The sequence below is a fragment of the Meles meles genome, chromosome 7 (genome assembly GCF_922984935.1).
Source record: "Meles meles chromosome 7, mMelMel3.1 paternal haplotype, whole genome shotgun sequence".
NCBI classification, from domain to species: Eukaryota; Metazoa; Chordata; class Mammalia; order Carnivora; family Mustelidae; genus Meles; species Meles meles.
This window is the reverse complement of record NC_060072.1, coordinates 52,772,997-52,984,653: the sequence shown is the minus strand read 5'-3', so window position 1 is coordinate 52,984,653 and position 211,657 is coordinate 52,772,997. Positions and strand designations below refer to the sequence as shown.

General features: G+C 40.8%; 3 protein-coding genes across 14 annotated transcripts; 1 reads left to right on the top strand and 2 right to left on the bottom strand.

Moving 5' to 3' along the window:
- Nucleotides 1-3,293: 3,293 nt before the first annotated feature.
- Nucleotides 3,294-43,781, bottom strand: A2ML1 (alpha-2-macroglobulin like 1). The gene is made up of 36 exons (XM_046011790.1): nt 43,720-43,781; nt 43,017-43,200; nt 42,527-42,689; nt 41,880-41,932; nt 35,491-35,511; nt 34,547-34,706; nt 33,982-34,066; nt 33,163-33,289; nt 32,296-32,410; nt 31,854-31,963; nt 30,498-30,665; nt 28,469-28,696; nt 25,986-26,046; nt 25,590-25,735; nt 24,934-25,083; nt 23,996-24,154; nt 22,585-22,678; nt 22,051-22,171; nt 21,154-21,382; nt 20,897-21,023; nt 19,420-19,541; nt 18,663-18,714; nt 18,173-18,256; nt 16,578-16,754; nt 16,330-16,411; nt 15,830-15,986; nt 13,486-13,560; nt 13,144-13,306; nt 11,500-11,714; nt 8,133-8,348; nt 7,849-7,973; nt 7,597-7,687; nt 7,250-7,318; nt 6,011-6,113; nt 5,477-5,518; nt 3,294-3,728 (listed from the first exon to the last, which is right to left on the bottom strand). Exons 1-35 carry the CDS (start codon nt 43,779-43,781, stop codon nt 5,478-5,480), a joined length of 4,335 nt encoding a protein of 1,444 aa, XP_045867746.1. The 3' UTR covers nt 3,294-3,728; nt 5,477.
- On the bottom strand, nt 43,122-180,613 carry RIMKLB (ribosomal modification protein rimK like family member B). Of its 9 annotated transcripts, none has more exons than XM_046012604.1 (9): nt 154,958-155,200; nt 153,375-153,529; nt 141,678-141,909; nt 107,948-108,178; nt 104,831-104,917; nt 102,414-102,617; nt 88,667-93,256; nt 85,803-85,963; nt 81,808-81,986 (listed from the first exon to the last, which is right to left on the bottom strand). In XM_046012604.1, the coding sequence occupies exons 3-7, from the start codon at nt 141,850-141,852 to the stop codon at nt 92,793-92,795; spliced, it is 1,161 nt and encodes a 386-aa protein (XP_045868560.1). In that variant the 5' UTR covers nt 141,853-141,909; nt 153,375-153,529; nt 154,958-155,200; the 3' UTR covers nt 81,808-81,986; nt 85,803-85,963; nt 88,667-92,792. The 9 variants fall into 9 exon arrangements, with proteins under 9 accessions (XP_045868564.1, XP_045868560.1, XP_045868559.1 ...); XM_046012603.1 differs by having other exon boundaries at nt 153,385-153,529; XM_046012601.1 differs by lacking the exon at nt 153,375-153,529 and adding an exon at nt 86,411-86,488.
- A 7,406-nt stretch (nt 180,614-188,019) lies between these two features.
- On the top strand, nt 188,020-201,997 carry MFAP5 (microfibril associated protein 5). 4 transcript variants are annotated; one of them, XM_046012472.1, is made up of 10 exons: nt 188,020-188,266; nt 188,787-188,846; nt 190,039-190,074; nt 195,201-195,245; nt 195,750-195,782; nt 196,383-196,418; nt 198,674-198,703; nt 199,409-199,496; nt 200,077-200,150; nt 201,587-201,997. In XM_046012472.1, the coding sequence occupies exons 2-10, from the start codon at nt 188,789-188,791 to the stop codon at nt 201,697-201,699; spliced, it is 513 nt and encodes a 170-aa protein (XP_045868428.1). In that variant the 5' UTR covers nt 188,020-188,266; nt 188,787-188,788; the 3' UTR covers nt 201,700-201,997. The 4 variants fall into 4 exon arrangements, with proteins under 4 accessions (XP_045868428.1, XP_045868430.1, XP_045868429.1 ...); XM_046012474.1 differs by lacking the exon at nt 190,039-190,074; XM_046012473.1 differs by lacking the exon at nt 198,674-198,703.
- The last annotated feature ends 9,660 nt before the right edge of the window (nt 201,998-211,657 follow it).

Sequence of the window (211,657 nt, the reverse complement as noted above, 5' to 3'; positions counted from 1 at the left end):
ACCCCAGGATCATGACAGGAGCCGAAGGCTGACACTTAACCAACCAAATGAGCCACCCAGGTGTCCAGTCAGCATTAATTTGTATCTGCACAAGTAAAGCTTACTAAAATAACCTCAATCTTCTATTCCTTTCCCCCTCTATTTATTTACCTTCATGCAATGTAATTGCCCCTAGAAGCCCAAATCCTTTTTCCTTTGTTTTGTAATTTCTTCCACAACAGCATCACCCTTTGTAAAAATAGTGATATAAGCCCCCAGGCCTAACTGATTCTTGGGGTTTTCACTTTTTTCCTGTGAAGTGACCAGGTGCATACAAATAGATCTTTTCTCCTGCTAATCTGTCTTTTGCCAATTTAATTCACAGGACCTGGGTACTGAATATAAGGGGTTAGAAGCAAAGGTTTGCCTCTCTCATGTATTCTACAATCTGGAACCTGGCAGTCTTCCCAGACTCTTCCCTGACTCTCCTGTCTTATATCCACTTAATTACTGACAGTGGTGAGTTTACCTGAACCCTATGCTTCTAGAAAACAGGCCAGTTAAGAAACACCCTATTTTTCTGTTTTCCGAAATCCCATTACCTCTTGTGTTCTGGCGAAACAGCTGACTCTAAAGAACCACTCTGTTCTCATACATTCCATGAAAAGACCCATCTCTACCTTTCCTGACGACCCCAACAAGATTCATGCATCTTTGTTTTACTGCCTCTATAAAACCTCAGGTCCTTTAACTGTTCTAAGATATTCTTCATTAATAAACAAGTTCTCTATTGCAATAGCCTGAATAAAATCATCTCAATTGTTTGGTGCTTTTTGTCTTTGACATCACTAAGTTCTCCTGATGCTATCTCCTCTTGGGGTAACTTCTACCAATGCCCCCAGTTCATGCCCACGGCAGCTCCCCAACCCGTTTCCTGATTACCACAGCACTTTCCTAGATGGTTTTGAGAACTTCAGCTTTATTCTTCTCCATTCTTCATTCTGCTGCTAGAATGACCTTTCTCCATTTTTTTTCAAGTTTGATTATTTAAGTAAACTCTACACCAATGTGGGGCTCAAACCCACAACCCTGAGATCAAGAGTTGCACATTCCTCTGACTGAGCCAGCCAGGCACCCTGCTAGAATGATCTTTCTATTTTTTTTTAACGATTTTATTTATTTATTTGACAGAGAGAGAGAGAGATCACAAGTAGGTAGAGAGGCAGGCAGAGAGAGAGAGAGGGAGAGGCAGGCTCCCTGCTGAGCAGAGAGTCCGATGCAGGGCTCCATCCGAGGACCCTGAGATCACGACTTGAGCCGAAGGCAGAGGCTTAACCCACTGAGCCACCCAGGCGCCCCTAGAATGATCTTTCTAAAAAGCAAGTCATGACCTAATTTCTCTCTACTTTCTCAATCTAACTTTTAGACACACACACACATATACACATCCATGAGTGTGCTGAACTACTTGGATGAAATACCATGCTTGATTCTACCTCTTCATCTTTCATAGTAGCCCACTTTGCCCAAACTTGTTTCCTCCTTCATTTTCTGGTTGTTGCTCGTCCAGCTCAGGCAACCATTAAACTGGAAAATGTGTTTTGACCACCCCTTCACCTCAGCCTGGGAAGGTGGCTCTCCTATGTACTCCCAAAGCTTTTTGTATTTCTTCTGTCACCTCTTTCCATTTCCTTCCTTCCTATGCTGTATTCTAACTACTGATTTATTTTCTCCCTCCACTAGTCTGTGAGCAACTTAGGATAGAAATCTCATTTTAGGGGCACCTGGTGGTTCAGTTGTTAAGTGTCTGCCTTCAGGTCAGGTCATGGTCCCAGGGTCCTGGGATGGAGCCCCACATCAGGCTCCTCTCTCCACAGGAAGCCTGTTTCTCCCTCTCCCACTCCCCCTGCTTGTGTTCCCTCTGTGTCAAAAAAAAGAAAAAGAAAAGAAAAGAAAGGGACCTCAGTGTACTTATCTTTGCCTTCCCAGAACTGGTAAAGCATCTGGCATATAATAAATGCAGGTCCTGAGAACTTAAGTACTATAATACCAAGTGTCACTCAGTCCTTACAACCACCTTGCTTCTCAGACATGCAGAAATGATTACATTTCAGTAAACTGAACAATGTAAATTTTTTCATTTATGTCCTTCTGCTAATGTACTTGATAATTTAAATCATAAGAATATTTTTTTTTTCTCCTATCTGAAGCCCAAAAGAATAAGAATAGTTTCTGTATTCATTTAAAATGTTCTATCCAGGGGCGCCTGGGTGGCTCAGTGGGTTAAGGCAGAGGCCTTCGGCTCAGGTCATGATCTCAGGGTCCTGGGATCAAGCTCCCCATCCGGTTCACTGCTCAGCAGGGAGCCTGCTTCCCCCCCCCCTCTGCCTGCCTCTCTGCCTACTTGTGGTCTCTCTCTCTCTCTCTGTGTCAAATAAATAAATAAATAAAATCTTTTAAAAATAAATAAATAAAATGTTCTATCCAGATACAATTTAAGTCTTGAGGCTTACCATCCAACCTCCATTGCAAAAAGGGGGATTCTCTGGTAGGAGCTACAGAGCCACATGTAACAGAGTGCTCAGGAGTGGGAGGAGCGCTTGTGAGTGTCTTCTTTTCTTTAGAGTTCTCCCTAGTCTCTTCCTGTGATATCTGAGGAGTGAGGCAGGTTTGGGGGTGACCTCCTTTGGTATGTTCCCCATTTTCTCTCACTTTGGGAACTCCTACGAGGTCCAGGGCAGAGTCCAGGGTTGGGGAGACAGGGAATGAAGAGTTTTTGCAAGTATGGCCCTGGGCTTAGGGAAATTTCTCTACATCATGGACTTACTTTCCCCTGACTCTTTTGGTCAAAATTTAAAATCTAGAGGAGCAAGATCAGAGAGTGAAGATCCACAGTTAAAAGGTGTGATTACCTAAAAGACTGTCTCTGTTTCAATATCATTTATCTCTTTTTTCCCCCATGCTTTTGCCTCCAATCCTGTTTTTAAAACGAAAACATTGCTTCCAGAAAGCATTTCCACAACGACGGGTATCCCCTGTAGGAAAAGGCTTGGGGAATCCTGACCAAGAAAGGCAGAGATAGGGAATCCTGGTCAGCTACTCTTCTTTTATCAATCGTGTTTTGCCCTGCAGTGCTGGCTGGTTGAACACAGTCAGTCCCTTATTTAGGATTCTCTACTCTGACCCCTCCCTGAATCCGTAAATATGATTCTCTGACATGTCTGGGTCAAAAGGTCTAATGAAGAAGCCAGAATGTGAGTTTTGGTTAAAGGGAGATCATCATCTTTAAACAGAACCTTTGGTATCCACAGAAATATGCAAAGGGCCAAGGACACAGATTTTCTTTCCAAAGAAAAAAATGTTTTTAATCTATTCCCAAAGCCCTAAGTTACATCTTCTCTTAGATTTAACCCTCAGGAAGATGTTTTTATCTTCCCTGGATCACCTCTATATCCCCTCTGGAGGGTCCCCTACATGGCTAAACCACATCTCCTCTCCCAGGGGTCTTTTCCATGTAATTCCTCCTTTGTGTGATTATTCCTCCCCATCTCCTGCAGCCCTTCATTCTGGCATCTATGCGTCTACGTAGTAGAAAGTAGCTGAGGTTCAAGCCTGCGTATCTGTTACTCACTCTCTAGTCAGTCACAGAAAGCACATTATTTGATTGAATGTGTTTTGCTTTAAGAGGCAGAAGAATGCTGTCCAGTAATGTCACAGAGGATCAAATCAGTCTCTTTCCAACTTCTATCCTGGGAGACGAGAAAAAAAAACAACAACATGATGATACTCAGAAAATCTTCACAAGTATAGAGGAGCTTTTCTTATCCATTTATTTTAAAAAATATTTTATTTATTTATTTGACAGAGAGAGACACAGCAAGAGAGGGAACACAAGCAGGAGGAGTGGGAGAGGGAGAAACAGGCTTCCCACTGAGCAGGGAGCCCAATGTGTAGCTCGATCCCAGGACTCTGGGACCCTGATCCAAATCAAAGGCAAATGCTTAACAACTGAGCCACTCAGGCTCCCCTAATTATTTTTTAAAAGTTATTTCTATGCCAATGGTGGGGCTTGAACTCACAATGCTGACATCAAGAGTCCAATGCTCTACTGACTGAGCCAGCCAGGCATGTCCTTGTTTTTTCCTATCTAGAAAAATATCTCATAAAAGCATGATGAGATTATTAATAGTGTTATCTCAGGGGAGTAGAATCAGGTAATTTTTACTTTTCCCTTAGTATTTTTATATAACAAAGATGTAGAATATAAAAATAATTTTAAAAATTCATCAATTTTAATCAGAAAAAATATTGTTTTTAAAAATCACATAGAGGGATGCTTGGGTGGCTCAGTCGGTTAAGTGTCTGACTCTTGATTTGGGGTCAGGTCATGATCTCAAGGTCTTGAGATCAAGCCCTGTCATCTGGCTCCATGCTCACTGGGGAGTCTGCTTCTCTCTTTCTCCCTCTGCCCCTCCCCCTACTCATGCTTTCTCTGTCTTTCTGTCTCACTTTCTCTAAAATAAATAAATCTTTTTTAAAAATAAAAAAATAAAAATCATCACATAGACATCCTCACACAAATGCCACTATTAACTTTTTCTGGTGTGAACTATGGAGATTATTCTTCTTCCTTTCAGAGTTTGGGACAAAAAATGAGGGTGCCAGCCTGGCTCAGTCAGTAGAACACGTGACTCTTAAATCTTGTGAATTTGAGCCCTATGTTGGGAAAAAAAAAAAGTTCAAGACAAAAAAAAGAAAAAGAAAAGGAAAGCCTACTTTCTTTCTTTCTTTTTTTTTTTTAAGATTTTATTTATTTATTTGACAGACAGAGATCACAAGTAGGCAGAGGCAGGCAGAGAGAGAGGTGGAAGCAGGCTCCCCTGCTGAGCAGAGAGCCCAATGTGGGGCTCGATCCCAGGACCCTAGGACCATGACCCGAGGCAAAGGCAGAGGCTCTAACCCACTGAGCCACCCAGGTGCCCCAGAAAGCCTACTTTCTATCAAAAATTAGCTACCAGGGTACCTGCATGGCTCAGTCTTTTGGGTTTTTTTTAAGCCTAGTTTAGAGATTTTATTTATTTATTTGACAGATCACAAGTAGGCAGAGAGGCAGGTGGGGGGGGGGGAGCAGACCCCTGCTGAGCAGAGAGCCTGATGCAGGGCTCCATCCGGGACCTTGGGATCCTGACCTGAGCCGAAGGCAGAGGCTTTAACCCACTGAGCCACCCAGGCGCCCCTGCATGGCTCAGTTTTAAGTTAAGTGTCTGCCCTCAACTCAGGTCATAATCCCAGGGTCCTGGGATCAAGCCCTACATCAAGCTCCCTGCCCTCTGCCACTTACCCTGCTTGTGTTCTCTCTCTCACTGTCTCTCTGCCAAACAAATAAATAAAATCTTTAAAAAAAAAATTTAGCTTCCAAAAGACAATAAAAGCAACTCAGAAGAAGTTCCCCTTAACTTTTGAATAGTATCACCCTGCCCTAAAAGTTCACCCTTACCTCATTCACAGGGGTCAGAGTACTGAACTGTTGCCTGTTCATCTGTAAAATGAAATGACATGTATCATTACGTTACAGGCCTCATGCATTCAAAGAGAAAATACAACCTCCCTGGTGGTCTAGTGGTTAGGATTCGGCGCGCGCTCTCTCTCTCTCAAAGAGAAAATACTTCATGAAAACTACTGCTTTAGCCCTTTTCAGAGGAACCCTATAGGTTATGAGCATATTAAGAATTACAGGAAAGTCCCAAATACTAATACTGTGGTAAATTATTAATCATAGCAAAATATTCAAATAGTCCTTAAAGAACAATGGTTTGTATAGTTTCTTTTGGTCTATGGACCATATCTGATAAAATATCCCAGTGCAGAAGATTTAAAAATGATATATAATTAAATTATAATGTTTTAGAAGATTGAATAATGTAATTATGTGCCACTTGGATTGGGAAGCAGTATTTGTAAAATAAAGAGCCATGTCATGAAGAATGAGGCAGAAATATGTTGGGAGACACAAGTAGATATCAGCCCTCACCTGGGAGGTAGTAGTCATAAACTGTGATGGCTGCTGGTTTCAGGTTAGTGACTAACACACTTTGGCTGATGGTGAAGGTATAGGTCTGAGTCGTCTTACTCAGCTGTGGAGAAGAAAGAAAACATCATATTAAAACTAAAGTGAAAATAACACTCTCTATGTAGAGGTTAGAAGACGCTTGTCTTGGCGTGCCTGGGTGGCTTAGTCAGTTAAGCATCTGCTTTCAGTTCAGGTCATGATCCCCAGTCTGGGCTCCCTGCTCAGTGGGGAGCCTGCTTCTCCCTTGCCCTCCCCACAGCTTGTGCACACATGCTCTCTCTCTGACAAATAAATAAATAAAATCTTAAAAAAAATAAAAATAAAAAAACCTCCTTTAAGAAAAGGAAAAAAAAGACTCTCATCTTCACACAAATTTTCTGAAACCTTTCTACCTGTCCCTTCTGCCCCATGCTAGTCTTAATGATACTAGCTTCTGCTGACTTCCTGACTCTTTCTTGTTAGGAGCTTCCAGCTCCCTAGCTCTTCAGTAAATAGGTCCCCTCTGTTCTTGGTCTACTCTAACCTGTGGCTCCTCCACTAAATTAACTGAAGTGGCCAAAGAACAAACTTTCATTTTATTTCAACAGTTCTATACTCCCTATCGGCTTTATCTCTTCATTGGAGTCTGATCAGATAACATCTCCTCAGAGAAGCCTTCCCTGACCACTTTCTTTTAAAAAGTCACATTCTGGGGTGCCTGGGTGGCTCAGTTGGTTAAGCAACTGCCTTCAGCTCAGGTCATGATTCTGGAGTACTGGGATCGAGTCCCTCATCGGGCTTCCAGCTCCATGGGGAGTCTGTTTCTCCCTCTGACCTTCTCCTCTCACATGTTCTCTTTTATTGTCTCTCTCTCTCTCTCTCTCTCTCTCACTGTCTCTCTCTCTCTCTTTATTCATTTAAATAAATAAAATCTTTTAAAAATAAAATAAAATATTCACATTCTGACCACATATTTTTAAATGACATAGATAGCTCACAACATTCCATATCTGTTAGGCAGTACCTCCCTGGAGGTGAACAAGAGTATTTTATAGAATACCAGCATGGAAGCAGAATTCATTTTCTGTCTGTGGACTCATTCTCTCTCATTCTTTCCTTTTCCTCCTCCCTGTGCACGTGACACTAGTACATAGAGATTAGAAGGGAAGTTGCAAAGCTGTATAAGCAAGCAAGCTCTTAGGTTCATTTCCGAATACCTACCTCTTCCAAATAAATATTCAGTATGTCAGTTCCAGATTCAACCTTCTTCACCAGAGGTTGTTGGAGAAGCTGAATAAAAAGGGGAAGATAAAACAGACAACAATGCAGAGCCTTTCCTATGAGCTCTTTCATGATCAAGGGAATAATAAATACTGTGGAAAGGTAAGAAAAAGGAACCAAGACTATTCGAGTTTCCATTTTATATTTCTGATGCACTTTTGTAGTCCACTAAGACAATACAGTTATGAGTTGTATGTATGTACTGTGATGCCCACTTCACCAGCTTTTTAGGGATAATGTTGGGTCCTCCTGGGGTTAGTTAAATGCAGAAAACAGAACAGACTTACGAACTGATTGGTGCCCTCCATGGGACTGAACCCGGAAAGCATCTTCACTTCTACAATGACCATATTGGAAGAGCTGCGACTGCCCACATAACTAAGGGCAGAAAGGAGCACATCAGTGTGAACCCATTATGTTTCCTCTTAGCATACTCTATATCCCCAACACACATGCACACACACACACGCACACACACACTCACTCACACTCAGCTTCTGTGATCCAGGTGCCCCCACCACCAGCTCAGCTCTTCTCACCTGGTATGCACAGTAAGTGTCAAGGATCGAGAAGTAGCTCGCTCACATCTAGCTTTTCCCATTTCCACACTAAGACTAAAGGTGTCCACAAATTTAGGAGGGGGAATATGGTATTTCAGCACCGTCTAGTAGGGGGAAATAGGGAACCAAATCAGAGTTGGGAAGAACTTAACCGCACAGTCCAAACTATTCCAAGTAAGATAGAGAAAAGGTTCTACTGGAGGCAAAGTCGTCCTCAGATTCTCCTTCCCAATGCATGCTTGTTCTCCTGGACTGCTGCTTACCTGCACATAGACGCAGCCCTGGCCTGAGGCCTCCAAAGTGTACACCCCAGGGACATTGGGCAGACTCTCCTGCTGAAGTACCAGCCGGTTGGCAGCCTGAATGTTGAAAGCGTGCTGGAAATCCTCAGTGGATGTTACAGCCAGGCTGACCTCCTCAGACGACACATAGGCAGTAGTGGCATATTTGGCAAGAGCTTGGAGAGCAACTACAGTGTCCTAAAGAAAACAACCGAGTATACACTTATGAATCGAGCCACTGGTATTAACCTCAAGCAACCCTATACCCTACACATCTGGTTGCTATTCCCCAGCGTGGACAAAACCTGCTCTAAGTATCTAAGAACCACATTCACCAATGCTGCGGAAGCTGACATAGAGATCATATCTTGCCTGTAGAGAAAATTGCCATCAAGCTAGTATTAAACGTCTATAGGTCACTAGGCTAATCTCATATTCATATTCAACCAAGCCTAGCTTCAGAATGAGCTAGGGTTAGAAGCCAGTGGATAACTGTTCAGTATATATTTTGCAGTTTTCTTATTTGGAGAGAAAACAGCAGTGATAGCCCTAAAAACTGCACATTCTTTGAAGTTATCTAGCTGCACAATGATCTTCTATGGCACAGCTGGGATCCTTTCTTGCAAGCCCTGTGCCACGTGACAATCTTTTCTTCATTTGGGTATAAGACAGATAAACTGCCACTAAGAGAGCATGACACTGTGTACTTGGGACTTCTCCATTCTGAAAACATGATTTATATACATTACAACTAAAGGAAAGACAAAAAAGAAAGAGATGTTCAGAAAATTGTTGTATTTTACTGATACAAGTATATCTACATGCTTGTGTAGTACCCACAGAATCAAGGAACCTCACCTCTTCCTCTCCCAAATTAAAGAGACATCATACTGTCATATAAAAATGGGAAGATAGGTCCCTGGGGACCTTCCCTGGGGAAGCTGGGAATCAGTGAGAGCTGTGCAGTTAACCATAGACAAACAACTTTTTGTCTACTCTCTGTGAACAGGGTCCAAGGAGGTCCTTATTGCTCGAATATGTGGAAATAATTCAAGAAATGAGACCTCATCATTAGCTGAAAAGCCCATGTGGGTGATATGTGACTTCTTGTAATAGCTAAGGACTTTACTGAAAAACAATGTTGACATATGCGTCACTGAGTATTCTAAACATCTTACCCACTGCTTTCTAAAATTGTGTATCAAAATTATTTAGGGCTCATCAAGAAGAAGAAAGTCCTTCCTGATCTTTGGCTAAAAATTTCCTTATAGTAAGGAAGTAGAGTACCATATAATTTCTTACTTATTTTTAATTTTATTTTATTTTTAAGATTTTATTTATTTATTTGAGACAGAGAAAGAGTGCACAAGCAGGGGGAACAGCAGGCAGAGGGAGAGGGAGAAACAGGTTCCCTACGGAGCTGGGAGCCCTATGAGGGGCTCAATCCCAAAACCCTGGGACCATGACCCAAGCTGAAGGCAGATGCTCAACCAACTGAGCCACCCAGGTGCCCCCCATAGAATTTTTTTAAAATTCCAATTAAGTCTTTATCATATTCAAGCTCAGTGCTCTTAACATCTTTACCAAACATTAAAATCTATTCTGTTTCCAGGTCTAATCTACATGTTACCTCCTCAGTGAAACTCCCTAGTTTCAACAAGTCAGAATATAATCTTTACAAAAATAAGAAATATGGTTTTTTGATTATTAGACATGTATTTGATACCATTTGCAGGGCAAATAAATTAATGACTACACTCTTTATGATCATTTAAGACAATTTCTATGATGGTATTCCAATTTATCATGCAATTCTACCCCTTCTTCCCTTACTGCCACCCTACTAATTCAATTTCTCCTTACCCCTAACCTGGGCAAACGAAGTAGTGTCCTTATCGCTTCAAATCCAGTGTCTACCTCCTCTAAATCACCCCCGACACCAATAACAGATCATTCTCTCTGAAACAAGGTAAAAAAAAGTTAATAGCTCCTGAGAATTGGGCAAAATCTTGAGTCTGATATGAAAGGGCCCCCTTGGTATAAAAACTACTTTAACTTTCTAAACTGAAGCCCCATTATGCTTTGGCTAACCCAGTTTCCCCAACAGTCATTCTGGACTTTTGCAAACCGTTGTCTTGCACAAGCCATTTCCCCTTCCTTTCAATAGTTCTGTCTCAAAATCATACATACCCTTTTATTTTATCTATTTTTTAATCTATTTTTTTAAAAGATTTTATTTATTTATTTGACAACAGAGATCACAAGTAGGCAGAGAAGCAAACAGAAAGAGAGAGAGGGGAAAGCAGGCTCCCCGCTGAGAAGAGAGCCCGATGTGGGGCTCGATCCCAGAACCCTGGGATCATGACTCAAGCCGAAGGCAGAGGCTTTAACCCACTGAGCCACCCAGGCGCCCCAATCTATTTTTTAAGTAGGTTCTACATCCAATGTGGGGCTTGAACTCAAAACCCCAAGGACAAGAGTCACATGCTCTACTGACTGAGCCAGCCAGGCATCCCTACATAGCCTTCTAGATCTATCTCAAATGCCATGCCCCTGAAGACTTTTCTTATCCTTCAAGTTTATGGAAGCTCTCTTTCCCTTTTGAAATGCGTTGTTTTGTACCTTTTGTATCTTATGTTATATAACCAAATCCTGCTCTGAACTTTTCCTAACTTTACTTCTAGTTTATAAACTTTTAATTTTTTTAAAGATTTTATTTATTTATTTGACAGAGAGAGAGAGAGAGAGAGAGAACACAAGTAGGGGGAGCAGGAGAAGGCGAAGCAGGCTGCCCGTCGAGCAGGGAGCCCAATGTGGGGCTTGATCCTTGGGCCCCAGAAGCATCACCAGAGCCAAAGGCAGACACACTCAATTGCTGAACCACCCAGGCACCCCCTAGTTCGTAAACTTTTTTAAGAGTAAAGATTATATATCTTATTGGCTTCCCAATACATTCAATAGTAGAAGGAAGTAAACCCGTAAAACCTTGCTTTCATGCTTCCAATCCCATAATTGGCTTTTAATCTGTTAATCTATAATTTAGCTATAATTATATATGTCCTATTCACATGTAGTAAAACATTGATCTCTTGACGTTTCATACTCTAAAAAGAGAAAGAGCATTAAATGCATATAGTCCTATATGTGTTCACGTGACCCAATGTTATGAATCCTGTATCTTTTTCACAAGATTTTCTCCCTCCCTATAGAATGGTAAGTCCCTTGACCTAGAAGTCAAGGGCAACAGCTTTGGTTTTTTTGTTGTTGTTCTTATTGTTGTTGTTTTTCTTATCTCTACACAGGACCTAATAGTACCTGAAAAGTGGCAGTTGGAGAGCAGGCTATTTACCTGAGTAGAAGAGAAGCCTCCATATGCATTACGGTGCTTGGCCAGCCAAGCCACTATGGCAGTGGCCTTGGCGATCTCCTTCTGAGTCAGGCTGGCTTTGCTAAGCTGGGCCAGCAGGACATATGCTGTCAGTTCCACATCTACAGCCTCAGGCTGAGCCCAAGGTCTGGCATCCGGGGACGAAGCAGGCTTGGGGCTCCAGTGAATGGACTCTCCTATGGGAAAAGCAGCACAATTAAGAAGGTCTTAGAAGGAAATGATTTCTCATATTCAATTTGTAAATGCTGTATCTTAGAGCAGAGCAAGTACCAACCAAAAATGAAACATGAGTTAGAAAAACATATTTCTCAATATCTTCTGATATATTAGCCATAATGTTTACATAGGGATGTGTGTACCTAAGTGTACATGTAGAGCCATACATCATTCCCCAAGATGAAACTGACACTATCAATAAATGCTTCCACCAATTACATGAAAACCACTCTTCTTAATTTACAAATTCTCATGCTGGGGGGACAGGCAAGTAGAAACATATAAGAATCTTATGTGTCTGGGGGCATTTTTTTGGCTTATAGAATTTTAGGTTTAATTTTTCAGGCTTTCTATTATCTAATCAAAGTTTAACATTTTTTTAAAAAGATTTATTTATTTTAGAAAGAGAGAGAATGTGTGTGCCCTCATTGGGGATGGGGCATCAGGAGGAAAGAGAGAATCCCAAGCAGAGTTCCCGTCGAGCACAAAGCCTGACACAGGCTCCATCTCACAACCCTGAGATCATGACCTGAGCTGAAACCAAAAGTAGGACCATTGGGATGCTTGGGTGGCTCAGTTTAAACGTCTGCCTTTGGCTCAGGTCATGATCCCAGGGTCCTGGGATTAAGCCCTACATAGGGCTCCTTGCTCAGCAGGGAGCCTTCTTTTCCTGCCTCTGCCTGCCACTCTGCCTGCTTGCGCTTTCTCTCTTTGACAAATAAATAAAATTAAAAAAAAAAAAAAGAGTAGGACCCTTAACTTACTGGGTGTGGAGCTTGCTTAACATTCTCTTTCTCTGGGGCGCCTGGGTGGCTCAGTGGGTTGGGCCGCTGCCTTCGGCTCAGGTCGTGGTCTCAGGGTCCTGGGATCGAGTCCCGCATCAGGCTCTCTGCTCAGCAGCAAGCCTGCTTTCCTCTCTCTCTCTGCCTGCCTCTCTGTCTACTTGTGCTCTCTCTCTGTCAAATAAATAAATAAAAAAATCTTTAAAAAAAAAAAAAAAAACATTCTCTTTCTCCCTCACCTTCTGCCCCTCCCCATGCCTCTCTAAAAAAAGTCTCAAGTTTAACTCTTACCCCGTCAACCTCGGTGATCTCATACCAAAGAACTGTTAAAGACCTACAAAGGGGTGATTTTACAATGCCCAGGTCTTCTGACTAGCTTCTACTGTCTCTTTCCTCTTCGTGCTAAAAGTATAACAATACCTTTTAAGGACTTCATGGGCTTTCTCACAAAACTCTCAACAATGATTTAATGACTTTACAACTCTTCCTAAAAGGAATCCTATATGTGATAGAATATATGTGGGACTATGGGGAGTGAGAAAAACTACAGATAACTCAGAACATATTTTCATAATTTCAAAAAAAACTCCTAAGCCAGTCAACGTACCTGAGATGATAGCCTGCTGGTCTAACTTTTCAAGGAGAATGTTTCTGATGTCCATCTCCCCAGCCAGAGAGAATGTATAAGCTAGGAGGGCCTGTGCGTAGAGGCTGGTAGTGGAGGAAACTGAGCCTCTGAGGCACTGCAGACCCTGACTCACCATCGGGTCCTGGAAAGTAAGATGAAGAACTGAACTGATAAGGCCTTTCTTGGAAAATGGGAAGTGATGAGAGAATCGTCGTATCCTTTTTGAGTTTGAAAGGGTGAATAGGGATTAAAAGTAGGTGAATTCCTCTAGAACTAGGCACAGTAAGAAGGATATAAAGAGGAGGAGCTAGAGACACTCACATGTGTGGTCGTTCCCATCTCCAGCAATGCCGCTGTGATGTACGCAGTCAAGGAAATCTCATCATCAACGCCGCCCTAGAGGGTGACAGGGAGATGGGTCAGGGCAGCAGCCAGCATGGCCGATGTGAGAATTGTGTGCAATTTGCAAAAAGGCATCCCCTCCGAATGGGTGGATTACTTAAACAAACAAGCAAACAAACACAGCCCAGCTGGGAGACAATCTCTTATTCTCAGTTTCTTACTCAATCCAAGCCTCCTCAAAGGGACATCCTCTCAAGAAGAAAAAGGCCCACCCTCTTCTCCAGGAGAGACTAGGTGATGTTTGCCTTGTTTAATGCCTTTCACAGAAAGATATGAGCAAGTTTTTAAAAACAGCTAATCTAAATTGTTATCCTCATTCTACAGATAAGGGAAAAAAAACACTTAAAAGGTTAAAGGCTTGCTTGAGATTACATAGCTAATAAGCAGCAGGACTAGGATTTGAATGCAGGGAGTTAATTATGAAGTTCCCACACGACACCACTGACCTTGCTACACAGGGAATGGGTTTCTTAAAAGACTGGCCAGGTCTAGTAAGAAAGGAAAAGGAAAGCCCTCTGGGATCTTGGGGTCCAGCCCTGGCTTGGGCTCCTCCCACGTGTACTTCACACAGTGCATAAGAGGAGAGAGCCTCAGGGGCACTAATAAAATCCTACATAAGGAAAACCAGTGAATCCTATACAGAGACTTTTTTTTTTTTAATGCCCAAGATTTTTAATCCAGGCCCTGGAACAGCACTATAAATGATTTCTCTAGCAACATACCTACAGATCTTTCTTTCACTGGGTATATTCTGAATTGAACAAATTCTCTGGAAGCATCCACACCTCATCCTGTGTTTGGGAAGGGGCAAGGGCAATGTAGCGAACAGAAAAGAGCAGTGCCTCTGGAGTCCATCGGCTGTGGTTCAAAGGACAGTCCTACCATCCATTAGCATTCACCTTGGGCAATTCACTTAATCTCTGCTCCTTAGTATCTCTCTCTGTAAAACGGGATTAATAATGGCATACCAGCAGCTAGCTCATTAATTTGTTGTAAACATTAAATAATATCAAATAAACAAAGTGCTGCTTACAACAGTGGCTGGCACAGAGTAAGCCTCTTACAAAAAATACGGGGCCGCCTATTAGTCTTCACCAGAGCAGATGGCCTTGCTGCAGATTTAGGGAAACAGTAAAAAAACTTCTAAAGAGAACTTTCAGAGAACTTCTAGTCCAGTGGTTCTCACACTTCCATGAATATCAGAACCACTTCAAGGGCTGGTTAACACTGCACGTGTATTTATTTGTATTTTTTATACTGTGAATTTTCTCAGTGGAGACATAGTACTTGTGTATTTTCCTGATTATATAGTTCTTGCTTTATTATCACATAAATCAGTCTTCCCGATTCCAAAAGCAGTACACATACACACAAATACACACATTTGAAAAAGACTGCTCAAGGGCTGGTGCTCTGTGGGGAGCCTGCTTCCCCCTCTCTCTCTGCCTACTTGTGATCTCTCTTTCTGTCCAATAAATAAATAAAATCTTAAAAAAAAAAAAAGTACAAATTGCTAGCCCACACTCCCAGAGCTTCCCAGAGTAGGTTCAAGGTAGGACTGGAATTTGCATTTCAAACAAATTCTCAGGTGCTGCTGATTGGCTGATCTGACGACCACACCATGGGAGCCGACCACACCGTGGGAGCCGCGTGCCAGTAAAAAGTCCCATTCTAAAAACTGGGACGCTGAGTCTCAGACTGGTTGAGTATGGTGACCAAAGTCATCTGGAGCCAGGGCTGAGACCTGAAGAACACTGCTTCCCAGGCTTATGCTCTTTTGGTTCTGCTCAGTCAGAAATGCAAATTCTGAGGCACCTGGGTTAAAGCCTCTGCCTTCGGCTTAGGTCATAATCCCAGAGTCCTGGGATGGAGCCCCACATCTGGGCTCTCAGCTCAGCAGGGAGCCTGCTTCCTCTGCTCTCTCTGCCTGCCTCTCTGCCTACTTGTGATCTCTGTCAAATAAATAAATAAAATCTTAAAAAAAAAAAAAAAAGAGGGGCGCCTGGGTAACTCAGTGGATTAGGCCGCTGCCTTCGGCTCAGGTCATGATCTCGGGGTCCTGGGATCAAGCCCCGCATCGGGCTCTCTGCTCAGCGGGGAGCCTGCTTCCCCCTCTCTCTCTGCCTGCCTCTCTGCCTACTTGTGATCTCTCTCTCTGTCAAATAAATAAGTAAAATCTTTAAAAAAAAAAAAAAAAGAAAGAAATGCAAATTCCTCCCAGACAGGTAGCAGGCTGAAGGCGGGGCAGGGGCGGTGGGTGCACCTTCATAGCTGTGTGAATGAGCCTTCCCACATTGGCGTAGCAACCACTGGGGAGCTGCTTTCCTGCCAGCCAGTTGAGAGCATCCTGGATATTATTGTCATCAATGAAGATGAATTCTTGAGCTTGGCCAAAGCATTTGGTGACAAACGCTGTCAGCCTATATGGGTAAAGAGGGAAGTGTGGCATGAAGGGGGATTTCCTAGCAAGGGTACAATAGTTCTATAGTTTATTTTGGTACAGGGTTCCAGAAGGAGATTAAGGAAACGTAAGACCATAGGAGCCTAGAAAATTAGTGGGCATTAATGGGGACAAGAACTGGGGAGGCACAAGGTCAGGAAGAAGGGTGAGGGGCTTGGCCATATGTGAGGCTGAAATAAACAATATTAAAGAGGTAGAGAGGATGGATAGAAAAAGAATGGGGTTAAGAGGAGTGGTAGAGAAATAGTTCCATAGTTCCAGGAACTATGCACTGGGATACATTGAGAACTGGGCAATATTACCATGTGTTTCCATCTCCATCCTCCTCCCCAAAGGCACTGTATGAGCCATCTCTATGTTTGTACATTAGCTCCTTCTGGTACCCTGGGAAGTCAGGTATGATGTTAAATCACAGGGACATCTTCAAAAAACATGGCTTTCAAGGCTTTCAAGGGTGCGGGACAGTTCAGGGGAAATTCCCCTGTATCTTATTAAACTAGCATTAGGATTTAGAGAATGTGTCCAAGAAGAAAAGATTGAACCAACTCACCTAGGTTCAAGAAACCCACTGCCCGAGACCTGATTTCCTTTGTCAGCAGCCTTGCCTTCTCCAGGTACTGCAAGACATAGATTATAGGAGCAAACAAGACCATGTTCTGCTCCCCACAGCCGCTTGGCATCTGGACCAGATTGTCTAGGTTCTGTAGGGCTGTGCCCATAATGTCTCCTGAGATCCAAAAGGAGAGAGAAAGTGATGGCAGAGAGAAGGAGGAGCCCTTGTGAGTTACTGTCATTCATTTAACAAACATGTATCAGCGACCATTTAGTTGAGTACCTACACTGTGCCTGGGAGACAGTAAGTCAAATACAGTCTTTACCTCAAAGGAACGTAATCAGAGAGGCAAATAATGACAGAACATTGCAGGTAAAATTCTTTACAAACAATTGCAATATAGCACTATAATACTGGGTTTATACAAGGTGCCAAAGTACACAGAGAGGTACACAGGCTACCAAAGGGAGTTCAGGACTTTTAAGAAGACACGTCAGCGGAGCTGGTGAGTGACCTAACAAAACCCGCAATACTCAGACTCAATCTCTAAAGTCCTCCACTGCCTATAAATACATTATCCTCCAAAGCACCACGGTCCCCCCAACCATACACAATCCTGACACCGTTTTCCAGGGATAGCTACTGGCTCATCCATATGTTTATTTTATAAACCAGCAAGCCTGACATAAGTGGTCCATTAAGATCGGCACTTTCGGCATCAAGTTCAGTTCAAATCTTTAAGTAGGTACTGAAGGTAAACTATTTGGCAGGAACTATACTAGGACATGGCCCTTACCCTCAAGGACCCCACAAGGCAGTGTGAAAGACAGACACAGACAGTGAGCTATACTACAATAAGATGACTGATAAACAACAAGATTCAAATAGAATGCAAACAGAGAAATTTTAACCTGGAAGGGATCTCGGTAGGGACTAAGAATAAAAGAAATAACCTAACATGTCCAGGGCTCCTACTACCTGCTAGATATTATGGTGGAAACTTTATATTTAATTTTTATACCAGCCCTAAGAGGTAGATTATCATTAGTGTCTTGCAGAAGGGGAAAAAAAGAATCAGAACTGTTCACTTATTTATTCAAGGTCACCTGGCTATTAAATGGCACAATCCCAGCCCGGTTTTGTATGATTTTCAAGCTCAGTCTTTTCTACTCAGTTCCTCTCCTTTCCCAGAAGAGTGAAGTGTCCCATCTGTGTAAATATGCTTTTATCTTCCCTAACTATACTCAAATACATAAATTCCTCACTTTCTAAGTGGCTGCTATAAACACTGTGTTTCTTCTCCCCTCAATTTATAGACCACCTGAGCCTACATACATATGGAGCTTTGTTGACCTTTAACTTCCTCCTGTCCAGACTCCTTCCTGTTTTTGACTCTCATATACATCTAATCCCGTGAGTGCTGTTACCTATAGGGTGTATATGCCAACTATACAAAGTAAGTTCTCTGTCACATGCCTTCCTTCAGATTGGTCCACATGCCCCAACCCACTCCATGCTTTGGCAAATTTCAGCCCCATTTTTTTGTTTTGTTTTGTTTTGTTTCTTTTGAGCAAGAATCCCTGGCTATTTACCCAGAACCGTAACATAAGCCTTGCTTGAATCAGGAACAACATCTGCAGGGAGCTCCAGCGAGATGGATTCTGAAGCCACTTGTCCTATGAGGGGCAGAGGAAAGGAGAAAGTAGGGAAGGTGGAAATAGAGCGAGTTCAAAACCCAAACCTTAGAAAAACTTTCTGTGATCCAGGATTTTCTGTGCTTCAAAACCCAAACCTTAGAAAAACTTTCTGTGATCCAGTGCTTTCTGTGGGTCGGAGGCAATTTTTTTTTAACCTGTTAATATTGTTCTCTGCTGAAAGTAAATTCCCAAAAAAAAACCAAAAATGTGCTGCACATTTTTTCTTCTTTACCCTGTCTCTCAGCTAATTGGCCCTATTAGGGACAGTATCCCAGACAGCACCTCTCCTATCCCTTCTTGTCCTGTATATTCCTCCCTGGGCCTAAAAGTAGCTCCTGTTGCTGACAGGAATTCTCAGTACCAACCCTTCTCTGCATTCACCTACCTTTTGGGCAAAGCAGTGAGCTGTACGTCTTCTCCACAAGAACTCCCTCGGGCTGACATGGAGACATAGGGCAAAAACAATGAAGATGAATGTCAGGGCAGATAGCACTGAGGGAATAGCAAAGGGGAAGGGAAATGGGGAGAAGAGGCCCTCCCTGTGCCTCCAGACTTCTCAGAACTGGAGAGGATGTATTTTCTCCTTGAAGCTCCCAAGAACTACACTTCAATGCAGGAATGGGCCTATCAATAAAATTCTTTCTGGGCAAAGGCTAGAACTAAGGACAAGTTTAGGAAACTTCTAAGAGGCAGGATTGACAATGGGGTTCATAATGGGATAAAAAAGCAGTTAATAATGATATTAGAGATCTTAATAAGAAAAACTGACATTCATTGAGTGTACCAGGTACTGTATTAGGCACTTTCACAGAGCACTGGAATGGGTTAAGCAAATAATTAAAGGCAGAAAGGGGTCACAGAATAAGAAAGGTAAGCTACTTGATTGAAGTTGGAGTCAGACAGCTGTGAAAGACTAACTGTATGGTTAGACACATAGAACATTGCTGGGGTGACTGCTACCTCCAAAGCTAGGTCTACAAAAATCTCACAGAAGAAAGAAAGAAAGAAAGAAAGAAAGAAAGAAAGAAAGAAAGAAAGAAAGAAAGAAAGAGAGAAAGAAAGAAAGAGAGAAAGAAAGAGGAAGGAAGGAAGGAAGGAAAAAAGGAAAGAAGAATGGGGAAGGGAAGGGACAGAAAACTCACCTTGACCAGAACTGGTTTGATGAGTGTGTCACTCTGGCCCTTTGCTGGAACAAACCCCTTTTGCCCCCGACAGAGTTCATTGCTGTCCAGAATCTTAGTAGTGATGGTAAAGTTCACATGACCTGGAAGAAAGAAGGAGAAAGGAAGGCATTAGCCCTATTGCCAGAGGTACCAATGAGGTCTCTTCCCATTTAGACCAGTGCTTCTTAAACTTAACAACATGCAAAGACCTACAGATCTTGTTAGAATACAAACTGATTCAGTTCATCTGGGGTAGAGGCTATATTCACATTTCTAACAAGTTTTAAGGTGACGTCAATCATGCTGGTCCAGTGTGACAGGCAGCCTATAAGGACCCCCAATGATCCCTGCTTCCCAATATCTACATTGTTGTGTAAGCTCCTCTCAGAGTGGGGGCTGGACTAAGCAACTCACTTCTAATGAGGAGCCTAGGGCAGAAGCAATGAGATGCCACTCTGGGATTAGGTTATAAAAAAGAGTATAGCTTCTGTCTCAGGCACACTCTTTATCTTGGGCCACTTGCTCTGCAGGAAGCCAGCTGTCCTGTCCTGAGGCAGCCCAGTGGAAAGACTCATGTGGTAAGATACTGAGGGAGGCCACTAGCCCACAGCTGAGGCCCAGAACTACAGCCTGTGAGGGACAGAGGCTTTGGGAGAAGCGTGGAAGTGGATCCTCTCCCAGTCGAGTCTCCAGGTGAAAACACAGCCTTGCTGACAGCGTGACTTGTATTTCATGACAGACCTTGAACCAGAGGCACCCTGCTATGCTCTACACCTGGATTACTGGCCCATGGAAACTGTATGATCAGAAATGTTTGTTCTTTTAAGCCTCTAAGTTGTTGGGAGTTTTTTTGTGTTTTTGTTTTGTTTTATTTTTTTAGGATTTTATTTATTTCTTAGAGAGAGAGCATGAGTGGGGCCCCATCCCAGAAGCCCAAGATCTGACCTAAGCCAAAAGCAGACAGTTAACTGACCAAGCTACCCAGGTGCCCCAAGCCTCTAAAGTTTTAGGGTGATTTGTTAAGCAGCAGTAGATAACTATACATCTGAAGACCATACTTTCAGTTGCCAGGGCTTTATCCTAAGAGCAAATGACATCTAAGTGTTATTGTGATGATTAAATGAGTCACCACATGTCAAGCAGTTACAATAGCAGCTGGCCCATAGTAACTATTTGATAAGTAACATGACTATTTATCTCTGGTCCTGGCATAAATATTAAAAGCTCCCCTTTTCATATTCAAAATTGTCTAGTTTGGATAATTTTTTGGTCATCCATCAAGGAGCATTTTCTTATTTATTTGTGGCATAGACTTAGGAGGGAAAAAAACAGAGGCAAATAAAATGAGAAAGAACAAGAGAACAAAGCAAATGCAGGAGAGGAAAAGATAGGAGTACTCAATCACTGAGCTTTTGCTCTGTGTTTTCCTTGCTCCTCTACTGCTTCCTTCTCTTACCTAACTTGATAGCAGTGATATTCCAGTGATAGCTTTTTGCTTCCTCAGCACAGAGACAGCTGGAGCCCTGAGAATCTGTCCATGATTCCACCTGGTACTTATCTGATGTACCCAGGTTAGTCTGAACCTGCAGGTATTTAAGAAATAAAGGGTCTGAATACAGGAAACAACACACAGAGGCTTAGAAAAATGTGGGGGTGGAGGCACACTCCATCTCTCTCCCAGGGACATCTGCTTCCTGTACTTCCAACTCTTACCCTGATGCAGTCCTTCAGATAATTGAAGATGGTGGCAGTAAGGCGAAAGGATTCCCCACGAACTACTGAGTAAGGGAGAGTCAGCTCAACAAAGAACGGCTTGAAAGCAGTCAGTCCAACAGTAGGTGAAAGACCAAAGCCTCTGGACTGGGAGGTACAGAAAGTCATGGCCTTCCACTCAGTGATGGTATCAGGAACCTTGACATGGATAGCCTCCTTCCCAGAGTCACTGTGAGAACACGAGAGCCCAGGTGAGACACATAGCAGGAGAATATTGTGAATTAAGCTACAAATTTACCTACGGAAGTCATTGTTGTTGTTGTTATTGTTGTTGTGAGGGGCGGGGTAAAAAGGCAACTGAACTGAGGAACATGCAAATCTCAGAGTGTGAACATTCAGGTGAGTGATGATGTATGAATACGGGAGAAGGAGGTGGTGTCTGAGGATGTGAATGGGTGAGTCAGAGTAGGGGCTCATGTGTGCAAATACAGCTGAAGAGGCCAGTGCCCTCTGAACCTGTGAGGGGATATCTCACTGGAGTTTTGACTGCCCTTTCTCTGATGGTTAGTGATGTTGAGCATTTTTTCATGTGCCATTCTTCTGGCTTATCAAAATGAGCAGGTAAGCAGTGGGCAGGAACTGACGTCAACATGTGCCTTTCCATCTGCTGGACGTGGACTCCAAATGCACTGTCTGCACTGTGTAAATGTGGAGACATGTAAGTTCGCTTTGAGGGATTGCCTGTGATTGCCTAAGAATTCAGGAAAAAAGCAAGTTCTCATGTCCCCATTAACCTCTCTTGACTTGAGACTTAGATTCATTAAGAATTATCTGAGTCTGAGTTTACTGCTGACTCCCCTCTGTACAGTCTTGCTGTACCTTTGAGGCATCACTTACCCGATAGGAAACAGATCCCAGAGCCAAGTCTCCGGGAAGTACTGGCGGACCTGAGAGTCCTGTGACGGAAGTGATGAAGGTGATGATGACCCAAAACTCGCTTCACCAATACCATAATTCACTAAGGAGAGCAAGAATAAGGGAATTGGCGGGAGGGGGTGCTGGTGGCGGACAGAAGACTTCTGGTGTAAGACAAATTGAAGCAGAGGGACTACTACTGAGAAATTCAGTGGGAAACAGAGAACATCCAGTCACAGACAAGGAAGAAGGACCACTGAGGAACTGACTAGTCATAAGGCCATTGGGGGGGAAGTGACAGATGAGGAGGTTGGGCCAGGGCATGAGCAGGTAAGGGCTTCAGGTTTCAAAAGTTCTCCCCAGGGAGAGAGAGCCAGCTACCTCAACTATGACCCACAACCCACTGCCATTCTGAGGCAAGAGGCTCAGTGCAGGAACAGGAAGCAAAGAGTAAGTGTTCAGAGTTCCATGATTTAAACATCTCAAGAGAATCCGCAAGCCACACAGGTAACTTACCTTCAGACGCTGCAGTGCTATATTTTAGAGACTGATGACTGCAGTCTACTGGCTTCTTAATTTTGGCATTGGACAGTATTTTCAGGCCCATACCCTGAGAGGCACCAAGGAAACCAGAGAATGAAGTGTCACGGTGGTCCCCTCCCTTATTACCAAGGCAACTGCCTAGGAATTCCACCCTCAAAGGACTGAACCAGAAATTCTTTTCCTATTAATTTTGAGACTAGTGGTTACTACCCAATACTCAGCCACCAAGGTTCTGTTCCCTTTTGTCAGCAATGTGAATATCAATGTCAATTTTTAAAAATATATACTTTAAAATATATACATATATATTTTTAAATATATACTTTAAATATACTTTTTAAATATATACTTTAAATGTATACGTTGCAAAATGAACACCACAGTAAGTCTAGTCAACAACCATCACCATATGTAGCTACAAAAAATTTTTTTCTTGGGATGAGAACTTGTCAGATCTACCCTTTAGCAACTTACAAATAGGCAATACGAGGTCAAGCACACTGCCACCATGCTGTACATTTCATTCCCAGGACTTATTTGTCTTATAACTGGATGTCTGTACCTTTTGATAACCTTCACTCATTTTGCCCTCCCCCAACCCCTGCCTCGGGCAATTACAACATTGTTCTGTGTATCTATGAGTTTGGTTTTGCTGCTGTTGTTGTTTTTTAGATTCCATGTATAAGTGAGGTCGTATAGTATTTGTCTTTCTCTGACCAATTTATTTCACTGAGCATAATGCCCTCAGGATCCATCCATGTTGTCGCAAATGGCAAGGTTTCATTCCTTTTTAACGGCTGAATAGTATCCCACTTTTGTCATTGCCAAATATGTTTAATGCTTCTTCCAAATATTAGTCACTGGGTCATTATTATTTGCTTTAGACTGAACTTTCCAAGGACAGGAACCATATTGGTTAGTCAATCCAACAAAAATACATTGAGTATTATGAAGGATCAGTCATAGAATACAAAGATGAGCAAGATATGGTTCCTGACTTCAGAGACTTCCCGGTCAGTCTTGGGCCACAGCATCCTCAACTTCTACACATAAAGTACTACTTTTTATAATAGCAGTAAGAAACCTCTGGTCTATCTTTCCTCATTTTTCCTTCTTGGTTGATCCCATGGAAATAAGTTCATTTGGGGATAGAAAAAGGCTGCACACAGCCTCTCAATGGCTCTCTTCCAATGCAATCAGACGACTGGGCCCCTTCTTCAAGCACAAGGACCATGGGAGCTTACCTCACATATCAGGAATTTCTTTCAAGATTTTATCCTTTCAGTACTCACATGAATCTCTGGTTTTTTTAGGTATGGACCTTCCTTCACCCCCACCTGACCACCACTGTTTCTATAAGAACAAAATGGGTAAGAATGTCTACCTGAAAAAAATGGAAAAGGTCCATGCCTTCAGAGATCCAAGGCCTCCACATAACTGAGAGGGGCTGAGGAGCGTCCCAGGAGCCAGACATTGGACACTCATCATATTCAGCCACCTGATAGGGGTAGTGACCATACGAGAATGAGAACATCCTATAGACCTGAAATAGGAGGGGAAAAGGAAATAAACTACTGACACAGTGAAATCAGTTGAGAAACTTCACTCAGGGGGTACCTGGGTGGCTCAGTGGGTTAAAGCCTCTGCCTTCGGCTCAGGTCATGATCCCAGGGTCCTGGGATCAGGCCCCGCATCGGGCCCTCTGCCAGGCAGGGAGCCTGCTTCCTCCTCTCTCTGCCTGCCTCTCTGCCTACCTGTGATCTCTGTCTGTCAAATAAATAAAAATAAAATCTTAAAAAAAAAAAAGAAACTTCACTCAGTTTCTGGTGCTATAGTTCACTGCTCTTGTATTATTTCTCCTCATTACTTCAGAATTGTTCCTATATTTATTCCATCATAGTCCCTTCCAACTTTTTTTGTTTAGTAGGCTCCAAGATGGGCTCCAATGCGGGGCTTGAACTCATGACCCTGAGACTAAGACCTGAGCTGAGATCAAGAGTCAGATGCTCGAACAACTAAGTCACGCAGGCACTCTATCCCTTCCCTACTTTCTAAATTCTGATCTCTTTCTCACCTTTTTCAATAATTTGTCACCCTTACCTCCTATTACAAATTTCCTACCCCTATGTGCACATGAACCATGCCTTTCTCATACCATCATTTGACTGTCATTTCCACGCCAGCTTTTCTACCACCTTATGGTGGTACATTATTTCCCTCAGACTTTCTTTCCCACCCCCTGAAGCCCATCTTTTATTCTAATTCAGTCAAACCATCTTCTCTGTCAAGTCCCTCTTTCCACCCCATTGGCAGACTACTCACAGAACTGTTGCTCAGCTCTGTCTCCGGCCTAAGCAGTAAGATACTCTCATCCACAGCCCGGACTGCACACAGGGACCCAGGAGCTGCCTGTAGCTGTAGTTCCAAATCTGCTCCTGGAAGCTGCTGGGAAGGTGAGAAGCCAAGGGAAACCTGAGGAAGGAAAAAGTACAACATGGGGATCAGGTCAGCCTGGAGAGAAGGGGAAACAGTGTAATTTGGATCATCAGCCAATATCTCCCAACTTTGGTATTCAAGCCCATTCCTTCACTTTTATACTGATTTTTTTTTTTTATCTTTTGTAAAGTCTAGCCCTTTCAGAACTTGTGGCTTGTGGTACAGCTGGAAAAAGTGAGCAGCAGAGCACAGAAAAACATACGAAGTTTAAGAGATCCCCCCCAAAAAAAATTGAAAAAAAAAAAGTTCAAGAAACAAAAACTAGAAAGAATTGCTATATAGAATATATAATTTCCTAGCACACCTTCTTAAAAAGAAGCGGGAGATAGATTTCAACAAAATATACTGAAGACATAAATACAACAATGACATCCACTTCAATATAATCTTATTTCCCTGCCCCTGCCTGATCTCCAACCCCAGCACATACACGATCTCTCTCTATGCCCAGACCTTTTCTTCACCTTCAACTGCCGTTTTACCTGATTGTCAAAACACATCTCTACTGAGAACTGAATTTGGTCAGCTATAATGCCTCCACTGGGAAAGATGGCATAAATCACCAGGGAAGGATCAGGGGCCAGTCTGGAAGTGAAGGTCAGTGAGAGGGAAAAAGAGCCTTTTGTTCCTGAAAAAGAAGAGGGGATACACAGGGATGAGAACACACACTTGTCTACCGACAACCTCCGACCACATGTCTGCTCTTCTCCTTGGGCCTGCTGCCGGCCTCATGGTACAAGTTACATCCCATTTTCCTGTTCTCCTATGGTTATCGTTAGTGTTCTGCTCTCATTTATTCTTCTTTTGCTTCTAGTATAACAGCATTTCCTGGAAGCTTAAAGTATCCTTTGTTTTTCAACTGAAGCATGAACACTCACCTTCCTTCTCAAAGTTCAGGTGTTTCTGCCCCTCCATCTCCAAATGCCCTTTCCCTGTTAACTAAAAAAGACCAAAAAAAAAAAAAAAAAAAAAAAAAAAATCAACGGCAAGGAAGTTATGAGAGTTTAGCCTTGACCCTAGCCTAGAGCATCCCTGCACCTCTCCATAAAGAAAGGCTTTCTCCAGAGCCTGGGTCAGTACTTCATGCAGCGTCCATCAGTTGGTCAAATGGCGGATAGTGCCAAGAGCCCTGCTGACTCCTCCTCCGGGAGGTTCTGCCTGAGAACCACAGGGGTGCATGGGAGGAGACAAAGATCATGAGTACCTCACTGCCAAACAGAAGAGAAACCATTCTTCACAATGGATAGTTGTCCACCAATTCTTGAAAATCTCCAGGTTTTATTCTCTTATGATCCTTATCGCACAAAGTTACCTAAAATTCATCTTCATAACCTTTTTTTTATTATACTTAATTCAAAATTCAATGGAAATGAGTATGCTTTAAACTGACTTGAGCCCTTCTGACATTTGACTCTTTGGAGGAGAAATCCCCTTTGTCTGAGTCTCCCTTCCTGTTCGTTCCCTTGAAACGAAATTCAGTGAAATTTTCTAAGCAGGGCTGTCATCTCAGACTGCTGTCAAGGGCCCAGTGGCCAGCTTCTGGGACTCCTGGCTGACACTCAGCCCTTCTACACTGATCAGCTGGCTACTTCTCTGGGGCCTCGCCACACCCCTGTCCTAAAGGCCATCACTCTGACTATTCACTCTGTTGCGCCAGGATGATTGTTTCAGCTTGACAAAGACACTGAAATGAATCAATGCGGAGAAAATCCCTCAGAAACTTTGAGAGGATGGTAAGAAAATGGAGACTCTAGGGCATCAAACCCAGGATTTACACAAATCTAATTTCTCACTGTCACCAAGGTGACCATTAAAGCTGCTTATATTTATACATTTCTTTCAAGCTACAAGTTACAGTTTTACACAACAAAGCTGCTATCCGTGTTAATTTTAACCTTTATCATCTATTTTGAAATATTAACCAATGAAACACAGTATGAATTTATTCTGAGTCCCATCCTCTCCTTATCCTCTTCTCCACTCACCCACCCAACTCACGTTCAGCCCTGACCAGTAATGTTTTATCCTTAATTCCTCATTTTATCCTCCCACACAATTTTCCTATTTAAAATCGCTTTTTTTTTCCTCACCCTTTATGCCTACACTGCAATACAATAGCCACTAGCCACAAGGGACTGCTGGAGCCTTTGAGTGGATTTCATGTTGACATCATCATATGTTGGATACACTGGGTTAAACAGATTTTTTTTTTTTAGTTTATTTACTTATTTAAGTGATCTCAACACTCAATGTGGGGCTCAAACTCACGACCTAGAGACCAAGAGCCAGCTGCATGTTCCCCTCAACTGAGCCAGCCAGGTGCCCAAAATATATATACATAATATATATCATATATTATATATAATATATGATATATATTATATATAATTATAATATATACAATATATTATATATATAAATATATAATTATATAATATATAATTATAATATATATAATATATACAATATATTATATTATATATAAAAATATATACATAATATAATATTATATTATTATATATATTATGTATATATGTGTATATATATATATATAGTTTTATTTATTTATTTGACAGAGAGAGATCACAAGTAAGCAGAGACGCAGGCAGAGAGAGAGGGGGAAACAGGCTCCCTGACGAGCAAAGGGCCCGATTCAAGGACCCTGAGATCATGACCTGAGCTGAAGGCAGAGGCTTAACCCACTGAGCCACCCAGGTGCCCCAAAAATATATTTTTAAAATTAGTTTTACCTAGGGGCACCTGGCTGGCTCAGTCAGTTAAGCGGGCGATTCTTTTTTTTTTTTCTTTAAAGATTGTATTCATTTATTTGACAGAGAGAGAGAGAGAGCACAAGCAGGAGGGAGAGGCAGAGGGAGAAGCAGGCTTTCCATTGAGCAGCAAGCCCGATGCAAGACTCGATCCCAGAGCCCAGGGATCATGACCTGAGCTGAAGGCAAATGCTTAACTGACTGAGCCACCCAGAGGTCCCAAAGTGGGGGATTCTTGATTTGAGGTCGGGTCAAGATCTTGGGGTCCTGGGATGGAGTCCCAGGTCAGAGTCCACACTCTGAAGGAACTCTGCTTGGGATTTTTCCTCTCCCCCTCCCTTTGCCCCTCCCCCAACTGGTGCATGAGCTTTCTCTCTTCCTCTCTCTCTCATAAATAAGTATATCTTTTTAAATAAATAAAATTGGTTTTACCTATTCTTTTAATTTTTTAAATATGGCTTCTAAACATTTTGAAATTACCTCTGGGACTCGCATTAGGTCTCTAGACAGTCTACCCCCTCTCTCTGGCTCACTCTCCTCACATTCTTTCTTTTCCCAGAGCACTTTCACCAGCCCTCATTGCCCTGTCTCACATAGTAGGAGAAGATGACTTCCTGATCAGGGTGTGCATCCGCAGGATCGATGTAATAATCCACCAGCACTTCCTGGGGCTGGCCACACGCCAAGACTCCATGCAGCCGGTGGATGCCAACGAAGCTCCGAGTTGGGCTGTAGAAGGGCTGCACATGCAGATAGCCATTTCTGTAGTAATAAGGCTTCTGTCCCGGATTATACACCGAATTTTCCATTTGGAATCTTCCCTAAGAAATGAGAGAAAGAAAAAGACTCTTCACACATTTTCTGACCCAAGCAAGCCCATGGACTTGTTATGGTTTTCACAGATCTCTCTCAAATCTTCACTGCCTAAGAGTGGCATGTAGATATTTTACTAGAGGTCCAGCCAAGGATGTTTGAGAAATCCACAACAGCAGCACTTCAGTAGGCAGAGGAGTGAAATAAGGGCTGAATTATAGCTGTCAAGTAATGGGCAATTGTGGATGATAAACTTTCGGGAACTGATGCAGAGAATATAGATAAGCATGACTAAGATTACATAGAAATTAAAGAATATATCCTAGGGATAAGAAAACAAGGCATAAAGGATAATAAGATTAAAAATAATTATTTCTAAGTAGAGTGATTGAGTGATGCCTTGTGTAAAGAACTAAATTAGCCACAACACAAATTGTATGTGTTTGCTTAAGTAGTATAGCTCAATGGTTGCATTAATGGCACAATCCATCCCTCCCCATGTTCATATCTTTACCATGTAATCATTGCCCTTCTAGTCTAACTTCAGGCCCACCATGTGACTTGCTGGGAATGGGATGTGAGCATATGCCAGCTTGGAAAAACACTTTTGGGTCCACTTTTGCTCTTGTATCTCATCGTTGCCCTCAGAATATCCCTGGGATAGCTTGCTGGAGCATGAGACACTGGCCTTCATTCCCAAACATGTAAGAAAGTCCACCAAGATCAGCAGAGCTGCGTATCTGACTACCCCAGATGCGTGAGCAATAAAGGCTTGTTGTTATAACACTAAAGTTTTGTAGTTGTTTGTTGAGCAGCATTATTTCACAGTTGATTACAGATATGAGTAGTTTTCCTTACAAGTTATCCAAAATGTAGAGTTTTCTTCTTTGCCATTTTTATGAGTAATGGCCCAGGGCAGGTGAGAAGAGGGAAATGGGAGGAAGACAATGACTCTGAACTATTTTTTCCTCCCTACTCAGAATTTTTTTTTTTGGTAAAGATTTATTTATTTATTTATTTGACAGAGATCACAAGTAGGTAGAGAGGCAGTCAGAGAGAGAGAAAGGGAAGCAGGCTCCCCGCCAAGTAGAGAGCCCAACTCGGGGCTCGATCCCAGGACCCCGAGACCATAACCTGAGCCAAAGGTAGAGGCTTTAACCCACTGAGCCACCCAGGTGCCCCACTACTCTGATTTTAAATATAGGATCAAAATAGAGATGGGGATAAGTTGTAAGATGAATTAGTAGAAATAACAATTTTTATCTGAAGGGCCATTTATTAGATTGATATTAAAAACCAAAAAAACACCTTGGGGCACCTGGGTAGCTCAGTTGGTTGGGCATCTTACTCTTGGTTTTGGCTCAGGTCATGATCTCAGGGTCCTAGGATTAAGCTCCACGTCATACTCCATGCTCTAAGTCTTCTTGGGGTTCTCTCTCACCCTCCCTCTGCCCCTTCCGCCTTCCAAATAAATCTTTTAAAAAACCCCAAAATTTGGGGCACCTGGGTGGCTCAGTGGGTTAAGCCTCTGCCTTCAGCTCAGGTCATGATCTTAGGGTCCCAGGATTGAGCCCCATCTCAGGCTCTCTGCTCAGCGGGGAGCCTGCTTCCTCCTTTCTCTCTGCCTGCCTCTCTGCTTACTTGTGATCTCTCTCTGTCAAATAAATAAATAAGTCTTAAATAAAAAAAAAACCAAAAATTTTGTCAAGTGGGAAGCAGGACTGGTGAGTGATGAAGATGGAATTACAGATGAGGGAGGAGGGGAGAGAAACAGGAAAAGTTTGACGTTTTCCCTCAGGGAAACCTTACCTCCAGAGAAATATCTCCCCCACTCCAATTAACTGTATCCAGCTTGAAGGGAGCAAGGCCATCATTGTCTGTAGTTAGGGTCTGGTTGATGGTTCCATTTGTGCCATAAATCACCAGAAATACTGAATGATTCTTGAGAAGGGAGCCATCATGGCCCCTAACTCTTATCTGGGGGATGAAGGTTATTGGGACATTAGAATTAGGTTTAGAGTAAGTTCCAAGTATGTGGTAAAGGGAAGTGATAAAAGAAACTCTAAGAACACACTTCAGGCAGGAGTCCAGAAAACAGGTTAATGTGATTCAAGCGTTGGAAACTAACATCTATGAGGAAATGAGAAACACACAGGAGGAGCTCAGCCTGGAGCAGAAGTAGACTTGCCATGTAGCTAAAGAAGCTTTAAGACCCTTCATTTACACAGGCCCCTTCTGAGGCTCTCTGCACATTATTTTGCTTTAATTTTTTTAAACAGAGTGCCCTTCCACTCCCAAATTGTATAATCCTTAGGCTCTAAGAAGATCTGGATTGCTCTTGGTCCAAAGAAAAGATGACTAAGGATGGGTCTAAATGGATCTAAAAATATATAAGGTTATTGTGTGGAAAAGTTATTTGGAACTTAAAAAAAGATAGATTGTTAAGTATTAGAAAGAAGACAGGAGGGAAGTCTGACTGGTTCAGTTGGGAGAGCATGTACCTCTTGATCTGGAGGTCAAGTGTTCAAGCCCCATGTTGGGTGTAGAGATTACTTAAATAAATAAATGGGTTTTTTTTGGTTTTGCTTTGTTTTATTTATTTATTTTTTTTTAAGAAAGAAAGAAGACACCAACAAAGGAAATGTTTAAATCTCTGAAGAAACTGCTTAAGGAGCTATCAATGGCTCTCTGTTAAGGAAAGTTAAACATTAATCTTACTTAGGGGAGGAGCCACACTAGATGATTTCTCTAGATACCTTGCAGGTCTAAAATTCAAAGATTTGTACATTAGGAGCCCCTGGCATTGGCAAAGGCAATAAAGTCACATTAACATTCAAAGTGCATCTCATGTGAGGTTAAGGGCAGCACAGCATAAGGAATTAGGAGTATATACTCTGGATCCAGGCTGCCTGGATTTGATCCTAGTTACCACTTACCAGCTGTGTAACTTTTGGAAAATCACTTAACCTTTCTGTGCCTCAGTCCCCTCATCTATAAAATGGGGCCAATAATAGTTTCTACCTCACTGGGTAGTTGTAAAGATTAAATAAGTAAATACCTGTAAAGTACTTAGAACAATGCTAAATTTGCCATTATTCTGTCTACAGGAAGAAGGCAACGGTGGATGGTTAAGCATTTTTTGTGTAGAGACAAGTTTCAACGTACCTTCCCACTGAAAGGGAAACTGGGGTAATAAAAGTCTTTGGTGTCTTCAAAGGTTATTGATCCCACTTGTGAAGAAATGTAGATATCCTGAGTAGTATTGGCTTCTACTCCTGCAGAGGGAAACCAGATGTATGACAATCGAAATACCTGATATCCTCATCTTCATGGTTAACATAAAATCCCTGAAAGGACAGTGCTACTAGAAGTATGAAGCTGAACATATTTCTGGCCAAAGATGCAAACAAACCCTTCCTCCCCAACCTTTTGGGAAAACAGGTAACAGATGACAGACTGGAATCTGCCATTTCTTTGACTATGACTTAGGAACAGAGTCATTCCCAAACACTAGTGAGGGTAGGTCTTGAGTCCTCTGAATAAGTCTATCCCTGGAACAGGCCTTCTCCTTTCTCTTTTCTTATTGAACCAAGACTATCCCACTTACCTGTTCCTTCTTCCACCACAGTAGCCACAATATTGATGGTGTGGCTGTACATGTAACCAGTGAGGTTGAAAGTGGACATGTCCACAGAAGCAGAGAAGCATCCTGTTTTGTCTGTCTAGTGAAGCAATTAGGGGGCCAAAAAGAGAGGATGAATAACCTAACTTTTACTCCCATTTCACAACGCACTATTGAAAGAAATTCTTATCTCCATGCTTTGGTTTCTCCACCTTCAAGACAGAAAAACTCCCCTATAACATAGAGTATATACACCAGCAACACACAATCATGAAACAACTCTGAAGTTCCAAGATAGGGAAGGGGTGGGGGGAGAACCAACTGCAAGAAAATTGTATGTCCCAAGGATTTAGGTTAATTTCTTGACTCTAAGGCAGATTCTAAAAAAGACTTCACCTGTTTAGAGTAAAGAAGACTGCTTTGTTCTTTGGAACCAGGGCAATAATTGTATGAAATGATTTCTACTTTGGGCTTTTTACTGCTTTTTATTTTTTAACCACTTTTCAATATTTTTTTTCTTTTTTAAGTTTTTATTTAGGTTTCAGTTAGTTAACATATAGTGTAATATTAGTTTCATTAGTAGAATTTTGTGATTTATCACTTATATATGACACCCAGTGCTCATTACATTATGTGTCCTCCTTAATGTCCATCACCCAGTTACCCCATTCCCCCCACCTGCCTTCTCTCTTCAACAACCTTCAGTTTGTTCTCTATAGTTAAGAGCCTCTCTCTTTTTCTCATGTTCATCTGTTTCGATTCTTAAATTCCTTTACCACTTTTTTATGTAGATGCTTAGCTATTCATTAGGATATAGCAATAAGGTTTCTTTTCTACATCCCATTTACTCACCTGTCCAGAAAGATACCTGCATTTGTCAGGTAGCTGTTCCCGTCCTGCCTCTGGAAAATGGTAAGTATATGCCTTTTGACACACCGATACCTGTGCTGTCCCTAGCATGGGCTTTCCGTAGGTGTACCTAACCCAGAAAAGCATGAGAAGTCAGAGCTAGGAGAGTGCACTTGAGATCCAACCCTCCTCTTCCAAAAACACCACTGTCCCTTCCTTCCCCTACTCCAACTTCTTGAAGTACTGACAGTCCTTCCCTAGTCCTGTTCACTTCCCTGCTTCACTCAAAGCCTTATGATATTACACTATACAATAAGTACCATCTGAAGGACAGAGATGGTGTCTTCTCTCTCCTTATTCCTATTTCTCCATGGGACTCAATATTGTTTTCTGCACAAGGTAGACACTGAATCAATAATGCTGACTCAGCAATGGAAAGTAAGAGGAGAGACACAATTAGAAAATGTGTTCTTAGGAGTTCCTGCCTGGCTCAGGTGGTTAAGCATCTGCCATCAGCTCAGGTCATGATCCCAGCACCCTAGGAACAAGCCCCTAATTGGACTCCCTGCTCTGCAGGGATCCTGCTTCTCCCTCTCCCTCTCCTGCCACTCCCTCTGCTTATGCACACGGTGTGCTCTCTTTCTGTCAAATAAATAAATAAAATCTAAAAAAAGAAAGAAGGAAGGAAAGAAAGAAATGGTTACGTCATATCTTACATTTTAACCGCTGCCTCCATGCCTCCACAACTCTCCCCATAACACTCCCTTTGTCAGCTTTTCAGTACAGTTTTACTCTTCATCAGATCCAGAGCTTTACTCTTACCTACAACAGATTTTCACTAAGAAGGATTCCTCCACTGTTGATAACTGCCTGGGCTCCACCACATCCACCTTAAACTTAGGCAACACTGGAGAGAGTGGAAATAGATGTGGGAAAGGAAAAGAAAGAGGATTTGACCATACAGGTAGTAGATAGAGGGGTATAAAAACAGTCATACTTAAATTAATTAAATTAAGGGGGGAGAATTAAAGCAAAATGCTCCCAAAGTTATTAGCTGGTTTAGCCTGGATTCAAAAATAAATTTAGGGGTGCCTGGGTGGCTCAGAAGGTTAAAGCCTCTGCCTTCGGCTCGGGTCATGATCTCAGGGTCCTGGGATTGAGCCCTGCAACGGGTTCTCTGCTCAGCAGGGAGCCTGCTTCCCTTCCTCTCTCTCTCTCTCTCTCTCTCTCTCTGCCTGCCTCTCTGCCTACTTGTGATCCCTGTCTGTCAAATAAAATCTTTAATTTTTTTTTTTAAATCCCTCCCCATAGTAGATTTTACTTTACCTTTGCTGATTTGGGGACAAGATTGTGTCCAACACTTTGACCTGCTAATTCTCCCACCTACCATATTCTTCCACACTGAAGGTGCCAAAGGCCGTGCCCCCAGCCACTGCTACTGTATAGGTTCCCAGCGTTGCCTCTGGTGCCAGCTGGAAGGAGAGGTCTACAATGCCTTGCTCAGGCACCACTTCCAGCCACTGTGCGATCCTGTTGCTATTTGGATCCTGTGTTCGTTAGAAAGAAACTCATGACGTACCTGCCTGTTTCTCACTCGGCACTGCAAAAAGCAGGTAAAGACACAAAGTGCAGGTAAAGAATCCCACTCGTTGCTCATGACCCCTGTGATCTGTGTCCAGGAAGAACAGCTCCCGTTTCAACTATAATTTTTTTTATTACTAAGCAAAACAAATTTTCCTATGGGTCTGACCCACTTTGGGATGAAAAGCATCCTTGTGGATTCAAATAATCAGACTGAGTCCTCAAATGTGTTACTGCCAATTTCAGAAAGTAGGCTTTAGGACGTCCTTTACAAAGAGTGCTTACTCTTGGTAACTAGGGGCAATGCTGAAGGAATTTATCACAAGATACCCAAAGATAATCTAACAGAACCATGGAGGGGTTGCTGTGGGCAGTCACCGTTCTAGACCCTTTCCTGCTTAGCACTTCCCACAGTATCCGTGTCCTACTCAACTGTTGAGTATCTATGACGATAGCCATTAAAGTAAGGGGAGTACCGAACCAAGGCTGGCCCAGAAGAGTCACAGGAATCAGAGTAGAGGGCTAGTAGCAGCAGAGTGGTGTCCTTCTCTACAGAGGTTCAGGACCGAGGGAGCAGGGGCACAGGCAGAAGAACAGGCTCAGCTGGGGTGAACTCTGGTGCTCAGTACTGGGACAGAGTCTCAGGCTGGGGCCCAAGAGCTCAGAGTTGTTTCTGGCTTTAAAGCTTAGCACTAAATTCACTTCCCCTTTTCCACAGCTGACAGAAAAGAAAAGGAAACTTCGACTTACCTGCAGCTCCACCAGGGAGTACTGAAAAGGAAAATCAGATAATGTGGGTTAAAGCAGGATAAGCAATAAGGATGGGCTGAAAGCAGAAAGTTCACAAGGGCCTCTCTCTTTCTCTGTTGCCCTCTTCTTCCTTCCTAAAATGGCTCTTTTGTGCCCTCATCAGGGTAACAATGGAGCAAAAGCTTACTGGCTAGGGGAGGAGAGAGAAGAGATTTCCTCAGAGGGATTGACAGTCTCCAGAACATTTGAAGAAATGAAGCTTCAGACCCTTCAGCATCCCTTAGGGGTCTGGGACTGAGCTCTACCATAACATGCCTGAAAACAAAGTCTTAGCATCTGGAAGCTCCCCGACTATCTCCTTGACTCCTCCTCTGCTGTCTGAATGCCACTGGCAACATTGTAACTTCTAAAAAATATTTGGTTTAAAGGAGTTCCATGGGGGTGCCTGGGTGGCTCAGTTGACTAAGCACCTGCATTTGGCTCAGGTCATGACCCAAGGTCCTGGGGATCAAGCCCCTGTATCAGACTCCCGGCTAATCAGGGAGCCTGCTTCTCCCTCCCTCTCCCTCTGCTGCTCCCGCTGCTTTTGCTTTCTGTCTGTCTCTCTCTGTCAAATAAATAAGCAAAATATTATTAAAATATTTTTTAAAAATTTTTAAAGAGTTCCATCAAAAGACTTCAAGAAAATGGATGCTAAAACCAAAAGGTTAGTGGTGAACAGGTTATTGGGCTACGTTCTAAAGTGTCACCAAAATTATTTACTAATTAGAAAAAAAGAAGAAGACAGGGGCACCTGGCTGGCTCAGTCAGTAGAGTTTGTGACTCTTGATCTCAAGGTTGTGTCTAAGCCCCAAGATGGGCATGGAACTTACATTAAATAAATTAAAAAATTAGGGCGCCCGCGTGGCTCAGTCAGTTAAGTGTCTGCCTTTGGCTCAGGTCATGATCTCAGTGTACTCGGATTGAGCCCCACATTGAGCTCCACATACAGCTCCCTGCTTGGCAGGGAGTCTGCTTCTTCCTCTTGCTCTGCCCCTCCCCCCAGCTCATGCACACTCCCTCTCAAATAAATATTTAAAAAAATAAAAATTTAAAAATTAAAATAGATTTTAAAAATTTTAAAGAGAAGACATACCTTTACAGTAGAGAAATTAGAGAGAAATTACTTACCTTAAGCAAGTAATCAAATTCATTTTCACTAATAATGGGACAACCTGACATTATGTGTATCCTTAAGAGTATACTGGAAGTTCATAGCATTGCCTAGTAAATATTTTTGCCAAAAATGTTTAGCTTAAATCTAATTAAGACCTCAGAACAACTTCCAGAAGATGGGGAAACAAGTTAGATTATACAGTAAAGAAATTATCAGACAAATCAAGAATGTTGAATACTCTGTAAGACAACTAGGATTCCTTAAAAGTTGATGTCATATTCTGGAATGATGACATTCTACAAGTCATTTAGCGTGATCACTTTCTCTCTCTCTCTCTCTCTTTTAAAAAAAAAAGTCAATAATGAAAAATTAAGATTATTTTAAGAGAAATTTAAAAGACATAAATTTAAAAGACTTTGATCAGATCTTAGTTCGAAAAAGCCCTCAAACTCATTTGAAAAAACCTGATTTAAGACTGGGTATTAAGTGATATTAAATGATTATTGTTAATTTTCTTAGGTTTGATAATGATATCATGATTATTTAAGATGGACCTTTTCTTTGTTTTTTTAAAGATTTTAATTTTAAGTAATCTCTACACCCACCAATGGCTCAAACTCACAACCTCAAGATCAAGAGTCGCACTCTCCACTGACTGAGCCAGCCAGGTGCCCCTAGGATCTACTTTTAAAAAGATACATGCGGGCGCCTGGATGGCTCAGTGGGTTGAGCCGCTGCCTTCAGCTCAGGTCATGATCTCAGGGTCCTGGGATCGAGTCCCACATCAGGCTCTCTGCTCAGCGGGGAGCCTGCTTCCCTCTTTCTCTCTGCCTGCCTCTCTTGTGATTTCTCTCTGTCAAATAAATAAATAAATAAATAAATAAATCTTTAAAAAAAATAAAATAAAATAAATAAAAAGATACATGCTATGGGCACCTGGGTGGCCCAGTGGGTTAAAGCCTCTGCCTTCAGCTCAGGTCATGATCCCAGGGTCCTGGAATCGAGCCCCACGTCAGGCTCTCTGCTCAGCAGGGAGCCTGCTTTCCTTCCTCTCTTTTTGCCTTCCTCTCTCTCTGCCTGCCTCTCGGCCTACTTGTGATCTCTGTCTGTCAAATGAGTAAGTAAAATCTTTAAAAAATAAAATAAAATAAAATAAAATAAAAAGATACATGCTAAAGTGTTCAGGAATAACATGTTATAATATCTGCAACTTATTTTTAAATGATTCAGAAAAAAAAGAAAAAAGATCAATTAAAATGAATATGGCAAAGTGAAACATAATGAATGTTATGTTTGAAAATTCTTGTAATAAAAAGTTGAGAACAAAATGACTGCTCCAGATAATCTGTGAGAAAAATCATCTTTTAACTGTGTTATTTGTATAAGATCTTTTGGTTTTTTTTGAAATTGTAATAATTAGAATTGTACAAAATCTTAGTCAAGGAAATTGGTAATTAGAATATCTAAAATATTAGGGGTGCCGGGGTGGTACAGTCAGCTAGGCACTGACTCTTGGTTTTGGCTCAGGTCAGGATCTCAGAGTCATGAGACTGAGTCTCGAATCAGGCTTCACACTCATTGCAGAGTCTGCTTCAGATTCTCTCTCCTTCTCCTTTTGCCCTGCTACTCATGCTCTCTCTCTCTCTCTCTCAAATAAGTCTTAAAAAAAAAGAGAGAGAGAGAGAATGTCTAAAATGTTAATATAATTAAGACTTGATTAGAGACTATACACTTACTGAATTCTGGGCATTCCAATTAGTATTATATACACTTAAAAGCTAAATGAGATTGAAAGCTGGAATTTAAATACAGGGGCCTCAGAGAGCATACAAGAACTGGATCTCACTTGGAAGGAAAAGGGAATGAAATCAAGATGGTCCTTGCCTTTGATTCTTAGACCAAGAACCACGTGATGTCAACCAGTGAAGAAATAGAGATTCATTAAATACAACTATCAGCCTTGATATCCAGGATAATGGCAATTCTTCAGAAAAGCCAAAAAATGAGAGATAAGGATTATAGGAACAGAAAATTTTCCCTTCTTCCCTCCTAGGTTCTTTGACTGGTCTAATAATTAAATTGACAAAAGATGGAGTAACAGGAGAAAAAATTTAATTACATACATTTGCACAAAGACAGTGAGACTCATGGGCTGTCAGGCAACTGAGACTCACTTATATGCCATTCTGAGCTAAGGAATGAGATAGGAGCCTGGGGCTTCAGCACGAAATAGGGCAATTCACAGGAAGATCAGAAGAGCAGATGGTTGGTAATCAAATGTTTTTCCTACCATGCAGATGAATCTTTTAGGTAAAAAAAAGTTATATCTGGTAACTAGGCCATGCCCCCATTTAAGATATCTCTCTCTCTTTTTTTTTTTTCCCTAAGATTTTATTTATTTAGAGACACAGAGAGCAAGGGTCGGGGAAGGGCAGAGGGAGAGGGAGAGGAAGAATCTCAAGCAGACTCCACCCTGAGCATGGAGCCCAAGGCAGGACTTGATTCTAAGACACTGAGATATGACCTGAGCCAAAATCAAGAGTCAGACGTGCTACAGACTGGGCCACCCAGGCACCTCCCCAACTATATAAATTCTTTTAGTCAGTTAAGGGAGAAGTAAACTAATTTTTCCTGAGCATTTTGGCTCATCATTGCCTTCAGCTCAAAATAATCCACGTGGCAAAGTAGCCCTTTTTGGGGTAGCACATTCTGCTCCCCTTCAAGATCAAGAGGGAGACAGGATTCTTACAAACTACAACTACACAGACAATAAGGAGACAAAAATGAGACTACTATGGACTGCTAAAAAGTACAGAAAAAGAACACCTCTCAGATGACAAAGTACTTTTCTCACACAGAGAGTCAAGAAGCAGGGAGGACACCAATTACCCAGAAGTAGGCTCTGGAAAAAAAACAAGTGTTCAACAATGCTAGGAAAATAGCATGTCCAACTGGAAGCAGGCTGAGATTTCTGAATAAATGGTTGTAGCAAGCAAACCAGAGAGGCTCAATAAATCTCAAGTATACTTCAGTTGCCGCAGGATAAAATACTGTCCTCTGTAACCTCACAATCAATGCCCCTCAGTTTCTTAGAAAAATTCCTTTAGTTTATCTCAGTATTTCAAATTGGAGTTTCAAATTTTCAGTGTTTCAGATTGGATCTTGGAGTGGGGGACTGGGTAAAGAAATGCTGTTTAAGAGGAAGGAGTAATTTTACAACAGAAATAGAGAATAAGGATGGAAATCAGAACACCTCTCAGTAATGGGGTCTAACCTGCCTGGAGGAGGAGTGTAGTAAGGGTAGCTAATGAGATCCACCTTCAGGGGGCAGTAGAGCCTAAACTAACACGTGGCTGTGGTGGCCATGCTCTCCACTAGTACTTCCTCCTCTCAGCGCTGGGATCACCAGTCTGCTGAGAAAAAAGTGGGCAATATTAGGGGTGCCTGGGTGGCTGAGTCGGTTAAGCGTCTGCCTTGGGCTGGGTTCATGTTCCCAGGATCCTAGGATAGGATCCCACATTGGGTTCCCTGCTCAGCGGGGAGCCTGCTTCTCCCTCTCCCACTCCCCCTGCTTGTGTTCCCTCTCTCGCTTTGTCTCTGCCAAATAAATAAATACAATCTTGGAAAAAAAAAAAAAAAGAGGTAGGCAATATTAAACCGGATTGATGAAGAAAGGATACAGGTGATAGGACGGAGCAATAGAAAAGAATTCTAAATTGGGGAAGAAAGTAGTGGTGAAGGAAGATGCTGATCAATAAGCTGATCTCTTCACTGTGTGTACAGGGAAAAGAAACAAGCTCCGAGACCATGCAGATGGGAATAAAGAATAATGCTTACCCTATCACTATCTTTAGAAGCTTCAGGACAAGGAGAAGAATAAATGAAACAAGATGGGATTGGGAGGGAGACAAACCATAAGTGACTCTTAATCTCACAAAACAAACTGAGGGTTGCTGGGGGAGGGGAGTTGGGAGAGGGGGATTGGGATTATGGACATTGGGGAGGGTCTGTGCTACGGTGAGTGCTGTGAAGTGTGTAAACCTGGCGATTCACAGACCTGTACCCCTGGGGATAAAAATACATTATATATTTATAAAAAATAAGAAATAAATTAAAAAATTAAAAAAAAAATAGAAGCTTCAGGACACAGCATGTATCCAGGGCTGTGACTGAAGGAGAGAGAAAGCAACAGGCATCTCCGAGAGGTAAGCATTTCAGAAATGTAAAACTGACACAAGGCCTAAATTGAGATCAAACGTATCATAAAGCTTATGATTCTAAGGATTGAGCTGTTCAAGGAGCATTCGAATAATCTCCAGATGTTACCACCTTTTAAGCTTTGGCATATAATGTAGTCTTTTTTTTTTTTTTTAAGATTTTATTTATTTATTTGACAGAGAGATCACAAGTAGGCAGAGAGACAGGCAGAGAGAGAGAGTTGGGGGTTGGGAAGCAGGCTCTCTGCGGAGCAGAGAGACCGATGTGGGGCTCAATCCCAGGACCATGAGATCATGACTTGAGTCAAAGGCAGAGGCTTAACCCACTGAGCCACCCAGGTGCCCTGGCACATAATGTAGTCTTAAGAGAATTGCCTACTTTTTTGAACACCTTGCCTTGTAGTAAAAGGATGGTGGGGCTGGATATTCTTATTTTTTCTTTTTTTTAAACATCCTCCTGAATTATTTCTAATATCAGAACTGCAAAGTCACATGGTGTCATTCCTGGAGAAAAGGCCTGGAAGTTTTCAAAAACTCTATTTTTAAGGACTTATTTATTAATTTGACACAGAGAGAGAGAGAGAGAGAGAGAGGAGCGTGTGCTCTAGCACACAAACAGGGGGAGTAGCAGGCAGAAGGAGCCGCAGACTCCCCTGCTGAGCAAGGCCCCAGATGCAGGACTTGAGCCCAGAACCCTGCGATCAAGACCTGAGCAGGAGGCAGACCCTTAACAGACTGAGCCATCCACGCATCCTTTTAAAAATCCCTTTAAGATGACAGTGGATATGAGCATTTCTCAGGAATGCTAATCTAACTGATGTTCTCAGCTATCCACGCTGCCTGTTTTTAGAAGATGGGACAAGGAGGGTTTAGACTTGTAACCTGAGACTAGCACAAACATTCTGGATTTCAGATGACTTCACCTCATCGCACTTTTAGAAAGAATCTCCTTTTGCCCACTCTCTCTCAGTCTGCCCTACTCCTCTCCCTTTCCCTCTTCCCAACTAAATTCTTACCTTGTCATTCACTGGGACAAAGCTGCTGTTCAGGGTGACAATGCGGAAGTGCACTAGAACAGAACAGACATCATTGGCAAAGGGGGTTTTCCCCTCTATGAATCTTTTTTCCACCCTTTCTACTCCCCCCTCCACACTTCTAAGTCAGCAAAATTCCCTCAGGTTTTACTTTAAAACAAAACAAAAACTGAGTCTGAGAGAGAGGTCAAAGCCCCCACCCAGCCTCTAACTCGGAAACATTAGAATGGAATGCCCTTCTACCGAAGAAGGCACAAAGTACAAATACCAGGGGCTCAAGCCAAAAGCCCTTGAAAATGTCCTTATAAAATGTTTCTTGATACTTTCTTATTCATATCCAGTAGCTTGCTGTAAGATGCAGAAGCCCAGTTAAAGTTGCCAAATTCCATCCCAGGAAAAATGTGTATGTACTTTTGTTTCAGATACACACACACACTAACAACTCCACCCACCTACTCCTGCGGATGTAACACAGCGTGTCTTCAACACCTGCGACCCCTCCTCCCTGCAAACCTTCCTCGCTCCTGCCTTGTTCCACTGACCTCCCACCCAACCACAAAGCCCCTCTTTCTGAATATGGGCAGCAGTTCGCCCTGTCTTTTCTCGCATCCCGTCTGTGTGCCTCTTACCTTCCTGCCCTGGGTTGTAGATTGGTTTGTCAGTTTGTATAAAGACGCCATTCCCCTGCCTCTGAATTAGAACCTTTTTCTTCTCCTCAAAGCTGGTGTTATTTCCAGTAGCCGAAACCCAGATTGTAGCCACTTCCTCTGTGCCACCAGCAGGAGGTGGTACCTGAACAAGAGAAGGGAGCTCTGTGGCAGAGTAGGATATTGGGGAAACAGCTGCGGGTAGCAAGGGTCCGGCCATAAAACAAGTTGCCAGGAAGAAGAGAAACCATGTTCAGAGGTTAAGGTCAAAAACTAAAAGAAGAAATCCAAGGTCAAGGCAATTGTGAATGTGTTACGGCCTAGAGTTCAGTTGAGGTTTAGGGGAGACAGGTTTAAAGACTGCGGCAAAAGTAAAATAACAGAAATCATACTTACAATTTAGATTGCCTAAATGCCTAGGAAGGAAGCTAAGAAAGGAAGAGAGCAGAGTTGGAGTTGAATCTGTGCTTACCAGAAAGGAGATGCACTGTAAGTGCCTCTTCTTCGATCCAGAGGTTTCTAGCAACTTCTGGGTCTTGTCTTTGGTCTCCAGAGTAATAGTGAATTTTACATCATGGCACCCAGGGCTCAGATCCAAACAAACTCTCTGGGTAGAGGGGAAGTTAAGCTGGGCTGGTACTGTCACCAGGTAGTTTCTATTAAGGAAGCAAAAGGATTTCAGGGCAGTGATGATTCATTCACTCAGTGAAAAATTAAGCCCTTTCCTAAGCACTCAGCATACAGCAGTGAATTTAACAGACTGATCCCCTGCCTTTGTGAAACTTATTTTCTATAATGGACAAACAGGTGAGTAACAAATAACTCAGCCTTAAGCCGTGCACAGCCTTAAACCAACCACAATTAGGAGGCCATCACTGAGAATCTACACCTAGGGTACCAGGAAGGAAATTAATTCTATTACAGAGAACAGTGTATGAGGAGTCTACTATATTTAAACGTTATCTTTTTTTTTTTTTTTTTAACATTATCTTTCTTAAAGCTTCCTTTTGGTGTCTCTGCCTTTCTCTCTGGATAAAGGAGAAATGGAACCAAAGAAGGAACAGATGAGAAGGAAATTAAAATAACTCAGAGATTATCTCTTCTCTCCCATATTTACATTTGAGAAAAGCAAAGAAGCCACCTGCCCCAAATCAACACTGACACCAAGCACTTACGGGAGATATTTTTCTGCAATGGCTGGTGTTAGGGTCAATATTCCTAGGAGTTGAGCCCACATCCTTGTGGGTGAGATTCCTCAATAGCAGGAACCAGAAGTCTGGGTCCCTGCTATAATATATATATTAACCCCACAGGGTGTGGAGCTTTTGATTAATGCACCAGCCAATCACCTATTGGAGCCCTCAGGCTAAGGTGGTAACCCTGGGTAGGACTTCTATTCACTTCCTCAAATTTATTTCTCCCTGAAACATTCATACTGGCTTAGCCAGTCCTTAATACCTATTCTGGGGAAAACCCAGGGATGAGTATTCACAGTGGTAATGCTCTCAGAACAAATTTTGGACTTCTCCCTTTTTTTCTGGTTTCATTCCAAATTTCCATCCACATTTGATCTTTGTTCTCTTGTTATTCTATTAAGACATACTTGGGAACACAGGTATAGGAATAGTATCAAGAGAAAAGCACTATATCTCTATCTGGGAATTTAAAAAATTAATACTACTCAGTATTCCTGTGACTATGTGGAAATAGGGACATATACACTCCTTATAAAAGTATAAATGGACAACCTTTCTGAAGGCAATTTCGCACACATCGAAACACTTTCACATTTCTATGACCCAGCAATTCTTATTTTGGAAATGTTTCTTTTTTTTTTTTTTTTTAAGATTTTATTTATTTATTTGACAGATAACAAGTAGGCAGAGAGACAGGCAGAGAGAGAGTTGGGGGGTTGGGAAGCAGGCTCTCTGCTGAGCAGAGAGACCAATGCAGGGCTCAATCCCAATCATGACCTGAGCCAAAGGCAGAGGCTTAACCCACTGAGCCACCCAGGCGCCCCCTTGGAAATGTTTCTTTTTTTTTTTTTTTTATATAGATGGAACTTTTTTTTTTCAGAAATTTTTTTTTTTAAGATTTTATTTATTTATTCGACGGAGAGATCACAAGTAGGCAGAGAGGCAGGCAGAGAGAGAGGGAAGCAGGCTCCCCACTGAGCAGAGAGCCCGACACGGGGCTCGATCCCAGGACACTGAGATCATGACCTGAGCAGAAGGCAGAGGCTTTAACCCACGAAGCCACCAAGGCGCCCCCTTGGAAATGTTTCTTAATGAACAAAGAGAGCATGCATGTATGCAAAAGATGTATCAACCATAAGTTTCTCCTCTGTAGTCTTTATATTGGCGAGACTTGAATGCTACCTAGGGTATAAATTAGTGAGGATACTTTCTGGAGTAATGAACAACCCAAATCAAACCAACTTAAACAAAAAAGAATTTTTTGGTAATGGGTGGATCAGACATGAAGAACTGAAGGAACCAGAGAAACTGGAAATGTTATGGCCTGAAATTAAGCATTGATGCTGTCAGGACTCATTTCTCCCAATCTCTCAGTCACACCGTACACAGGATTTCCTTCAAGTAGTGGAGAAGAGGGAGCTGGGAATCCTTCCAGCCCTATGATCCCAAGATACAGAAGTTTTTCATCTAACTCAGAGAAATTTCTGAAAATGGATTTTGTTCCTCCTTGTCTCATATGCTCAGCTCTGAATTAATCACTGTAGCCAAGATACTACAATAGGTGGACCTGGGTCATTCTTACCACGCAGAGGCCAGCACGATGAAGTACCGTGACTGGCAATCCCAAAATAACACATGGAATTGGACAGGAGGGGGTTTTCTAAAGTAAGGAGTCCATTACTATAGGAAGTGCACTGGAGTAAAGATGCTGGGAAAAATCAAATGTTAAGTCTATACAATGCCCAATAATAAAAATTTGGTGGAGGGGCGCCTGGGTGGCTCAGTGGGTTAAAGCCTCTGCCTTCGGCTCGGGTCATGATCCCAGGGTCCTGGGATCGAGCCCCACATCTGGCTCTCTGCTCCTCGGAGAGCCTGCTTCCTCCTCTCTCTGTCTGCTTCCTGCCTGCCTGTGATCTGTCTCTCTCTCTGTCAAATAAATAAATAAAATCTTTAAAAAAAAATTTGGTGGAAAAATTGCTATATTACTATAAAGCAACAACACACAGCCATTAAAAACAATATTTTCATGACAAGGGGAATTGTTTGCAACACTAATTGGATGGCAGGGTGGAGAAGAGGGAATATGATACAAAACAATAGGTAGAAGTTCCACTTCCACTTAGGACATTAAAAAAAAAAAAAAAGCTGGAAAGAGCATTTTCCCCTCCCTGATACTGAAAAAAGCTAAATCATAACTTTTTTTGAACCAGAAAGTTGAATGCAAGAGCTGAGCAGAGATTGCCAGTTAACTAAGTAGCCTAAAATCCAAGGAGGCACAGTTCCTTCCAAGAAGAGACTTGAGTGTTGAGTTGTCTCCTCTGTGCTGGAACATGGGAGGTACTTGGGCCATCACAGAAGCAACTAAGGACACAGCTAAGATTTTAATGAATTACTAAAGGTCTAGTGTGGTCTAAAATAACAATAAGGAATCTCTGTGTGCCACACGAGAAGCTTGTACTTATTTACAGGTTCTCTTCCATGACCTTTACCAAGGGCTTGTAAGAAAGACTGGATACAGAATGAGACTGAAAAGAGCCTCCCATAGTAATATAGACATAGAGGACAGTATTATCTATCCCGCAGGAAAGGCCCCAGCTGCCCAAACTCTTTTCAGAAGGCTTAAGACTCTGGAGAGAAGTGGTAAATACTGTTGCCCCAATTGTTGCACAGGTAAAGACCCACTGTTGCCAGGGAATGGACAGAGTAAAAGAAGAGGAAAAAACAAAAACAAACAAAACCAAAAAACCCAACCTCACAGGGAGGAAAAAGAAACAGACCTCAGCGAAGAATTCTATACCCATACTTTCAGGGGTTTCCTAAAACTGAAGGAAGGGCGGGAAACTCCTACACAAGACATGCCATAGACACAAAGCAAAGTTTGATTAGGAGTAGAGGCAGGAATTCTAAGAAAATCTCATCCTCCAAGGCACAGGCATATAGACTACCTACGACGGAAGATGAAAAGGACAAGAGAGAACTACCACACCCTCTCACCAGCACCCCAGCCAAAAACATAACAAATAGCAGTCCACCACTGGCAGAAGGGCAAGAATATGCAGAGAGACCACCTCTGTGGTGCCTATAATGTGTATAGGGAACTGAGAGCTGAAAGTGGAAAACAAACACTGAGAAAAACCTCCAGCATTCCAGACCCGACCAATGGCCAAGTATAAGGCATCATAAGAGGAATTTGAAGCTTAGGGTACACTGAAAGAGCAAGTCCTAAACCCACCTCATCTTTTAACCAGAATGACTCCAGCTACTATGCTAAACTGCCTGAGAAGAGATGTGTCCCTTTCTAGATATAAAGGCTATTTACCTAATCTCCCCTGTTTTGGACAAGATGTCTGTCTGTCATTCAACCAAAAATTATGTGATGGGGTGCCTGGCTGGCTCAGTTATTAGAGCATGCAATTCCTGATCTCAGGGTTGTGAGTTTAAGCCCCATGCTGGGTGTAGAGCTTACTTAAAAAGAAAAAAATTATATGACTTACAAAAAGAAGTGATGATGACAACAAAGACAACAATGGTGACCACGCCCTGTGACCATACAAAGCAACCAACAGAGTCAGACTCATAGATGATATTGGTGTGCGATCTATCCAAATGGGACTTTAAAATGACTAGAAGAGGGGCTCCTGGCTGGCCCAGTCAGTAGAGCCTGTGACTCTTGATCTCCGGCCTGTAAGTTTGAGCCCCATGTTGTGTGTAGAGACTACTTTAAGATAAAATCTTTTAAGAAAATAAAAATAAAAAATAACATGGCTGAAGTAATAGAAGTAGAAATAATATTATATAAGAACTATAATAAAAAAAGGTGAACAATATCCACAAACTGATGGGAAATTTCAGCAGAAAGATAGAAGTAATAAAGTCAATTAGAAATGCTGAAAATAAAAAACATAAGGTATCAGAGATGAGCAACTCCTTCCTCAGGCTCTTAAGTAAACTTGTCACAGCTAAGAAAATAATTAACCAATATTTACCTTATAAATAAGTCAACAGAAATTATCCAACTGAAGCACAGAGGAAGAAAAGGTAGAAAAAAATTTAACCTCATCAAAAAGACAAGAGGTAACAAATGTTAGCTTGTATGTGGAGAAAAGGGAACACTTTTGAACTGTTGATGGGCTTATGAATTGGTGCAGCCACCATGGTAAACAGTATGGAGGATCCCCAAAAAATTAAAAATAGAACTATCATATAATTTCACAATCTCACTTTGGAGACTATATTCAAAGGAAATGAAAACATTAACTTGAAAAGATATCTGCACCCCCATGTTTACAGCAACATTATTTGCAGTAGCCAATACATGGAAACAACCGAAGTATCCACTGATGGATAAAAGGATAAAGAAGTTGTGATATATATGTGTGTGTGTGTATACTGACACATATACACAGGAATATTATTTAGCCATAAAAAATGAAGAAATCTTACTGTTTACAACGTGGATGGAGTTTGAAGGCATTATGCTAAGCAAAATAAGTCAGACGGAGAAAGAAAAATATTCTATGAGTTTACTTTTATGGGGAATCTAAAATTTAAAAAAGTAGATACCTGGGCAGCTCAGTCAGTTAAGTGCCCAACTCTTGATTTCGGCTCAGGTCATAATCTCTGGGTTGGGCGATCAAGCCCCACATTGGGCTCCATGCTGAGCATGGAGCCTGCTTAAGAGTCTCTCTCTCACTCTGCCTCTGCCTCTCACCCCTGCCCCCTATTTGCACAATCACATGCACACTCTCTGTATGTCTCTAAAACAAAACAAAACAAAACAAAGCTCATAGAAAAAGATATTAGACTTGCAGTTACTAGAGATAGAGGGGAAGGGGAATTGAAGGTTGGTGGTCAAAAGATACAAACTTCCAGTTATATGATAAATACATACTAGAGATGTAATGTACATCATGATAACTGTAGCAAACACTGCTGTAGGATTTATAGGAAAGTTATTTTTTAAATTTATTTTATTTTTATTTTAAGTAGGATTCATGCCCAATAGGGGGCTTCAACTCATGACCCTGAAATCAACAGTCAGATTCTTCTTCAAATGAGCCAGCCTGGTTCCCCAAATAGGAAAGTTGTTAAAAAAAGTAAATCCTAAGAGTTCTTTCTCATGGCAAGGAGAAATTTTCCTTCTTTTTTCTTTTCTTCTTTTTTTTCACTGTATCTATTATAAGAAAATGGATGTTAGCTGAACCTATGAGGGTAATCATTTCACAATATACATAAATGAAACCATCATGCTGTATGCCTTAAACTTACACAGGGATGTATGGCCATTGTTTCTCAATAAAACTGGAAAAGAAATAGAACAATACATCCAAGAGCTGCAGGAGCATATCAAATGGTTTAAAATATATGTAATCAGAATCCTAGAAAGAGAAGAGGGAAAGAACAAGCAGAAGAAATGTTTGAAGAGACAAGTGAGAATTTTCCAATCAAACAACAGATCCAAGAATCATAGAGAATTCCAGGCAGGATAAATGCCAAAATAAAACACACCTAGAAGTGCCTGTGTGGCTCAGTTGGTTAAGCATCTGACTTTTATCTCAGCTCAGGTCTTGATCTTACAGTTGTGGTTTCAAGTCCTACACTGGGCTCCACCCTGGGTGTAGAGCCTACTTAAAACATACATACACACACAGACCTAATCACATTATTTTCAAACTGCTGAAAATCAGAGATAAAGAGGAAGTCTTGAAGATGGCCAGGTTGGGCGGGGGACACATTATATATAGAAAAATAAAGGTAAGAAATACACCAAATTTCCCATGAGAAACAATGTTAACCAGAAGACAATGGATTGACGTTTTCCAACTAATGAAGGAAAAAGCTCCCCAAAGTCAGCATTCTGTAGCCAACAAAAATATCTTTCAATAATGAAGGGGGAAAAAAGACTTTTTCAGAGAAGCCAAAGCTGAGAGAATGCATTGCCAGATCTGGGCTACAAGCAATATTAAAGGGAGTTTTTAAGGCAGCAGATATGACAGAAGGTGACAAACTATAGCCTGCAGGTTAAATCCAGCCTCTCACAGGTTTTGTAAATAAAGTTTTATTGGGGCACAGTAACAGTCATTTGCTTTTGCGCTATCCTGGTAGACTTGAGGGATTACAAGAGACCATTTAGCATGCAAAGCCTCACTACTTACTATCTGATCATTTATAGGAAGTTAGCTAACTCCTCTCAGGGTGCCAGACAGAAACTGCACAAATAAATGAAGATTTCTGGAAATGGTATCAAACAAAATAAATACAAAAGACATTCAAATCCACTTTTAATCACTCTAAAAGATAAAAGACGCCTAAAGCAAAAAAAAAAAAAAAAAAAAAACAAACCACAGTTCATTCGGAGTTACATCATAGGAATGAGGCATTTTTTACATGTGAAGACAAAGGGAATGAAAAATGAGGAAAGAAATACTGAGGAACATGCTTTGCATAATTTCTTTGGCACCTTTTTCTTCTCTTCTACTTTGAATTTTCTGATGAAATTTTTCTCCTCTTCCCTTTGTAACTTCTTCAGGGCCCACCACTACTCATGTCTCTCTCAGCTTTTCTATAAACCCAATAAAGTCACCTTAATTCTCTTCAGCCATTAATCTTCTTTTATCCTGGCCCTTTGATTCTAGCAGATAAGATTGGTTAACTTTGGGATCCTATTGAACATGTTCCAATTCTGTGGATCCAAAAGAGAAGCTAGAATGGGTATAGGCATGGTTCCAGCCATGGGGACTATCTGTACATCTAGTAATGTATTAGTTATGGAATGAAAAAATAGTATTGCCTGAGGTAGAAAAGGGTGCTTAGTTATATCAAATGTATTTTGCTTTAATTTCTAGGATGTTAACTTCACTGCAAAGGGAGATTTAAAACAGCTACTTGCTGCCCTAGCAACCAGAACACACCAGTCTTGCAGAAGAAAGACAGTGGTGCAAAGAATCTGTATACTGAATGCCATTTGTTAGCTGTGTGACTCATGACAAGGTATTAACCTCTCTCTGATTTGGTTTCCTCATCTATAAAATAAGAACAATAATACCACTTACCTTACAAAGTTGGTGTAAGAATCAAATAATGTGATGCATGGAAGTGTATAGAAGAGTGCCTGACACATACTTAACTTCTTATAAATATTAGCTTTATTTTTTAAAGATTTTATTTATTTATTTGAGAAGGAGAGAGAGAGAGAGAGAAAGAGAGAGAGAGAGAGAGAGAGAGAGAATGAGTGGGGGAGGGGCAGAGGGAGAAGCAGATTCCCTGCAGACCAGGGAGCCCAGTGCGAGACTTGATCCCGGGACTCTGGGGTCATGACCTGAGCGAAGGCAGACATTTAACTGACTGAGCCACCCAGGCACCCCAAATGTTAGCTTTAGTATTATTAAAGACAATGGTGGAACAGGCTTTCTCAGAGTTAGCAATTTTCCAGCAATCAGCAATTTGAAGAATGATATAAGCAAGATTTGCAGACTTGCTACACAACAATGTGAATGTGGTTAACAGTCCTGAACTATACACTTAAAATTGATTAAGAGGGTAAATTTTACTTTATGTATTTTTTACTGTCATTAAAAATTAAAATAGAGGGAACTGGCTGGCTCAGTTGGTGGAGCATGTGACTCTTGATCTTGGGGTCATGAGTTTGAGCCCCATGTTGGGCACAGAGCCTACTTAAAAATAAATAAATAAATAAACTATCTTCAAAAATTTTTAAATAATAGTAAAAAGATCTGCAGGTTGTGCAAAAAATAATAAAAGTAAATTAGTGTTTCAGTATTTCTTGAATTTAAAAACTTGCAATTTTCATTAAAAAGTGGAAGATTTGGGGGCATCTGGGTGGCTCAGTTGGTTAAGCGACTGTCTTCTGCTCAGGTCATGATCCCAGGGTCCTGGAATAGAGCCCTGGATTGGGGGGGGGTGTCCCTGCTCGGTAGGGAGCCTGCTTCTCCCTCTTCCTCTGCTATTCCCCCTGTCTGTGCTCTCCTGCTCTCTTTCTGTCAAATAAATAAAATCTTAGAAAGAGAGAGAGAGAGAGAGAAAGATCTGTAGAGAGATGTTTTTCTTTTGTTTGGCTACACTGAGGGTTTCACATGATCAGCAGAAGGCACAGAGAGACACAACAAAGCAGACAGGAAAGGACTTCAAACTTGTAGCTTTTGTCCATGTCATTCCCTTTGCCCAGATTGCCTTTTCTTCTCTACCTGGAGAATCTCTCATCATCCTTCTAAATTTAGCTAACACTTCCATAAGACATTTCTACCTTCCTCATATTCTTCACTGCTCCAGATAGAATTAATTTCTCTTTTTCCTATGTCCCAAAACTAGGGTTCCTAGTGAGTTTGACAGCACTAGTCATCTTGTCTTGTCACTCTTTACTTACGTTCCTCTTTCCCAACCTATTCCGTGAGAGGCAGAGCTTATCCTAATCCTTCCTCTAGCCTAGGTACTCAGGATGAATGCATAAATAAGGAGCTAAGGGCAAAGATTATCCCACATCTTACCCATCTCTTAATTATCTCCAAATTCATTTCCTCTGTTCGGCTCTCCAAACTCTTTCAATGTTCTCTCTCTGTTTGAAGCTTCTGTTGGGTATGGTTTTATGATTAGTGGCACCATTAATTAATTGTTCTTTCTTGTAGCTTACTTTCCACATTAGGAAGAAGGATCCATCTTTTTTTTTTTTTTTTTTTTTTTAAGTAGGCTCCACACCCAAGGTGGGGCTTGAATTCACAACACCGAGATTAAGAGTCACACACTCTACCAAATTGAGGCAGCCAGGGGTCCCAAAGAATCTATCTTTCATCTCAATTGATTTATTAATAAGAGAGACATGACAAAATGTTTGTTGAAATACCTTTTGTTGGGCCCCTGTCCCAGAGTTTTTTACTCCTTGGTCTAAGGTGGGGCCTGAGAATTTGCATTTTGAACAAGTTCTCAGATGATGCTGATGTTCCTGGCCCAGGGAACATATTTTGAGAATAGCTGCTATAATGCTAGTTACTCAGAAAGACTGCTTGGAGTTTAGAGCAAAGTTCTGATAATAAAGTTTCAGAATGCCAACTCTCCTCTGCACTTCCCACACCAATGTCCAATAGAAAGAGGTCATGAAACTATCTACATTTCCCTCGTTGTTCTCCTTCTCTTGCAGTCAATTTTTCCCAGGACTTCTCTGAACTTATCATTAGCAATGTAGTTTGGTGCTCTGCTACCTGGAATAAAGTGAAAATGGTAACTGTATGGGGTAGAAGAAATAAGATGCCAACACTAATGAGCTCTCTGTGGAATGAATCCACATGAACTCTCCCTTGATGGGAAAGGAGAGTTGTTCAGAAAATATGAGGGGCTGTCTCTGTGTTTTATTTTCTGTAATTTTCTTTAATATATACCCATATAAATAGTAACATGTAAGTAAAACAGTGAATGTTAAATTTAATCCATACCGTGAAATAGTTAGTTAGCATCTGAAGGCCCAGGATATAAGATTCACATCTACATTCATTTGGAAACCTCTCTGGTAGGCATAGACTATATAGCCTCTGAGGACAGGGACTCTATTTTGCTAATTGTTTTATCTCCACATTTAATATAGTACCTGGCACCCAGGAAGCTTTCAGTCCATCAATCAACACTGATAAGTGCTGGTGAGATCATGATTAGATTGTCCATAAATATCCACCAGAGTCTTGTTAGAAATACACTAGGAAACTTGCTTCTATAGTTTGAAATAATTCCTACGTGTTTCTCTCATTCCCACAACAAACATACACACACATGTACACTGACTAAAACAGGTAAAGACAGCCTCTGCAGACAACCAGCCTGAAGGATAAAGGAGCCAGGACACATCAGCAGAGCACATGCCGCACACATTAGAGAGATTCCCAGAAGCACCAGTCCCTGGGGAACAAGGGTATGCTATACTGCAGGGCACCACAGGACCTCTTCTTTATTAAGCCATTACCCTCAAGAGCAGGAGACGTAGCTGACTTTCTGAGCATACAGAAACAGGCACAGAGAATTAGACAAGATAAGAAAACAGAGAAATTTGTCCCAAATAAGAAAAGAGTACAAAGCCATAGCCAGAGATCCCTATCTCAAAAAATTTACTTAAAATGGATTAAGGACTTAAATGTAAGGACTGAAATGATAAAATTATTAGAAGAAAATGTAAGAAAAAAGCTACTTGACACTGGTCTTGGCAATGATTTTTTTTAAAGATTTATTTATTTTAGGGGCCCCTAGGTGGCTCAGTTGGTTAAGTGTCTGCCTTCAGCTCAGCTTGCAATCTCAGGGTCTTAGGATTGAGCCCCACACTGGGCGGGGGGGGGTGGGGGGGAGGGGGTTCCTGCTCAGTAGAGGGTCTGCTTCTCCCTCTTCCTCTCTAAAATAAATAAATCTTTTAAAAAAAATACTTTATTTATAAAAAAAATATTTTACTTATTTATTTGAGAGAGAAGTAGTATAAGCAGGAGGAAAGGGCAGAGGGAGAGGAAGAAAATCTCAAGCAGACTCCCTAATGAACGTGGAGCCTGACGCAGGGCTTGATCTCATGACCCTGAGATCATGACCTGGGCCAAAATCAAGAGATGGCTGCTTAAGAGCCACCCAGGCACTCCAGCAATGACTTTTGGATATGACACCCAAAGCACAAGCAACAAAAACAAAAATAAGCAAGTATATCACATGAAAAAGTTTCTGCACAGCAAAAGAAATCGTCAACAAAATGAAAAAGCAATGTATGGAATGAGAGAAAATATTTGCAAACCATCTATCTGATAAAGAGTTAACATCCAAAATACATAAGGAACTTGTACAACTCGATAGTTAAAAAAAAAAAAAAAGCAAATAGGGGTGCCTGGGTAGCTCAGTTGATTAAGCAACTGCCTTCAGCTCAGGTCATGATCCCAGGATCCTGGGATGGAGCCCTGTATCGGGCTCCTTGCTCAGCAGGGAGCCTGCTTCTCCCTTTCCTTCTGCCTGCTACTCTGCCAGCTTGTGAGTGCTCTCTCTCTCTCTTTCTCTCTCTGTCAAATAACTAAATAAAAGTTTAAAAAAATAAAAATAAAAATAAAAATAAAAAAGGCAAATAATCCAGTTTTAAATGGGCAAGAAGAGGGGCACCTGGATGGCTAAGTAAGTTAAGTGTCTGTCTTCAGCTCAGGTCATGATCCTGGAGTCCTGGGATCAAGTCCTGCATCATGATCCCTGTGCAATAGGGACCCTTCTTCTCCCTCTCCTCCCTCCTCCTCCTCACCTGCTTGTGCTCTCTCTCTCTCTGTCAAATAAATAAATAAAATCTTAAAAAAAATAAATTGCACAAAGATCTAAAATAGACATTTTTCCAAAGAAGACATACAAAAGACCAACAGGTACCTGAAATTTTGCTCAACATCACTAATCATCAGGGAAATGCAAATCAAAAGCACAATGAGATATCTCACACCAAATGGCTACAATCAAAAACACAAGAAATAGTAAGTGTTGGTAAGGATGTAAAGAAAAGGGAAACCTCACACACTGTTGATAGGAATGTAAACTGGTAGAGCCATGGTGGAAAGCAGTATGAAGTTTCTCAAAGAGTTAAAAATAGAACTACCATATGATCCAATAATCCTACTATTGGTTATTTACCCAAAGAAAACAAAAACACTAATTCAAGAAAATATATGCACCTCTATGTTTATTGAAGCATTATTTATAGTAGCTAAGATATGGAAGCAACCTAAGAATTCACTGATGGACAAATGAATGGATAAAAAGATGTAGTATGTGTATACGTACACATATACACACAGAGCCATAAAGAAAGGATGAGATCTTGCCATTTTCAATAAGATGGATGTGACATACACTTATCAAATCATCATATTATATGCCTTAAACTAACACAATGTTATTTGTGGATTATATCTCAATAAAGCTGGTGACAGGGGAGAAATTTCAAACATGCTTCACTAGTTAAGTATTATATTTACACTAATTTAGTCCAAATACTTTCCTATCCATTATACTTAATGATCTAACTAATAAATATTTTGAGTTAGAATCAGGAAAACTTTCAGTGTCAGCTCTAAATTTGAATCAAACTGCTTTTGAAATAAGCTCCAGAGCATGAACTCCCTGAGGCCCCCAAGAATGTGGTTTGCCCATAATATTGGCAGCCGATAAGAACATGATATAAGCTTGATTTTGGCCATTCTTGTCTCTCTGTTTCTGTCCCATCTCTCTGTCCCATCACCCTGTTTCTGCTTTCTGTATAAGGAGAATCACCCAGTAATTCCAACCCCTCCTCTGTGGGAGGCTAGCTGACCTTCCATTAGTTGCTTACTTCTTTTTACTACCCTTTCAGTCAAATATTTTTATCTCTTCTGATCCATTTTAAAATCTATTTAATGGGGTCATCTGGGTGGCTCAGTTTGTGCTGTCTGCCTTCAACTCAGGTCATGACCCTGGGGTCCTGGGCTCAAGCCCCACATTGGGCTCCCCTCCCTCTTCCCCTCCTCACTGCTTGTGCTTTCTCTCTCTCTCTAATAAATGAATAAATAAAATATTTCTTTAAATCTATCTAATGCAGTTATCAGTTTGATAACTTGCCTGGAATTTGGTGGGGGAAAATGTCTAGGGTTTAATAATTTCCAAAACTGCATAAAATCCCATTGCTGGCACATCACAAACACATAGAGAGGAAACAGCCATGTTAATAGTTATTCTGTAAAGACTTAGCCTACTTAGTTTTGTCATGGATATCAGAAGCCTGACTTGAGGGTTTTAGCCTGAATAAACATCATATTATATCACCTAGAAGGGGGGAAATTCATTGTAAATAATAAAGGTGTTTCTGGAATAACAATTATATAAATTATATATTATCCTATCGTTATCATCTTATCCTAATAGGTTATGCATAAGGTTAACCTTATGCTATATACAATCTTAGGCATATCTAGGTTAAATATATTTAGTTATATAATGTATATAATAGTTATTCAGGAATACTCATAAATTTCCAATTCATCTATACCAAAAACTTACTAGTGATAAGCACTCATCAACACAGCTAAGGAAAAAAAAATTGTTCTTGTGTGCTTGGAATTCTTCTTTATTTATATTATTCCAACTTTCTTGATCCCTTTAAAAATATATTTTATATGGACACCAGTTGGTGTTGGTTAAGCATCTGCCTTTGGCTCAGGTCATGATCTTGTTGTGGTCATGGGATTGAGGCCCGCATCAGGCTCTCTGCTCAGTGGCGAGTCTCCTTCTCCCTCTGTTATCTCTCTTGCTGTCTCCAAAAAAATGAAAAAATCTTTAAAAATATGTGTGTGTGTATAAAATATCTATCTATCTATCTTATATTTTGTCCATACTACTCTACTCCCTGGTGTTATTTTTTCAAGTCCAGATTATTTCTACTTTTTCACAAATAATCTTTGGTCTTTCACCTGCTAACATTCTCTTTGAATACTTTGTTCTCCAAAAAGCTACTGACACACCTTATTCAGTAATCCCTTACAAGATACCTTGACTACTGTCCTACAGGGTATGGTATTCTCAGCAAACCGGCTTTCTGTTCTCATTCCAGGAAAGGCCAGAAGACAGGGGCCTGTCCATCCCACTCCAGGACTGCTGACTTGAGACTCCACTGCTGGAGAGTCAGGAGCTAAGCAGATCAAGTTATAATTTGGGGGAAAGGAAGGGATGATCCAGTTGAAGTTAGGGCCACTCCTTGCTTGCCTCTGTGTCCTCCCCACCCTTCTCTACTAATTATAGGTTTCACTATTTCTTCTTCAAATCCATTTGAGTAAACTATACAGCGTATCAAAGTTCAAATATGAACGCATCAGGGCAAAAGAAGTTGCCACCCAACCACACCCTAACTCAGACAGCAACTGAACCATGATGCTATGGCCTCAGTCCACTTACAACAGTGTCTGTCTGTGGCAGGCATTTAATAAATATGAATGAACTCTTATTTTAAAAATTATTAACTCATCTTTTAGAGAGGGCAGAGGGGCAAGGGGAGAGGGAAAGAGAGAGAATCTTAAGCAGACTCCATGCTGGGCTTGGATCTTATGACCCTGAGATCATGACCTGAGCCACAATCAAAAGTCAAATGCTTAACCAACTGAACCATTCAGGTCCCCCTGAATTAATTTTTTAAATGAGAGCGAAAGGTCTAATTGGGGTGATTTCAGCAAAACTCATGCAGTAAGTATTTCTAAAAGCAACAACAACAAATCATAGCAAAATTGTCAGGATCAATTTTAGGACCCTGGAAATCAACCAAAGGTTTGCAGCAGTCCAGAGGACATTTATTTAAGAAAAACAGCTGAATCTTGGTAAGAGCAGTGAGATTTATGGCATCTCCTTTCCTTAGTCCCACCCCTCACTTTCCAGTTCCATAGTAACCTTGAAAAATAACAGCCTCGGGGTGCCTGGGTGGCTCACTGGGGTAAGCCTCTGCCTTTGGCTCAGGTCATGGTCTCAGGTTCCTGGGATTGAGCCCCACATCAGGCTCTCTGCTGGGCGGGGAGCCTGCTTCCACTTCTCTCTCTCTCTTTCTGCCTGCCTCTCTGCCTACTTGTGATCTCTCTCTCTCTCTCAATCTGTCAAATAAATAAATAAAACCTTTAACAAAAGAAAGAAAGAAAGAAAGAAAGAAAGAAAGAAAGAAAGAAAGAAAGAAAACTGCCTGCACTTCTAATAATGGGGGAGGGGGATGTGGAAAGAATCTCATGCCCCCAAAAATGTCATTATTTGACCTGTCTGCCAATGGGTCCCTGGAAGACTACTGGAAAGTACTTTCTTTATCCAATCTCACACAAACTTGCCCACTGCTAAATACCTCAGGGAACTAGAGGAGAGCTTTTGTTGAATGTTTTAACATTACAGCTGCCTAAGGTGATGGCATAAATAATAGACTAACCAAAATGCTTAAAAAGAAATGCTGAGGAATGAGATATTCATAGGGTTGTTGAAAATTTTATGGAATTAGTTCAGAAGTCACTGGACAAACAAAAACAACTATAAAAAAGGAGTAACAATAATAAATCCAGAGGAGGCAGAAGAATCTGATTTCTAGAGATGCCACATTTTATTATTTGAAATGTTGTTGTTGTTTTTTTTTAAGATTTTATTTATTTATTTGACAGAGAGAGAGATCACAAATAGGCAGAGAGGCAGGCAGAGAGAGAGGGAGAAGCAGGTTCCCCGCTGGGCAGAGAGAGCCCGATGCAGGGCTCAATCTCAGGACCCTGAGATCATGACCTGAGCCGAAGGCAGAGGCTTAACCCACTGAGCCACCCAGGTGCCCTTGAAATGTTCAGTTTTCAACAAAAAATTATTAGAAGCAAACAAGTTTGACCTATACACAGGGGAAAAAAAAACCTCAGCAGAAATAATCCCCAAAGTCCCTGAACTTACTAGACAAAGACTTTAAATTAGTTATTTTAATTAGGTTTAAATAACTAAAGAAAACAATGTCTAAAGAAGTAAAAAAGTATGAGAACAATGTTTTACTAAATAGAGGCTATTAATAAAGAGATAGCAATTTTATTTTATTATTTATTTATTTTATTTTATTATTATTTTTTTTTTTAAGATTTTATTTATTCATTTGATAGAGAGTAATCACAACTAGGTAGAGAGGCAGGCAGAGAGAGAGAGAGAGAGGGAAGCAGGCTCCCCGCTGAGCAGAGAGCCCGATGTGGGACTCGATCCCAGGACCCTGAGATCATGACCTGAGCCGAAGGCAGCAGCCCAACCCACTGAGCCACCCATATTTATCTATTTATATGAGAGAGAGCACAAGCAGGGGCAGAGGCAGAGGGAGATGCAGGTTCCCTGCTGAGCAAGAAGCCTCATACAGGACTCGATCTCAGGACTCCAGGACCAGAACCTGAGCTGAAGGCAGACACTTAACCAACTGAGCCAAAAAGGCACCCCAAGAGATATCCATTTTAAATGGAACCAAATAGAGGGGCACCTGGGTGGCCCAGTCAGTTAAGTTTCTTCCTTCAGCTCAGGTCATGATCTTGGGCTCCTGAGATGGAGCCCTCATCAGTCTCCCAGCTCAGCAGGGGGTCTGCTTCTCCCTCTCCCTCTGCCACCCTCCCACTTCTGTTCTCTCTCTCTGTCTCTCTCTCTCTCACCTGCAAATAAATAAATAACATCTTTACTAAAATAAAATGGAACCAAATAAGAATTCTGGGGTTGAAAAAAAAATAACTGAAATGAAAAATTCACTAGAGGGGCTCAACATCAAATTTGAGCAAGCAGTGAGGAAAAAAAAATCAGTGAATTTAAAAATAAGTCAATTGAGATTATCCAGCATTAGGAACAGAAAAAGAATGAAGGAAAATAAACAGAGCCTTAGAGACTTGGAGACCATCAAGCATGCCAATATACTCGTATTTATACGAGTATTAAGTGGTGAGAGGAAAAGGAGCAGAAAATAGTATTTGAAGAAATAATTGCCAAAAATTCCCCAAATTTGATTAAAAAAACATTAATCTACACAACTAACTGCAACGAACTCCAAGTTAATAAACTGAAAGAGATCCACACCCAGATGCATTACAAACTATGAAAAGAGAAGGAGAGAGTCTTGAAAGTAGTAAGAGAGAACAACTCATCATGAATAAGAAATCTCCCATAAGATTAATAGCTGATTGCTCAGAAAACACAGAGATCAGAAGTGCCTGGCAGGCTCAGTCCCTAGAGTGAGCAATTCTTGATCTCAGGGTTGTAGGTTTGAGCCCCTCATTGAGTATAAAGATACTTTTTAAAAAATCTTTAAAAACAAAAAAGAAATCATGGAGATCAAAAGGGATAATACATTTAAATTACTGAAAAAAAAAAACCCTGTCATTCAAGAATTCTAGATCCAGCAAAAATATCTTCCAAAATGGAGAAATTAAGTCATTCTTGGATAAACAAAAACCTCAAGATTTCCTTAGTAACAGAAATGCCTTACAAGAAATCCTATAGGGAATCATTCAGGCAGAAATAAAAGGACTTTAGACAGTAACTTGAATCCTCATTTTTTTTTTTTTTTAAATTTTTTTGTCAGAGAGAGAGACAGAGAAGGAGCAAGCAAAGCAGGGAGAGGAGCAGGCAGAGGGAGAAGCAGTTGCTGAGCAAGCAGCCTGATGTGGAACTGGATCCCAAGACCCTGGGATCATAAGCTGAGCAGGCTCTTAGCCCTCCCTTGTGGTTTTTTTTTTGTTTTTTTTTTTTAAGATTTTATTTATTTATATGACAGAGATCACAAGTAGGCAGAGAGGCAGGCAAAGAGAAAGGGAAGCGGGCTCCCCTCTGAGCAGAGAGCCGGATGCCGGGCTTGATTCCAGGACCCTGAGATCGTGACCCAAGCCAAGGGCAGAGACTTTAACTCACTGAGCCACCCAGGCGCCACCTGGTGTTGGTTTTTTAAACAAGCTCTACACCCAACATGGGGCTTGAACTCACAATCCCAAGATCAAGAGTCACATGCTCTACCAACTGACCCAGTCAGGCATCCCTTTATGCCTCAGGAACAAAACGAAGAGCACCAGTAAAGGAAACTATGTAGATAAATGTAAAAATAGAGTATAAATGTACTATTTGTTTGTAATGCTTTCCTCCCCTGTCTAATTTAAAAGACAATTGCATAATACAATAATTACAAATATAAATAGTTGGGTATATACGTTTAAAGATACGATTTCCAAGAATAACAGCATGGTAGGGGGCAGGCCACATTAAAAACAGAATTTTATATACTCTCAAAATTAAATTGGCATTAATCTAAATTAGATTGTTATAACTAAGATATTAATGGTAATCCTTAGGGCAACCACTAAGAAAAAAAGCTCTAATTATAAATTTAGCATTGACCTGTTGTCAAATATCAATTAGACATTTGCATGGAATTTATCTTGAATTTATTCTACTTCTCCAATAAATGAAAAGTTAATAGTAGAGACTTATCTTCAGAAACTTGTCTAACAAATAGGCATAGTAGGATTCTATAAAAATTCCAAGATCATCCTTCTAAAAATGCCTTCTGTATTCTCTGGCTTTGTAAAGGTCTTTGGGGCAGATTTGGCGAGAATTTGAAGGTATAAGATTAAAGATTAAGATTAAGATGTTTAAAATCCAAAGAATGTCACCAAGTTCCTAAAAGAGATGCCTATTTCCATTAACGACAAATTCTATATTCACAGAAGTAAAAGGAAGTGGATTGTTGGTGAAATCCATTGTTATTTCAAGCTCCAACCAGTAGGTGGAATCAGAGTACAAGGGACCCATCCAAGGGGAAAAGGGTATTGGAATAGGGACCCATCCAAGGGGAAAAGGGTATTGGAATAGGACAAAGCAATTATTTTAAAAGGCATGAGCAGAAATTGACAGTCACATGAGCACAGACATTAGGAAGCATCCTTTCAGAGAGATTGTTACCTTTGGGCTAGAAGGCTAAAGGGAGGTAACAGAATCTTTGTGAAAGAAGTTTTAAGAAACTACGCTAAAGGGGCACCTGGGTGGCTCAGTGGGTTGGGGCCTCTGTCTTCGGCTAGGGTCGTGGTCCCAGGGGTCCTCGGATCAAGCCCCGCATCGAGCTCTCTCAGTGAGGAGTCTGCTTCCTCCTCTCCCTGCCTGCCTCTCTGCCTGCTTGTGATCTCTGTCAAATAAATAAAAATCTTACCAAAAAAAAAAAAAAAAAAAGCAACTATGCTAAAATCTCTGTCAAATAAATAAATAAAATCTATAAATAAATAAATAAATAAATAAATGTCATTTGCTCAGGTTCAAACATGAACTTAACTCATGACAGAAGGATGACCTAAGTGACTTATTCAGATTCTATTTATTTCACTGATTTTTTTTTTAAGTAATCTCTACACTCAATATGGGGCTGAATTCACAGTCCTGAGATAAAGTGTCACATGCTCCATGGACAGAGGCAGCCAGGTGTCCCTCATTTCACAACTTTTATTCAATCTTTTTATATCTCCTACATCCCCAATGATTGGCCAGTCTTTCAAATGCACCCATTCTCCTAAGAAGTAATTGAAGGACAATTTAAGAATTTTAAACTGTCTTCAGAGAAAACCTTCTTTTGTTTTTGTTTTTGTTTTTTAGAAGAAATGGTCACTTTTTTTCAGATTTTATTTATTATTTGACAGATAGAGATCACAAGTAGGCAGAGAGGCAGGCAGAGAGAGAGGAGGAAGCAGGCTTCCGATTGTGCAGAGAGCCCAATGCGGGATTCAATCCCAGGACCTGGGATCATGACCTGAACCGAAGGCAGAGGCTTTAACCCACTGAGCCACTCAGGTGCCCCTGGTCACTTTTTTTTAACCATTTTTTTTTTTTAACATTTATTTATTTTTTTTTTTTTTTAAAGATTTTATTTATTTATTTGACAGAGAGAGATCACAAGTAGGCAGAGAGGCAAGCAGAGAGAGTGAGAGGGAAGCAGACAGAGAGAGAGAGATCACAATTAGGCAGAGAGGCAGGAGGGGGGAAGGGGAGCAGTCTCCCCACTGGGCAGAGAGCCCTATGCATGCCTCGATCCCAGGACCCTGAGATCATGACCCCAGCCGAAGGCAGAGGTCTAACCCACTGAGCCACTCAGGCGCCCCAGAAAACTTTCTAAGTAGAGATTTTGATTAAGTATGTTTACTTCCCTGCCAGTTGGAGAGTTTTAAGATTGGGCCAAGTTAACTAATGAGGCAACTACAAAATACTACAAACATTCTAGTGACATCAAAAAGATAATGAGGACGGTGCCTAGGTGGTTCAGTGTGTTAAGTATCTGTCTGTCTTCAGCTTAGGTCGTGATCCCAGAGTCCTAGGATCAGGTCCCATATTGGGCTCCCTGCTCAGCCAGGAATCTTCCCCTCTGACTCTCCCTTCTCTCATGCTCTCTCTCACTCTCTCTCAAATAAATAAATAAAATCTTTTTTAAAAAGATAGAGGAAATATATAGATAATGTAACTAGTCCAATATACATTAAAGAAATCAAGTTTATATTTAAAAACCCTCCCACATGGGCGCCTGGGTGGCTCAGTGAGTTAAAGCCTCTGCCTTTGGCTCAGGTCATGATCTCAGGGTCCTGGGATCGAGCCCTGCATCGGGCTCTCTGCTCTGCGGGAAGCCTGCTTCCTCCTCTCTCTCTGCCTGCCTCTCTGACTGCCTCTCTGCCTAGTTGTGATTTCTCTCTGTCAAATAAATAAAATATTAAAAAAAAAAAAACAAAACTCTCCCACAAAGAAAAATCTAGGCTCATGTGGATTCCCTAGTGAATTCTACAAATATTTAGAGAACGATCACAGCAATTCTACACCAGCTTTTCCAGAAAATAGAAGAGGGAATACTTGACAGTATACATGAAGTCTTCTCAGCAATAAAAATAAGTGAACTATTGTTACATGCAAGGTAAGAGAGTATATACTTGCTCTGTTCCTGGTGTAGGAGGAAAACATATAATGTCTTACTGTTAAGTGTGATGTTAGCTGTTGAGTTTTTTGTGTAAATGTTCTTCGTCAAGTTGAGAAACTTTGAAACTCTCTTTCTAGTTTGTTTAGAGGGTTTCTGTTTTTATTTTTTTTTTGCTTTAAAAAAATTTTTTTAAAAGATTTTGTTCATTTGACTGAGAGAGAGATCACAAGTAGGCAGAGAGGCAGGCAGAGAGAGAGGAGGAAGCAGGCTTCCGGCTGAGCAGAGAGCCCGTTGATGCGATGATGCGGGGCTCAATCCCAGGACCCTGGGATCATGACCTGAGCCGAAGGCAGAGGCTTTAACCTACTGAGAAACCCAGGTGCCCCATGCTTTTAAAAAGTTTAATCAAGAATGGGGTTGGATTTTGCCAAATGCCATTTCTGTACCTAATGATATTATATTTTGATATAATGGATGTGATGGATTATACTAATTGATTTTTGAATTGACTCAACCTTGCCAGATGTCCTTTATCCAGTCAAAGGAGTTTCCTTCTAGTCCTAATTTATTTATCATGTAAGGTACTGGGTTTTGTCAAATACTTTTTCTGCAACTCATGTTGAGATAGATATTCATGTGGTTTTGACTTTATTCTATTGATATGATATAATCTTAAATTGATTTCTGGATGGCAAATTAACTTTGCATTTCTAAAATAAATCTCACTTGGCCATGGCATATAATCCTTTTTATATAAAGCTGCATTCATTTTGCTAGTATTTGGTGAGGATTTTTTCGTCTATATTCATAAGACATATTGATCTGTAGTTTTCTTTGTGATGTTTTTTCAAGTTTTGGTATCATGGTAATACTGACTTCACATACTCAGCTGAGTAATATTCCTTACTCTTTTATTTTTTGGAAGAGTCCATGAAGAATTGGTGTTAATTCTTTAAACATTTGGTAGGATTTTTCAGTAAGTTCCCTTGCCAGGGTTTTTCTCTGTTAAGAAATTTTTATTACTAGGGGCCCCTGGGTGGCTCAGTCAGTTAAGCATCTGCCTTCAGCTCAGGTCATGATCTTGGGGTCCTGGGATGAAGCCCCAAGTAGGGCTTCCTGCTTGGCAGGAAATCTGCTGGAGCAGGGAGCCCACTTCTCCCTTTCCCCCTGCCCCTTCTCCCTGCTCATGCTCTAGCTCTCTCCCTCTCTCTCAAATGAATAAATCTTTAAAATTTTTTTTATTAGTCTTTATTTTTATATATCTATTTCAGATTTTCTGTATTACCTTGAGTCAGTTTTGATAGTTTTTAATTTTCCTAGAAACTCATCTTTTTTTTCCAGATTATCTAATTTGTTGACATAAAGTTGCTCATGTATTCTCTAATAATCTTTTTTATCTCGATAAAGTCAAAAGTAACGTTCCCTATTTCATTCATAATTTTAATAATGAGTATTCTCTCCACTACACCACCCCCACCTTGGTCAGTTTGGCTAATGGTCTGTCAATTTTGTTGTTTATTTTAAAGAACCAACATTGTTCTGTCTTGTTTTAATTTTCTTGTTTTTGTATTCCCTATTTCATTAATTTCTATTCTAGTATTTATTATTTCCTTCCTTCCAATTGTTGGGGATTTACTTTGCTCTTCTCTTCTTAGTTCCCCAGGTGGAAGTTCAGGTAAATGATTTGCATTTTTTCTTCATTTTTATGTAGGTATATGCAGTAAACATTTCCTTCTAACCATTGCTTTCATTGTATTCCGTAAGTTTCTGTATATTGTCTTTATTTTTATTCACCCCAAATTATCTTTCAATTTTCTTGTGATTTCTTCTTTGGCCCATTGATTACTTAGATGTTGTTTAATTTCCACATAGCTGTGAATTCCCCTAATTTCTTTCTTTTATTGGTTTGTAATTTCTTCCATTGTGGTTAGAGAATATATATAACTTGTATAAACTCAATCCTTTTAAATTTATTGAGGCTTTTTTATGGCATAGCGTACGTTCTAACCTGCATAATGTTTTGATTGTGTTAGAGAAAAGTATGTCTTTTGTTGCTATTGGGTATTGAAGTATTCCACAGATGTCTATCAGGTGTAACTGGTTTATACTGCTGTTCAAGTTTTCTATTTACTTTCTGCTCTTCTGCCTCATTCTATCCATCATCAAAGGTGGGTATTTTTTCTGTCTTCAATTTTGTCCTTTTTTTGGTTCCATGTTTTTTGGATTTCTGTTATTATGTGCACATATAATTGTTATTTCTTCTTGGTAGACTAACCTTTGTCATTATGTCCTTTTTTCCCTCGTAACAATTTTTGTCTTAAAATCCATACTATCTGATACTAGTACAGTACTCTAGTTCTCTTTTGGTTACTCTTTCATGGTGTATCTTTTACCGTGAACTTACTTTTTCTTTGAATCTAAAATGACAACAAAATTGGATCACATTTTTCTTTTCTTTTTATATAGCAATATGCCAATTTCTGGTGTTTGAGAATTTAATCTGCTTACATTTAATGTAATAATGGATAAAGGATATATGTCTCCCATTTTGCCACTTGTATTTTTTTTCGTTCCTCAGTTCTTCCATTACTGCATTCTTTTCCATCAAATGGGTGTTTCTACGGTATTGTTTTAATTTCCTTATTGTTTTCTTATTTATTTATTTATTTATTTTAAGATTTTATTAATTTATTTGACAGAGATCACAAGCAGGCAGAGAGGCAGGCAGAGAGAGAGAGAGGAAGAAGCAGGCTCCCCGCTGAGCAGAGAGCCCGATGCGGGGCTCGATCCCAGAATGCTGGGATCATGACCTGAGCTGAAGGCAGAGGCTTTAACCCACTGAGCCACCCAAGCGCCCCTCTTATTTATTTTCTTAGTGGTTGCTCTGTGGATTAGCATTTTAACTGATAGCACTCTAACTCAGATTAATAAATTTAATTTCAATAGTTTGCAAAAACTACGTGTGTGTATATATGTACATATATACATATATACACACATCACACCCATTTTATGTTGTATAATCTTAACTGCCTACCCTCAAGTTTGCTGATTCTTTATTATTCCTCCTCAAAATTTTAGTGCTTATTTTGTTTCAGATATATTATATTTCAACTCCAGAAATTTTATCTGGATCTTTTGAATACTTTTTATCTTTTGGGGCACCTGTGTGGCTCAGTTGGTTACACATCTTCCTTTGGCTCATGTTGTGATATCGGTGTTGTGGGATGGAGCCCCACATGGGGCTCCCTGCTCAGGGAGGAGTTTGCTTCTCCCTGTCCCTCTGCCCCTCCCCCAAGTTCATGCTCGAGCATGCATGCTCTCTCTTTCTCTCAAATAAATAAAATCTTTTTTTTAAAACGTGCTTTTTCTTTTTTCAATATTTTATTTATTTATTTGACAGAGAGATCACGAGTAGGCCGAGAGGTGGGTGGGGGGTGGATTAGGCTCCCAGCCAAGCAGAGAGCCCGATGTGGGGCTCGATCCCAAGACCCTGAGATAATGACCTGAGCCGTAGGCAGAGGCTTAACCCACTGAGCCACCTAGGTGCCCCTAAAATCTTTTTAAAAATACTTTTTTTATTGGTATTCTCAATTTGATGAGACATTGTTCTCAAACATTATTTTAGTTCTTTATAATTTTCTCTTAATTCTTTGTACATATTTTTTTTTTAAAGATTTTATTTATTTATTTGACAGAGAGAGAGGTCACAAGTAGGCAGAGAGAGAGGAGGAAGCAGGCTCCCTGCAGAGCAGAGAGCCCGATGCGGGGCTCGATCCCAGGACCCTGAGATCATGACCTGAGCCGAAGGCAGCGGCTTAATCCACTGAGCCACCCAGGCGCCCTGTACATATTTTTTTTTAAGATTTTATTTATTTATTTGACAGACAGAGATCACAAGTAGGCAGAGAGGCAGGCAGAGAGAGAGAGGAAGGGAAGCAGGCTCCCCACTGAGCAGAGAGCCCGATGTGGGGCTCGATCCCAGGACCCTGGGATCATGATCTGAGCCGAAGGCAGAGGCTTTAACCCACTGAGCCACTCAGGCGCCCCTCTTTGTACATATTTTAAATAGGTAGTTTAAAGTCTTGGTCTAGTAAATCATTTGCTCTTCCTTAGGTAGAGTTTCTATTCAATGTTTTCTTTCCTTCTATGTATGGACCATACTTTCTTGTTTCTTTGCATATGTCCTTATTTTTGGTTGAAAATAGGGCATTCAGGACAACTGGGTGGCTCAGTCTCTTACATGTCAATCTTCAACTCAGGTCATGATCCCAAAGTCCTGGGATGGATCCCCACATTGGGTTCCTTGCTCAGCAGGGAGACTGCTTCTCCTTCTACATGCCACCTTCCCTGACTGTGCACTCACACACACACTCTCACAAATAAATAATCTTAAAAAAAAAAGAAAGAAAAAGAAAATGAGGTATTTCAAACAATATAATTAAGCAACTCTGGAAATCAGATTCTTTCACCTTCCCAGGGTTTGTTGTTGTTGGTACTTGTTGTAGTTACTGTTTGTTCAGTAACTCTTTCTGGACTGGTTCTGTTCAGTCTGTATATGTGTGTGTGTGTGTGTGTGTGTGTGCACGTGCACGCATGCACGCACATGTGTGTAGAACCACTTACACCCCTCCTCAGCTCAATGGTCACCTAATACTTGGAGAGGAATTTCCTTACATGCTTAAAAAGAGCCTCTCTGCCTGCTTGTGATCTCTCTGTCAAATAAATAAATAAAATCTTTAAAAAAAAAAAAAGACTAAATCTCTGACTTTGCTGAGTGGTCTTTATGCATGTTGAAGCACATCTTCTACATTTACCTATGCAGTTTACAACTTTATCTTAGCCTTGATTTCCTGCTTGTGTGTACTCACTAGGCCAGTCTTAAGTGAGAGCCTAGGACCTGAGGTCTTTCCTGAGCATGTGCACAGTCCCATGTAGCCTCTTAGATCCCAGGAATATGTTGGAGTTTTCAAGCCCATCTGGTCATCTCATTCTTCACCTTTTCCCTTTAATGACTTTCGGCTAATCTATTGTTTGCCCCAACTGTGATTGAGGCTTTAAGTTTGTTAGGTGTGATGGAGCAGAATTTACTCGAGAACAATTTTTTCCCACTCCTGAAGCAATACCCTTCTGAGTTCTCTACTTTTTCTCCCATAGTCTATTTAGTTCTTCCACTCTGGCTGGTGGGAATACTAATTACTCTAAACCTCTTGTGAGCCCCAGGAACTGTTGTCACTAGTAATTCCAGGTGGTTCTTTTCCTGTCCTTGGGTAGTTTCTTCATACACATGTGCTGAACAGTACTCATCCAAAACTCAGGGAGATCCTCTGTAACCTCTGTACTCTGCTCTGGGAATTCTAGGTGTGCTGGCTCTCTAATTCTCAGCTCCATTCCTTCAACTCAGTAAGACTACTAGGCCCCAGTTAGATTGTCTTTTCCTGCATTATGATGAAGAAACTCCCCATGTAGTATGCTGGCAATCATGGGGCTCATCTTTGTTCTTTTCCCTAAGAATTCATCTTCTACTGATGTTCAATATTTATATATTTATATATATGTATATATTTATATACATATTTATATATCATGTCCTGTTTCTAATTGTTTCGGATGGCAGGGTAAATTCAGTCTTTGTTACCCCCATCTTAGCAAGAATTAGAAGTCCTCTTGTCTATCTGTTTCTACCTATGACTGTCCATAGTCTATTATCAACAATGTAGCTAAAGTAGGTCTTTTTTTTTTTTGTCTTTAAAAATATAAATTAGATCATATTACTTTTCTGTTAAAAAGTGTGCAGTACATACTGGGTATTTACCCCAAAGATACAAATGTAGTGATCCAAAGGGGCACACGCACCTCAATGTTTATAGCAACAATGTCCACAGTAGCCAAACTATGGAAAAAGCCTGGATGTCCATCAACAGGTGAATGGATAAAGATGTGAGACACACACACACACACACACACATGCACACATGCACACACACACTGGGATATTATGCAGCCATCAAAAAATGAAATTTTGCCATTTGTAATGATGTGGATGGAACTAGAGGGTATAACGCTAAGCAAAGTAAGTAAATCAGAGAAAGATAATTATCATATGATCTCACTGTTATGTGGAATCTGAGAAACAAGGCAGAGGATCATGGGGGAAGAAAGGAAAAAATGAAACAAGATGAAACCAAAGAGGGAAACAAACCATAAGACTCTTAATCTCAGGAAACAAACTGAGGGTTGCTGAAGTGGAGGGGGATGGGAGGGATGGGGTGGCTGGATGATGGACACTGGGGAGAGTATGTGCTATGGTAAGCTCTGTGAATTGTGTAAGACTGATGATTCACAGACCCATACCTCTGAAATAAGTAATACATTATATGTTAAAAAAAAAAAAAGCACCTAGGTGGCTCAGGTAGGTAAGTGTCTGCCTTTGGCTCAAGTCATGATCCTGGAGTCCCAGGATGAAGCCCCGCATTGGGCTCCCTGCTCAGCAGGGAGTCTGTTTCTCCCTCTGACCCTCCCCCATCTCATGCTCTCTTCTCTCTCAAATAAGTGAATAAAGTCTTTTTAAAAAAATGAAAGTGTGCAATGCCTTCCAATTTCCCTCAGATTTAAACAATACCTCTCAGTTATCCTAATCCCAGTTTAACTGGGTCATTCATTACCTGCTCTCTCTGTCCATCCATACTGCTGTTCCTCAAACATTCCAGGAACACTTTCAGCTTAATCACATTTATGACTTACTGTTTCCTCTACTGTACTAAAAAGTAAATAAAGGCAAGACTTTTTGTTTTTTCCTATTTTAACCTAAGCAGCTAAAATTGTGCACAGTACATAGTAGATACTTAAACTATTTGTTGAATGAAAGCCAGAGCATTTAGGATATTAGGAAAGTTACAAAAATAGGCAGTCAGGAACAAAACAAATACAATTATCAAAAATGTAATAGAGTATCAGAATGAGTCTTATCAATAACAAAGGTTATTTGATGCCAAGTGTTATTGCTGAACAAGAGATATGTGGTGTTTTTTTTTTTTAAGATTTTATTTTATTTATTTGACAGAGAGAGATCACAAGTAGGCAGAGAGGCAGACAGAGAGAGAGGGGGAAGCAGGTTCCCCGCAGAGCAGAGAGCCCGATGTGGGGCTCGATCCCAGAACTCTGGGATCATGACCCAAGCCGAAGGCAGAGGCTTTAACCCACTGAGCCACCCAGGCACCCCTATTTAATGTGTTTTACCAAAGACCAGAATTTAATCTAGATACTGGGCTGAGATGGGAATAAAGTGACTCAAACTGTGGAAAGAGATTCATTAAATTCAGCTTGAAATGCTTCAAAAACATAATTTCAAAGGGCAAAAATGTCTAATATTCCTATTAGAATTACACTGAAGACTATATAATATCACCGTCCTTTTTAAAAAACATTGTCAGAAAAAAAAAACATTGTCAGGATTTTTTTTTTTTAAAGATTTTATTTATTTATTTGACAGAGAGAGATCACAAGTAGGCAGAGAGGCAAGCAGAGAGAGTGAGAGGGAAGCAGGCTCCCCGCCGAGCAGAGAGCCCGATGCGGGACTCGATCCCAGGACCCTGAGATCACGACCCGAGCCGAAGGCAGTGGCCCAAACCACTGAGCCACCCAGGATTTTTAATGTTGATAGAGATGTGGTAAAATGAGCATCTTATAAACGTCTTCCAAAGATTTAGTTTTTAAAAATTATGGCAAAATATACATAAAATTTACCCTTTTGACTATTTTTAAGTGTACAGTTCAGTGGCATTAAGTATATTCACATTGTTGTACAACTATCATCACCAACAAGTCTAATTTATTCCTTTTCCAGATGAGGGAACTGAAACCCCCCTCCCCAAATTAAGTGATTTATGTAGGGCTACTCAGTGACTGCCAGAACAAAATATTATTTCCTCTCGATTCAATATTCTTTCCATTACATAATGCTATTGTCCTAGATCATTCAATATACTAGACTCCTATGCCTGTGAACCTATAAACTATGCTACCCCACCATCAGACAAGGCAGCACAAATCTGCCTGAGTCTATATACTATATTTTATAGTATAAAGTATATTTATATAGTGTATAATACACATATATAAAAATGTTTAATATACTTATTATTTTATATAAATATTTTTACTATAAAGATACTTGTGTTAAGTTTCCCTTGCTGTATAACAAACTATGATAAATTTTTATTGTTTGAAAGAGCACATTTTTATTATCTCAGTTTTCATGGGTCAGGAATCTGGACACAAGTCTACTCAGATCTTACCTAAGCTGCCATCTCATCTGAGACTCAGGTTCCTTTTCCAAGTTTACTGGTTGTTGGTGTTTAGGCTTGACTCTTAGGGGTCACTCACTGCTCCTTGCCATCTGGACCTTTGCATATGGCAGTTTGTCTCTTCAAAGCCAACAAGAGTCTCCACTGCTCCAAATCTGACTTCTCCTGTCCCTGTATTCCAGATCTTCTTTTAATTGGCTCACCTGATTAGGTAGGGCCCACTAAGGACCATCATTTTAATTAATAACTTAAAGTCAATTGATTAGAGGCCTAAATTATAACAGCAAAACATAGCCTAATCACAGGAATAACATCCCAACATATCCAAAGATTCCATTCAAGGAGAGGGAAATATATAGGGCATGTACACTGAGAGACCGGAATCTTGGAGGCTGTCTTAGAATTCTACTACTGCAATACTTAGTGGAAGATATTTCATCCTTCTTTCTTCCTGAGTCTCCAGAGCTATTCCAACTAATTTCCCTTTATCAACAGATAAAGGGAACAGATTATCAGATCATCATAAAATAGACCAAAAATGCTTGAAATCTCCACTCTGACAGCAGTGACTAAAAGTTAACAAAAGGCTAGTGTTTTTTGTAACTTGGGTTACTATGTGATCATTAGAAGGTTACTCAATTTCTCCAAATCTATACCTTAACCTTTCAAATATTGTCTCCATTAAGACAATGTTGTCTTTTTTTATTTTTTTAAGATTTATTTATTTAGAGAGAGTGCATGGGGAGAGGCAGAAGGGGCAGAGGGAGAGAATCTTAAGCGGACTCCACTGAGTGTGGAGCCCCAGGTGGAGCTCAATGTCACAACCCTGAGATTATGACCTGAGCTGAAATCAGAAGTCAGATGCTCAATCAACTGAGCCACCCAGGAGTCTTTACATTAATATTCCTCATCCATTTTCATTTCCTTCATCTCTTCTGTGTCCTCTGGGAAAGAAAACTGCCCCTTCCTTTTTATTGTTGTGGGAAACTGTGAGGGGCTGACCTATCTTGCTAACACTTGTTATTAGTTATCCTAGTAAGTTGGTAACATATTGTGCCTTGATTTGGACTTTGTTGATCAGGAACACTGAGCATCTTTTTCATGTGCTTATTGGCCATTTGTACAGCTTCTTTGGTGGAAAGTCTATTCAAATCCTTTGTCCATTTTTAGAAAGTTTTTTTTTTTTTTTTTTTTTTAATTTTTCATTTTATTTACTTGACAGAGAGAGAGAGAGATCACAAGTAGGCAGAGAGGTAGGCAGAGAGAGGAGGAAGCAGGCTCCCTGCGGAGCAGAGAGCCCGACACGGGGCTCGATCCCAGGACCCTGAGATCACGACCCGAGCCGAAGGCAGCGGCTTAATCCACTGAGCCACCCAGGCGCCCCCTTTGTCCATTTTTAAATTTGGTTTTCTCTATTTTTGATTTTTAGGAGTTCTCTATATATTCTGGTTATTATTCTTTCAGATATATGATTTGCAAACATTCTTACATTTTGTGGGTTGCTTTTTCACTATTGATATTATAATAGTTTCAAACGTTCTCAAATGTTCATAAGTACTCTTTTCTTTTCTCCATACCCCAGCAGAATTTTGGCTACTGGAAGACAGATTATCCCGTATCTGTTATGACTGTTCAGTGCAAAGGGGAGGAATTCTAGGAGAGCCATTTAATAGCAATTATGTACCAAATGCTACTAGAATTACTCCCAAATAAAGAAAAAACTTACAACTGATCTTTTGCAGATTAAAAAAAAATTGGTAAAGAGAGTTTAACTTACCCACAATCTTAGATCTAATAAGTGGAGTAGCTGAGATTTTGAGTCTGTTTTAACTTATTTGCCCACTATGCACGGTGATACTTGTCAAATGATTAGGCTAGGGTTATTAGACACTACTGGGCAAATAGACTTGATCTATCTTATTTCTTAATTGCAAACTTCATGAACTGGGGGCACCTGGGTGCTCTGCCTTTGACTTGGATCATGATCCCAGAGTCCTGGGATTGAGCCCCACATCGGGCTCCCTGCTCAGTCAAGAGTCTGCTTCTCCTTTTGCCCTTCACCCTGCTTGAGCTCTCTCTAGCACTCTCTTATAAAATATTTTTTAAAAAACTCCATGTACTAGAAAAGCCATATACCCTTAGGGATAATGTATTTATGTAATCAAAAGTCAGGTCTGTTCAACCCAGACTAGGCCCACTATATAATACTTCAGGCTCTTTGGCACAGATGCCTTACATAAAGTGGTCTGGAACTATGCTAATTCCTCTGCTTATAAGATGAATTTATAAAATGTTTATGACTTACACTAAGAAATATATATTAAATGTTTCTAATGGCATGTTTTTGCTCAAATGGATTTTCCTGTAGATTGAGAGATGAGAGTGTATACAGAAATAAAACTGAGGACTATAAAAAGTGTTTTGAAACACTGAATTGGTTGGCAGCCTTTTTCTTTTTGCATTCATTATGATCCCCTACCTTAATTAGGCCAAATATGGATTTTGAATATATTCCCTGTGTGTGTTTAAATACTCAAATTGATTTTATTGAACTGGTAGAAATGACTTTACTATTCCTGCTGGCACTGTATAGTCTCTAAATGTTAATTAGACTTGGCAATTCTTTAATTCTACCATATCCCTATTATGGTCCAGCTATCCTCCATTAGACCTAGTGCCACTCAGGTCATTATAAGCCTTCTGGATTATGGAAGTAAGCCAGTTTTTGTTTTGACCTCTCCAGCTCAATCGGTTATCCTAAGAAAATTTATCGAAGTTTATTTTCTTTTTCTCATTCTTGTATCCGAATTCTTTGGTAGCATATAATAGAAAAAAATTTTTTAAAAGGAAACTTCATTTAAAGAATACTGGAGCATTTCATGTAACTAAGCCAGGGAAATAAATTATGACAAAAGCAAATAGAATTTTATGTGGTTTAGGCTGCTGCCTTCGGCTCAGGTCATGATCTCGGGGTCCTGGGATCGAGTCCCGCGTCGGGCTCTCTGCTTGGCAGGGAGCCTGCTTCCTCCTCTCTCTCTGTCAAATAAACAAGTAAAATCGTAAAAAAAAAAAAAAAAATTTAAAAAAAAAAAAAAAAAAAAAAAAAAAGAAAAAAAAAGACATACTTTTAATGATTTAGAAATTCTGGAAGGATATGCAAAAAAGTATTAAAACAGTGATTCCCCTCCAGGGAGTAAGGTCAGGAGGTGGGGGGGAAGTATACTGGTGGATCTTTCTGGTTTATTTTTTTCTTCTTGAGACCTATTTGTTTACCATGAGCACTATGACAGCCACTGATACTGAGGTTTGCCAATCAGACATCTCCTAAAACATGCTGTGAAAAATGTAATTGGCTGGCCAGTTTCCATCCAGCTACTCCTCTTTTGGATCCACCTAAGCATTTAAGGTCACTGTCTTCCTGGCTTACTTCTTGCCAATGACTGCACACAGCAGGGATATTAGATCTCAGGTACCTAATATACAGCCATTGATCTGGTGAATAAAAAAATTTCTTTTTATCTTGAATAGAAGAGGACCAGAAATAGTTGCATTTACATGGAATGGAAAATATTCACTTAGTTTTGCTCCAGAGATATGTTAACCATTGCATCTTTGATGATATAATTTAAATTATGTCACATGGACATTCCACAGAACTATCACATCAATAACATCATGCTGATTGGACAAGATAAGCAAAAGATAGCTTGCCACACTGAACACCTGGTGGAGATACATGTTTCAGAGGGTAGGAGATAAACTCTATAATAAAGATTTGAGGGTCTGCCATTCTTACAAAGTTTTTAGGAGACCCAGGGGTAAAGGGCATGCTGGAACATCCCCTACAAAGTAAAAGCTTGCTACATTTGCATCACCTGCTACAAGGAAGCAAGTGCAATAGCTGATGGCTCTCTCTGGATTCTGGAGATAACACATTCCATCTAGAAACAGTATTCCAACCCACATATTGGATAATATTGGATAATATAAAAGGCGTAAGTGTGAGTAGGGCCTGGATCAGGAAAGGGATCTGTAGAAGATTCAGGATGTGATCCAAGTACCCCTGTGAACTGGGCCACATGATCTGTCAGATCTATGGTATTCTATTTGTCAGTGGTGGGAAAAGATACAATACAGCTTTCAGGTAAGAGACTCATAGAACTGTAAAGGAGCTGTTCCATTAAAAGTATGTGGAGGGGCGCCTGGTTGGCTCAGTGGGTTAAAGCCTCTGCCTTCAGCTCAGGTCATGATCCCAGAGTCCTGGTATTGAGCCCCACATCAGGTTCTCTGCTCCGCGGGGAGCCTGCTTCCTCCTCTCTCTGCCTGCCTCTCTGCCTACTTGTGATCTCTGTCTGTCAAATAAATAAATAAAAATCTTAAAAAAAAAAAAAGTATGTGGAGGCGAACTGTGCAGCATAAGGGGTGGAATGTGGTTGCCACAGAGGTGTCCACTCAGATCTCTTCAAGAAAACCTGATGCAAAGAACAAACCTAGAGACATCATACTTCCTGACTTCAAACTGCATTATAAAGCTACAGTAACCAAAATTATGACATCAGCATAAAAACAGAAAAATAAATCAATGGAAAAGAATACAGAGCCTAGGGGCACCTGGGTGGCTCAGTCATCAAGCATCTGCCTTTAGCTCAGGTCATGATCCCAGGGTCCTAGGATAGAGACCCACAAGGCTGCCTACTCGGTGGGAAGCCTACTTCTCCCTCTCCCACTCCTTCTGCTTGTGTTCCCTCTCTCGCTGTGTCTCTAATAAATAAACAAAATCTTAAAAAAAAAAATACAGAGCATAGAAATAAACCCAAACATATATGTTCAATTAATTTAAAATGCAGCTAACAATATACAATGGGGAAAGCATACTATAATAAATGGTGTTGGAAAATTGGACAGCCACATGCAAAAAGAATGAAACTGAACCCTTACTGTAAAGTCCATATACGAATTAACTCAAAAAAAAAAAAAAGAAAGAAAGAAAGAAAGAAAGAAAACATAAGAGTTGAAATCATGAAGCTCCTAGAAAAAAACAGAGGGTAAGCTCCTTGACAGTGCTCTTGGCAATAATTGTTTTTAGATTTGACACCAAAAGCAAAGGCAAACAAAACCAAAGGGACTACATCAAACTAAAAAGCTTCTACTTTTAGACTGAAGGAAACCACAAAGAGACAACCTATGGAATGGCAGAAAATATGTACAAATTATGTACCTGATAAGTGGTTAATAAAAATGGAGAGAACCTGAGCAGAAATTTTTCCAAACACAAGATACAAGAGGCCAAAAGGCACATGAGAAATTGCAACACTGTTAATCATCAGCAAAATGCAAATCAAAACCACAATGAGCTATCACTTCACACCTAGTAGAATGGCTATTATCAAAAAGATGAGAGGGCGCCTGGGTGGCTCAGTGGGTTAAGTCTCTGCCTTCCGCCCAGGTCATGACCTCAGGGTCCTGGGATCGAGTTCCGGAGCCTGCTTCCTCCTTTCTCTCTCTGCCTGCCTCTCTGCCTACTTGTGATCTCACTCTGTCAAATAAATAAATAAAATCTTTAAAAAAAAAAAAAAAAAAAAGATGAGAAATACACCAAGGATGTGGAGAAAAGGAAAAGCTCATACACTGTGGGTGGGAATGCAAATTGGTACAGCCACCATGAAAAACATTACGGAGGCCCCTCCGAAAATTAAAACTAGAACTACTATATGATCCTGTATCTGCAACTACGTGTTCACTACAGCTTTGTAACAACTATGGTATGGGAACAACTTAAAGTGTCCATCAATGAATGAATGGATAAAAATAAATGCAGTATCTCGGGGTACCTGGGTGGCTCAGTGGGTTGAGCCTCTGCCTTAGGCTCCGGCATCTCCAAGTCCTGGAATCGAGCCCCCAATCGGGCTCTCTGCTCAGCAGGGAGCCTGCTTCCCACCCTCCAACCCCGTCTGCCTCTCCGCCTACTTGTGATCTGTCAAATAAATAAATAAAATCTTTTTTAAAAATTTAAAAAATGTGGTATCTCGATGCAACTAGATGCAATGGGATATTATTCAGCTATAGAAAAGGAAATCTTGCCATCTGTGACAACATGGATGGAATTTGGGGCACTATGCTAAGTGAAATAAAAATCTGACAAAGATAAATACTCTAATTATCTATGTGGAATGAAAAAACAAAAACTCATAGGTTAAAAAAAAAAAAAACAGATTTGTGGTTGGTTAGGTGGATTTGCAGAGGGGAGAGGGAGGATAGGTGAAGGTGGCCAAAAGGTACAAACCTCCAGTGGTAAGATAAATGAGTTCTGGGGATGTCATGTACATTATGCTGACTACCATTAATAATGCTGTATTGTATATCTTGAAGTTTCTGAGAAAGATCTTTAAAAATCTCATAAGAAAAAATATTTTTAACTGTGGTGATAGATGTTAACTAAACTTATCATTTTAACAATTCTGCAATATATACACATAGCAAATCATTGTTAAATACCTTAAACTGATACAATGTTATATTTCAATTATATCTCAATAAAGCTGGGTGGGGGGCTGTGACTTGATGCAAGCAGCCTCCAGTTTCAACTCCTGATCTGTCATAGCATTTGTATGGAGACTGATTTCTCCTCAGGCTGCTGCTAGCATACTGACCAGGCCATTTCTGCCCAATGCTGAACTGCCATAATGGGTAATCTGCTCTAACATTCCTCTATCAGGCTGACAGAGACTTTCTCAGAACAGTTTAGGTCTGATGCTCTTTCCATTCAAATTTCTTCTGTCATAGGTGTCAAATGCTTTTTCCTGGCTACTGTTCTTTCTCCCTTATACCCTTCACTGCCATCTTCTTCAGAACACCTCTAGCACATTTAACTCCATCTTAATGCCTGCCTGTTGGAGGATCCAAAGTGACGCTAGCATGGATGCTTTAAACAATAAACTTTTATTTTTTAAAGACTGTATTTATTTGGAATGCTTGCATTTCTCAGTTGATTGTCTGCCTTCGCCTCAGATTATGACCCCAAGGTCCTGGAATCAAGTTCATTGGTCTCCTTGCTCAACAGGGGGCCTGTTTCTCCCTCTGCCTGCAGCTCTCCCTGCTTGTGTGCTCTCTGACAATTAAAATCTTTAAAAAAATAAAAAAATATTGTTATTTATTCTAGAGAGACAGTGGGAAACCACATCAGAGAGGGGGAAGGGGCGAAAGGAGAGGGAAATCTCAAGCAGACTTCAGCACAGAGCCCAACAGAGGGCTTGACTCCACAACCCTGAGATCATGACCTGAGCCAAATTCGATGCTTAGCTGACTGAGCTACCCAGGCGTTCCTGAGCTAAGATTTTTAAAAATATTTTTGAAGGGTTATTTTATAGGCGGTTGTAGATCACTGAGAAAATTTAATTTTTTTCTTAAAGATTTTATTTATTTGACAGACAGAGACCACAAGTAGGCAGCAAGGCAGGCAGAGAAAGAGAGGAGGAAGCAGGCTCACTGCCGAGCAGAGAGCCTGATGCGGGGCTCGATCCCAGGACCCTGAGATCGTGACCTGAGCTGAAGGCAGAGGTTTTAACCCACTGAGCCACCCAGGCGCCCCAAGAAAATTTAAATTTTATGATTGAATCCGCTTAGACCATCAAGAGGATTTCTTACTGTGCTGGCTTTAATGGATTGCATTTTAGTGTCATAGTACTGATCTACATTGTGGGAGATCTCAAAATCAGAACATACTGCCTCAGTCGCCTAGGTGGCTCAGTGGGTTAAAGCCTCTGCCTTCGGCTCAGGTCTTGGTCTCGGGGTCCTGGGATTGAGCCCCACATTAGGCTCTCTGCTCGGCAGAGAACCTACTTCCCCCTCTCTCTGCCTGCTGCTCTGCCTACTTGTAATCTCTCTGTCAAGTAAGAAAGTAAAATCTTAAAAAAACAAACAACATACTGCTTCTCTTGTGCAATTAAGATTTATTGTGAGCACAAGAGAGAGCGAGCATGCAAGCAGGGCTCAATCTCACAATCCTGAGAGCACAGCCTGAGCCAAAAATTAAGAGATGGCTGCCCAACCAAGTCATACAGGTGTCCCTGTAATTTTCTTATTCCACTCTTTGCCAATTTTATTACACCTCTAAGCAAATGTATAAAACCTGATACTATGTATGATTCTAACCCTTCTTTTACCATTTTTGTCTTTTATTACGGCTTCTCCACCATTTGATTTAGTACGACTCTGGTAAGTCACATTAAATCATTTTTAGGGAAACAAGTCACACTATCCTAAATTATTCTTTATAGTGCGTGGTATGCATATTCCTCACTTGTTTAATTCTCCTGATTAAGAAAAAGTTACTGTTATGAGTTGAAAGGGAATAACTGGAGAACATATGAAATAAAAGTTTTCTTATATAAGATTCCTTAGTCAGTCAATGAAGTGGAGAGATAAGGAATAATCGGTCTAGGAGAAATGCCACAAATGTGTACACGCACATCATGCGTACACAGTGTTCCAACCACAAAATCTTATGAAAGGAGCTTAAGTAGGAAAACAAGAAGTAATCAAGAAAGAAAATCTTATGGACTTTAATTCTGAGATGAAAAGATTCAGCAGCTCTTGAGTAAGATATCAATAACCAAAATTTACAGAATTAAAGATCAGTATTTATTATTCAACTATGTGCTAAGCACTATACATGTATTATAGCAAAGCTATACTTACACTTTAATCTAGTAAAGTGGGTACAATTATTCCAATTTTTACAAATACTCCCTTACAGCTTGAAGAGGGTGATTTGTCCAAAGTTCATATAACCAGTAAATAATGGAATTAGAATTTGTATCAATATCTGACTACAAAGAATATCAGTACTTTTTGTCTTAAGTATTAGGGCTGCCTCTGTATACACACGTATGTATCAGATCTTCTATAGTCTCAAACATAGTGAGTGATATTGTGATGAGTGTATGTCAGGGGGTTGTCAGAGTGAAAAAGATAAAAGTTGCACTTTTTCAGAAATTAAAAAAACACAGAAACAATTATTTAGCATGGACAGATAAAAGTGGGAATGGAAAGGGGTAGGAGTAAATCCATGTAACACACACTTGCATGTAAAATGATACATATTTTAGTGCCTATGTACTAAAAGGAGAATGTAATCATTTCCAAATATATTACAGAAAAATCAGTATGTCAAGAACCAAAGGAGTTTGCAAAGTGAAGAAAACGAAAGGATAAAGAGAATGACACATGTAGAGCTAGACTTCAAGCCTAGCCATATGGACTGAAGTGAATTCATATAAGATGGAGTGGGCAGGAATAACTGCCAAAAGAACAAATCACACTCCATACTTTTTATTCCCAGTTCTGGTGTTTTTATTTCAGAAAACACATCAAATCAAACAGGTTAGAGCTACTGCTTCCTTGTTCTGGGTATTTCTATACTCCATTTCAAAAAACATACAGTCAAATCTATCTTCGTCCATTCTGTGAATGAAGTAATAAGCAAAAAGGATCACTGGTTACTTCAAAAGAACCTAGAGGGGAAAAACACATACAGCTCACTTAAATCAGATTTAAACAGTCTTTATAATTAAGATGAGAAAATAGAAAAAAAAAATTGAAAATTAACTAATGTGACAATAAAATATTACAAACTGTCTAGACTACAAAAAAAAATTACAACTGGTTTTGGTCATTACCACATTTGCCTTTGTGATCTCATCTGAAAAAGGTATACTACGTATACTAAGGTATGGTCTGTTATTCTGACATATAAAGATGTATGAGCAATATTATCCCTTAACAATCCTATTAATATAGACAACTGTGGTTTTAGTCAGAAAAACTGTAAGAGGAAAACCTTGAGGCAAAAATAATTCTTGCAAAACATCACACAAAATAAAACACAAAATTATAGCAAAACACCTCAACAAACAAAATTAAATTTAAATGTTATGCTCTTACCCTATTACCCTAGGTTACTTTTTTTTTTTAATTTTTATTTTAAGTAGGCTCCATGCCCCATGTGCAGCTTGAACTCTTAACTCTGAGATCAAGATTCACATGCTCTATGGACTGAGCCAGTCAAGCCTCCCTACATTACATTTTTAGTAAGTTATACAATAAACAATAAATTTTTGTTCAGATTAAAATTCAAGCTGGTCATCTTCTTTTAGTTCTAAAGCACTGCCATCTCCATATGTACCATCTCTATATGAACTATATATGAAAATTTGTAATAAAAAGGAAACTGTCCAAAAAGATTTAGAAATTCTAACCATATTAACTTAGGGTGCATAGTTTTGTGTTCCATAAATTTTTTTTTTTTTTTTTTTTAATTTATTTGACAGAGAGAAATCACAACTAGGCAGAGAGGCAGGCAGAGAGAGGAGGAAGCAGGCTCCCGGCAGAGCAGAGAGCCCGATGTGGGGCTCGATCCCAGGACCCTAGGATCATGACCTGAGCCGAAGGCAGAGGCTTTAACCCACTGAGCCACCCAGGCGCCCCCCATAAATATTTCTTAATAGAAGATAAGTTCCTTTTATACTTTTTTTTTTTTAAAGGAAAGAATACTACATATTTAGACAATGGTACCAGTTAATTCTAGCTTCACGTTACTATTCATCCATGGTACAGTGATCTAAGGAATCCATTCCTCTTCTCCTTAACCTGAAACTGCAAAGAACCTGAAGGCTTCTTTGTGTCTTACCTTAACAAGGGACGCCTCTTCATTACCAAACCTTACAAATGATGTGCTCATTAATTTTACATATAAGCCACCTAAAATAGTCACCCACAGCTTGCCTTAATTATTTGAATAGATTCCCCACCATAGGAGATAACCACAAACACAAACAGTGATAACTTTTTATTGGTATATCACAGCTCTCATCACAGAGCATTTCATTTCTTCAGATACTACAACAGATTTAGAAAGATGCATGATATATGATGATATATAATGAGCACTTTATTAGCAGGTAGGAGACTTGGGCCCTTGTTGTGGTTCTGTAATCTTGGGAAAGTTACTAACTTCTGTGAACCTTAGTTTCCTTACCAGCATATTCAAGATTGTAATATATAGCCTCTAAGCTTTCCAGCTTAAAAACTCTAAACTTCTATCACAGGCACTTGTATGCGGTAGTTCAATCTGCTATTACATATGTTAATAGGAAACAGGACTCCTTTTCTTTAAATAGTAATTTCTCTTCTGGATATCCTGTTTTCACCACCTATAAAACTTGAAAACAATTATTTATGTGCTACTTTAATGAAGCTAATTAACACTTCTAAATGTTTACATGTATATCCTAGAAAAAAAGACTTACTGTTTCAATTACTTTTAACTTTTATCTGAAAGACTAAACGTTTATTTTCTCTCCAGTTACAAAATGCCTAAGTCATAATGCCATACTGCATATTTCAAAGTTGCTAAGAGTAAATTTTTAAAGTCCTCATCACAAGAAAAAAAGAATTCTGTAATTATGTATAGTGATATAAATTATATTACTATATAATTTATAATGTATAGTGATATAAATTATATCACATAATTATGTATAGTGTAATTATGTATAGTGATATAAATATGTAATTATGTATAGTGATGCATGTTACCTAGACTTACTATGGTGATCATTTCCCAATGTATATAAATATTAAATCATTGTGTTGTACATCTAAAACTTGTATGTCAATTATATCTCAGTAAAAAGATTTATTCTCTAGTAAACATCTATAAATTAGTAACTGCTTTCCTGATTTCATTAGAAACTTGAAAAAAATCAATCAATTTGAACTTAAGTCTAGATGAAATTAAGAACCACAGGACTTTGCTTTCTGTCCAACTGATCTTAAAACAGCTTGTTTCCAGCAACAATAGATACTATAGTTAAAATAAACTTGCGGCTGAATGAGTAAATGGATCTGCATCTTACTATAAATTTCAATTCTGAAATTTTATCTTTCCAGGGACTTTAAAAATCCCCATTTCTTCTATGCAGCCTCTCCAAATTCTAAAGTAGGTAATTACAATGTTGATACTCTGATTAAAGTGTCTTAAGATAGTTGTTGATGCAAAGAAAAATAAAGCTGTTTACCCTGAAAGATACAAACACAGAGAATGCAAATGAGAAGGGGAGGACACACACATACAGAAAAAAGGGAGGCAGAGATGAAAAATGGCAACACTGGGAAAGTAAACTTCTGAGGAAATGAATGAGAGAAGCATACAGAGAGAACAAGAGGAGGAAAAGACACACAGATAGGGAAGAAAAAACACAACTGAAGAAAATGGGAGGGGCGCCTGGGTGGCTCAGTGGGTTAAAGCCTCTGCCTTCGGCTCAGGTCATGATCCCAGGGTCCTGGGATCCAGCCCCACATCTGGCTCTCTGCTCCGCGGGGAGCTTGCTTTCTCCTCTCTCTCTCTGCCTGCCTCTCTACCTGCTTGTGATCTCTGTCTGTCAAAAAAATAAATAAAATCTTTAAAAAAAAAAAAAAAGAAAAGAAAATGGGAGAGAGGCGCCTGGGTGGCTCAGTGGGTTAAGCCTCTGCCCTCGGCTCAGGGTCCTGGATCAAGCCCCGGCTCAGGGTCCTGGATCAAGCCCCACATCGGGCTCTCTGCTCAGTGGGGAGCCTGCTTCCCCCACTCTCTCTGCCTGCCTCTCTGCCTACTTGTGATCTGTCAAATAAATCAATAAAATCTTAAAAAAAAAAGAAAATGGGAGAAAGTAAGCACAGAAACAGAAAAGCAATGAAGAAAGGTGAACAGAGTAGAATGGATGATCAGACACAATGACAAGGAAATGGGACTAGATAGGTAAGACATAACTAGTTAAAGAAAAAATTATTTTCACCCCATAAGTTTTCCAAATTACCTACTTTTGTTGCTACCTCCCCAGTGTTGCTACTAAAAAGGAGATACTTTATACATGTCATTTATCTGGCAGATTTTTAACAACCTGATTTATTGTGAGAGGCATAATTTTTGCCATCATTGAGATTCACATATTAGATGTGAAAGAATAACTTGTTTGGGGGGGATACTCTTACAATGTATACATTTATCAAACCATTATGTTGTACACTTTAAATATCTTACACTTGTCAATTATACCTCAATAAAGCTGGAAAAGGTTCATATCTATCAATATACTGGGGAAAGATTCCTAATTTTACATAGTGCTAGTTTTTTGTTTTGTTTTTTCTCCCCCCAAAATAAAAAAATGACAGTACCTTTGTTAGGCCAAATTCATCCTAAGGCAAGGACCAATAAAGCCATTAATGATTTCATACTACAATGCCATATATACCAGTAGACATTAACACATTCTTAGTAGAAAATAACTTACCATTTAGAGTCAAAATCCAAACATTTTAGTCCTGTTTCCATTTTTTGCCCCCTTTCCTTCACTTGGTATGTTTTGCTCTATCTCTTCTATGTAGATTCTTTCAGTAGCCGTCAATCTGAAGAATTCCTTCTTCTGCTGCCACCTACCAGTTTATCTCTCTGCTGCAGCAGAAGGGTATATAGAAAAAGTTCTTGCTTACTATTCAGATTAAATGGAAAAATTCCTTTAACATTTCATATTTTCACATGTGTATGAGCTTCCTCACTGAATCCCCAAGACCTCCCCACCAAAGTCGAAACAACAAAAATCCCAATCACAAAAAATTAAACAATGTATGATCAATATTCATGCTAAGCTGGGAATTTTTTAAGAGGAAAGATGTAGACGCTCAGCAGTTGCCATCTCAAGGAACCATTTATTTTGTTATACTTTCCTTTTTCACCTATCCCTACAATCTTATGAATAAGTGAGCAACTTAAAATTTTAATGAGAGAGTCCACAACTCCTGCAAATTTTAAGTTCAGAGACTATTTAAGAATTGTGGAAGATGCAGCAATAAAGGAGTTTTTAATAGTAATTCTAGAAACTAAAGGCATTAGGTGCTTTACCTGCATGAGTTTTCAATGTTCTGGACTGCTTATTGCTCAATGGCTCTGAATACATTAAAACACGAACACATGCGCCACCTATATTTAAAATAGGGTAGCATTTGTATGCCCATATAAGCACTGGGTATATCTTTTGCAAGATTAAGTCATTGAGTCCTTTTAAAAGGACTGATCACAAATGCACATTTCCTCAAACTGTATACATACACAAAAAAAATCAGGGTGAAAAAGGGAGACAGAGGGACAAATGTAATAGCAGTTGTAGAACTGGAAACTAACACAAGATAAATGTTTTCTGTTTGTTAAAGTCCTGAGATTAATTTCTATTCCCATTCCCTTTGTCACTGAAGGTTTAGGTTTCAAGTTTATTCTGTATTAGCTACTAAAGAACAGTATCCACTAATGAATAATAATAATGGCTTGTTTTTGTTCCACCCCCCCCACTACCTTTACCCCAAAAACAGTTTTGCCAACATAAAAGATAAAACAAACACTGACATAAGCACCAAAGGCTAGTCAACAATGGCACTGCAGTTACATTGTTTCTACTTTCTCATTCCTTCCCCCAATCTCAAACCCCACCCTTTGACCTCTGTATATGGGATGAGCCTGAGCAGGAGAGTTGGTGATGTCAGGACTGCGCCGTTCCCACGGATGCTCCTAGAGGCCTGCTGTGCTTCTGGGAACTGGGGCACAGTGATGTCTGTCTGACTGAAACCTAAAACAACAACAATTCACCCCACCCCTCATGTTCCCAAACCCCACAGTAGCAGCCAGGTATATATGCTATATAAGGCCCAGCTAATAAGTTTGAATATGATGAAATCTGAAAGCAAGACCGTTCTTAACAAGTCCATGACCTTCATGGGGAAGCTGAGTGGAGACTGTTAAATTCTCCAAGTCCCACACAATCACATAGTCCACACATTCTTATGCTCGCCATTCTTAGCAAAAGAACAAGGTTCTCTGGTACGAGCCCTTTTTAGTATATATCATAAATTCCTTTTAGGAGGCATTTGGGATTCCTCTGTTAGTAAATTTTACTTCAACATATACATATTTTTGTCTTAGGATGTTTAGGGGAGAGATGGCCCTATCTTATATGAGTGAATTGAAGCACAAAACAGGTTAATGATTCATTTTATGCTTTCAGCTGTAGAATGCATAACAAGCCATGATATCCTATTAGCTATCTAGTGAACTTAAAACCTCTTCAGATAGGACATCTAAAGTTACAGAATAAAATTGTGCAGAAGTCTATCCTGAAAAGGTCCTGACCACTGTCACTAAAGTTCTACCTAACAGGGAAGAAAAAAAAAAAGGATCATCTTCCCAATGATAACAACTCATATTAGAACTAAAACTTTGGGAAAGACAGGAGGAGAAATGAGTAAAGGGCAAGCAACTGGTGTAGACAGAGAAAGGTATACTACATTAAGTAACAGAAAGGCTGTTATTAGAATGGACAAGTTGTATTGCTATTCCTGCCACTAACTTTGTTTTATATTTTATAGCCTTGGTTAATGGGCTTAATGATTTGTGCTTCAGAAATGCCCTCCAATCTGTTCGAACCTATAATTTTAAAAATTTGAACCACTATGATAACCTGAAACTGTTCATATCTACCTCTTTGTTAGAACTAGTGATTAGTTCCTGAGATCACACTGTTCCTAAAATAACTGAAATGCTTTCTATTATCTTTGTCTCATCATTCCTTTTCACTTTCATAATGATGTCACAGAAAGAGAAGCACTAAGATCAACTCAACACTATGGTGAGTTTTTACCATATATATAACCTAGAACCTAATTTTACCTTTTCAAAACTCTAGTTTTCCATACCTGTCAACTCCTAATTGATGTCTTTATACTGTGAGCTCACTGTGTATTCCGAACACCAACCCCTGAAAAAGCTTAAGCCAGAGTAGCACAATGGAAGAAACAAACAAACCCAAAACAAAAACAAAGCCAAAAGTCACACTCTGAAATACTTAATTATAGACATATAAGCAAGGAATGGAGTTATCTAAATGGCTAAAGTAAATCCCCAAAGTCCTGAGTTCATCCCAACCAATTCAAACGTTACCCCCAAAAGTTCTTCTTTAATCAAATTATTTGTTAGATATACTTATGCATTATTTTCTAAACAAGAGTTTTTACAAATCCGTGGTTGCTTTTAAAGTACATAAAGAAAGAAAAAACTTTAAAAAGAAAGTAAAGTTAGCCTTGCGATGGAAAGAAAGGAGAGTCAAATTACCTGCAAGCAGGCTGGGGCTGTGCCTGAATCCAAACCGCTGCATTTACCATTCATTATACAGCTGCATTATTGGGGGAAGGGGAGTTTAGAAGGGCACTGACCCCGAAAGTTCTCAATACTTCTCACTCATCATCAGGAAGGGGGAAGAAGGAAAGTTTTTTCTCTGGGTATTTTTTTGTTTGTTTGTTTTTGTTTTTTTGGCTCCTGAAAAGGCTGGCAAAGAACAGTAACAGTGCAAGCAGTTAGAATATTTCTTTAAAAACAATTTTTAAAAATGCAAAACATTAAGGAATTTAAAACACCAAACTTCCGTTAATATAGAAAGAATTTTCACTAGAGTTAGGCAGCCACCCCAAAACAGCATGGCAAAAGGGCACTGATATAAAGGAAATAAAATACCACACAAAAATCCAAAACAAAACTAAAAACATTTCAAATTAAACCTGGAAGACTAGAAGATTCCAACAGCAGATTTCTGGCCACTACTGAAACATTCCAAAATCCAAGCTTCAAAGGCGCCTAAATGTATCTTAAATGAAACTTTGGTGGTTTTTTTTTTTTTTTAAAGGAAAAAAAAAAAAAAAAGAAAGAAAGAAAGCAGTGAACCTGGTTATAAATCCTGCAATATATTACATTTAAAAATATCCTAGTACAACAAAAACAAATTTTAAATGAAATTAAACAAACAAACAAACAAATAAAAACAGTAGCAGCAGAGGTTACCTGTCTGAGCACCTACATTTTCTTAGGAGGGGATCGTGTCTCACCAGCCATATAGCCCATAAACCTTCTCAAAAAGAGTGAGCCAGAAGAAAAATGTAACACAAGATTTGATTTCACAATGTCTCTACGCTCCCCAGACCCCAAACTGGGGATTCACTGAATGAAGAGAATTTGTTTTTCCACTGTTTTCTTCTTGAGAAAAAGAAGAGATGATTTTGAAAAGTCAATTCTTTCAATGCCTTCAATACCTTCTTAAAAGTCTGATAAAGTGCTTGATGAAAACAAGTCTCTTGGTGATTTTTTCTAACGTTCCAGCATATTTTCTTATTGATAGCATATACAGAAAGATTTCAAAGTTCAGTGGAGCAAAAGCCAGCAGAAATGACCAATTATTAGACACCAAAAAAAGAAAAAAACTATTAAAAAGTTTAAATGAATAGGTCGTGTGTGTGTGTGTGTGTGTGTGTATGTGCACGCGTGTATGTAGAGTCCAGTTTTCATCATAGGTAGCATAAAAACAGTATAAGAATTACTTTTAAAATACAATTAAGAATTACAATTTTAACAATACACAATTTTACAATAATTCAGATTTGGGCATAAGAATTACACATAATTGATAAATACATTTTTACCTCTCATAATAGCAATGAAGATTATACAAGTTATTAAACAATATGAAAATATGTTTAACTTTCACTTAAATATCTGGGATGTTTCATTTGGGTTCTTCCAGAATGATTTGTTCATATTCTTTACCTTAATTTGAGGGAGTTCAAGAAGATATTCACGTTTTTATACTCTAAGATGATCATTCCTAACCTCTTTATTCTAACATGTGTGTGTACAAATCCAGAAATAGGTTGGTAAAGCTATGTTTTAATATAGTGTGAATGCACAAAACATTGATCAGTAGTGAATAAGACTAAAGGTAAAATAATCTGATAATTATTGTATACGGTTACTTTGGTAAAATAGTTTTAAAGGCTATCTACATTTTTCCTGATACCTTATCCCACCCAACACAAACCCCTGAGCTTTTCATCAAATAGAGAGGGTGTTCTATTAATGTTTTAAAATTTGCCAATCTATATACATGTGATATGTAAGTATTTGATGTATCATAATTTATGTGACAACCAGATGCTCTCTACACAACCATATGAATGACTTAATTAAGCACTTCTTTCTCCCTCATTTATTTCTCTATCCCAAATATGCATCCTCCTATGGTCCTTCAGTGAAAGAAGTACCAAGTATTTCTTCTGTTAATGAGTCAGAGGTACTTATAAACATAAGTAAGGCCCAAGATAACCCTATGCAAGTCAAACTCTTTTATATGAGATTAGAATATACTAAATTAGAAAATCTTCTTATTATCATCTTTTTGAGGTGAAATGAGACACTGCACAGATTAGAGGTACTATTCTATTTGCCAACAATCAACCTTTCACTCAACTTTAATATTATTTAATTCTATGGGAAAAAAAACAAATTTTATTACATTCCTTTTTAAAATGGAGGAAAAACTGTACAAGCATGATCAAACCTCTGTTAGAGCTGGTTAATACTGATCTTTTATTATTGCCTCGAAGTCTTTCTAGTAGTGTCCGAGAAATTATGTTTAAGGTCCATCTGACGGAAAAAAGCACTGGAGAGGCAAGAAAGGACTTGGGTAAAAGCTTCAGAGGATTGCAGTAAGATGGAACTTGCTGTTTAAAAAAAATTACGTTGAGCTCTGGAGCATCTCCATTTCTTAACACAGCTTCCAAACCCATTATTCAAATAGATTTACCCATGTTTTAAAGGCTCATGTTATATGCCATTTTGGGGTTTTTATAAATTCAGAAATTAAAGGAATATAAAGAGTGGACAGTACTGAAGGCTTCAGAGTTGGGCTATAAGAGACTTAATAATGCAAAATAAGTCCCCAGACAAAAACATCCAATCCACCCCACCCTAAAACCTATGTATAATAGGAGAAAATGCACAGCCAGAAGCATAGAAAAGCATGTAGCCTTAAATAAATCATACAGTGAACAGTCTAGAACCAAAGAAAAAACCAAACAACATACATATACATAAAAAGGCCTAAGAAGCATCTAGTCTCTTTATGTCTTTAGTGAGTACCTCTAACCCAGTGTAGTTATTAAAACAAGTTATCTGATATGTAAAGTAAAAACTGTGTTTCCCCATCATGCTCCATTTTCTAGAATCTATCCTTTTTTGACTGGTTGGTGTGAACAAAAAGCAAAACACATACACATGCATGCGTGCACACACACACACACACACATATATATACTCCCTCCTAAAATGTGAAAAATGCAAATATATAATGCTGGTATTATAAAATCACTTCAGCTTTATACTTAAGAACTTATAGGCCCTTAATCTGACCCCCAAAAATATTTTTCCTTGTCCTTATACTTTAAATGCCCAACCACCAAAAGAAAAAAAGGAAAAAGGAAAAGGCTTTAAATGCACATGTTTCAAGTCAGTGTCTTGTTAACAAAAAAGGTAGCACTTTCTTCACTTTGGCCATTGTTAAAGATGCAGGCATAGATCAGGGAATGTTAGACTAGCATGTATTAAAAAAAAATTGCAACATTAACAGAGCATATATCTTTCAAAAAAGGTTAAAACACTAACAAATACAAGTCAACGCACATATTTTAAACTAGTGTAATTTTATCTACATTGGAATAAATGTCATTTTGTGTACCACACATTGCAATACTGTTCATTTCCCTTTCATCATACAAAAATGCCAATTCTGTCATTAAGAAACCTTTATTGGATTATATCAATGTTGCCCTCTCACCCAAATTAAAGGAAAACCAAAAAACAGAAATAAAATTCCAGTAAAAGAGCGCCTCAAGACTTCATAAACTATGAACATAAACTTGCTAGTTAATATGGTAGAGGCAGAATTTTCAGATTTGTAAAAATTCCTATAATTTAGGTAGATCTTTCCCTCTCTCATTACAAATCTTTGCAACGTAATGAGAAGTTACGCTATGCCAAAATTTGTACCAATTGTACAAAAGCAAGGGGCCGTGAAAAAACCTTTGTTCTTCATGGCCTGAGAGCATACACATTGAGTAATTTAAAAGGGTAAGTATAAAAGCCTGATACTTCTCTGTGTCTCACCTCTTCTGCCATTCTATCTGTGGTATCTATAAATGAAAGTCAATAACATCTTAATAGCAGAGGTCTAATCTAGCTCCCCTTGCTTCTCTCCTGACTAACTCTATTCAATTTTCTCTCATCTTCCTGAGTACCTTCCATGAACAGCATTGCAAGTTGGTTTAAAAAAAAAAAAAAAAAAGAAAGAAAGAAAAAAGAAGAAAAAGAAAGTGAATTTTACAAGGGAGTTGTTGGTAATTATTTACCGGTGGAGTCACTCCACCAGGAGTTTGATCTCATTGGCTATCAGCTGGTTCATGTTGAACAGGCCCCCTGGGAGCTTGGTGAGCAGCTCTCGCTCCGTGCTTTCAGGGTCGCTGTCAACAGAGCTGGAACTTGCGCTCATGTTGTCGACAGCAGTGCTGGCTGGGGGACCCAGCTCCGGCTCACTAGTCTCACTGGCCGTGGACACCACGGAGAGCAGGGACATACGCCGGGTGAGCCGGCCAGAGGGCAGGAGGGAGGCGGCATAGTCCGCTATGATACCAGCTACATCTAGATTACAAGCCTTATCAAAGGCGATGAAACCTACATTTGCATTGGCCTCGCAGACACAGAAGGAGCCGTCATCTTTCATCAATAGGTCAATGCCACATACATCCATCCCCAGGATATTAGACACCTGGATAGCTAGCTGCTTCCCCTGTTCACTCAAGGAGCACATCATCCCCACACCACCTGGCAAAAAAGAAACAAGGTAAGTTACCAAAATGATAAATTTCTGGAGTAAAACTAAAGCTTGCCTCTAATGTTAATTGTCTTTTAAATCAGTAGTGATAACAAACGTTGACATTCTACTGTACCACTGTGACTTCCTAAGTCTAAGTTTCCTTCATTAGAGAATCCCTGTCCAATTCAGTCAAAGAAATAACTTAGTACTTTTTCAATATGCTATTCTGAAGATGGCATTAAACTTTCACAGAAACCTATTTTACTTGCAACAATATGGACTGAGTCGAAGGTATTCTAAAGATTCATATTTTTATGAAGACAGAGGAGAGTAGAAAAAGGAGAGTATCAGGGAAAAACTGTTACCTTCTCAAATAAGAGGAGGAAATATGGGTCTCATTTAAGCATAGGGAAAGAGAAGTTAATTACTAATGGAATGTAAAACCATGGATAAGCATCCAGATTGACCAAGTTTGGGATCAGGGGTGGAAATGGAATTAATGGTAGGTTACAAACCAGCGAACATAAAATAAAACTGAAGGAATAAAATGAATTATATTGGCAATTACACTAAAAACAAACAGAAATTTCCCACAGTATAAAAGACAAAGTTTATCAGGGCGCCTGAGTGGCTCAGGGGGTTAAAGCCTCTGCCTTCAGCTCAGGTCAAGGTCTCAGGGTCCTGGGATTGAGCCCCACATCGAGCTCTCTGCTCAGGGGGGAGCCTGCTTCCTCCTCTCTGCCTGCCTCTCGGACTACTTGTGATTTCTGCCTATCGAATAAATAAATAAAATCTTAAAAAAAAAAAGTTTATCTATATCCTGCACCAAATGAAAAAATTTTTGACAACTAAAGGGATGGGGAAAGAGATAAGGGACAAAGGCAAAACCAAACTTCACTTAAGAGCCTTATAGTATATATCCATATACCCATTTTTCCTTTATCTAATATTGACAACAATCATGTTTTTGCCCAAAACAAACAAAACCTTAACTCTTTTTAAGAGAGAGAGCTTGTGAGTGGGGGGTTGGGACAGATGGAAAGGAAGAAAAAGAATCCTGAGGAGGCCCCATGCTCAGCTCAGCGAGGGAGCCCACAACCCTGAGATTAGGACCAGAGCATAATCAAGAATCTGATGCTCAGCCTGGGAGCTGAGGCGCCCCAACACATTATAAAAACTTTACAGGCAACATTCTCTGACAATAACACAAGATTAGAAATTAGAAATTAATGACTTAAGTAACCAAAGGTTATTAAGGGCTTAGAAATTGGAACACTGATCCCCTAAATTAAAGGAAAATAAATACTATCTGTAAAAACACTTCATACCAAAATTTTTATTTTGAAATTAGAAAGAAAAGGGGCGCCTGGGTGGCTCAGTGGGTTAAGCCTCTGCTTTCGGCTCAAGTCATGATCTCAGTGTCCTGGGACTGAGCCCCGCATCAGGCTCCCTGCTTAGCAGGGGTCTGCTTCTCCCTCTGCTTCTGACCCTCCCCCGCCCCCCCCGCTTGTGCTCTCTTACATGCTCTCTCTCAAATAAATAAAATTAAAAAAAAAAAAAAAAACAAAGAAATTAGAAAGAAGAAATTAAGTACTCTTAGAAAAAGAAACTAAAAAGAGAGTTTTAATAAAAGGTTGAATGACCAGGGGCGCCTGGTGGCTCAGTGGGTTAAAGCCTCTGCCTTGGGCTCAGGTCATGATCTCAGGGTCCTGGGATCGAGCCCCGCATTGGGCTCTCTGCTCATTGGGGAGCCTGCTTCCTCCTCTCTCTCTCTCTCTCTGCCTACTTGTGATCTCTGTCAAATAAATAAATAAAATCTTTAAAAAAAAAAAAGGTTGAATGACTAGAATAGAAAAAATAAAAAGGAGAAAAAAATCCAAATGCTACTTTGATAAAAATATGAATGATAACAAAGACAGAATTGCAGAAAAGAGAGATTCAAGTAAACATAAGCAATCATCTCATGAAACTGAGACTGAAACCTAAAACAAATGGCTGATTTCTAAGCAAATGAGAAATCACCAATACTGATCCAAGAAGAAGCAAACTTTTTAAACAGGCCAACTAATATTACAGAAGAGACCGGAAAGGTGACAGAGAGCTACTTCTACAAAAACAATCAGGACCTGATGGGTTCAAAGTGGAGTTGTCTTTAGCTATCCTTTATTCCAATGTTAACTTTACCTGTAGAATGCCCTAGGAAAAAACTGAAAATTCCCCCAATACACTGACTAAAACCAATGTTATATAACCTTGATATCAAAAGTAATCAAGACATTTTAAAAAGTAACATTACAGACCAATCTTCAATTATTGAAACAGATGTAAATATTTTACATAAAATACTAAAGGAATCCCAATTTTAAAATATGCTAATACCTATTTAAAGGTTTATTCTAGAAATGTAAGAGTAGTTCAAAAACAGTTTTAAAATTTATCAACATAATCCATTACACATCAAGAAATTAAAGGTGGAAAACACACTAATATTTTATCAATACAAAGACTCCAAAAGGCATAGGATAAAATTAGACAATCATTCCTACTTAAAAACTCTAGGAGAATGAAGCTACTTAAATATTCCAAATAGCAAAACATTAAACAATCTCAATGAAAGTCGGAAACTTAGATACTTAAAATTACTTAACACTGTTCTAGAGGTTCTTAAGCAGTGGTTCTCAAAAGGGGGAGAATTTAGAAACTGAAAGGTGGCATTTTGGGTTGTTTAACTGAGATTTGAGGAGAAGGGCTTGATAGCAGGCATTTAGTGGTTACTGGAAATGTTAAACAAAAAGAGATGACAGTGCTCGCTTCGGCAGCACATATACAAAAAGAGATGACAAATATGATAAAAAGTAATTCATACAGAAGTACATATAAATTACCAAGAAGCTATGAAAAATATGCCCATCATTAACAGGGAAATAAAATTAAGATAACAGGGGTGCCTGGGTGGCTCAGTGGTTTAAGCCTCTGCCTTCAGCTCAGGTCATGATCTCAGGGTCCTGGGATCAAGCCCCACATCGAGCTCTCGGCTCAGTGGGGAGCCTGCTTCCTCCTCTCTCTGCCCACCTCTCTGCCCACCTCTCTGCCTGCTTGTGATCTCTGTCTCTCTGTCAAATAAATGAATAAAAAATAAAAAATAAATCTTAAAAAAAAGTAACAGTGAGATAGCATTTAACTCCCATTAGATGGGCAAAAACTTAAGACAAAAAAAGTAACAGTTCTTATGAGGGGGAGAGGAAAAAAGGGTATTTTAATATGTTAGATATAGAAATACACTTCTCGCCTTCTGGTAAATTAATCTGGCTATATCTCTAACAATTAAAATATTTTGACCCAGCAATACTAATCTTGAGACTCAACACAAAAGTACCAGTATGTAAAAGCATTATTCACAAAGATATGTATTTAAAATAAATGCTTATAGTGGCAAAAAACTGAAAATAAGTGCAAATCAATAAAGGGACAGATGTACACAGTAGGTGAAAGGAGTAGAAGAGGTAAGGAAAATTAGGCGGGAGGATGAAAAGGATGATATTTAAATAATTTTATAAATTATTTCTGTGTATAAAACTAAAATGTTTTAAAGTCGGCCAAAACCTATTCATTATGGAAAAACCAAAAGTCTTTGCAAAAATAGCTTGAAAGCTCATTTCCAGTACTAACCGTAATTATCTAACATTTAGTTAACTATTCATCAGATGTGTCTACATAATTTCACATAACTGAGATCATATTATAGTTAATAAACATTAAGAAGAGTACAGAGGCACACAGCTTAACAGTTTAAAAAAAAGCTAAATTCATGTCATTTACTTGGAAATCTAAATGGTATCTCTAATCCATGTAATTTTTTCAATTTTGGAAATCAACATATTCAAAGAGTTGTTAAGAGCACAACTCTGGAGCCAAATAGTATATTTGCATTCTGGCTGCACCATTATTAGATCTGTTATCTCAAGCAAGTTACTTAACTGTTCTGGGCCTTCCTCATCTCTGAAATAAAATGGGAATACTAACAATACCTAGCAATACCTAAAGAAGTTAACAGTCATTAAGAACTTACTACAGTACCAGAACTTGAGAGGTATAGTTAATTTTACTATAAATATTGAATATAAGAGAATATTCATATAAAATAAAGCCCTCTGAACAACCTGCTGCCAAAGGGGAGAGGGTAGGGGCTGGGTAAAATAGGTGAAGGGGATTAAGAGGTACATACTTCCAATTAAAAAACAAAGAGGTCATGGAGGCACCTGGGTGGCACAGTCCTTAAGCACCTAACTGGTTTAGCTCAGGTGATTTTGGGTTCATGAGATTGAGCCCTGCCCCCAGCATCTCTCCTTTCCTCCCTTCCTCTTCTCCACTCGCCCTCCCATGCAAACATGTGTACATCTTTATAAAAAATAAATGAATAAATAGGTCATGGAGATAAAGGTATAGATGAAGAATATACTCAGTAACATTGTAATAATGTTATATGGTGATTACTATGCTTACTGGGTGAACACCAAGTAATTTACAGAATATCAAATCACTGTGTTGTACACCTGAAACCAGTATGTCCACTACACTGCAATGATAAATTATTTTAAAAATGTGAGATAACAGGGGCGCCTGGGTGGCTCAGTGGGTTAAGTCTCTGCCTTCAGCTCAGGTCATGATCTCAGGATCCTGGGATCGAGCCCCCCATCAGCCTCTCTGCTCAGCAAGGAGCCTACTTCCCCCCCCCATCTGCTTCTCTGCCTACTTATGATCTGTCAAATAAATAAATACAATCTTTTTAAAAATATATGATACACACACACACACACACACACACACACAAAGGAATTTTTTTTAGCCTTTAAAAAAAGAAATCCTACCATTTGTAGCGTGGATAAATATTGAGGGCATTATACTAAGTGAAATAAGTCAAACAGAGAAAGACAAATACTGTATGATTATATATGGAATTAAACAAACAAACAAACAAGCTCACAGAAACACATAACAGATGGGTGGTTGCCAGAATGAGGGTAGGGGGAAGGCAGGGGAAATGGGTGAAGGTGGTCAATGGGTACAAGCTTCCAGTTATAAAATAAATAACTTCTGGGGATATAATGTACAGAATGATAACTACTGTTAACAATACTGTATTATGTATTTGAAAGTTGTTGAAAGTAGATTTTTTTTAAAGATTTATCCTATTTATTTCAAAGAGAGTGAGAGAAGACTCCCTGACAAGCATAGAGCCCCACAACACAGAGCTTGATCTCACAACCCTGAGATACTGACCTGAGCCAAAAATCAAGAATCAGACACTTAACCGAATGAGCCACCCACACGTCCTGAGAGTCGTTTTTTTTTAAAAGTTCTCACCACACACACACACACACACACACACACCAGTAATAAATGAAGTAATGGATGTGTTAACTAATCTTATTGTGGTAATCATTTTGCAATACATACATATATAAAATCACTATGTTGTACATTTCAAACCACACAATGTTATATGTCAATTATATCTCAATAAAGATGGAAAAATAAATATCAGGATTATTTAAAAAAAAAAAAGGCCTCCCTGGGGACAGAATAATGAGGGCATTCAATCTTGGAGAATAAGGCAGAGGTACTCTTGCTCTATCAGATAGTAGGCATAATGGTAGAGGAATTTAGATTGCTAATCATACAGGGAATGAAGAGTATATAACAGACCATAGGGCCCTGAAGCAGAAGAAAGATGGCATTATAAATAAGTAATGAACAGGCCATTCAATAAATAGTGCTGGGAAAACCAGGTGTTACTCATTTGGAAAAAAGAAAATGGGAATCTCTACCTTACACTGAAGAACAAAATCAATTTCTGGTTGCTTAACAGCCTAAACATGGAAGCTAAACTTCAAAAAATTTTACAGAACTGTAATAAGAATAGAATACAGCCATGGGGTGAAAAAGAATTTCTTTAATAAAAAATAAAGAATGTGAAGAAAACCATGAATATACTTGATACTAAAACTGAAAATTTCTATTCACTAAAATATATAAACCAAAAAAGATGAGGAGTGCCCGAGGGGATACTAATGGTTAAGCAGCTGCTTTCAGCTCAGGTCGTGACCTCAGGGTCCTGGGATGGTTGGGCTCCCTGCTGGGCGGGGAATCTGCTTCTCCCTCTGGACTCCCTCTCTCTCTAAAATAAATAAAATCTTTGGAAGAAAAAAAAAAAAGATGAGATATCATAAGCTGGGATGAAAAACTGCATTTACAATTCGTGTAAATGATGAAGGATTTGAAGTACATAAAGGACTCTTTTCCAAGTCATATTAAAAAAAAAAAACAGGGGCGCCTGGGTGGCTCAGTGGGTTAAAGCCTCTGCCTTCGGCTCAGGTCATGGTCTCAGGGTCCTGGGATCGAGCCCCGCGTCGGGCTCTCCGCTCAAGCGGGGAGCCTGCTTCCTCCTCTCTCTGCCTGCCTCTCTGCCTACTTGTGATCTCTGTCTGTCAAATGAATAAATAAAAAAAATTAAAAAAAAACAAAAAAAAATTTCCAATAATAAAGGAGGTAAAAGACCTCAACAGGCAATTCAGAAAAGATAGCTGGTTAAGGTCAGGAGTACAAATTAAAATAACATGATATATCATCACACCAGGCTGACAAAATGTTTGAAGTCTATCAATATCCCAAGTTGGCAAAAAGGTGGCACTATAAGAAACATACTATGACTTTGGACACTCATTTGGTAATATCTAGTAAAGGTGAAGTTGTATAACTCACTAGGATACAGAAATCCCACTTCTGAGTGAATGGGTTAACCTATAATCTAAAGATACAAAAAAATTTTCACAGCAACACTGCTTATAAAAAGCCCAAATTGGAAGCAGTCAAAAGATAAAATTATGCAGCAGGCAAAATCAGTCAACTACTGCTAAAATGTTGACATAGATGAATCTAAAAAATGACGCTAAGTGAAAAAAAAAGTGGGGGGAGGCGCTTGGGTGGCTCAGTTGGTTCAACTTCCTTAAGCTCAGGTCATGATCCTGGAATCCCAGGATCAGGGTCCCGCATCAGGCTCCCTGCACAGCGGCGAGTCTGCTTCTCTCTCTGCCTTCTCCCCTTTCATGCTCTCTCTCATATAAATAAATACAATCTTTGAGATATATATATCATTATAAATCATTTATATAAGGTTTTATAACATACTATAGTATCTTATTTAGGAAGACAGAAGAACTGAAAGTACTTTTAAGGGAAAGAGAAACAGTAAGTTCAGAACTTGAGGAGGAGAGGGAGAAATGAACAGGAAAGGGAGTCAACAGAGAACTAAATCAACAACTTATTTTGCAAACTGGTTAATGGGTACAAACAAATCCTTCATACTTTCCTGTAATTCTCAGTTACTTCAAAATTTAGAAAGTATTCCTTAATATATAATTAACTTACCTTTGTAATTTCTTTGCTTAAAGTATAAAAATTGTTAATTAAATTTCACAGTAGAAAAGTAAGAAGGTAAAGGTGTCCCAGAAATTAAAAGATGCCATTCAGCTCTGCAGTTGCTAATAAGCATAATATGATGGGATGGAAAATGGGGTATGAAGAACTAATGCCAGGAGGCAGAAATTATTTTTTCAAGAGTACAAAAGAGGCTTTATATCACAATTCTCTTTCAAATTCCCTGTGCTCCTATTCTATGGCACTATGCTGAATTTCACACTTGTCAATATTGTTTTTCTTTAAACTTTACTATATAAATTTATATTCCCAGCAAACTGTGACTGATTTTACATATATTTAAATTTTATATAAATGGAATACTGTAGGTATTCTTTTAAGACTTTCATTTGACTCAACATTATGTTTCTGAGATTTACTGCTGTAGTTGTAGATCTCAGCGATAACTAGGGGTCAAATCACGCAGGGACTGTTAGTCTACTGTAAGACCACTATAGACTACTGTACTTTGAATGAAACAAGGAACCACTGGAGGATTTTATTTATTTATTTATTTAAGATTTTATTTATTTATTTGACAGATAGAGAGCACAAGTAGGAAGAGGCAGGGAGAGAGAGAGAGGAGGAAGCAGGCTCCCCACTGAGCAGAGAACCCGATGCAGGGCTCGATCCCAGGACCCTGAGATCATGACCTGAGTCGAAGGCAGAGGCTTTAACCCACTGAGCCACCCAGGCGCCCCCCACTGGAGGATTTTAAACAAAGCCTGACTTGAGATGTATTTTAAAAAGATCTATCCCATTACTGCGGTGTTGGACTATAAGAGAGTAAAGCTGGAAGCAAAACAACCAATTAGGGGCTACTACAAGTAATCCAAGTATGGTAAGACATTATTAACGGCAGAGATAATGAGAAATTGTCAGATCTGGATACACTTTGAGAGCAGAAATAAAGAAACTGAAATCTGACAGTTTTGATTTGTGGTGTAAGACTTGAAGACTAAGGATTTTGGTCTAAATTGGAGAGACAGAGCTGCCATTAAATGATAAGGAGAAAACTGGGGGTGAAATACACTGGGAGGGAGAGTTATATGGGGAATTCACTTTTGGACAGGATTGTCTGTTATACAACTACTGGTAGATAACTGAGCAGGCAGCTATTTTTATGTACTTGGAGTTCAGAAAGAAAGCCCAAGATGGAGATATAAATTTGAAAATAACAACATAGATCCATGATCCAGATCAGATGACTAAAGAAACGAAATACACAGGAAAAAAACCCAGACTAAGTTCTAAGGTACTTTAACAATAAGAGATAAAGAAAATACACAGTAAAGTAAATCAAAAGCAGTAATCTTGTTTTGACCAATGGGTAAAACAGGTTAAGACCCAGCCTGAGTGAACTACAGTTACATGCAAATTAAGTATTATCACCAAAGACGAAATCTTTAACTCTGGTCAGACATTTCATACAAGTGTGAACTGGGTTACAAATTGAGCATGAGTAAAAAGCAAATTTATGTTTCAGAGAAAACCAATTTTATTATTAGAATACAACTCAAAAGTATATTTATTATATTCATATAATAATGTATTATAAGTACTGATCATAGTTACAAGTGAAAGATAATGTTTTTAAACTTAAGTAAAAATATCTGTAGTTATATATGAATACTCACTGGAGAAGCTATAGTATTATATATACTAGAAAGACACCTGTATTGTTTTTACCTAGTGAGCAGTTGCTTTGCATCCTTCCATCTGTTGAACAACGTAACATGGTGCCAACCACACGGCCTCCCACAACAATCACACGCACATCCCGTCCATGAGATTCCTTAACATACTTCTGGAACAGGTATGGAGCTTCATGGCGAATAAGATGGCTTAGATCAGCCAAATGGTGCTTATCTCGAGCCAAGAAAACCGCTTTGCCTGTGGTCGAAAAAGAATAAAAAATATATGTAAGTCAAACTGCTCACAGTTGATATGCACCACCTGCATCTTCTTGAGTCTCAACCTGCTCTTTCAGAATCTATTACCTTTTAACAGTTACGGTAATGAGTGAAACAATACAAAAATGTGTATAAAGTTAATTCTCTCCTACCACTCCCTTAATTCCTACAGTAATCTAGAGTTGATTTTGGTATATGTCATAAAGCAGGGGTCTAACATTTGTATTCCTCCAGGTCAGCCAATAATGCCAGCCTAATTTATTAGCATAACATTTCCCTCTAAGTAAAAATAAGTCCTATATTATTATACAATATATATAACATTTGCATAGAAAAAAAATAGCAGTGGGGTGCCTGGGTGGCTGCGTGGGCTAAAGCCTCTGCCTCCGGCTTAGGTCACAGTCTCAGGGTCCTGGGATCGAGCCCCACATCAGGCTCCTTGCTCAGCGGGGAGCCTGTTTCCTCCTTTCTCTGTCTGCTTCTCTGCCTACTTGTGATCTCTGTCTGTCAAATAAATAAATAAAATCTTTAAAAAAAAGAAAAAATAGCAGTATGTTACTACATACCTAGTTTTATTTCTGAGTTCACTAGCCAATTCCATTACTGTATTTGTCAATTTTGGTGCCAAAACAAGTGGCTGGTTTTTTTTTTGTTTTGTTTTTTGTTTTTTTTAAAAGAATCCACCTATTTATTTGACAGACAGAGATCACAAGTAGGCAGAGAGGCAGGCAGAGAGAGAGGAGGAAGCAGGCTCCCCGCCAGGCAGAGAGCCCGATGCGGGGCTCGATCCCAGGACCCTGGGATCATGACCTGAGCCGAAGGCAGAGGCTCTAACCCACTGAGCCACCCAGGCGCCCCGGCTGGTTTTTTTTTTAAAGATTTTATTTATTTATTTGACAGAGTGAGAGAGATCACAAGAAGGCAGAGAGGCAGAGAAGGGAAGCAGGCTCCCTGCTGAGCAGAGAGCCTGATGCGGGACTCGATCCCAGGACCCTGAGATCATGACCTGAGCTGAAGGCAGAGGCTTAACCCACTGAGCCACCCAGCCACCCACAAGTGGCTGTTTTTAAAACATGGGTGTGGGGCACCTATGTGGCCAAGTCAGTTAAGTATCTACCTTCAACACAGGTCATGATGCTAGAATCCTAGGATCCAGCCTTGCCTTAGGCTCCTTCTCTTCCTCTGTCCCAGCGCCCGCTTATGATCTCTCTCTCTCTCAAATAAATAAATAAAGTCCTTTAAAAAAGGGGGGGGGGGTATAAATCCTTTGACATTCTTCTCACCAAGAAGAGGGGGGAATCTCTGTCCTTTCCCTTTGAATCGAGGAGGGCCTGCGATTGCTTCAAACAACGGAACACAGCAGAACCTTTTCTGTATGACTTCTGAGGATAATTCATAAGAGATCATGCAGTTTCGGTGTTCACTGGAGCCTCTCTGTGGAGCCCTAAGACTTCCTGGCTACCCTACTGTCAAGGCATTAATCTTTATGAAGTACTTGGATTCATGAAAATTTTATGCCTTAAGAAATCCTTACTCTGGGGGCTCCTGGGTGGCTCAGTGGGTTAAAGCCTCTGCCTTCAGCTCGGGGCTTGATCTCAGGATCGGGCTCTCTGCTCAGCAGGGAGCCTGCTTCGGCCTCTCTCTCTGCCTGCCTCTCTGTCTACTTGTGCTCTCTGTCAAAGAAGTAAAAATCTTTAAAAAAAGAAAATCCTTACTCTGAAGTCATTAAGATATCTTTATACACTTTCTTCTATAGCTTCATAGCTTTACTTTGTATACTTAAGTCTTCAAACTATATAAATTGGGACAGGGATCACTGGAATTAGTGATCTAAGGTCCTTGCATTATTAAAGAGGAAGATAAAGATATAATTTGAAAGTTGGTCTAAATTAAATATGCACCTTAAAATCTCTAGGACAACTAGTAAATGAATAGGAATAGCTTCTAGCCAAAACAGACTTCCAGAAGCCTGAAGTACCATGTACCAACAATTTCCTTTTATTCTCCCAAAGTCCTTCAAAAGCTATACATTTCAACTGGTAAGACTACTGTCTAGTTAATAACCATGAGGAAATACAAAGAAAATAATAATAGCATTGATCAGAGTAAGAATAATTTGTTTTGTATAATCAACCTTATTAATTCTCAAGAGTAATTTCAAAATGATGTACCATAGGAACAATTCATACACACCTCTATGACCTCGTGTATTCTTCACTACCATTGGAAACTCCAGAACTTCTGCTTCATCAATCATTTTAGCAAAATTTTCATGACCGCCTGGTTTGAGCAAAAAAGAAATTAAGAACAGTAACAGAGGTGTTTTGTGGTAAGTTTTGTCTATACTAAAGTCAGCAGCACAGAGGAGGTAGAAGGTTAAGAACCTGATAGCTAAATTTTGTTTTTCTTAAAGAAAGTTATTAAAAGTTGACTGGTGCCTGGGGGACCTGGGTGGCTCAGTCAGTTGAGCATCTGCCTTCGGCTCAGGACATGATCCTGGGGATTGAGCCCCGCATCAGGCTCCCAGCTCAGTTGGGAGTCTGCTTCTCCCTCTCCCAACTGCTCACCCTCACTCACGCTAATAAATGAACAAAATCTAAAAAAAAAAAAGGAAAAGTTAAAACTGTCTGGGTGTCTCAGGCAGTTAAACATCCAGCTCTTGATCTCAGGTCAGGTCTTGACCTCATGATCTCACAGTCCTGAATTCAAGCCCCATGCACAACATGGAGCCTACTTTAAAAAGCTGTAAGGAGGGGTGCCTGGGTGGTTCAGTAGGTTAAAGCCTCTGCCTTTGGCTCGGGTCGTGATCTCAGGGTCCTGGGATCCAGCCCCGCATCAAGCTCTCTGCTCGGCGGGGAGCCTGCTTCCCCCCCCCCCTCTGCCTGCCTCTGCCTACTTGTGATCGCTCTTTCTCTCTCTCTCTCTCTCTCTCTCTGTAAATAAATAAATAAATATTAAAAAAAAAAAAGCTGTAAGGACAGTTAAATACTAGTTTAAAATAACCCCTTTTAAAATGGATGAAATCTATCTTAAACTATAAATATTCTAATATTAAACTTAAAAAATTAATTATCTTTCCACTCAGTTACCTAATTCTATACAGTATTTTATATTTTTATCCATTATAAATATAAAATTTATTTTGTATTTTTATCCCTTATTCCTCCGCTACACAAAATAACAGAAGCACCAAGATCATCTTCAGTGTACTCACTGCCCGATTTAGATTAAGAAACAGAGTAGTCTGTTTACAAGACTTATCCAAGGTTGATGCTACCTGTGTTCTCTCCCTCATGAAACATACAAATTAATTTTTCTATCTCCATTAATCAGAGTACTTTCTACACTGAGCCACCCAGTGCCCATGAGTTAAGTTTTATCCTTTACTGTTTTTATTGCCTAAGAACAAATGATACAGTAACAAGATTAGAGCAAAAGGAACTACGGCTGTAAAAACTCAGCATGGTGATATAAAAGAATTTAACCTGGAAAAAGTTCATTAATCAACTGCAATATCATACATTTGCAGCTTAGAGACATTAAGATGATTCTGTCCCCTAATTTTAAACCTTCAACATTAGAGTATAGGTAACATTTGTTAATTTGTTTAACACTTTTCTCCTTTCCACTTTTCTGAAATCCGAAGTATAGACCCCTAATATAAGCTAGATCCCAAAAGCATCTGACAGAATTCTCAAACTATTCATATTGTCTCTTCTTGTCAATTGCTAAAAATAGCAACTGTATCCACACGTGCCATACACACTTGGGGAGCTCCTTTCTGTAAAATATTTAAGTTGGGGCCCCTGAGTGACTCACTCAGTCAAACGTCTAACTCTTAATTTTGGCTCAGGTCACGATCTCAAGGTCATGAGACTGAGCCCTGTATCAGGCTCCACACTCAGTGCAGAGTTTGCACATCCCTTTCCAACTGCTCCTCCCCACACGTGTGTGCGTGTGCGTGTTCTCTCACTCATAAATAAATCTTTTTTTTTTTTTTTAAAGAGGCCTCATTAACTCTCCAAGAACACTACTGAACATTTATTTGAAGAACTGTCTTTATGGAAAATTGTGATGATTTATAGTAAGTTTGATCCTTTCCAAACAAAAGAACTGGACAAACAGGAAATATACTAACACAGTATTATTTATGGCAGTGCTACTCGAAAGTGTTGTCCAGTAATCTGTGCCTGCTTGTGACTTCTCTGCTACTGATATGTGACCAGATAAATATGAAAAGAGTAGCACTGGAAGCTTTTATAGCCATCTTGCATTGCTCAGACATTTTTATCATATTTTATAAGAGTACTGAACCACAGGGGCACCTGGATGGCTCAGTTGTTAAGGAGCTGCCTTCGGCTCAGGTCATGATACCAGGGTCCTGGGATCAAGCACCGTATCGGGCTCCCTGCTCAGCGGGAAGCCTGCTTCTCCCTCTCCCACTCCCATTCCCCCTGCTTGTGTTTCCTCTCTCACTGTGTCTCTCTCTGTCAAATAAATAAATAAAATCTTAAAAAAAAAAAAAAAGAGTACTGAAACACAGCATGTTGGTCTTAAAAAAATGACCCTTTACCTTTACCACAGACAGTTTTTTAGAAGCACTAGTTTTCAAGTATACCTAGAATACTGTCATTTTCTTAAAAGAAAACAATTTTTGAAGAATTATCACGAAAATGCTGATAAGGATAATCAGACATTAAACAGAGATGTCACCAAATTGTATTATCTTTTACCGTGGCATTGACAAACTAAGGCCTTTAAGACAGATTTGGTCTAGTGTCTTTTTTTTATAATGCAGTTTTATTGGAACACAGCTTTCACACTACAACAGCATTACTGAGGGTCACAAGGGAGAACTTACAGCCCAGAAAGTGCAAAATATTTACTATTTGGCCCTTTACAAAAAGTTTGCTAAATCCACTCTACAGTATCATGGAATTAAATCTTAACGCAAAATATATAATTCTTGGGCCCAGTTTGTTAAAACTGAAAGCTATAAGAAATTCCTTCATGTTCACAATTTCCTTGTATCACATAACCCTATTAATTTAGTCAGCTTTCAGAACTATAAGTGCTGTAAAACTTGGGCTATAAATTCTTATTAGTGGGGGCGCCTGGGTGGCTCAGTCAGTTAAAGCCTCTGCCTTCAGCTCAGTTCATGATCTCAGGGTCCTGGGATCTGTCTGCCCCGCTTCAGGCTCTCTGCTCAGCGGGGAGCCTGCTTTCTCCTCTCTGCCTGCCTCTCTGCCTACTTGTGATCTTTGTCAAATAAATAAAATATTAAAAAAAAATTCTTATTAGTGAACTTACCATAAGAGAAAGTATCTGGCAGAGGGACACCATGGCCAGCCAACTCTTGAAAAGTCCAAAATTTATTAACACAGTTCAGGATGGCTTGAGGTCGGTTCATCAACCGACATCCCATCTTCTCTAAATGGCGCAAAACAGTTATGTCACTATCACTTTGCACCCAAGGGGTTGGTACTCTCACTACCACCACTTGGGGATAGGCAGTTATTAGTTCTCCATTGATCCGTAGACCTGAAATACATAGGAATGAAGCCAAGGCCATTAAAAGGGAATATACTAAAATATTTAAGAGTTTGGGTCACAAAACTAAAAGTAAAATTTTAAGATTTCACTGGAACGAGACATTCCTTATATTCTTTACAAGAAAAAGGAAAACTTGAGAAAAATTCCTGCAGTGATTAAATTTGTATGTGTCAATAAATGAAACACCAAAGAGCCTTTAAAAAAAAGTCATGGGGCACCTGGCTGGCTCAGTTGGTAGAGCCTAGGACTCTTGGATCTCAGGATCATGAGTTCAAGGCTCCACATCAGGTGCAAAGCTTTCTTAATAAAACTAAAAAGACCGTCATAAACTCTATGTTCAGAGACAGAAAAAACGTCCAGATACATATGCTGAATTAAAAAAAAGGCGGGGGGGCACCTGGGTGGCTCAGCAGGTTAAGCCTCTGCCTTCAGTTCAGGTCATGATCTTAGGGTCCTGGGATCAAGCCCTGCACCGGGCTCTCTGCTCAGTGGGGAGCCTGCTTCCCTCCACCCCCTGCCTGCCTCTCTGCCTACCTGTTATCTCTCTCTGTCAAATAAATAAAATCTTTAAAAAAAAAAAAAAAAAAGGGCAAATCATGGGACACATGGCTGGCTCAGTTGGTACAGCCTGTGACTCTTGATCTCGGTTGTAGGTTCCAGCCCCATGCTGTGTCTAGAAATTACTTATAAATACTTAAAAGGGGGGTGCCTGGGTGGCTCAGTGAGTTAAGTGTCTGCCTTTGGCTTGGGTCATGATCTCAGGGTCCTGGGATCGAGCCCCGAGCCTCCTTGCCCTCTCTCTCTCTGCCTGCCTCTCTGCCTACTTGTGATCTCTGCCAAATAAATAAATAAAATCTTTAAAAAATATATTAAAAAAAGGCAAATTGATGTATGGAATTGTTGAAGCACTACACTGTATACCTGAAATTAATACAACACTGTATGCTAACATTATATAATGGGATTAACTCTATTAATTATATTTTTATGTGTTTATTTTAGATAAAGCAAAAAATAAGAAGTTGCTTTCTTTTAGGGTTTTTGTTATGATTTTATGCCTAGGTGTTGCATTTTATTCAACACCTATTAAAATTTATCCTTAAAAAAAAAAAAAAAATCCAAGACCCAGGAGCCCAGGAGGCTCCTTGGGGACTGCATGTAACCCTTGATCTCAGGGTTGTAAGTGTGAGCCCCAAGTTGGGTAAAAGATTACTTAAAAATTATAAAGTCTTAAAAAAAAAACCTGTTTACATTAAAAAATAGTATGCTTATTTTCAAACATTCAAATACAAAAAATATATAATGTATTTGGCTCCCAATCAACATCCTAGGTACTCAGTATTTTGTTTTTTAAAGATTTTATTTATTTGATAGAGATCACAAGTAGGCAGAGAAGCAGGCAGAGACAGAGAGGAGGAAACAGGCTCCCCGCTGAGCAGAGAGCCCAATGAGGGGCTTGATCCCAGGATGCTGGGACCCTGGGATCATGACCTGAACCGAAGGCAGAGGCTTTAACCCACCGAGCCACCCCGGTGTCCCGGTACTCAGTGTTAACAGTGGTATATATTTTCCCCACTGCTAAGTATAGAAAAATATTTAAGATATTTTACTCTCTCATCACTCAAAATTACACCAGAGACCTCTTTCTCTGTCAGTACATTTAAAGTTTTATTTCCTTCTCTTTTTAGTGAGTTAACTGGAATTATATCCTTTCAGAGATAAACCATACAACCAATACCTTACTCATTCACTTACTATTAAGCAATTATTGTGTCAGATTATTTTGTAAAGATTAGAAATAGATTGGCAAATAAGGCAGATAAGGTCCTTATTCTTAGAAGAATCCACTCTAGTGGGAGAGACACTTTTAAATGTGGAAGTTCTGATATAGTAAAGAAAAGTAGGTTAACACCTGAGTTAGAGCATAAGGCTTAGGTATGTGTGTGTTTAAAGAGGAATAAAACTTCACAATTACAGGAGTTGGAAATCACAGAGCAAAAGATCAGTAAGAAAAATAAGTGTTTCTGTTGGGTCCCCAATGTTGAGTCTCCAAATAATGGGTCCATAGTCAAAGGAGCGAGACTGATACAAAGCGAAGGTCAAGCAAAGCTTTATTTCTCGCCAAGCATCAAGAATCAAACCGCCAAGCATCAAGAATCAAACCGACTGTCAAACAGACTGGTCAGGGCCACCCCTTACAGAGAAGGCGACCCCTCCCTGCCTCACAGACTAACTTTTATAGAGCAAAGGCCATGTGGTTGGGCCTGGCCACACACAGGTGGCCAATGAGATTGCAATACACAGAGAAAGCTGCACAGTCATGCTAGGTCACACACGGGTGGCCAATTGAACTACAATTCACCCTACAGTAGACATGTGCACTAGCCTATCACCTTGGTGAGAATTGGCACCCAAAAGGCAGGGACCACACTCCTTGGTAGCTAGGAGACAGTATGCGCCCCCACTGATTGATTGGCTTCCCAGACTTGCTTTTAAGTAAGTTCGGGAGCGGGGGGGGACAGGGTCAATTTAAGTTTTACTGCATAAACAACAAAATGGCTGTTCAACCAAGGTGGGGACACTCTGGCTAAATAGGCCCTTACAGTTCAACTACAATTTTTACAGGAGCACTTGGGTGGCTCAGTGGATTAAAGACCCTGTCTTAGGCTCAAGTCATGATCTCAAGGTCTTGGGATTGAGCCCTGCAAAGGGCTCTCTGCTCAGCAGGGAGCCTGCTTCCCCTTCTCTCTCTGCCTGCCTCTCTGCCTACTTGTGATCTCTATCAAATAAATAAATAAATAATTCTTTAAAAAAAAAACAACAACAAAAACAACTACAATTTTTACTGACAGAATGTAAAAGATAAGGCTGGTTATTTAAGGTGTCAAACATGAAAAGCCACAGGTTTTTATTAAGGTATAACTGCCACATAATACTGTATTAGTTTTAGGTGTACAAAAGAATGATTTACTATATGAAATACTTTGGGAAATGATCACTGCAATAAATTTACTTAACATCTATCACCTCACAATTACAAATTTTCTGTGATCAGATCTACTCTCTTAGCAACATTAAAATATATAATATAGGAGTCTGCATGACTTAGTCAGTTGAGCGACCAACTCTTAATTTCAGTTCAGGTCTTAACCCCAGAGTTGTGAGATTAAGTCCTGTGTCAGGGTCTACACTGGGTGGAGTCTGCTTAAGATTCCCTCTTTCCCTCCCTTCTGCACCTCCCCACTCCTGCTCTCTGTAAAAAAGAAATATACGTTACAATATTGTTAGTCACAGTCACCAAGTTGAACACTACATCCCTAAGATTTACTTATAACTTGGAAGTCTGTACCATTTGACCATCATTTCCCATTTCCCCCACCCCACTACCCACCACTGACAACCACCAAACTGTCTATGATCTGTACCTATGAGTTCAGCTTTGATTCCACATGTAAGATCGTACAGCATCTGCCTTTCCTTGTGTGACTTATTTCTCTTAGCATAATACCTGCAAGGTCCTCTATGTTGTCACAAGTGGCAGAATTTCATTCTTTTTTAATGGCTGAATAATATTCAAATATATGTACATATATATCACATTTTCTTCATTCATTCACCTGTCAATGAATACTTAGTTTATTCCTGTTTTACCTATCATAAATAATGCTGCACTGAACACAGGGCATGCAAATAAATCTTCAAGACTGATTTTGTTTCATTCAGGTAACTACTCAGATCTGGAATTGCTGGATACAAAATTCTAAGCTAAAGAATTTATATTTGTTCTAAGGGAACAAATACTGAGGGTATGAGCTGCATACTGCCGGCTGATACTTCAAACTATCCGCACCTCACCCTTTTTTTTTTTTAATATTTTATTTATTTGACAGAGAAAAATCACAACAAGGCAGAGAGTCAGGCAGAGAGAGAGGAGGAAGCAGGCTCCCTGCTGAGCAGAGAGCCCGATGCGGGGCTCGATCCCAGGACCCTGAGATCATGACCTGAGCCGAAGGCAGAGGCTTTAACCCACTGAGCCACCCAGGTACCCCGCACCTCACCCTTTTAAGTAAGATTTTATTTACCCATTTAACAGAGAGAGACACAGTAAGAGAAGGAACACAAGCAGGCAGAGTGGGAGAGGGAGAAGCAGGCTTCCCGCTGAGCAGGGAGCCTGATTCGGGGCTCGATCCCAGGACCGTGGGATCATGACCTGAGCCGAAGACAGATGCTTAACGACTGAGCCACCCAGGTGCCCCTATCCCATCTTTTAATCCTTCTCAATATGGCAGGATCTAGAAGCATTTCCCACACTCCCTTACCAGCAGGATTCAATTCTGAAAATCTACCACCAAAAGAGAATTACAGAAAAATTTAAAGGTCAAAGAGAAGTAGAAGTCATTGTTCTCCAGGGTCAGTTGCACAAAGGTACGACGTGGTCATCAGGAGATGTGAGGTTTTGTCAGTGCCTTCAGGGATTCTTGTAATTGTTCATAGTACTGCTACAGGCATCTTGAGATTGGCACAGTTTTCTGCAATCCCACACTTTCTCATTAAAAGAAAAAAATGTATTTTATTTGAGACATAGTGTCATGACCCCAAAATCATGACCTGAGCAGAAATCAAGAGTCAGAGGTTAAACAAAAAAGAGAGAGAGAGAGAGAGAGAGACTTAACTGACTGAGCCAGCCAGGCACCCCTGCACTTCTCCATTTCTTAGGTTTTCTCAGTGACTTGCATCAAAAGGCAAATGTAAAAAGCATTTTTCTTAAGTCAGAAGAAACTTAATTACCAGACTGGGAGTTACAAGTTTTTAAACTAGGACATGAAGAATGGGAAAGTTAAAAAGGCAAAGCCATTTTAGGGCAGAAGATGCTGAATTCAGATATAAAAGATTTTGGTGATAACATGAGGACATCAAAGTACAACTATTCTGTAGGCAGAAGTATGTGTTAAAACTATACATATATATGTGTACATAATTCATATTGGTAATGTGGAGTGTGTACACCTGTGAGCATACTTACTTATTTGTCTGTTTACTGGGTTGAGCCGCTGCCTTCGGCTCAGGTCATGATCTCAGGGTCCTGGGATCGAGTCCCACATCGGGCTCTCTGCTCGGCAGGGAGCCTGCTTCCCTCTCTCTCTCTCTCTCTCTCCCTGCCTCTCTGCCTACTTGTGATCTCTCTCTCGCGCGCGCTGTCAAATAAATAAATAAAATCTTAAAAAAAAAAAAAAAAAAAGAGACAGGAAAAGGAACTGAAAATCTAAGGGGAAATAAATCAGCCAAAAAACTAGGAAAATCTTTTTTTTTTTTTTTTTTTTTAAGATTTTATTTGACAGGGAGAGAGAACACAAGCAGTGGGACTGGGAGAGGGAGAAATAGGATTCCCACAGAGCAAGGAACCCGATGTAGGGCTTGATCCCAAGACCCTGGGATCATGACCTGAGCTGAAGAGGCAGATGTTTCACAACTAAGCCACCCAGGTGCCCCTAGAAAAATCTATCTTTAAGAAATACTGTGAAAAATGAGAAAGGTCAGTATAATCAGGAGAGAATGATCAAATTCATTAAATAAAACAGAATAGGAAGGTTGAATGTTAAGAAATTTGAGTGATCAGAAAAAGATACTGTCTGTCAGGGCGCCTGGGTGGCTCAGTGGGTTAAGCCGCTGCCTTCCGCTCAGGTCATGATCTCAGGGTCCTGGGATGGAGTCCCACATCAGGCTCTCTGCTGGGCGGGGAGCCTGCTTCCTCCTCTCTCTCTGCTTGCCTCTCTGCCTGCTTGTGATCTCTCTCTGTCAAATAAATAAAAAATAGCATGGCTATTAAACAAAAGAAAAAGATACTGTCAACGGCCAAGAGAAAAATTCAACCATCATTACATTTTCATTGCATTTCCCTAAACTGCACTTTTAAGATATGTGGTAAAATCAGGGCACCTGGGTGGCACAGGGGTTGGTTAAGCAGCCGACTCTCGGTTTCAGTTCAGGTTGTGATCTCTGGGTCATGAGATCGAGCCCCAAGTCAGGCTCCACGCTTAGCACAAAATCTGCTTAGGACTCTCTCTTCCCTTCCCTTGTGCATACTCTCTCTCTCAAAATACACATAAAACTTTAAGAAAGCAATGGAAATATCCCCCTCGCTAGTCCACACCACCAGTAGAAACCACCTATCTGTTGCCACCAAAACTTGGGAGTATGGGAGTACTTTACCCAAAGTGCAGATCTGCATACTACAACTATTGGGTATTACTGATGAACAGATATTTATCATCTCTTGTATCAGAAACAAACACTTCATTATTTTAGACAAGCAGAAGGTGAAACAAGGCTAGAAAGAAAGGCAGGTACAAATCAATGTGAGCCCAAAAAGGCAAAGCAACTTCTCTCACAACTCTGCCTTAAATGTTACTAATCTCTTGGGCACTGTTAGCAAAAGCTACGATTATCTTTGATGTAGAGGTTATAAAACTGAAATATAAGATCCCTGTTATTCAGTATATACATGCATATAAATGTGTAGAATTTTCCCCACAGTTCTACTACACTCATTATTTAACAGGTAGTGCAGATGAATGTGCTACTACTCAGTTTGACTCCACTTTCTCAGAAATATATTACCTTTTTCACTTAACACCTTGTGAAACCATTCATCTAATTTTATTTTGGACTGGGATGAAGATTTCAGTACAAATATTTCAGAGTTTACATTTTAGATTAAGTGAATGATCACACATTAACAGCCAATAGTAAGTGAATCTTAGAAAAGCAATGTGTGGGGGGGGGTTACTTCTCTCTTTTTGAGATAAAAAGTTTATTATGTAAGGGCACCTGGGTGGCTCAGTCAGTTAAGTACCCAACTCCTGATCTCAGCTCAGGTCTTGATCTCAGGGTCATGAGGTCAAGCCCTACACTGGGTTCTACGCTGGGTATGGGGCCTACTTTAAAAAAAAAGTAGAAAAAAAATAAATAAATAAAAAAAAAGTAGAAAAAAGTGTTGGCATAGATGTTGAGAAAAAAGAACACTCTTGCACTGTTGGTGGGAATGCAAATTGGTGCAACTGCTATGGGAAACAAAATGGAGGTTCCTCAAAAGGTAAAAATCAAAGTACCCTATGATCCAGAATTGTATAGATAGGGTATTTACCAAAAAATTCAACAACAGTAATTCAAAGGGATACATGCACCCCTCTGTTTACTGGAGCACTATTTACAATAGCTGAACTATGAAAGCAGCCCAAGTGTCCACTGATAGATGAATGGCTACAGAAGATGTGGCATATATATGAGATATTATTCAGCCATAAAAAAGAATGAAATCTTGCCATTCACAATGACATGGATGGAGCCAGAGAGTATTATGCTAAATGAACTAAGTCAGTCAGAGAAAGAAATATCATATGATCTCACTCATACGTGGAATTTAAGAAAAAAAACAAATGAGCAAAGGAAAAAAAGAGACAAAGAGACTCTCAATTATGGATAACAAATTGATGGTTACCAGAAGGGTGGGCAGGGTGAGGGATGGGGAAAAAGGTGATAGTAAAAAGTACACTTATGATGAAAAAAAACTTTTTTTTTCAAAATCTATTATGTATTAAAAGCCTACTGTTTTTGTTAAGGCAGGGTGAGAAGGTGCTATGGGCTGATTATTTTCCAAGCTGAAAGATTCCTTTGGGATATAACAATCTCCTTGCCAAAAATTAAGTGAAGAATCTCTTATGTAGCTCTAATGTAAACCTGTCCTTTCTGAGAGTAGAATTCAGCTATACCAATAAGAGTAAGTACTAGCAGTTTTTTTGGTGGCGAGGGGGCGCTAGTGTTTTTGTCCTCAGGAAATAAGAAATTGTTTCCTTTCTGACATTTTTTTTCCATCTTTTTTTTTTTTTAAGATTTTATTTATTTATTTGACAGAGAGAGCTCACAAGTAGGCAGAGAGGCAGGCAGGGGGTTGGGGGGAGGGAAAGGCTCCCCACTGAGCAAAGAGACCGATGTGGGGCTCAATCCCAGGACACTGGGACCATGACCTGAGCCAAAGGCAGAGGCTGTAACCCACTGAGCCATCCAGGCACCCCTTTTTTCCATCTTCTCATGTTCCAGAGGATTCTTAAGGATTTCTGAGATACTTAGAGCTTACAGAATTTTAAGAATTTTATTTATTTATTGTGGCTCTAAATATTTTATCTTCAAAAAGAAAAAAAACTGTCAGAATTTTAACTAGAAGTTTTAAGTGAAGACACTATATGTACACAATTAAAAACCCACACAATCTCTATATCAGAGATCAAGGAAGCACTCAAAGACTAAGGGAAACGTGTCCCTAAACACAGGTGACAGTTTGGAGGGGTTCAAAATTAGCCAAATTTCAGATGATATGGCCATCAAAAAGGTCAATTAACTAATAACATTTTATTTATTTGACAGACAGAGATCACAAGTAGGCAGAGAGGCAGGAAGAGAGAGATGAGGAAGCAGGCTCCATGCTGAGCAGAGAGCCTGATGTGGGGCTCGATCCTAGGACCCTGGGATCATGACCCGAGCCGAAGGCAGAGGCTTTAACCCACTGAGCCACCCAGACACCCCAAATGATAATGTTTTGAATAAAAAAAAAAAAGTTCATGAATTCATAATTATAGAGAAGGACCAAAAAAAGGGCCTCATTTGCTATCACTGAAGGGACTACTACATAATTCCTTATTCTAAAAACCAGTAGTTAAGGAAAAATTACATTTATCCCACCATTTCTGCAGGAACTACAGTTTATCAGGAAAAGCTCTTCTTTGGAGATGAATGCCATTAACATAGAATAACAAAATTTGAAACCCCCATGCAGTAAGTGAATCAGGCAATGATCAAAGATGTTAAAAGCATTAAGAAAAGGGGCGCCTGGGTGGCTCAGTGGATTAAGCCGCTGCCTTCGGCTCAGGTCATGATCTCAGGGTCCTGGGATCGAGTCCCACATCGGGCTCTCTGCTCTGTAGGGAGCCTGCTTCCTCCTCTCTCTCTGCCTGCCTCTCTGCCTACTTGTGCTCTCTCTCTGTCAAATAAATAAAATAAAATCTTTAAAAAAAAAAAAAAAGCATTAAGAAAAGATTGATGAGATATTTGTATAGTGCCAAAATATCAGAGATTTGCTAGGCAAAAAGTAAAAATAGGTTTTTGTAATAGACCACACAGACATTACTTACCCAGGGACCGAACTCAGCATCACTACCAGTGGCAAACAGTTATTTTGTGCCTCCCAGGTGAATGCACTATGAAGTACCTACCATCACCCAGTCAGTAATTTTTTGCTCAAAATGCACAACCTGTATGTAATCACGCCAATTCACAGGAAACTTCAGAAGGCAGACACCAAAAGGAAACTATCAGACAAACCCAGATTATGAGACATTAAAGATAACTGTTCCCATTACTTGAAAAAGTTGATGTCACTGAAGAAAAAAATGGAAAAACTGTTCTAGAGTTAGGAAGACTAAGACATTACATCCAAATACCTTTGCATGGACCTTTACAGAGCCTGATCTAAAAAGAGTAACTGAAAGATATTTTAGATTCAGCTATAGATATCCGACTCTAAAGTAGTAGATGCCAGGGGCGCCTGGGTAGCTCAGTGGGCTAGGGCCTCTGCCTTCCGCTCAGGTCATGATCACAGGTTCCTGGGATCGAGCCCCGCGTCGGGCTCTTTGCTCAGTGGGGAGCCTGCTTCCCCCTCTCTCTCTGCCTGCCTCTCTACCTACTTGTGATCTCTGTCTGTCAAATAAATAAATTAAATATTTAATAAATAAAGTATCAGATGCCACTAAAGAGTTACTCATTTTTTTTTTTAAGATTTTATTTATTTATTTGACAGAGAGAGAGATCACAAGTAGGCAGAGAGGCAGGCAGAGAGAGAGGAGGAAGCAGGCTCCCCGCGGAGCAGAAAGCCCGATGCGGGGCTCGATCCCAGGACCCTGAGATCATGACCTGAGGCATGCGGTTTAATCCACTGAGCCACCCAGGCGCCCCAAGTTACTCATTTCTTAAGGTGCACTAAAAAGTATATGGGACAGTGTCCTTACTTTTTTAGTTACAGATACTGAAGCATTTAGGGGGAACTTGAAAACAGCTACTTGTTGCAAAAGGCTAACAACTCTCTCAAAAAGCTGTGTTTAATGTATATAATATTTATACATATTAGAAGAAAGAGACATAGAGAACAAAAGGTTACTACTGAACACTCCATCTAAGCATCAAGAATATAGCTGCCCATAATTCTTTTCTTTCAACTTCTCTATTCCCTTAAAACTTTAAATACAAGGTGGGGTTTGAGTGGGGGCCAAAATCAAGACATCATATCAAATTCATCTAGAGAAAACTGATGCTGGTCATTCCTATTTAAAAATCTCCAGGGTGGGGCACCTGGGTGGCTCAGTGGGTTAAAGCCTCTGCATTAGGCACAGGTCATGATCCCGGGGTCCTGGGACTGAGCCCCACATTGGGCTCTCTGCTCAGCAGGGAGCGTGCTTCCTCTCTCTCTCTGCCTGCTTTTCTGCCTACTTATGATCTGTCTGTCAAATAAATAATAAATCTTTAAAACAAATAAAAATAAAAATAAGTAAAATAAATAAATAAATAAAAATCTCCAGGGTCAGGGCGCCTGGGTGGCTCCCTAAGCCTCTGCCTTCGGTTCAGGTCATGGTCTCAAGGTCCTGGGATGGAGCCCTGCATCAGGCTCTCTGCTCAGCAGGGAGCCTGCCTCCCCCTTCTGCCTACTTGTGATCTCTCTCTCTGTCAAATAAATAAATAAAATTTAAAAAAAAAAAATCTCCAGGGTTTGTTGCACAGCTTTCCTCTCTTATTCGTTAATAGTTTCTCATCCTTTCACCAATACTGAAAGTTCATTTACTGTTCTACCACTATCCTACTTCCCTTGCCATTTATGTTCAAAATGTTATTAGTGCAGTAAAATTACTTATTAGTTCATCTTGGAAGGAGTGAGAATGGAAAAGTAACTAATAGCTAGAATAGCTTGCTAAAGTTAATCAGAACCAAATCTAGGACGTGAAATGTTTCTCAGTCTGTGAGTTCTAGTTAGAGAAAGTATTTACAGTATAAGAGATTAACAACTTTGAGCTCCAGATTCCCAGCTAAATTCACATAACAAAATTTAATTGTTTGGGTCAACATTCCAGGAAACTGTTCCATTACTTAACTGACAAAACTACTGAAAATTTACCACCAAAAAGTGGTATTTCCCTCATTTTGAAATCTCAAAGAGTGATATCACCAAAATAATAATAATAATTATAAACATTTTATGATACTCAAGTCATTAAAACCTATTTTCCAATTGGTCACACAGAATTAATCCTACCATTAAATACAAATTGCAAATCTGTCTTCCTGTATATCTAACACATGAGAAATGTCCTCTTAAAAAAAATTTTTTTTTAATTACTGGTTTGTTTCCCTGACCAGGTTCCAAACTATCAAAATGAAGTAAGAAAATTACCTAAATTTTAAAGAGCACAATTGGATAATGGGAATTTATAGTACAAGAGGACAGATAATTCTGAAGAATTATATAAAACACTAGAAAGTCTTTATTAAAGCTGGGTAAGAATTCAAACAGCTACTAATTATCAAACACCAAAAACTGGAATACTAAGAATCCATTCGACAAAGAATATATATGATGTCTTTCCTATTTGCTTACTTGCTTCCTAACAGGATATATTTTGTGGTTCCTATCAAAATATCCTTCTTTAACCATTCTCAGCAATCCTTTTGCTCTACAATTTGTTTCTTTTTTTTTTTTTTTTTTTTATTTATTTATTTGACAGCGAGAGAGAGAGATCACAGGTAGGCAGAGAGGCAGGCAGAGAGAGAGGGAAGCAGGCTCCCCGCTGAGCAGAGAGCCCGATGTGGGACTCGATCCCAGGACCCTGAGACCATGACCCGAGCCGAAGGCAGCGGCCCAACCCACTGAGCAGTCTTAGCTAATAATCCCAGGTAGAGACCAAATTATTTTCCTCAAAGGTAAGTCCTTTTGGGAATGATGAAAATTCCTTTCCAGATCCCTCACCAGTGGCATAGAAAGAAACAAAAGATAGGCTACTCTAACAGTCTACCTCATTATCCCTGTGCACTGTCGCACTGCAGCTGACAGTCCTGTGTTTTAAGAGAGAGGGGGCACCTGGGTGGCTCAGTCGTTAGGCGTCTGCCTTCCACTCCGGTCACAACCCAGAGTCCTGGGATCCAGCCCAGCAACAGGCTCCTTGCTCAGCAGGAAGCCTGCTTCTCCCATTCCCACTCCGCCTGCTTGTATTCCCTCTTGCTGTCTGTCAAATAAATGAAATCTTTAAAAAAAAAAAGAAAAAAAAGACAAAGTGGGTAAACTATTTGGTGAGTTTTTTTTCTGATTTAAAATGAATAAAAGTTTTAAAGAAGAGAAAAGAAAGAAGAGGGAAACCAAAAGCAGGTAAACAAGCAATCAAATTATCACTGTCCATTTTATAAAAGCACCTTTATTGGGCGCCTGGGTGGCTCAGTGGTTTAGGCCGCTGCCTTCGGCTCGGGTCATGATCTCAGGGTCCTGGGATCGAGTCCCACGTCTGGCTCTCTGCTCTGAAGGGAGCCTGCTTCCCTCTCACTCTCTCTGCCTGCCTCTCTGCCTACTTGTGATCTCTCTCTGTCAAATAAATAAATAAAATCTTAAAAAAAAAAAAAAAAGCACCTTTATTGAAGGTAGTGACTGGTAGCTTCTTTTCCAAGTACCTTCAACAAATAAAGAATCTGAGGTCAATATAACCAACTCTATACCAAAAACTGGCAGAAAGAGCTAAGACACCAATTAACAGAAATGTGATAGTACTAACTAAAATAATCGATCTCTTAAAAAAATAAAATTATTCATCTCTTTAAATTTTATAAATGCTGACATTCAAACTCTGCAGGTTTGAGTACATTCTCTTCAGCATTTCCACAGATAGTTTTAAGATAATTATCTTAGGAGAAATACTTCCTGAAACTGATAAACAAAAAGACAAAATAGCTTTAAGGGACTCTTCCATTTATATAGTCCCTCTTTTTTTTTTTTTCATATTTTATTTATTTGACAGAGAGAAACCACAACTAGGCAGAGAGGCATACAGAGAGAGAGAGGAGGAAGCATGCTCCCTGCGGAGCAGAGAGCCCGACATGGGGCTCAATCCCAGGACCCTGGGATCATGACCTGAGCTGAAGGCAGAAGCTTTAACCCACTGAGCTACCCAGGCGCCCCTATATAGTCCCTCTTTCATCTGTTCAAAAACATTTGCTGAAAACCCACTTTAATATAATCTGAGCCTTGGGATAAAATCCTAGCCCTACTTGAGAGTTTTTAAAGAGGACAGGTGGGGGGGGGGGGAGCGGGGGTAGAGTAGGGGGAACTATGCATGTATGTAAAGTACTTAATAAATGATTGGCATATAGTAAGTGCTTAATAATTGTTATGGCTATAAATTTTTCTGAGTTTACATTGCTGGGGAGGGTAGGTTGATAGCACGAACGGTGACTGTTAATAGCAATAAAACCTGGGAACTTGTCCCAATCAAACTGATTTAATTTTTTAAATATTTGACACACAAGAACTCACTATTAGAACCAAGATATACTTCTATTTTGCTAACTTAGCATGAAAGCTTTATGAAGTTCACCTCTACTATCCTAATATGATTTAAAAATTAAAAGCTGGGTGCCTGGGTGGCTCAGTCATTAAGTGTCTGCCTTCAGCTCAAGTCATGATCCCAATGTCCTGGGATCAAATCCCACATTGGGCTCCCTGCTTAGTGGGAAGCCTGCTTCTCCCTCTCCCACTCCCCTGCTTGTGCTCCCTCTCTTGCTTTGTCTTTCTCTGTCAAGTAAATAAATAAAATCTTAAAAAAAAAAAATTAGGGGCACCTGGGTGGCTCAGTGGGTTAAAGCCTCTGCCTTCAGCTCAGGTCATGATCCCAGAGTCCTGGGATCAAGCCCCACATCAGGTTTCCTCCCTTTCCCACTGTTCCTGCTTGTATTCCTTCTCTCGCTGTCTCTGTCAAATAAATAAATAAAATCTTAAAAAAAAAAAAAAAAAAAGAAAAGAAACTCTACTGCAGTCTTCCAGCAATAGACTACTATAGAAGAAAGGGGGGGGGGGGGTGGGCAGCAAAGCTTCCTTGTGATGTAGACAAAGCCCCTTCCATCCACTTTAGAAAGGGCAAACTTCTTTGTAACAGTGGTTCGGGGTTGAACACAAATATATCAATCTGTTCTACCAACTTTTGGCAATCAATACCAGCTTACACATCTAATGATAAACAGAACTTTCTGAATGCAGCTATAATAAATACAATTATACAAGTATATTTATATAAGTTATTTTTTTCTAAGATTTTATTTATTTGACATATATCACAAGTAGGCGGAAAGGTAGGCAGAGAGAGAGGGGGGAAGCAGGCTCCCTGCTGAGCAGAGAGCCCGATACCGGGCTCGATCCCAGGACCCTGGGATCATGACCTGAGCCAAAAGCAGAGGCTTTAACCCACTGAGCCACCCAGGCGCCCCTATTTATATAATTTTAAATAAATATAAATTAAAGGTTATGGAATAATTAATAACAAAAGAAGGAACTGTATCAAATTCTCTGAATACTGAATGTTCCAAAGAAAACTACAGAGAATTTAGGCGATTAGGGTTTTTCCTCTCAAACGTTTCGTTTAGACTCAAGAACAGCAAGGGATAATGGTGAGGGGATAGCAAAGGCAAAAAAAGAATATTGCAAAGTCCTCTCTGGCATGCCTATAACAAAAACCCCACATCTGATTTGAACTTAGGTCCACCATTTACCCACTGTGCAACCTCAGGCTAAAGTTACTTTACTTATCGGTGTCTCAAGTTCCTCATCTGTAAAATGGGAAGAGTAAAAATAGTTCCTTTACAGAGTTGCTGTGAGGACTAAGGTGGTTAACATTAGTGAAAAAGAACCCGGCACATAAAAGGCACTAAACTTAATCATCACTGTCATCCACTACTCCCTCTTGCAGCCGGGGAAAATGAGAGCTAGAGAAAGTAACAAGTAAATTCCGTAAGAGTAGAAATCTTGACTATCTTCTTAACAGCTATGTCTCCCAGCACTATATGGCATATAGTAAAAGCTCAATTATTATTTATTGAAATCTGAACTTATCTCACAGTTTTCAAGAAGCAGAAAGGGATTGAAACCCATGTCTGAACCTGAAGCCATACTGCATAAAACAAAATTGTCTCTATAAACTGCTTTAGAAAAACTAGGGAACTTGGGACACCTGGGTGGCTCAGTCAGTTAAGTGTCTGCTTTTGGCTCAGGTCATGATCCCAGGGTTCTGGAATCGAGTTCCACTTTGGGCTTCCTGCTCAGGGGGGAGGCAGGGATGCCTCCTTCTCCCTCTACTTGCTCTGCCAGTCACTCTCCCTGCTTGTACTCTCTTTCTCTGACAAATAAAATAAAATTTTAAAAAGAAGAAAAAAATAAAAACTAGCAACCTCAAAACACTAAAGAGAAGTCAAATCATATTAACATCTAAAAAACCCAAAGTAAAAGGAAAAAAAATTTAAGAGCAGAAATTAATGGAATGGAAATCAATAGAAAAGACAACCAAACTAAAAGTTTGCCCCCCAAAACAAATACGTTTGTTTGAATCCCTGGTAAGACTGATACAGAGTTTAAAAAAAAAAAAAAAAAAAAAAAAAAGCACAAATAAAGTTGAGAATGAAAATGGAGCTTCACAGTATATCCTGTAGACATTAAAAGGATAATGAAATGATTCTATGAAAACACATCTGAGAACTTAGATAAAATGTACAAAAATTTCCAGAAAAAATACAATTTATCTAAACTGCAAGAAGAAATAAACCACTAAAACAAATTACCCATTAACTAAAACTTTTCCAAAAGAAATCTCTAGACACAAAAGCTTTCAAAAGTGAATTCCATCTTTTAAGGAAAAAATAAAAGTGTTACTATATTGTCTTCTGGAACAAAAAACACTCCCCAGCCCTTTTTGTGAGGCCAAACACAACTTAGCAGAAACTGACCATGACTAGTTCAACAAAAGGAAAGTTACAAGGCAATCTCATTCATGAACATTACAAGGCAATCTCATTCATGAACATAAATGCAGAATTCTTCAACAACTATTAACAAATTAAACCCACCATAATATTAATAATAATCATACACAAGTTGGGTTTATTCTAAAATATTTAGTTTGGTTTAACTTAAAAAAACCAATCATAATATTTACAGTGATATAAAAATATGTATAACCATTTAATAGATGTATAGACATTGATAAAATTCAACAAGCATTCAGTATTTTTTTAAAAAAATTCTTTTAGCATACTTAGAGAAAACGTCCTTAATCTGACGAAGGATATCTTAAAAATCCTATAGCAAACAACATTTTAATGGTTTAATGTTGAAAGCTTTCCCCTGAGATGATAAGACTAAAATGTTCACTATAACTATTTAATCCAACAATGTCCCAAAGGTCCTGCCCTATGCTGTTAAGAAAGTGAGATATAAGGATTGGAAATGAAATATAAAACTTATTACTTGTAAATGATACAATTTTAAAAGCAAGTAATTCAAAATAATCATAAATTACTGACATAAATGAGTTACCTATCAGTATATTATTAAAGTTAACCAGCAATGAAGTAGAAACAAAGGAACTTTAAGATTTTATTTATTTATTTGACAGAGGGAGATCACAAGTAGGCAGAGAAGCAGGCAGAGAGAGAGGAGGAAGCAGGCTCCCCGCCGAGCAAGAGAACCCGACTCGGGGCTCGATCCCAGGACCCTGAGATCATGACCTGAGCCAAAGGCAGAGGCTTTAACCCACTGAGCCACCCAGGTGCCCAGAAACAAAAAACTTTTATTGTTACCATTTATAATAACAACAAATTCACAGGAACAAAGTTACATCTAATAAAAGATGTGTAAGACCTCTGGGAATAAAATTACAAAATATCATTAGAAACATTAAAGAGAATGAGAGAGAATGAGCCCAAGAGCACATGTAAACATCTGCATAATGAAGGTTCAATAGTATGAATTTGTCATTTCTTCCCCAATTGATCTATAAATCCAATAAAAAACTAATCAAAATTTCAAATGGTATTTCTGTGAAACTTGACAAGCTGATTATAAAATTTACGAAATCGGGGTGCCTGGCTGGTACAGCTGATTAAATGCCTGCCTCCCAGTTTCTGCTCAGATCATGATCTCAGAGTCCTGAGATCAAGCCCCATGCTGGGTTCTACACTTAGTGTGGTCTCCTTGAGGGTCGTTCTCCCTTTGCCCCTCCTGTTCATCCTCTCTCTCTCTAAAATAAATAAATAAATCTTAAAAACAAAATAAAATTTATGAATAAATGCAAAAGAACATGAATAACTAGATAATCTTGAAAAAATATAAGACTCGCTTTACTGGATTCTTAACACTGTCGTGATTAAGGCTCTGTCAATGCTGGTGAAAAGAATTAAAATTAGGCAAAAGAGCAGATTAAATCCACCCATGTATAGATACTTGATTTATTATATCATAACACTGGAGAGCAGGGGGGGAAAGGTCAGTCTCCCTTATTAAAGAGTGCTGTGACAACTAAACATTGAAATGGAAGGAAAATGAAACTTTATCATTACCTATCACCACACACAAACGTCAATTCTAGGTGGATTATAAATCTACATGTAAATGATAAAACCCTTAGTTAACTCTCTAAAAGCTAACATAGAGGTTATCTTCATGACCTCAACACAGGAAAAAAAAATTTATGTAGGTAACAGAAAGAATCAACCATAAACAAGAGAAGTTAAAATACACGAAATTCTTCTTTTTTATCAAAACATCATTAAGGGAAAAAACAAGCTACAAATGATGCATTTAGAAAAGTGAAATAAACAGACAACCAACACAACAGCAAAATGGACAAGAGATTGAACAGGCATTCACAAGTGAGGATACCCAAATGAATATATTAGAAGATAACCTTGGAGTGCCTGGGTAGCACAGTCTGTTAAAGGGTATTTTAGTTTCAGCTCAGGTCATGATCTCACCGTCATGAGATAGAGCCCTACATCTGGCTCAGACTCAGTGCATAGTGTCCTTAAGATTCTCTCTCCCTCTGCTCACTCCTTCCTCCACCCAAATAAATAAATAAAACTTAAAAAAAAAAGATACTCAACCTTTTTTTTAAGATTTCATTTATTTATTTGTTTGACAGACAGACACAGCAAGAGAAGAAACACAAGCAGAGGGAGTGGGAGAGAAGCAAGCTTCCCATTGAGCAGAGAGCCTAATGTGTGACTTGAACCCAGGACCCTGGGATCATAACCTGAGCTGAAGGCAGACACTTAACGACTGAGGCACCCAGGCACCCCAGATATTCAACCTTATTAATAAGCTGGGATATAAAACCATAAAGACACTACTTCATACCCACTAAAATAGCTAGAACCGACAGCTGACCATTAACAAGTTCTGCTGAGTATGTGGTTTAAAGAGACACTTTAGGCAGTTGGGTGGCTCAGTCACTTAACCACCTGCCTTAGGTTCAAGTCATGATCCCAGTACTGAGCTCACTGCGAAGCGGGCAAACTGCTTCTCCCTCTAGCCCTCCCCCTGTTCATAATCTCTCTATCTCAAATAAATAAAATCTTTAATAATTAAAAAAAAAAGTTTTAACCACTCCTTTGGTCATCAGGAAGAAAAGGGAATTTCCTTGGTAAAGATTATTTGCCAAAAAAAATTTATAGTTAAGTGCCAGGTTTATTTATTGGAATAAACTCAGAGTACTCCCTTTTAAGATCAGAAGAAAACTGTCATCATTTGTAGGCATTATTTGCATAACATATTCTAGAGAACCTGGGGCACCTGGGTGGTTCAATTGGTTAATCATCTGCCTACCGCTCCCATCATGATCCCAGGGACCAGAGATCAAGCTCCACACTGGGCTCTCTGCTCAGCAGAGAGCCCGCTGCTCCCCTTGCTTTTCCTTCCTCTCTGTCAAATACATAAAATCTTAAAAAAAAAAAAAAAAAATCCTAGAGAACCAAAAGGAGGAAAAAACCAGGAAGGAGTATTTATAATATACCACTTTATATGTAGGAAAAGAAAAGAAATATGAATATATTCCAAGACAGACCGCATGATTCTAAATCTTGGCTCCAGCACTTACAGCTTTATGACCTAGGGTAAAAAACATTTTACCAATCCAGGATTCCATTTTCTCATTTGCAAAACAGAAACAAATAACAATACCAACCTCATGGGATTATTGCCAGGATCAAATGAGTTGATATTTGTAATAAGCTTTGTATATTGCTATGTGAGTGTTTGTAAAAGAAATTTAATTTTATAATTTGAATTCTAAGACCTCAGACTATTATTCTTTACCTGAGTTTAGTAACTACACTCACTACTACTCTAAGTTCTCTGGTGACTTGTCATTCGGGTACCTATCACAGAATAGTCATTAAAAATCAGATCATCCAATTTCACAAGTACCAAAAGTACTGTGTGTACAGGGCACCTGGCTGGCTCAGTCAGTACAGCATGCAATTCTTGATCTGGGGGTTGTGAGTTCAAGTCCCACAAGGGATGTAAAGCATACTTAAAAAATAAATACAAAAATAGTTTTTAAAAAGTACTCTGCATAAACAGAAGATTATCATGTTTTCCTGTTGCCAATTAATGACAGTATCATTTACTGTATACTTACTATATGTGAGATACCATGCCAGGGAATTTTATATACATCTAAAGTAATCCCGAGTGCAACATTATAGAGTAGGCCTTTAAATTTTTATTCCACTTTTTATAAAGAGAACCTACCAACAGATTTAATTTTCCAGCAAATAAATGAAACCAGACAACCAATCTGACCAACTGCAAAAGGTTTAATAACGAGATCAGCCAGGACAATTAAATCTAGCTAGTTCTAAAGCACAACCTCTTTATGTCACATAATTCCCTCCAACTCTAGCTGTGCTAATTCACTAAGCAACATGATGGGTGGAAGACTTGTTTCCGTAGGAATATACTCTAATGGTTAAGTTAGACCTATAGTCCCAGATACTAAAAAGCCCCTGAATTTTATCATTTGCCTTAAAAAAAGAACTGAGACATTTGAACTAATTTATTCCTTTTAAGTTCCTCCAATTCCTTCAAAAGGCCATTCTGGTCTCCCACTTCCAAATTCCTCATACTTTTTTTTTTTTAGTTTTATTTATTTATTTGACACAGAGAGAGAGACAGCAAGAGAGGAACGAAAGTAGGAGGAGTGGGAGAGGGAGAAGCAGGCTTGCCACTGAGCAGAAGCCCAATGCGGGGCTTAATCCCAGGATCCTAGGATCATGACATGAGCCAAAGGCAGACACTTAACTGACTGAGCCACCCAGGTGTCCCCAAATTCCTCTTACTTCCTTAAATAGATTTTCTGCGGCAACACCTATCATTCCCCGGAGCTTTATCCTCAACGCGACCATGGTTCTAAGTAAATAAGGGTAACTAATCACCATTTTTAACACTGTGTATCATAGGTTATTAGAACACCATTCCGGAATTATCCTAATTTGATTTCTATCCTATCTATGGCAAGTAATCAATTCTCTGAAGGTCTACAATCTGCAGTACATTCTCTGGAATTAATTTCTGTAACTACAGAATTGTTTAAACAGTATTGTTTAAGGTTATCTGATTTATAAGGAATAAAGTATCTCTAGTTAAATTGAGCAAGAAAAAAAATTAATAGATGGACACAGGATTGTGTTTAGAACTAAAAAGAATGATGATGAAATAAGCACAGAAAAAAGGCAAGAGCCATTCTGGGAATCTAAGACCAAGAAAGAACCTAGAATCTCTAGGTGCATACCAACATTATTAAATTTCAAACATTCTCCTTCTATCCTTTAGTTAAACTGCTCAAATTCCAAGGGAAGAGAGGATGCCTGGGTGGCTCAGTAGGTTGAGCACCCAACTCTTATTTTGGCTGAGGTCATGATCTCTGAGTTGGGAGATCAAGCCCCACATGGGGCTCCAAGATCGCTGCAGAGTCTGCTTAAGAGTCTCTTACTCTCCCCCTCTGCTCCACTCTCTTTCTCTAAAATTAAAAAAAAATTTTTTTTTAAACAAGGTGGGGGGATATCTGGGTGGCTCAGTCAGTTAAGCATCTGCCTTTGGCTCAGGTTGTGATCCCACAGTCCTGGGATGGAGTACCCCATCGAGCTTCTTGCTCAGCGGGAAGCCTGCTTCTCCCTCTGCTTGCCAACCCTATTTGTACTCTCTCTGAGACAAACAACTAAAATCTTTAAATTAAAAAAAAAAGGAGGGGGAGGCGGGTGGAGAGGGACAAAGACTTCCAAACTACTACCTAGCTTGACTATCAAGGGGCAAGGCACCATTGACTTACAGTCCCACCAAGACTGTACAACATAGGGGCGCCTGGGTAGCTCAGTGGGTTAAGCCTCTGCCTTCAGCTCAGGTCATGGTCTCAGGGTCCTAGGATCAAACCGGCACTGGGCTCTCTGCTCAGCAGGAGCCTGTTTCCCCCTCTCCCTCTGCCTGCCTCTCTGCCTACTTGTGATCTCTGTAAAATAAATAAAATCTTAAAAAAAAAAAAAAGAAAGAAAGAAAGAAAGAAAAAAAGACTGTACAAAACAGAAGAGGGAATTTCTCAAAAGGAAATCCATACAGTGTTTCTACAAAAAGGGGGTGGGAGTCGGGGGTGGGGGGGGGGATAGATACTGAAGGCCAAGAAATAAGAATGTACCACAGGCCAAGAACTGAACCAGCAACTTTATCTACATTTTATGTAGTCCACACAATTTAATAGTATTTGGTAAGACAGTTTTGGTTATCTTTAAAGAACATAGTTTGGGGGCACTGACCAGGGATACTCAATGTCTTCATCACTATCTCATCCTATATCATGAGCAAGGGAATTATTTTGACATGGCATCTATAATTAAGAACCTGCTTTTTTACTTGCCAGAATAACATCTCTTTTTTTTTTTTGTCAGAATAACATCTCTTTTTTTTTTTTAAGTTTTTTTTTTTTAAGATTTTTTAATTTATTTGACAGACAGATCACAAGTAGGCAGAGAGGCAGGCAGAGAGAGGAGGAAGCAGGCTCCCCGCCGAGCAGAGAGCCTGATGCGGGGCTTGATCCCACGACCCTGGGATCATGACCTGAGCCAAAGGCAGAGGCTTTAACCCACTGAGCCACCCAGGCGCCCCCAGAATATCACATCTCTTAATTTATCTCACTTTTTCTCTGTAAATTATCACTGTAACTTTTATTCATATGAACATATATTATCTATTCATACCTTAATTTATAATATTCAATATCATATGTAAAAAAGACATTTGCCTAAGAAAATTGATCCCTAGATCAGAAAGAGTTTAAAGCATTAAAGGTACAACTAATCCAACTGCTTCACTTTCCTGAACTACTTTGGAAAGGGATAGGGGATAGACAATTGCTCTGATTTCTGACTGGTATAGGGACTTTTGGTGCTGTTAGAGAAGACAAAATTGATTCAAGTATCCACTGGAGAATTAATAAACATTCAGACCAATTTAGCATGGAGACTAAACATAATCAAAGCTCCCAACCATTTTGATAATGGGAGTAGAGGGCCTGAGCGCAAAAAGATATTTCTTCCTGATAACTGAAGACATTAAAGGTTTTTCCTTTGATACTCAACTTATTTTCTGACTTAAGGAAATACTCAACTGTAAATCTCACTGTCCAGCTGGGTTTGGAATCACAGTCCAAGTTCCTAAAAGATTAAGCAGAAAAGTGATTCAACCAGGGCCATTTGTTGTCTAATATTAAAATACAAACAATCACAATGGAAAGGATACTGAAAAAGTTCAGAGTAATACAAACTTTCTGGAGGACAGTCTGGCAACAGCAATTCCTCTTCTAGAACTACCTAAAACAATACATATAGTCTCCCTCTCACTGTAACCCTGGATAATGCCTACTCATCTTTCAGGTTTTATTATTTTTAAAGACTTTATTTATTTATATGACAGAGAGAGACATAGCGAGAGAGGAACACAAGCAGGGGGAGTGGGAGAGGGAGAAGGAAGCTCTGAGGATCAGGGAGTCTGATGCGGGGGCTCAATTCCAGGACCCTGAGACGATGAGCCGAAGGCAGAGGCTTAATCCGAGCCACCCAGGCACACCCATCTTTAGGTTTTAGTTTCACTTCCTTGAAAAGGCCTTTTCTAATCTTTAAATTTAAATTAGATTCCATTGGGGAAACCTGGCTGGCTTAGTTGGTAGAGCATTCCACTCTTGATCTCAGGGTTGCGGGTTCATGCCCTGATATGGGTATAAAGATTACTTAAAAATTAAAAAAATCTTAAAAATAAAGTCAATTCCATTGGTTCGATCTGATCCTACTGATTCCACAGATTGCATTCTATTCCCATATCACACTTTACTTTTCTTTTATACCACTTAGTGAGTAATTATTTCTTTGGCTTTTCTATAATGTCCATGTCTCCCACTTACCTTAAAGAGGGCATGAAGCAGTTAGAACAGTGCTACTTTGCTAAACTCTGCATGTCCAATACCTATCTTGGCACACAGGTGACACTCACTGATAAGCAAAAAAAAATTTAGCGAACAGTATTGTTACAATTCATTTGTGTATGTATTTAGCACTGATTTATGAATGGTAAAACTATCTAATGATATTTGCTTTATATTTCAGTACTGTTTATGTCACTTTATAATTAGTAAAAATATAAAGCTATTAGTATTTTTGGGTGCCTGGGTGGCTCAGTGGTTTAAGCCGCTGCCTTTGGCTCAGGTCATGATCTCGGGGTCCTGGGATCGAGTCCCGCATCGGGCTCTCTGCTCGGCAGGGAGCCTGCTTCCCTCTCACTCTCTCTGTCTGCCTCTCTGCTTACTTGTGATCTCTCTCTGTTAAATAAATAAATAAAAAATCTTTAAAAAAAAAAAAAAAAAAAAAGCTATTAGTATTTTTAAAAAGAAAAAATTAGATATATGTGCCTAGTGCTATGCTTTGTATATAGTACTACTCTCAAACGATTCCTTTCTCAATCAACGAAGAGGAAACTTCCGGGGAATGTTTAAGGAAAATCTTGAGAATAAATTAAAATATTTTAATTATATGAAATAACTGTTATTTGGGGATAGGTTTGTCAACTAATGCAACAATGGGGGAAACTGCCAGAAAGTGGGGATTAGACCAATAAATTAGGGCCAGCTGAGGTGTCACTGGCAGTAACTGCTTCAAACAACCAAATCAACTTTATGACAGCACTGTAACATCAAGAGGGGGGTGGGCTGAACATGCGCAGTAGCAACAAAGTATATCTCTATATTAAAATGAGGTAATTTATAAATCTAGAAATTAAAACCAAAAAACACCAAAGTAAAGCAATAGATATAAAAGCAAACTAATCTCTTCTTACAAAGCCATTTTTAAAAATGAGAAAAAACTAGGGCACCTGGGTGGCTCAGTGGGTTAAGCCTCTGCCTTTGGCTCAGGTCATGATCTCAGGGTCCTGGAATTAAGCCCCACAACAGGCTCTCCGCTCAGCAGGGAGCCTGCTTCCTCCCCCCTCTCTCTGCCTACTTGTGATCTCTGTCAAATAAATAAATAAAATCTTTAAAAAAGAGAGAGAGAGAGGGAGAGAGAAAACTAGACTGTAATTTCCAGACTGAACATCCTTCCAGAGACAACATGTGAAAGGAGATTACAGACTATTTCAGGTATGAAATGAGTTCTGGAGAATATAAATCAAGTTGTTGCCATCTCTTTTTTTTTTTTTTTAAGATTTTATTTATTTATTTGACAGAGAGAGATCACAAGTAGACAGAGAGGCAGGCAGAGAGAGAGAGAGGGAGGGAAGCAGGCTCCCCGCTTAGCAGAGAGCCCAATGCGGGACTCGATCCCAGGACCCTGAGATCATGACCTAAGCCGAAGGCAGCAGCTTAACCCACTGAGCCACCCAGGCGCCCCTTGCCATCTCTTCCTAAAGAAGACAACAAAGGTCTTCATGGATAAAGTATAAAATCACAGGGTCCCAGCAAAGGTTATAATTACATATAGGTCTCCTTTAGAAAATGGTACCATACCAAATGTCCTTTTCTCCAACTTCATAATTTCACTTAACAATGTCATATTTTATCAAGTAGATATTTCAGTATGTATCTCAAAGGAATTCTTGGGTACATAAGTATTTCATAACCAGGACACAAAGAGCACTAACCAAAAAAATATAGGGCACCTGGGTGGCTGAGTTGGTTAAGCATCTGCTTTCAGCCCAGGTGATGATCCCAGGATCCTGGGATCACATCCCAGGTCCCAGGGCTTTCTGCTCTGCAGGGAGTCTGCTTCTCCCTCGGCTCCTCCCCCACTCATGCTTTTTCTCTCTCAAATAAATAAAATGCTTAAAAATAAAAAAAAGAAATATGAACTGTACCTAATTAAAATTAGCAACTTCCACCCACCAAAAGATTCCATTAACAGACTGAAAAGGCAAGCCACGGAGTGATTCACAATATATATATTCAATAAGAGATTTACTCCCAAGGGGCACCTGGGTGACTCAGTGGGTTAAGCCTCTGCCCTTGGCTCAGGTCATGATCTCAGGGTCCTGGGATCAAACCCCACATCCAGCTCTCTGCTCAGCGGGGAGCATCCCCCCCCCCCCCGCCTGCCTCTCTGCCTACTTGTGATCTTTCTCTCTCTGTCAAATAAATAAAATAAAAAAATAATGAATAAGAGATTTACTCTGAAAATAAAATACAAAGCAAAAAAGAAAAAGACAGAGAAGCAATAAAAAATGACAACACAGTGGTGCCTGGGTGGCTTAGAGACTTAAGAGCCTGTCTTTGCCTCATAATCCAAGGGTCCTGAAATTGAGTACCACATGGAGCCCACATTGGGCTCACTGCTCAGCAGGGAGTCTGCTTCTCTGTCGCCCACTGTCCTCCCCCCCACACACTCATGCACACACATGCTCTCTCTCTTGCTCTCTCAAATAAATTCTTTTTTGGGGCGCCTGGGTGGCTCAGTGGATTAAGCCGCTGCCTTCGGCTCAGGTCATGATCTCAGGGTCCTGAGATCGAGCCCCGCATCAGGCTCTCTGCTCCGTGGGGACCCTGCTTCCTCCTCTCTCTTTCTGCCTGCCTCTCTGCCTACTTGTGATCTCTGTGTCAAATAAATAAATAAAATCTTTAAAAATAAAAAAAATTTAAAAAAAATCAAATAAATTCTTTTTAAAAAAAAAATAAGAGACAATTCTGGGAAGGGTGGAGTAGGGTGCACCAGGAATCGGTTAGCCATCCCTAGACTTTTACTGCACTTGAAAAATCTGTCAGATAGAACTGTGTTAGAGCCCCCAAGTCAACCGTAAGGTACACTATGCACCTGTTTCTGGGGCAACTGACACCTTGCAGAAGTCAGGGTTCACTAAAAGGACCCTGTCCTTCAGATATTGGAGACCTCTCCTCTGATGACTGGTTACAACTTCTGATCACAGAGTTGCAAACCAAGAGGCCAGTAGCTGTCACTGTTGTACTATTCCCACCCATGGTTTTAAGCCCATCCCCTTCCAGGTGAAATGACTTCCAGGGGATTTATTTCTTCAAATATACTCTCTGCTCCCTTATGTCTTGTCATTTTCCCCTTTCAGGAACCAGACATGAAAGACTAGGAGCGCCTGCAGGAGCACCTGGGTGGCTCAGTGGGTTAAAGCCTCTGCCTTCGGCTCAGGTCATGATCCCAGGGTCATGGGATCAAGCCCCGGATAGGGCTCTCTGCTCAGTAGGAAGCCTGCTTCCTCCTCTCTCTCTCTCTCTGCCTGCCTCTCTGCCTACTTGTGATCTCTGTCAAATAAATAAATAAAATCTTCTTAAAAAATAAAAAAAACAACCCTGCATATATGGGAAAAATTACAAAGCGACCGTGCATAACTAAGGAAAGGTTTAGGAAGTCCTGAGAAGATGTTCCATTTACAGCCCAGGCTAATCTTCAGGACACGAACAAAAAACAAAGAACAGTAAACAAAAACACAAACCCTGGGGAAGGAGGAGAGTCTGATTTCCAGAGTTACTACATTATTAGATTCAAATGTACAATATTCAATAAAAACTAAGAAAGCATACAAAGAAACAGGAAAGTATAGCCTTTCAAAGAAACAGGGAAGTATAACTTTCAAATGAAGTTAAAACAACTGTCTCAAAGATGCTAGAAGAACTAAAACATGAGAAGGAAATCAAGAAAACCATGGTTGAAAAAAATGCAAAAATCAATAGACCCAAAATACAAAACAAACAAAAAACCCAACAGAGACACCAAGGAGTAATCGCAGACTGAAATGGAAAGTCCAGTATCAGAAATGAAAAAGAATAAAAGTTAAAAAAAATTAACTTGGGGTGCCTGGGTGGCTCAGTAGGTTAAGCCTCTGCCTTCGGTTCAAGTCATGATCCCAGGGTCCTGGGATGGAGCCCAGCATTGGGCTCTCTGCTCAGCAGGGAGCCTACTCCCCCCCACCCCCGTCTGCTGCTCTGCCTACTTGTGGTCTCTCTCTCTGTGTCAAATAAATAAATAAATTATTTTAAAAAATAAAATCTTTAAAAATAATAATAATAAATAAATAAGTCTTTAAAAATAAAGAATGCTAGAAGGCAACACAAAAGCATAAAAAAATAAAGCTCTTGGGTAAAGGTAAATATATAAATATATAAAGAATCCTAAAATACTCTAATGGTAGGGCATAAATCAGTGTTACTGCTGGTATAGCATTTAAAATTAAAAGCATACAGGGTCACCTGGCTGGCTCCATAGGAACAGCATGCAACTCTTGATCTTAGCATCCTGAGTTCAAGCCCCATACGGGCCTAGAGCTTATTTTAGAAAGTTAAAAGCATACAAAACTATGCCTCTAAAACTGTCAATGAATACAAAATATAAGATATAATTTGTGAATTATTAACACAATATAAGGGGAAATTATAGGGGTAGAGTTTATATATGAATAAATTTATCATCTAAAATAAATTAAAACCATACAATGTATTTATTATGTAATCTTCACCATAATGATGAATAAAATACCTATAGAAGATACATACAGGTAAATAAGGAACTAAAGCATGCCACTACAACAAATTAACAAAACACAAAGGAAGGTAACAAAGAGGAAAAGAGACAAAATAGGTATAGGACATACAGAAAATGATAAAATGTCTTGCTTTTTCAGTAATCGCATTAAAAGTAAATATAAGAGGGATGCCTGGGTGGCTCAGTCAGTTAAACATTCATCTCTTGGTTTCAGCTAAGGTTGTAGTCTCACAGGTTGTTGAGATCCAGCCCTGTGTCCTTCTCTACACTCAGTGAGGAGTTGGGTAGAGAGTCTCTCCCTCTGCCCCTCCCCATATCTGTCTTTAAAACGAAAACAAACAAAAGATACAGAGGGACAAAATGGACCTTAAACAATGCCTGGGCGGGGCCTGGGTGGCTCAGTCCATTAACTCTCTTCCTATGGACCCTGGGATTGAGTCCCACATCCAGCTCCCTGCTTGTCAGGAAGTCTCCTTCTCCCTCTGCCTGCTTCTCTGCCTATTTGTACTCTATACCTCTCTATCAAATAAATAAATAAAATCTTAAAAAGGAAAAAAACAATGCCCACCTATATGCTGTCAACAAGAGACTCACTTGAGATGTAAGGACACTCAAAGGCTGAAAGTGAAAGGCTGAGAAAAGATACTCCATGCAAATGGTTACCAAAAGAGAGAAGTGGTCCTACTTATGAGACAAAATAGGCAATAAGAGAAAAACTGTCAAGAGATAATCATCATTATTATGATGAGTCAATTCACCAGGAACTTATAACAATTATAAATATGCAGGCACCCAATACAGCACCCACATGTCTGAAACAAACCGTGAGCGACCAAAGAGAGAAATGGACACTAACAATAAGTGAAAAATCCAAATACCCTACACTTTTAATAATGGATCAAGCAAACAGAAACTCTAATAAGGAAACAAAGTAACTGGAAAAAACATTACATATCAAATGGACCTAACATATAAAAAATACTCCTCTAACAACACAATCTTCATTCTTCAAGGGCAAATGGAATTTTCTCCAGGATACATCACATCTTAAGCCACAAAATAAATCTCAACAAATTTAAGAATACTGATATCATACCAAGTATCTTTTCTTGTGTCAATGGAATGAAACTATAAATGAATTAACAAAAGGAAACAATTTACAAACATCTGGAAATTAAGTAACACACTTTTTTTTTGAGGGGCAGAGGAGAAGAAGAGAATCTTAAGCAGGCTCCATGCCCTCACTGAGCCCAATGCAGTGCTTGTTCTCATAACCCTAAGGATCAGGACCTGAGCTGAAACCAAGAGTTGGATGCTTAACAAACTAAGCTACCCAGAAGCCCCTAAAAATAACACTCACTTAAAACAAATAAGACAAAAAAAGTCACAAGGGAAATGAGAAAATATCTTAAAACAAAAGCAAAACACAGCAAACCAAAACTTACGGTATGTGGTGAAAGCAGTGTTAAGAGGAAAGTGTACTGCTATAAACATGCACATTTAAAAAAATGCACATTAGGGCGCCTGGGTGGCTCAGTGGGTTAAGCCTCTGCCTTCAGCTCAGGTCATGATCCCAGGGTCCTGGGATCAAGCCCAACATCAGGCTCTCTGCTCAGCAAGGAGCCCGCTTCTCCCCCTCTCTCTGCCTGCCTCTCTACCTACTTCTGCCTACTTGTGATTTCTGTCAAATAAATAAATAAATAATCTTTAAAAAAATGTACATTAAGAAGAAAAATCTCAAATGAACAACCTAACCTTACACCATAAACAAGTAGAAAAAGAACTAAACCCACCATGAATAGAAAAAGAAAAATAAAGATTAGAACACACATAACTGAAATAGAAATAAAACAGAAAAAAACCAACACTAACTTTTGGAAAGACCAACAAATTGACAAACCTTTAGCTAGACTAAGAAAAAAAGAAAGGCCTTTAGTAACAAAAATTAGAAATGAAAGGAGATATTAACAATGGATGTCACCGAAATAAATGAGATTATAAGAAACTATGAAAAATTATACCAACAAATTGGATAACCAAGAAATAAATTCCTGCCAACATACAACCTAGTAAGACTGAATTATTAAAAAATTTTAAAAATCAGAACAGACATACTGAACCAGTAATCCAAAATCGCCAAAAAAGGAAAAACATAGCACCAAATGTTTTCACTGGTGAATTCTACCAAACATTTAAAGAACAAGTAACACCAATCCATCTTAACCACTCCCAAACATACATTGTCATTCTTCTTAGGTATATATGCAGGAGTGGGATGGATCCTATGGTAATTCTACGTTTAACCTTTGGAGGAACTGCCAAACTTTTCCCAAAGGGCCTACATCATTTTATATTCCCCTTAGCAATGTAGGAGGGCTCCAATTTCTCTATATCCTTGCCAATACATGTTATGCAGCCTTTGGTTTTCCAACCTCTAAAACATAGTAATACCTCTCCCTCTGCCTGTTGCTCCCCTTGCTTGTGCTGTCAAATGAATAAATAAAGTCTTTAAGAAAATAAATAAATAAAATGCAGAGGCACATACCCTAACCCTGTGGAAGTGGTGTTTAGTGAGCTATGTACCACACCGCCCTTTAAGCCTCTTCTCACACATACTTCAAGAGCATGGCTCCTAACACAATACAGTATCCAAATTTCTGACTCCAATCTCAACAGTTGTACATGCACTTATGTTGAAAAGCTGTGAACTGTAAAGGCATGTGACAGATTCTGAATTTTATTTTTTTATTCTAGAGAGAAAATGTGTATTTATATGAGAGAGAAACAAGGCACATGTTCATGAACGGGGGTAGGGGTGGAGGAGAGAACCTTAAGCAGACTCCCCATTAGGCAGAGAATCCAAAGAGGCTGGAACCCAGGACCCTGAGATCATGACCTGAGTTGAATTAAGATGCAGATGCTTAACCAACTGAGCCACCCAGTAGCCTTTGATTCGGGATTTTATTTTATTTGGTCAGGAGTATCTGTCATAGGTGCAGTACAGGGCACGGGGGTGCAAATCCACTCTATTTATAATTTACCAAAGTTAGAACAATTTTACACTTATTTGCATGATCACTTGATTAATGTTAATCTTAGCCTGTTTCATTTTGCATACCATACCAATTAACCAGCACACAATAAATACTTTCATTATATTTACGAAAGAATCAAAGAAACAGGCTCTATCCCAGATCTCCAGAATCTGAATAACTAAGTGCTAGACCTAGGTGTATACATTAAAAAAAAGAAAGCCTGACTGAAATAAAATACTGCGCATCTTTCCTCTAAAGGTAGTCACTACTTATACACTAAAGTGAAGTAATCTAGAAACAGTTCAGTTCTAAAGAAGTTATTTCTACAGCAACAATAACTTTTTTTTTTTACATGTAATAATTGACCTGGGAAAATAATCTTTTTTTTTTTTAAGATTTTATTTATTTATTTGACAGATAGAGAGAGATCACAAGTAGGCAGAGAGGCAGGCAGAGAGAAAGGGGGAAGCAGGCTCCCCGCGGAGCAGAGAGCCCGTTGCGGGGCTCCATCCCAGGACCCTGAGATCATGACCTGAGCCGAAGGCAGCGGCTTAAGCCACCGAGCCACCCACGCGCCCCAGCAACAATAACTTTTGATCCTAAATTAGCACGAGGATCATTTATACTAAAATGGGGAACATTCTGTTTTTCTATTAAGTCTTTGATGTAAATTAATTTACATATTAAAGATCAGCTGACAAAACAGTAACTGCTAAAGGTACTGAGAATGAATTAAATGTCAAGAGGGCAGAGTTAAGAGTGACTGCTAATCAGGGGTGGGAGGTTGGGGGAACAGGTGGTGGGTGATGGGGAGGGCACGTTTTGCATGGAGCACTGGGTGTTGTGCAAAAAGAATGAATACTGTTACGCTGAAAAAATTAATAAAAAGGGAAAAAAAAAAAAAAGAGTGACTGCTAAGAGATTCTACCTACTTAAACCACAGTACCATCTTATCAGGTAAGATTCTAGATCCATTAACTAGTGTGTGAAACTACCCTCATAGCAGATTTACATACTGAATAATATTAATTCTCACAATAACCATCTCTCTCCATTTTACTGAGAAATTAAAACACATGGTCTCATTATGATTCTAGACACAAAGCGAGTAATGTAGATTTTAAGTGTTTGTCTTATACCCTAATACTATCAGTAAACTATGAAGTATTTTCTGGAAGTTAATTAAAAATGCCATGTATATGCCACCATATAATGCTCCTTAACAGAAATGAACAACTTAGCTATAACAAGTCTTAACTTTTGGGTGCCTGGGTGGCTCAGTGGGTTAAGCCTCAGCCTTCAGCTCAGGTCATGATTTCAGGGTCCTGAGATCAAGCCTGCACTGGGCTCTCCACTCAGCGGACAGCCTGCTTCCCCCTTTCTCTCTGCCAGCCTTTCTGCCTACTTGTGATCTCTCGCCTTAACTTTCTTTTTTTTTTTTTTTTTAAGATTTTACTTATTTGAGAGACAGAGATCACAAGTAGGCAGAGAATGTGCTCGCTTCGGCAGCACATATACAAGTAGGCAGAGAAGCAGGCAGAGAAAGAGAGAGGAAGCAGGCTCCCTGCTGAGCAGAGAGCCCAATGTGGGGCTCAATCCCAGGACCCTGGGATCATGACCTGAGCTGAAGGCAGAGGTTTTAACCCACTGAGCCACCCAGGCACCTCTCACATGTGGAATTTGATATATTTACTAAAAGGACCCCCATGAGGTAAATTCTCTTATAAGCACTTTATAAACAAGGTCTTTTAAAATTAGAAGACAGGGGGCGCCTGGGTGGCTCAGTGGGTTAAAGCCTCTGCCTTCCGCTCAGGTCATGATCCCAGGGTCCTGGGATCAAGCCCCGCATCGGGCTCTCTGCTCCGCAGGGGGCCTGCTTCCTCCTCTCTCTCTGCCTGCCTCTCTGCCTAGTTGTGATTTCTGTCTGTCAAATAAATAAATAAAATCTTTAAAAAAAAAAAAAAGAAGACAGCAATAATGGGAAAAAAATTAGTAGATCATCTTTAATTTCTCTCCCAACTATTTCCCACATAATAAAGCAAGAGGCTCATTAAGTACTACTGTTTCCATTTCTTCCAATATGTAGTAGATTTGGGGGCGCCATAATATTGGGTGTCTCAGTCGGTTAAGAGGCTTGTGCTCTCTCTCTTAAAAAAAAAAAAATGCTAGATTTTAAGATTAGATGATACTTCATAATGATAAGGCTAGTAACAATTCCTTCCTCCAACTATTCCTAAAAATGTGGATTCAAAATATTTTAAGAAAAAATTCCATTAAACTACTTAGTATAGACTTACCCAGGTTTCCTTGCTCGATTGTCAGTACCACCTCATCCATCACCACGGCCCTAAAGTCCAATTCCTCCTCACAACATTTGGCCTTTAATGCTCGTAAAATCTCTTTTTGGGGATAGTCTTCTCTGATTCGACGATCTGTCAAAAACCACAACTTGGCTGCCACAGAGCTACACATCTTGATCTGCTTAGTCTTCCTTCTCCTGGATTATTTCCTCCTGAATGCCGATTCTTTCTATACAGAAAGACAAAATTCATATACAGAGTAAATAAAGAATTCTACTTAAGGAATTTCAAGTTTGTGGAGCTCCCCTATACATATGAAAATAAGTTTCACTTCCTCATATTAAAAAAAAAAATCTATCTGGGGTACCTGGCTGCTGGGCTCAGTTGGTAGAGTGCACAACTCTTGATTTTGGTGGTCTGAGTTAAGAGCCCCACATTAGGCACAGAGATTACTTAAAAAATATATATTAATGGGGTGTCTGGGTGGCTCAGTCGGTTAAGCATCTGCTTTCGGCTCAGGTCACGATCCAGGGTCCTGGGAGGGAGTCCTACATCGGGCTCCCTGCTTAGTGGGAAGCCTACTTCTCTGCTTCTCCCTCTCTCTCTGCCCCTGCTTGTGCAATCTCTTTGCGAAATAAATAAATAATATGATATATATACGCACACACACGTGTATATATATATATATTATTTATATGTAAGTGTTAAAAAAGAAATCTGGGGACGCCTGGGTGGCTCAGTGGGTTAAAGCCTCTGCCTTCGGCTCAGATCATGGTCCCAGGGTCCTGGGATCTAGCCCCACATGGGGCTCTCTGCTCAGCAGGGAGCCTGCTTCCCTTCCTCTCTCTCTGCCTGCCTCTCTGCCTACCTGTGATCTCTGCCTGTTAAATACATAAATAAAATATTTAAAAAAAAAAAAGAAATCTGATTCTTGGCTTTCACACAAATAAATGCTGTGATCATATATTAACTCTACAAATAAAATGAATAATGTAGTATGAAGCCTCTTCCCTTTCATTCAAATAAAAAATTTTTATACCACTAGAAATACAGAAACTCACAACTTCCCATGAAACAAAATTTCTCCATCATCCACTGGGGAAGCTACCACTGCCATTTTATAATTACAGCAGATCACTTAGTACAAGTCCCATTTTCTACATTATGTTCAATGTCATTCCCTATATTATATACTACCTAGGAATGTACTTTAATATCATCATCTACTTTTTTTTTTTAATTTTATTTATTTGAGAGAGAGAGATCACAAGTAGGGAGAGAGGCAGGCAGACAGAGAGGAGGAAGGAGGCTCCCTGCCAAGCAGAGAGCCCCATGCGGGGCTCAATCCCAAGACCCTGGGATCATGACCTGAGGGAAAGGCAGAGGCTTTAACCCACTGAGCCACCCAGGCGCCCCTCATCATCTACTTTTGACTGATTTACTCCTTCCCCCAAAACACAAATCCCTTGATATAAAATAGATAAGACTAATCATGAGTATATCCTGATCCTTCCCATCACAATTAACTCTCTATATATTCATATATCTGTAGTTTTTTATTCAATTTTCTTCCCTTATTATATTTGTGCATTTTATTACAAACATTATAGGAATGTTTTAAATGAGATAGTAACACCTGTGTTACTAGAGAAATATCAACACTGAAATCATTTATATAGGGCGCCTGGGTGGCTCAGTGGGTTAAGCCGCTGCCTTCGGCTCAGGTCATGATCTCGGGGTCCTGGGATCGAGTCCCGCATCGGGCTCTCTGCTCAGCAGGGAGCCTGCTTCCCTCTCTCTCTCTCTCTCTCTGCCTGCCTCTCTGTCTATTGTGATCTCTCTCTGTCAAATAAATAAATAAAATCTTAAAAAAAAAAAAAGAAATCATTTATATAGCAACTTTAATCAAAATAAATAGTTCAAGGGGTGCCTGGGTGGCTCAGTCATTAAGTGTCTGCCTTCTGCTCACGTCATGATCCCAGGGTCCTGGGACCCAGCCCTGCGTCAGGCTCCCTGCTCTGCAGAAAGCCTGTTCTCTTTCTCCCACTCTCCCTGCTGTGTTTCCTCTCTGGCTGTGTCTCTCTCTGTCAACTAAATAAATAAAATCTTAAAAATAAATAAATAAATAGTTCAAGAATATGGAAAAACAACCTGAAAAAACAATAAATGCTGGGGTCCATTCAGTAAAATTTATTTCAGTCAGGGGATAGCATACTCTTACTCAAGGTTTTTATGCTTCCTTTAAATAGAACTTTTTCAACAGACTGTTTACTAGAACACAAAAAAGGACTTTCTTCCACAGAGTGCTGCTTCTCAGAATCTGCATCATGAGCAAAAGCTTGTATCACGAGTAAGACAAGTTGAAAATTTCCCTAAGAAGCAAAAAGTTTCAAGTTTTACTAACAAATGTTAACAGGTGGTTTCAAACAAACAAACAAACGAACAAGCAAACAAACAAAACTTTACAAAAATAAAATTCCTGAGGCCCCTGGCTGGCTCAGAAGTACAGCATGTAACTCTTGATATCAGGATCCTGAGTTCTAGCCTCACTGGGGCATGGAGCCTACTTTAAAAACATTCCTAGTATCACCCCAGATGACACGGCAAACCTAACACAGAAAAAAGAATGAGGGTAAGAACTAGAGAAAGGAATGACCATACAGATGTCTTCCAGCACCACGACTGGAAGTGATTCCTCATGCACCATTCACACACTCTCTAGGGTCTCAGTCAGAAGGACCTGCTCCATACATGTACACCGTTAAGACCAGAACACCATGAGCCAGGTACACCACCACACAAATACACACAGCCCCAACCCCAAACCTTAGCCTGCTATGCCTGCCACACTCACACACCTGCCGCACAACCCAGGGTCTCAAGGCATCAATCACAGGAAAGCAGGGAAGGAATAAAATAACATGGGAGATAAACATAAGAGTGTGACTTGTAGCTGTGAAAAAGCAAGGGGAGAGCTCTCAAATGGGGCAATGCATCAGGCCAAAACCCAAGAAATCAGCAAAGGGGATGACTGGTGCCCAGAGGCTTCTGACCCCTTGTGTTATTGTTCCACAGCTATGGACAAGAACATGCCCTCTTGAGCCTTAGTCTAGATATGAATTGAAGATGTGGTCACTGAAAAGTCTCAAAGGAAAAGCTCCACATAAGAAAAGTCGCACCAGAGTACCTAATGCCTCCCCAGTTTCCCTTGAGAGAGGCATTATAAAATGACCTTAAGATATTTAGACCAAGTAGTTTTTGGACCGCCCTGTCAAGGACATCTAATACTCCAAAGCCATCTTGGTGCCTTCCCTGACACTTAGGTCTTGAACATCATCTGTTCACTGATCTGACTGAATTTCACTGCATGAAATTGTACTGAATGAGTAAAGCAGTTGTGGCCCCCTATCCTCAGGATAGGATATTAAAGCCACTGGCAAATGGGAAGTAGAAATGTTGGTCAATACTGGTATGTCAACTCATGGAAAATGTCCAGGCCACAACATTAACACAACATGTTATGTTCAATGATTATATAACTGGACAACAAAAACACTCCTGGGCTGCAATCTCATGTCGCTGTGCAGCAACTCCCAACAGATGATGCACATGAGCCTCATGTCTGGCTTCATGCCTGCAGCTCTCATACCCATGCATAATCTTTGGGTGTTTCCACACTGGTATGCCACCATCAACTAACTGCAAGTTCAGGTTAGCCTCCCCATTTCTTTTCATTTTTTAAAAAACATTTATTAGTGAGAGAGACAGAGCATAGAGCATGAGCAGCAGGGAGGGGCAGAGGGAGACGGAGAAGACGACTCCCCACTGAGCAGAGAGCCTGATATAGGGCTCAATCCCAGGACCCAGGGATCACGAACTTAGCAAAACGCAGATGTCTGACTGACTGAACCACCCAGGTGCCCCTCCTTTAATTTCTCCCAATGGAGCAGCCTGACCTCTGCAAGGCTTTTATAGGGGATACCTGCACCCCCAGATCTGGAACTGGAGAAATGCTCTGCAGAAGACTTTATGAAATATGTAGACACTGTCTTGAAGAGGCCAAACATCAATGCCAATGACTGTGGTTCCTCAAATCCACCTAGTGGCAGTCAATATGGCAGCATCTGGGGATCATGACCTTGCCCTGCACAAGATTATCTTTGTTCATATGGAATACATTTTCTTTATCAGCTTCAAAAGATTCTTATGTTATGTCTTGCTTTTCATGTGAAGAATCAGAGGTATGCCACACTGTATTCCAATGTCCACCAAGGAGATGACGATCCCAGCCTGAAAAAGGCAAATCAGCTTAACAGCCTCCAGCTTATTATTTACGGTTTCATTTGTACTGGTATCTTCAAGTGACACCTGCCCAATATTTTTTTTTAAAAAGGAAATGGTTTGGGGGCTTTTTAAAAAGATTTTTATTTATTTATTTGACAGAGAGACAAAAACAGCAACAGAAGGAACACAAGCAGGGGGAATGGGAGAGGGAGAAGCAGGCTTCCCTCTAAGCAGGGAGCCCCAAGTGGGGCTGGATCCCAGGACCCTGGGATCATGACCTGAGCCGAAGGCAGTAGCTTAACCGAATGAGCCACCCAGGCACCTCCAATTTTTTATCCATCATAATTTTACAGTGATCTCCAAAGACCAGTTTATCGCCAGAGAAATAAAGAGCACAACTCTCTCCTCCAACCAATGGTCCACTCCTACTTGGAAAGGTACCCAGGGTGGCCTTGTCCTTATCAGGCTGCTCTACTGGGATTCACATCTAAGAATAGCCAGGAAACAAGAGGTAAAGACTCTCCAAGAACAAAGGCAGAGGCTCTGTATTCCCCCCTCCAGCCCACTCCCATGGCCCTCCTGGTCTGGGAGGCCACCTTCCTGGGCCAGGTGGAGGCCAGCGTCTCCTCCAACATATCTACTTTTCTATTTATCCCATTAATGAACATCCAGGAAAAAAAAAAAAAAAAAAACCTACTAAGAAGCCAAAAGCGTAATGGTAAATCTACAGTCCAGAAAACCAAAAGTACATCAATAAAAGTATAGTCCCGAGTCTCAAAAATTAAAAACCTCAGATTATATTCACTATTTTAAAAGACAGTAAAGATGGGGCACCTGGGTGGCTTAGTAGTTAGGCATCTGCCCTCAGCTCAGGTCATGATCCCAGGGTCCTGAGATCAAGCCCCGCATCAGGCTCTCTACTCAGTGGGAAGCCTGCTTCTCCCTCTCCCACTCCCTCTTGCTTGTGTTCCCTCTCTCACTGTGTGTCTGTCTCTGTCAAATAAATAAAATCTTTAAAAAAAAAAAAAAAAAAGACAGTAAAGAGTCCCTTGTTAAAGTAAAATGGTTCCTCCCCCCACACACAATACTTAGGAAAACAATGCACAAATATCAGATACCAAAAAAATGCTACTGATAAACTGCTAAATCAGTTTTTCTTTTTTTAACAAAAAGACAAAGAAAATTTACATTTATATTAGACATAGTTCTCCCATGCAACTTCTGGATACACATGCAAATAAAAGTCACTGTGATCTGTCAATAGTCTAGGCAGGGCTAATTAAATGGGAATCATAAATAAAGTGCTTCTTTCATTTTTCTCATGAGACCCCCCTCCCAATGGTACTTATTCTGCTACGAAAAAAGCACAATTATAATCTACCATGAAGATATTGAGGCGCCTCTTACTCCTAGGAACATTATTTATTCCAGATAAGACACACAGCATATAAACTCAGAATCAAAAGACTGGGAATAAAAAAAAAGGTTAGATAAGGAAAACATACATACTAATGTACAAATAAGAATTTACTCCATTTGGCAATTACTACAGATGTGCTTCTGATGACATCATTTCTGTCTTGGATGGGGAATGTAAGAGTTATGTCAGGCTTCTAGAGAAAAATAATAAACTTGTATATATTGAGTTTAGGCACTCCTTCAGTCTTCTTTTACATGACCCTTCTCTCCTGACAGTTCTTTTTCTATACATAATCCCTAGGGCTTCCTTCCTGAACCCTTCTCTCCTTTCTCTGTAACTGTCATCCTCACCAGGTTTCAACTATTATTATTGAAATCTGAATATATCATTGACCTACTAAATCTTTTTCCAACCAGTTTCCAACTGAATTTGAGAGATCCTATTTCAATCTGCCTAGTGTGCATTCCTAACTAAATGCCACCGACTATTCCCTCAGCTGAGCAAGTAAAAAGTTGATTTTTATTCACATACCTGCTTCAACACCTGGATTTTTCATTGTGTTAGTTCAACTGTGTCAACGTGGCTAGACAATGGTGCCCCAACTGTTTGCACTAGTCTATATGTTGCTATGAAGATATTTTGTAAATATAATTAAAGTCTATAATAAGTTGACACTGAGTGAAGATTCCCTCTATGTTGTAGGTGGGTCTCATCCAACCAGTTGAAGGTCTAAAGAGCAAAAACAAGTTCCACAAAGAAGTAACTATGCATTAAGACTATAACAGAAGTTCCTCCCTGAATTTCCAACCTACTGGCTTGCCCCATGAATTTCAGACTTGCCACAATCATACTAACCAATTCCTTAAACTTAACTTCTATTTCTTTCTTTCTCTTTCTCCCTTTCTTTCTTTCTCTCCTCTCCCTCTATTAGCTCTAACAACCACCTGGACTCTTAAGGACAGGAGTGAACCCTAGGAAAAGCACAGCTACCTGTTAGAACTTGAATCCCTGACAGCTGTGTGCTACCATGACCTTGGACTACCTACTACCTCTTTTGCTTATGTCAGTGATATTTGGGAATTCTTTATTACAGGCCACAGAACTTTTTATTTTAAGTATTGTCTGTCATACCTTGCTCAAAAGTTTTAGGAAATTATTCCCTTAACATCAAAGTCTGCATATGTCAGCATGCAGCAGTACTGTTTGTAAGAGGGATTTTTTTACACTAACAAGATCATCTTACATTTGATCCATTTCACTTTTACATTTATTTTCACAACATCCCTGGAGAAGTATCCCTCCCTCCAAAGAAGGCAAATTGTTCAAGGTCAGATCAACTAAGAATCTAAGTACTAAATAAACAGAGTATTTGATTAAATAATACATTCAATTAATATCTGATTGCCTACTATGTACTCTAAAAATATTCCGGTAAACAAAAGAGACATAATCCTAGTCCTCACAGAGTTAAAAACGATCTGATATTAAAATGTCCACCAAAAAAGATGCTCAACATCAATAATCATTAGGAAAATGCAAATCAAAACCATGTAAGTAAAATCACACACTGGATGGCTATTATCAAAAAACAGAAAACAAATGTTCGGGAGCATGTGGAGAAACTGGAAGCCTTGCAAACTGTCAGTCGGAATATAAAATGGTGCGACAGCGATGAAAAACAGTATGGCAGTTCCTCAAAAAATTAAAAATAGAACTACCATATGATCCAGTAATTCTACTTTTGGTATATAATCAAAAGAAAAGAAAGCAGAGTTTTCAAAGAGTTTTTCTGTACACACATGTTCACAACAGCATTACAATAACTAAAAGGTGGAAGCAACCGAAGTGTTCGTCTAAAGATGAATAATACAGAATATACATACAATGCCTTGAAAAAGAATTAAATTCCAATATATGCTACCACATGGATGAACCTGGAGAACATTATGCAGTAGTATATAACTGCCAAATTCACAGAAAGTAAACTGATGGTTGCCAGGGGCTGAGATGCTGGGGAAATCAAGACTATTTGTATGAAGAGTTCTAGAAATGAATATGGTGGACAGTTGCACAAGAATGTGAATATAGTTAATACCACTAATGTGCGTTCTTAAAACATGACTAAGATGGTAAATTTTGTGCTGTGTATTTAACCACAATAAAAAGAAACCTAGAGAAGAAAAAAATGTTATAAGCAAATTAACATGCAAATTTTTACACATATTCACCTAAGGGATCAGAAAAATGTTTCCTTTACTTAATTTACCTGTAGCTTTATTACTAAATTTCTCAAAGCAGTCTGTGATATACAAAACTAATTAAACTTTTTAAAATAGTTTTCTCTGCATGGGGTACCTGGCCAGCTCAGTTGTTGGAGCATGCCACTCTTCATCTCTGGATTGTGGGTTCGAGCCCCACGTTGAGTGTAAAGGTTACTTAAAATCTTCCTTAAAAAAAGTTTCCTCTGGGGGGGTGGGGAAGCTTTCTCTGTAATTTAAATAAAATTTCTAATGATTTCGAGACACCTGAGTGGCTCACTGGGTTAAAGCCTCTGCCTTCAGCACGGGTCATGATCCCAGGGTCCTGGGATCCAGCCCCATGTTGGGCTCTCTGCTCAGTGGGGAGCCTGCTCCCCCCCCCACCTCCCTCTGCCTGTCTCTCTGCCTACTTGTAATCTGTCTGTCAAATAAATAAATAAACTCTTAACAAAGTTTTTCTGAAGATTTCACTTAATACAGGAATATTTTAAAAAAATAAATAAATACAGGAATGTTAAATCAACCTATCTCTCTCTGGAACATCGCACAAAAATCTACAAAATCTTCCCAAGATGCAGTGCACAGTGTGGCTCCCCCAGAGTTCATCATGTTTAGGGGTGCCTGGTTGGCTTAGTCAGTGGAGCATGCAACTCCTGATCTCAGGGTTGTGAGTTAAGAGCCCCAAATTGGGAATAGAGACCTACTTAAAAAACCCAAAATCTTAAAATGTTGGGCCTTCCAAATTTTCTTGCTGGACAATACACTGAAAAATGAGTTAGGAAACTATTAATATAGTGAAACTGAATGAAGGCTTTATAGATACGGCTTTATAGATATGGCTAACTATATGTCAAAGGAATAAGCTCAGGAAATAACTTGGGAAATATTTGAAGTCTGCTATTTAGACAAATCTGCATGAATTTCCAAGATGTAGTTTTCTGACAAACTATCAAAGTCTGAAATGCTGCCAAATGTGGGACAGTGGAGCAGTAAGAAAGAACTGGTGTGATCTAATATAGCAAATCCATGTTCATGTTCTATTTTTGGAGACCATATTTCTGTATGCCTAAAACATGAAGCCAAGAGCTAGTATCAGAAAGGGTTAAAACAAGTGGGGGGTGGTGGTAAGGAGCTGAATAGAGTAAAAACATTAAGGGGTAGATTTGGAATTTTTTTTTTTTAAAGGTTTTATTTTAACTCCTGTTAGCTCACATACAATATTGTATTAGTTTCAGGTGTACAATACAGTGATTCGACAATTGTAGAATTTTTCACAACTTGGTGATGTACTACCACTTTTGAATGTTTCACAACTTGGTGATGTACTGCCACTTTTGAAAGAAAGGTAGTAAAAATTATTGACAAAAAATTGACAAATTGGTACACATTTTACAAGAATCTAGTAAACGCCTCCAAACGCTGCTGGGAGAACAGACTGCCAGATGAAAAAAACAAGGACCAATAAATTACATTATGAGCTCCATGAAGACAGATTCCGTTTTATTCTCTATTACCCCCAGCAGGTAACAGAACCTTATGTTCTGACAAATGTTAAGGGTTAGGGGTTAGGAATTATTTTAAAGGAGTTTATTGAATTGTAAGGCAGTATCCCCCTCCCCCGAAAAAGCTATTTCAATATTTAATACCAAGCAAATATACCCATAAGATCTAAACACAGCTGTCAAAATTTCACAATTTACCAGGACGCCTGGATGGCTCGGTTGGTGACTCTTGGTTTCAGCTCAGGTCATAATCTCAAGGGCCTTGGGATCAAGCTCCATGTTGGGCTCTGCCCTCAGCAGGCAGCCTGCCTAAAGATTCTCTCCCGCTGCTCACCCCCTTTCTCTCTCACAAATAAATAAATCTTTTTTAAAAAATTCATAATTTATGGGGCGCCTGGGTGGCTCAGCCTTCGGCTCAGGTTATGATCCCAGGGTCCTGGGATAGAGCCCCGCATCAGGCTCTCTGCTCCACAGGGAGCCTACTTCCCTTCCTCTCTCTGCCTGCCTCTCTGCCTACTTGTGATCTCTGTCTGTCAAATAAATAAATAAAATCTTTTAAAAAAAATTAAAAATTCCTAATTTATCTTTTCAGTTTCTCATAAAAAAACAAACAACGCAAACCTAATCCTACTTTCCACTGCCATTATACAACTCATCCTTAAATAATTAGCTTTGCTAACAATTAAAGTCAGAGGAGGAAAAAAACCTGTAATTTTAGTAAAAGGAGTAAAAAAGATAGCAGATGGGTTCCATGCAGACCAGACTCTAAGGGAGTAGAGCTGGCTAGCTCTGTGGCTTTTGTCCTCTAAGCCAATTTTGAAAGGAAAAAAAAACATTGGAAAAGAAAACATTAAAAAAAATACCATAGCATGAGTTACCATGAAGCCAGAAACTCTGTTCTTTTCTGCAAACCCAGTATGTACAAAGATACATATGGTACATGAATCTAAAATACATTATGTACAGGTATTTTGAGGTAGTATATTATTATTTAATTATCCTTAATATGACAAGCAGGAAAATTACCAAGTAATGAAAAACAATTTCCTCATCATCTGTACGTAATCTCTCCTATTCAACTTTTTTTTTTTTTTTTAAGATTTTATTTATTTATTTGACAGAGAGAAACACAATGAGAGAGGAACACAGGCGAGGTAGTGGGAGAGGGAGAAGCAGGCTTCCCGCGGAGCAGGGAGCCCGATGTGGGGCTTGATCCCAGGACCCTGGGATCATGACCTGAGCTGAAGGCAGATGCTTAACGACTGAGCCACCCAGGCGCCCTATTCAACCTCTCTTGAAACAACTGCACATCCCACAGTACAGTTAACTAAATATCCCTATCACAATCTCCTCCTAGATTTTTAAAAAAATTAGATTATAATCTCTCAAGGCTCTTTCCCCATAAACTTATGACTTAACCCCACTTGCTCTTTTTAATACTCTTTGTAAACTCACCTGTCATAAACTCTCTCTACAAATTCACATCACTAAAATACACCCCCAGACCAGTTGATAGTAAGCAACAAACTCCTTCCTTTGCTTTATGTTTAGTTTTCTCTCACTCTTCACATGTTGTTCCTGGGTACAGAAGTTCTTCCCCCTCCGTCTTTCACTTAGTTTAAGACTCTATGCCTGCTTCCCAGAGGAAGATGATAAAAGCTACTTCTCCAACTGTGGAACTGGCTCTGTTCTCTCCCTTCCCCCTCAAACCTCAATTCCAGTGTTCATCTTATTTTGTCTTTCAGCTCATAAGGAAGGGAGAAGTTGAGAAAATCAGTCTAGTGTCTTACCCCATTAGCAAATCCCAGATGGATACAAACTGAGGAAAGCAAGAATTGGGAGAGTTTTTTTTTAAAGCCATGTTTCATGCTGTGCCCCAACATACTAATAATGCCTGAAGCCTGGTTGGCATTCACTGGTCTCAGGTAAAAAAAAAAAAAAAAATGTTCTCTTTAGTGTTTCCACATAACATGGCTAATAAGGGGTAGACGATTTATAAAACAAGGCTAGTAATTTCCCTCTGGAGAGGAAAAGGGGACTGAATGAGAAGGAAAAGAAAAAAAGGGAAATTTGCTGTCACTCTCCCCTCACCCTGTCAGATGCTTTTGTATTCAACAGGGAATCTAAGAAAATGAAAAAAAAAAAAAAAAAAAAAAAAGAAGACATCCACCAGAACTAAGGTAAGTGGAATGTTAGCTGGTAGCCCCAAGTCTAAAGGTTAGATACATACAATTCCTTACCCCCTGCAGGGGCATAGGTGGAAATAGAAAAAAAGGATCTTCACTGAGTGGAGGATTCTATGTGGCTGGATTTGCTTTCCCCTTCTGGACTCTCTGTTCTCAAAATCATAGAGTGTCCCCTCCCTGACAGATAGTGCTCCAGGACCTGGTTGGGGTAAGAGAAAACAAGAGAGAAAAAAAGGAGAGAAAGATAGAAACATCAACAGCCATCTTGCCAAACTGAGAACTGAATATATTATCGGAAAGAAGGAAATTAATTGCACTAACCGAAATTAAAAAGATTACCTCTAAACAAAATAGGCCTTCTTCCCTTTGACACTAACCAAATATCACACAGTAAATACCAGAAAGGAAATTCATGATTGTTAACTTTTAAAATTAGAGGCTGTCACTCTAGAAGTTAGAAAATAAATGCTCAACCTCCGTGACTGGAATTTCGGTGTGTTTTATTCCAAATTTATATCTTAAAGTATTTTGACAATGAATTTTTTAAGAAAAAAATAAGATCTGTACCCAATGCTGTGAAAGAAATGAGATCTACATAGCATTTAAATTTTAATGGTTACAGTTAATAATTACAAACTTCGTTAAATATAATAAACATCGCGCCCACAAAAAAGGAGTATTTTCCATATTAGGCTGCCCCATGTACTTTCCATACAGATTTAGAATTTAACCCAACTCCCCAAAGATGTGAGAACAATTTATGTAATTAATGGGAAAATAACAGCACACTGAAAGAATTTACATCGAAGTTAAATTCAACACGGTTAGCATAATAACCCACTCATTGAATACAATTAACGCCCCATCTCTATTCATACCCACAAATGGGATAAAATACCTGGATTGCAAATCTGCAACCAGAGATAAGGATACATTAGTAAGGCAAATCTGAAGTTATTATCTCCAACCATTCCGATATTTTTAAAGGGAGGGGCTGGGGAGGCAAGATTCGCACCATGGTCAAATGCTTAAGGGAAAAAAAAAATCAGGTCAAATTATTTGTCACCCCACTCTTATTCAGAGGACTGTCAAAAGAGAAAGAATGACTCTCACACTTTATAAAATCTGACGCCTCAGGAGGAGAACAGGGAATCCAAACCATGCTCAAGTGCAGGACGAACACATCCTCCTACCTCAGTCACACCACAGGAATGTCTGATGCAAGCAGCGGCAGGAGAGATTACCACACTCTCGAGGACAGGTTGGCACAACGTGTTTTACTCCACCAAGTATTCCCAGGGTTACCACACCCCCTCAACAAGAGGGGAAGCACACTTCACGCACAAGGCCGCTGCCTCTCTCCAACAGTTCTCCCGTCACACGCACACGGCTCCCCTCAGCCCCCTCCCAGTACGACGACCGGCCCGGGCTCCCCCCGCCTCCTGCTGCGAGCGACCCCCGGCCCTCACAATCTCCGGCGCCCAGCGCGCCCCGGTCGAGCCCCGGCTCGTCTTCGAGTCCCTCCGGCCGCAGTCGCCCACTTGGGGGAGGGGCGCGGGAGGCGGGGGCGGGCGCGCCTCCGCCTCACGCCACTACACCGGAGGAAAGAAGCGAACGCACCGCTCACCTGGCTCGGGCGGCTCCTCCCTCGCTCTCCGCCAGCGGAGCCGGGCTGGGGCTTCCGACGGAACCGCAGGCTGCCGGGCTGGCTGGAGGTCCGAGAACGAGAGGAGGGGGAGGGGGTCGGGATGCCGGGAGCCGCCTCCTTTCTCCTCCACCACCGCGGCTCCCGCAGCCAGGCCGGGCGCCCTCGCACACTCGCCCACTTTCTCAAGCCTCGCGGTCGGTGTGGCTCTCCCTCACCCCCCACTCCCACACACACTCGCCCCCACCCACACACACATTCACACCCGGCCGCCCCTCGCTCCCTCGCTCCCTCACTCCCTCACTCGCCTGTAGTGCGCGCGCGCGCGACCCCGCTCACACACAGCGCGCGCGACGCCAGCGGAGACCGCCCCGCACTCCCCCAGACCGAGGCGCCGCGCGCCGCTCGCCCGCGTGCAGAGAACCCTCGCGCGCCCCGGCCCCGCCCTCCAGGCGCGGCGGCGCGGAGGGCAGGGGGCGGAGGGGGCGGGAGGGGGCGGGGGGGCAGGGGGGCGGTGGCCGGCGGGGCGAGGGGCCGGGCCAGCGCGCCCAGCTGAGCCTAGCCGACCCAACACCTGCGTCGGGACCCGCCCTCCCGGCTCCGCGTTCCTTCTTGCAGCCATCGCCGGCCTCTCGGGTGGTGAAGGGGCAATGGAGGGCGCGCGCTGGAAGGGAAATGGGGGCGCGAGAGCGCTTCGAGGACGCGCTTTCCCCACCCGCCCCAAACCGTCCTCACTAAGGAAGGAAAACGGGTGGGGGGGCGAGGTTTGTTCCCAACTCGAAACCGCGAGATTGATTCCTTCCGTTGTACACCCTCCCCACCCTCGCAGTCCCTCCTAGGGCCCCATTCATCACACTGTGAACCCTGACGCCAGCCCACCGAGCCTCTTGGGGACAGTGTGCTGTCTGCGTGTCCACGCCCAGCCCAGCTCAGCCCAGCCCACCACCCGCGCAGCCTTTCCGGTGCCCCCGCCTAGAGTCCCCTCAAGCGGTGGTCTCCCCCCTCCCAGAGGCAAAGACTGGGAACAAAGATCAATACCTATAAGGTCCTTATCCTTGTACGGAATAAAGACATTGCCTCTGTACATTGTGAGGCAAATTTTTAAACTACGATACACCATATATTCTCAGGACTTCAAGCAGGTTTAAAGATCTAGACAGGGTAGTGTGGTACAGCCAGCTTTGCTACTTGGAAACCAGTATAACACCCCCACCCCCACCCCACCCCCACCCCCCTCAAATCAGTTCCCTTAACTTCCTCCGAGCCTTTGTTATGAAAAACTAGGAGTATATTCCAAGGTTCCTGTGAGAATGAAGTATATTTAGGAGCATTTTGAAAATCCTCAAGATGTCTATAAAAATTATAGTCCAAAGGAAGCTAAGAATGTATGTTCAGCTATGATACTACTGTTAATTTTTCCAGATCATGAAGAATGAACACAAAGACAACAGATGACTGTGCGACTTTACATGGCAAATGCATTTCTAAATAACCTTAGTCATTTATTACTACTAAGATCCCAGATATGAAATACCATAATGTCCTACCCAGTTTGCATTCTTCCAAGTCACATTCCATTCTGAATAGCCTCAGCCAACAAATTCTTTCCCGCGCTCCATTCCCAATCTTTATGGTCTGCTTTTTTTTTTGCTGATTTCACTCAGTACTTAGTCCTCTAAGAGATACAACATAACCCAGAGTGGTAATTTCTGGACTGGATTAGATTTAAGTGATCTTCTAAAGTACCCTGACTTCTCTGTATCTTACTCTACCTGATTACACAAGTAATATATCTATAAAAATATTTTACAGAGGGCGCCCGGGTGGCTCAGTTGGTTAAGCAACCGTCTTCAGCTCAGGTCATGATCCTGGAGTCCCAGGATGGAGTCCCACATCAAGCTCCCAGCTCCACGGGGAGTCTGCTTCTCCCTCTGACCATCTCCCCTCTCATGCTCTCATTCTCTCTCTCTCTTAAATAAATAATATCTTTTAAAAATATTTTATAGAACTATAAAAGTAGTTACTTCATTGAGTTAGTATAAGGAGTAAAGGAAGTGTATAAGACTTAAAGACTGGCACAAATTGAGTGCTATGATTACTCATGATTATGATTATATGAGCAGTGATTACGGCTGTTATGTTTTGCCACTGAGAGTAACCTAGGATAATGAACAGTTTTCACAAAGGACACATTTAGAGGAACAAATGTGCTACAGGACACACTACCTTCAGAAGAAAGGAAGAAAAGTTTACAGAGCTAAAATGTTTCTATTTATTTCCATCCTGATATTCATCTCCTGAAACAAAGTATATTCAACCTGAAGACAAAAGAGAAGCATTTTGTGATCAAGGAAACCTCGATCACAGAGATATTAACACAATGAGAATCTGGCAAAAGATAAAGGGAGAAACTGACACAGGGAAGAGGTTGCGTGACTGGCCCAGGAGATTATCTATAATACTTAGGCTGTCCATTACACTAGTGTTAAGAAACCCAATTCTGGGTAACCATGCATCACCCAGAAAAGGAAGGGTGAAACCGTGGGTAGGGAGTATTAGACTATTAATTCACCGTCCATCTGCATTTAAAAAAATGCTATCTATAAATGTACTGTCATTAGATGCCAGATACATCCAAAGAAATTAATGATGTATATAACATTGCTCTCCACGAAAAGTAGTCAGAAAGTAACAAAAAACAGAATGGGTTTTCTGTTTTTTTAAGATTTTGTCTATTTTAGAGTGTGTGTGCACAGGCACTTGGTGGGGGGGAGGGGCAGAGGGACCGGGAGAGAGAGAATCCTCAAGCCCACTCCCCCACAGAGAGCAGTGTGAGCTAAATCTCACAACCCTGAGATCATGACCCCAAACAAAATCAAGAGTCTGACACCTAACCTACTGAACCACCCACATACCCCGAAAAAAAGCCAAGGATATGGCTCATTTTAAACCAACTGTTATTATATATTTACATTAATGATAAATTCATACTTTATATTTTTGTATGAAGTAATGAGGGAAAAGCAATTATTTTTGGTATTTCCATAATGAAAAGGAAGGTCCAGAAAAGCTTGGTTTCCTAGACTGTCGTAATCTTTGTACTTTTACGGTTGATATGTTTAGGCAGGTATGGACTCACATCTCCTTTGGGTAGCAATGTATGCTCAAAAGTACTTCTGGGGCACCTGACTGGCTCAGTGGGTAGAGCACATAACTCTTGATCTTGGGATTCTGAGTTTGAGCCCCATGATGGGGTAGAGTTTCCTTTAAAAAGTATTTTAAGTAGCTTGTCTTGGTTTTTAACCACTCATTTTTAACCATTAAATTAATATTCTTCAGCCAGTTCAATCCCTTGAGAAGACATAACTAGCCTAGCATCTTTAGAGTCAGATAAATATGACTTGAAATCCCAGCTTTATTAGTGGCATGTGATTGCTATTTCAACTCTGTAAGCCTCAGCTATCTCATCAACAAAATAAAGATGAAGTAACTCAAACATAACGCAGTACATAGTAAGTGCCCCCAAACTATTAGCTATTGGAGGAGCTGGCTGACTCAGTTGGTAAAACACATGATTCTTGATCTTGGGGTTTTGAGTTTGAGCCCCACACTGGGTGTGGAGATTAAAAATAAAATCTTAGGGGAACTTGGGTGGCTCAGTCAGCGAAGCAGCTGCTTTCGGCTCAGGTCATGATTTCAGTCCTGGGATGGAGCTTGTACCGGGCTCCCTGCCGAAAAGTCTGATTCTCCCTCTTCCTCTATGTGCCCACTCTGTCTCAAAAGAATAAAACCGTTAAAAATAAGCAGATAAAGACTATTTGAGAGAGAGTGCAAGAGAAAGAGCACAAGTGGGGAGCCAAAGAAGCAGGCTCCCACTGATTAGGAAGCCCACCTTGGGGCCTGATTCCCAGACCCTGAGATCATGACCTCAGCAGAAGGTAGATGCTGAACTGACTAAGCCACCCTGGTGCCCCAAGCAACACTTCTAAAAGTTCCTGGGTGGAAGGCACATAAAATTCAATGAGTGGCCGCCTGGGTGACTCAGTCCTTAAGCATCTTTCTGCTCAGGTCATGATCTCAGTGTTCTGGGATCAAGCCCCGCATGGGGCTCCCTGCTCAGTGGGAAGCCTGCTTCTCCCTCTCCCACCCCCCTCCTTGTGTTCCCTCTCTCACTGTCTAATAAATAAATAAATAAATAAATCTTTAAAAAAAAGAAAAAGAGGGGCGCCTGGGTGGCCTCTGCCTTCGGCTCAGGTCATGATCTCAGGGTCCTGGGATTGGCCCGCTTAGGACTCTCTGCTCAGCAGGGAACCTGCTTCCCCCCCTCTCTTTGCCTGCCTCTCTGCCTACTTCTGATCTCTCTCTCTGTGTCAAATAAATAAATATTAAAAAAAAAAAAAAAGAAAATTCAACGAGTTCATGAAAACTAAAAAATCTCCCCTAACAAAGTTGTCCAGGTCCAACCAACTCCATGTCTCTGATCAGACTTGTGTTGCACTGGTGTATCTCTACATCAGGCAGAAAAACATAACTCATATATTATTACCTAAAATGCACATCAAAAAAACCTCTTTAAGTACCCCCATAGACACCATCTGGTGCAAATCTTTCCCTCCCAGCTTTAGACAAGAAAACAAGCTGGGATTTGACCAAAATTAAAGTCCTAAAGTAGTAAAAAGGAGAATTGTAAACAGGAATGAATCCAGGATTGTATTCAGTACCTCAAATAGTGGTCTTTAGGCCATTAGCTAGTGTGATTACTGTAAAATTCTTGTTGGTGGAGAAAAGCGGGTGTCAAAGCAGAACCTACACTCACTCGCAAATAAGGAATGGTGGCAGCAGCTGCGTTGATAGAGCTCTCCCCACTGCTTCCTCTCCCTGAACCAGCCGGCTAGAACCAGCCCGACAACAACAGTCTTCACAGTTAGCATAGCTAAATACTGATCTAGCCTTTCCCCACCCACATCCCTCCTCCTTTTCCGCCACTCCATTTCTACACATTAAACTGAGCGTCTAACTATGCTAAGAAAATGCCAATGCCAGACACAAAGGAGGATGGGGGCAGGGGAGGCAGTGAACACCGTACATTTGCTGAATCAGAAGAAAAGGGTGTAAAGAAAGATAAGACTTAAAAAGAGTAATGTAGGTTTCCCTCTCCTTCTTTAATTGTATCTGGTTGTTAGGAATATTTCTTCTTCTCTATTACAGAGGAATAACCTGGAATGCTTGTTTAAAATGCAGATTCCTTGGCCCTCACCTCGACCTTTTGACTCAGCCTGTGTATCCGCATTTTTTTTTTTTAAGATTTTATTTACTGGAGAGAAAGAGAGATGAGGCAGAAAGAGAGGAGAGACAGTCAGAGGGAGAAGCAGACTCCCCGATGAGCAGGGAGCCAGATTCAGGATGTGATCTGGTGACTCCAGGATCGCCACCAGAGCCCAAGGTAGTTGCTTAAGCAGTCGCTTAACCAACTGAGCTGCATTTTGAGACAAACTCAAAACTTAGAGAATCAGCCATGACTGCATTTTTAATTCACATCCTAAGTAATTCTTAAGACACATGATGAAAGTTTGAGATTAATGTCTTAAAGAGAAAAATAACCATTTGTAAAATGTTATTTAAAGCCATCAACATTTATTAACTCATTTTAGCCTCAGACAACTTGGTAAGTTTAAGCTTCAATTGTGAGTCCCCTCTGACAGAAAAGTGAGGCAAGGAGATTAAATCATTGGTGGTAATTTCCTAGTCTCTTGTTTCCTCTTCACTGGAGTATCTTAAAAGTATATCAATCCGGGAGCACCTGGCTGTCTCATTTGGTAGAACATGCGACTCTTGATCTTGGGACTGAGTTTAAGCCCCATGTTCAGGGTAGTCCATGCGTGGGGGGATGTGGTAACTGGGTAGTAGGCATTAAGGAAGGAACATGATGTAATGAGTACTGGGTGTTATATGCAACTGAGGAATCACTAAATTCCACCTTTGAAACTAATACAGTATATGTTAACTACACTAAATTTAAATAATTTTTAAAAGATTTATGTATTTATTTATTTGACAGAGAAAAATCACAAGTAGGCAGAGAGACAGGCAGAGAGAGAGCTGGAAGCAGGTTCCCCGCTGAGCAAAGAGCCCGATGTAGGGCTCGATCCCAGGACCCTGAGATCATGACCGAGCTGAATGAAGGCAGAGGCTTTAACCCACTAAGCCACCCAGGTGCCCCAATAATTTTTTAATCTAAAAAATTTTTTTTAAAAGTTTATCAATCTGGGAAGAATAACAGAAACCTAAATGAATTAGTAGACACTTCAACCACAGAAATGCTGATGTTTATTTTCTTTAAAGGTTTTATTTGGGGCACCTAGGTGGCTCAGTAGGTGGAATGTCTGCCTTCAGCTCAGGCCATCATTTTGGAGCCCTAGGATCAAGTCCCAGGTGGGGCTCGCTGCTTGGAGGGGAGTCTTGCTTCTTCCTCTGCACCTCCCCTGCTTGTGCTCGCTCTCTCTCTCTCAAATAAGTAACTTCTTTAAAAAAAAAAGATTATTTGGGCGCCTGGGTGGCTCAGTGGTTTAAGCCGCTGCCTTCGGCTCAGGTCATGATCTCAGGGTCCTGGGATCGAATCCCACATCGGGCTCTCTGCTCAGCAGGGAGCCTGCTTCCCTCTCACTCTCTCTGCCTGCCTCTCTGCCTACTAATGATCTCTCTCTGTCAAATAAATACATAAAATCTTTAAAAAAAAATAAATAAATAAATAAATAAATATTTTTAAAAGATTTATTTATTTATTTATTTGACACACAGAGAGAGAGTGGCAGAGGTAACAAAAGCAGGAGGAGTGGGACAGGGAAAAGCAGGCTTCCCACCAAGCAGGGCGCCCGATGTGGGGCTCAATCCCAGGACCCTGGGATCATGACCCAAGCCAAAGTCAGACCCTTAAACACTGAGCCACCCAGGCGCCCCAAATAAATAGAATTTTTTTTTAAAGATTTTATTTATTTATTTGACAGAGAAAGAGATCACAAGTAGGCAGAAAGGCAGGCAGAGAGAGGTAGAAGCAGTCTCCCTGCTGAGCAGAGAGGCCCATGTGGGGCTGGATCCCAAGGACCCTGAGATCATGACCTGAGCCGAAGGCAGAGGCTTTAACCCACTGAGCCACCCTGGTGCCCCTAAATAGCATTAAAAAAAAAAAAAAAAAGATTTATTAATTTTAGACAATGTGAGCAGGAGCTGGGGGAGGGGCAAAGGGGGAGAGAGTATCTCAAGCCAACTCAGTGTTGAGCACAGAGCCTAATGTGGGTCTCCACCTCACAACCCTCAGATCAGGACCTGAGCTGAAATCAAGTGTTGGAGGCCTAACCAACTGAGCCACCCAGGCACCCCAGAAATACTGTTTTTTATACATACACACACACACACACACACACACACACACACACACACATATATTATGTACACATACATATATATTACATTAAAATATGTATATTTTTAAAGACTTTACTTATTTGACAGAGAGAAAGAGAGCACAAGCAGGCAGAGTGGCAGGCAGAGGCAGAGAGAGAAGCAGGCTCCCCGCTGAGCATGGAGGCCACGGGATTCTCAATTCCAGGACTCTGGGGTCATGACCTGAGCCGGCAGCAGCTTAACTGACTGAGCCACCCAGGCATCCTGAAAGACTGTTTTTGTTTTTGTTTTTTTTTTTCAAGATTTTATTTATTTATTTATTTGACAGACAGAGATCACAAGTAGGCAGAGAAGCAGGCAGAGAGGAGGAAGCAGGCTCCCGGCTGAGCAGAGAGCCCAATGCGGGGGTTCGATCCCAAGACCCTCCTGGGATCATGACCCAAGCTGAAGGCAGAGGCTTTAACCCACTGCGCCACCCAGAAGCCTCCTGAAAAACCGTTACTTAAACCACACAAGGGCTGTGTGGACCTTTCACAATCTATCTCACTATCAGTGCCACAAATTATTAACATTTACATACTGAATAAAAATTTTAGAAGCATTCTAATTATGTAGCACCACCATGACTGTCCCGGTCAGCTCTGCTGTCTTCTGCACATTGAAAAAGTTAGACTGTGAAGCCCTGTTCATGAGTATAAATTCATTTGTTCTCCTCAGTGCAAAGAAACAGAGAAATTTAGGGGTGGGGGGATGGGGTAACTGGGTAGACATTAAGGAGGGCAGGTGATGTATTATATAAGACAGATGAATCCCTGACCTCTACCTCTGAAACCAATACTACTTTATGTTAACTGAATTTAAATAAAAAGAAATAGCAGTATCTATTCTGTCCAGATTCATTTTATTTTATAATCAGATTTATTCAGAGAGGGAAGAAGGGCAGAGGAGAGAGACAGAGAGAATCCCAAGCAGACATTCACACTGCCCCCTGCTGGGCACGGAGCCCCTATGCAGGTAGGGTTAAATCCCATGACCCTAAGATCAGAACCTGAGCGGAAGAGATGCCTAACCAACTGAATCACCCAGGAGACCCTTTTATTTATTTTGTTTTTAGATCACTTCTGTTTTCTCAGCTTTCAAACCCCAAACTGATCATTGAGTTAATTTTTTTTATTCTTTTTATTTTCTGAGTTATTATCATATTCTTATTTTAAGATTCATTTATTTGACAGAGAAGGCGCATAAGCAGGGGAGTAGAAGAGGGAGAAAAGCAGGCTCCCCGCTGAGCAGGGAGCCTGATGTGGGACTGGATCCTAGAACCCTGAGATCATGACCAGAGCTGAAGGTGGCCTCTTAACCAACTGCACCACCCGGGTGCCCCTGAGTTAGTTTTAACTCTCCCTTGTTTTTAGTTAGCCTTACTTCCATCAACTCCACCTGAATTCCCAAACTCTTTGATTTTTCTTCTCTCTCTCAGTGCTTTGCAACTGGAATTTTTATCCTAACAGCACAATATAAAGTCAGAAGAGACAATAAAGAGAGAAAGAAAAAAGAAATCCATGTTGGGCGACACAATGGAATTACCAGACAAATCTCTAATACACAGGTTCCAATCCTTCTTGCTTGTTTCCCAGAACTTTTCTGGACAATCAGAATAGACAACCTAGACTAAAAGAGAGGATCTATAATAGTGACTTATTTAGTAAAGAAACGAATGAAAACATAGGAATGAGAAAATTACCAGAAAAATACTTGAAACATGTATAGTTATCTGTACCCAGACTCATAAACCTAAAATGTCTGAAGATTATGGAACATGCTCAGAGCTTTTAGGGAAGCTTTTAGAGCTTTTAAACCTTGTAATAACATTATAATAACCCTACTGGATTTCAGTGTTTTCTTTTACAAGTGAGCAAACTGAGGCACACAGAGGCAAAATAACTTTTCCAAACTCACATAGCTTGTAAGTGACATAACCATAGCTAGAGTCCAAGCATCAAACTACTCTTAACCATTTCTTCTAATCCCTCCAAAGGCTATAAAGCTGGTTTTCTCTGCAGTCCCCCCCCCTTCTTAGTACAGCAGCCCCCCTTACCCGTGGTTTTGCATTCTGTGGTTTCAGTTACCCACAGTCAACCAAGGTCAGGAAGCAGATGATCCTCCTCAACAGCAGCTTAACTCAATGTCACAATGTCATTCATCTCACTTCATCTCATCACATAGGCATTGTGTCATCTCACAGCATCACAAGAAGGGGGAGTTTGGCACAAGATATTTGAAACCACATTCATGTAACTTTTTTACAGTAAACTATTTTAATTGTTCTCTTTTATTATTTTATCGCTAATCTCATACTATACACAATTTATAAATTAAGCTTTATCACAGGTGTGTATGTATAGGAAAAAACAAGCCTCGATACTTTCTGTGGCTTCAGGTCCCCACTGGAGGTCTTAGAACATATCCCCAGTGGCTAAGGGGGGGACAAGTGTATATAAAGTTTTATTCAGGTATCAATGCCTGCAGTTTGGGTTTATGTCTCCAGTATCATATAGAGAATGTTTGCAAATACATGTATCAGAATTTCTCACAAAGGATCTAAGAGTCCATTAGCCAAGCATACCTATAAAGACTGAACAAAAATTACTAATACCTGTTATTGCCTGAGTGGTTTAGTCCTTAAGTGTCTGCCTCCCGCTCAGGTCCTGATTCCTGGGATCAAGCCCCATATCGGGCTCCCTGCTCAGAGGGAGGCCTGCTTCTCCCTCTCCCACTCCCTCTGTTTATGTTCCCTCTCTAGCTGTGTTTCTCTCTATCAAATAAATCTTAAAAAAAAAAAAAAGTACTAATCCATTTAAGTCATAAATGAATTTGCTGAAGTCATGAAAGCTTTATCATTACGCTTTTTCTCAACGGACAAGGATTAAAAAATAAACTACTGCCTTACAAGGGACCTGGAGATGTGCTGAGGTTTAAAAGGGGCCAACTGACACACTGGGGCAAAAGTAATTAAACCAGAAACTCAGAGGTTAGCAGAGAAACCAGGGTTTTGTGCCTAACAGAGGGCAAAAGTAGGTCAGTGTCCCTGGCAGTCACAGCTGATGTCATCTGAGAAATGTGGTAGGAGAAGGGGAGGTAGAATTTAAGGTGGAAAAGTAGCGAGACGCTTTGAGGGGGAGAGCTATGAGGCGGGCTGGTGAGGAATTTTGCAGAGCCTAGCTTAAATCAGCCTTTCAGCCTTTCGTAGGCCTATGGCAGAAAACAGCAGACGCACCATTTCCTCCTCTCCCTCCCAGCCTGCCTTCGCTCAGGCCTCATCCCTACCTCCTATCACCATCAGACCCCCTCTGCTGGAGACAAAGACAGCAGAGAAAGGAACAAGGAAAAAGACAAGCCTGAAAAATAATTAGTTTGATAAAGGAGAGACAGGTGAGGAAAGAAGTGAAAGAGAATTTTAATCAAATCCAGGGAACCATGATTGAGAGGAGGAAATAACAAAGGAGAGAGGCAGATTAAAAAAAAAAAAAAAAAACAACAGTAGGAAGGGAAGGAGGAAAAGATGGCTGAATGAAACAAAAGACTTATTAATGAATGGGGCAAAAGTAGTATTGGAAATGTAATTATAATAATTTCTAACCTTAAAAAAATGACGTGAGTAAAGAACTGAGAAAGATATTATAATGATTACGATTTGAAACTAAAAAAATGTAGTTAGTGTTTTGGCAATAAAGCAAAACTGTGACGCTCCCAACTGGAACTTCCCCTCCCCAGACTGCATCCAAGTTCAAAGTGATGCTGCCTCTGTGTTTATCTGTCTAGATCTACAAGTTCTTTTGCAGAAGTTAAATATTTCATTAGTCTCTGTTAAATTTTGTTAATAATTGTAGTATTAATAACAATAACTATCTTCGGAGTGTGGGGATAGGGCATGTTCCCACAACCCCTGCTTTTGAAATGTCATGCACGTTGTATTATTTTAATCACCACAAAGGTAATTCTCTAATCCTGTTCAATTAAATCTCTTTTTAAAAAAAAAAAAAAAAGATCTTATTATCTGACAGAGAGAGACATAGCAAGAGAGGGAACACAAGCAGGGGGAGTGGGAGAGGGAGAAGCAGGCTTCCCATTGAGCAGGGAGCCTGATGCAGACTCGATCCCAGGACTCTGGGATCATGACCTGAGCTGCAGGCAGACCCTTAAGGGCTGAGCCACTGAGGCGCCCCCCAATTAAGTCTCTGATCAAAACTGAATGACATTCCATGATGTCCATCTGTTTTCCTATTTAACAGCAACAACAACATGAACCCTCTTTTTTCTTTTTAAAAACCATTAATGCTTCTGTTTGGATAACTGTTAAGTTTTAAGAGATCCCCCGGAATAACCAAAATATACCTGTAATATTCATGTTTACAAAGACACTGTCACGAGAGAAATAAGAAAAACTAGGAACCATCTCCCCAAGGTGCAGGAAGAACTAGGGAAATATAATGCCTGTATCAGGATGAATGCTACTTTTCTCTCCCTCCTCTTCTCAAATTTCTATGGAGGGAATGTCTATTGTTTGATCTTCTGTTTTCTCATTCCCTCTTTTTCAAAACAGGTCTCTTTATTTCCAGCTCATGTTGCCCCCATATTTCCTTTGGACTTTATTTTGTCTTGGCTTAGTCAGCTAGACTTCCACTAAACTTTCAGAACTGGAATCAGAACAGTGCATTTGGCAAAAAGTCCATCACACATACCACACAACCACAAACAAGCACTCTGACTGCAAAATCCTTTCAACAATACATTCCCGATTCTTGCACTCAGCAGTTCACACAGACCCATGATCTGCAATCAGCAACACACGCATTCACATACATTCTGCATGTACATAGCCTCTGCAGTCAGCTCACAAAGACACAGTATCTGCAGAAAGGTCTTTGCAGGCAGCAGGCGCCGCCAGTACACACTCCTCCCCTCTTCTAAGCTCTTCCTCACTGGCTCTTTCTCCCAGCCACCTCCCCCCTGCTGCCTGGCAGAGGCTCCCTCCCCTCCTTTTCCTGCAGTTCTGGAAGTCGTAACTGCAGTGCCATCCATCACCCTCCCAACAAGTCCTCGGGCAAAGTAATTGTTTCTTGAAGCTCGCTTTCTCCTGACAGAGAACTTGCTTCACCAAAGGGGCTGTCGGAACAGAATCTCCTTCTGGAACACAACACTGTAGGCTGAGTCCTAGTGACCTAACTTATTCTAGCGGAGCCTCATTTCAACATGGAGAAGGCAGGGAGGGAAGAAAAAGAAAGAAAACAGAAAAGAGGGAAAGAAGTGGAAAAGAGAAAGCCCTGGTAGAAATTTCAAGGACAACTGGAATAAAAGCAAAAACAAAAAACAAAAAACACAGACTTAAGGAGGACAGAGGGGAGAGCCGAGGAGGAGAGAGAAAATGGAGCTGGTGTGAAAGTAAAAGGAGAAACAAAGAACTGAGATAGAATTATGACAGATTAGTTATAATAGCTTCTCAAACTTTTTGTTACCTGGTAAGTTACTGCGGTAACCCTAGAAATAGGAGAGATTAGAAAGTTAGAAAGAGAATTGGTGAGGGGCACCAGGGTGGCTTAGCTTGTTAAGCATCTGACTCTTGATTTTGGCTCAAGATTCCTTGTCTCCCCTTACCCCTCCCCAGCTCTCCCTCTCTTTAAATTAAAAAAAAAAAAAAAAAAAAAAATCAGTGATAAAGACTACTGATGAGATTATATATTTTGAAATTCCCTAAAAAGACAGAACAGACACCCATCACATATATCTGACAAAAGGAAGATTCAAACAACCAATGTGAAAGTATTTAACGATGGTTGGAGAGAAGGTACGTTTAAATATCCATTAAAACATGATATTTGTCGCAAATACTGCAGTATTTGAGATATATTAAATATTTATCTGCTGTTTATCTGTAACTCAAATTTATTTGGCTTATCTTATCTACCAATCATATCCTCAGGGGATCTCCACACAAGCTCAGGTCAAGTCTGAGAAATACTGGAACAAAGTAAGAAAGCAGGCATTTAGTAAGACTACGAGGAAGTGGTTGCAAAATGTGTAGATTCCTACCCTCAACACAAACATACAAAATCGCCAAAAGAGCTCAAGAGTTTTTTGACATGCACTGGATAATTCTGACACACTTAAGTTTGGTAACCCCTGATTTTCTCAATTCTTCCACAAAGCCCTTCCTAAATCTCCATGAAATATGTTAAATTAACTAATAAAGAAGGGGACTGTTAAACTGAGGCTCTACATAAGAAACCAAAATCAGCCTATAATTATCTCAAGTTTACAAAATTTAAAGCTAAGGACAGCCAGTCACAAACGGCCAAGTCAACTAAATGATGAAGCAATTAATCTCCCTGCTTTTGCCTTTTTTCTCTGAAAGTCTCTCTCAGGGGCACCAGGGTGGCTGTCAGTTAAGCAGTCAGTTAACTTCTGCTGTGGTCATGGTCTCAGGGTCCTGAGATTGAGTACCACGTTGGGCTCCTAGTTCAGCGATGAGTCAGCTTCTCCCTCTCCCTCTGCTCTTCCCCTCCTGTTCTTTCTCTCTCAAATAAATAAAATCTTTTAAAAAAAGAATAAAATAAAAGTCTCTTTCAGAGTTTCTGAGGGTAGAGCACTCCTAACTATAAGGGCCTATTTCGCCAGAGTGGCCCCACCTTGGTTGAACAGCCATTGTGTTGTTTATGCAGTAAAACTTAAATTGACCCTGCCTCGCCCAGGGAAACTTATTTAAAAGCAAGTCCGGGAAACCAGTCCCAGGTGACAAAGCCCAAATACAGGGGTGGGTCAGGTCAGGTAGAGATAACAGCCTGAATGCCTGGATGAGTGGGGTCAGGTGGAGACATCCAATCAGTAAAGCGTGCATAGTCTCCCTAGCTACCAAGGAGTGTGGGCCCCACCTTTGTGGGGGCAATTTTCACTAAGGTGATAGGCTAGTGCAAATGTCTACTATGGGGGAATTGTAGTTCAATTGGCCACCCATGTGTGACCTAGCATGACTGTGCAGCTTTCTCTGTGTATTGCAATCTCATTGGCTACCTGTGTGTGGCCAGGCCCAACCACATGGCCTTTCCTCTATAAAAGTTAGTCTGTGAGGCAGGGAGGGATCGTCCTCTCTGTAAGGGGCAGCCCTGAACGGTGTGTTTGATTCTTGATTCTTGGCATGAACTAAAGCTTCGTTTGACCTTTCCTTTGTATCAGTCTCGCTCTTTTGACCATGGACCCATACTGGGGGACCCAACATTGGGACCCAACACTAACCACCATCCAGTCTGGTGCTGCCCAATTCAAATCAATTTTTGTTCAAATTCTTTTTAAAAATCAGGCACAGGTTGGGGCGCCTGGGTGGCTCAGTGGATTAAGCCTCTGCCTTCGCCTCAGGTCATGATCTCAGGGTCCTGGGATTGAGCCCCGCATCAGGCTCTCTGCTCTGCAGGGAGCCTGCTTCCTCCTCTCTCTCTGCCTGCCTCTCTGCCTAGTTGTGATCTCTCTCTGTCAAATAAATAAAATCTTTAAAAAAGGCACAGATTTTTTTTTAAGATTTTATTTATTTGACAGAGGTCACAAGTAGGCAGAGAAGCAGGCAGGCAGAGAGAGAGAGGAGGAAGCAGGCTCCCCGCTGAGCAGAGAACCTGCCACAAAGGCAGAGGCTTTAACCCACACAGCCACCCAGGCGCCCCTGTTCAAATAAATTCTTAACAATTTTAATATGCCTCAGTTTATATTTTTAATAGTTCTGGTGTCAGCAGAGGGAGGAGATCCCTGATAACCCCCAGAGGCAAAGAGCAACCCAGTGAGCCAGGTAAACACCCAGTGAGCCCCATAAGCTCACTGCTTTTTCCCTGTGTCATGAAGGTTAGGGGTTCATGCCTCTCTGACCTTAGCTTTGTAACTTTTGTGTTACGAGCTTGATTTGAGCATTTCCTTTTCCAGACTGGCTTCAGGAATAAGCCAGAATTGAAGTGGGTCCAGCTCAGTGTTGGCAGAGGTCATCAAGAGAACATGACCTCCCCCAGCTGACTGCAAGGTGGACCCGGATAATTGGAGGGCCCCCTTCTATCACCCCATCTTTGGGATGTGCATTCTGCTTGCCTTCCCTATTCCCAGAAGCTGCCTCAAGGACACCAGACAGAAACATGGTGTTGATGTGGGAAACAGAGGCAGAAGAAAATTAATTTCCTTACCTACTGACAAGCCCTTGAAACAGGCAGAGTGACTCTCCTGAAGGGACTCAACTACCCTCACCTTGAGGCTTTGCTAAGGGCGAAGGACAATCCTAGCCTGACTGACCCCCTACCCCCAACCAGGATCCTGTAAGTCTACTTTAACAATTCCTTAGGAAACTTTGTCTCTAAACCTCCCAGATAGTGTGGACAATCATTCCCAAGTGTAAGGCGCACTGATAAACATCTATAGAGTCTTACCAGAAGGTTTTATTACTGGTAATGAATAACCTTTTCCCCAGACAATAGCTAGCTCCTCAAGGTCCTAGAAACCTTGCTTCCAAAATTCCTTAGAGACTTACATCATCCCTAATCCCCTCCCCAACTTACAAATATATAATAGACCACTCCTCACATCCCCGGGGCAGCAGCTCTTCCTGCCCACGGGTCCTGTCTCATGCTTTAATAAACCACCATTTTGCACCAAAGATGTCTCAAGAATTCTTTCTTGGTCATCGGCTCCAGACTTCACTCCACCGAACCTTACCTATATTCTAGAACTTCATCAGTGTTGAGGCTATCTGAACTACAGATGTAACTAAAACCAGGTACGGCCTCTTTATCAACTTTTAAGATTTGGCAGGTAGGTACACAGATCTACTCTCCTGAGGCCACCTAAGACAAACCTTGTAAGATATTTTGCTTCTGAAACCTGACATTTACCCATCTGGAAAAGTCTGCCTTTCAGTCCCTCCTTGCCCACTCCATATAGGTCCAACAGGCAACCCAACAACTGGTGAGCCACCCAAGAGAGCGAAAAAATCGGCCTTGGGAAAGAGGTGTCTACAAGGGAGATCCCACAGTGGCACTGACTTCTAAGTCAACGGAGAGGTGGCTTCTATGTTTGATGCTTGTAGATCACCACATGAGAATAAGGACACCCTGAAAACGCAGGCTGGTTTGATGTGCTTATTTGATGAACTGTAGAGTATACTGCAGAAAAGGGGGACACATGACCGCTCTGATGGGCTGGCTTCTGTGGACAGCCGACCCGGCCACAATATCCAACGAGACACTGAAGCTGGCTTTAGAAAGCTGGAGGAAGAGCTAAGAGAAGGGTATGAAGGTTTCCACTCTTCTGCTAGCTTTGGGGCCAGCCTAGCTGACAAAGTGGAAAAGCGGAATAATCTGGAAACCTTAGTGTGTCATTTTCAAAAGAGGGGTGCAGATTAAGGTCTGACTGCTTGTGACAAAGCCTGATTAGGATGCGAAATGGCAGAATTCCCTGGAAAAGGGATGTGAATGAACAGGGTGTTGTGATGATTGACAAGGAAAGGAATAAAATGCCCCGCTGTCAATGCCCAAAACAAAAGCAATTTTTAAGTAGCAATCATTCCAAAATGCCTAGGGCAAAAATTTAACATTCTTTTGCTGCTGCCTGGAAACTGTAAATCTTATCATGTCTTTGAAATGTAAAGACCTAGGGGTTATCCAAAACGTTGCAGGAGGAGACTGAAGATAAAAAAGGAGCAAAAAGAGAATTTTTCAAATACAGTCCTTTGTAAGTTCCCTTGCCCCTAATGTACTACTCTGTAGCCTCCAAAAGATCACAAATATCAATAAAAAGCTTTAGCCATGAGAGTGAAATAAAAGTTATCTGTACTGATGTATGTTCTGTATATAATTTTTCTTTAACCTCTAGGGTATTGCCAAAATTGATTTATAAAATAGGCAAGGTCTTTTTGTTTTTGTTTTGTTTTTTTCAAAACTACTAGAAATAATAAGGGTGGAAGGAAATGACTGCATGAAAAGAAGGTAAGGGAAGTAGGATGTGATAGAATTTTTTGAGAGGGTAAAGAAAGATGTGAAGGACATGGCGGTGGGGTAGCGGTCCTTGGGGATGTTGTTCTGTTTTGGTAAAGGGGGAAAGAAAGTAATTTTGTCCTAAAATAAAGTTACTGTTCCAAGATGAAAAAGATAATAAGAGGATAAAGATGAATGGATACAAAAACTTTTTTTTAAAATATTTTATTCGTTTATTTGACAGAGATCACAAGTAGGCAGAGAGGCAGGCAGAGAGAGGAAGGGAAGCAGGCTCCCCACCCAGCAGGGAGCTCGATGTGGGGCTCCATCCCAGGACCCTGAGATCATGACCTGAGCTGAAGGCAGAGGCTTAACCCACTGAGCCACCCAGGCGCCCCGATACAAAAACTTTTTATTTATTTATTTTATTTAAGCGAGAGACAGAATGAGACAATGGCAGAGGGAGAAGTAGACTCCCTGCTAAGCAGGGACCCGGATTGAGGCTGATCCCAGGATCCTGGGATCATGACCTGAGCAGAATGCAGACACTTAACCGACTGGGCCACCCAGGCACCCATGAATGGATAAAGAAAATTGAGAAAGTTTGTGCGAAAAGAACATTAAAGAATTTTACGTGTAGTCAAGCTAAGATCAGAATGTACTTATTTAAGTTAAAAAAGAAAAGGACAGGGGTGCCTGGGTGGCTCAGTGGGTTAAAGCCTCTGCCCTGGGATTGAGCCCCACATCGAGCCCCACATCGGGCTCTCTGCTCCACAGGGAGCCTGCTTCCTCCTCTCTCTCTGCCTGCCTCTCTGCCTAGTTGTGATTTCTCTCTGTCAAATAAATAAAATATTAAGAAAAAAGAAAGAAAAGGACAATTTTAATATCAAAAGTACACTACTGCATAATTAGAATTTTACTTCCTTTCTGTTAAATATATTTTCTTAGATTTTTGGTCTGCTCTTAAATTGTAAACAAAGGTTTTTCTTTATTTGAACACATAAAACTTTAATGTAACCTGGGGCGCCTGGGTGTCTCAGTGGGTTAAGCCGCTGCCTTCGGCTCAGGTCATGATCTCAGGGTCCTGGGATCGAGTCCCGCATAGGGCTCTCTGCTCATCAGGGAGCCTGCTTCCCTCTCTCTCTCTCTGCCTGCCTCTCTATCTACTTGTGATCTCAAATAAATAAATAAAAAAAATCTTTAAAAAAAAAACTTTAATGTAACCTGCCAAAAAAACAAAGATTCTGTGTTTTGTCTTTATCAGGTCTTTGATTACTTTAAAAAAAAATGGGAGTCTTCTCTCAGAAAAACTGGTTTTCAAAACTATGTAATTTTTATTTTACTTACAGTCATCTCTCTATACCCAACATGGGGCTTGATCTCCAATCCCCAAATCATAATCTATTAACTGAATCAGCCAAGGACCCCTGTCCTAAACATTAATACATTTGAATGATCAACCTGTAAGGCCTTTGACTCATAATTTTTTTTTTAAAGAATTTATTTATTTATTTGACAGAAAGAGATCACAAGTAGGCAGAGAGGCAGGCAGAGAGAGATAGGGAGGAGAAAGCACGCTTCCCGCTGAGCAGAGAGCCCAATGTGGGACTCGATCCCAGGACCCTGAGATCATGACCTGAGCTGAAGGCAGAGGCTTAACCCACTGAGCCACCCAGGTGCCCCAAGGCCTGTTGACTCATATGCCAGACTGGGGACCCCATCAAGGAACCCAATACTGTCAAGGTATGGAAAGTGCAAGAAACTCACCATGGATCAAGGGGTTATGCCGCTGAGAACACCAAACCTCATCATGCCTGAGAAAGGAATTATCTCCTGGAATTTGCAATGGGACATCCCACAGGATGGATGAGTTACTTTGCATCCCTAGGTAATGGGGAACTACTCAGTCTCCACTGAAGATCCCATCATCCTGCAGCAAACCAGAGCTGCAGAAACCTATAGCTAACATCATGCTTAATAGTGAGATATGAGACAATTTCCCACTAGGATCATAAACAAGGCAAGGTTATCTCCTCATCACTGCTTTCAACATTATTGAAGTCTAGCTATTTCAGTAAAGCAAGAACAGCAAAGAGGTGTATGCATTGAGAATGAAGAAATAAAATTGTCTTTATTTGCATATGACTTGATCATGTATGTAAAAAATGTCAAGGAACTGAACAAAAATACCCTCCTGGAACTAATAAGGGATCATAGCAAGGTTGCAGAATACAAATTATAAAATCCTCATTTTTTTTTTCATATACCAGCAATGAACAACTAGAATTTGAAATTTTAAAAATACCATTTATGGGGTGCCTGGGTGGCCCAGCAGGTTGGGAATCCACCTTCTGGTTTGAGTTCATGTCATGAACTCAGGGTCGTGAGATGGACCCTGAGCTGGGCTCTTCACTCAGTGTGGAATCTGCTTGAAATCCTTTCTCTCTCCCTCTGCCCCTCACCCTGCTCTTGGACTCTCAAATAAACAAATAAATCTAAAAAATTTTACATTAATTATAACCTGAAAGGAAAAGCTGTTTCTTCTCTATTCACAGCAGTTCTGCCAAATGTGTAGGGTTATTTAACTCATTAATCAATTCTCAAACTCTAAGTGGGCATCCTACAGTTAAATTCGACACCAGCTACCTGGAGTTAAGGTCAGATTCCACAAGTCAGGGGCTCGGTCCCACCGACTACTCCCATCTATCAATTGACATCCTGCCTCCAGTACTTCTAACAACTAGAAATCAGGAGTCCGTCCTGGAGTTCAATAATTTGCTAGAATGGCTCACAGAACTCAAGGCAATGAAGTGCTTTCCCTACTGCCCACTTATTACAACTACAACTCAGGAGCAGCTAAATGATAAGGTCACGTAAGATAAGGTATGAGGAATGAGCGCACAGAGTGATGAGGGAGCGGAAGGCGGGCCGAACACAGAGCAAAAGCAGATACCCTGCAACCCCCGCCCCGGGTGGGACATTTGTGACATTTCCAGGAATCTCCCATTGATCTTGATCTTACTGTTAATTCTTCCTAGAGCGGAAAACCACCTTAATTTGATAAAGGTGAGGCCTCTGGTATCTTGCAGGTATATCCTCTTTAGCATATGAAATTTTTTTTCCTAAATTTTTATTATTATTATTATTTTAAGATCTTATTTATTTGACAAAGATCACAAGTAGGCAGAGAGGCAGGCAGAGAGAAGGGGGGAAGCAGTTTCCCTGACGAACAGAGAGCCCGATGCGGGGCTCGATCCCTGGGATCATGACCTGATCCAAAGGCAGGGGCTTAACCCACTGAGCCACCCAGGCACCTCAAGCATATGAAATTTCTTTTGAACCCTCCCCTTTCCTTACTCCCCCCAACTCCACTCCTCAAGACCCTGCCTGGTGCAGCAGCTCTTTCTACCCACGGGTCCTGTCCCTGTGCTTTAATAAATCACCATTCCACACCAAAGGCGTCCCAAGAATTCTTTCTTGGTTGTGGGCTCCAGACCTCACCCCACCGAACCTCACCTATATTCCAAAACCACCTCAAGAACTTCCATGTCATCCCAGAATGTGTTCACCCAAACAGCAGCTCTTCAAATCCAGCTGATGGAGATTTCATTACAAAGGGGTAGTTAATTTTATCATTGGCCAGGAGCAGTTACTGCTTCCCTGGAGGTAGGACTCAAAGTTCCAGCCCTCTAACCACGTGGTTTGTTCCCCTGGCAACCAGCACCCATCCCGAGGTTCTCTATCCTTGAGCCCTGAGCTGGCAACCACCAGTCACCTCATTAGCATAGAAAAAGACAAGAATTGATGCCAAGAGTTTTAAGAACTGTATGTGAGGAGTTAAGACTAAATATATAAGACTTATGATGTCCCAGCACCCAACAAAACCAATACTTATATACAAATCTGAAAAAACTTAGTATAAAGTTACAGTAATCAAGACAGTGCAGGGGCACCTGGGTGGCTCAGTGGGTTAAAGCCTCTGCCTTCGGCTCAGGTCATGATCCCAGGGTCCTGGGATCGAGCCCCACATTGGGCTCTCTGCTCTGTGGGGAGCCTGCTTCCTCCTCTCTCTCTGCCTGCCTCTCTGCCTACTTGTGATTTCTCTCTGTCAAATAAATAAAATATTTAAAAAAAAAAAAAAAAAAAAAAAGACAGTGCAGCACTGGCAAAGGAATAGACAAACACATCAAAGTAACAGGACAGAACAGAGAGCTCAGAAATAGACCCACATAGAGTCAGCTGATCTTTGGCAAAGGAGCAAAGGCAATACAATGGATCAAAGACAGTCCATCATATCATGCTGAACAACTGGACTGCCACATGCAAAAAAAAAAAAAAACCAAAAAACAAAATCCACTAATCTAGAAACAGAACTCACAGCCTTCTCATGATCTCAGGGTCATGAGCTCAAGTCCCATGTTGGGCATAAAGCTTGCTTTAAAAAAAACTAGGCAGGGGGGGCGCCTGGGTGGCTCAGTGGGTTAAGCCGCTGCCTTCGGCTCAGGTCATGATCTCAGGGTCCTGGGATCGAGTCCCACATCGGGCTCTCTGCTCAGCGGGGAGCCTGCTTCCCTCTCTCTCTCTCTGCCTGCCTCTCTGTCTACTTGTGATCTCTGTCTGTCAAATAAATAAATAAAATCTTTAAAAAAAAAAAAAAACTAGGCAGATCACTTTCAGGGTAGTGAACCAGTATGATACTCTAATGGTGGATCCATGTCACGATACATTTGTCATGACCCACAGAACTTAAAACAGCAAAAATGAACCCTAAGGTAAACTCTGGGCTTTGGGTGATAGCGATGTGTTGATGAAGAGTCAGTGATCGGCTTTAGAATATAGGTGAGGTTCCACGGAGTGAGGTCCAGAGCTGATGACCAAGAAAGAATTCTTGAGACACCTTTGGTGCAAAATGATGGTTTTACTAAAGCAGGGGGACAGGACCTCTGAGTGGGCAGGAGCTGCTGCACCAGAGTTTAGCCGGGACTGATTAGATACTTGGGAGTTGGGGGAGGTAAGGAGAAGGGTGGTTCCAAAAGAAAGTCCCATATGCTAAAGATGACTCAGAGGATAATGCTAAAGAGGACAAGTTAAGGCTGTTTTCACCTCCAGCAAGGTATTAACATTAAAATAGTTGGGAGATTCCTATAAGAATGTCACACAGATCCCACCCGGACTGGGGGGGGGGCGGTTTGCAGGTTGTCCGTTTATGCTTTGTCTTCAGCTTGCCCTCTGCTTCTTTAATCAGTTGTTAACAAATGCTCTGCTCTAACTGTGGGTGAGGATATAAGCGTGGGGAGCAAAGGGTATATAGGAATTTTCTGTACTTTTCACTTAATTTTTGTTGCAAACATAATACTGCTCAAGTCTGTTACAGAAAGAAAGAAAAGCAGTGGGTTTAAGATGGATTATGCTTCTCCAGGCATCTGAGAATTACTTTGGGTAGAATTAGCTGTGTTTGTGGTGATCTTGCTCTTCAAACATTTCAGTCATTTAAGAGATTCTGCCTTATCTGCACCCAATAACTAACCATTCTGCTATTTTTTTTTTTTTTTAAGTAAACTCTAGGCCCAAGGAGACGTGAACCCACAACCCTAGTGATCAAGAGTCACATGTTTTAATGTACCGAGCCAGGGAAGCCCTCTCACTGCTCCAACATCAAAATGGATCAAGTCACTTGTTTCTTCGTATGTCAAGGAATAAAGTTCAGAATCGCTTCTCTTTCCCACTAAACTGATTCCTTGAATGCAGGAACTGTGACTGATAAAACTTTTTTTTTTTTTTAAAGTAATTTCTACACCCAACATGGGGCTCCAACTGATGAACCTGAGATCAAGAGTCACATACTCTATGGACTGAGCCAGCCAGGTGTCCCTGATTCATCTTTTTGTAATTACCAGTACTTAGTGAAGTGGCTGGCATTGAGAAACCAATAAGAATATAAATGAAGTACAGTTCTGAGTCATTAGAAATCTTCCATCTCATTAGGCATAGCTCAAGAGTCATCCTACATGAATATCAATAGACAGTTGGAATAGTAAATACTTTGCGAGAAAAACCAGCGAAACTGCCTACCTGGCCTAAAGAAGTTATTTGCTGCCCTCTTGTGATCAGTTGTAGGAACTACAGCCTCTTCCCTTTCCACTCCACTTCCGATGCACAGATTATGAGTCTCTACTAGACTCAGTTTTGGGCATACAACAGTAAACAATTTGTCCACATCGAGCCACTCATTGTAGTGGAGACACTCTTGAAAACAATCTAAAGGAGATATTACCTAAGCTGAGGTGAAAAGGATGAGTAGCAATTAGCCAGCTGAACATAAAAATTGTGGGAAATTACCTATGGTGGAGCACGTGTGGCAAAGAGAATGGAGCACATACAATGGCTTAGAAGAGAGAACCTGCAGCTTTTCAGAAGTGCAAGTAGGGGCACCTGGGTGGCTCAGTTGTTAAGTGTCTGCCTGCTCAGGTCATGATCCCCCTCATCAGGCTCCCTGCTGGAAGGGAAGCCTGGAAGGGAAGCTGGCTTCTACCTCTCCCACTCCCTCTGCTTGTGTTCCCTCTCTTGCTGTGTCTCTGTCAAATAAATAAACAAAATCTTAAAAAAAAAAAAAAGAAGTGCAAGTAATTCAGTATAGGCGGTAAGCAAGGTGCAAACATTCTAGAAAGAGCGGATGGGTTGGCGCACTGGTGATGAGAGACAGAATTATATTTTATTTATTTATTTGAGAGAGAGAGAGCAATTTGAGTGAGAAAGAGCACAAGCGGCGGGGGCGGGGGGGGGAAGGTGGGGGGATGGTAGAGGGGTAGAGGCCCAGTGAGTATCCTCACTGAGCCCAGGGCTCAGTCCCAGGACCCCAGAGATCAGGACCTGAGCCGAAGGCAGATGCTTAACAGGCTGAGACACCCAGGCTCCCTGAGAGATAAAAAATATAAATAGCCCTGTATACATACTAAGAATTCCATCCATACTCTAAGGATGAGGAACCTTTGAGGTCTTTAAACCAGAAAGTGACTTCATTTGACCAGTGCTAGAAATAGGCCTCTTTGTGCTTTGTGTTAGGAACAAGGGTGGAGAAATGCTGGAACTGGGAGCAATGGCTGGGCTGAACTCAAGGAGTGATGGAAAGAATGGACAGAATGGACAGATCAAGGAAGTAAGATCCGTAGAATTTTGATGACCAAGGGTGTGTGAGGAGGACTCAGGGTTGAGGGAAAAGAGCAACGGGACGCCTGAGCTTGACCTACCATATTTCAGTTCAGTAGCTGGGCAGATAATGGCAGCACAGTCCTATGGTGGGATGAAGATGAGACCGCGAGGGGAAGAAGGTGACTTCACTTTAGACACCAAGACATCAGGATTTAGCTTAGTCAACATTTATTCCAACCTCCTTCTTGGGTACCTCCCTGCATTCCACCGCAGAAAACTAAAAACTACACACTCTAGACCCTCCTACAGCTCAAGCTGGGATGTTATTTAGTTCCAGCAACCATGTGCAGTAGGAGACTTGGGGTCAAAAACCAAAGTAAATGAGGCAGAGCCAGGGTGGTTCTAGAGCCTGAGTGGTGACCTCTCGGTCTAGAAGGTACACTGGTGATGCTGTGAGGGGCACCAGGGTCTCCTGGTAGTCACTCCTGAAAGCTCAGCCAGAGTCTGCTCTGCTCTTGAGGTTTCTCTCCTGTCCGGGGCAGTCTGACTGACTCTGTGCCTGTGGGACCTTCATACCAATAGAGACGTGCTGTTGGACTCACAGATGTACAGCTCAGGAGACAGATGTGGGTTAGAGTGAGGTGTGGATCTGGGAGCCCAAGTCTATAGATGGAAAACACAGACACGGGAGTGAATGTGACTGAGAGATCGAGTGTAATTACGAGGGAGGACCCGGGCACGCACCTTGCCAACTACCAGCATTTAAGCATGAACAGAAGAGAAAGTAATGTGAAAGGACATTGGCCAAGGCAAAGAGAGAAAAAGGGATGAGGGGTCAGAGATGCCAAGGGAAGGGGATATTTCAACAAGGAGGACGGGTCAACAGTGCCTAGTGCTGCAGAAAACAAGAAAATGAGAGTGAAGTTATCCTTTGCGTGGTGAAGATAAGTGAAGGAGGTCTCCAGGAAAGCGCAAAATACAAATGTCGCCCGTAAGGCACTTACCTAGGCTGTTGAAAAGATTCACTGCAACCTCAGAAGCACTCTGGTAGAATGAAGATGGCTACGCATTTTCTGCCACTCCTCCCATGAAGAAGGAGTCTGTTGCTCCTCCCCCAAAACGGGAACTGACGCTGGAGACTTGTTTCGACCAATAGAACGTCTGCCTCTTCCTTTGTTTCTTGGAATGCTCTATCTCAACCCATGGCTATGCTGTCGAAACCCAAATGAGTCAACACTGCATGGAGAACCATGGCCCGCGACCGCGTCGTGGATTCCTGTGGGCAGCAAGCACCACACACCACTCAGGGAAAATAATACATGTTTTGTATAAATAGCACTACTGAGGGAACTGGGGGAGAAAATCTTCAAGTGGAAAGATACCAACTGTTCATGATAACCAATTGGAATGCGGTGTTCGAATGTGTGGTACTGCACTCCTGCCTATCACCATCTTCCAGACAGCTCTAAGAGACCCCTTCACTCTTCTGCCGGAAGAATTACAGCCCCCCCCCCCCCCCCCCCCCCCCCCGCTGGCTCAGTCATAGAGCCTGCAGCTCTGGTTCTCAGGGTTGTGAGTTCAAGCCCCACATTGGGTGTGGAGCCTACTTATGAGTAGTTTTTGTTTTTTTTTTTTTTAAGATTTTATTTATTTATTTGACAGAGAGAGAGATCACAAGTAGGAAGAGAGAGAGGCAGAGAGAGAGGAGGAAGCAGGCTCCCTGCAGAGCAGAGAGCCCGATGCGGGGCTCGATCCCAGGACCCTAAGATCATGACCCGAGCCGAAGGCAGCGGCCTAATCCACTGAGCCACCCAGGCGCCCCGAGGAGTTCCAACTTTAATGACCATCTGGTCCATCATTGTTTCTAGAAATAGATCAAGGTTAAGTCACTAAAGAAGTCTATCTCCAAAGAAAGAATTACCATAGCTTGCCTTAAGGAACGTAAGCAAAATAATGGCAAAATATTGCCCACTTTATTTCTACTATATTTCAAATGTCTTTAAAAGAATGGCGGGAGTGTAGGAAGTTTTACGTTTGTTGAATAAATATTTTATATTATTTATTTATGAAAGTTTTTGTTTTGTTTTGTTTTAGTAATCTCTACACCTAAATTGGGGCTCAAGCTTGCAACCCCAACATCAAGAGTCTCACACTTGGGGCACCTGGGTGGCTCGGTTAAGCCACCAACTCTTGGTTGGACTCAGGCCATGATCTCAGGGCAGTGAAATGGAGCCCCATGTGAAGCTCAGGGCAGAGATGGCTTTGGAATTCTCTTCTCTCCCTCTGCTCCTTCCCTGCTCACACCTGCTCGGGCTCGAGCACTCTCTCTCTCAAATAAATAAATTAATCTTTAAAAAAAAGTAATATAGGGGCACCTGGGTGGCTCAGTGGTTTAAGCCACTGCCTTCAGCTCAGGTCATGATCTCAGGGTCCTGGGATCGAGTCCCACATCGGGCTCTCTGCTCAGCAGGGAGCCTGCTTCCCTCTCACTCTCTCTGCCTACTTGTGATCTCTCTCTGTCAAATAAATAAAAAATCTTTAAAAAAAAAAAAAAGTAATATAAATCCACTGACTGAACCATCCAAGCAAAGTGAGTAGGTTTATTTTAATTACTCATGGTCATTTATGCAGGAACTCACTCCAATATATAAACTAAACACCAAAATAAATTCGTTTTTACAGTGTCCTTCTATTTGTGGAAGCGGTACATTTAAATTTACGAAAATCTTCAATAGCACATTTAAAAATTATTAAGTTCCTCTTTCAGGTTTTTTTCTCTAGGCAAATTACTTAAATTCCTTTAGTTCTTTCTTGCAAAACAGATTTTCTAATTGTTTGGGTTTTTTTTTTTTTTACATTTTATTCTTTTTTAAAAAATTTCTTAAGATTTTATTTATTTGAAAGAAAGAGAGGGAGAGATAGACTCCCCACTGAGCAGGGAGCCTGACACAGGACTAGATCCCAGGAGCAGGCGATTATGACCTGATCCAAATGCAGAGGCTTAAATGACTGAGCCACTCAGGAGCCCCTAGCATTTTAAAGTTATCTATACACACACTCAGCATAGGGCTTGAACTCACAACCCAGAGATCAAGCATCAGACTGAGCCAGGGAGGTGCCTCAAACTGTGATTCTTTTTTTTTTTTTTTTACGATTTTATTTATTTATTTGACAGACAGAGATCACAAGTAGGCAGAGAGGCAGGAAGAGAGAGATGAGGAAGCAGGCTCCATGCTGAGCAGAGAGCCCGATGCAGGGCTCAATCCCAGGACCCTGGGACCATGATCTGAGCCAAAGGGAGAGGCTTTAACCCACTGAGCCACCCAGGCACCCTGGTTCCTTTTTTATGGCCTACATTTCAAGTAAATTGTACTGCTAGATTATATAAATTCATAGTGGATATTAAAGGATCATTCTGTGATTTCCACATGAGTTCTATCTCTCCCATCCTGTTTCTTTCTCCTTTTCTTGCATCTTACTGTGTGTGTCTTTCCCTTCTCTTCTCCCCCCTCTCCATTACCTGCTGTTTCCTTTCATCTCTCTTTTCTCTATGCTTTCCTATAAATGTGCTAATTTCAAAAGGAGCATAATCATATTTTTAACATGGTATCTAGCATATGGTCAATGTTCCATAAACATTAGTCAGTACTATTAACTAGTGTATATTAATAGCTAACACATAATAATAGCTAATTTTGTCTTCCATATAAGTGTATCAATATTATAAGACATTGTTATATACTATATACAGTTAGAAATATGTTATTTAATTTATATAATAAATGAAATGTTTATGATTATAGGATAGGACATATTACTTATCTATTTAGCAGCTTAAAGCAGCAAAATTTTATTTTCCCCAAGTTTATGTTGATTAGGAATGCAAGTACAGCTTCGCCATGTACCTCTGGCTCAGGGTCTCACAAGGCTATCGCCGAGATGTTGGCTGGAGCTGCAGTCTTCAAGGCCCAACTGAGGGAAGGTCTACTTCCAAGTTCATTCACGGGGCTTTTTGCGGTCCTGAGGTGGCTGACTGTTGTTGGCTAAGACACATGCCTTCTCTTGCATGAGCATTACTATAGAGTAACTCACAGCATGGCAGCTGGCTTTGTTCAGAGCAACAGCAAGCAAGAGATCGAAAGAGAGCACTCATGCTAGAAGCCAGTCTTTGTAATATCATCTGGGAAGATACACGCCATGGCTTTGCGGCATTCCATTTGTTAGTGGTCCCAAAATCCAGCCCACACTCAAGGGCATAAAGCATAGGAGGTGGGGATCCCAGAGCGGGGGCATGGGTTGGGGGTAGATCCTGCAGGCTGCCTCACACATATAATCTCTAAAAATATAAATATGTATCATATAAATCTATCAAACTTACTAGCTATTGTTATTATATACACTGAACTTTCCCGTTTCTTCCCCCATATCTGCAAAGTACACACTTTCTGTTTTGCTTGTTTTCTGATGGGTAGAACAGGGAGATGGAGATTTCCTGCCCACTGTGACCATCTAGTATTTGTCCTATTTTGCTTGTTTACAGCCAGTTTCACAGTTATTTAAATTTTGTTGTTGTGGGTTTCAGGAAGCTTAACAGAATCCTGAACCTGGATCGAGCATCTTTCATCATTTTACATTTGTGTGAAGAGAGTGCTGGGGGTATGAAGCAAGACCACCAGTACCAGCAGACTCACCCAAACCAAAGTGATGGGACCGAAGTACTAATCACTGTAGATATAAATCGCATATATTACATGCACTGACTTTACAGCCTTCCTGCCAAGATTCCTTTGTTTCTAGACTAACTGTTGCCCAATTTCTGGGGCTATTTCCTTTTGCTCTAATTCCCCTCAGATCACTTCACTACATTGACTATTTGTTTCACTTGCCATGCTCCTTGCGTATACTCAAACTACTTTCTTCTCTAGAATTCTTTCCTCTACTTCTTTACACTTGACTCAGTTTTGGAAAACTTTTTTAAAGGTTTCTTTGAGAGAGAGAAAGGGAGAGCATGAACAGGGGTCGGGGCAGGAGGAAAGGGAGAAGCAGACTCCCAGGGGAGCTGGGAGCCCAATGAGGGGCTCGATCCCAGGACGCCGGGATCATGACCTGAGCCGAAGGCAGATGCCTAACTGACAGAGCCACGCAGGCACCCCAGTTTTTAGAAGTTTCTACGTGGAAATCGCAAGTTACAATTTTAAGTCATCATCTCAACTCAATTCAAATGGCCAAATTTTGACTTTTCAGTGCTAATCATAATATCAGCCAGAAATGAGTAAGACCTTGCCTCTGCAATCAAGGAATGCGGTCTAATCGGGAATAGAAACATGCAAATGAAAGAATACAACAGAGTTGATGACATGATTATAAAAATAAAGAGGTAGCTCAGTAGAGAATGATAAGCTCTTTGGAAGCAGGGGCACCTGGCTGGCTCAGTCAGTAGAGCATGTGACTCTCCATCTCAGGGAGGTGAGTTCAAGCCCATGCTGGGTGCAGAGCATACTTTAAAACAAAAACGGGGCACCCGGGTGATTCAGTTGGTTGAGCATCTGCCATGGGCTCAGGCTGTGATCCCAGGGTCCTGGGATCAAGTCCCACTTTGGGCTCCCTGCTGAGTGGGGAGCCTGCTTCTTCTTCTCCTTCTGCAGTTTCCCCCCCAGCCCCCCCCCCGCCACTCATGTTCTCCCTCCCTCTCTCTCAAATAAGTAACGTCCTTAAAAAACAAACAAAAAATAAAAAACAAAACTCTTCAGAAGCAGAGGAGACCAGGAAAGATTTGTGGGAAGAGATAGCATCTAACCTGGGTTTTGATGTACCTATGAGCATTTATTTACTGGAACTGCAAAGACCTATGTCAGAAAGGAAGGAACACAAAGTCCAAAGCACAGAGGCACGAAGTGAGTTACAGTTAGTCTGGGCTCCTAAGAAGTGGGAAGTTGTCTGACGACATATGTTTGCTAGCGTCTGACTCCTACACTGAGTCCATCTTTTCAAGTTTGGCTGTTGCTAGTTTATTGCTTCATTCCTCTACACACACAGCTCTCTGCCTTTTCTCCTTTCCCACCTCGTATAATCCTCCTCCCTTCTTGCCTTCCTTTTATGGGATTTTTTTTTTCCACCGCATTAGGCCCTGGATTTAATTTAGCTAGAGCGGACTGCAGTAATAACGTTTCTGTACATTTGCCCAGAGGCCTTCAGTTAATGGGTGCATTCTTTACAGGCCAATAAACAGAAGACAGTCAGTGTGCCGTGCTATCTTGCATGCCTGCCTCCCTTCTGTTTCCTTGCACTTTACCCATCTTCCATGAACTGAAGACCCTTTTGGAAAACTACAGTTTTCCTAGGTAACTCAAACGTTTCCTTGCCAGCATGGAGTGGCTTCTGCACCTGCTGGTCAGTTTCTTGGAGGACCTTCCTGCTGCTGGAGAACCTGCTCTCCACCCCCAGAGATCAGCCTGTGTTGGATAGCAGCACAGACTGCTGCCCCAGGAGTCCTTTCCCAGTGTCAGTGAGAACCTCAGAAAATTATAGCCTCGGGGCTCTGGATGGCCAGTGCTCACTTTTGGCTATTGGTGCCGATCGCGACGCCGTGTACTTCAATGATAAACTGATGTCAGAATCGAACAGAGGCTCACCAAATCACCTTGAAAAAGGAACCCTGAGGTTCTCCAAACCCGAGGTTCTAAGCCTAGGCTCTGAAAATAAAAGGGGAACAATGCTAGAAGAAAGGGGCCACCACAGCCTCAAGGAAGAAAAAGAAGTTCATCAGACTACTTTAAAACGAAATGCGTTCTTGAATGCCTGTAAGCCCCGCATGAACAGATGATGATGGTCTCTACTTTCCCCCATGCTTGCTGGATTTCCTCTACTTTCCTCCTAAGCCACTGCTGCCTGCCTGCCTTCTCCCTGTGCCTTATACTATGAACATTCTGTTCCATTTTCACTGCCCCAACTCCAGACTCCCTCCTATGACCCCAGGAGAGCACCCCCTCCTACTGCCTGGGGAGGCTTTCCTATGCTATGGTGTCAAGCTGGGCCAGCACGTTGAGGTCATTGCTGTCCCTGCCAAATGATTGGCCTGAGTTCAGTTTGTCCATCTGTCTGAGCTTCATGGAAAACATGATGTGGCTCTAAGCTCTCTATTATATGTCCTGCCTTAGCTCTGCTTCACATCTGGCTTTTTTTGTTTCTTTCCCAACCCCCACCTCCCTGCCTTTTCTCTCCCTGACTCTCATCAGACTAGAATCACATCTGTTTTTCCAGGATCTGCACTCTCACTGCAGAGCAGATGGGCAAAGAGCAAGTTCTCAGCCAGGCAGACAAGGAAGAGCTCGGTCTGGTACTCAGCTCTGTTCTAGAGACTGACCAGAACCCACATATCTCAGAGATGGGCACATAGCTGTCCTTTGGAGGAACCAAAAGTGCTATTTCCTTATTTCTGATTATGTCCATTGCTCTCCCTTCCTCCCAACTAACTAGCTTCCTTCCTTCCTCTCTTTTCCTCCCTTCCTTCCCTTTCTTACTTTTTTTCCTTTTCTAGTCTGTACTCCATGAACATGATCTGCTCTACCTGTATTCTTCTCTAACGTAGCTCCTCAGAGAGATAGACAATGTAGACTCAAGGAGCTCACACGGAATGAAACTTACACCCTAATAAATGCACAGCAGCTCAACGATCCCTCAGATTTGCATTTCTGTAATTCAAATTTATTCCCTCCAAAGTGGAGACATTTTTACCAGCCTAGCCCCTCATTCTCAATGAATAAGAACAAATTCAAAGTCTTTAAAACTCCTGGATCACAGAAAGTGTAATCTACTTATGACATGATGTGGGGGAAAGTACTGTTGGAAAATAAGGCCAGAAAAGTGAGCTTGGCTCCCAGTTTTCTTCGGGCTTCTAATGGCATTTTCTCCTGAAGATTCCAGAAACCAGGATTCTGAGCATAAATCTAAACAAAGCCAAAAGACAGAAGAAGACTGACATGTCCTCTCACAGAGCTCCTCCCCACTTCAAAAGGATTCGGATGGTACTATATTTTTCAACTTTTCCTAACAGCCAACCCTCCTCTTGGACAAAACTCGTGTGTTGTGTCTGTGTGTGTTTGAATATGGAAAAATAGGATTCCCGGGGGTGGGGGGAACCACATTCTTGAATGTGTGTGGGTCAAGAAAGAGGAAAAAAAAAAAAGAGAGAGAAATACAGGGATATAAAGGAATTTGTTGGTGGTGAAGAGATGAACGCTGAAGAAGACAGCGAGACAGGAGGACGGAGAAACGATTCAAACATGAGGATGGACAGAGCAGAGCAGACTGTCCAAAGATGAAAAGGCACCCAAGGCAGAAAGGGGCTGGGGACTAGGGACTGGAGCCAGGTTGCAAGAGGGAAGAGAAGCTCATGGAAGAAAGGCTTTTGCCAGCGGAAGCCAGGCCTCTGAGGGAACAGCAGCATCACTCACTGGTGTGGTCATAACCTTTGGAATGAGGGTGTGAGTGACTGCAAAGCCCCAGCCCCCTTCTCATTCCCGCCTCATCACACTCCTCTAGCCTGGCTTTCTCTCTCTCTCTCTCTCTCTCTCTCTCTCCCTCGCTCTCCCTCATCTCATTGTTTCAGAGTAGGCCGAATTTGAAGTCCTTCCCAGGGAGTGGCCCTGTTCATCTTATTCGCCAGCCAAAGTAGAAACAGTGTGAGAAGGAGAGAGGCCCATTCGGCAGCCAAAGGACTCGGTGGAAAAGAGCAGAGGAAAAATACACAGTGAGTTGTTTGATTATACAAAACCCTAAACAGACAGAGGGTGTGCGGGGTGTGTGTGTGTGTGTGTGTGTGTGTGTGTGTGTGTGTTGAAACTGAAAGGTCGGAGGGGGCCAGTGGGGAATGTCACTGACTTAGATGGAGTGAATACCCCATTTATCCTTGGAATTCAAGACAAGACACCAAGATAAGTGGATGCTATTTAAAAGCCACAGATATCAAAAAATTAGACACTGGGGGTGAACGTGGCCACAGACTAGGGGCAACCATGCACCATCGAGAATATATAGTTTCCTCTGATTTGGCAGAAAAAAGGCGTGAGAAGGAGAGTAATGGTAAGTGATCAAAGAGAGAATTTGAGGGAGAAATGTTGGGTGAAAGAAAAAAGTTTGGAGTCTCACAGGGGACCAGGGAAAGCCCTGGGCATACAAAAAGGGGGCTCCCTCCAGGCAGCCCTGCCTGGGCCTCAGATGCTGATGTGTCCTGAATATCACAGCTTCTCCTCTCACAACACCCCTGTCAGATATGCTGCTCGTGGGACCCAAGGTGCTGCTGTTCCTCACCGCCCTCATCATCCCCTCTGGTGAGTCCCTCCCTTCAATCTTTTCTCCCTACAATGCCAGCTCCTGGGGGGAGTGTGGAGCCATAGGTTATGGGGTGGGATGGTGACGGGGATGGGCAGCAGTCGTTCTTGTTCCCGAGTTCTAGAACTAATATTCAAGAAAAGAACAGATTTGTGTCTGAAAAGCAGGGGCTGGGATGAGACCAGAGATGATTTCAGACTTGGGAAGCATGTGGAGAGTTATGAATGTAAGATCCCACACAAATACTTATTAACCCAAAAAGAGGGTCACACACACATCAGTGTACTGGTAAACAGAGGAAAGAGAAGCTGACACGCCAGTGTGTCTGCAAACATACGGAGACAGCTAATAAGAAACAGCTAATAAGGGGCGCCTGGGTGGCTCAGTGGGTTAAAGCTTCTGCCTTCGGCTCAGGTCATGATCTCAGGGTCCTGGGATCGAGCCCCGCATCGGGCTCTCTGCTCAAGCAGGGAGCCTGCTTCCTCCTCTCTCTCTGCCTGCCTCTCTGCCTACTTGTGATCTCTGTCTGTCAAATAAATAAATAAAAATCTTAAAAAAAAAAAAAGAAACAGCTAATAAGAAACTGGACCAAATTCAGTGCGTGAAGGGGCACCGTGGGAATATATACACTCACACCTACCCACACTAGCTCCGGCACACACACACATGTGTTCACATGCACACAAACGTGCCAAGATATGCGCTAAAGAAAAGCCATCACAGATGTCACAGAACAGAGCTGAAAGATTGGCCATGGAAAGTGAATCTTGGCACCTCGAAGAAATCCTGCTCTATTTTCTCATGCTGCCAGGTCCACACTGTGAGAAAATCCCTTTGTGCCTTGTTCATAGTGTAGCTCCTACTATGGCTGTGGGGTTAGGACAGGACACTTTAGAAAGACTGTTAGCCCCGACTGCCGAACAGGATCTGACTCCTGCTAGGGAATGAGGGCAAGAGGGCATCCCACGTCAGGGCTTGGCAAAGCAGGGCTTTATTCTCAGGAACGTATTTTTCTTGAGGGTTTCCATGTCAGCACTAATGGTGTGAGTAATTTTGTACTGAACTATACAGAAATACAATGCAGAAAAATAAAGTACAACCATTTCCCATCATTTTCGGATTCATCCTATAAAAGCTTTATGGGGTGTAGAGCTGGAGTCATTTATCCCTTTTCTCTGTCCTTTGGTACAGACTGGACACCACTAGGAGTCAGTGGTCAACGAGGAGGTAGGTAAACCTTTGGATCTGGGCTCTTCTGTGTTTTTAGTATATATTTAAGGAATCTCTACCCCCAGTGTGGGTTCGAACTCAAGACCGTGATTCAAGAGTCATATGCTCTTCCAGCTGAGACAGCCAGGTGCCCTATCTGCTGGGGATACAAGAATAATGCAGATGAATGGTCAGAGTTAAAGAATCTGTGATATAACAGAGAGAAACATTGCCAAAGTATGGCAATCGGATTCAACTCACCAGTTTCCACAACCCTGTTATCCTGTCGCCTGGGTGGCTCAGTGGATTAGGCCGCTGCCTTTGGCTCAGGTCATCATCCCAGGGTCCTGGGATCAAGCCCTGCATTGGGCTCTCCGCTCTGCGGGGAGCCTGCTTCCTCCTCTCTCTCTCTGCCTGCCTCTCTGCCTACTTGTGATCTCTGTCTGTCAAATAATTAAATAAAGTCTTTAAAAAAAAAAAAGTTTACCTTTACTTTTTTTAAAAGATTTTATTTATTTATTTGACAGAAAGAGACACAGCAAGAGAGGAAACACAAGCAAGGGGAGTGGGAGAGGCAGGCTTCCCACCTAGCAGAAAGCCTGATATGGGACTCAATCCCAGGATTTGGGATCATGACCCGAGCTGAAGGCAGATGCTTAACAACTGAGCCACCCAGGAGTCACAAATCTTCTTACTTTTTAACAACTGAAATACCTTGCCTAAATCCTCCTCTATACCCATCTCTTGTTTCTACTCTCCTAAATGCACCTCTTCTCTCACTGAGAAAACTCTACTAATCTTAACAGCTTTTTCCTATCCATGTAGCAATGGAGAAGCTAACATGCAGACAGAATAAAAAGTCATCTCAGGGGGCACCTGGGTGGCTCAGTGGGTTAAAGCCTCTGCCTTCAGCTCAGGTCATGATCCCAGCGTCCTAGGATCGAGCCCCGCATCGGGCTCTCTGCTCAGTGGAGAGCCTGCTTCCCTTCCTCTCTCTCTCTGCCTGCCTCTCTGCCTACTTGTGATCTCTGTCTGTCAAATAAATAAATGAAATCTTTAAAAAAAAAAAGTCATCTCAGTACTACAGCGAAATTCTGGCACTAATGGACAGAAACCAAAAATTTTGGTTTCCCAGTGGCCACTTCCTCCCACATGATGATGGAAACTCCAGTCAAACATCTCCACTCTGCTTCCAGACATTCAACATTATTACAATTTATCTCTTACTTTTCCCAACCCCTGAGAGCACAGCAGTATGTAACTCATTAAGGGACCATAAAATCAAATTAGCAAATCACAATGGGTAATTTTTAATGAATTAGTGCAGACTAAAATAAAAGTGGGGTACATTGCAAGAACATTTCGAGAGTAAAGCATTATCTTTTTTTTTTTTTAAAGATTTTATTTATTTATTTGACAGAGAGAGAGATCACAAGTAGGCAGAGAGGCAGGCAGAGAGAGAGGAGGAAGCAGTCTCCCTGCAGAGCAGAGAGCCCAATGCGGGGCTCGATCCCAGGACCCTGAGATCATGACCTGAGCCGAAGGCAGCGGCTTAATCCACTGAGCCACCCAGGCGCCCCAAGCATTATCTTTTTAAACTTGTTTCAATTTTCTATGTGTGCATTGGGGCACAATGTAATTTATTCCTGTACATCCTGGTACAGAAGATAAAAATAAAGAAACACAACTTTTTTTTTTTTTTTTAAATCTGCTGCTGTAGGTAAAGAATTCTGAATCCCAAATTTTCTGAGCCTACAGAGTTCAGCATTAGCAAAAAATTTTTGCATTCATTCTCTGGGCTGGTTAAAGTCTAGTCCTAGTCTACAAGTTTGGGATGCTTTTCTAGAAGAAATATGATATGATTAAAATGCTTACTTAAGGGGTACGTGGGTGGCTCAGTAGGTTAAAGCCTCTGCCTTCCTCTCTCTCTTTGCCTGCCTCTCTGCCTACTTGTGATCTCTGTCAAATAAATCAAATAAATCTCTGTCAAAATAAAATCTTTAAAAAAAATGCTTACTTAAGGGGCGCCTGAGTGGCTCAATCGGTTAAGCATCTGCCTTCGGTTTGGGTCATGAGCCCAGGGTCCTGGGGTTGAGCCCTGTGTGGGCTCTCTGTTCAGTGGGGAGTCTGCTTCTCCCTCTCCTTCTGCTTGTGCTCTCTCTCTCCCAGTCAAATAAATAAAGCATTTAAAAATAAAATAAAATGCTTATTTAAGGGGCTCCTGGGTGGCTCAGTCAGTTAAGTTTCTACCTTTTGCTCAGGTCATGATCTGGGGGTCCTGGGATAGAGCCTGCATGGGACTCTCTGCTCCACAGGGGAGCCTCCTTCTCCCTCTGCCTGCTGCTACCCCCCTCCACCCCCACCTCCTCCCCACCGCTTGAGCCATGTTCTCTGTCCCTAATAAATAAAATCTTTTAAAAAATTGCCTCCTTAAGGGGCGCCTGGGTGGCTCAGTCGTTAAGGGTCTGCCTTCAGCTGAGGTCATGATCCCGGGGTCCTGGGGTCCTGGGGTCCTGGGATCGAGCCCCACATCAGGCTCTCTGTTGGGCAGGAAGCCTGCTTCTCCCTCTCCCACTCCCCCTGCTTGTGTTTCTGCTCTCGCTGTGTCTCTCTCTGCCAAATAAACAAATAAAATCTTTTTTAAAAATTGCCTACTTAGGGGGCACCTGGGTGGCTTAGTGGGTGGCTCAGTGGGTTAAAGCCTTTGCCTTCGGTTCAGGTCATGATCCCAGGGTCCTGGGATCGAACCCCGCATTGGGCTCTCTGCTCCGCGGGGAGCGTGCTTCTTCCTCTCTCTCTGCCTGCCTCTCTGTCTAGTTGTGATTTCTCTCTGTCAAATAAATAAAATATTTTTTTAAAAAATTGCCTACTTAGGATTTCTTTTCAGAGAACATGAATCCTAGATAAGCATTTATGCGGTGGTAGCTCACGGGAAAGGTGGATAATCTGAGGAATAAGCCAAAAACCAGTACTCCATCCAGAAATCCTGAGGGGACGCCAAGCACTCATTCTTAACCCCTCTGCTCACCCACCGGTTCACTTGCATTTCTGTGAGTGACTGGACTGGAATGCAGATAGAAAGGGAACGGGCGGCACTCGGCTACACCCTGGAAAGGCTCCGCTCCCCTCTTAACGGTTTTTGGAATGACTCGGGCTAGTGCTTTTTCAAACGTCCTGGGGGATTGGAACAGACTTCGATTTCTTTTACCAAAATTTCATCTGAAATACGAAAACTAATGCTGAATGTTAACTATAAAAGGGCTTTTTTGTCAGATCCGATGACTTTCTACCTGGAATTTTTTTAAAAAGAGGATGATGTAAGCAGCCAGGGAAATTGCTTTAGAATGCATTATTTGTGTTTCGCCTCTGCCACAGTGATCAATAGCTCTGGCATGCTTTGTAAAAACGCTGTTTTCTCCAGATGAAACGTAGCATTTAGACGCTGAAGTTTTAAGGAAAAAGTCAAAGCAAACTGAATTTGCTGACCCCTAGTGGGCAAACTAGATTATGACGATAAGTCATCTACAAGAAAGAGTAATTATAGATGGGATATTTAAATAATTAGGTGTTAACATTGCGCTGTTATTTTGCTTTTTAAAGTTGAGACGATTTGGGGCGCCTGGGTGGCTCGGGGGGTTGGGCCTCTGCCTTCGGCTCAGGTAATGATCTCAGGGTCCTGGGATGGAGCCCTGTGTCGTGGGGCTCTCTGTTCAGCGGGGAGCCTGCTCCCCCCCCTCCCCCCGCCTGCCTCTCTACCTACTTGTGATCTCTGTCTGCCAAATAAATAAATAAAATCTTTAAAAAAATAATAAAGTTGAGACAATTTGTTTTAGGTAGTGCTGTTATTTATAGTTTCGGATACAGTTTTCTTAGTGTATCCTAATAGATGCCACCTTAAGACCTGGACCATTTATTTTTTATTTTTCCTGCTAACTTTACTTTCCAATGATCAACTGCAAAGTATTCTCTACAAACACACCCTCTCCTCTCCTCTTCTCACCTCATTTCTCTTTGATCATCAGAAAATCATCCACATCGCCTTTGGTGAGCATACTTGTATGAAAGCATATCAGCAAACTGATGTCCAATTATTTCAAACCTGTAATTATCGGAATCAGTGTCTTTGGTAAAGACAATTTGCACTTAAAATAAGTATTGCAAAGAGGTCATCAATCCGTAGTACTTGCAACAAGCTATATGACCTTGGGTAAATTATTTACTTGTTGGGTGCTCAATTTTATCATCTGTAAAAACAGATTTTTAAAGTAGTGCCTGGCACCTAGTAAACCCAAATTATCTATTACATTATTATTTGCTAGGACAATGAAATATGTTATTCTTCTATTCCTACACTTAGATGTCTGAGAAAGGGGACACCCGTGGAGGATTATCTGATGGGCATGTAGATAAAGGAGACAAAGGGAAAAGGATATTCTGGGTTAGGACTGTATGTGTATATTCACGGAAGTGGGAAACTGACATTTGTTTGGGTTGTGGGGAAAGAACTCGGGTTGGGAAGCAAACAACGAAAAACAATTGTGGGATACTCACTGTGCAGGTTTTACTTACTGAGAGTGCAAAAATGGGAGGGGGACAGGGAATGCTCAAAAAGAGTTTTTTGGTGGCCCCTGGGTGGCTCAGTTGGTTAAGCGTGTGTCTTCAGCTCAGGTCATGGTCCCGATGTGCTGGGATCAAGTCCCAGGTAGAGGCTCCCTACTCTGGGAGAAGTCTGCTTCTCCCTCTCCCTCTGCCCCTCCCCACTCCCTCCCCCTCTCTCCCTCTCCTCCCCTCCCCTCCTCTGCCCCTCCCGCTCATGTTTTTTTTTCTCTCTCTCTATCTCAAATAAAAAGATTTTATTATAAAAAAGATTATAGAATCTTTTAAAAAAGATTTTATTTACTTATTTGACAGGGAGAGAGATCACAAGTTGGCAGAGAGGCAGGCAGAGAGAGAGGAAGGGAAGCAGGGTCCCCGCTGAGCAGAGAGCCCGATGTGGGGCTCGATCCCACGACCCTGAGATTATGACCTAAGCTGAAGGCAGAGACTTAACCCACTGAGCCACCCAGGCGCCCCTCAAATAAATAAAATCTTTAAAAATTACTTTAATTAAAAACAAACGTTTCCTGCTTTTTTTCTTTATTCAGATGATGTGACTCCAGTGACTCCAGAGACATTCACAGAAGATCCTAGTAAGCTACCCTTTTTCTTTGTTTTCATCCTGGGAACAGAAGCATTGAGGATGATATCTGTACAATGATAAAGGAGGCATAGAAAAGAGGTCAGTGGGCACTCTGAGCTCATGCAGACCCAAGTGTCCCTTAGATACCACTGATGCTGTGAGGATATGGCCCCAGAAGCCCATATCCTTTCACTTCAATCTTTCTTGCCTCCTTTTATTTATTTATTATTATTTTTTAAAGATTTTATTTATTTACTTGACAGACAGAGATCACAAGTATGCAGAGGCAGGCAGAGAGAGGAAGGGAAGCTGGCTCCCTGATGAGCAGAGAGCCCTATGCAGGGCTCAATCCCAGGACCCTGCGCTCATGACCTGAGCCAAGGGCAGAGGCTTTAACCCACTGAGCCACCCAGGCGCCCCTTCTTGCCTCCTTTTAGATCAACCCTTTTTTCTGCTTCCCTTTCCCAATTTTCCTGCCTGTGTTTTTTTTATTCCCTGTGCTATATCTTTGCAGATCTGGTGAATGAGCCTTCTACAGATGAAACAGGTAATTCTTACTACCGCTTTTAAAATGGCACGAGTCTTGTTAATATCCACAATACATTCCAGCTTTTGAATTAGTCCTGTATTTTTGTCTAAGAAAGGGATAGAGGTATTGGGGGTGTTTTGTTCAGTGACAGTGGGATAAAGGGAAAGAGTCCCCCAGTCCTCTAAAAAGATGAAACAACATGGATGAATACCTAAAATAAGACATGTATACTAAACTATAACGTCAGAAGGCCAAATATTCTTCAAAAAATTTCACAATTACTTCAATTAACTCTAAGCCCTTGGATATAACACACAAACCCAGCCACAGCCTTGACTTTGCCCCAATACCTCCATTCTCCCTTTTTCTCAATCTTTTTTTTTTTTTTAATGGGGGGAGGGGCAGAGAGAGAATCCAAAGCAGGCTCCAGGCCCAGGGCAAAGCCCGAGCTGCAGTTTGATCTCAAGACCCTGAGATCATGACCTGAGCTGAAACCAAGAGTCAGACACTTAACCAACTGAGCCGCCCAGGCACCCCTCCATTCTTCCTTTTTCTCCTCTGCCTTCCCCCTTGCCAGTTCAAAGCCCTCCTCACACCTGCTGTTTTGTGCCTTTTCAGTTCTGGCTGATATGGAGCCTTCCACAGATGACCTGGGTGAGTTCAGATCGGGATCCCAGGGCCACTGGGGCCATTCTGGGCTTTCCCCAGAGCCCGTTCTGGAAGGCAGTACAGCTGGTGAAGGATCCGAAACAGACGCGACTACAGTTCAATGAGCACATTCTTCCAACAGTTCAATTTATTTTTTTTTTAATTTTTTTTAAAGATTTTATTTATTTATTTGTCAGAGAGAGAGAGGGAGTGAGGGACCACAGGCAGACAGAGTGGCAGGCAGAGTCAGGGAGAAGCAGGCTCCCCGCTGAGCAAGGAGCCCCATGCGGGACTTGATCCCAGGACGCCAGGATCACGACCCGAGCCAAAGGCAGCTGCTCAACCAACTGAGCCACCCAGGCGTCCCCCAACAGTTCAATTTAGATGAATGGCATTTTTGATCCCCTAACATGCAGGGATTGTGCATGTTTAATGTACAAAACACCAATATGTGATCTTTTCCTCAGAGTTTCCGAGCCTGGGTGGGTAAAGGCAAGACAAATATACAAACAGATCAATGTTTGGGAAGCTAAAGGGAAACTTCCTCGAAGTAAGGGTTGAACCGATTCTTGAAAGAACTGGAGCCAGCCAGGCAGTCAAAGAAGGAACAGTATGTTCCAAGATTTGAACACAAAATAGAGCTTGGCACATTGAGGAAACATTTTTTTTTTTTTAAACAATTAGGGCAAAACCTACAAGAAACAAGGGGTAGAATGTGGGAAAAGGAGACAGAAACTAGATTTTTTTTTTTTTAAGATTTTATTTATTTATTTGACAGAGAGAGAGATCACAAGTAGGCAGAGAGGCAGACAGAGAGAGAGGAGGAAACAGGCTCCCTGCTGAGCAGAGAGCCCGATGCGGGGCTCGATCCCAAGACCCTGAGATCATGACCTGAGCCGAAGGCAGCGGCTTAATCCACTGAGCCACCCAGGCGCCCCCAGAAACTAGATTTTGAAGAAATAGTTATTGCAAACCTACTACTGAGTACCAGGAATGTAAAGATGAACAAAACTGATTTCCTTTTACTTGGTATTTTTTTTGTCTACTACACAAGATAAACAAATGGGTAACTTTATTTACTTCACAAAATGCCATAACCAGGATAAGCAACAGAAGGAATAGATGACTAAGAGAGTCCTTGAGTATAGTCAGTGCCGGGGCTTAGGAAAGGGTTCTGTGGAGGACACACTGATTAAGTGGCTTCTTGAATGAAAAGTGGAAGTGAATCAAGTAATTAGGGAGAAGAGCTCTGGGGTGAAGGAAACACATGCAAGAAAGGCTTAGGATGGAACTAAAAACCCATCAGAATAGTTTTAGACAAAGAAAGTTTACCATCAGATTTGTGAATTGGAAATCCAGCCAGGATACTATTGCACTAGTCCCAATAAAAGATGATGGCCTGAACTCACTGAGGTGGAGGCAGGGAGAATTAAGCATGAGCTATGATAGGGGACTATTGAGATGATGATGTCCAGTGTCCTGTTGCGTCGATGGTGGGACCATTCACTGAAGAGCAATTTGAATTGGTGAAGGGGAAGTAGGACAGTTTAAGACATGTTAGATTTGAAGGATCTTTGAAAAATCAACAAACTCTTCCATAAAATGGCAGGTGGCTTTATAGAGCTGGAGCTTGGAAGAGATCTGGGCTAGAAGTAGAAATCTGAGAATTCTCAGCATGTAAGTCTGCCATTGAAACCAGGGATAGATTTGACACATAAATCCCATGGTTAGTGTCTTCCCAAGACTCATCTTACTCCTATTATTCATTCTACAAGTTAGGCCTGTATTTAACTTGACCTTAGATTAGGTTTGGCTATGGCTGTGACCTTTGCTATTCTTTGCTGAATAACTTTTATATAAGAACCCATGATGATGTACTTGATTTACAGAGAAGAAATTTTCTTTTATGAGTAAGAGCTTCTACAGGGTAACAATCTTTTCTCTCCTTAGCTATAGGATGAAGCTCTTCTGGGCATAGGGATCCTTGCCTGGTATCTCCACTAAGTGTGATTTTTGTCAACAAAACAAAGATCCATTTTCAATTCTAGAAGAGGAGAAAGGCAAAATCAGATTTCCCATCCTAACTTCTAAATCTCTCCAGTTTTGTGGAACAGAACAGCCCACTGTGGGTGTTCTGTTAGAAGTTGCTGAAAGCATTATCAACTCCTTTGGTTTTTTATTTATAAGTGAGGTAACATGACAGTTGCAGAAGTAGTGACTTTTAGAACTGGCAATAACTAAGTAAAATTTCTGCCTTCCAGCTTCTCCTGCTGATAAAAATACCACAACAGGTATGAATGTCTTTTGCACATCTTTATCTTCAGCTTTCTTCTCAGGGATTCATACCTCCTTGCTCTTTGGAGGATACTTGATATACCTTCTAGCTTGCTTCCAGTTCTTTCTCAAGGAGTATTTTTAGTGCCCTTCATTCCTACTTTTTTTTTTTTTTTTAATGAGGTCTTATCCTCAAGCTCGTGGGGAAAAGATGGGACCATTGTTGGATGGTCCTGAAAGATTCCTCTTCCTAAGCTGCCTTTGGACTTTCTGTGGTGGTTAATGAGTTAGGAAGTGACAGCAAGGACTCAGTATTACTCTGGTTGTCATGGCCAAAGTTGCTCTCTCTATTGTACAGATGATTCTGATGTGCATCTAGGATTGGAAACTACTAAAACAGAAACTGTGGCCCACCTAAGAATTCTGATTCTTTAGAATGGGGTTAAAAGCATCTCAATTTATATTTCTTATGGCCACCTGGATAACCCTAGAAAGACTTTCCTAGAAGAACCCTGAGATTATTTTATCTACTTTTGCTTCCAGGTAGGAAAGCACCTAAATTTTATTTCAGCCAATTTTCTACCATTCTCTTTTGGTCAACAGGGAGGGTATTCCCCCAACTTGTAATAGAGATCACTTTGTATTTTTCCCCCATTCTGTCTACCTTCTTCCATCTCTTGAATCCTTTGTGGATCCCTGTTTTCTCTGCTGGACTTCTTCAGACTGCCGGGATGAAAAATTTGCTTGCACGAGACTCTACTCTGTGCATCGGCCAGTCAAGCAATGCATTCATCAGTTATGTTTCACAAGGTAAGGGGTCCCGGGACAGGTAGAAAGCGTCATCCATGGTAGTGGTTTCATGTCCGTAACTGCTTAATGAACAGCCACTCTGGGATTTCAGTTTTTGGTGGCACAGGAGTTTTTAACATGATCCTTAGCTATTCCCGGGGGTGCCAGATAGAACCCAGAATCTGAACTGAGGTATATGGAGAACAGACTGACCAGTAAGACTAGATGCTAGAAGGCTAGTGAGATGAGGGCTGGGGAAAAGATAGTCATGAGAGAAGTACTGGTACAGTGAAATCTAGTACCTCACGGAAAAAGGCTGAAGCGGAAGATCCAATAGCGGGGAGGAGTATTCAACTTGACTCTAGGTGGGAGTGTGCAAAGTATCACTAGGAAGAATAATTAATACCATTTCATCCCCTGCACTCCTCTGGGAGGGAAGAAAAAGCAGTCCAGAAAAATTAAGGAAATCTAGAGTAGAGGAGAACAGTTAGGGAGAGCGGGGAATACAGAAGTTGAGCAGGCAACCTTGGCCTAGGCTAGTTCTCCCTCCCAATGCTTTTTTCTATCTACTTTCCTAACCATGTTACTGGGACTCTGGCAGTTTACGACGTATGTACATCATCAACAATGAGATCTGCTCTCGTCTTGTCTGTAAAGAACACGAAGTTATGAAAGGTAAGATGATGGCTGGGTTACAGTGGGAGGGGCAGTTATGCGAGAGAGGAGTAGAAACATGGTCCTAATGGTTCCAAGGTCTGGCTTCTGAGGAGGGCTTTAGGCCACCTCCTTAACCCCCATCAACCCCTGGTTTGCCAAGTTATGCTAAATAAGCAATCTAAGTAAAGAAGTATGCTTAATATATAAGAAAACGGTGCTTGGGTCTCTTTCCAGCTAGGCTATAACCCCCACCTTCTCCTATACATAGAGCTATACATTAGAAAAAAGCTCTAACTACTTTGAAGTTCACTGGGGTTCTAGGTGAAAAGCACAAGTCAGGGCCAGCTGGCTGGCTCAGTCTGGGGAGCATGCAACTCTTGATCTTGGGGTCATGAGTTTGAGCCACTCATTGGGTACTGAGATTACGAAAAAAAAAAAAAAAATGAAAACTTAAAAAAAAAAAAAGCCAAGTCCGCCATTACAAATAATAGACTAAGAGTTGGCAGCCATGTTCATAAAGGAACAACTTTGTAAAAAACAAAAAAATCTACTAATTTGGAGACACTGATGTTTGTATAGAGCCTATAAGTAAATAATAATAATAAAAAAAACCTGATTGGACATTTAGAAGTTGGCAACATTTTAGACAGTCTGCCAATTCCAGGAACCATTGAAATTACTTATTGTGAAAATTTAGAAGTAAATGAGGGTAGAACAACTTAAAAAAAAAATTACAAGAGTCCAAAGTGTGTGGTTATAAACTGTGCATTGTGGGAATAAAGATACTTCTCACCTTCCCTATGGCCAGCCCCGAGCGATAAGTGTGGTTGGTGAAGGCACCACAGACACAGCCCCTTCTGACTCAGCAGCCCATCCTGCACTGAGCTTCTGAGTAAGAGCTGTAGTTAACTTCGCAGAAGGAAACTTGCTACTTGCCCCCATTGGCCTTGTGCAAGCACCTGCAAGGGAAGCACCTTGAGACTGAGGATGAGTACTTTGGACTCTAGGCACTTTCAAATGTCTCAGGGGACTTACTAAAATTAGCTATTTGAGCGTAGTAAACAGATATATAGTCAATGATTGAATCTCATGTTTTTTGCTATTAATCCATGATTATTAAGAACTGGGAGCTAGGCATCCAGAGGAACCTAAAATTTACCTGCCACCTGGGCTAGGTACTTTGCACATATTATTTCATTTTAATACTCACAACTTCGCTGTGGAGGCTGGTATTTCATGCTTATTATCCTGGAAGGGATAGTGTGGTTCAGCAAAGTTAAGGAACTTTCTAGTAAGTCATAAATAGCAGTAAGCTGCACCTCTGGGGTTGTAGCCCAGATCTAGTTCTCTGCAGTCTTTCACTACTGCACCCTACGGTCCTCTATCTCTTAACATGGAAGCCCTTGTTACCTTTTTTGCATTCCCAAAACCCATTATGCTCTGCTTTCTTCTAGACGAACTTTGCCGTCAGATGGCTGGTTTACCCCCAAGACGACTCCGTCGCTCCCACTACTTCCGACTTCCACCCTGTGAAAATGTGAATTTGCAGAGACCCAGCGGTCTGTGATCACCAAGGAAGAGGAAAGAATAATGTGTGGGTGGGAGGAAGAGAATGCTCTAACAAGAGGGAACTCCTTCTTGTCCAACCATTGTCCACTAACCCATAGACATTAGGATTTCTTAAACCAATCCCTTTGCAGCGCCTAACTTTTGCCTCCATTCCCTGACTGATAACAAAGTCTATATTATTGCATGGTTTTGCTGTTTCTCAGTATCATAGATGTAGATTAATGATAACCATGTGGCTTATATACAAACATCCTACACACAATTTCAAAGGAAAATAAACTTTAGGTTAATATTTACTGTCGAATCTATATGAAGTAGATCTTAGGGAGGAAGAAGCTGTTGCTGTCCATTTTGGCTGGCCGTAGAACTCCATTTTTTTTTTTTTACACTTTCTAGAGCTTCCTAGATTAACATGTCATTCATTTACATAGTCCTTTTTACTCTTATTTTAACTATTTTGCTGGATTTGCCTGCTTGGATTTTGCAGAAGAGTCATGGTAATTTTTGTAGTCCTAGAGAATTCTCCAGAATCCAGAGCTACACAATCCTACTGGCCATACATAAAGACCCAAAATGAGGTCTGCTGCCTTCAGAGGCCGAGGATAAAGAGAGAGGAGTAGGCTACGTATGGAACTGGAACTCATGGTTCCCTGTTTACTTTTTCATGTAGTTGTCCAACTGGCAGGTAGGGGTACAAAGTCCCATTTACTTGTTTTTGGTCATATGGGGGTTAGCCCACCCTCTCAAATTAGACAATTTAATGTGAAATCATTTCTGAGTTTGGTCAGGGTTTTCCTGATTTGTCGCTACTTCTTTCATCATCATCACTAAACAAAATCTGTAGAAGTTACCATGCAAATGGACTCCAGGATAGCCTGATTTGGTGCTTAAGAAGAGCATTCAGACTTAAATTTTTTTTTCAGACTTAAATTTTAATAGGCAGACCAAGTTTACCTAATGGTTTATAAGAAAGAGTAAAACACAATATTCACACAACCTACATTTTTATGTTGGCTCTAGCAACAACCTGGCAAACCAGTAAACTAGGTTTAATTTCCCATCTTTAACATGACAAGGTTAGATTTATGTTGATTCTAAGGTATCTTTTCATTCTGTGATTCTCAAGATTTAAGTGCATTATTCATATTTCTTGAAGCCTAGATGCAGTCTAATTCGTAACCACCATGTCTGCTTATAAGAGGAGAAATTTCATGTTAAGACAGCAGTCCACAACATAACAGAAAAAAAAATCCTATTATAGGTTACTGATTACATACTGTAGATGCTTCTATTTGAATAACTTAGTAACCTTCCAAAGAAGCCCACAAAAATCAATGGAAGTAAGAAACTTTGAGGCAAGTTACACACTCAGAATTCCTCTCTGCTTGGTAGGGTTGAATTCTTTTCCTCTTGAAAGAAAACTATGTAAATGAGCATCAGACTTTTGCTGTTAAGAAACAATTAAGTTTAATGGGATTTGCACAACTGATTAAAGAGAAATGCTAGGAAAAGGCCCAAAGCATAGAATCTCTGCTCTATAGCCTCTAAAAGTAAATATCCTCATATATAAATAGAGGTATTAAGTGGATATTATACCCAATGTAGAGAAATCTCAACAGGCACAGAATTTCCAAGAATCATTTAAGAATCTCACCATGCACATGACCCTCCTACCATACATCGAATGAGATGGCATTCCCACCACAAAGCACCTCAATCCCAGTATTGTGTATATTGCAAATTAAACATTTAAAAAAATTTTTTTCTTTATTCCTTTTCCCGATGAGTGGTCTTTAATCTGTTTGTTTCTTTTTCTCATATGTTTAGAATGACAGGAATTTGTGCCTCTTTTTTTTTTTTTTTAAGATTTTATTTTTTTAGGTGCCTTGTTAGCACAGTAGGTAGTGCTTCAGTCTCATAAAGATTTTATTTATTTATATGTTTATTTATTTGAAAGAGAGAGAATGAGAGAGAGAGAGAGGATGAGAGGAGAGAGGTCAGAGGGAGAAGCAGACTCCCCGCTGAGCAGGGAGCCCAAAGCTGGACTTAATCCTGTGACTCCAGGATCATGACCTGAGTCAAAGGCAGATGCTTAACCAACTGAGCCACCCAGGCACTCCACGAATTTGTGATTTTTTTTAAATTTTTAAAAAAGATTTTATTTACTTATTTAACAGAGAGAGAGATCACAAGTAGGCAGATAGGCGGGTGGGGGCGGGGTTGGGGGGTGGAGCAGGCTCCCCGCTGAGTGGAGAGCCCCATGCAGCGCTTGATCCCAGGACCTTGAGATCATGACCCGAGCGGAAGGCAGAGGCTTAACCCACTGAGCCACCCAGGCACCCTGCTTTTTTAATTAAAAAAAAATTTTTTTTCTTGAGGTGCCTGGGTGGCTCAGTCATTAAGCGTCTGCTTTTGGTTCAGGTCATGATCCCAGAGTCCTGGGATCGAGCCCCACACCAGGCTCCCTGCTCGGCGGGAAACCTGATTCTCCCTCTCCCACTCCCCATGCTTAGGTTCCGTCTCTCATTGTGTCTCTCTCTGTCAAATAAATAAATAAAATCTTTAAAAAACAATTTTTTTATTTTTCAAGATTTATTCATTTATTTGAGAGGGAGAGAGAGTGCGTGAGCGGGGCGGGGGTGGGGGGGGTGCAGCAGAGGGAGAGGAACAAGCTAAGCTCAGAGCTGGATCCTACCACACTGAGATCACAGCCCGAATGAAATCAAGAGTCCATCCTCAACAGACGAAGCCACCCAGGTGCCCCAAGCTTTTTTTTGTTTGTTTGTTTTTGTTGTTGTTTTAATTTATTTACTTTAGAGAGAGAGCAGGCAGAGTGGGGAGGAGCAGAGGGAGAGAGAATCTCTAGCTGACTCTGCACTGAGTGAAGAGCCCGACTCGGGGCTCCATCTCACAAGCCAGAGAGCATGACTGGGGCCAAAAACAGAGGAGGAGTCTTAACCACCTGCACCACCCAGGTGCCCCCCCCACCCCGCCCGCCCCTGCACCAATTTATGCTTTTATCCCACTTTGCAAAAGGAGCACCAGCATTGCTCTATACCACTATTCTCTACTGTAACCTTCTTCACTCCTCAATATTGCCATCAGTTCTCCAACACACCAAATTTACTCTCCTCCAGGAAATTCCTCAATTCATCAGAAAATTATTTTCCTTTTTTACCCTCTTTGGACCCGACAGTCTAGCTAGGTAAAGCTTCATGATTTACCCTCGCTTCTCTTCTACTTGATCATTTTCCAGTGTTTTCCCATTTCTCGTTGTTCTTAGGTTCTCTACCTTTTTTATTCTTGATATGTAAACCAACATTTCTAACTTGCTTCCCATTCTTTCCTTATGCTTCTTTTTTTTTTTTTTTTTTTTTTTTTTTTTTTTTTAAGATTTTATTTATTTAATTGACAGAGAGAGAGATCACAAGTAGGCAGAGAGGCAGGCAGAGAGAGAGGAGGAAGCAGGCTCCCTGCGGAGCAGAGAGCCCGATGCGGGGCTCGATCCCAGGACCCTGAGATCATGACCTGAGCCGAAGGCAGCGGCTTAATCCACTGAGCCATCCTTATGCTTCTAAATTCTTATTTTCCACTACAACTTTCCCATAAGAACAGTTCCAGTTCAGTTTCAAGAGGTTGGTTTGGTCCTGGTGTTTTTGTTTTTGTTTTTCAGCTTTATGTATTTTAGAAAGGGGGTGGCGAGGCAGTCCAGGGAAGGGCAGAGGGAGAGAATCCCAAGCTGACTCCCTGGTGGGCATGCAGCCCACCAGGGGGCTAGGCTGGGGTTAAGGGACAGCATACATCTCACGACCTGAGCGGAAACCAAGAGTGGGTCACTCAACGGACTGAGCCACCCAGGAGCCCCACTCCTGTTCTTTCCATCTTTTTATTTTTTTAAAGATAATAATTTATTTATTTAGTTAGTTATTTATTTATGTGACAGAAAGAGATCGCAAGTAGACAGAGAGGCAGGCAGAGAGAGAGGGGGAAGCAGGCTCCCCACTAAGCAGAGAGTCCGATGCGGGACTCAATCCCAGGACCCTGAGATCATGACCCGAGCTGAAGGCAGAGGCTTAACCCACTGAGCCACCCAGGTACCCCCTTTTCCCTCTTTTTAAAAAAGATTTTATTTATTTAAGAGAGAGTGCGAGAGAGTACATGTGAACAAGCGAGGGTCAGAGGGAAAAGCAGACACCCTGCTGAGCAGGGAGCCCCACATAGGGCTCAATCTCAGGACCCTGGATCATGACCTGAACAGAAGGCAGATACTTAACCAATGAAGCCACCCAGGTGCCCCCTTTCCCTCTGTATTCTTGCCCACTGTTTTTTACCCTCACCCTATTTCTGATGTTCTAGTTTTCATTCCTTGTCCTCCCATGAAAGGATTTGAAAACCTTTTACTCTTTTAGGTGTTAATATTATTCATTTTCTGGCGAGCACCAATGATAACCCTCTTCAGTGAGGAATTTATATTTTGATGAAAAATAATTACTTGAATCAAAACAGTGAATCTTTAATCTTGGAATTAAAGGATTTGGTCAAAGTATCTTTAGGCAAGAGTGCCTCAGTGGCTCAGTTGGTAAACATCTGCCTTTGGCTCACCTTTGGCTCTGGTGATGATCCTAGAGTCCTGGGATCAGAGCCCCTTGTTTCTGGGCTCCTGACCCAGAAACAGATCTCATTGTTGTAGGATTCAGAAGCAGGGAGTCTGCTTCTCCCTTTCTCCATGCCCCTCCCCCTGCTCATGCTCTCTCTCTGGCTCACTCTTTTAAATAAATAAATAAGATCTTTAAAAAAAAAAAAAAAGAAGAAGGTATCTTTAGGCAAATTTTGGAATTGAATCCCTTCCTGGTACCTTGAAAGATGACAGCTTCATCTGCCAACCCGGGAGATTTACTCCCATTTTCTCTTCTAAAATTGAGCTGATTCTGCTCTGAGCCTAACTTTTTCCACACTGCATGCTTATGAAAATTCTCTTTTCTCCTTGAACGGGAAATTCAAGTGTGCACTCTACTCTAAATATAATTCTATGCACACTTTCTCTAAGTATTCTTTTGACTCTCAGGCAGATGGTGCAAACCCCAGCTGGTCTCCCGACTTCTGGGCCTTTGCTTTTGATGACATCAAGAAGTGGATGTTGCTAGCCACAAGCTCCTCCCTCCTCTGCCCCAGGGTGTTTGTGTCAAACCAACCTTGTGACACCGGTCAGAGGTGCAAACAACTTGCAACCTCTAAGTTTACCTTTCCTCCAGTACTGAGGCAGCTGTAACCCAGGCAAGAAAGAAATTTGAGAATAAACAGAAAAGAAGACAGAAGAGCACTGGACAAAGGGAGTTAGCAGATGGGAGAGTAATGGCAGGTTGGCATCATCAGGGCAGGGGACCAGGATGCTAGAAGATGGGAATTCTTAGCTTTGATGGGGAAAGGGAATTTGGAAAGTGAGGGAGTGATCTTCTACTTGAAGAGGTACTGAGAGACCTGTAACTTTGCAGGGTAGAATGGAAAGACTTCAGGATCACAGCAGAAGGAGGCAGGATGGTCCCCATAGATTTGTCAACTCAGGGAAGCAAAGATGTGGTTGAAAAATACAACAATCAACATTGAAATCCTGTATCATTTACCATTTTCACTAACCAAACATCAGGGAAAGTGACTTGTTGAGGTTCTCTGTGGTAGAGAAAGGAACATGTGGCCACATTTTTTTTTTTTTTTCTAAAAACCAGTGAAGCAGAACCAGAAGCAGCAGTCAGACAACCACTTCTGGGCAGAACCTAAGATGGAAAAAGCAAATGCTGTTTATATAAATAGAGGTGCAGAGCCCATAGTTTCCTGTTGACAAATTGAGCTTCACTTCACCTCAAACCCTCAATTATTTTTTACACAGCCGATAAATGTTTTTTTTTTTTTTTCTTTCTTTCTTTCAATTTGTCCAATCACTTTCAGGAAGGTTCTGGGTTTTTTCCTAATCTGGGGAAAAAGATCTGCAGGTCTTTTCTCTATCTCTGCTAATTTTCTCCTTCCTCCCCCTTTTCCTTTCCTCTGTGGGTTTACCTACCATATGTGTAGCTTTATGGAGTACATGATTAAATTTACACGAAAAACCATAAGGATTGAATTCAGGATGTTCTCTTAAATTCATGAGGTTCTCCTCTTCCTTTAACCCGGAAAAAGAAGAACAAATGGACTTTGACCAAATATAAGCTATCAGTTAAATGGAAAATAACCTGAGTGATACTTAAGGGATTGATGGGCACTGGTCATTATTCATTGTTTCTTAACATGTTATTCTGTCCCCATGGGTCAAACACAAGGAGTTACAATGAAGGATAATAAGGACTGCCCAGAAAAAGTTTTCTTTCATTTGTGTAAAATTACATTCATATACCTATCCATCCATTTCCAAAAGGTTTAAGATTTTCGGAGAAAGGGAAACAATGTTGGTTTTGTTTTTTTTTTTCAAGAGTTGATTTATTTAAGTAATCTCTATACCCAACCCGGGGCTCAAACTCACAACCCTGAGAATAACAGTGGCATGCTCCATTGACTGAGCCAGCCAGGCACCCCAACAAAGTATTAATATAAAAAGCTTATGAAAATGTGCAATGTTAACCTCAAAGTCAACAGGTTTGAAAACAAAAGTACTTCGAAAAAGTTCATATAAAATCACGAATGACAGCTCCTCAACTGGTTATTCAGAGAAACCACTTTGCTGGAAGGTAATCTATAACTTGGTAATGTTAAACTATGCTCTTATGTTGCCATTATCTCACAGAAACTAGGATGAAAAGATCAGGCACAGTATAATAAGTGGTAAAGTAAAATAATTCATAAATTATAAACTTGTATGTGTAGGTACAATTCCTAAGAATCACAGTGTGTTCTAATGACATAGGGCAATAGTAATTTTTCTTTTCACATTGCAGCCAAATAGATCATTTGTGCATGGGGCACCTACACTCAAATCAACACAGCTCTAGGTATAGTAAAATACATATTTACATCATCCTGTTCATTTTTTTAAAAGACCTTATTTATTTATTTGACAGAGAAAGAGAGATCACAAGTAGGCAGAGAGGCAGGCAGAGGGAGAGAGGGAAGCAGGCTTCCCCCACGGAGCAGAGAGCCCAATGCCAGGCTCAATCCCAAGACTCTGAGACCATGACCTGAGCCAAAGGCAGACCCACTGAGCCACCCAGGCACCCCATATCCTGTTCATTTTAATATAAAAGAATTCGTGTTTCTTTCAGGGCCAATCCTAACCTAGCACCCACTATTGTGTTCCTAAGCGAACAGCTGCTCACCTGTAAATTTATGGGAGCATGTCTATTTCAGGAGTTGTTCTGGAACGAGGAAGATTCAAAAGGGTTAACACCTGTAACATTATATATTTAATATAACAGAAAGATTTTTTTCTATGTCAGTGGACTGGTTTCTCCCTAACTGTTCTGGAGTACATTTACTCTTCCTTTCCTTGCACCAAAATGAGCTGACCCTTGCTGATTAGCCACCAAGGAGACAGGTGTGCAAACCTGCAAAGGATGTACAGTATCACCAATACTAGTTTCTCTCTAATTTAAGGTTTCTCATTTAAATTTAATTTCCCCCCCCCCCACCATTCAAAATCTTAAATAAGAGAGCAGGATCTCAGGGTGCCTGGGTATCTCAGTCGTTAAGTGGCTGCCCTTGGCTCAGGTCTTGATCCCAGGGGTCTGGGACGAGCCCCACATCAGGCTCCCTGGTCTGTGGGAAGTCTGCTTATCCCTTTACAACTTCCTGCTTGTGTTCCCTCTCTCTCTCTATCAAATAAATAAATAAATCTTTAAAAAAGAGAGAGAGAGAGAGAGCGAGCAGAATCTGGGGTTAGATTTTGTAGCGCCACCCCCCCAGCCCCGCAGTCACCCCGCTAAGGGTCTGGTGTGGTTGTGCCCTTTTTGCGAGACCTTGTCCAAATGCCTGTACACCTCTCGGCCCTTTCGAGGACCGGAGCGCAGGTCAGGCCGGCACCACAGCGCTTGGGAAAGTCCATGGCCAGCTGGTTTAAGGCCAAGATCTGGACTCTTGCCCTTGGGGATACCTCTCTGGGCGTGGCGGTGCCTGCGCAATGCACGCAGATATTGTTCGGCACCTTGGGGACACGCAAAGTCACCTGTTACTGTCCCTACAACCACAGCTGTTTTGTCCTCTCCACCAGGAAGCTTCATCTTCCAACGGTCCAGAGAAGGGACGGAGGCGGCTAGTTGGGGAAACGCAAACCTTTCTGGCACAACTTGGTGGAAGGTGTCGTCGGTTCATCTGGCCAGAAACCTGTTCAGCCTGTCCATTCTTCTGCAGATGCCCTAACTCTTGGGGTCCTTGAGCTCAACTTTTCGGCCCTTGTGGTGGTGGAGGGTGATTTGCATGATACCACCTCCTACTCCAACTAGCCCAGACTAAATTTAACTTTCAAATTTTTTATCAGGTTGTTTGTTTGTTTGTTATGAACCTCATATTTCATTCTGAGAGCAACCCCAGGAGGTGGGCGGTTGAAGGGACTATGGCTCCTATTTCTCTGACAGGGAGCAAGGTTTTGAGAAGTGGAGAGGGGCTACTGACTTCATAAAATTTAGCATGGTGGAAACACAGCTGAACTCATGAGTTAGGTTAATGTTTGTTCCATTGCAAAAAGACGATTCAAAGACAAAGGTGTTTAAAGTCAGAAATGAGTGGGGCGTATGGGTGGCTCAGTCTTAAGCATCTGCCTTTGGCTCAGGTCATAATTGAGAGGAGTGGGGGGGGGTGGGGTGGGGGGCGGGATTATGGGACCAAGCCCGGCATCAATCTCCCTGCTCAGCAGGAAGCCTGTTTCTCCCTCTCCTACTCCCCCTGCTTGTATTTCCTCTCTCTGTCTGTTAAATAAATAAATAGAATTTTTTTAAAAAAGTCAGAAATGAGCTGCAAAAGGTTTGTGAGAGAGTCTAGATTTTTCCAAAAATTGGAAATAAAAATCCAGTATACTTTAAAAAAAAAAAGATTCTTAAGATAACCAAATTTTCTTAGTCTGTTCTTGGTGGAAAAACAGGAATTTTTCCCACATGATTAGCATACCCTCAAAGGCTAACTTCAGACATCACCACTGCCAAAGATAGGTGTACTATCATTTTTGCTAAAGGTCAGAAGTTTTACAGGAGAGACTGAAGGTTGGCTTTGAGACTAGAGCTAGCTGGTACAATCCTACTTATTTGCTTCCTTGTTTATCCCAGGGCGCCCGACACTTTTTGGCCTGGTGAGGGATATGTGTGCACTCCCATATTCAAATTTAAGGCTGAAAGCAGGTGTTGCTTGCCTTCACACGCCACCATAGACTACCCAAGAACTAGGTTACTTGAGAATTTTTTGCAGATACCCAGTGGTTGAGAGCTATGAATCTGGCCGGAAGAAAGTACATGGGAAATGCCAAAGAGGTTCATATATTTTCCTCTCCTCAGAAGGATAAAGAAAGTCCATATGTTTGGGGGCACCTGGGTGGCTCAAGTGGGTTAAAGCCTCTGCCTTCAGCTCAGGTCATGATCTCAGGGTCCTGGAATGGAGCCCCACATTGGGCTCTCTGCTCGGTGGGGAGCCTGTTTTCTCCTCTCTCTCTCTCTGCCTGCCTCTCTGCCTACTTGTGATCTCTGTCTGTCAAACAAATAAAAATAAAAAAAAAAATACTTAAAAAAAGAAAGAAAATCCATATGTTTGCTGACTAGTCAGTCTTTTAATTATTGTTTCTTTGATTCCTTTGGGAAATACAGCAAGTGTTTCAGAACACAAACTCTGGAGCTAAACTACCTGGGTACAAATCCTAACTCCACTATTATGATCCTAGCCTTTCCATGCCTCAGGAGAACTCAATGATACCAAATGCTTAGGACCTTTGTAAGATTAAATGAATTAGATGGCGAGAACAGGAGCTGACAGATCAGCAGCAACGTTTGACT

Bases quoted from the DNA above. Each gene is read 5' to 3' on its own strand.
- A2ML1 (XM_046011790.1), bottom strand. From the start codon at position 43,781: ATGTGGGCTCAACTCCTAGGAATATTGACCCTAACACCAGCCATTGCA. The intron at 32,411-33,162 runs GTGAGTAAATGG...TTGCTTCACTAG, and splicing joins GCAGGTATCTTTCTGGACAG to ACAGACAAAACAGGATGCTT. The intron at 6,114-7,249 runs GTAGGTATTCGG...TCTTCTCCACAG, and splicing joins TGAATATTTATTTGGAAGAG to CTGAGTAAGACGACTCAGAC.
- RIMKLB (XM_046012605.1), bottom strand. From the start codon at position 141,852: ATGTGTAGCTCTGTGGCAGCCAAGTTGTGGTTTTTGACAGATCGTCGA. The intron at 108,179-141,677 runs GTAAGTCTATAC...TATGTATTTCAG, and splicing joins AATCGAGCAAGGAAACCTGG to GTCTACGGATCAATGGAGAA. The intron at 104,918-107,947 runs GTAAGTTCACTA...TGCTCAAACCAG, and splicing joins GCCAGATACTTTCTCTTATG to GCGGTCATGAAAATTTTGCT.
- MFAP5 (XM_046012472.1), top strand. From the start codon at position 188,789: ATGCTGCTCGTGGGACCCAAGGTGCTGCTGTTCCTCACCGCCCTCATC. The intron at 188,847-190,038 runs GTGAGTCCCTCC...CCTTTGGTACAG, and splicing joins CGCCCTCATCATCCCCTCTG to ACTGGACACCACTAGGAGTC. The intron at 200,151-201,586 runs GTAAGATGATGG...GCTTTCTTCTAG, and splicing joins AGAACACGAAGTTATGAAAG to ACGAACTTTGCCGTCAGATG.